The sequence below is a fragment of the Aulonocara sp. 'chitande type north' Nkhata Bay genome, linkage group LG10 (assembly GCF_057382095.1).
Source record: "Aulonocara sp. 'chitande type north' Nkhata Bay isolate Kocher_YH1m ecotype deep benthic linkage group LG10, A_spYH_male_GT1.1, whole genome shotgun sequence".
NCBI lineage: Eukaryota > Metazoa > Chordata > Actinopteri > Cichliformes > Cichlidae > Aulonocara > Aulonocara sp. 'chitande type north' Nkhata Bay.
In genome coordinates this window covers 12,795,639-13,083,996 of record NC_141353.1, presented here as the reverse complement: position 1 = coordinate 13,083,996, position 288,358 = coordinate 12,795,639, and the positions used below count along the sequence as shown (strand labels likewise).

The following is a 288,358-nucleotide window of genomic DNA, read 5'->3' as shown; positions in this document are numbered from 1 at the left end:
TTAACTAAATGCAGTCACACAATAAGACCAACCTGCAAACTTGATTTTAATAGAAGTTTACATATCATTTTATTTGGTGGTTACCAATCTGTAACCACCACTCCCACACACCTTGTGAGATGCAGTTCTTGCAACCGTCAACCACCACATGAAAGACCATTAATGAGATGAAAATATTTTTGTTTTCTTTCCTTTGACATATTTTTGAGTTGCTTCATTAAAGCAGAGGCTTTATTATCGTAGCATCAAATGTGCCAAAAGTCACAAGGGTCTTTAGTTTGTGATTGCTGGCTAATGGCAACAAGCCCACTCCATGTGGTTCATTTGATGTCCCATCAGGATGCCTTTTGCCATGCCTTGAATATTAACCAGACTGAAAAGGGCCCAGTGATTGAGCCTGCCTTGTAACGGTGATGATGATGATGATGAATATAGCAAAGGAGAGGCAGGCATTTTAAGCTGTCCCCAGTCAGAATATTTTCAGTTCAGTTGGACATTAATGTTCACTACAACAAGCATTTGTTCTTTTTATTCACTGTCATAATGTCAGTTATCCACATCATTTTGTCAGAACAACGAACAACGCATTTTGTTTAAATTAAACACGAAACCCTCATCTCTACACAACCTTCACATTCCAAAGACTTTAGTTGTTCTCCTCTGAGTCCATAAAGAAGGAAACACACAACCACAACATTATCATTCAGACCTCACAAATGCTCATGATCTTGAGTCCACCTCCTGTAGCTCAACCTGTAGCTGGACAGGTTGAGGGCTGTGTCCGACTGGAATGCTCCATGTGCCATTAGAACTAATGTGGTAATTTGACAGAGAGGAACTGGATGTTCCACTGCAGTGCTGGGCTAATGTGGTGTCCAGTTTCATTTCCTGGTTATTAGTGTTGAATGATTATGGCAGCTTTTTGGGGAGTTAAATCACACTGCTGTTTGTTCTCTCCTGCTATGTGAAGCCTCTCAAGAAGTGCCCCCCATGTCTTTCTCTCTTCAATAGTTTTCATTGTCGGAGAGGAAAAACTATATACTATGAACAGTTAAAGGTGGCATTTACAATATAACACATTTCACAATATAACACAAAAATATTGCAACTGTTACCACTGGCTTTATGTTGTCCTATAAGGTAACTGGGCAAAAATATATTACACTGGAACATTTTCTATCTTAAATTGAGAACATAAGCTCAATTTAGTTTTTTGTAGGTGCAAAATAGGAAAATATACATGTAGAGATAGAAAGAACTTTTTTCTCGTTATGTTCTTCAGTAAGCCAAGACATGACATCAGAAGAGTTTCTGGAAATGGGGCGCCAATGATTTTGATGTTTTAATCAAGTTGCAAAAGGTCAACTGGTGTCAAATAGTGACTTCAGACCAAAGGTGAAGCTGTTCTATTGGGGCACAGTTAGATAACAATATTGAAAAATGCAAATAAGCACCAATAGATGGGACTACATATCTGCACAAGTTCAAAATATTAAACATTTCAAATTTATTTTTGCAGTTTGAGATGTCCACTTAGGGGTTTAATCAGGCTGAGGTTTGGTGATGAGAAGCTAACAACATTCACAAACTCAAACTGTTCGGGATCCCATCCCTTTGGGTGGATCAATAATTTATTTATTTTTTTTGTGTCCCGTTTGGATCTTTAGCCATCAGAATTATTGTCTTAAGGCCAAGAAAGATGCCAAGCGGATTTATTTTACCAAGTGGATCATCATGGCCTTGCCATATTGGTCCATTTGATTGACCTTTATTATAATTATGAATTTATTTTATTTTCGGTTGCTACAAACGGGACAGACATGACTGGGGGATAGGACAGGGAGAAAGAATGAAAGAAAGAGAGGGAGAGAAAGAAAACCAAAGGGGAGAAGAGACGGTGAGAAGGGGGGGAAGAAAGAAAGAAAGAAAAACAAACAAAACACCTGGATCACCTGTATGGAGAAAAAAAAAAGACGAGAAAGCAAACAACAAAGAGCAACAGAATAAAAAAACAGCACCATCACAATAAACTAGCTAGCAGTAGATAACAGTAGATACTAAATATTAAACGATATTGTGCAGCACACAAGATAGACAGCGCACAATGTGCTTTGAGGCAGCAGCCAAGAAAGCTGTAGTCCGCGTCTCTGAACGATCAATAATTCTAAAGAAGATGATGTCCATCTGAATGGATGGGCGGATTTCAATATCCTTTTCTCAAAGGAAACAGCAAAGGCACCCCAACTCCGTAACAGAGGTTCCAAATGCCCTCACTGTAGGAGTCAAGAGTTTAGTTTTCCCCCTTTAATTAATCACATGAGTGTGGTTTCATATATCTTCCTGTTAGACAAACATCTCTTTACACTTATGTTCAGTGTAAATGTTGACTAGATTCCATGATTTGCTCATTTTTTTTCTGCATTCAGTCTGCTTAATAATTTATTTCATGTGGTCACAGGTGTCAGTTTAGAGTGTTTCACTAATTGTCTCCCATGGAGCTTATTATTCCACTATTATTAAACAAGGCTGAGTCCATAAAAGCCACTCAGTGTGTAAAATGTCTAAGTGGAAGAAATTCTAGTGTGGAAGCCTTATAAGACAAAGAGACTGAATTTTACCAAGTAAAGATATTCCTTTATTTTCAGGTGACAAAAACCATCTGCTGGATAGAATAACAGCAACAAATTGTATAAACTTTTTACATCGTAGGCTGCACTTTGGTTTTTGGATTCCTGCATTTGTTGAGAGTGGCGTTCACCAAAGTGGATCACAAATCAAACATCAATGCATAACTTGTCATCAGTCACATACTTTTTTGTCAGACTCTTTGAAGTGGTTAGAATGATGCTCTGTGATCTTTGCTTATCATCATGACACACTGTGACATAAAGTCACTGGTATGTTTTTGCTGTAAGATCTCAAGAAACACCTCACTCATTTTCAGTCAACACAGAAACCGCTGGCTGTAAAATATATCACAAATGAGGCAACAAATTATCGCTTCATTTTGAAAGACTCAAAAATGAATATGAGGAACTCACCAGACTAGAAACAGCAGTTTTTATAATGACTCATAAAGCAATTCTTTATAGAAGCTGGTGTCGTAGGTCTGCTGGAATAGATCTGATTCCCATAAACACACCTGAACAACTATTGCAACATCTTTGAGTGAATTAATATCTTCAGGATGTTCATTTTGTATATGTGTGAACTGGAGATATGTTTGTAAAGTTCTGTGGATCACACATGAGACTTCTGTTAAAACATTTAAGGCAGGTTAAAAAGATCAGAATATGGCCATTGATAGTTCGAGGATAGAGTTTGGAATCACACTCTCTTCTAATACTAGCATTAATTAATTTGATTTGTAGTTGATGCAGTTTAGAAGGTATTTGTAATATATTTGTACAAATAACAGGTAATAGAAACTGTGTCTTCAGGCATCTGATTGGCACCATCATCATGAAGCCAAATCAGCATTTCATGTAAATGAGCAAGAATTAAGCTACTTCTTTAATTTTAATAGGTTCCTTCTTCACGTACCTCATAAACATATATTGCTTGAGGTGTTTATTTTTATGTATGATAGCTGAACATTTTACTCCAGGCTTTATTAACACAGTTCAATTCTTTTTGGATAATTATAATCTGCTGGTGTGCAGAGGCCTCGTTAGGCATCATTGCCTGCAGGTGCTATAAGTTCTTACAAAAAACCTTTTGCCTGCCTTTGAGTTGTTTGGTCAATTTAAGTTGAGAAGTGAGATTTAATTAGCTCAGTTCTCCACTGCTCTCCTCCACAAGCGTTTTGGTTTTGAGTTTCTGGTCTGGGTCTTTTGTCCCTCTGGTGTAGGAGTTGTCAGAAAGCTTGTGTCTGAACTATTGTGCCAATCAATGTTATGTCACTGAAAAACAGTGCTATGGTTTTAATTTGTTTAGTTTGTCAGGCGAGCTAAACATGGTGTTGGAAGAGGAGCAAAACTGTAATGAAACAAAACAACAAAAGAATTATGGCTGCACATGACTCACCCTAAAAGTGATACAAATTTACAAATAAAAAAAACTTCCGCAGCCAAATTAAACTTCTTAATAACTTGCACTTGTTGCAGCTGTCAGACATATGTGGAAGATCTGGATCTTGATGATAGTAGTCTGTTGTTGACCATGCAGTGTTTTTGTCCTTTGACTTGATGGCTTTTCTTCATCTGAAGTGAACTTTGTGCATTTTGTTTGTAGAGGTCAAGATTACCTCAAGACTATGTGGATACATTTTTGGTCTTTGTCAAAACAAAAGTTTTTGTCTCCACTGTGTTTAAAGGCAAAGTTAAAAAAAAATCTGTTGCTTTGTTGTTTTATTCATTTTATTTAACTTCATAAAACCATCACTTGGATCTCTGTGCCTCTCCCTACTTGCTCTAGGCTAAGGCCACTTTTCAGCCACAGCAGATGGCTGTGGAAGCCAGCAGCAGCAGTGCTGTCAGAGCATTGAGATTCATGTTGCCAAAATTTATTGTACTTGTCGTATAAACCTGACTCTTGTCCAATTCCATAGCTGCAGCAACACTTGAATTGTATTTAATGACCTTGTAAAGACTCCAACCTAAATTAGAAAGCAAGTTTAAGAATGATACTGTCTTTGTTACTAAACATGCTTGTGATCTGGTCACTTCATTACTGAAGGACAAAGTGTTTGCTATGAAGCCATAAAAGCTGATAATGGTAGAACACAAAGTTGTAGCTATGATAATATGGGCATCGCTAATTCTAAAACGTGTCTCTTTCACACCGTTTCAGCCCCACAACGCCACAAATTTGAAGGCGGACACATCAGACGGCACAACAAACTTATTATCTGACCAAAATGTCATGTTGTAAAAAATGTCTCTCTGTAGAACATCACAATGATGCTGACATCTTGTTTTTATAACTTATTGACTACGATATTCTTGTGTTGGGGCCAAAGATGTGCTTTCTGTGATGAGTGACCTTGACATTTTGATCGCCAGAATTGAATCTGTTCGTTGAATCCAAGTGAATTTAATTAGAATTCCCCTCAGGGTTTTCTTGAGAGATTTGAGACAATTGGATTTACAATCCAAAAAAAACATGGTATAATAAAGATCGGAAATTGTTTGTCTGTGCAGCCTTGCTTGTATCACTTCGAGTGACGCTGCTTCCACGGTGTATATTTCCCATAAACCTCCCTGGAGTAGCTAATTGATGGCTGCTTGTCTTGCTTGATGCTGTAGCTTCATTCCTTCACACCTCTGTTTCCTTTTCTCTTATATTTACAGTGTAAGCTGTTACTGCCATATTAGCATCGCCACCAGAAAGCTAAAGACCTTTTAAATTTCTTTTTTAATTGCTTTTATTGCTAATTATTATTGCTATTTATCTATCAAGCTTACTTTCTTAGGTGTCTTCTTGGAATCCTGGTTGTTTGGCCCAAAAGACCACTTATAGTTGTGATTACAGAGTTCCTTTTTTAATGTTGTGGCATTTAGACCATCTGGTATATAAATGCACTTGATATCAACATCAGTGCCACAGTCCAACCAACTCCATAAACTGCTTTAGCAGCTGTCAGTCTTCCTGTCTCTCCTGATCGCAGCCATCAGTCTCCTCCCTCATTTCCTGACATTAGTTATCTGAGTCTCGTACACCCTCTCCCTCCTCGACTTTGATACGTTTGTCTCCTCATCTCCTGCCACCTGTGAGTAGCCGATTTAAATTTAAAAGAGCCCAGAGGACTCTCAGCCACAGTTTGTAGGACTCTCAGCTGCCCTGACCTGGATAATATGCAACTCTTTTAATGGCGGGTAATGAAACTTACCACCTTGCCACTTAACACTTCTGCCCTTTTAAAAAAAAATTCTCCACTTTTATTATATTCTTTCAAATTGTTCATTTTTAATTCTCTTCTTTCAATTTATGCACATCCTTCTCTTAGTCTCTGTCTCTCTCTAAGGGATCTGATGGTAATTATGTCTCTCTGGCCTGTCTGCCTGTGTGACACGCTCTCACCACTATCATTTTATTCCATCACTGAATGACACTGGGTGAATCAGCACTGCCCTGTATGGACTGATTTGACATGGGTAACACCCAGCCGTCAGAAACGCATCACTCTCCCTTCACTCTTACCAATCTGACCCCCATGTCACCACCCTCCACCCCCTCAGCTGTCAGTGTGTGCTCTTTAGGTAGCATCACGCTCATGGTGACAGGCTTGTCAGGAGCCCTCAGTTCTGGTCAGGACATGTTTCATTTTGCTGCAGCTCCAAGAAAAGAAAAAAATCCCGCTGTTGTCATATTAAGGCTCTGCTCTGACTCAGAGGAACCAAAGGACAGTGCTGACTGAACGGCTTGTTGTGATTACAAAAATAATTCAGAGTTTGCAGTGTTGTCTCACTGTTTTTTTTTTTTTTGTTTTTTTTTTTAGAGCCTGGTGTTACCTGACATAACACTTTCAAACAGATTCAGTCTCATTTAAATGGCATTTGGTAAACTGTAATTAGAGTGGTACTTGTATACACAGTTACTAAAAGCATTTGAAGTGCTTTTATACAAGATGTGGAATGATTGATCCAAATATTGATACCAGCACTGGTATTGATGCTAACACTGGCACGACATCATCAATACTTTGTTTCCAGCCTCTAATTCTGTATGTTGCCCACTAAAGTGTGTGTTAAATCATATTTTTGGAAATGAAAACATGCACTACAAAAACTTCCCCAAAAAAACATCTGTTTTTGTGTGGACATTCACATCTTTTTAACTTCTAGACTTATAGTCTATATCACATTTAAACAGAGGTTGACCCATAGTGCTTTAGGGACAGGCACATTTATGAAATGAAAAGCTAAGTGTGTTGTGTTGTGTTTTGTTTTGTTGATTAATTATTGTGGTAAAGTAAAAATCAGTGATGAAGTGGTCATTAAAATGTATTCAGGATTTAAAAACTGATGATCCATCAGATAAATCTTGACATACTGCTCTCCCATACATACAGTAAGCTGCTTTTTATAAATTAAACGTTTCAGTTTTGGTATGCTTGCCCCGCATTTACTTGGTATTGGATCATATAAAATGCACTGAATCACACATGACTGTTTTTATACTATTAGCTGTATTCCCCCATCATGGACATGCTTTTTAGCTCTAATGCACATACGCTCAACTTTTTGGATACACCATGTACACGTTGACATGTGGACTGCAGTAAATGGAGAACTTCAGCTAGATGTTCTACCTCCTGAGCTACAAAGGCCCACCATGATTGGCCTTCAGGACACTGGTTCACTTTTTGTATGAACACATTCAAACAGAATTTGTGTGCACCATTATTTATATGAACACCTCCAGCAGATCCTTTTCCATCACCTTTTGAGAACAGCTACTAAAATTTAGCATTATAAAGTCTCAGCTGTTCTTGTTTTAAAGACATAATGATTGATTGTTAAGCACAGCCACTAACCCACTTGATTGAAGTAGATAAACCAACTTTGACAGCACATTGTGGTGTGCTGGGGACAACTGCAGACATTCTTCTGTTTTATAGCTAGCAGAGATCTGTTTTAAAATGCATTTTAGAAGGGGGGAGCAGTGCACACTTAGTATTGTTGTTGTTGTTGTTGTTGTTGTTGTTGTTGTTGTTATTATTGTTATTATTATAAATTGTATGAGTATATGTAAAATGGGTTGTGTATCATAAAACAACCTCAGCTTGAATTCACTCTGAAGCTCCAACAAGAGGAAGATTGAATTGGTAAGAGATGCACACTTGACTGTGCACTTTCTCCCTGACCTCTCAGGCTGAATTTCCATCATTGAGGATATCTCCATGACCATTGTGAACAGAACAACTACAAGGACCAGTACCTCCTGTCCAATTAAATCTGAAACTACCTTTTGAGCGCATGGTCAGCCCACCAAATTGACTTTGTAATACAGGCTACGATCAAGCATAAGCTTTCAGCCTGGCTTTGTAGAGGCCAGTAGTCCACATCTACATGTGTTTGCAAATGTGATGGGAAGCTATATTCAAGAGGTACTAATTTCAGTATCGCCAGGCCATTCTCATCCCTGGAGCAACAATTAGTGACATTTCGTCAGAGTCACTGCTGTGGCTCATTTACACATAAGGATTTCTTTGAGCCCTGATGTACTGGACTATGACAGCAGTGAGAGGGCTCTGTCACATCCCATTCATCTGTCAGCAATTAGGATTACTGTTAACAGGCATATATTAATCCAAGCCAAGATCCTTTATTTTTTTTTCTTAAACCTAACCAAGTAATCCCTGCTGCCAAAATGTAATTTAAGCAAAAATAAAGGACAAACAAAACAAATCAGAAATTGGAGAATATAAAGTTGTTCCATTAGAACCATCTGCAGTTTATGGTATCATTATCCCAGTAACCTAACCTTAATCCTTAAAATGGGAACATTATCACGTGGCAGCCATTATTACAATGTCTGGTCTTTCACGGGCACTGGTGGCACAGGAAACATGTGGCATGTGACTACTCTGCAACATTTCAGCAAAACTTGTTCCTTTATTTAACCACTCGGTGGTGGTACTGACACCTTTTCAGCGCTTCCACTCCATCGCATGCTTTTCCATGTCTGAAGAGCAGCTGACAGGGTTGTACTGCGTAACTTTTAAAAGGGCATCAGTGCATAATTTATGTAGCCTGTGTGTTTTTAGATGATGGCACCCTTGGAGAAACATGTGGAGCCTCATGTCAGACCTTCAAACAACCTCTTAAATTTTAAATGTACCCACATTAGCTTTCAGTTGGGTTACAAATGACAGACAACTAATTCATGAATTAAAATCATAGCCCAAAGTTGAGAAGACACATTGAGTCCTGTACACAACACAACACAATTCTTGTCACTGACGAGTGATGGAATGTTAATAATAAACATTATTTATAAGCAACAGTCATTTCCAGTTTGCATTCGTAACCTTGAATTAACAAGGCCGTACTGTTTTCTTACTGTACAATTTCCTTTTTGTTTTTCTCTGCCTGTGTGGGAGTGGGCAGGTCATGCATATTTTATGGATCTACGCCTTTTTCAGTAGGAAATTATATTTGGAAAATGAATAAACAAAAGGGAATTGATGATGCAAGCTGAACTCCAACATAGATCTGTAAAACTTTATTAAGACACTACTCGCCTGCAGGGACTGTGTAGACAGTGAAAGGGTGTCTGTCTGTGTCCTTGTTGTTGTACATGGCAGATTATATTGTGTTCTTGTGTTAAACTGGGGTAGCAGATACACAGGAATCAAAGTAATTAAACAAACGTAGATGTCCATTTTCAATGACTGTTGTAAACAAACAGTTTTCAGGGATCTGGACGATATTAAGAGAAAATGCAATTACCACCTCTAAGATGAATTTTTTTATAACAAATATTGCACACCTGAACATGTGTGGTAATGATGATGCAGGGTGAGAGGAAGTTAATGCAAGCGCACACATCTATGCATGAAGTAGATATCTGACAATATCATTTAGAGTCCTAATATTGGTCCCCTTTGATACAACCTGTTTTTCCACCAAAATTCTGCCTTTTCAAAGCCAGATGGCCATTTGGATTGAGTGGCTTGTTCTTCAAATTGAAGCTTGTCAGCTGCTGTTGTCTGAAGCCCACTTTGAAAAGTCTGTGAAGCATCAGTAAAGGCTCACTGATGTATATTGCCTGAACTTTGATCAAATTATTAAAACAAAAACTGAAAAAAGTAAAGCCAGATGTTCAAAAACCTGCATCTAATACAAAGATCAGTGTGTTTATAGGTTTATTTTATTAAATGAATGGTTTAGGACCAAAATACATCAATGACCTCCTGACCCAGTATGAACCTTCCAGATCCCTCAGGTCATCTGGATCCGGTCTTTTATCAGTTCCCAGAGTCAGAACCAGACACGGAGAAGCTGCATTCAGCTTTTATGCTCCTTATATCTGGAACAAACTCCCAGAAAGCCTCAGATCAGCTGAAACACTCAGTTTATTTAAATCCAGGTTGAAGACTCACCTGTTCTCAGCTGCATTTGAATAAAGCACCAAATCCACACTTTTAAGCTTAAATTTCAAAACTTACATTTAACTACTGATTTTATCTACTGTTCTGATTTTATCTGTTTTGATTTTATATACTGTTTTGTTTGTTTGTTTGTTTGTTTGTTAATTAGTTAGTTTATTTGCTTGTTTTAATCAATTTTAAATCATGCTTTTTATTTGTTCTTGTTTCTAATGTCTCTGTAAAGCACTTTGAATCACCTTGTTGTTGAATTGTGCTATACAAATAAACTTGCCTTGCCTTGCCTTGCCTAAATCTGTTTTCACAGATTGATTCGTACTCTATGTGCATTAAAATGTAGTTCTCAAAAAGCGTGGACAAAAAAAGCTAATGTAAACAAACCACGTGTGTCTGTGGTGTTTTCTGTTCTCACTCATATCTGTATCGTTGCTTGATCTCTACTCTGTCATCATGCAGCTGCTCCAACCCTGTGGTTAAAAGTGCATCACAGGAGATGCCTTATGTCTAGAAGAACTTGTAAGATGAAGGTGTAAAGAAGGGAACTGGAAAACAAATGGAATAAGAGAGGGAAATGGAGGAATGCCTGGGGTCAGTATCTTAGCAGATATGATCATTAGAGGTGATGACGTGGAACAAGAAAGTGAAGATTTTGATCTAGTTTTGGACTCAGTCTCAGTCTGAGTCGACTGCACTTGCAAGATGCTGCTGTTAGCCGAACAGAAGGTGAAGGTGTGTTTGGAGGCAGCGAGAGAAGGAAGGGCAGGAATGAGAACTTGAGTGGGGACTTGACACCACCATATCTTGACACCAGGTTGAAGGGAAGGAAGGTCAGGTCTAGAAGCTAACAGATTAGCCAGCTAGGTACTTAGAAAACGTACCTTGCAGAGATGCATACCTTAGGTTTGTGTTGTAGTCCTCACTACATTCTTTAGCTTCATTAAACGCTTCTAGTTGCTGCCTTTTCTTACTGTCTGCTTAAGTGGACCAAAATAATCTTGTTTCATTTTGTCTGATTATAAATCTACTGAAGTAAATATTTCCTTAGAAAAATGTTTAAAATCTCATCAGTAATCTCTTTTCATCTCTATTTTCAGATAACCTGACACATGTGACGTTTAATTGACCTCATATTGCATATGAGGTGTTTTCTATAAATGGGTTTGGTTGATGCAGCTGTACATCCTGAAATGCTCTTTTCCCCCTGGCTGCTGAACACAAAAGAGCTGGGGATGGGGGTTAGGGGGGAGGAGCGTGTACTTTATTTGTAAAGTTAGTGAGGGTACACAGGCCCTCCTCCACCACCGCCAGTAACCTATTTTTTCGTTGACATTATACTTTTCTGTTTGCATGCATAGAAATTTGTTTTGCATTTCACACTCCAGCAAACGCACAAAAACAACCAACACTTTCTCTCCCCTTGTGTTTCCTCCTGTTCTCACTATATTTTTATACACCCTTGTCTTTTTATCCCTCTTCTTCCTCTACCTCCTCTTGTCCTTTCATCCGTCTCTCCAAGCTCCTTCCTCCTTTTCTGTAAAAGTAAAAAAAATCTAAGTCTGCTTTTTTTTCCTTCTTTTTTTTTTTTTTTTTTTTTTTAACATTCTGGTTGCAAAACCTTCAGCACATTTGTTATCTCTTATTGCTGCCTCAGTGACTATTTTTTCCTTGTGAGCAGCATTGTCTATTTTGTATATTCAGTGCCTGCACTGGCTGAGGGGTGAACTAAACCCCTGAGGGTAGATGAGGAACCTTTTCAACACCCCAGGGCTATCATGTCATCTTCAGGGTCCGACCCTCAACAAGTTTTGTAGTAAGACTTGTGAACAGAAAAGAAAAACATGTTAAAATCATTGTAAGATGGCCTAGAGGGGAACACAGAGTTATGATGAATTTTGAAAATGATGAATTTTGTTGGTAATGAGCAAACTTGTGAGGTGTGGATCACATCTTGATATAAAACTCTGATGCTAATTCAATGTTAATTATTCTGCTGTTCTCATTATAAATATAACATAATACAACATGTCAACTAGGTTGAATGTGTAGACACTACTCATATTTCAAGAGTACTTCTTCTTTCTATTTAAATGCAAATAACAAATCTGAATCATTAAGTGACTGTCTGGTTCCCGCAGTGAAATGTTTTCAACTGAATAATTGATGCCCATGTCATTAAAAAGCCAGACAACATGCAGCACATCCCTCAAGTACTTTAGAATTACCAGTAAACCATAAAGTCCATTTACAAATGTAACCCATCGCTGAAAGCAGTAACTTCAGACTTGCATGTTCAGTCACTCAAAAAAGAATATAATTAGCCAACATGTTGTGTCCACAATGAGTTGAAGTAGGGACATTAGAAAGCAAAATTACAATCCATGTGTTTCCTCTTAAAAGGATTTAAATATGAAAAGACATTAAATATTAATCCTTACAGCACTGTGAGGCTGTTTGAGTTGCTTTTCCTAAATACGAGCAGGTGTCTGCCAGAAACTTGTTTAACCATTAAAGAAGTGTTGGTGTAAAACTATTATGCACTTTGATCATCCCGTATACTGAAGACTTGATGACTTCTGTTTTAATGCATTCAGATATATTATGTAAAAGTCATCTGCTTATTGATGATTTGTTAGATTAAAATCATAATTTTAATATAGGCAGCTTAAGATTTTTGAGTTGGTGTGCAATGACTTGGCCACATGCCTAGTTTCCACTTGGTGCTCTGTGACCTTATGGTCCCCTTTTTAAAGTTCATTACATTAAAATATGTGGCCTATAATACCTATTGTCATGGAAACGGAGTGATGCACTGAAAAGAAATAACATTTAACAAAGGCGGCACCATGCTTTTGGTTGTCTCATAGTGACAAACATCACAAAATTGTTTATTTCTGGGTCACAATAATTTATTCCAATTACATTTAAACAAACAACATGCTGCAGATTCAACACTGTCAAGTATTTATAGATTCACAATGAATTAAAAAACTTGAGGAAAACAATAGTAGAAGGTGATTAAAATAAATATGCCAAAGAATTAAATTTAATTAAATGGGAACTTATCTGGTGATGTAGAGTCTCAGCTCGGCACACTGGTTTTTCATGTGCACAAGCTGACAAACTAATAATGTTTGGGAGTTAAAGGTTTGAAGATGGTTATTTTTAGCCCTTGTCCATTAGTACCTACTTGTGTCGACTCGGCATGGCTCATGGTTTCTAGGGTTTTCCATTAAGTGATAAAACCTGGTTGTTAGGATGCCTGGGTCGTCGACCCAGGGTTTTTGAGTTTATTATTATTATTATTTATAATTTCTAGTCTTTGGTTTCTTAGAGTTCTGTCTTTTGGTTTATGTCTCTGTCGTCTCTAGTTGCTCTGTCCCCCCTGTCAGCTGTATCCCCTTGTCTAGTTCACATCTCTGTGTATCCTTAGTTGCTATATCCCCGTGTCCAGTCAGTGTCTGTGTCTGCCCTGGTCCCACGTCTCTGTTCCCTCTGTTGTAGTGACTGCATGTGAGTCTGTGTCTTTTGTTCAGTCTCTGTTATGTTTCCTGTTTTACTTTGAAAGTCCATGTCTGATGTTAATGTGTCTGGTTTTGCTTCCTTTGTCTCGTTAGGCCTGATTTGCCCCAGCTGTGTTTCCCTCCTGTTACCCATTCCCTGATTGCTCCCTCTGTGTATTTTAGCCCTGTGTTTCTTTGTGTCTGTGTCGCGATCTACCGTTTACCTAGCTGTGTGTTCTGTCAGTCCTCCAGTTTAAGTTTATTTTGATTTTTCCCCCAGTTATGTTATATTTTGAGTTTTACATTAAAGCTGTTTTGAGTTCACGACTGTCTCCGGAGTCTGCACCTTGGGTCCTATTCCTGTCTGCACACAGCCACTCATAACACTGGTACCAGATAATTGTTTGGTAACTTCTCAACCAGGGTTTCAAACCATCTGAAAATGTGATGTCAGACCATATGCCACGATTGGTTAGTCAGTGGCATCACTGAGTCATGAGAGCGTCCTTTTTTTTTTTTTTTTTTTTTTTAAAAAACCCGGGAATGAGGGAAATGGTTACACAGAAAAAAAGCATCATGGTCCCAGAGTCTGACGAAAAGCCACAGTCCAAGCAGCAGGTGTACCATTGCCTCAACATCAACCTGTGTTGGTTCCTACCAATGATGTCGCGGGACGTTTGGCTGTGTTGCTATGTTGACCCTGCACACATTACGTGGTACTTGATTCTAACAGTAAATTAGCTGAGCTGAGTTGTGCTGCCTCAAGTCGCATCGAGCCGATCCGAGTAGGTACTAATGGAAAAAGGGCTATTGTAAGCTTCCAAAGATACTGGCATCCAAACATGTGGTATGGCTGTTAAATTAACTGGGAGTTATGTGCAGTACAGCATTTTGCAATTGCTGTGGTGGTTGTTAAAGATGAGCACGCCAAACTGAAGCAGGAAAAAAAGAGCAGTGAAACAGTGAGAGTCAGTTCTTCTTTTCAGTTGGTCTGCTCTTTTCCAAAGAAATGACCTTCATCAGTGCAAAACCAATTTGAGTCAAAGATTTTTCATTTCGTCTGACAGACTGATGCACATACCATTGATATTTCAGTTTATTCAGCAATAACGCAGCCACAGTGATATGCTAGGACAGAAAAATGAAATCAAACTATCACTGCACTCTGTCTCATTCTCTTCAGTGGCTTACTCTTAAAGTCAATCTCTGTCTACATATGCCAATTCTTTACAAGAATCACATCGATTCAAATAATGTCACCAACTTTTTTTTTTTTTTTTTAATTATTATTAAATTGACAGATTGTGTAAAAAGGATTAGGCAAGAGTGGCAGAGTAATGGTGCGCTCTGTACTTCAGATGTCCAGTAAATTCAGAAGGTAAATCAGTCGTGATGGAGTGTATAAGCTAATGTTTTGACTGAACTGGCCCGTGTGATATCCAAAGTCTTGAGCCCCTGACCACAAACACTCTTTCTCCCTTTGTTTTCAACAACTGCCTGAGGATATGAGGCTACATAGTGCCTGATATGGCACAAGAAAGACAGCAATGGAACTGGAAGACTGGAAGAGCTTTAAATAAAACATAAACTGCTACTCAAGACACGAGTGACATGGTCATACTCCTCAGTTCAAAGCATGGCAGCAGAGCTGTGTTTGCAATCTTCCCTTTTCTACAGTGTAACTAGATTACTATTACTTTTACTACGTTAAAAAAACATTTATTTTTTTTTTACAGTTCTTGAATCTGATTTTTACAGGTAGACACATTGACAAAAACCATTTGATAAACCTCCAAAAATGCTAATGTTTAATCCCCAAATCAATTTTTTCACACTTGTGCCTTTACACAGTAACAGATGGCTGAATATTTTTTTGGCCCATGCAGATCTCAGAATAAACACAACATGCAGAATAACACGAACTCCCGGGGGAAATGAATCATCATTAAATGTATAAACTGTGTAAACTCAACCATCACTATAAACCCTCCGATCTCTTTGCTGTGAAATGAAAGACATAATCAAAGGTCTTTTCACATATTAAATCTGCACACTCTCCCAACCTTATTCTGCCAACTTTGTCTCATGCACAGCACACTGCAGGACACAGGAGTAACTCTGGCTAGGTGGGATTTTGGATTCCATGTGAGAGTAGGTAGTCAGAATTTCTGCTTTTCCTTTGCACGTTGAGCTGGCATGTTGAAGACTCTAATGTCCAATCTGTTTGGACTACATTTGCATTTAAACCTCCCAAGTGATGCATTTAAAATAAATAAATAAAAAACTAATTCAGGCTTGCAGAGTTTGTGTGAAAATGAGTGTAAGCACTACTTCCATATTTCACTTATTTAAAAAATAAGCAAGGAGAGTATCACGGTTACAATCAGAATTTCTGAAAAATGAATATTGACTGTTTGAGTAATCTCCTTAGTTGTAAAATCCATTAATATTGAGACAGATGTGTCCAAAAACTTTATTATAGATTTATTTTTATTGCACAATCAGCATGTTTTTTTTGACTAACAAACGAGCAACAAGTAGTCAACTTGAAAGATCAAACAAACTGCATCGTCTATGCCACATTTGACAGGACAGCAGCAAACACATGTTTAAAGAAATCTTTAATTCATCCATGAGCTCTTTACGTCCTAAAAGTGTAATTTTGCAGAGGACAGCTTATTTATGTACTTATGTATTTTCTCTTGAGTCGGTGAATTTTGTTGCATTTTCATGTCGTCTGACTGTTTTCTTCTTCTTTTGCTTCCTGTTTTCTGCAGATAGCTCATTAAGGGTACTTTACTGTCTTTTTTCCTGTTTTCTCAGTGGAGTCCAAAAATGACAAGACATATTTTTGTCCAGATTTCTTTTCATGCCTGTGCACTCCTAATATGTTTGTCATCGTTATTCTGTTAAAGGTCTCGTACAGAGACTTCCTCACCTAAAGAGATAAAAGCATACAGGTAAAAACAGTTGTGAAAATGTGAAAACAAGCTGGGTTGCCCAACTCATTTCAGTCCCTAGACACCAGTAATTGTACTTTATTGGTATTGTATCATTTCTACCGAATGTTCAGTGTTTTTCTAAATGTTCTCATATTTTCTATTAAATCTGTAGCTGAGAGCTGCTCCACCATATCATGTGTGTGATTCAGCACAGTGCCATTTACACCACGCTGTAATGCTACTTGGAGCAAAGCTTACATTCAACATCATGAATTCCAGCTTTTCATCTTCTGACCTTACACATTATGTGTGTCTAATGGAAATAGTCACAGTGGCTGCAGTAGCTTAGACTTTGCCCATTTTACTTTATGAATGACCAGTTCTGGGGCGATGGATCTTTATGTGGCTTAGTCCCTGTGTGACTTTGATCAGGTTTTCAGTAAACTGACACAACTTGTGTCTAAATTATGAAATTTCCCCTTGTGGGACTAATAAAGGCATATCAAATAAATCAGATGTGGCAGACGAGTGCAGTTGTCTTTGCAGTTGAGTCAGATGGAAAGCCAGACCCTCTAAAGCCACAATTCAATTATTTTGAGAGCTTTCCAAACTCCTCAGAGATAGAAGTGGCTGAGTCGTAGATGGGACTCGTCCTCTACATGCAGGTCCAGTTAGATAATGAATAGCTCATTGAATAATTCATACTGAGGCACAAGTCAAAAACACAAGATAATGCTTTTTTCTTGAGTATGATGGATGAGTAGGGTCTTCAGTGCAGAGAATATTTAGTCTCAGTGGCTGAAACATGAGATCACTGTAGAGCCTTGGTCAACACTCAGGTCTTCAGTTTTGGTTAGAAATGTTGGATTTGCCTTTTGCATGTTGGCCTAATCCTTAAATTGTTGGAGGATCTTTTCGCAGGCGGGTATACCATCTTTTGGCGCATTTCTGGACACCAAAAAATACAGCAACATCAAGTGTAAAATGGCTTACAGGAATCTCCATCTATTTTTAGATCCATTCATTTAACAGTATGTGCAGTTTGGCATTTGAATGCAAGAGATCACAACCAGAAACCAGTACTACGAGAGGAGCCTGAACATTTCTACTGCTAAAAAACAATCTGGCAGATGGAAATGCTGGTCCTGATATACTGTCCAGTTAGCCAGACGTGGGTGCGTGCCAGAGATCTGCAAGAAACCAATGAGTAGCAGCACCTCCAAGAATCCACAAAAACCTAAAGATACATGCATAAACAGAGGAAGAGGGGCAACAGACAGAATGACAAGAAGAAAGTGGCCGCTTGACACCGGAGGCATAATGGGACAATTATGGCATCTGACAATAAAAAATTAAATCAGACTACACTGTTGAATCTGTTACCAGTTCATCATGGTATCCATATAATCAGACATAAAGCCTTGTTATACTGGAAGGTTAATAATCTTTTTTTCCCTTTCAAAGGGTTTAAGTCAAGTTTATTTATAAAGCACATTTAAAAACAACCAAGGCTGACCAAAGTTCTGTACAATAAAATACAAATATAAAATACAATAAAACACAAGTACATAAAACACCTCACTGATAAAACAAATTAAAACAATAAGTTAAACCTTGCTAAAAGCCAATGAGAAGAGGTGAGTTTTAAGAGCAGTTTTAAAAGTTCCTAGGCTTGTGGAGAATCTGATGTGAGGAGGTAAACTGTTCCACAGTCTGGGTGCAGCCACAGCAAAAGCCCTCTCTCCCCTAGTCTTTAATCTGTACCTGGGAACATCTAAAAGCATCAGGTCTGCTGACCTCAAAGATCTCCTGGGGCGGTAAATGCTAAGAAGCTCTGCCAGGTAAGGAGGTGCAGTACCGTTAAGAACCTTAAAAACCAGCAGTAAAATTTTAAAATCAATCCTAAAAGCAACTGGGAGCCAGTGGAGAGAGCAGAGGACCAGAGTGATGTGGTCTCTCTTTTTGGAACCGGTCAGCATGCGAGCTGCAGCGTTCTGTTTAAATATCACTGTTTGCAGAAAAGCTTGTTAGAAATTCTGAAAACTGTCAAACCTGAGGTAACATCTACAGGATTCTAGCTACAATCTGTCACTAAATGGAATTTTAAATCAAGCTTAAACATTAAAAATGCATATGGTAAGTAATCATGCCATTTGTCATTTAATAGTTGTGGAACACACAAGAGAAATTGTGTTACAGAAGCATGACAAAGAATAAAAATAGTACAGTCTATTATTATAATAATAATAAACAGATAAACAACACACTTAAAAAAATGTCACAGGCTCCTGGTAAGGACCTTATTAGGGATGGGAACTGGTAGAAATTCAGTGATTCCAATCCCATTATCGATATCACTTATAAATTAGATTCCTTAAGGGGTTGGTTGATGGGGTCAGCATTCCCTCAGCTTTCTCTATGGGTTCTTGGCTAACTTAGAGTTAGCAGCAAAGTTGTGTTGTGTTAGCAGCATAATGGAGTATTTCTGTCTTTGATGCAGTTTTCCACTTTATTTTTATTGCACAAAAGGATGAGATAAATGGTAAAATAAATCTCCATATCCATGGCCTAAACTGCATCACCATTTGGACTACTGGGAACCAGTTTTCAAAAAGAACTGGTCCTAGATTCCCATCACTAGGCCTTAGACTATGAGAGAGTGCAGGATTTTATTTATATGCACAACAGTGATTTAAAAAAAAGATGTTATCTAAAAAAGTAAGACTACATTTTGTAAGAGAGAAGATAAAATTGCGTTAATACTTGATATGTGCACTATTTTAAACAGAGTAGCCTGCAAAGTGTTACATTTCAAAGGTAACCTTTCCAACACCACCTTTAAAGGTGAATTTTTTCGATCTACTTTCATTTAATTGCTTTTATTTCTACTTTTATTGCATACTATATAAATAATCGAGCGATTGTGGCTCAAGAGTTGGGAGTTCACCTTGTAATTTGAAGGTTGCCGGTTCGAGCCCCGGCTTGGACAGTCTCAGTCGTTGTGTCCTTGGGCAAGACACTTCACCCGTTGCCTACTGGTGGTGGTCAGAGGGCCCGGTGGCGCCAGTATCCGGCAGCCTCTCCTCTGTCAGTGCGCCCCAGGGTGGCTGTGGCTACAATGTAGCTTGCCATCACCAGTGTGTGAATGTGTGTGTGAATGGGTGGATGACTGGATATGTAAAGCGCTTTGGGGTCCTTAGGGACTAGTAAAGCACTATCCAAATACAGGCCATTTACCATTTACCATAATGACTCTAACTGGGAGTTCAACCTAGCACAACAGCAATTTAACCCTTTCTCAGTGCTGTGATATTTTTTGCTTCCGTGTATTCTCAGCTCATCTTCCACTGGAAGGACAGAAGCCTTGTTCTAAAACAAAACCATTCAAAGTGTGCCAAAGTAATGGGTTCAAAATGAATTCAGAACAGGCCAAGATGTGCTGTACTCGCATTTATGTTCCAAATATCCTATAATGCTGCTAAGCTCTGTTTCTCAGACAGTTCCTCTCTGGTAACCTCCTGTGTCTTCACTGACAAAAAAGAACTTGATACTTGACCAATGAATTTAAGCTTCCAAATCAAATTGGCTAAAAAAAACATATTTCAACCAGCACAGTTCTCATCCAAGATTGATCCTGTGTGAATCTGCATTTTACAGTCAGTCATTTATTCGGTTCTGTACCATTTTTTTTTTTCTTCCTCCTGTGAAAAAAGGCTGTATGTGGCTGAAATTTAGTGGACGCTGCGGACAGCTTCACAGCATGGAAATTAATTTTCAGAAGTAGCGAGTCAACATCTATTTAAAGAGAGAAACTGTGACAGACTTTTGTTTTTTGTATCAACAGGTGCAGTAACAAAACTTTTTGCCAGATTTTTAGCCTACTGTGCTTAAATTGTTGTATTTCCACTGCCACGTTGCCAGTAATGTATTTACTCATGGATGAGTTTACGGTGAGAGCAACTCCTGCAAAGAAGACTAAAAGAATATCTAAATATTTCTGTGATTATGAGTTTTTAAAATGAATGAAATATAATTCATTAGATTTTAATTAGAAATTGAACATTTTAAAAGGTAAAGCGTGGATATAGTGAGATGGGGATTCAACCAACTTGATTTGGAGTGAAACCTCTCAGTTTTGGGGCACAGTGGACAGTTTTAGCTTGAATACTTTATTATATTATATTGCTACAACAGATGTTATTGATAAATGTGTGTTTTAAGTTCTAAATCCTTAATTTGTGGTCATAGAAACCAGTACTAATGCAAACCTGAAGAGGAACCTCAGCTTTCTTTAACTTTACTGTGGGATTTCCCTTATAATGAGTAATAAGGCCTGAGAGGGTTGTTAGGGACGTTGTTGCTCCTAGTCTTATTTGGAAACAGTTTAGACTGTAAGCACTCTTAATGGCACAGAACTAATTAACCCATCTGCACTACTACGACTCTGCCATTTGTGATGTGCTCTGTGGTGCTGAGCCACATAATGGTCCTCGGGTAAGGATGTAGCGTAAGCTCCAGTCTGGACAGCTCATCAGGCACAGAGGACACACAGCTGGTGAGCGACAGGAAGAACATGACGTGGGAAGCAAAGCAAGTTGCTGAGGTTGTTGGCTACTGAATGGTGGCTGAGAGATTACATGGCATTGCAGATTGGCTGCTGCATGCCTGAGGCAGAGCACTCGGCACAGCAAGGTGCATTGTTTGTGTCACTCGCAAACATGTGCTCTGAAGGAGAACATAATAACCTCATTGTTGGAGCTACATTGCAAAGGGGAAAGTCAAATAATTGTAATTTCCTCAAAGCTGCAATTTAGATTTTGACAAAAGAGGAACTTTGTCATAGTTTTTAAACCAGCGGCACTTTTAGGACTTCCTCTGATTAGTTGATTTCACTGAAAGTCTGCTACAAGAATGACAATACTCATTCGTGGGAGGACGGTGTCTCAGAAAACAAATGTTTGTGGTGCTGCAGGGATATAAGCTTCTCCGTTGCCTTTTTATTCTGTCACATTCAGCAGCCTGCAGAATATTGCTTAAAAACAAATTGGTAATTGTTGTTGGCAATATTTCTTCATGTGAATCTGGAAATGATCTAATTAACCTGTGCAAAGATCAGCAGCCTTGACATACATTCCTGCTTTCAGCTGGAAATTAGTTTTTTAAAGATCTCGCTACTGATTGCATATCTGTGCATATCCAAAATGTATTTTATAATCTGCTGCACCCATACTGCTTATAAAAGTAAGATAATCTCTCTGTGTGGCTTCATTATCTAAGTTTTCTTGTTGATGGTCACAGAGTGTAGACTACTGCTTCAATACTTTGTTTACTATCAGATTTTTCAGCAAAACGAGACTTTGGATATTTTGAGAGTTCTACATCGTCATTACTTTCCTGGAAAACTTGTAGACATTGTAAACAGTCGACATGTCTTCTGCGCTCTAGAGGTGGGACTAGCATTTATACAGTCTAACTGGCCACACAAAGTCACATGTAAACACAATGCAAGCACTTTGGCTGCTTGACATCCATGCTCAATTTCTAGAATTGCCAGCTGACCTCAAGTGTAAACCACACAGAGAGGAGTGGAACCAGCAATCTTCTTGCCATGAGCCAAGAAGCCATCCACTGAAATGGATTTTTTTTTTTTTTTTTTTTTTTTTTTTTTTAAAAAACCCCACTGTATTGAAAACTGTTCCCTCCACCGAATAAATGGCTTTTGGAAATCCTGCCCATTTTCTTCCTTCCCACATTGTCTATCTTCAGTTGCCTGAAAGTACCTAACCAGACATGCGAGTGGGAAATGAGGAAAAGTATTAAACAAAAGACATCCTGCGTTGGACCTGTCATTTTAAAGAAAAGTCATTATAATACTGTGTACAATGTGTGGCACAGCTGCTAACCGGACAAAGTTTGCTCCAGGAGCTGATCAGCTTTATAACTAAACCAGCATATGAAAAGTAAGCCCATGATTTGTATGCCAGTGGTGGTGACATGTGGTCATTTAAATGGATAAGGATAAAAACACCACACACAAAGAACACACTTGTGCATCCTTGATTACAGCTCAGTGTCAAAAAGTAAATCTTTCTCCAGTGTTTAATAAGATAAACTGGATCAGAGCGCAGTGTCTTGCTGGACTCTTCCCTGAAGTCTTCAACTTTCTGCATTATATCATGGCTGAAGATTTATAAAATATTATTACTTAGTAACATTTAATATCATCTAAATATATACACCTAATAGGGTTTTTAAAAAACAAAGAAACAAACAAAAAACACACAATTCCTTTAGAGAGGTTTGTGGGTACAGAAGTAAACCATGAACACCTCAGTACACATAAAGCAGCTTCATGGTCAGGTGAAGGCCATTTTCTTATTTTGTGACAAATGGAGCAGACACACTATAAATCTGCTTTCCACTGTAATTTTAAAAATGAAGCTCAAAGAGATGTTGGTGCAAGTGGGAGAGGGAACCATTAGGCAAAACAACAAAAAAAATCTATAAGAAAGAGCAAAAACTTTAGGAGTGGCCAAACGAATAATGCTCAGCTTTACAGCAACAGAATTATTTTCATTGCTTATGAAAAATGATTTCACAACATCTAACAGAGTGAAGAACACTCTTGAGAAAGCAGGTTTATCTTGTCAAAGTCTCCAATCAAGAGATTCCTTCATGAATGTGAATAAAGAGTTTACAGCAACGTGCAAACTAGACAAGATAAACTGCAGTGACCCCATCCAGGGTCACGGTTTTGTTTCTGTTAAAAGGAGGTTTTTTCTTCCTGCTGTTGTCAAAGTGCTTACTCATAGGGGTTCATATGATTGTTGGGGTTTTCTGTGTTCTTTGTATTATTATTATAAAGTCTTTACTTTAAACTCTAAAGCACCTTGAGGCAACTTTTAAAACTGAATAAAGTCTGCGCACAAAGCTGGCACATAATCCAAAACACACCACATCATCTGTCAGACATGGTGGAGGCAATGTTACAGCATTAGTATGTACAAGTGGGTCAGTAGTGTTTGATAGAAGTAGCAGGAAGACTTCTGTAGAGTGTGGAGGGCTATTGTCTGCTCAGATACTAATACTCCAGAACTAGCTGGGCAGAACTTCACAGTATTAATACATAATGACCCAAAGAATTTCTTAAAAGCAACCAAGGAGTTTCTCAAGGCAAAGAAATGGGAAATTCTTCAATGGTCAAGTCAATCACCCGATCTCAACCCAACAGAGCATGCTTTCCACTTAATAGTGGAGGTAGAAGGGCTGATGTGACAGAGGAGGGATGGAGTAAGATGGAGTCAGACCATTGTGGCCTCCCCTGTGGGGAGCAGCTGTAAGAAGAACCCATGTGACCTTGTGGCTACTGCAAAGTCCATGAATAATTCTTTTGTATAATTCCTGCAGTACAAACCTACTCTCACTGACTGTTTATTAATCTGTGCACACTAAACAGTTCTTATCAACATTACACCAAGAAACTATGGAGTGTCCAGTCCCATGTATTAAGATTTATATCAATAACCTCATGCAGGTCATGCTTGATAGATGGCAAGTTACTGAATACACAAAAATGTGCAAACATCTCACTTATTTGGCTTGCAGTACCCACACACATAAAAGTCGTGATGTATATTTCATGCTTGGTTGGCCCTCTCCGCACACTCTACCTCAGCCAAGCGTCGATGAAACATTCATACAGCAAGTCCCATTTACATATCAAGCAAACCACCCTCGGCTAAATTTGGTGGGTGAAAATGCTCCACATCTTAGTTTACCTTGTTTTCCTGTTTTCCTGCTCTCTCTGTGTGACACATTGTGCATATTCTTATGTCGCTGCTGTTTAGCAAAAATTTAAAAAAAGGAAGACCTTTTTATATTTATACACAGAATATACCACAAGTAAGGAAGACGGCAGGTGAAACACTAGGCTTTGAACTTTAAGTCTAATCCCCAAAGAGGTGTCACACAAGATGCAAAAAGATGCAGGTCATTATAGTAAGGTCACAAGCCCTGAACAGGGCCCTGAATAGGCCACCAAACGGGTGTGTTTGCAGCATACTTAGACTTAACTGTAACTTTTTATGTGTCTGTCTTGGAGATCATTTTTAGGGAGTCAACTATTTTGTTGATTTGGCTAATTTGTTTCATTTAAAGCCAGTGTGAGATGATCAGCTTAACTAAACCAGCTTACTACAAACAACTTATTACAAACACATATTCCTGTCCTTTGCATAAGTTAAGATTTGTGACATTTTGCATGTTTGGAGTCTGTAGTTAGTGTGTTGTCTTGTGTAGCTGGTGTGTAGTGTAGTCGATTGTTTCGTTGTTGTCGTAATGTTGTCTGATATGCAAATTTGAATGTGCAGGTGCCTCTCCGTGATTGGTGCATCCAGGGGACGGATCATGTGGATTGGCTAACTTCATGGAGACAACGTATATGATCACACTGCCATTGACGGCCAGTCATTCATCCTCAGCTCACCTCAACCGGGAGACTTTGTGTTACGTGTCCAGCGCTGTTTCTTTATACGGGAGCATGTAGGGGTGGACTGCGTTTTTATTTGATTACCCTTTTCTCATGTTTTTGTTAGTTAGGGAGATAATTCATTGTCATTTGGTTTGATTCCTTTCGTAGCTAAGTTTGGCACATCCTTTAGAAAGGCTCCCTTTTTTTGTTGTTTTGGTGTTAGGTCCACCCGACGCTATAGTCTGCTCCTTTCCTTTGTTAAAATTCACTCACTGTAAACAAATCACCATCAAAAATTGTACTCGTTGTGTGATGTGCTGCTTTGGGTCAGAGGGGGATGGATCACCTTTATGTTATGGTCTGGCCACCCCTAGACGCAGTGTCTAATGCCTAAGTTTACTCTTAGATGGTGCTATACAATCGCACACACATGGGTGAGGGTAACTGCGATAGAGATGTGGACTCCGAACAAGAGCATTGCCACTGCCACACAGCCCTTTTATCATGAGATAATGAGACTTTAATTTCACAGGCCTACATTCATTTTTATACCTTTGCTTATCTTTTGTTTTTTAAGCTGACATTTCAATAACCATACAGCTGAAGTACAGTTTAAGCAGCCTGTAATTAGAATAAAAGAGAAGCAGATATTAAAATCCTGGTCAGACTTTCACTATTATTGGAGCCATCACAGATATAAGTGCACTAAGGTGTCCTAATGAACTGTGAGCTGATAACAAGATAGGATGCATGTTTCCTCTTTAACTGAGCAAAGGCAAAATCCACAATTTCATTTTCTGAATCTATTGTGAATCTTTTTTTTCTGTTGACTCAGAACTACTGGTTCCATTTAGCTGTTCTTTTATTTAGCTGCTTCTTTTTGTGTGGAACCTCTTTAAAAAAGACACACTGACTGTGTCCTCTGTCTTTTGTGTAATTTTCAATTTAAAAAATGTGAAAACATTGCATTTTGCTGCGTTTTTGAATATTTGTTTTGTGCAATATTCACAGTACACTAAAGAAGAGATCATTTGTACTTTTCTGTACTTGAGGCTTTTGGATAAAGAAGCTTAAAATATCTAACACTCTTGAAAGGATGAGCATACACGGTTCATCTTTACTGAAAATAGCTCCGTACCCGTCAGTCAAAGCTATTTGTGATTAACAGGTTTGTTCCTCAGCACTTGATGTTCCTAGAAACCATGAATCATAGAAGCAAATTCAGGATCATGTTTTGTGAGTAAATTATCCAAGCGTCATAATCAACTGCACTGAACAGCATCAGCCCGTGCAACGTCGTAGTGTCTCTCTCTCTCTCTCTCTCTCTCTCTCTCTCTCTCTCTCTCTCTCTCTCTCGCTCTCTCTCTCGCTCTCTCACTGAAAGTGGGTTTATGAGTAGTTTCCTCCTCTATCATCCACTCACCTCTGAAATCAGAAACATTTATTAGATCTACAAAACACAAATCCCACTTTAAGACCAAATTTCCGAACAGAAAGACACACTTGGAATAACACAGGTGAAGAGTAGTGTCTTGTGGTTCACAGTAAATCTGTCACCTCTACTTCTTGGTTCTTCTTCTTTTTTTTTAAAGAAGGCATATATCATTGTTTTTTAATTCTATACATAAAATAATACCGAAGATCTGCTCGTTTTAACTCTTCTAAGAACATGTTTTTTTAATATTTCATTTTTAACAGAGATTCAAACTTTGCCACAAGCATACAACCCCCATTCACAAAATGTGTCAAATCCATGACCCCAAAACATGGACTTATTACACTCAGGCCAGAAGTGCAAGACCATTTCAATAAAGGCAGCCTGACTAAGATTGTTCAGTCATCATGTTCATGGCCACAAGCATAGTCTTCACTTGTGAAAAATGTGGTGCAGCTAATTTCTCGAGGCACCTTAGGTCCTCTGTGGGTCCTGTGTTAGTTTTTATAAGGCACAAACTTTAGTATAATTTGTTAACATCGTCTCAACTCTTGTATTCCTCAGTTTTGTATTTGTATGCACAACCCATTTAGGCATCCTGAAACAACTATCCATTTTTCATAAGTAGGTTGTTTTGCATGGTGTTGGAGCTCGTCAGACTTGCTCCAACTTTGATTGCAAATGTTGTTATCCAGCGTCACTGCTGGGACACAGGGTACGGTGTAAAATTTAGGCTTTCAAATCAAATAAGACATTTGGATCTTTTTGCACTTTGGGAAAATAAAATATTATTTTTCAGATATTTTGAGAGCTTAACAAGAACCTGAAATGAATATTTTAATTCAGATTTTGCATTAAGGGCACATTAACTTTCTTTGCTTTGTAATCAGAAAACTGTCCAGCAGCTAATGACCATTAAACTATGATCCAACAAATCCTACAACCGTTTTAGTCACAATCCTTGCAGGATCATAATTTTTTTTAATCTGTGGAGCCGGTCATGTATTTTTCGTAGTTTGATTGCATGTGAAGCAGGAAATCATTAAGTCTTTAATTTATTTCATATTCACAACAGCAGAATTTCTTAAAGTATTTGCTAACAAAATAGTGAGGGCCACACTGTTTTCAACAGACACTTACGTCTAGTGATTTTCATTTAAATGACACACTTTTTACAGCATTACATAGTTTTGAATAAAAATTAGTTTAGAGCTCTCAAAAAGATGAGAAGCCAAGGACTCAGAGTGTTAGGATGCATAAATAAAAATTACTAAAAAGAAAAAAGTGTAAATATTTCAAAAATCAAGTGTTTAAAACATAGTGGCTCACAGACATTCAGAACAGCCCAGTTATGAGAAATATGCCATTATTAACCTGCATTAGTCCAAATATATCTCTTCTGAAACTTTTTCCTGAAGTGGAATTTGTATTCTGCAGGTTTAATAAACATTTCTGACTTCAACTCTGAGCTCCATGTAGTTTCCCCCTCTCTCATCCACTCAAACTCTCTTGTAGAGCTAAACAAACAAGGGTGGGATGAGAAACTAAAGTGTTAATCAGTAATTATGTTTTGGAAAAACTGGCAGATCATTTTATTATGGTTTGGGAACAAAGAAACCATTTGGCAGAGCTGCTGTAAATACTGTGTCAGGAAAGATGCTGAGGGCACTGACGTTAAAATGCAAAACTTGGTTATACTTACCTTCAATATCCTATAATATCACCAAACCTAACCATGAAGGTCAAAAACAGAGAGTACAAAAATTCTAAAGCAAATGGGGAAGTAAGCAGGAACACTCTTTACATACAGATTATACATACTCACATGGGGATTAGAGACAGCTGGGAGAAAATGAGATGCACACAATCACAATGGAGTAAGTAAAATTAAATACAGGACACAAGAAGACAACTAGCAAAGGAAAACTAGAAGTAACATTAATGAAACACGGACAGTTGGACACCTAATCTGAGGAGCTGACTCAGATACAAGAAATGGTGGGAAATATTGTTTGTGTATTTCAGGAGTAACAGACGTTTCTAGTTAAGGTTTGAGATCCAGGGCCTGACAGAAGTACCACCAGAATAATGCAGAATCCTGTGTGCTACAGAGAACTATTGTTAATCACAAATATTGTTGTCTGAAAAGCGCAAAGCTGTTTTCTGTAAAGGTGAACTGTGTGTTGCTCACTTGCTGAAGTCACACAGGAGTGTTGCAAATCATGTAACAGAATAAAATAAAGTCTAACGAGTTGTATAAAATGATCAAAGTGCATGATAGTTTTACACCAATATATCTTTAATAGTTAAAGACCTTTCTTTGTGAGATGCCTGTTTGTGTTTAGAAAAGCGACTAATCAACCATGCATGAGAATATCATAGGAATCCTACATGTTGTTAAGGAACTGATAGCTCTGCCTGTCTGATAGTGAGCGATTTCTCATTGAATATGTTTCACTGAAAATTAAATGAAAGGCAACACAGGAAGCTGTCAGTGTCAAGGAAATTTCTCACACAAAAAGGAATCAAAATAAATTAAAAAACACTGCAAAACAGAATCAGTGATTCTTCATACCGTGAAACTATGGGAAAGAGTTCTTGAAACTAGGTTAAGGAGAGAGGTGACAATGAGTGAGCAGCAGTGTGTCTTCATGCCAAGAAAGAGCACAACAGGGGTGATGTTTGCTTTAAGAGTGTTGATGGAGAAGTATAGAGAAAGTCAAAGGTGCTGTCACTATATCTTTGTGGATCTAGAGACAGCATATGATAGGAGACCAAGAGAGGAGCTGTGTACTGTGTGAGGAAGTCAGGAGTGGCAGAGAAGAATGGATGTATGGTACTTCTCTGCTGGTGCTAGGAGAGCTGGACGGGGTATCTGCTGGTTGTGCAAAAAGCAGTCCTCCATGAATGAGGACAGTGAAACAGTGGTGAGGTGACCTGTTGACTAATGAGGCCAGGCAGGAGTCTCTGTGGACTCTGGTGTTTGCAGATGACCTTATGATCTGTAGGGAGCATGTGGAATCAAGCCTGGAGAGGTGGAGGTATGCTCTGGAGAGAAAAGGAATTAAAGTCATAAATGTGTGTGAATGAAACCAAGACAGATGTAAGGTCAACATGCAAGGAGTGGAGGAATTTAAATACCTGCATATATCCAAAGAAATGACGAGTGCACATGAGACATGATGTAGAGAGCAAAAGGAAGGGTGGATTTGGTGGTGATGAGTGTCAGAGGTGACATGTGAAAAAGAAAGCTTTGATAGAACTCTGTGCAGTTGTGTGGACAAAAACTGGTGTTATCCTTCCATCACATGTCTGTCGTGTATGTCCTCCATTTAAGCAGCTTTAGCAAGCTCACAGTAACTGTTAAAATGCAAACTGCTTTGCATCAGACCCTAACCTCCTCTTAATAATCAAACATGATCAGTGCTATGTGTGCTAACATTGCATGCTCTTTTTCTGCATATTCATTATAAGGGACTAGGAATTACCAGAACAAAGCCACACAGCAAATCGAAATGACCACTGGTGGAAATACCATTTTATAGCATTTTAGAGCTATAGCAGTTCTGACTGAGCTGCTGCAAACTATTAACTTCTGCAGACACGTCTCTAAATCTCCTGATCCACTGCTTAAGCTGTGACCGCTGAGAAGGCTGTGAAGGATTACCAAACACTTGGGCCTTTTACATATCTTAAAAAACAAAACAAACAAACAAACCAACCCCCAACACACAAAATGTCCAAAAGGTATTTAATATGACATGCAACAGCTCTTTGTAAACTGCAGAAATCAGAAAAAAGACTGAAAATGCTACAGTAAAAGAAACTCCAACATAATTAACTGTGAGTAAATTAATTTAGCCTCATCTAACTGTAAATGACTTTAGTCTAAACAGAAAAATATTTGATTACAGTGCAGCATTTATGTGCGTATGTGTGTTATTCCATTTTCTCCCCTCTTAATTTAGTAGTGTGACAGTGTGGGGTATGCAGTTATGACCTCATCACATGGTGGTTTCAGAGACAACAGCCAAGGTTCTGTGACAAGTCCTCCATTTGGTATTGTTGGGGTTTGCCTAAAATGCTTTTCCTAATCCTAAACTCATTTCACATTACTTTTCTAAATATTTTCTTGAACGCAGTACCAGTTCCATGCAGACCCTTGTCTTACCTGACCTTACTGCAAGCTAGCAAAGTTTTCCCTTACCCAGAACTCAGCGTTTTAATGTCTTTGTTTCCTCCCCACACATTCCACAGTTTAAGCAGATTCTCCTTTAGTTCTGATGGTATAATTGTTTTTATTCTAGTGCAGGAACACAGAAGGATCAGTGATCCTTCAGTATGTCTGGGGTTGTCTAACATGACTGAATTCAGACAGCAGGCGCTCTGTAATTATAGATGTTGTCATTCAGTATGTGCTGCAAGTTGGTGCAAATTAATTTCCCCTTTGTCGTGGTTCCATAGTGTAGGGGTTAAGTGAGGGGAAAATCCCTGTTTTGAGACCAGGAAGAGTGACAAAACCCTGTGAGCGTTGTCAGGAATGGTATTAAAAATCTGCCAGATCAAACACACAGATCCATCCCCGGTGGTGACCCGTTGTGAATAAGGGAACAGTTGTAAGAAGCTGTACATATACTTGAGTGAAATAAATTTTACTGTGTGTGTGTGTGTGTGTGTGTGTGTGTGTGTGTGTGTGTGTGTGTGTGTGTGTGTGTGTGTGCTGGCACCAAAACGTCACATAGAGCAATCCTGTCCTGTGGTTGAAAGGAGGAAATGTAATGGTGTATTTTCAGGAATCTGTGATTTTATTCTGTGTAACCATTTTTCTTTAAATCAAAGAAAATTAAAATTAGATTTGTTATGTGCCTCCATTCTGTGATTGAGCAATTTTGAAACTTAATGAGCTACTGATGGTGACATTTTTTATTTTAATGGATTTCTTCAGGAAGCCACTTAGAGTATATTTGCTACTTTTGCAAAGATGTTAAAACTCCCACAGTAAGAGTTATTTAAATGTTGTGTTTGGTGTTACAATGTGCGTCCTGCAGTGACAGAGTGTGAACCATCAGAACGCATCATCTTCCTGCTTTAACACAAGGGTGAAGCACAGGTTGCAAATAAAATGTGAACATAATCACTGTGACATCATCACTCATTGGTTCTGGATGGGCCATCAAAATATTTCATGGCCAGAAAGCTTGCAGTGTCTCCCAGCACAGTGTCAAGAACATGGAGGAGAATCCAGGAGACAGACAGTTACTCTAGGAGAGCAAAGCTGTAGATTGTCCTTAACCCATCACCAGGACCCACATTTGCTTCTTTGTGCAAGGAGGGTGGGATGAAAACTGCCAGAGCTACAAAATGACCAAAAGCGGGCCACTGATATGAATGTGTTTGATTAAACAATCAGACTTAATGAGGGTGGCCTGAGGGCCCGATATCTTCCAGTGGGCCTCGTGCTCACTGTCCAGCACTGTGGAGGCTAATTGGCATTTGCCATAGAATACCAGACTTAGCAGGTCCACCATTGGTGCCCTGTGCTTTTCACAGATGAAAGCAGCTTCACGCTGAGCACATGTGACAAAGGTGAAAGGGTCTGGAGAATCTGTGAAGATTGTTATGCTGCCTCTAACACTGGCTGGGTTGTTGTGTTTCAGGGATGGTCTGGGGAGGCATATCTATCGAGGGTCGCACAGACCTCTCTAGGTTAGGCAACGACACACATAATGCCATTAGGTATTGGAATGAATGCAAACTACAGAGTACCATTTATACTTCCTGCACTTAATTTTCTTGACATTTATTTTCCAGATATCTTTGATGGAAGTGAAAGTCATCAACCTACAGAAGACTGAGTGGCATCCTGTTATTCCTAACCCATGACCCAGTCCATATCAGTGTAGCTATCAGCATGATTTTTGTTCCCAGTAAAATTTAATCTAATTTAGTGTTTCTTTATTTTTTGAGCAGTGTACAGTTTTGAATGATGCATTACACCTAAAAGAACCAAAGTATTTACATAAAAAGAAACATTGCATAGCTAAGTAAATGTGTACTGACCAGTGAACTTGTCTTTCATCGTTGTATTTGTAGCTAACTGGCATGTTTTTTTGTTTTTGTATGCATAGCTGGAGGCTTTTTCCCACTACATCTGCACCTCCAAACGCTGGAGGATTTGAATTTATTCTTTCCTGGGAGGCTCACTGAACCTGTATTCTCATTCATTTCCCCATCCATACCTCCAAGGCTGCTACCATCTGTATTACCAGACATGCATCCGTACCTCAGAGGCTGACAGGCTCAGGTTGTTTTTTTTTTTCTCCCTTATTCCTCTACACCTCAAAGGCTTCAGATGGATGGATTTCCCATTGCTTGGGTGTAAATCTTTCATGTGTGAAATTGTCTGTGCTTAAAGAAGCCATTGGCTGTGCTGAAGAAGCTGTCTGTGCTGCAGTTGTTGGTGGCGACAGCCTGTAGTGTCAAACTATGGCAGAGATCAGTCAAATCAGGGTTTTTCTTTAATTCAATAAACAAATAATGGAAGCTGTAAAAGCTGTCTATACACATATCCCCATGTCTGATGAATCAGAGTTTTATGCAACATCACAGAATGGCTTGTCTTCCTAGAATTACAACACAAATCATTATTGAAAATATCAAAGTTTTATTACCCTGCATTACCTTTGCTTCTCTAAACGGCAGTAAAGCTCAACTTTAAATCTGTTTTTTTTCATTTGGTTTTTGTGAAATGGAGAAAAAAAATTCAGCTGCATGAATATTATTGTCAACACTTGTCAGCATTGCTGACCAAGACTGCCTTCACCAGCAAAACAAAACTATTGGCAATCTGTCTAAACACTTTTAACAGCGTGCATTTGTGTTTAGTACTGCAAGTACTAAAGAAGTACTACACCACTGTTACAAAGCCACACAACCTCTATTAGTTTAATGTGAAACCACATTTGCCAATCAGCCTACTAATAGGAGTCATCTCTAATTTTTTTCTTTTCTTTTCTTTTCTGTTTTTTTTTTTTTTTTTTTTGCAGACATGGTTCTTTAACTATAACCAAATAACACTGCTTCCATAAACACAATCAGTCCTAATCAGTTGCATCAGTCATTTTTTTTGAGAGGCACTGATTAAAAACCTATTTGTTTCTTAATAGCAACTTATCATTGAGTGGCATTTTCTAGCTTTTTAGTGTAGCGCAGGCTACATACTTTAATTCTGTAAAGTTTTACCTTGAAAACATCAATTCAGTCAATTTATAGAGGCAACAACAACTACAGATGCAATTTAATCCTCCGTGGGTAGTTCCAAACAGGACCTTGACACATGCAGTGTGATGGTGTTGGTAGCGTAAAAGGGTCTATAATTCACTGTCAAGATGTATGAGTGGACACATAGATACCTACCTTTATTTAGTCAGGTGGAAAAACTATAAAATGAATAGATATGCACACATGTACACAAACATTGATCCTCATAAAAAAAAAAAATACAATAAAAATGAAATTAAAGTAAACATTCTGTAGTTTCATTGCTCATGGACAAACAGATTAAAAAGACTACAGAGCATTTGTTATACAAAACATCAGCCAATAGAAGCTTAAACTGTTCTAGGATATCACACTCGTCTAACCTAAGAGTTCTAAGCCTGTTCTCCCTGTGAGCTGCTCAATAGGAGAACACAGAATTTTCCTGTTCTGTAGTCTTAGATTGATATCAAAGGTAATGCATTCTTGTGAACATACGCCATTTTGCTAAGTCTTGAACGTGATGATAAATTACGTGGAAATTTATCAAGAACTGATTTTAAATGGGGGGTGAGGGGGAGACATTGATGTTCTCCAAGTTCTCCGTGTTCTCATTCGTCCTTCTGGCAGAGTATACAATGATGGGTGCTGGAATTGTCATCAGCAATAAATCTAAAAAATACAGCATCAAGGGGCTAAAGTACACCAGCAGCATCATGCATGTAAATTACATCTGCATAGTCAAGGACTGGTAAAAATGTTGCGTGTACAGTCTTCAGCCGGCTGCTAAATGAGACACTGATTGCTTGAGCTTCCTCATCACTTCCTCAACGTGAGTAGCAGAATTTTTCCTTTGTGATCAGATGAAAAGCATGTAGCAATCTCAGTTGTATTTTGCAAAAGCTTAAGTCTACTTGGTGCGTTCTGAATTACACAGAAAAATCTAATTTTAAGTTAAATGTGATTTTGTCAATCAAGAAACGAGCAACAGCGTGTTTGGCTGCACTACCCTAGCTGGCTGTTTTAACCTGTTAACATGTAAAAAGTACACGGTTGATTCCCAGCCTAATGGTGTGCGCCTACAATGAACACAAAGCGATATCTTTGCACTGTGATATTCAAGTTTGTCAAATCTTAAAATTGGACATGGCAGCAAATAAAAGTGGCAATGATATCTCTCACTGTCTCTGATGATGATGTCTCTCAGACAGTAGGAAACTGTGTTCAGCTGGTTTTCTAGTACACTACCTAAATTTTTCATTAATATCTTCAATCCCTCTGTAGATACTGTCAGATAACATGTTCAAGCATTTTTATGATATATTTTCATATACTTGTCTAAGCATTTAGACTTAGCTCAGTCTTGAAGATCTGCAGCAGTAATATAGATCCAAACAATACTGATGGGGAACATTTTCGCAGTATTTTTACTTGCCAATAACATCATTTTGTGTCATGAGGTGTTTTCTACTTTCTGCAAATTTCCTCCAGCACTCGTCTTTGTCAGTGGCAAATCATTTGATAGATGTCAAAGTAATTTACACTTTTTTAAATGAAGAGGTGCATTTTTTTATTCCATTTTTCTAGCACAGTTATGAAATGGTATGTTTTAATATGATATGCTCCAATTTTCTTTGTGATAAATGAAGAAAAGAAAGAAAAAAGCAAACAAAAAATTTAAATAACATAAAAAAAATTGCTTCATACAATGTTGTGAAAGCCTGTCAGCTGTGACTCACCGGGTAAATTTTGGGCTCACCAGATGCTAAGAAATGAAGAGCTAGCTTATTATTACCATTTGAAGGTAGCTAGAGCTGTATGATTCAACTTCTTTATATGGACCCAGAAAAAAGAAGAGTGCTTGGACAAAAGTGAGAAACTGTAGGAGTTTCTGATTCTGTACTTACAGCAAGCATTTATTGCTCTGGTCGTTGGGTGAGGAGGATAATGTAGAGCAGGGGAGGGCAACTCCAGGCCTCGAGGGCTGGTGTCCTGCAGGTTTTAGCTCTCACCCTGGGTCAACACACCTGACTCAAATGATTAGTTCATTGCCAGGCCTCTGGAGAACTTCAAAACATGTTGAGGAGGTAATTTAGCCATTTAAATCAGCTGTGTTGGGTCAAAGACACATCTAAAACCTGCAGGACACCGGCCCTTGAGGCCTGGAGTTCCACACCCCTACAAAAATGTGCTTCATGTTTGATCAGTGTCGTTTCACTGGTCCTGTGTTTCACATGCTGTTCCTGGTGATTATAAGACACTGCTCCATTAAACAAGTCTGTAAGTGGTAATAAATTGTAATAGGTTAAGGCTATACAGTGTGTAAGGAATACCCAACGGCCAATCCCACTGAAAAACTGATCCTCAGTGAAATGACAACCAAATAAGACCTTCTGCCATCAATAAATTACTAGACTAAGAACAGTTTGTGTGTTCTTTTTTTTTTTTTTGTAGTGTTTACTATTAAAGAAACAAATATTCTACTTTGCTTCTATATTGCAGCCAAGTTTATCAGCTCTCATGGGGCTGCTGGGCTCAGCACAATATGTGGAACTGTGCAAAAAAAAGGTGGAGGTTTCAGAACTTTCAGTGAAATATTGATTGATTTTTTTTTTTTTTTTTGCAACTCTTCCTCAAAAGCTTTAATAGCGTAGCACTTGCGGGAGGAACACAACAAATCAAAGCTGCGTTTGCACACACTGCCGACCTACAACACACACCTGATGTGTCTACTTGGACAGAAAACTGTTTCTGTAAGTGTTTTTCTTTAACCTTGTGCTGTATGACTTAATTCAGACTCATGCTATCAAGTCATCCAAGTCATTCCTGTCCTGCTGTCAGCTGGATGTCTGTTTTATTCCCTGTGTAGGCGGCCGTCACGTCTGTCAAAAATTTTGTTTTGTTGAACTTTTGACCGCAGTTCCCAAAAGAGCTCCCTAGCTGCACTTGTGCCTTGTGGAGCAACAAACTGTCGTTGTGTGGTGCAAACTGTTGAAAATACTGGGTTTCAAAGTGCAGTCTGTGCAGGTTTCTCAGACATTAGACTGTCGATTACAGTTTTTCTCCATTCACTGTTTCTTAAATTTTCTGTCACTTGCATGACTCCCACTCCAGCCATCCATCCTATCATGGGTACACCCTGGATAGGTTGCCAGTCTGGAGGAGGGCTAACACAGAGAGACAGAGAACCATTCACACCTATAGGCAATTTGGAATCTCCAGTTAACCTAATCCCACTAACTGCATGTCTTTGACTGTGGGACGAAGCCGAATACCCACACGGACAGAACATGCAAACTCCTGACTGAACGTTCTACGTTCTCATATGAAAACAAAGGGGCACTGTGCATTCCAGATTTTAGTCAAAATTATGTAACAGCTGAACTCTCTCTCTTCACGCCCTTGAATCTTTGGTACCCATTTAAAAACAGCTGAAAAACATCTGTTCGCAGAGGCATTTGGGTAACGATTCTGCATTTTCTGTTTTTTTATTCATGTGTGTTTATTTGACTGTTTTCAAAAACTTTGTAAAGCACTTTGCGACAGGTTCTTGTCTTGAAAAGCACTAAATAAATAACCTCAACCTACTTAAGCCTTTGTTTGTTAGAAATTCGAGCAAATTTACAGTTTAAAACTGGCTTTGTCAGAAATGAAAAATGAAGCCAGTGCCAAAAACTGGAGTTTCTCTAGGCACCACTTGAGACTGGCTCCAAAACACAACCAATCCCCAAAGACTCCCGAGTTAAAATAGTCAATTTTATAGCACTAAAATACAGTAAAATCCACAAAAAACAAAAAAACAAAAACTGTTTTGGCATTTATAGATAGCCATGCCTTCGTAACAACATGTCTGGGGTAATTAAAGTTTAAAACTCACTCATCTGAATACTATAGGTGGGGACGCAGCCACTTTGACCTGACACAGGCAGCTGAAGTCAATCAGCATCTTCACCTCATCCATTCTGAGTCATTAAACTGGACATCTTCACTGAGTCTTTGCTGTCTGTGCTTTCAGAATCATTTTAATAGATGCTCTGTCTGAGTAAAATTATAACTTGAACTGTGATTCAGACCACCAAAATCTTTGTGCTTAGTTTTAGTGAGTGACTTTCTAAATTTTTGTTGATTACTTTTCCATAATTGTGTCTGTGCATTGCATGATTTGGTTTATGCTTCAACTTTGGACTCCACCCTTCCACCCAACATGTGCCCAACACGCTGCAGAGTTCAAAACCAATGGGTGATGTCATCCATGTATTATGCTGCACATGGTCAGAATGAGTTGATTATGGTTTCGACAGCACAGTTCTGCACTTTCTTGGGTTCCCATCAGTTCCCATCTACCAAACATAAAGTTCATCAGAAGAACAGACAACAGGCACACAAGCAACTACTTCATGCATGATAATATAACTCTGTGTATAACATGTAGTGTCATACCCACCAGTATCGACATGGTGGATGCAGCTCCAGAGCATTTGACCCACCAGCTGCAACAGCAGCTGGCTGACTGACATTTTCCTTAATAATTTATAAGTGGTCCATAAGCAGATGTGTGCCGGCTGCTGCCTCAGGGCTCCTCCTTATTCTCCTCCAGCGTGTTGAGACAGCAGGCCTAGCTTTATTTGGATATTATGATATTTATACTCCAGACATTTGGCGGATGTTCTTAGACAAAGAGAGCTGCTGTGGATAAATGCAAGCTAGTTTACCTTTAAAACCATAAGCATGATAGTAAAGATGTTCACAACAAATGAAAAGGACCTAAACTGATGTTTTTCTTCACCTAAAGATTCCGGAGATTCTGGTCTTAATATTCAAAACACGCCATGCCATTCATTGTGTGTGTGTGTGTGTGTGTGTGTGTGTGTGTGTGTGTGTGTGTGTGTGTGTGTGTGTGTGTGTGTGTGTGCGTGCGTGTGCAGCTTCAGGCTTTCTTGTGCTCACAATACAGCTTCGTTAAATTTGTGTTGTTTTAATGAAGCCTGTTTTGTTCCAGATGTCACCCTAAAGATGTTTAAAGTGAAATCATAACACAGCATTGATGAATTGCATGTTTCCACAGTTGAAATATTGCAGCTCTGAGCTCTGACAGTTTAATTACTGTAATTTAAAGACGAATTGTAGCTTAATCTCTGTCATGGTTTGCAATCAGTATTCGGTGCCAGAAGGAAATGGCATTGCTGCAAATCACACGAAGCCCTCTGGCAGCTGTCCTTGTCAGGGCCTTTTGATTTGGTACAAGTGGACCAGAGGCACTCATTCAAAAACTAATGGAGAAAAGTGAGAAGCGCTGGGGTGTTACTCATCATGATTTAAAGTGCTGCGCTTGTCCGTCTACAAAGTAGCACGGAGAACAATCTGTGAGTCTGTTTTTCTATAAAGAAAAAGATTTGTTTTAGAGCTGCCGTTACTTTATTGAGCGAGAAAAGTAAATGCACGTTAATTTCTTTTTCAGAAAGTGGTGCAGAAACACTTTTGTGTGTAAACTTACTAGGGATATGGCACAAAATGTATTGCCTCCTTCAGAATAAATTGTAATAATTTGTTCCTTATTCTGAGCTGCTGGGAGAGTTGTTGCCCAGTTCAGGTTCTCAGCCGTCACCTGGTGAAAGGTGAACTATACTCTGTGCAGGTCCACAGTCTATCAGGGTCAGGGTTCAGGTTGTGATATTGTTCATGTTGATTAGTATGAAATGGAGGGATGGAGGGCAGTCTGAGCAGATACGTGGAGTTGTACCTGTGCTCCTTATTTATATATAGTGACCATAAGAAATCACAGATAGGGTGCTGAAATTAGTTTCCTCTAGACGACTGCAGAGCTCAGTCTCTTTCAGGTGCAGAGGGGCAGCTGAGGTACTTTGGTTAATTTGAATAGAATGCATCATCGTGTTCATCTGACTGGGAAGAAACCCAAAGGTAAAACTGCAGGTCATTGGGGAGATTACATATTTCATGTAACTCACCTTGTAATCTCTGAGGAGAAAACTGATATCTATAGAGGAGACGAACATTAGGAATACTGTTTTGATTAGCGTTGGTTGGGTGGAAGTATTTCCTTTATTGACAACAACTGTAAACCAATGACTCAAGTGCACTTTGTCTCTCATGCTGATATAAATGCCAACCATTGTTAATATCCTCCATTAAAATTGTCATGTTAGCAATATCAGCACAAACTTTTACGTTTACTTCATGAAAGGTATTGATGAAAAGGAAATTTTAGCCTGTCTTTGCTGTACAGTGAGTATTATTGCAGAGCTCTAGAGCCTTTCAGCTTTGTGCAAAGCCAGAGTAGCTGTAGCTTAGGAGGCAGAGCAGGTCATCTGCTGATAGGAATGGTGGTTGATGGTTCGATCCCCCTAGTCTGCATGCCAAATAACCTTGGGCAAGATATTAACCCCAAGTTGCTCTCCGATGCATCCATCGGGGTAGGAATGTTAGTTAGGAAGCACCTAAAAGCACAGAATAATGATAATAGAATGTATTTGTGGCCTAAGTGGCTGTGTCCTTAAACCACTTGGCCTGAGCGTCCTCACCTTTGGCCTCATAAGTCACAGTTCTGAGTACTTATCATTTTGGAGATTAAAGACACTTCCTGTTTCTTGTTCATCTCTATACTTTACCTTGCATTAAAAACTTTATACAGCCTAAATAGTATAATGTCAGCAGGTCTAATAATAAATATTATACAACTACACTCTGCATGTGTAATTAGTCTAGATCTTGATTAATGCATCATGCACAATGATGGTAATTGTGCTGGTTACACGAGGAAAATGGACTGAAAGCGCTTTTGGTTTGATGGATAAGAAATTGGATTTCCAACAGAAAGGAGGGGCTGGTGTAGCCTTTATGATGAATAAGTCTGCCTTTAAAGTGAATGCTTTCTGCAACAGGGACCTTCGATTTCAGAATTCTCTCCCAACCTAATGATGTGAAGCTCAGTAAACATATGAAACTGATGCTGTTTAAGCAGTTTGTATGTACTGCACTTTTGATTCATTCCAAGGTGCTCACTTTATGCCATTAGAATTGTAAATGATTTTTAGGTTGTTCAGACCCTTTAGCTTTTTTTGGGTGGGGGGTGGGAATCTCACACCTTTTCAGTGGATTCACAGGAAGAAATAAAATGCAGTGTTACTGTAAAGTTGATAAAAGCTTAATATATTCATGAGGGTTTGTTTTCCTTTTAATGAGAACAGCATGTTTCCAAGGCAGCATAAAAACCTACAGCTGTTCTAATGAAGTGTTTTCTTGCATAAGTGAAGAAAGACAATTTAAATTAGTGCAACTATCTCTGTAACCGAACAAATATTTTGCCTGATGAAACTTTGGTGTGCCAATGCATAATTTCACAGATCTTGTTATTCTGCATTATCATGCTCTGCTCATGAGTGGCACCCTGCAAAGTCAAAAACGCATCTTCATATTATGCATTTTGCCCAGTTAAAGTGGTCATTGTGTTTCCGCCTATTTCTGTTTTCTTCTGTCAAAAGCCACTCTGTTGCTCTGCTGCTGATATCAGCCAGTGAGGTACGGCTAGTTCTTTTCAAAATGAGACGTGACAGAGTCTCAAAAGTGAATTCAAATGAAAAGTAAATTGCATCCTGTCATGAAAAGAAAAAATATCTTCTTTAAGCAAGCTTTTGAGTTTTACTGAAAAGGTGTCCCCAAAATAAGTTGGGATAAAGAGCTGCTTATTGCATGTGAGTGAACTAGTTTAATGGAGATTTTAGTCAAACATATGGAGTGGGAGATAAAGTCTGACTGGTTATCACATAAGCACAGGCCTGTGAGTCTGGAGCTGAATTAAATGCCTACAGAAAGCATGTAATCCCTGAGCACTAATACTGCCTTTCTTTCCCTCTCAGGGGAGATGCTTGATACTGATGTGACTAATATCCAAACGCTCCTCCTGCCTTCTGATTCCTTCAGACCAGGGAGTCAGGAGAGGTGTGACAGGCCTGCTCTGCTCAGTTGAATAATTACCGGTAACCTGCTTTTCCACAGAGCTTTGGAGCTATAAATGACCACGCTGTCACACACTAATGGAAAATCATGGCCGTGGCAGTGTGGCAGCGGCAGGCTCCGGTCATCAGGGACCTTGGTGGCTGTATTCAGGTCAAATCCTTTAGTTAATGTGCAGGCCTTCCTGGAGTAAAAGCTTTAGTTTGCCCAGTAATACGGTGAAGCTGTTTAAGGTTACCTCAGGATCTGCAAAAGGCAGCTTTGCAAGTGTGGTGGTGCTGCTGCTGCTCCAGGTCACCTGACCAGAAGAAAATCTGCTTGCCATGCTATTATGGAGATATAATAATCCAAAGAAGATTAATTCTATATTTTATTACAAATACAAATACAGTGTGTGTGAGAACATCTTCTCAGCATCACATGTAGTGCATGTGCACTTTACAGCAAGCCAACCCTACTCGTCTACATGCCATACTACTCACAGAATGAGGTGTGAGTGCTTGGATTTGAAATGCTCTTTTTTTGTGAAATAGCTGAGAGGGAGCATCGCATCACTGTTGGCATCATTTCATGTGGTTCGTATCTTGGTAATGCTAGAAATCTTCTACAGCTCTAGAGATTTTCATATGACTGTCCCGCTGATACAGAACAGTGAGTGTGAGTCCGGCTTGAATGTAGCAGACATCTCACCAAGTGAGATAGAGATGAGATCCACCAGCATCGATTTAACAGTGGAAAAAAAGAAAAACATGAGTCACTGATTTATCCAGTCCAAATCTTGCATCTTGTCATATGCAGGATTTATAGTTTTTACTGTACCCTGACACCTAATCCTAAAGCACCACAATATGTAAGTGTTAGCTTTTGAACACTGTTCTCTCATTTCTTGGCAATTTACAAAAAAAGACACAAAATCCATCCATCTGTTTATCTTTGTCAGGGTCGTGGGAAGAAGCTTCTTTTTTTTTATCTAAAATATTGTGTTTGGGTCACTTCTTACCAATTTGCATCACCGAAATCTCACAGTACAGCCTGTTCTCACATCAAGACATAGCACATTGATATTTTGTGAGGACCCCTCCAAGGCATCACGTTGTGATGCACTGGGTATCCTTTGCCTTTTTTCAACATGCAGGGTTCAACATGATACAGTTTAGTATTTCTTCAGTGTCTACAAAAAAGACACAAAAAAAGTTGGCAAAGTTATGTAATTTTGTACATTTTGTACTCAACCTGCTTCATAAACTTTAGCAGTTTTTTGTTCTTCATCAAGTAAGAAAAAAACACTAAACTTACGATATGACCAAGCATCATGTGCAACCTAATCCCATTATTTGAGATTAGGTTTTATATGAACTGCCTGAGCAGTGTAAGCCTCTAAATAATTCTGTATGCTTGAACAAACTCTATGACTGAATTTGCTTTGGAGAAAATGTGCAACATCATTTGTTGTCACACACCAGTTTTTGTAGGAGGAGTTTGAAGCCTGAAGCTGTGCCACTTGCCATAACCTTGAAACTTTCAGGAATATCCGATGTAATCTGATTTACACCAGGCCTATTCCACAGTGTACTGTAAGAACTGCAGGAGGCCTAACCTACTATGACACAAAGATTTTTAATAACTAATGTTATTTAAGACCTTGCTGTAGGGTTGTTGGGTTAGATGTTGGAAACCTCTCCCACCAGTTGAAAAGAGCCAAGCTTGTTAGCCTGCTTGGTTGCTACTTTGTTCACCAGTAAACTTATTTTTGGCCAAGAAAAAACATTTGGCTGGGATCGGCTGTGAATGTGCCAAGCCTAGAGAGCATTAGAATAGTCAAAATCTCCTCAGAGGAATAAGTTAAACTCAGCACAGACACACAGAATTTTATGAGCTACTGTAGAAAAATCTTTAAAAGGGATTTTTCACATTATACACTTCATCAAGATTTACAAGTGAAACAAAATAAAACAGGTTTAAAATAAGATACAAAAGTACAGCTTAGTGTGTAAAAATCAGCACTGTGTTGTAAAAGGTAAAGAAGTCATAACTGCTGACTCAGGGTTTTGAGTCCTTGAGTTCATGATTCCATTTAGTTTTTGTTCCTTGATTTCATAATTTAGGTTGTACTGTTCATATTTTTCATTACCTCCCCAGGTTATCTTTTGGCTTCTAGTTTGGTGCTTAGTTTTCTATTTGTTGTTGTTTCTTTCTTGTATGAAATAGTTCAGAAATCTTTATTTTTTGTTGTGTTTAAGTTCTTCAATGTTTATTTTCTAGCCTTGTTATTTAAGTTTTATCTTCATCTGTTTTTTTTATTATCTCTTGAGTCTTTAATTATTAGTTTTGTTACTGTGTCTACTTTAAGTTTGTACTGTACTCTTACAAAAAACTCCCAACAATACAACATGTCTGAATGTTAACGATGCCTCTTATGTAGATAGCTTTGACTTGTTGACTAAATCAAACCAGTGAAACATGCTGTGGAGCTCTTTTCAAAGCTTCAAGTGTCATTCATCACATGACAGTGGTGTTTTGTTACACTTCGGGACACCTGGCACAAGCTTTGAATGTTCGGTATCATTGGCCCATCTTTAGTTGCATTTGGGTCTGCTAAAATCAACAATCCACACAGCACATTATAAGAGCTGAATTTGATCATCAGGAAGATTGTTTCTTAGCCTCTGGGCTCTAACTGGAAATACCTGGAAACACATCTCTGTCTAATTTAGAGGTCAGTAGAGGCACATCTTTGATCATGTTAGATCTTTAGAACCTGTAAAATTGAAATAAAGTTTTTTATTTATGTATTAATGTTCAGATTAAATATATTCAGTGGGGTCAAACTTACTGTATCGTAAAAAAAAAAAGGAAATTGAATAAAAAAAAAAATGCACAAGCTAAAAAAACCAACCAAACAATAAAACAAATCACAAAACAAAACCGTCACAAAAACGTGACTGAACAGCTGCAGAGATGACTTGTTAACAGTAAAGGGCTAATAGCAAACACGTATCTACTATATTATATGAATTATGTGGTTAGAACAGATATTACCTGCAGCTCTCTTGCAGCTCTCTTCGGTCCTAGTCTAAGGAGCTTGGAAAGAAAAGCAACTGGACGTCTTTAAGTGTCTTGAAGAATGTCTCCTTTCATCCTAGAAGCTTCTTCAGCTCGAAAACCGAGTGGCTTTTGGTTTTAAAACTTTGTTATCAGCAGTATCAGCTGGTAATGACCCACGCCTTTTTCCAGACATTGATTTCATACCGTGGTGTGAAAAAATGTGTTACACACAAAGGCTTTTAACAAGTTACCAAATTGTAACGTGCAAACATGTAAAACTACACAACTAAACGACCAGTATCAGCTGGTTGGTAGAGTGACCATGTGACACCTACAATTGTATGGTCATGAATGTAATATTTTCTAATACATTTATTGACTTAAAAGGCCTTGTTTCGTAGCGGGGTTGCACTTTTCAGTTGAGGTTATGAGGACGTTATTGCGTGGTATAGCCACAAGGGGGAAGTAGCTGTGAGTACGATAGGCCTTTGCAACTCTACCGTACCTCAGACGAGGAAGAGCCATGCAGACCAAACTCTTGTCTCCTGTCTCTACTTTTCTGTATAAAACAGGTCAGTAGTTCAAGTTAGCTAACTGTGATGCACGTATAAAGGCAAGAAACCGTTTTCTGTCTTAGTTTAAAGACTGGAAGTGTTGTAAGAAAGTATGTTTTCATAGATTTTATAGATTGAGAGAAACCAAAATTTCCTCCCAGTTGTAATGGAAGTCGCGATTCCACCTGTAGTGTAAAGAAGTAGCTGGTCTTATTACATATGTTTCATTTTGTGGCAAATGTAGACACATCTTTTATCCTGATGTTACTGGAAAGTTTACAGTTGATTAAGATGACTTCAACAAAATGCAGTTCTTACTCATTATGTTGTTAAATGTAAATAGTGTGGTTTAAACTAATTTGTAGGCAATTGCAGAATGTCTGTTTGTTGTTTTTAAATGTAATATATTGTTGAATCTGTTAAGGCAAAGAATTGACAACAGTAATGATAAGCAGGTTAATTGCAGTGTTAACATTACTGCACAGAAATATCGTCGACGCTGGACAGCAGCACAATTTAGTTACAGATTTATTGTAAATAAGGAGGCTGATATAAGAAGATTTTTACTTGCGAAATAAACAAGGTAACCAAGCGGGTCTCACATGTGAACCTGATGGAATGTGTTTTTTTGTTACAAGACGAATGTGTGTGTAAACAAACAGAAAAGAATGGTGAAAAAACAGACGCCATAGAAGGCCTGTAACAACCACAATGATTATATTCAGGGGTGCACATAAGTGGTCCGCAGGTGCGCATTTGCTGTCAAAATAAAAGACGCACACCAGATATAAAGTTGCAACGCGTGTTTGCATACATATGGAAGCACTGATTTTGTCCGCCAGAGTGGGATTTTCACGGCTTATTCTGCACCACATCTCTGTGCGTTCATCATTTGTTTGAAGCCAGCTCACCTCCTGCAACCACTTTTCCGAGAATACGCGCTTCTTTTGCGGTTCGGACTCCTTCTTACATTTCTTTGGAGGTGGAGGAACACCAAAGTAATTGCTTAAAGGAGCTTGCTTGTTCGACATCTTTAAGAGTTCTAAACAAATGTCTCTCCTCCTCCAGAAAATCTTATGTACGCACCCCTGATTATATTGAGCCATCAGTGCTGTTAGCCTCTCCCTGAGTATCATGCTGCCCTAACCAATCACAGCATGATATCCAGTACCAGTATAGCCCTAACACTCAGTGTTCTATTAGAAATTAAAATTCTTTAATGTTCTGGTTTGTTTTGAATATGGTTGTGCCTGAGGAAGATATATTGATATGGTATTAAACATTTTAATGATTACATTAAATTATTTGTTATGAGAAAGCAAGATCAAATTAGTATGCATTTCTTAACATGTCACTTGTGTTACTTTAACATTTGTATATGATGGTAAGCGCACACATCCTTGTGTTTTAATATCCTTTTCCTATTTCCATTTAATGTCCTAAAACCATCCAACTTGTCGGAGAAATTTTCTCCACTTGAAATTAGCTTCTCCTAATGAAAATTTAATTTGTTATTATGAGTGCAGTTGTTGCCTGAAGCGCTGCCTGTGAGCCTAAGATTTAAAAGCCTTGAATGCACTCAACCTGAAAACAAATGGATTCCAGGCTGGAAGAAATTGGATGTATCCATTAAAGTGACGTTACCCAGGCTGAAAATGGAATTTGACCATTTGTCTCCAGTCAGTGACATCAGTTCAGTCCGGCATGGAGTACCTAATGGCTGATGGTGCATGCAGTATTGGGACAGAGTAATTCCCACTTGACAATAATCATGGGATCCTATCAAGTCAATGACTGCATTTACCACAAACGCCTTCACAAAGACTGGGCAATTTTCTGTCTAGCAGCTCCTCCTGTTATGTCCATGAAATCGATTTTTCTAAAGCTGATGCGAGTTTTGGTGACAGTTTAAACTTTACTAGGAAGAGAAGTTTATACGGTGAATGAAACTTGGGGACCAGGGAGAATGGTCTTATTAATAATGTACAATTTGTCTCCACAGCTTCACATGTTGTGATTTGAAAAATGTTTTTCTCTGCTAAATAAAATGCTTTTTGTACATCATCCAACAATTTTGACCATGAAATTGTTTTGAAATCCCATATAATAAGAGTCATTTTTTTTAGATAGGTAATCGCTGTGCAATGTGAGGGAGGTTGCTCAAAGAGATGAACCCACAGAGATTTATTAAGGTTGCAGCTCTACAGAGCTATTTGACCTATTTATTGTATTTGTTTAGATTTTATGGCACATTTGATTTGTATTCTGCTTCATCGCTTTTATCAACCTCCAGTGGCAGCAGGGATTGAAGCAAATAAGCAATCAGTGTTTTCACTACACACACATGTGCATGTACACACAGTATATATGTGAGTTAATTGTATTTAATAGATATCTTGTATTCCAAAGATACCACAGTTTGACAGACATAGTGTGGTATTTGTGCACCAACAAGGTGATTCCCAAAGAGCTGTTTACTGAAAATAGGTTTCAATAGCTCTTTGGAAATCACCTTGTAAACAGTGTCATCAAAGTAAACTGCAACATATCCCGCCATGGTGTGCAGGCCACAAGAAGTGTCAGGCCTAAACTATCTAAGCGGAACATTATCTGAAAGTCACATCGATAACAAGTTTTTAAAAAATTCAACCCATTGTGACCTCCCTCATGTATGAAGGAGGTCAGGAGAAAGTTAGAACAGGAAGTGTCTACATTCATCTACACAGTGGAGACTCTGTATCGTTGTATTTCAGATGTTGCTAACATTGATGGAATTATGAACACCAAAAATGATCCACCATGATCAACCATGCAATACCATCTGGAAAGCTTCTCAGCAGCATTATCACAATGATCTCAAACACACTGCCAGCACAGTAAAATCATGCTTTGATTGAAAAACATGCAATGGAACACATCAGTCATGGATTAGAGAACAGAACAAAGAGCAGCCAACATCTAAATAAAGTACAAACTCTGTTTTGCTTTATATACTGTTTCCATTTGTTTTTATGTTTAAATAAATTGTTACAACTATTTCTGATTTTCCTAGAGAAATACACAGTGTTCTCTTTCGCTGTGTGTGTTCTTTCTTTGTCTGTTTTCTGCCCCCTGGTGGCCATCGGTACATTGATGCAACTTTAACAATAGCTTGTTCTTATAAAACATGCATATGTGGCACCCCTGTGAGGGAATGACCACATTAATGTTATTTTGTGTAAAACACTCATGTAACGGGACATTTTTCATTGCTATATGTATTTATTTTCAGTTCTTTAAGAGGATAGAAAATCCATGTAATAGGGATTCATTTTATGTTAGAAAGCAGTGAGGGCGGAACTTTGGTGCTTGCTCCGGGGTTTGGGGGTGCAGTAAGTGGAGCCCACCTTCCGCTGCTTCCTCAGACACGTTCTGGAGGAAAGCAGAGATGCATCGTGTCTTCCTTACTCCGCCCTTCACCTGCTTTTACAGGTCGGTAAATGGTGCTCGCACCGAAAATGTTGTTTATTGTTACCATGGTTACCCACTAGGGTTGCCAACCGTCCCTTAAAATACGGAATCGTCCCGTATTTAGAAACAAAAGTACACGTCCCGTATTGAGCTAATAAGGGACGCACTTTGTCCCGTAATACAGTGAGAATCAAAAGTAGTCTATAAATGTTAATGGAATTAACGCTTTGTTTGAAAACATAATTCCCAGCCCCTCTCCTGCTTTGTGACCAATGAGCTGACAGCACACTTATGACAATTCGAGTATGACAATTCAGATTACCGCTCATCTCATTGGTCGAGGAAAGGTCGCTTGCGGAGAAAATACCGGAAGACAACAGATGACCACAACAAGAAGCATGGCCAACAGGGGAACAAACGCCGACTCTGCGGTGCAAGTCTCGGATGACAGTACACCTAAAGCTGGGCAAACACTGTGCGATTTTTTTCAGTCACATTATTCAGCTCCTGCTCAAACTGCACGATTGACTCGCAGGGGTTAGAAGTTCGTATGTCACGATGTACTCTCACACTATACCGCCCGATGCTCTGATGCGACCTGAGTGCTCACACTGTGCCTCCATAACATGAAGGTTATAACAGAAAATCTGTCGCTCGCTCTCTCTGTCTTTCACTCACACAGACAAACCACTACCATCAACTTTGCTAAATTGCTAATGAAAAACATTGATCAGGCAGCTGTGATTGAGCAGCAGTGTAAATCCAACTATTTTCACGGTTGTTGTGGTCGTGATAATTTTGTGATGCCACATCGAAAAGGCTCGGATGAGCTTTCCAAAGTTCTACAAGTTGTGCCTCCATCGCTTGTGTCCAGATCACACGCTGCACAGCCGTGCTGCTCCGTCTTTTTCACCAACGTTTACGTTTGCGCGTGAGCAGTGTGAGCGCCTGTGGTGACACCCTCACGAGCGATTGACGATCGGGAGCTGGTCGTGAGGTGTTAGTCACTTCTCGTTACCCCACGTATACTACACGACGCACGATGAAGGCCAAAATCGGTCCGATCACTCAAAAATCGGCTCAAAATGGGCCAAAAATCGCACAGTGTGAGCCCAGCATTAGAGCAGCAATGTTTGTTCCCCTCAGAGAAAGGGAAGAATGGGAAAAGGAAAACACCTGGCTGGAAAACGTTAATATGGGCATGTGCAGTGAATATCAGCGCTATGTGGCCAGAAGTGTGATAATATAATTTATTTTGTGTAATAAACAACTGCAAGGATAGATGATTACAACAAATTGATGACTAATACATAAAAGTAATACATAGATGAATAATGATGATGAGTTAAGATGCGTAATCATGGGAACAAGCGGGTTTACAAACAGGAGCAGCTGATTAGCATTAGAAAAGCTGAAATAATACCTCAACTGAAGCCAATTGTACTAAATGCACTAAATGTGCACTGTTACAAGAATATTTTTCTTTCTATTGTTTTCTATTATTTTAAGTTAAGCAGGACAGAGTTCTTTTAAAGAAAGATTTACTTATATTCTCAAAAGTTAAGCATGACAGGCTTCTGTTTAAGAAAGAGACCTGTTTTACTGTGTTAATGTTGTCATTTTGAGCTAAAAATAAATGGCTAAATGATCATTTGTTTCACATGTGTTCATATCACAAAGAATAGAATATGCATCTACTTAAATCAACTTCAAGTCAAATGGTTAAAAAAATAATTTCACACACAAAAAAAGAGCTAGAAAATTCACCACACTGGGAAGGGTGAAGACAACTGGGTCGCCCGGCCCTGGCCACGAGGTGTCCCTTATTTATTTTTCAGGGAGTTGGCAACCCTATTACCCACGTTAATGTGAATGAGAGAGTTAAGGCGGTCCGCCCGAGTTAATTACATGTAAACGCGGGAGAAAACCAGAGGAGTGTCCCGTGCGACCGCACCGCGAGCCCGCTCGTTAGGTGGAGCGCTCGTGAAGCAGAGTCAGTGCGCTCCTATGCTCGGTGCAAACGTGTTGTAATGCTCCAATCGAATCAGTTCTGTGAGATGTGAATGTTAATAGTTATGTTGAAAGTGACTGAGTAGATTAGCTAGTGTAACACAAGCACTCTGAGCAACTCTGTGTAGCTAACAGAGGCATTCATGGGTTGATTAAACAAGCTGTGTTTCATGATGCACTAAATAGTGATTTTGCCAGTAAATTACTGGAGGGAACAAATGTAATGTATTTACCAATGCTGTTATTGAATATAACTGTTTAGCCAGTAAGACACTGCAGAAAACAATGTGATGTGTTTATTGATATGATAAAAGAATGTAGTTGTTATGGAAAGAAGTGTGAACTTAAGAAACTGAACCAGTTAAAAAGAGTATATTTCACTGATGTTGTGAAATAAGTAAATGTAATTGATGTGAATGAGGAACCAGCTGAACAGTATATTGAAAGCTCATGTTTAGTGTTTTATAGCATTTATTTGTGTGAAATAAATCAGACTCAGACACGTTCTGGAGGAAAGCAGAGACGCATCGTGTCTTCCTTACTCCGCTCTTCACCTGCTTTTACAGGTAACATATTTGTCATCGTGGTCTTCATCCTTGGGACCCGTAACACATACGAGTTATGTTTTGCCTCAAAAATGTCCCTATTCCTCCCTTTAGGAGCCATATGTCTGTCGTTGTGTGATTCTGCATGTATGTCAGCCTTTTTTTATGTGTGTACATACTTTATCCCTCTTTGAGCTCTGTGCCAGATATCCAGAATCTTACGTAATGGGATGATGAACAGAATGTTTCGCGTTGCAGAATGGGACACATTTAGATATTCTTTTGATGTTACAAATTGCATTTTCGACACTCAGGCCCATCCAAATGATAAGCATTTGCTCCTGCAATTCACTTTGATACCTTCCTGGCAAGCTCGCTGGTACTGCGAGAAGGCTGGTCAGGTGCCAATGTTGAGAATTGGAGTGACACCATTTTGTTTCACTGGCTGTAAAAGGACAGAAAAATGTAAATGATCTGCAATTCATTCTTCCCTCAAACCACCTCACTGCACGGCGAACAGGTGTTCCACTTTATTTCGGAACTGCACAGTAATATTTTTGCCTTGTCCCCCATCCCCATAACATCTCACTATATTGACTAGTTCTGTGGGACATGTGCTTCATATAGTCAGAATAAGGCTAGCTTGTCTAATGCCATACTCATCAGTGAAAGCACCAAGTAATCAAAAAGTCACAGGCTTTGCAGATTTTTTGAACTATAATGAAATGTAGAAAGAAGTTGCAGTATACTTGATGTGTGCCGTAATTAGTTATGATAAAAATAGCCCAAAACATTCAGATATGGCTCAAAAAAGGTATCCCACTCTATGAATATGTTCAATACGATACCAAACCATTCTAATCAGACAGAAGAGCATCTGAAATAACTGTGAAATAGAAGAGAATTAGTGAATATATAAGTCTGTCACATGAAACCAGAAGAACAAACTCCATCCATCCATCCATCCATCCATCCATCCATTCGCTTCCGCTTATCCTTTTCAGGGTCGCGGGGGGCGCTGGAGCCTATCCCAGCTGTCATAGGGCGAGAGGCGGGGTACACCCTGGACAGGTCGCCAGTCTGTCGCAGGGCCAACACACAGGGACAGACAACCATTCGCACTCACATTCACTCGCACATTCACACCTAATGGCAATTTGGATTTTCCAATTAACCTATCCCCACAAGCTGCATGTCTTTGGACGGTGGGAGGAAGCCGAACAAACTCAAGCTTCATTTTATCCTTATTGAATTTACTGAACAAGAGAATTGGGAAAATATTTTTCATACACATACTAAATGACAATCTGGCAACATGCACATTAGCAATTTCTTCTGTTTTAATTCTCAAGTTAGTTGTGGAAATTTCAAATTACCTCTCAGCATCACTGACGTGTCTGACTCCTACCTACCTGGCTATGAAATTGAATGTATAGTCATCTAAAAAAAGGCATTGCTAAATGCATTTTACATGATACTAGTCCCTATAAATATCTCTGACTCAAAAGAGACTGATATTTTCAGATAAAACACATTCATTTCCTCTTATATTTAGAAATTCTGGAAACACTGACAGTCACTTTGCACACGAAGAGCTTGTACTGCGCTATACAAATGCAGGCCATTACCATTACTGCACATCATTTGAACAGCTGCAACTGAGTAATTATCATATGGGATAATAGTTTGAGTGCTTTCAAAATCAGTTGTTGACACTTTGCATTATAGTGTGTTTGTTGAAGTTGTTAGATTTGAATTGCTAAATCTAGAAATAATGCACAAATGCACTTTTACGATAATGGATTGTGCCTTTGGTACAGGTGAGGAGAGGCATTAGGTTTGAGCAATTTTATTTAGTTCTAAAAAAAAAAAAAAAAAAAACAGTCAAAAGTCAAAACCCACAAAAGAATCATGAATTTCAGTCAATTTGTAAGTAACCAAGGAAATCAATTAATCTGGGAGTTCATTTAGGAAAAAAAACCTTGTGTTTTTCATGGAAATAAATCAAAACAAGGATGAATCCCCTGCATTTCCACCAAAAGAATCAAAGTTCATGAAATCAAAGTATAAAATCAATAAAGAAAATAACGGAAGCTTGAAGGACAGTCCTGTAGTTTTGCTAGTTTCTGTTTCTGTTTCTCCCAGCTGAGCAACCTGATTCAAGGTTAATCTACATGCTGCCTTACTACTTACAAGGAGGGGAGAAATGCCAGGGGTAGGCCAAGATGCCAGTGATGTGGAGGACTCAAATTCAGTCTGCTTTCTTCTCACGCTGAGTGTTAGGTCTGCAAAAAGAAATGATGGGCTGGACAAGTGGCAAAACTGAGTAACCCCACAGGTAAGATGAATGAAAAATACTCATACAAACAGGCATACTTACATGAACAACAGAACAGTTTCGTAATCACTACAAGGTATTAACCTGTAACTGTCATACTGATTAACCGGTATCCTGTCTAAAGTTGAAATTAAAATTGTACATTAGGAATTGATTGGCAAAGTCTACTTTCTTTTAATGTAATTTCCCCTGTTGTTCACTTGTGTTTATTTTAGGACGTCTTGCATTCCTCACATAGAAACCGTTGCACTCAAGTAAAATGCTGTTTTACACATACAAAAAAAGGTTCTTATGTAGCAACCTCCAGGTGGCTAAACCTTCTTCAGCAGCACTGTTAGGGCCCCAGGTTACCCATCGTGTTGGTTGGTTTGCTGCATTTATGCTCACCATGACAGTGCAGGTAGCTGTTTCAGTATTCTTTTGAACAATAGGCACTTAGACAATACTTCCACATCTCCTGCTGTAGAAGGAGAAGAAGTCAAACCTGGAAGAAAAAAACTGCAGCTTTTCTAACTTTTGCAACATCTCCTTCTACATAATCTGTGAATCTCTGAGCGTGTTGGTTAGTATATCATTAAAGTGGTGGTAAAAATCAATGATTGTACATTCAAAAATGTCTTCAACCCAGCAGCAGCAGGGACACAACATACCGTGCTACAAACCTCGAGACTGTGGCTTGTAACAGCAGATGTGAGTCACTTTGATGTCAGTTTTGTGTATGCTGCTTTTCATGAGGCACCATATGATGTATGGACAATGATGCTGGTAGATGACATAATAAAAAACAGAACAACATAGAACTGAAATCAGGAGAAACAAGCATTGTGACTGATCCAACTCTGAGTCAGGGCTATATATTTCAGAATATAAACAGTTTCTGTCATTTCATTGGCTTGTGATTTTCAGCAGTAAAATGCTAATCATTTTAATATGATTAGCACTTAAATTGAAGCTGAGAGCCATTATGGTTTGGTCCTGTCCATGCCAGGTGGAATTTAAGCATTAGAATACCCTTTCAAATGGAAGCAACCTGTTGAGTGTAAAATTCCCAGATGGCTCAGTTTTCTTTTCACTGCTCATAAAAGCACAGTTAAAAAGTTTTCTAACATCCCAGTTTATTTACCTCACCCATTTTCCTTCCGTGCAGTCATAATGCGTGAAGAAGTGATCCGTAAGAACATTTTCTATTCCGCTTATAGTAGTGCTGTCCTGGAAAGCTGCCAGTCGCCGCATTGTTTTAAGCGAGATCCACCCTCAACAAAAATGCAAACCAAAAAGCCTTCGCTGTGTTGAACAGAATCATTGTTTATGTCAGCAACATAAAGAGTTGGCCATGCTGGCGGAGGCTCTAAGCCAAGTCAGTCTGCTGCTGGTAATGAAGCCGTGTTTGTTTATAGTTTGTTTTAGATCAATCTTGCTGGTCAGGTAAGACACCATGGGAGGGATGTGTGGTTGATTCAACAAACACACACACACCCACACACATAGACACACAGTAGTCATCTGGTAGTAGGCTGAAAACACATTTGTATACTCTGTATGTCAAGAACATCTGTTTATGCACAGACTCTTGCAGTTTTACATGGGCAAACTCCAATTTAAAAGTGACACGCACCCACAATATAAATAAAACAAACTGCAGCATATCAATAAAACTCCAAGAGGGCAAGAGCAGGGAAAGCCTGAATAATTTATCACAAGAAATTACCTTAAATGGTAAATGGTCTGCACTGATATAGCACCAACCCTGCTAGTGCTGCACAAGCTGCATTACCACATTGCTCACAGCCATCCCGAACTTTAGTTTTTTTTGGAAATGTGTGAAATTGTAAAGCCACAGTAATGTAGAAAAGAAATGTGTTTGGTAGATTGATCACAGTTAGTTTGATCTCAGCACGAACTGTTTAAAAACAAAAAAAAACATGGTTTAAAAATGACTTTGACAGATAAACAAAAGCAGAATACTAAATTAAAACAGCTGTGATGACAAAATCACTGTCACTGATATTATTCAGCAAAGACAAAGTTATCATCTGCAATTAGCCCAACCTGATTCTCCTGAGAATTGCTCAAAGGACTTTTCCCGGAAAAATTTAATGGTATATGATTTTTGATACATGTCAGTCTGAATTTCTTTTTTCTTTTTTTTGTCCCTTGGGTTAAAACTCATAAATTAGTGTTAGTTTGATCACAGGTAGCAAAAGTACAGGCATTCTTTACAGTACAGATAATAATGATAAAAAAAAAAATACCCTGGTAAAGATATTTGAATCTCTTAGTATATACATATAAAAAGCAATTCATTAAATAATGATAATTTATAAATTATAATATATAATAGCATTAGCACATGGATTTTTTTTTTTTACTTTGACTTTAACCCCTGACTACCCATTTTTCTGTTTAAGGGTGGAGGCAAAGTGGGATTTGGGAGGTGGATAATCTTAAAGCTTGATTTAGACTTCTTGCGGGAAACTTACATAGTAAATGGAAACTCCTTTTATCCCTACACTGCACACCATTTAATCCGTTGTGATATGCAGCGTGTGGTTACATTTCATTTTACCCCAAAGTTCGTATTGGGTTAAAATGGGGTTCCAGTTATGATATACATGTAAGTTATGACGTAGATCTGACACAGAAATTACATGTCAGATCAGTTGGATTGGCTCTGTGTGGGAAAAAGTATCACAACTCAAAATCATTTCTATTGTGAGCTTTAGTAGATTTTCTTTGTGTGTAGGCTGTGATCAGCTGACCTGCTCCTCTTTGTGGATTTACACAAATGAATTCAGCAGATGTAACCCAAGTAATCTTGGTTGACTTCCATCTGCTACCCTGACAGTATACCGTTTATACTGTTTACAGTGAATGAATTCAAATTCGTCTCATTTTCATGTAACTTTTAAAATAACAAAAAAGAAAATATACACCTCACTTTGTTCTATAGAATGTTTCACAATAACATCACTGACGCCTCACATTGTCATTCGATTGGATGTATAATATCTAATCACATGCACAGTAAGGCCTCAAAGTATCTTTTGCATGGAAACTTGTTGCTGTTTTTGCAATCACAAATGTTCTAAATTTCTGATTGCAGCCACATGTAGGTGCAGTTATCTTTCCAAGCTCCATATTTGTGTCTATTTCTGATGTAGCTTTACCTTTATGTTTTAGACAGATAAGCTCTACCAGCAGAATCCTTTTTGCTGCTTTGATTCCTTGTTCAAAGAGCAGAGGCTTCACTGCCAAATCTAACTGTATAATCATTTGACACAAATGGTAAATTCATTGACATAAATCCCCCCACCACCACACACACACACACACACACACCCTGCATTATGTAATACTGCCACAAATGCTTTTGATATAGATTACCGAAAGTCCCTGCCAAATTTCACACTGAGAGCAGTTTCACTCTCTCTTGATGGATGTTGGGTGCACAGGAACAAAATTCTTAGGTGCAGAAATGAGACACATTAAAAGTGTCTGGAAAAACTAGTGGAATTATGCAGAACTGAATCGAGCCAAGCCAACCGTTAAGAGATAATTGGCGTAAAACGGTAAAAAGAGAAGCACATGTGAACAGAGAATGAGCCAAATTAAAAGACCACTTCACTCAGATGTGTCCATGACATGTGCGTTTGTTGTCATCTGGGAGCAGGACCCGGGTTTCACTACAGTGCATTCAGCAACAAGTTGAGAGTTCTAAGATGGAATGAAGCAATTCATTTACTAAAACTCCACTAAAGACACAAAATCTGTTTCCTCTTGAGCGGCTTATTAATACGTGCCTAAGAGTGCAAGAGAGAAAAAGCCAATCTGCCCTCCTGTACAAGCCTGATGTCACTACGGTTTGGTAGGCTGGAAGTGACATCTCATCTCATCTCATCTCATCTCATCTCATCTCATCTCTCACACACACACACACACACACACACACACACACACACACACACACACACACACACACACACACACACACACAGGCAGCATTGGACCCGCAATATAGTCTCATTTTACTATAAATTAAGATCTACAAAGCCTACATTGTAAGGTTGGGGTGCCCGTACTGGCAAAAGTTGCAGGTTTGTTAGTCCATAAACATCCTGTTGGTGCCTTTTATGTGTTTTGCACTTTGCCTTTTACACCTTTTTTTGTTTTCCAATTCACTCTTTGCAATCAGTTTCACAAGCTGCAAATAAAAGAAGTTAATAAAATAAAAATACTTGTGTAGTTTAAAAGACAGGGGCTTAGGTGAAAATACAGCCCTTGACGACAGTAACCCTGTATGCTGAACCTGACGAGTGGGGACTGATACACCCTCTCACTGAGGCCATAGCTGATTGCATTAATCCCCTCCCTGGGAACGGGCTGCATGTTTATAATAAGCTCTAAGCAAGCAACACTCTTTGGAGCTGGAAAAAACACGGCAATGTGGATGTGCTGACTTCATAACATCTCTAAGCAGGTTGTGAATTTTTTTAATACCTCATCCATCTGGATGCTGGAGTTAGGGGCATGACCTCTATGATTGATAGGTACTCCTTCACAGGCAGCTCTGGCCGACAGCTCTCTGCTTCAGCTTTTGTAATAAGAGTCACTGAACTGAACCTCACTGCCATGTTTCTAATGTTGGTGCCTCTGGAGCATTTTTATGGATTTAGGTGAAAAATACTATGGCATATTGTGAGATTCAGTTTTAACCCTTTCGTCCACATAAGGTAACTCGCGGCTTCAAAAAAGAACGTGTTAGTTGGAAAAATAGAAAAACATGAAGGCTTCAAAATATAGGACCAAACTATATGAATGACAACCCATATGGAAAAGAAATAGTAAAAACATATATGATTTACTCATGAAAGTGGCCACTTTCTCATTACTTTCATATATTTTTTTAGTAAGTATACAAAACATACAAGTTTCATTATATAATTTTTCAAGGGATCCTTATATGTTCTTTCACTCTTGTATGCTTTTCATACAAGTTTCATACAAGACAGATAATAACTTTATAAGATTTATATATATCTTTTCCATATGGGAACACATGGTTACGCCCATAATTAACACAATCATTCTGACCCTGTAAGTTTGGATTCATTGTTCTGTATGCTGACAAAAATGCACATTTTTAGATTTTGTTTTCTTGTATAAAACAACCATTTAAAAAAAGAAAACAGAAATTGTGTACATTTAAAAAAAAAAAAAGCCTCCATGTAAACAAAGGGAGTGCCTTGTCGTTGATGTTGTTTAGACACGCCAGGGCGCTGTACTGTAGCTGCCAAAGCAAATTACAGGTCTGGTGTTATGCAGGATTAAATGCACTGTCACTAAATGCAGGTGGACTCTTGCTGCAGCCTTGATCAGGAATTTCCACTGCCAGGCTGAGCTTTCCAGGTGAGCAGCTGCAGACAGAGCGATGGACTCCAGATGGCGGACGCTGTTGGTGTCCTTCCTCAGGGTCATTCCACACGACCTCTGCTCCATCACTGTTTTTCTGCCTCATTAGAAACCTCTCTTCTGTTTTTCCTTCATCATCTCACCTCACAGGCTGCTCGACAGATGGCAGCCAAGGCGACAACTACGGTAGATTTATACGCATGGGGAGAGCCAGTGTTGACAGACAGTGTGTTTCTGTATTGATTTTACTTATTTCATTAGGTAATTGGCCCATATCATGATGTGACACCACTTTTCATCAAAGTTGTGAGACTTATATCTGTGTGAGTAATGAATGACTCTGCCTGTGTGTGACTGTGTTCAGGTTTATGCAATTGTGATAGCTGGGGGAAGAAAGAAAAACAGTAGTTATGTAATTTATTTTATAATGAATGGAGCTGAACTCTAGAGTAGCATTTTGAAACAATCCTTATTTATCTTATAGAAGGTCTTGGTGCAACCCATCGCTTAATCGTCTGTCTGAAACAAGCAATTTTGGTTCAGTTCTCCATCTTTTAAGCCACCTTTCATCTAATTGGCTGTCCTTTGTAAAGAAAAGATTTGAACCAGAGCTGTGTACCCAAGATAACTATATCAGAAATATCCTAACATGTGGAAATCAAAGAGTGGGTGAAATTGTGTGAGCAATCTGTTCAATAGGAGCTTCAAATGCTGTAACTTTATATAAAGTCATATGGCTCTATGCAGAGATGCTACTAATTTAATCCACTTGATTAACTGATCATCAGCAGGTGTGACCTCTGCAACAGTGAGTAAGTAAACTGTATTTAAATACAGGGTGGGCCATTTATATGGATACACCGTAAAAACATGGGAATGGTTGGTGATATTAAAGTCCTGTTTGTGGCACTTTAGTATATGTGAGGGGGCAAACTCCTCAAGATGGGTGGTGACCATGGTGGCCATTTAGAAGTCGGCCATCTTGGATACAACTTTTGTTTTTTCAATAGGAAGAGGGTCATGTGACACATCAAACTTATTGGTAATGTCACAAGAAAAACAATGGTGTGCTTGATTTCAACGTAACTTTTTTCTTTCATGAGTTATTTACAAGTTTCTGACCACTTATAAAATGTGTTCAATGTGCTGCCCATTGTGTTGGATTGTCAATGCAACCCTCTTCTCCCACTCTTCACACACTGATAGCAACACCGCAGGAGAAATGCCAGCACAGGCGTCAAGTATCCGTAGTTTCAGGTGCTGCACATCTCGTATCTTCACACCATAGACAACTGCCTTCAGATGACCCCAAAGATAAAAGTCTAAGGGGGTCAGATCGGGAGACCTTGAGGGCCATTCAACTGGCCCACGACGACCAATCCACTTTCCAGCAAACTGTTCATCTAGGAATGCTCGGACCTGGCACCCATAATGTGGTGGTGCACCATCTTGCTGGAAAAACTCAGGGAACGTGCCAGCTTCAAAGAGGGAAACACATCATCATGTAGCAATTTCAAATATCCAGTGGCCTTAAGGTTTCCATTGATGAAGAATGGACCCACTATCGTTGTACCCCATATACCACACCAAACCATCACTTTTGTTGGTCCAACAGTCTTGGAGGGATCCATCCAATGTGGGTTAGTGTCAGACCAATAGCGGTGGTTTTGTTTGTTAACTTCACCATTCACATAAAAGTTTGCCTCATCACTGAACAAAATCTTCTGCGTGAACTGAGGGTCCTGTTCCAATTTTTGTTTTGCCCATTCTGCAAATTCTGTGCGCCGATCTGGGTCATCCTCGTTGAGATGCTGCAGTAGCTGGAGTTTGTAAGGGTGCCATTTGTGAGTAGCTAATATCCGCCGAAGGGATGTTCGACTAATGCCACTCTCCAGTGACATGCGGCGAGTGCTACGCTGTGGGCTCTTGCTGAATGAAGCTAGGACAGCCACTGATGTTTCTTCATTAGTGACAGTTTTCTTGCATCCACATTTTGGCAAATCCAACACTGAACCAGTTTCACGAAACTTAGCAAGCAGTTTGCTGACTGTAGCATGGGAGATGGGTGGTCTTGTAGGGTGTCTTGCATTGAAATCTGCTGCAATTACCTGGTTACTGCGTTCACCAGATATCAACACAATTTCGATCCGCTCCTCACGTGTTAACCTCTTCGACATGCCAATGGTTGTGAACAAAGAGAAACTTGTAAATAACTCATGAAAAAATAAAGTTACGTTGAAACCAAGCACACCATTGTTTTTCTTGTGACATTACCAATAAGTTTGATGTGTCACATGACCCTCTTCTTATTGAAAAAACAAAAGTTGTATCCAAGATGGCCGACTTCTAAATGGCCACCATGGTCACCACCCATCTTGAGGAGTTTGCCCCCTCACATATACTAATGTGCCACAAACAGGACTTTAATATCACCAACCATTCCCATGTTTTTACGGTGTATCCATATAAATGACCCACCCTGTACTCAACCAGACCATGACAAAAACGACTGCTAGAGTCATACAGAAAATGATTGCTTCTAGGTACTGCTGCTTTAGCTGGTTCTTTAAGCTACTGAATCATGGTGGGTACTTTAGTAGCGAATGAACAGAATCAGTGTTTTGATCAGTTGCCTTATAAGCTTTGTTTGCATTATGAAACTCACAAATTCTCACAAATATCTAAATGCTGAAGGGTGGAACAACTCTTCCAAAGAGAGCTTGTTTTTATGGACATGTCTCCACCACTCTTCTTTTAATAAAATACAAACAGACAGTGCTTACATAAAAAATATTTAGGCCATACTTTTTACATCTGAGACAAATTCAGATATAGCCTACACACTAAAACTATACTAAAAGCTGTCGGTTATCTAACATTGCTGGTACAACGTTGATGTGACTATCAGAACATCTTTTTACCATTTATTTTTGGAACAATTAGGTGGGACACATACTCTCTGGATGATGCAAAGCTGCACCCACGAGTGAGCCTATCATGAGTCACACAGTCTGTGTGGCTGCTTTAACCTGTTAACACAGGAGCTGAAATAAAAAGCTACAGGTTCTGGAAAGTTTCATGCACAAGTATGTTAAATTGTTCCTGAGCTCAGCCATCCTAACAAGATGTTTTAAAATTGAAAGCTGGAGTGGTGATGGTAGTGATGCTTGCAAATTGGCCTATTACTGCTTTAAATCTGGCTTTAAAGATAATATCCTGCAGAGGTTTAGAATCTAATATTGCTGCAACGATGTAGCAATTCACTCCAAGGTGCATGAGAGCACAGTGACATCACAGCTGGGTGGTGTTACAGGTACAAAAAGTACCTGTGGTTAGAAACAAAAGCACTTCTGACCGCATTAAACCAGAACAGGAATTAGAAGTGGTGAAAAAAGGCTCATAAATTTAAAGCAGAAAGGATTATGAAAGAATAGTTTTCAATCTGATATTAAATTATGAGTCAATGACAAATTTAACCCACAACATGTTGCACTGGTTACTAGCGCTCCACCATTAAAGAAGTGTCAGTATACCCCTAAAACTGCTATGCTTCCATCTTATTTATCAAGTACACAAATTGTGCAACATTTTAATGGAAATCTGTCAGCAGTAAAAGGTGTAGTGAGATTTGGTTAGGTTCTAATTACAGTGTGTGGTGTAGTAAGGCTTCTATGATCTAAAACATAATGTAGGGAATAAAAATCACTGAAGGGTCAAAGATGTTTCTTTTATAAATGCAGATTTCTCATTTTTTTTAAATAACACCCTTCATGTTGTTCGCAATTGTTTTCTTGCTGTCTTAGTGATGAAATTTGCAGAATCCCATTCGTATTTGTGAAGTCTTATTTTATTTACTTTTTTTCTTGCCACTAGCTGCCATCAGTTGATCCATTGTTGTGTTTGTGCTGAGTGCAGAAATGAGATGAGCAACTTTTTTTTTTTTTTTTAAAGTCACATTTTGGTATCTGTTTTATTCTTTGTCTTTTGGTGATGATGGGTGAATTATCAATCTCTCCACTCAGTGTTCATTTTGTGTGATGTATTGGAAAGTAAGCTGGTATAATTTACAACCCTTGTCCCACAGTGTAGGTGAACCTCGGATTGGTTAATTGGAAAATGAACAGGGGGAAATGAAACAGGGTGAAAATCAAAGGATCTGTCTGTGCCTGTCAGCACCCAGACTGAATTATTACCCCGAAGGTACAGATTTAAACCTGCACTGCACAGCTGGGGACTAAAAATTAAACCTATTCATCCATCTGTCTGAATACAATTGGCATTTCATAAATATAACCAATGACGTGGTTCATAAAAAACAAGTTTATTAAAAAGGACTGTTCTGTGTCATTAAATTTCAAACGACTGGACTTGAGTATTTCTCTCAGAAAAACAATTCTCATACCACGAGTTTGAACAGACAACTATTTCATCAGCGTGTGTACGTGTATGTCGTTTTAATTCCCCATCCAGAATTGGTAATGAAAAACCCTTTGATAGAACAGCAGTATTTTATGAGAGCAGGTTGCTATTTCTCAAAGTTGCTGGCATGCAGTCAATATGTACAAAGTCTGCTTTGGTGAAGTGGAACACTATTTCACATTAGCAAGACTTGTTTCACGCCCAATCATGAAATAAAATATAATGATGCCTTTTAAAGGAGCTATTTGTTATTATAATTTCCTAAATCTTAAAGTGAATCGATGAATTTTTTTTTCCTTACCTGTCCCAGTTCTAGTGCAGCTGTAGTTCAGATTATGATCCATTACAGCTGTACTATAATGGCCACAGCCAGCAATACTGAGGTATGCACTGCTGTTAGTGGGTGTTAGCCAGCGCTGGTGAAACTTTCTTTGAAGTGAATCTAACATGTCAGACACTTAACAAATAAACTCTCATACAAGGTGAAAATCTAATCAAACTGTTTATCAGAGGGAAAGTGAAATTTTTAGGATACGTGAGTCAAATTTTAGCTGGAATACTGTTAGCTTATAACCAGCTTTTGTTTAGCTGGCCTTAGCCCATGAGTTCTCACCTCCTCCTCGGCCACTGTATTTAAGATGCTTTACTCTTCACAAAGGTTATTGATTGCAGTTATAAAAAAAATAACATTATTTTTTTTTTTTTTGTTGAATTTTAACCAGGTTAAAACCCAAAAAGTGCTCGGTCAGTTTCTTACAGTTTTAGTAAAACCTGATCAATCACTCTGACGATGATAGTCTGACATGGCCTAAGAGAAAATGGTGCAAATTTAACAATAGGTGGGTTTTTTCCCTTTTTTTCACACAATATAAACAAAATGCTGCTGTTGTAAATTAAAGAAACACATTAGCACGGCTCCTTGGGCAGAAATCTGTAATGTTTACAAATACAGAAAGCTACAGGAAAATAATACCACACTTTAGCAGGACATAGGTGGTGACTTTGTCAACTTATTCAGACCTTTGGCTCTGAATAAATTAACAAACTCTCATGATGTGATCCATTCTTAAGGACAAACTACACTCATATTTATGCCCTCTTCCTTTCCAATTTTCACATTATGCAAAGCCATCCAGTGAGCCAGATTGGTTCTGGCCCCCCAAGCCCAGATATTTCCCCATTTTTAAGTCAAGCCAAAGATTGAAATGAATGATTTGTGCTTGCAATTGTAAGCTTCATTTATGCTCACAGGTCTGTGTTTGAATCCCCCTTTAACCTTTTAAATTTAACTTTTTGGGTTAATTGCAAATTGCGAAATACACAGAAAAAAAGGAGTTTATTTTTTAAAGAAGGTTTACATATTTTACTGTTTTATTTTTGTTATGTTCTTTTTAAAACAGAAAATGGTATATAATCTATCTAGTGAGTGGAAAATTGGCACAGCTGTGACCTGAAGCTGGAAAGACCGCCAGATTTAAGGTGCATGTGAGACCAGCTTATCAGCTCATGGATAGATAGCACTTGTCTTGGGGGGATTAGGGTGAAACCTTATGGCCCTACAGAACAGTATGCCAGGACTTGTAATAAAACACATCAGATTCAATCACCCCACAGCTGGAGGACACATTGTTTCGTCTTGACTACCTTCCATCGAGTTATTGATTCCCCAGCAGCACCTTGTGATACTTATTAACCCTGTGGATTGTCTCTTGCAGAAAAGGGGAAAATGCTGGAATTATCAAAGAAGAGGACCAGAGGTATGAAGAGAGGGGAAGCAAAGAGACGCAGTGAAGCATAAAACCTGTGTCACAATTGGATTTCCGGAAAAAATGTCAAATTATCTCAGAGCGTGGCATACAAATATGACAAATTTAAAGTTACTCATGTCTGACAAATTATGTTCAGTTACAATGACTGTACTTCTGTATCATCATTTGACGAAACATCAAATTCTGCTTTCCAGATAAATTCTAAAAACCGAAGGAACCAGAAAATTACATCTTCAAACATGGCCAGAATATCATGCCCGGTTTATTGTGGGGAGGATGTGTGTGTGTGTGTGTGCACATGTGCACTTATGGGGTGAGGGGGTTTAGCGTGACCACCAAAGCTAAAAATGAGTCCACTGATGTTTCTTTGAGGCCCTTTGGATAAAGCCTTCAGCCCAGTTGCTTATATTAATTTGCATGTTCTGTCACAGTAGAGCCAGATGGCGAAGGGAGACCAGTTTGAACTTTCAATGAGAAAATCACAAATTCTGTGGCCTTGCTCCCGCATATAGTGAGTCCTTGAACATCTGCGAGTGCAACCCAACTGCTAACTACCAAGTCACAGCTTGTGAGTGAAATGTGACACTGAACTCAGTATGTCTCCATCTTACATCTGTAACTTCTTTGAAGACGACACACTAGGGGCAAAAAACAAGTTTGTTTATTTTCATATGATGGAAAATTTTAAGATTTGGGGTTAGCTACATTGATAATTGTTATCTACTGGGCATTTATTGAAATTAATCTCTGTGTGTATAAGGTATCAATTAGAAAATGTTATGATGCAAACTATTATATGACAACAAAAAACACAAATTAAAAAGAAAAACGTGATTTCCATAGCCATTTACTCAAACAAGTTTGCCTTCAGACACTGGATCAGAAATCTTTACATCAGTAACTATTTTTATTTCTATCTCTGTAGTTTAAAGGTTTATGAATGAACGTTTTGCCCCCAAAACACAGTGAAAATCATTTATGAAGAAAACCTAATAAAGCAAGGGTTTAAAGCTTTTCTTTATCTGAGGGGGCGATTGTGGCTCAAGAGTTGTCAGTTCGAGCCCCGGCTCCGACAGTCTTGGTTGTTGTGTCCTTCACCCGTTGCCTACTGGTGGTGCCAGTGGCACACTGCCTCTGTCAGTGCGCCCCAGGGCAGCTGTGGCTACAATGTAGCTTGCCATCACCAGTGTGTGAATGTGTTGACTGAACGTGTAAAGCGCTTTGGGGTCCTTAGGGACTAAGTAAAGCGCTATACAAATACAGGCCATTTACAGTGGGGCAAAAAAGTATTTAGTCAGCCACCGATTGTGCAAGTTCCCCCACTTAAAATGATGACAGAGGTCAGTAATTTGCACCAGAGGTACACTTCAACTGTGAGAGACAGAATGTGAAAAAAAAATCCATGAATTCACATGGTAGGATTTGTAAAGAATTTATTCGTAAATTAGGGTGGAAAATAAGTATTTGGTCACCTCAAACAAGGAAAATCTCTGGCTCTCACAGACCTGTAACGTCTTCTGTAAGAAGCTTTTCTGTCCCCCACTCGTTACCTGTATGAATGGCACCTGTTTGAACTCATCATCTGTATAAAAGACACCTGTCCACAGCCTCAAACAGTCAGACTCCAAACTCCGCCATGGCCAAGACCAAAGAGCTTCCGAAGGACACCAGGAAAAGTATTGTAGACCTGCACCAGACTGGGAAGAGTGAATCTACAATAGGCAAGCAGCTTGGTGTGAAAAAATCAACTGTGGGAGCAATCATCAGAAAAGGGAAGACATACAAGACCACTGATAATCTCCCTCGATCTGGGGCTCCACGCAAGATCTCATCCCGTGGGGTCAAAATGATCATGAGAACGGTGAGCAAAGATCCCAGAACCACACGGGGGGACCTGGTGAATGACCTGCAGAGAGCTGGGACCAAAGTAACAAAGGTCACCATCAGTAACACACTACAACGGCAGGGAATCAAATCCCGCAGTGCCAGACGTGTTCCGCTGCTGAAGCCAGTGCATGTCCAGGCCCGTCTGAAGTTTGCCAGAGAGCACATGGATGATACAGCAGAGGATTGGGAGAATGTCATGTGGTCAGATGAAACCAAAGTAGAACTTTTTGGTATAAACTCAACTCGTCGTGTTTGGAGGAAGAAGAATACTGAGTTGCATCCCAAGAACACCATACCTACTGTGACGCATGGGGGTGGAAACATCATGCTATGGGGCTGTTTTTCTGCCAAGGGGACAGGACGACTGATCCGTGTTAAGGACAGAATGAATGGGGCCATGTATCGTGAGATTTTGAGCCAAAACCTCCTTCCATCAGTGAGAACTTTGAAGATGAAACGAGGCTGGGTCTTCCAACATGACAATGATCCAAAACACACCGCCCGGGCAACAAAGGAGTGGCTCCGTAAGAAGCATTTGAAAGTCCTGGAGTGGCCTAGCCAGTCTCCAGACCTCAACCCCATAGAAAATCTGTGGCGGGAGTTGAAAGTCCGTGTTGCTCGGCAACAGCCCCAAAACATCACTGTTCTCGAGAAGATCTGCATGGAGGAATGGGCCAAGATACCAGCTACTGTGTGTGCAAACCTGGTAAAGACCTATAGTAAACGTTTGACCTCTGTTATTGCCAACAAAGGTTATGTTACAAAGTATTGAGTTGTATTTTTGTTATTGACCAAATACTTGTTTTCCACCCTGGTTAACGAATAAATTCTTTACAAATCCTACCATGTGGATTCATGGATATTTTTTTTTTCACATTCTGTCTCTCACAGTTGAAGTGTACCTCTGGTGCAAATTACTGACCTCTGTCACCATTTTAGGTGGGGGAACTTGCACAATCGGTGGCTGACTAAATACTTTTTTGCCCCACTGTACCATTTATCTCATATGCAGACTTCTTGTGTTTATGTATCTGCCCGATTTCCACATTCAAACATGAAATTACGTAAAATCTATAATTATGTGCATAATCATGCTGATATCTATTACACCGATAAAGTAATTTATATACAGCAGTTGTGTTTTTATTAGCAAACACCTATATGTGCATGGGTAGTCTTTATCTTTAAACCTTGGGGTCTCTACAAGAGGTCTGTGAGCTTGAGAATCCTGTGTAGTATCCATCTGCATGTTGTTCCCGGGATCTGCTGGACCTACTCGCCCGGTTTTGGGTTACTGCTCATGGCGACCACTGCTGTGATAGCAATGTCTTCCTGATGTTTCTATGACTTGCTATAGCTACATCTATCACTACGGCCGTCTTCCTCTGGTTGTCCACCACTATGTCCAGTTGGTTAGCCAGCACTGGTTTATCTGTCTGTATCTGGAGGTCCAGGTTTGTCCAGCCACCGTTAGGATTTCTCAATGTCAGCGACTTCTTCAGTCTGCTACTGGTATAAACCCTGCAGGGAATTTCAGCATTAAGTACAGAATTTCATTTGCCTACCTAAAGTAGTGCTCTTGTGTAAGTAATACAATAAAATTAAATTAAATCATGAAAATATTTGACAATTTGGACAGCTTTTGAGATTTACAGGTCAGGGCTATCTCCTACCAAATCAAATCAAATACTGTGCAGCCCCACGCACGCGGCGATCCGCGCTAACTCGCTAACAGAGATTTGAGTTCAGATCAGATTTAATGTGGTTATGGCATTAACGTCATTTTAATGAGATTAACACTGACAGCACTAGTATATATGTATGTCAGCTGATTAATATTGTGCAAAAATGGCATTTATGTACAATATGGAGTGCATAAAGTTTCAAACTTTCGATAATTGACAGTGAAGTGTCTGTGAAGTGTTAGTGTTAGTGGTCAGTGTTCAGCAGACTGATGGCCTGATGGAAAAAGCTGTCCCTCAGTCTGCTGGTTCGGGACCAGATACTGCAGTATCTCTGCCTGACGGAAGTAGTTTTAACCAGTACCAGTATGGTCTCCCCTTAAATCTCTTGAGTCACATGCTCATGAGCTTTATTTAGAGGCTTGATGTCTGAGGTAAGGAAGCCTGACTAACTTCATATAATATCTCTTTTAAAACAGAAAATGCAGCTAAAAAGCAGCTTCTTCTCTGCATTGATTAGAACCACTGCAGATGTTTCATGAATATCATGTCGAAATCTCATCCCGCTTGTTGCAGACCCTTAAGCGAGAAGATACCATGTGGTCTGGCTTGGGAAAGTTCTGCATTTCTCCAGGAGAAACTTGAAAACAATGTACTTTTAACTAAGAATTATAAATGTGTAAGCAGAGTAGACAAAATCTTGGATGTGCAAAATTAGAATTCATTCAACATTGTCATTTGCATCTCCAGAAATATAGCAAATCAAAACTAGAAAGGTAGCAGTCCATTTTACATTTTAACATTCAATTCCAAAGCTGTTTAAACAGCTTCCAGTCTTAGAGGGCTTTCCAAAACCTTTTGATACCACACTGAAAGGATTTGCTCCCATTAAGTCACAAGAGCAATAGTGTTAGACTACTGATGTAGGAAGAGTAAGGCCCGTCTAACAGTCAGTTCTTCCCAAAGGTGTTCATCACACGGCTTTGCACATGGGAACTTTGCAGCATTGTCATGTTCGAGCATATTCATATCATAAATACTTGTGATTTTCCAGCTGTCCAGTATTTCACATTCAGAGGCTCAGAACAGCACTCCGCTGAGAAGAAGAAAAAAACCCCTCATCATTTCAAAATGTAAAATCAAACTCGGTCTGAGAAAATGTGCTTTCTGAGTCCATTTGACTGTACGGCACACATGCTGTACATCAGACACTCGAGACTAAAAGCCTTGTTACGCTTGTGTGTGAGCACTGATTCATGCCTGCAGACTGTGAATGCATTCCCACTGATGAGAGCACACTCCAAAGGGATTCTTCAAAGGCCTGCCTGAGCCTAAAGAGCCTCCTCTTGTAATTCACCTGCACAAACTGAGTTCTGTTCCTCTGAGTGCTCTGCTTTTCGAACGAGACATGTTTGCCTCAGTGCATAGCCAGTGGTAATCAGCGATGTGAAAAGGTGCATAGAAAGCCAAAGAAAACTGTGATTTCCTGCCAGAAATGAAAGGAAATTTTATATCACAAATGTCTTTAGGAAATACAACGTGGGGGATAAATTTTTACCAGCCATGAAAGCAAATGCTAACATTTTTACCTTGTGCCTCTGTCTGTTTCTGTACATGTGAGTCATCGGGGGAAAATCCAACGGTTCTAGCAGGAACAATTGGCAAAGATGCAGTCTTAAAAAAAAAAGCAGAGACGTGTAGTTTGAAGATAGGTGTAGTCAGACCAAACGGAAACCTCATACGCTGAAAGTGCCAAAACTGCAGTTCCCCCATTCCCCACATAAAGATCAATACTGTTTAGTACATCTTGATGCATGCTCAATCATCCAGGTAAGTAAATCATCAGCTGCTTATCCCAGCTGGAATTTTGTCAAAGCTGTGAAGGCACTTGAAGAAACCTCCAGCCGTTCCAGGAGAGAAGGACAACTGCTGCCTAAGCGAAAACCCATAGTGATCCCATATGTGTCAGGAGTATCGGAATTTTTTCTAAACCACCGAGTCTCTGTGGCCTTTAAACCCCAAAACACGCTGCAACAAAAACTGGTCCACCCTAAGGATCAGGTCCCCCGACACAAACAGACTAATATAGTGTACGCTGTAAAGTGCCAGGAGGATTGCCAGAATTTAAACATCGGGGAAACCAAACAACCTCTGGCAAAGCGGATGGCACAACACAGAAGAGCTACCTCGTCAGGCCAGGACTCTGCAGTCTATTTACATCTAAAGGCCAGTGGACACTCTTTCAATGATGAGGATGTACACATCTTGGACAGGGAAGAGCGCTGGTTTGAGGGCAGAGTCAAGGAGGCCATTTACGTGAAAAGGAAAAGACCATCTCTGAATCGAGAAGGGGGTCTTAGGGTACATCTTTCACCATCTTATAATGATGTGATTGCAGCCATTCCCCAACTCTCTGTGAATGGTACTCATGGCCATTGATCAGTGGCTTTGATCAGTGGTTGTTGATCAATGGTTATGAGAATTTCCATATTAATGATTAAGGAACTGACCTCCCAGCCCAGTGTTCCTCAGTGGTGCTGGTTTCAGTCATTATGCAAATGTACTGTTTAGAAGATTGGGGAAACCTGCAGTCAGCTGAGACTGAAGAAGTCACCTGGATGAGTGACGAAACGTTTCTCCCTCTGAAAATGCTACGTCCAGATGAACAGAATCAAACTTTGGGGACTGTTTAGTACATACACGTTGTTTCTCTCTGTAGCTTTTACCCATTTATTATAACGATAGATGGTCATCTGACTAAACTGGACCATGTTTGCGGTTTTTCTAGTCTTTTTCAATTCAATTACCGGCAAATGACACAGCCTGCTGTGCCAGTAATTGCAGTAGCACCCGTCCAATAAGTCACTGCTCCAGTTTTGGTTTGTGCAATGGTGACATCACAGTGGCTGTTTTGTATTTTCCTCCTCCTTCTTCTTAAGATAAGATAAGATAAGATAAGATAAGATAAGATAACCTTTATTAGTCCCACACGTGGGAAATTTGTTTTGTCACAGCAGGAAGTGGACAGTGCAAAAGTTATGAGGCAAAAATTAGAATACAATAAGAATAAATACAGTACACAACTGTACAGAATAGAATAAAATAAAATACTATATACAGTAGAATAAAATAAAATAAATATACAATAAGATAAAAATAGAATACAAATACAAATACTATATACAACTGAGTAAAAATACAACGATGACAGAAAGGATTATTGCACTTAGTATTATTGCATATGTATGGATGTGTGTGCTTGATCAGTTAAAGTCTTTATTATGGAGTCTGACAGCAGTGGGGAGGAAAGACCTGCGAAATCTCTCCGTCCCACACCGTGGGTGCCGCAGTCTCCCACTGAAGGAGCTGCTCAGTGCTGTCACAGTCTGCTGCATGGGGTGGGAGATGTTGTCCATCAGGGATGACAGCTTAGCCGCCGTTCTCCTGTCACTCACCACCTCCACTGGGTCCAGAGGGCATCCTAGAACAGAGCTGGCCCTTCGGATCACCCTGTTCAGTCTCTTCCTGTCCCCAGCAGAGATGCTGCCGCCCCAGCAGACCAGACTTACTACTTAGTACTAAAACTGCTTTTGTGCTAGCTTCTGCTATGCCCAACAATGTGCCTCTTTCAGGTGTTCACTAAAAGCCCTTGACACCTAAATATGTTTCCACAGCATAAAGTTTGGACTAAAGCGATGTGAGGAAGCAAGATGAATTGGTGAAGCACATTTTGCCATGGTAACTGGGAAAGAATTCGTGCTCTTATTGTTGTTGTATACCAGTATAAGCATGAAATACGTTTCCTCTCTTTTTGAACATACAGGCTGCTAACTCCTGTCATCTGTGCCAAGTAAACTTTAATTTATTATATAATGATGATGCTCATTACAGCTTACCCCAACATGTTTAAGATAACATACACAGAGCTTAAAGGGTAGGCAAATTCAGCAACAAACAGTCAACCACAAAAAGATAAATGAAGTTGCTCTCAGGTTTCTCTCTGCCTCTCTGAAGCACACATAAACACACACTCCTTTGGTGTGTTTGATGTGCGCTCTATAATCCTCTTCAGTAATAGGAAGGAGCTGTTTTGTGCCACAGGGAAAAGCCATCATGTAGAACAGCTGCTCTGAGCTCAGGCTGATCAAATTATTACCTGGCTAATCTGACCCGCTTGCTGCTTTGTAGTTTACCAGCTACTCGGCATAAACAAATCCCAGGAAAACAACCTCTGCTCCCGGAGTGCCCCGTCAGAAGTTTTGATGCCATTTTGGCATAAAGCTTCTTCACCTGCATTTGGATAATCAATCAAGCATGTGGAGGTCCCTTAGTCACGTCCTCAGGCTGAGCTTCATGAATGATATTTAGTTTAGTATTTTTCTAACCTCCAGCAAACCAAAACAGCTGATAGAGAAGCTGCAGTAGCAGGGTTATTATACTGTTTTCCCCATTGGTCAAAAAAGAAATATGTTTTTGTTCTTATTTTCATCTCTCTCTCTCTATTTAGATGAATCGATAGATAATAGATATTCCTCTAACAAGAGCTAAGCTAGTTTAAGAGTGTAAGATAAAGACCGTATCCTAATTAAATTAATACAGGGCTTTGATGCAAGTTCATCAGCTGGCAGAAAAAACAAGTTTTCTCTCCATCCACCCCCCTTTCAGCCAGCTTACTGATTGGCTGCTCCTCAGAATAGTTTAACAGCATGTAGGTGAGGATTTTCTGCTTACCATAAAAGCTGCGTTCCTGAGATAGTAACATTTTTGCAATTTTTCTCTTGCCCAGTTTTGAAGCGTCTGTGTGAAATGTAGCATCGGTTTCCTATTCTTAGCTGACAGCAGCGTCACCCGATGCGGTCTTCTGCTGCTGCAGCCCATCTGCCTCAAGTTTTGACATGTTGTGCATTCAAAGATGCTCTTCTGCATGTTGCTCGCTGGATATTATCTCTTTTTCAGACCATTGTCTGTAAACCCTAGAAATGGATGTATGGGAAAATCCCAGGAAATCAGCACATCTCAGCAGGAGATCGTGTTTTTGGAACCAGCACTTTGGGGTTTGGACTTTTAATTCTTTATTAAACGCTCCTTTAGCTTCTTAGTTTGTTTATTCTTGACCCTTTTTGGGGGGCTTTAGTAGGAGTTTTGGTTTTAGTAAGTGGGTTTCAGTTAGTATGTTGCTTAGGGATTAGTTTGTATTAGTTTTTCTTTATGTTGTTTTTTTCTTAAACGTCCCTTCTGTGTCAAGTCTGTGTGTTTGTGTCACTGTCTCAGTGTTTGTTATTTGCTGTTTTATTTTGCTAGTCTCATCTTGTGTGCATTGTTTTTAGTTTTGGTTCCCCTTGTTTCATTTGTTAGATTCTGTTCACCTCCGTCTTGTTTTCCCCCAGCTGTGTCCTCTCCTCTTAATTACCTTACGTGTGTTACTATAGCCCTTAGTTTTTCCCAGCACAAATAACCATGTCATGTTCAAAATCACTTGAATCCCTCTCCACCCCAAATTCTAACACTCTGAGCCTCAGCAAGTTGTCATGAGCATTGTCTTCTTAGATATGTGTTAAACATGCATACTTAATAAAGTGGCTGGTGAGTGTGTATGATAGAAAATAAGGAAAACCACGAGAGGTCCACTTCAGATCAACTTAATTATGGTGTTAACAGAATTCTGACTTCTTTCTCCTGCCCTCTTATTGTTATGTTGCGCAGTAGCCTTCCCTAAAATCTAGGACTTGATTCTGTCATCATACTTCTCCTTCTGCTAAAGATGAAACACAGCATGGTGTAGTTTACACATGCACGCACGCACACACAAAAACAATCAAAAGAATTGAATTAACTGCACCTAATACGCATTTCTCCAACAATAACATTGCAGTGAGGTGGAGGGTTTCCATTGCTGCTGATCAAACTCAGATTTTTGTCTTTCGTGTTTCTGTTTGCTTGCTTGATTGTGAGGTTTTTTTGGGGGGGGGTTTACCCATCACAGCTATGCATTTCCAATGAATGGTGGTGTGATTGAAGCGAGACATCTTGTGAGCACAGTGGGTAGTCGGCTGCATTTGTCTAGAACTGACAACACTTGTGTTTTTCATTTGTCAAGGCCATAGTGGCACAGGCAGGAAAATGTGGAGTAAATAACTTTGGCTCTCAAAAGACAAATGTCTTTGTTGATTCAGTGCAGAGACACCTGACAAAAATATGCAGCCTGTGGTTCATGCCTGTGTGGAATCCTCAAGTCTTTGCTATGCTCAGCCATTTATTTATTTATTTATTTATTTATTGCCTGTCCCATTTGGTTCTTTTGCCATCAAAATTGTTGTCTAAAGGCAAAGAAAGATGCCCAATGGATTTACTTTACCAAATGGACCATCCCAGCCTTGCACTATTGGTCTATTTGATTCACCTTTGCTTTTATTGTTTATTTTATTTTCATTTGCTGAACACGGGACAGACTTGACTGGGGAAAAGAAAAGGAAGAAAGAAAGAAAGAAAGAAAGAAAGAAAGAAAGAAAGAAAGAAAGAAAGAAAGAAAGAAAGAAAGAGGGAAAGAAAAACAGCGGGGAAGAGGGACGGTGATAAAGGGCAAAAACCAACAAAACAAACAGACAGAAAATACATATATCAATCAGCTGGATCACCTGTTGAGAAAGAAAAAAGAGAAAACAAGCAAAGAAAAAGAGAGCAATATAATAAACAACATCATCAAGATGATTTATGTGAATATAACAGTAAATACTAAATATTAAATATTATTGTGCAGCACGTAAGATTGACAGCGCACAGTGTGCTTTGCGGTAGCAGCCAAAAAGGGTGTAGTTTGTGTGTGTGAGCACCCGTGTGTACACCTGTGAGCATGAGCGCGGTTGTATTTAAAAGGTTCCTTCATGTAATGATCTGCTAGAGGGTGTGGGCGGGCCACAGCCCCGTCCTCCAGGGCATGAAGCAGGTATGGAGGAGATCAAGGCTCCAGACATCCAGAGGGCCCAAGAGCAAAGGAGACCAAGGAAGACCAACGGATACATGCTCAGCCATTTCTTCTTTCTCGGTATACATTAGTGGTATTTCTCTGTATGCCTGTAAAGACTGTATTTTCAGCTCTTCCAAATCAGCAAGCAGATTCTTTTCTACTCTAAATATATCAAATGATAGTCCTGCTTACAGCTGCAGGCTTCTGTTCTACTAAAGCTGATGCTGCTAAAATAAACATGTTTAATAATGCAACTACAAAATAATGCTGGAAAGTTTTATCTAACAAAGTCAGAGTAAAGAGCCTAATCAAGACTTTATAATCTCGGTGTTATGGTCTGCTTTATGGCTGTGTCAACTTACCTTGGCAATTAGTGACATCAGCTCAGGGACATCAAATACAGTGTCGCTTGAGATTAATGATCTCAGGAATGTTTTTCCCAGCTGGGAGCTGACTGCAGGAGGCTGTAGTCACTGCAACCAGTGGACAACTTGACAGCAGCTCTTCCGAGTGAGGGAGTATTCATTTGTTTAATCCATCTGGGAGGCTCTGCTGATTGGAAATTACTACCTAGGGATCCTAAGATTTTCATTAAGTCTGCAATAAACGCGTCACTGTTTCTCTATAGTTTCATCTTATTTTTGACATCATTGGGTAATTTGACACTACTCAGATTGACATCTGGTGTTTCCAGCAGGTGCATCTGGCATCTCCATCATAGTGTTTAAATTGCTTACACCCTGGATGTGCATGGTGATGTCAGTCAGTCCTCACAAGAGTGCTCAGAAGTAATTTTCCAATTTTCTTTGTGCTTATGCCATTGCACAGTATGTTCCCAGGACATCACAGGCTTGTTTTTGGGTAGATATTAAGTGTTTAGTTTGTCCGTGCTTAAATATTGCCCATGTTGAAGTGTAGTGGTGGTGAGACTAAAACTTTAACTTTAAACATCTGCTGGAGCAAAGATGCACTTTGGCATTGTTTCAATTTGACGTGTACCTTTGTTTTTGTAATCTCACACTGGTACTGAATGCTGCCACCTAGTCGAAGACACGAGTCACATGACCCTGTCAGTTTTTAAGTACAATAGACACTCATCCAGGTCTCATCAAGAAATGTGAACCACCATTGCTTTGCCACCACCAATATTTACTTTTTTTTTTTTTTATCCGTGTGAGTTTTCATTAGACCCTACCATTTTAGCAACCCCTTGACTTTTAAGGAGGACGAAAGCATTCTGACACATTTTATTGACACAGTATTCCTTTTTGATCTTCTCCTAAACAGAGTTATGGTTATGATTGACACCTCACAGGAATAAGATATTGTTACTTTCCTTGTTCTATTATAACTTTGTCTTTATCTACATCTGAGATCTGCCCCCTTTTTTCCAATTAATTCTTTGTGTGTTAGAGACTGGCTTTGATGTTTGATAGCAAACTAGAAAAAAAAAAGAGTCCTCATAAATTACTGCAGGGAAAACAGGAAGGAGATGGAATTATTCACAATATGAATACAGAAATGAAAAAATGATGAAAATTGAACTTTTTTCAATTTATTAAAATATCTAACAGTTTATAGGACTAGCTGAAATTGCTGATGTGAATCATGTGAAATTAAAGATTTCCTTTTCATGATAAATGTCATCTGGTTAAATGGAATTAGTATGGAAAACACAACTTGTGAGCTTCTTGTTACAAACCCTCTGAGCCTCCACCTTTGTTGCTCTGAAGCATCTGTCTCTGGACCATTTGGAATAACTCTGAGCTCAACAGTGACTTTTTCTTTCAAAATCAACAACACATCCAAGCTGGCCCTGCATTATGGCAACAAATTTAAATCGAAAGTGTTCAGAGTAGAAATGAAGAAATTGTGTTCCTGGAGGGCTACAGCACCAACCAACCTCATTCGCTGCAAATTACAGCAGATGTTCTGGTTATTTTGTGTCTTTCATTTTGTCCAGTTTTGGAAGTGTCAGAGAGAAGGAAAGCTGAACATATCATTTAAAGTTGGTTTGGAAAACTGTGGACTGCAAGCAAAACTCAGAAGCAGAAACAGGCCAGGCTGCTATGCCATCAACTTGTCACCTTGCATCAAGTCCGATATTTGTCTACCGTTTTACTCCCAGGTTTAAAAAAAAGAAAAAAAGAAAATCTAGTTAGTGCTCAGTTCTCTTTTAAAATATCTTTGTCACTTTATATTTGGAAACTTGCAGTAAAATGTTACACACAGGAATGTTTTTTTTTTTGCATGTTTGTTTGTACCACTGTAACACTGACCTGTGAATCATGCAAGCACTAAAAAGGCACCCAAATTTAGGGACAAACAATTGTTATTTATACAAAACACACTACTTACTTACCACGTGTTTCATTATTCACTTTCTTACCAGCAGGCCGTCACAAACATAATGTATTCCCATCTGATTTCAAAATGCCAGTTTCATTACAGTAAAATCTTTTTTTTTTTTTTTTTTTTTTTTTTTTTTGGAATTCCTAAAGAGCGATTAACTGAAATCTGTCATAGCTCAGCATGGTGTTAAGGAATCGAAAGACCTGGACCTAAAATTTGCTTCTGATCATTCAGATGATTTATCTACTGCTCACCAAATCTTCATCAGAAATGGTCTCAGTGAAGTGTGGCTATCAAACTAAGCCAACCAAAAGGCTGATTTATCAACGCCTTTTGGTTGGCTGGGCTAAAAATCAGTGGCACAGGTCCTATGAAGTGATGAATCCAACCTTCATATTTCTGTTTCAAATCATCATGTAAGGAAGAGGTCAGGAGAGAGGCTCTGTCATGGCTTTGGTTTGCTTTTCAGCCCTTGCTAGTGGTCAAAAGTTATGAACTTATGAACAGAGAAAAATACTCTAATATTTTGATCAACCGTGCAATACAACCTGGAAAGTATCTGACTGGCAAGAGCTACATTTGTCAGCATGACAATGATCCCAAATGCTGTAAAAGCATACTTGATTAGGAAAACGCACAATGGAACACCATCTGTCATGGATTGGCTTCAAAGCAATGTGGGATCATCGTGACACAGAATGGAGCAAAAGCCAGACTTCCAAAGAAGAGGTTTGAAAAATGTCTCAAGAAGCCTGGATAACTTCTCCTTAACACTGCTTAAGGACTAGTTCAGCTGCGTTTAAGGAGAGTGGTGGTCATACCAACTACTGACTTTCGTGGTTGTTGGCAAAATATAAAGAAATTGTGTAAAGGTCAAGACTTTTGAACAGGACAACATTAGCTTGAGGAATTTCCTCAGATTCCTTTCATTTGAGAAATTTTATGACCAAGATCTGAAGAGAAAGAAAGAGCAAAGGTCAAGGCATAATATGAGGCAAAAGGACTCCAAGAAAATCTTTTAGGGTTCATGAAATCTAAAAATAAATCCAACTGCACTCGACTCGGATGTTTAAGAGTAGTGCAGCAGTGCTGCCATCATTTCAGTGCTTCTAATTCATTTTATGTAACCAGCTGTGCACCACATTCTGGAGGCACGACATTGCATGTAAGGAACACAGTCGATGAGGTCAAGACTCTTTTATCCACATTAGGGCATCCAGTATGGAAAATATGCCTCTGGGAATTCCCCACAAAAACAAACCACTAAACTAAAGTGAAGACACATTCAGCATCTGCATTGTTTGTCTCAAAATAAGTAAAATGTGATTTTGGTGGTTCATATGTGTGCTTGTCTCTTGTAATGACCACTAATCTGTGAGCTAATTCTTCTTTATGACTGGCTGACATGTGCTGCTGGCTCTGTCTGTTGGTCTTTGCTGTTTTAGACATCATGCATTATGCTATGTAAGTGTTACATAAACTATTATAGCTGCTCAGCCATGGCCAGTAGTTTAAAGGTGGAATTTGGTGATTGTTTCTAAACAAGAGGCCAGTCCAAGGTGTGGGATTCCAGGGCACGCTCTATAATAGAGCGTGCTTTTGGAATGATGAAGGCGAGATTCCAGGCCCTCTTCCTTTAAGCGCTGGAGGTGCACCACATCTTCGTACCACATGAAAGTAATTAGATCACATTGCAGGGCTGCTGTAAAACAATGACAAACCCAAGTGATAGATGATGTGGTGGACAGTGGAAATGAGCATCTCTAAACAACTTCTGGAGACCACCCTGTATGATGCTCCACTTAGTAGCTGGAAACACAAACCAAAAGTCTCACTTGTATATTCACCCAGCCTTTGAATAAAACTGTTATCATTTAGTTCATTGTAAAATATATTTTATAATTTGCAAAAACCAGATAACCTCAGCAACCCATCATGTAGAAATCCAATATCTGAAACGTATCAAATGTAACTGGTAATAAAAGCATGTCCTGTTTATCACATGTCAACTGCTGATCCTACCTTCTGAACATCTCTCATTGTCTGCTTCTGTACTCATCTACCTTCAGTAATGAAGTTATCACACATTAAGGTTTCTTGCTTTACTTAATGGTAATTGTGCTGATGGAATGTCACCAAATGAAAATTTAAGTTGCTTGATATTATTAGTATGCATGTATGTAGAGTATGTAATGGTGGGCTGGAACACTGGCTAGTTCAGGCTCATTTTATCCCTCTCACCTGTCAATCATCTTCTTTGCATCACTGCCTAGTGGCTCATCCGTCAAGCATCCAATGGTGGGAAACAGCGCGATCACGCTCACGCAAAACCACCATGAATAGTCACACTTCCTGTCTGACTGTCGCTCCATTTGAAGAAGACATTTTCCACGCCTGAACACCTGCCTGTCTGCCTCCTTTGTAAGACTGGAATAAACAGGAATGAGACAATTTCAATAGAAGGAAAAATTCAAAAGGAGGAAACATGGAAAATGATTTATTTTCTTTTTATAACAAAATGTATTATTGATACACAACGCAACAACTTCAACATTATTCAACATAATTTCTGCATGTTAGAATAAGACAAGGCTTACTGTTTTGTTTAAAGACAGTGTGTGTTCACCAAGAATTCAATTAGACAGCCAAAAACTGAAAAGAACATTAAAGTCTTTAGAATTTCTTTGCCAGCCTCAGATTAGCAAAGGTAATAGCCTAAGAAGTTCCAGATTTTAATTAATCTGTAGTAAACCACATCTTCAATTGTGTTCCACTGCTGCAACGACTCATTGGGGGAAATCAATTTTCTTTCTCTCTCTGTTGTTAATTGGAACGAATGGCATTTGGCTGATTAATTGAAAAGAGGGGAGAAAATGGGCATATGTGCTTTGCCTTGTAATTTGCTACTACTCTTGTTTCATGAAAACTATGAGTAATGATAATGGATAGTATATAACTGCTTGTGTGGGATTGAACAATTGCTACACAAACTCACCTTTGGCTGCAATGATTAATAAAATGGTCAGCTGCAGCATGCAGAGCCAGAGCTAGATCTAAATGCATGTGTCAAAATTTGATTAAGTCAAGTAAGGAAGTGTAGGACTGCAAATTTTTACCCCCAACTTCTTTCTGCATTCAAAGAAATGTGGTCCAATCCATACAGCTGTGCTTTAAAATAATGGTTTGCTGCTTCCCCCCCAAAGTTCATGCAGGTTGGTTCACATTACAGTAACTTTCCAGTCATTTCCAGCCTATTTTGGGGACCTGGGGGAAAAAAGCATTCGTTACACATCACTGTTGCTTCAAACTGCATGAAAATTGATGAGCATTGCGCAGTGTCCCAGGCCCGGAAGAGGAGTTACTCTTTATGATAACACACTGATATGCACACTGATAAGAAATCTGTGTTAAGGAACAAAGCAAAGGGAAAAAAGTGGATTCAACTTTACTCAGTCATGCAGCTAAAGCGATTATTCTGGGTCACAGGTTCAAACAGCTACTGTAGTTCTTTGATATTGTGTTGAGTTGTGTTGTGCCTGAAGCTTCAGGTTTGCTTGTTCGCTCCTTTCTTTTTTTCCCCATCTCATTCTTTCGCTGTGTTCATACCTCGTAGGAAAGTGACACACTGACACTTCCAAAAACTCTTTTACGACCAGCCTTGGAAGAAACTATGGGAAAGTAATAATAATAATAATGGATACTTTATTGATCCCCATGGGGAAATTACTTGTTTTTCTCTGCATTTGACCCATTCACTCAGTGAAGCAGTGGGCAGCCCACTAAGCAGGCGCCCGGGGAGCAGTGTGTAGGGACGGTACCTTGCTCAGGGGTACCTCAGGGTAGCCGTTAAGTGGATTCGAACCGCCGACCTTCCGATCATGGGGCGACCACTTTACCTACTGAGCTATCCCTGCCCCTAAGTATTCAGCATTATATAATTACTCCTCTTCAGAAAAAAATGATGTGCTCAGTGGATGAATGAATGCACTGAAAAGACCTTTCTTACTGTAATTCTCTGTACAATCATTATTTGAAATGTTTCTTGCCAAGTTATCAGCAGTTTGCCATGTTAGCAAGCTTGGTTGTGCTGCTAGTTACTGTTAAATAAGAAGCTAATAAAAATACTAGAATTTCACCCACCAAAACTCAAGTATGTGGCTTTGCTAATGAGAAATGTACAAACATAAAATTACTGCCTAAATGACTGCTTAAATTAATCAAGTCTTCACTTACAGCGTCCCCATTCCCACATGATCCCTCAGATCTTTGTGCACAGACAGTTGTGCCTAATTTATTTTTCTTTCCCCATAATGACCATCAGTAAGAGATACTTTTGTTTTTCTTTTTTTACAAATTTTTTTTCTTGAAGTTTGTCATGGAAGGGTTCAGGAAAACTTTAAAGTTGTGTGTGCTTTATGCTTTATTCCTGTGCTAATTTCAGTTTGTACAGGATATTACTTTTATCCAATTATGCTGCTAACACAACTTCTGCTCTTTGCAAAGATCTGCAGACACAGCATGCTAACACTAAGCTAGCCAAGAAACCAAGAATGTTTTAAAGCTGAACCAATGCTGACTGCAGCGCAACAGCCAGACCCTGAACCGGAACAGATGAGCTGTTAGGTGGCTTTTTAAATCGTGCCCAAAAAATACTTAAGGGAGGCCCTGCAGAAAAGCTTGGGCAATACTGTGTTGGACAGCAAAAGCTGAAATAGAGTTGAACTTGTAATCGTTGCTGCAGAAACACTAAGGTGGATATCATGTGGATAGATGGATTCTGATGTATTAGAGACTGCTCACGTTTCTGTGTGAAAGAACGTGTCTCTCAAGTCATGACTGACAATCTTTCTTTAGACAAATAGATGCAGCTGCTTAAAACGTTACATAATATTTAATGGAGGTAGGAAATCATTAAAATGGTTAAATGAATAATTTTTGTAAGTGTTTCAGAGGAACTTATAAAACCAGCAATTCTGATTCTAGGATATGAGTCTAGGGTTGCCAACCGTCCCTTAAAAAACGGAATCGTCCCGTATTTAGAAACAAAAGTACACGTCCCGTATTGAGCTAATAAGGGACGCACTTTGTCCCGTAATACAGTGAGTATCAAAAGTAGTCTATAAATGTTAATGGAATTAACACTTTGTTTGAAAACATAATTCCCAGCCCCTCTCCTGCTTTGTGACCAATGAGCTGACAGCACACTTATGACAATTCGAGTATGACAATTCAGATTATCTCATTGGTCGAGGAAAGGTCGCTTACAGAGAAAATACCGGAAGACAACAGATGACCACAACAACAAGCATGGCCAACAGGGAAACAAACGCTGACACTGCGGTGCAAGTCTCGGACGACAGTACACCTAAAGCTGGGCAAACACTGTGCGATTTTCAAACTGCACGATTGACTCGCAGGGGTTAGAAGTTGGTAGGTCACGATGCAGGTCTCACACTATACCGCCCGATGCTCTGATGCGACCTGAGAGCTCACACTGTGCCTCCATAAAATGAAGGTTATAACAGAAAATCTGTCGCTCGCTCTCTCTGTCTTTCACTCACACAGACACACCACCATCAACTTTGCTAAATTGCTAATGAAAAACATGATCAGGCAGCTGTGATTAAGCAGCAGTGTAAATCCAACTGTTTTCACGGTTGTTGTGGTCGTGATAATTTTGTGATGCCACATCGAAAAGGCTCGGATGAGCTTTCTAAAGTTCTACAAGTTGTGCCTCCATGGCTTGTGTCCAGATCACACGCTGCACAGCTGTGCTGCTCCGTCTTTTTCACCGACGTTTACGTGTTTGCGCGTGCGCAGTGTGAGCGGCTGCGGTGACACCCTCACGAGCGATTGATGATCGGGAGCTGGTCGTGAGGTGTTAATCGCTTCTCGTTACCCCACGTATACTACACGACGCACGATGAAGGCCAAAATCGGTCTGATCACCAAATCCGTCGCACGACTCAGAAATCGTCTCAAAATGGGCCAAAAATCGCACAGTGTGAGCCCAGCATTAGAGCAGCAATGTTTGTTCGCTCAGAGAAAGAAAAATAGGCTGCAAAAGCACAGGGAGGAATGGGAAAAGGAAAACACCTGGCTGGAAAAAGTTAATATGGGCATGTGCAGTGAATATCAGCGCTATGTGGCCAGAAGTGTGATAATATAACTTATTTTGTGTAATAAACATCTGTAAGGATAGATGATTACAACAAATAGATGACTAATACATAAAAGTAATACATAGATGAATAATGATGATGAGTTATGATGCGTAATCATGGGAACAAGCGGGTTTACAAACAGGAGCAGCTGATTAGCATTAGAAAAGCTGAAATAATACCTCAACTGAAGCCAATTGTACTAAATGCACTATATGTGCACAGTTACAAGAATATTTTTCTTTCTATTGTTTTCTATTAATTTATATAATTTTAAGTTAAGCAGGACAGAGTTCTTTTAAAGATTTACTTATATTCTCAAAAGTTAAGCATGACAGGCTTCTGTTTAAGAAGGAGACCTGTTTTACTGTGTTAATGTTGTCATTTTGAGCTAAAAATAAATGGCTAAATGATCATTTGTTTCCCATGTGTTCATATCACAAAGAATATGCATCTACTTAAATCAACTTCAAGTCAAATGGTTAAAAAAATAATTTCACACACAAAAAAAGAGCTACCACACTGGGAAGCATAGCTGGACTGGCCATCGGGCATACCGGGCATTTGCCCGGTGGGCCGCTGGCGATTTTTTGTTTTTATGGGCCGATGGATTTTTTTTATTTATTTATTTTTTTTTTTTTAGGAAGGGTATATATAATGGAAGGTGTTGGATTGGCCAATTGGTCATGATCGACTCTGGGCTGGACCAATTACAGCCGAGGAGGCTGGATGCACCCTCCCCCTTGTTTAGCAATCACGTGATTTTCGCGCATTGCATGCCGGGAACTCGTGGCAAAACAATCCAAGTACCGCATCAAATGCAAACATTTGCAGCACCGCAAAACGTTCATTCTCCGGTTCCAATACCTTCTTTTTTTTTCTTTGCCGCACAAAAAAGGAATGTACAAAACAAAAGGAGAACAATGCCGGTCCGTACAAAGACAGACTCGACGAAAAGACAAAGAAAAGATACGAGGAAAAAATCAAAGGAGTGAAAGAGTGGACAAAAGACGTCAGCGTGCTGCCCAACTTTCACCACGCTCATATTTATAATTATACGGTTCTTGGAGTGAGTGCATACACTCATGAAGTTTAGTAACTTCAGGTCACTGCAACAAGCCCAGGTACAGTTTACCGACGGATGGGTACAGGACCTTGAAACGCACCGTGTAGAACGAAAGACCATCGTACCTATCATAAGTTTACCAGTCTCACAAATCGTCTTCATAAATACACATTCATTAACAGTTTATTAATAGGACCTTTGAGCTCAACGGTAATTAATTAGTAGTGGAAATAATTTCTGGTAGTGTAACAGTGTTTATGTGGTATTATTCCACTTGCCACAAATATCAGTGTAATGGGGAAACAGCGCCCCCCCCCCCCCCCCCCCCCCCCTCTCGGTGTGGCTGGCTGCAGTAATCGCTGCCAGTCTGCCATAGCCATACGAGAGGTGAGTTGTATTGTTCCGCACACAATATAGCTAAGTAGTACAGACACATAAAACATGTTTGATTAGCTGAAGAGCACCGAGTGTAATAAGTGCTTAGTGGACACATGTCCAACACCAGTTTTATGTACTTTTCATTTGTTTATTAATGTGTGAAACTGTATGCTAAAGCGGAATGCTAATGAGATGTTCTGCCGTAGTGTGCTGTGCGGAGTGGTGTGTGGCGAGCCTGTGCACTGATAATGCACCGTTGTTTCCATTCAGGAAATAAAGTGGCAACGATCGATCAGAGACTCCTTGTCTTTTTAAAAACACTACACAACGCAGAGTCGAGGAGTCTGGGCCGAACTGTTGCAGCGGGATGAAGCAGAAACCGGTTACAGTAGCATTACAGAAATGTAGCAGTGACAATAATATTGTATGTTGTAATCGCAATGGACAATTAGTGATACAAAACAACTGTTTTATCTTGTGAATAAAAGTATATGGTTTTGTCAGTGTACCATGGTTATAACAGAAGCGAAACGCAATATTGTGTCAGGACAATTCACTATTTATGCACAATAAACAAAGGAGCATAGCGCGACAATTTCTGTTCAGCGCCAGACTTGCTTGTAACCTATATCACCAATTATGTTAAGAAAAATGACGCATTAACTACTACAAAACTCTGACCTTTGTGGGAATGCTTGGATCAGACTAACATGTGAGCTGGAGTGTTCTGAGATGTTATATTTGGTATATCCAGACCATCCGTCGGCTCTTACTTCGGAAACATGGCTTAAAAATTTTCACTTCAACGACGTAATCCGATAAAAAAAACCGATCTCTTTACCCATCGGCTTCCCGTGGCTGTCATGCGACCGGCTATTGCAGTTAATAATACAACAGCTTCTTGCCATTTTTTGGGTTTCTTTTTATCGCTGTGTAACTGAGTTCAATTGAAAGCCTGCGTGCGCTAGTACCTCTTGCCACAAGTTCCCAGAATCCTTTGCGGTTTTATCCCTGAATGACGTCACATTTCAATCTTTATCCTGGTGGGCCGGTCTCTAGTCAAAATGCCCGGGCCGATTTTTTGTCCCAGTCCAGCCTTGCTGGGAAGGGTGAAGACAACTGGGTTGCCCGGCCCTGGCCACGAGGTGTCCCTTATTTATTTTTCAGGGAGTTGGCAACCCTATATGAGTCATTTTAGAGGACAATGACTAATTTGTTCCGATAGTGAAAGCCTGTGTTACACATAGGATGACTTTCTGACATGGTAGACAGAAATATATTGTACAGTTCTGTGCAAAAAGTTGAGCCGCATCTCATTTCTTAATATTTTGCTTGGAAAAATATTTGCAGTGATTTGTTGAAATGTCCAAACATAAATGGAAAAAGTATCTCACGCCCTTTTTATTCCTGCTTCGCTTCCTTAAGAGTTGCTTCCTGATAGTCACCCTCCCACTCAGGCCATTTCTGATGAGGCTTCTGTGAACAGCCAATGGATCAGCTGAAGAGCCAGAAGCATCTCTCAGGTTCTGTATCAGGTCTTTGCTAAATTTAAGGACATGACTTTTAGATATCCTTCATGTGCTTTAGATGGTTTTTCAGGCCCGCCACTTCTTTTCTTTTCCCCCACTTGTCTGGTGCATTTTTTCTCCCTCTTCTTTTCTTTGAAGGACAAAGACACCATACCAAGATATTTCAAGTTTTTGCTCTTATTATCTTGTTGCTGCAAAAACACTATCAAACTGAGCCTTGGAAGAAATGATGTGGTTATTTTCCTTTTTGTTAAGCTGCTATTAACAAAATGCCCAAAGATACAATTGAACACTAGTTCTGAGTTCGCTGGTGTGTAGACACAGCATTGATTCATCCCTTAAATTATGTGCCATTTTCATGTTTGAATGATTCGTGGGTTAGAGTGAAGTGGCCTAACCATACATTATAATTGTAGTGTTTAAGGCTCGTCAGTAAACACTCGCAGGGTCTTTACCTTACAATATAAACCACCTTAAGGTGACCCTTGTTGTGATTTGGTGCAATATAAATAAAACAATTTAAACTGAAAAGGTCATGTTTAAGGACTGGACTGAAAATAAGTGAAAAAAAAATCGGCCAATACTCAAAGAAAAACTTTGAAAGACCTTCAGAAAAAGTGGAGAGCTATTTCTAAAGACTACTTTACAAATAGACTAATAACTTTGGCTCCTTGAAAAGCAAATGAGGAGTGAGTCAAGCATATGTAACTCAGGAAAACCAACATATGAAAGGCGTTCTGTGTCTTAACTGGCTGAATTTGCAGTTTGTCTGCAAATCCACTTGCATTTCTTTCTTTATCCATGTCCTCTCTGCCTTAGGGAGGCTCATCAGACATTTTTAGCTGCTTTGTGACTTTCAGAGGCCTTGACAGTCACTGAGCACTGGCCTTCAACTGTGATCTCCTGAGACGGAGTCAAGCAGAGTTTCAGATGTAGAAAATTCACTTTCACTAGAGCAGCAATGGTGTTGGGATCCAGTCTGCTGTGCTGTGCACAACTAGTCTATTTTATGTCTGATAAGTATTTAAAACAACTATGGTGTGTGTCTGTGACAGTTTTGTTTTCAATTTGTGTTTTAAAGACCACAGTCTGTACACTAACTGTTAAATGGTTGTGCAAGGTTCTCTGTTTCATTGTAGGAGTGTCTGTCTCATCAAGACCTTTAAAAATCATATATAATAAATAAAGATGCTTAGAGCTGGGCTGGTCTTTGAGGGTTTAGCATGTTGTAAAATTAGAAAAACAGAAATGTTTTTAGGGTTAAAACACAATCAAAATGCTGATCATTGTTTTGAGTTTTCAGTAGCTTTAAAAGTCTCTGCTTTTGCTGTTTTAAACCATATTAAATGCTTGGCCTACACAGAGATCAAACCAAAATCAAATTAACAGTAAGTCTAATCATCATGTCTACAACACATAGGCAGTTATTGTCTTTTTCTTTCTTTTTTCCATTTGGCAAAACCCCTAATATTTATCTCTTGCACCCAAGCGTTCAGCAAGGAAACTAGACTGAAGCTCCTGTTGTTCCGTTTTCAGGGTTTAGAAAAATGACAACATGACAGGCATAACATGACAGGCTATTTTAGCATTTTCACAGAGAGGGCGTTCCCTACTGGCTGGTCTTCTATTGCAAGTATGACTGCAGGACCCTTACGATTGGGTTATGCTTGGTGCAATGGCAGAAAGCCCTGCAGAAAATGGTGCTGTTGCAGTGCTGGCAACAACACAAACTACAAAACAAGGTAACAAAAGGAAATTGAACTAAAAGGCGACCGTGGCTCAGGGGGTTGGGAATCGCATCTGTAACCGGAAGGTCGCCGGTTCGATCCCTTGGCTCTCTGTCCTGGTCGTTGTGTCCCTGGGCAAGACACTTTACCCTACTTGCCTACTGGTGTTGGCCAGAGGGGCCGATGGCACGATATGGCAGCCTCGCTTCTGTCAGTCTGCCCCAGGGCAGCTGTGGCTACAACTGTAGCTACCTCCACCAGTGTGTGAATGTGAGAGTGAATGAATAGTGGTATTGTAAAGCGCTATATAAATCCAATCCATTATTATTATAAAAGAGAGTCTGAGTATGGCTTCCTGATTTAATGCATTTTATGTCAGAGTCTGATTGAAAGTGAGTAACTACATTGCATTAGAAGAAACATTTCTCTCCAACATGTAAATATCTGAATATTGCAAATAGTTTAACTACGTTTAGCGGAAGTCCAAAGTGTCACAACGGTGGCTCTAAGTCTTATTAAACTTTAGGTTTCTATATTGCCTGGCAGGCTCCCCTTCCACCAAATAAATATAGGCAAGCATATTCTTTAGTTCTTTTCCTTCTTAAACAGTTTTTGGTCTCCTGCAGCTTAAAATTGGTGCCACCTAGTTTAATATCTCCTGTACTTTTATTATACCACGAGTGCAAATGGAACATAAAAGATGGGGAAACAACACAGCTCTGTTTCCTTCCTCCTTCTCAGAGCTGAGCAGAAATGTCACATGAACAAACAACGAATTTTTGACTGACACAGGTTGCTTCTGAAGCTGACTATGTTTTTAAGAGCTATGAAGAAAAAATAAATCACAATAGCAAATCCTGATGATTCCCTCAGAAATTACTCTGAACAGTGAATTTAATCTTTTGTTACTACAGCTTGCTATTCAAAGCCGCTGTTGCACTTTTACCTTTGCGGTGTGCCTTCTGATCTTCCTGTTTTTGAACTCCGTCTCTGTCTGTCTCCTGTAAAAACAAGCATTGTTATTAGCCCTGCTGCTCCCACATTCCATGAATCTGCTGTAATTGAGACCTTGATCATCCCACACAAGACGACGCATCGATGGAAGGAGAGGGAGAAAGTTGAGGTCCAATTAGCAACTCTGCAGCAGCCCCACTCCCGGGACTTCCAGGTGGTCCCATGGATCTAATTTGGAGAAGACTTTGAGAACGCCAAAGTTATCTCAGCCAGTTTATGCAGAAGAATGTTCTCGCTGAAGAATGGTTTCCACATATTATTCATGCACTGAATACCTGCTCCTGCCAATCATTAGTTATTACTATTCTAGTGAGGTCCCAAAGTACAGTACTGCCAGAAGAATGCCAGAAATTTTACTGTTGAAAATCTTTTCTTTTCTTTTAAACTTGCACATTCATTTTATTGCATTTTTATCTAAAAAGGAAATAAGGCCTTGTCACTGGTAGGGTTGCCAACCGTCCCTTAAAATACGGAATCGTCCCGTATTTCGAAACAAAAGTACACGTCCCGTATTGAGCTAATAAGGGACGCACTTTGTCCCGTAATACAGTGAGAATCAAAAGTAGTCTATAAATGTTTATGGAATTAACACTGAGGATGTTTTACCAGTCAGTGGTTGCTGGAGTACTTTTCTATGCTGTGGTGTGCTGGGGGAGCAGCACAGCAAAGAGGGACTCATCCAGGCTGGAGAAACTGATCAGGAGGGCTAGCTCTGTGGTCGGCATGAAGCTGGACACTCTGGTGACAGTGGCAGAGAAAAGGACATTAAAGAAACTGATGGACATTATGGACAATGCTGGGCATCCTCTGCACACGGCCATAAACAATCAGAAGAGTCTGTTCAGTGACAGGTTGCTTCTCCCAAAGACAAGAACTAACAGACTTAAAAACTCCTTTGTCCCACACGCCATCAGACTGTTTAACTCCTCTCTGGAGGGGAGAGGGAGGGGAAACAGGAGGACAAAGGAGGGGGGAACAACTAAGCTGTAGTGCCTCTTCACCTCACTGTACAATACCTTGTGCAATACTTTTTGTAAATAGTCAACAGTGCAATAGACTCAATACTTGAAATGTGCAATTCACTTGTATTTTTATTTTTTATTCCTATTTATTCTATTTATCCCCTTTGTATATTTTATTTATATTTGTCTCTGTATTTATATATGTGTGTGTGTGTGTGTGTGTGTGTGTGTGTGTGTGTGTGTGTGTGTGTGTGTGTGTGTGTGTATATATAACAGTTCTGTAACTGTAACTGTAACTTCGGTCGTTGCTGTGCTTTTTTTGGAAGTCGAATTTCCCAGAGGAACCCACCCGAGGGATTAATAAAGTTCTATCTTATCTTATCTTATCTTATCTTACTTTGTTTGAAAACATAATTCCCAGCCCCTCTCCTGCTTTGTGACCAATGAGCTGACAGCACACTTATGACAATTCGAGTATGACAATTCAGATTACCGCTCATCTCATTGGTCGAGGAAAGGTCGCTTGCGGAGAAAATACCGGAAGACAACAGATGACCACAACAAGAAGCATGGCCAACAGGGGAACAAACGCCGACTCTGCGGTGCAAGTCTCGGACGACAGTACACCTAAAGCTGGGCAAACACTGTGCGATTTTTTTCAGTCACGTTATTCAGCTCCTGCTCAAACTGCACGATTGACTCGCAGGGGTTAGAAGTTCGTATGTCACGATGTACTCTCACACTATACCGCCCGATGCTCTGATGCGACCTGAGTGCTCACACTGTGCCTCCATAACATGAAGGTTATAACAGAAAATCTGTCGCTCGCTCTCTCTGTCTTTCACTCACACAGACACACCACCACCATCAACTTTGCTAAATTGCTAATGAAAAACATGATCAGGCAGCTGTGATTGAGCAGCGATGTAAATCCAACTATTTTCACGGTTGTTGTGGTCGTGATAATTTTGTGATGCCACATCGAAAAGGCTCGGATGAGCTTTCCAAAGTTCTACAAGTTGTGCCTCCATCGCTTGTGTCCAGATCACACGCTGCACAGCCGTGCTGCGCCGTCTTTTTCACCAACGTTTACGTTTGCGCGTGAGCAGTGTGAGCGGCTGTGGTGACACCCTCACGAGCGATTGATGATCGGGAGCTGGTCGTGAGGTGTTAATCACTTCTCGTTACCCCACGTATACTACACGACGCACGATGAAGGCCAAAATCGGTCCGATCACTCAAAAATCGGCTCAAAATGGGCCAAAAATCGCACAGTGTGAGCCCAGCGTTAGAGCAGCAATGTTTGTTCCCCTCAGAGAAAGGGAAGAATGGGAAAAGGAAAACACCTGGCTGGAAAAAGTTAATATGGGCATGTGCAGTGAATATCAGCGCTATGTGGCCAGAAGTGTGATAATATAATTTATTTTGTGTAATAAACAACTGCAAGGATAGATGATTACAACAAATTGATGACTAATACATAAAAGTAATACATAGATGAATAATGATGATGAGTTATGATGCGTAATCATGGGAACAAGCGGGTTTACAAACAGGAGCAGCTGATTAGCATTAGAAAAGCTGAAATAATACCTCAACTGAAGCCAATTGTACTAAATGCACTAAATGTGCACTGTTACAAGAATATTTTTCTTTCTATTGTTTTCTATTATTTTAAGTTAAGCAGGACAGAGTTCTTTTAAAGAAAGATTTACTTATATTCTCAAAAGTTAAGCATGACAGGCTTCTGTTTAAGAAAGAGACCTGTTTTACTGTGTTAATGTTGTCATTTTGAGCTAAAAATAAATGGCTAAATGATCATTTGTTTCACATGTGGTCATATCACAAAGAATAGAATATGCATCTACTTAAATCAACTTCAAGTCAAATGGTTAAAAAAATAATTTCACACACAAAAAAAGAGCTAGAAAATTCACCACACTGGGAAGGGTGAAGACAACTGGGTCGCCCGGCCCTGGCCACGAGGTGTCCCTTATTTATTTTTCAGGGAGTTGGCAACCCTAGTCACTGGTAACATCGCCTGAGTCTGTATCTGGTCCAATTCTGTCAGTTTGAGTGTATCTGCACTGTAATTTTCAGTAAATGTCTAAAAAAGTTGGAACAGAAGTAACTGTTGTCAGTGAGGCAGAATTATATAGTATTTATCAAGCAAGTCCAGGCACATTTTGCCCAATCTGCCATTTCTCTAAGAAAGTGCCAACTTAATTGTATATCCCTAAGCAACAATCACATTGGCTCATAATGGGAATATCTCTTGTGAAAATATACAGATATGCAGAAAAAAAATCTGTAGAAAATGTCCGTTTCAACTTACAGAGTGCCAGAGCCTTTTTGTGTGTGTGTGTGTTTCATTGTATGATAACTAAATTTCAAGGAGGAATTGTTTGGGGAAAAAATAGAGAAATATTTAAAAGGAAAGAGTATTAAAGTCTTAATTGAGGGTAGATGGCAAAGTGAAAGTCTTGCTTTCCAAGTTCTAAATAAGTTCATATTACTCCTTATAGCTATTAGTTTTATTTTTGATGCGCCCCGAGGTCATAGCAAATTAGAACAAACATCCTAACGAGTGATTTTGCAGAACTACATTCTATTTATAGAGTTGCTAATTATTTGGCATTATTGCAGGCAAACCAGCCAATGAAATGGATGAAACTAATCCTGACTGGGTTCCAACACTACACATGAGTTCTGTTTTTCCAGCAGTGTATCTAATAGCGGTGACAACTCCAGACTAGTAGGTGGAACTTTTCTTTTTTGAGGACGGCTTCTTTTGCCTTTCACTACAGATGGTCTGTTTATGTTTTGATCGAGAGACTTTTTGGAGGCAGCTACCTTGTCAGATGACCGAACCACCTCAGCTGGCTCCTTTCAATTCGAAGGAGCTGCGGCTCTACTCTGAGCCCCTCCCGAACTTCTCAACCTATCTCTAAGGGAGAGGCCAGCCACCCTTCGGAGGAAGCCCATTTGCGCCGCTTGTATCCGCGGTGTCATTCTTTCGGTCACTACCCACAGCTCGTGACCATAGGTGAGGGTGGGGACGTAGATCGACCGGTGAATTGAGAGCTTCGCTTTTACACTCAGCTCTCTCTTCACCACAACAGACCAATACAGCATCCACATCACTGCAGCCGCAGCACTAATGCGTCTTTAAGTACTTTCAAATCTATTTATCACAATTTGAACAACGAACACGTTTAAAAAGTTAACACATACATGTCATTTTTATTTTTTATATATCCATCTATAGAACGCTGCATGTTATGTTCTAAATCTGCCTGTTCTCTCTCAGAAACCTGCCTGCAGAAAATGAACCTAAAGTATGTAATGCAAGGATGTCATCACTTTCAAGATGGAATAAGCATGAAGTTCAACTTTAAGTGACAATTATGGACACCTAATATGATAAGGAGATTCTGCAGTTCATTAATCAATGTATAAAACTACTATAGAACATATTTCTAGTGACACAGGACACAAACACAGAAGCAAGATATATAATTAGGATTATTTATAATAAATATGAATAAAACATTGCAATTTCTTTAACCAGAGAGAATAACTAAATCCTTCAGGACAATGTCACTTTAATGCACCGAACAAGCTATGTTATGTCATCCATCATGTGTTCTCCCACATGTTCTCACTGTAATTTCCCCCTCACCAATTTATGCTTGCACTAATCAATCTGAATGTTTGGGGGGAGTGGGGAAATCAAACGCATTTTACTTGCAGTACTCAAGCTGTACTCACAACGTGGAGGCTTAAAAATAGCAGACAAGGTGCAAAAATACATCAGGGTAAGTAAATGGTGGTCGGTCTTTGGGGTTTTGTCCCGATTTGTGATTGAGGTGTGAGACAAACGACCACTGGTCCAAGTGCGTCAAAACAATGATTTATTAAACACATGTGTGGGAAGATACACATCACTACATTGTCAACACAGATCTCCTGTCAAAGCATGCTTTCAGAATAGTTTTATTATGTCAGGGTTCACGCCTCTTCTCACGTCAGAAAGAATATCACATGCATAGGTTATAATTAATGACAGTTAAACAAGTTTCCGTGTTCAACAACATTCTGTCCTGTATAGTTGTCTGACTTCTCCAGATGTTTCCTGTAGACTTATTCATGGCATGCTTATCTTTAACACCTTCCGCATCACTAGTTGCTAAGCAGAGACAAAGCAAGATGTGTTTTCACCTTTACCCTAGAAAGTTTACTTAATGTCTGTGTGTGTGTAAGCGTGTTGTGCATTCATTCACAGCACTCCAAGTCATTCCTACAATATATCAGTTCAGACCATCACGCTGAACGAAGCTTCTGACCTTCTGAGGACTGAGTGCTTAACAACTCTTTCATGAGCACTTATGCAATGTGTGTAATAACATGATAAAAACTATATGTTTAATAAATGGAATAAATGTTTTCATCAAATGCCGCTGCTCAAAGTGTAATAAAAAGGATATAAAAGAATAAACATGAAAGTACCACCTCTTCCCATCCAGACGCTATCTGTCTCTATACCATCCTTTTTCTTTTGAGCTGCTTTTAAGCATGGTTCGTAGCAATCTTCCTTCCAACACAATTTGTTTTGATTGGTGGCCTTCAAAAATGGCGCCGTGCTCCCACAATACATTGTGCCATTATGTCACTTCCAAAGCCCTATACAATTGCTTATCCCAGCTGAGAGGCAGGGTGTTCCCTGTTTAGGCTGCCACCGTCACAGGGCTAACAAACAGAAGGCAGATGTGAGAATCACCAATTCACCTAACCAGTACAACATGCAAACTCCACAGAAAGGTAAAAAGTTCCAGCCCACATCCATTTTGCAGCATAGTTGGAGTGCTAGCATTTGCACCACTCTGATCTTAGACTAGCATATACTGCAATCACTTCTTATTGCAGAGGTAACTCATGTACATTAAAGGTTTATGGTAAAACAATGTGATCTACTATATAACAACAATGGTTTTCCAACCACAGAGTCAGTCACGTGACTCTTTTTTCTTTTCTTCTTAGTGGGGGGGTGTCCTTACAATAAACGCTCACTGTCTCCCTAAAATTCTTTCCCTTGCAGCGTCACTTCTTTTCACTAGGCTTCCTAAAATATATCTTTATCAGTAAAGCAGTTAAGGAAATCTGCCTCATCTGAAGTTTTATTTTTTAGAGAATTAAAAGCACCCCTTGAGCTACGCTAATCTCAACTCTGGCAGTGCAAGCATCGTCTCATCAAATGAACTAAAAAGGATTTACAATTTCCCCATTTGAAATAGTGTATGAGTCAGACTCGATCTGCTGCTTTACAGAAATGCAATACAGATTGAAAGCTCGTCTCACTTTGTAGCTTAAGTAGTTCAAGTTTAATAAGTAGTGTCTTTCTTCAGATCAAAGCCGTAGGTTGTGCCTTAGCCTCAGCTTGTACTCAGACCTTTTCTTCGTGTCTTTTCGTGCTCTTTTTATTCTATGTAATGCTTTCTTTATGACAACAGCTTGCATCACACTCACATGTTTTTCCAGTTGCGCAAATGGTTCACCTTATTGTTTCTCACCTTTCCTTTGTCCTTGGGTGTTTTTTCACCTTCACATAAAAATTCACAAAAAAGAAAACAGAAACTGATATTCTTCCTTTTAAAAAAAACAACAGCTCTTCATCATGTGCTGAGTGAGCTCCTTTCCACCTTTTATCCATGTCAGATTTCTCTTTCTGCTAATTCACTGCCTTCATTAACATTCACTGTGTTCAACCTAGATCATCTATGACTCCCCCCACCCCCTGTCCTTCTTTCTCCCCAACCAAAGCAGATCTTTTTACTTTTAAGAATAACACAAAGAATGTGCTCCTCTGAGGTCTGCTTCTATCTTTCATTGAAAGTAGCTTCCTTTTCTCCTTGTCTGCACTTTGACTGGATGAAAATTGTAAAAAAAATAAAATAAATAGAACCGTTGCTCTTGCAATCTCCCTTTCCCCCTGAAATCCCTGACCTACTAAAGTGGGCCCATTGGAGCCAAGTCTATAATATATACTTAAAGCAGGAAATTGGATTATATGATTGCAGGACTGTATCCTGAGCTATGTCTCCTCCTTCTTTCAGCTGCTCCTTCTCTGTAGTGAGTTACATGAGAAACTCGAGAGTCCCCAGTGGAAGACATGGAAGTCCTTCAGTCAGACACACAGCAAGCAGATCAGCTCAGTGCTGCTCGGGGAGGGTTCATCATCCTCTATCATCATCCTCTGCTGCTGGACATGCTTGACAGGATCAGAGGGGAGCATCTCCCTGGGTCTCATCACAGACATCAGGAACTGTGCTACTCTTTAGTGTTTGCAGGGTTTCAGCTGTTTGATACTGCTTGAGCTTTCATGCATATGGCAAAAAAATGGACTTTCTGTAGCGCTCATGCTGTATCCCAGTGTCACATGATATGCAAACTGTGCAGAACGTATTGCATACTGGTACTTTTTCTGCTTAGGATACATGAAATCTGTTCATTACTGCCTAAACAGGCAGTAACAAGATACTTTTAAATTCAGGTAAAACTGAGGTTTTTTTGCCTGGTCCTAAAAATCTTAAAAGATGGTGTCTACCCGATGCTTAGTCTGGATGGCATTACCTTGGCTGTAAGTCATTTTTGACCAGAATAAGTCCTTAATATAAGGTAAGAGATAAGACAAACCGTCCATTAGTCCCACATGTGGGAAATGGATTGTGTTAAATCAGAAAGTGGACATTGCAAAGTTACAGCAGCAAAACTTAAGAAAAACAATGTAATAAGATAAGATAAGATAGAACTTTATTAATCCCTCGGGTGGGTTCCTCTGGGAAATTCGATTTCCAAAAAAGCACAGCACCGACAGAAGTTACAGAGTTACAGAATATTATATATATATATATATATATATATATATATATATATATATATATACACACACACACACACACACACACACACACACACACACACACAAATACAGAGACAATATAAATAAAATATACGAAGGGGATAAATAGAATAAATAGGAATAATAAAAAAAAAAATAGGATAAAATAAAAAGAATAACATACTTTATGCAATAGAATAAAATACTACGTGGTCAAAAAATAAATAAAATTACACTTAGTGTTATTGCACATGCGTGGTTGTGTGTCTGGTCAGCTGCAAAGTCTTTGTTGTGGAGTCTGACAGAAGGAAGGAAAGACCTGTGGAATCTCTCCGTCCCACATCATGGGTGCCATAAACTGCCGCTGAAGGAGCTGCTCAGTGCTGTCAGTCTCCTGCATGGGGTGGGAGATGTTTTCCAGCAGTGATGACAGCTTAGCCTCCATTCTCCTGTCACTCACCACCTCCACTGGGTCCGTAGGGCATCCTAGAAGAGAGCCAGCCCTCCGGATCAGCATGTTCAGTCTCTTCCTGTCCCCAGCAGAGATGCTGCTGCCTCAGCAGACCACACTGTAAGGCCACCACAGAGTCATAGGTCTTCAGGAGTGGGCCCTTCACTCCAAAAGACCCGAGCCTCTGCAGCAGGTACAGCCTGTGCTTCCCTTTTCTGTAGAGAGCATCTGAATTGTGAGTCCAGTCCAGTTTATTTTTTTAGAATAACACCAAGGTACCTGTAGCTATTCACAGCCTCAATGGCCATACCTTGGATGTTTAGTGGTTGCAGTGATGTTGCGCCTGCGTAAGACTACCACAAGCTCCTTGGTTTTTCCAGTGTTGCTCTTGTGACCCGTAGGAGGTACCTATTTCAATAGGATGGAGTCGTAGGCATACAGTCCACAAGGGTTTAATGTTGATACAAAAATAAAATTGAACATGTAACAGTATGTAACCCAGTAGAGAAAACCACTTTTGTTGTTATTCTTTCTTGGTTTCTTTTTATTTGTATAAATGTATTTCCATTCTTTTATTTTGAAAAGAAACATTTATTTTGAAAAAAGGAAGTGTGATCCTCCAGCAAACTTTACTTTTCTATTGCCGGATCACAAGGGGTAAATGCCTTTTTCATTGGTTGAAAGTAGTTTTAGCCCCCTCTTCTAAAACACCAGACTATCATTTCACATGAGCTAGGTCTTTTCTCACGTGGAAGTAGATGAGACAGGCCACGGATAGCTCGTGCGGAATTTTCTTTTTTTTTTTTTCTTTTTTTTTTTTTTTCCTTTTTTTTTCCTCTCTCGTGCGGAATTTTTTTTTTTTTCTCTCTCGTGCGGAATTTTCTAACATTTTGGCTAGGTTTTTTTTCCTTGTTCGTGTGGAAGGAACTACGATTTTGGATTACGTTGGATTCTCTCCGGATGGAGATGGCGAGCCTGAGCCCGGACTGAACTTTGCAGAGGAACTTACTGTTCTTCCTCGATGGAGACTTTGAAGTGGTAACACACAAACGAAAGAGAAAAAGAACTAGACTAAGAATTTTTGACATGACGAATGACCAAAGACAAAAAGACAATTGAACATTGAGCTCAAAGGGACTATTTTTGTTTTGCCAGCTTATTCTTATAATTGTTATTATTACCATTACTACTGTCAATGTGGAATTTGTGTCTTATTTCATTTTTGTGCAAAATAATAACCGTTGCTGCTCAAATTCCTGTCTCCAGCCATTTCACATTCTGTATTCGCCTCACTTTCTATTGTAGCCCTGCCGAACCTAGCAACTCGTCCGTAGTTTGGCTGTCTTAAACTATTTAAAATGAGTCAGTGGTTACAAGTAGCACCAAAAACTATTAATAACTCTACATTATTAAATATGGTTAACACTGTAAAATTGTATGATTGTAAGTGGGGAGACCAAAAACAAAAAAACAGGCTCCCCTATCAGGGGCAGGTCCCAGTCTCAGGTCTCACCTGTCACAATCTGGAGGTAGTTCTGCTGGCACCAGTCCACAACGCCTTGGGTCAATTCTGTGTACTCCTTGTCGTCCCCATTAGTGATGAGGCCGACTATTTCAGAGTCATCAGAGAACTTCTACCACAACTCCACCCAGTGCTTCCTGCAGAAGTCTGCAGTGTAGATGGTGAAGAGGAACGAAGCCAGAACCATTCCCTGTGGGGCCCCTGTACTGCAGACGACCCTGTCGGACACACAGCCCTGAGTTCTCACATACTGTTGTCGGTCGGTGAGGTAGTCCAGTGTCCATATTGTCAGGTGATGGTCCACTCCTGAGTTCTCCAGCTTGTCAAAGGCCTGGAGTTCGACACCCATGTTGTAGGATCTTTACTTTAGAACAGGGGTGGGCAACTCCAGGCCTCAAGGGTCCTCCAGGTCTTAGATATCACCCTGGGTCAACACACCTGAATCAAATCATTAGTTCATTACCAGGCCTCTGGAGAACTACAAGACATGTTGAGGGGGTAATTTCGCCATTTAAATCAGCTGTGTTGGGTCAAGGACACATCTAAAACCTGCAGGACACCGGCCCTGGAGTTGCCCACACCTGCCTTACGATATAAAGCACTTTGAGGTGACTCTTGTTTTGATTTGACACTATATAAATAAAACTAAACTGAGTTTAAATTGAATTGAACAGAATGAGATGTCAACCTGTAGGATTATTTGCCCTGGGTTAACATTTAAAATAATGGTTTTGAATTCGCAGCTCTTCTAAAACGTGTACACAAGTACACACAGAAAAAGTACACACTGAAACCAGAGGAGACTAAAGTGAAGATTAGATTAGGAACTGAGAGGATAATGAATACATGTGGAATCATGTAGGATCTGCACACATTTCTAAAGAGTTTTCCAGGAATTAACAAAATTAGATTTTTTTCTGACTGAATTAAATTTGCGATGCTCTGTTGCTAGACTGCACCAGATGTGCGTAGTCTAACATGAAATTGCTCATGATCTTAAAGCCTGCTATTGAAAGTATTTCAGTCAATTAACTTGTCTAAGAACCTAAATACTCAGTTCCTGTGTAACCTTTTATCTTTTCAGATCTTGACACTGTTTTGTTTCTGTTTTTTGTTTTTAATTAACCTGGCTGTGTTGAACATCTGTTGTAGTATCTGGTTATCTTTGCTTGTATCACTTGACAAACCCTAAAACCCCACAGAGATAAATAAGAGACATTATAGATCGTCATCACGCGGTCATCTGATAAAGACCAAAAAACTATAAATCACTAATCTTGAGAAACCTTGATCATCACAACAACCCCAAGCATTTTAAAAAAAGTGATGTATTATTTAAAATTGTCTCAGTCCTGGTTCAGTGACCGAGTGTTTTGTGTAATAATTAATCTTTGATTTCATCATGGTTTATCATTACTAGTCTTTTGGTTTATGATTCTGTATTTCTAGCTCTCTAGCTCTTGGGTTTTGTTCCTGTTCCTCTTGTGTTTAGTGTAGGTTTAGTTCTGTCTTCATGTTTATTTTCTTGTTCTTCAGTCAGTCGTGTCTCATGTTGTTGCTCGTGTCCCTGTGCTTCATGTGCTTCCTGTTTTATTCTGATATTCCCTGTCCTGAGTGCAGTGTATTTAGTATGCTTCCCTTTGTCTGGTTATGTTTGATTACTCCCAGCTGTGCTGTCCTGCTGTGTCTCATTCCCTCATCACTCCCGTGTGTATTTATGCCTTGTGTTGTCCTCTGCCCTTTGTTGATCGTACTCTCAGTATGCTGTGTGGGGTTGTTTTGTTTGTTTTTCTTACACGCGCCTCATAGTTTTCTAGCTCTGTTTCCCAGTTTAGTTCCTTAGCTTCCCAGTGTCTTTGTGTTTTGATTTTAACTCGTATTTTTAGTTCCTCGCTTTCGGTGTTGTTTTCTGTATGTTTGCTGCTGCAACCTTTAGTTCACCCTTGCATTTATGAGTCCTGCATTTGGGTCCTACGTCCTGCCTGCCACACAGCAAACCATGACACAAATGGTATTCATTTTACCGTTCTGTGTGCTCTCCGAGCTGTGCATCATACGGTGGTGTTTGTTAAGCAGCTGCATATATCAAATATTTCTGTTTTAGCAGATATTTCTTGAGCTACATCACACGTAAAGCATTAAGTAAATAAAAGCATTTGTGAAAATATCAAACTTCCATCCCATTTGAAATCAAACCTTTGGACACAACCTTCTTTCGTTCAGAATGAGTTGCCATGGTGATTTCACCTGACTGAAAGAGAACCACCTGTGTGACACTGAAACTCTGACCCAAAGCTCAACATTGCTCATAACCCATTAATCTTGCTTTGTGGTACAACCCTCAGATCAAGTATACTCCACTTAAATGAATCTTTTGTATGTCTCTACTACAGTAAAGCCTGCAGTTCTTCAATATTCTTGTAGCATCCAGAGTGAACATGTCTGTTCTGGGTTGCAGGAGTAAATTATGGATGATAAAATTTAATGCAAAAAAAACACACAATGCGAAGCTCAAAATGTCAGAATTAATGTTTTGTTTTGTTTCTTTTATATTCACTTATGTTTATAGATTTGCTGGTTTGGTTGTGTTTTATTTCCCTTCAGGTTTCATTTCAATACCAAAGCTGCAATAACAAATACCAACTGGGTAACCTGGTTTTTGACTCTTTGTGGTAACAGACGGTAGTGTAGAGTGTTGCTGTCCTTGCTGTAAACAAAGGGAAGATTTTAAGGTACATTTTTTAGCAGCATTTTTAGCCTTAACAAGAGAAGCTAATCACTGTATATGGAAAAACGGCAGCAATAAATAAATTTGTTTAAAATCATTAAATGGAAACAGGGATGTCCTATTATAAAATAGCAGAATTACAGTGCTACGCATTTTCAGTATTTTTCTATATTATTTATTTTGTTTATTATGCGTTTATATATATCACTTTAGCTGAAAATATTTGCATGTTTGAGACTTCAAAAGCCCCTGATCTAAAATCAAATAATATGTCATAGAATATTTTCAGAATTCAAATGTATTAATTTTAAGTTTGTCAGTCAAAAAAAATCTGTTCTGTCACATTTTGTCAGACTTACTGCATAGCTGTGACCAAGGCAGAGACTATTGACATGGTCAGGATTTCCAAAACATAAGCAAGCAACACAAGTGAATCCATATGGTGATTTCAAATATCCACTAAATTAAAGAATTACATGTTTCTTCATAGTCTAAATAATTCCTCATGCTTCAGAAGTTCAAAATAATTTAAAAAAGTAGGGTAGCTGAAAAATTCATTTTCACAAAGCTAAAAATATGGCAGCTCATTAAAAGTGCATGTTTTCATATGTGGAGTTTGTTTTCCCCAAACGGGGAGGACATACAGTAATATGCTTCACATACGGTGAATGAAAATATCTGTAGGTTTGCTTTAACACACTGACGTTACGCTCTTCTCGTCATCACACGTTTCATTATTTAGAACATCTGTGTGGCCAGTTATAACAGTTGCAGTGAATTCCAGTGACGGTTCAAAAAAAGACCCCAAATTTAACCAAAACATCCAAAAAAATATCAAAACTTCAGTCAAATCCCGCTTCTGTGCACTTGTCTTGTTCGCCCCACTACAAACACATTTTTCACTTCTGTTTTTTTCTAGAACCGAGGACTTTGACATCCACATAACCTCATGGCATATGTTGTCATCTCAATGTGACAAAATCAAATCTGGCTGTATGAGATACTGAAATCACTACAGACAAGCTAAAGGCTTCCCTTAGACCTTGTTGTTCACAAGGTGAGCTTACCCATGGGTGCTACAGGCTGTACACGCTTATTAGTCCGACGCTGCTTCTTTCAAACCTACAGTGCAGCAAGTGCACTCCTGAGTCAGCGGAAGCAGTCACACTGTGTCCCCGCCGACTTATCTTACCCACTGGCACTGCCAGCTGCCAGAATTTAACAAGCAGACAGAGACAAGTTTGGATGTGGTTTGGGACCATTTACCCTCCTGGTGCTTTACACAACTAGGTCAGTGAGCTAAAGACTGCTAGAGCTCCTTCAGCAAATAACACCCTGTGGAGGAAAGAATGACTGAATCCATCCAAACGCATGAAAACAAGCTAGATATGAAAAAAAAAATAGATTGCCCAAAAACTGCCATTAACAGCTTCATACCAAATGAAAAGAGGTAGCCTATATTGTCTCCACTGTCTATCCAGCACTAGAATTTGAAAGGTATTAACATCTTAATGTGTGTGTGTGTGTGTGTGTGTGTGTGTGTGTGTGTGTGTGTGTGTGTGTGTGTGTGTCTGACATAAAAATTTCATGCTAGTTTTTCATGTTACTAGCAAGTAACTTGACCCCTTGAGTGAAAGTGACATGTTTTCATAAGTTATAACAAGTTAACACGCCAGGCCAGAGGCTACAGTTTGGGGAAGGCCTCATTACGGATCAGCAGCAGCTGAACCAGAGGGAACAAAACAAAGGGCAGGTGTGGCACAGGAAAGAGAGTGTATGGGGTGTGGTCTGCATCCTGACCTTCACAAAAATGATCTCCAGTAAGAAATTATCTTGAGATTTTAAAAGTACAATGGGTGGCAGAGGCTTCCGCTAGCATGTATTGGTCCCTGTTCTTGGAAACAGCTTCCAGTCTGTGTTTGAGAGACTGACCTCCATTCTACTTTCCTTCTTGACAAAATTTAGTTAGACATGGTCCTGTGGCCTTGAACTATCCCTTCATTATGCATCTATTATCTCACACTGCTTAATGACCAGCCATGATGCAGTTGCACCTTCTGTTTAGTCCCCTCTCTTCAGCTCTCTATGCATTTATATGTCACTATTACATGCTATTAACCTTGTCTTTATTTTTTGTCCTGTAGTGCTGCTTTGACCCCTCTGTCTCCCCGTTCCTTTCTGTAGGTAAGCGTTTATTATGCTGGCTGTCATCTCTCTGTGCTCATCTTCGCTCCCTTTGTCTCCCAAAACCAGCTGCTGCATTGGTTTTGTCCTTGTACCTAAAAAAAGAGAGAAATGCAAACAAAATCAAAAACCAAACATGCACAGCTCAGACCAAATGTCATGATTAACTTTGGGTTAGTCAAAGTCAGCTTTATTGTCAAAAACCATATCAGGAAATTGAAATTGCAATGCTCCCACGGCCCTCAGTGTACACCAAAACAATATAAAGATAAAAATAAAATAAAAGTATTTTATATACAACGCGATACATTACAATACAAGCTTACATAAACAACAGTGTCTAACACAATAAGAGTGCTTGTGGGTGAGAGTTCGTGTGCAAGTAGGGGTGGGTGGGGCAGTCAGTGAAAAGACAATGGTGGAGGTTTGTATGTTTTGTATGTGTTGAGGGGTGGGGGTTCAGAGGGAACAGGCAATGCAGGTCTGGAGTTTGCATGTGAGAGTCGAGGGGGACAGAACAGGGAGTGAATTCAGCATCCTGACAGCCTGATGGACGAAGCTGTCTCTCAGTCTGATGTCATCAGGAAGGAGACTAAAGATGTCCTGGTTAGAACCAGCAAACTGAAAAAGCTGTTGGACGGATGAGTGGAGTCAACTGTAATGCAGAGGCCTTTTTGGTGAGGCGGGTGCCGTAGATGTTCTAGAGGGAGGGAATTGAAGTATCCACGATCATCTCCAGTTCTGTCACTACTCGAAACGTTTTCTGGCAGGAGCCACAGACACAGTGATGCAGCTGGTGAGGATACTCTCAACAGTGTCTCTGTAGAAGGTGCTCATAATGGGGTTTGAGGCTCTTTCTCTCTTCAGTTTCTGGAGGTAGAAGTGGAGTCTTTGTTGGGCTTTCATAGAGAAAAAACACCGCATCACTGGCCAGTAGAGATCTTCTGAGATGTGCACACCCAGGAACCTGGTGCTGCTTACTCTCTCCACAGCAGCACCATTAATGGTTAGTGGGGTTGCGAGTTCTCCTGAAGTCTATGATGATCTCCTTAGTCTTCTCTAGATTCAAGGACAGGTTGCTGCAACACTTGGCCAGATCTTCTTCACTCCTGTAGTAGGTCTCATCTCAAAAACATGTTCAAAAATGTTTCCCCTTGTAGGAAATTTAATGTGTTTATGCAGTTTGGGAAGCACAGTCTTTGGGTCTCCATGATTGATATCACCCGCCAGGACGAGAAAAGCATCTGGGTGGGCTGTCTGCTGCTCACTGACATGCTGATGAAGTTCAGCCATACTGTTTGCTGCTGTCCATACAAATACTGTGTTTGCGCTACGTTTGGCAAACACCAAACACATCAAAGCCCTGACCTCAATCTGATTGAAATGCTGTGGTGAGACCTTAAAAACGCTGCACATAACTGAACGGCTGCAAACCTCAACGAACTGAAGCAACGCTGTGAAGAAGCGTGGACCAAAGTCCTCCACAAAGAAGTGAGAGACTGTCACACAGAAAACAATTACTTCAAGTTCTTGCTGCTAAAGGTGGTTCTGAGAGGTAAAGGACCCTGAGGGATACTTCGGTTTTCACACACTGCTCCTGTATTGTGTCTTTGTAAAATAATAACAGAGTCATATTTCATATTTTGCCATTCACCTGGTTGTATTTACCTAATCGCCTAATCATTTTTAATGTCCTATTATATCCTGATATGTAAATCCTTAGAACCAAAAGAAACTTTATTTGAAGGACTTTTTAGTTTCTTTAATTTTCATAGTGAAAAAAGTAAACACTGACAATGGCTACGTGGAAACATAAACCCACAACAAACCAGCTTATCTCATGGCATTAAAAGTCATGTAGACGTGAATTCACTGCCGACTGAAATGTGCTTTATACCAGCAGGAAAACTGTGAAATTTCACTAGATCACCAAACCTTCCATTTTAATTAGTGCGACACCCACTGGTGTCACTAAAAACACACATTTTAATGAACTTCCTGCTGTTGTAAGAAAATACTGAAGCATACTTACTGTACAAGACATGGAACTGCTGCTGAATAACTTCTTTGTGTTGCTCGAGCTTCAGATAGATTGCAGCACCGATTTAAAAGCTTCTGATACTTTTCTTTTAATTCTTTGGTGACATATCACTCACAATAAATCATTTCCAATTGTGTTTTGCAGAAATATCAAGAAAAACCCTCATTGTTATATGAAAATTAAAAAAGATACCAAAAAGTAACAGCGACAAAGCTTGCTGTATCACACAAAAGGCCTCATCTCAGGTTTCTTTCAAACTGCTTGACAATTTATAACCGAGGACACAAACAGCATGACACTTCGGCTGCTGTGACAAATGCTTCAGGTTAAATGCTCCTTCTCTCACCAGAACTGGACTGCACCATGCCAATATGGCCCAGTTTCTTTCAAACTGCTAAGCCATTTTTAACAGAGACATGTCTCTCACTCCCAACTAAGAGGCTGGAAAAATGAGGCCACAAACTGAAGTTCCTGTAAGCGCCACTTGAAGTGGGTTTCCAAGTCTGTGGATCTTTCTCCTTTCCAAACTGTAACCAGCTAGCTTGGTCTCTAGGCCACTCCTCTACTAACTGAAGTCACAGAACTGGATCTCTCCATCTTTCTGTGGCAGCACGAGGTGGTGGAGAATGGATATGGAGGGGAGAACCAGTAATGTCAGCGGCACGGCAACTGGAAGCTTAAAGCTTTTATAATTTAATGTTGAAAAATAGCACATAAAAAGAGGCAATGAAACAGTTGCACATGTTGCAGTAAAATTCAGAGCTGTGGCTTACCAGTGGGGGAATGAGATGCCAGATAAGGACAGGTCCAGAAAGAAAAATCGCCAATGAATACCAGTCAGTCAGTCACTCTATGGTGCAGCTCAAAGCAAGGGTGCATGGCACACGTAAGGTTCCATCACGAAGGCGCCCCAGTCACCTTCACTTCAGGCCTTCTGTGTCTGTATAAAAGAAAAGTTGTAATGTACTCCAACAAAGAAAACCTAACTACACCCTCTGTGGTTAGCCCTACTGCAGAAACACACTGGTGATCCGCAGCTACATAAAGGGCCTCCTTCCAGTGGTGTAACACAAGAGAATGCAAATTAGTGATGGGAATTCCGGCTCTTTCTAGAGAACGGGCTCTTTCTGCTCGGCTCACTAAAAAGAGCCGGCTCTTTCGGCTCCCAACCGGCTCTTCAGGTTGTTTTGTTGCTTTAATTTATTATCAACAACAATATAAAATTATGCACAAAAGGAATTACTAATGTAAAAAAAAAAAGTGGTTTTATTTATATATGTTTATATATAAATATATACAGTGGCCTCTAAAGACAAAGCACATACAAACTCCAACCGTGTTGGGAAGGTTACTTTTAAAATGTATTCCATTACAGATTACCAAATACATGCCCAAAAATGTATTCTGTAACGTATTCCGTTACGTTACTCAATGACTGTAACGTATTCTGAATACTTTAGATTACTCAATATATTATCATGCTTTTTACAACTACGTGAATGTACTATTGCTGTGTGATTTATTACTGTTGTTGAAGGTCCGCGGCTCTGAGCCGTAATAAAGGGACCTCTGGCTAATACGTGAAATAGCCGAAAAATAGCTTTACTTTGTTGTGTGGGTCAACTTTGCTTGCGAGAGACAGAGAGAGGCGTTGAAAGACTGCTCCAACGGAACTTATTGTTTTCGGAGGAAAACATGAACACAGTGTACAGTTGAGTCTTAATAGCTTACTTACAACTGGGCTCGTCAGGCACTCTTCTTGGCTGAAGTGGTTATTATTATATTTACATGCTTCCAGCTCCCGTTTTTGCTCGGTGACAGCTCGTACTTTTCTTTTTTCTCCCTCCCTCGCTCACAGACACATAACGTGTATGGCAGTCCATTCTCCCTGCAGCACGGACTACATTGCCCATGAGGCTACATTCTTTAGAGCAATGCCTGTAGCTCTCTCACCCAGGAAACAGTCAGAGAGAGAGAGCGTCGCCCTTTAACCATGGCAACCATAATGCTGCCGCCTGGAACAACAGAACGTAGCTGTCAAACAAATCCCAAACAGTCCTGACCCGCCACAATATGAAACAGGAAAGTACCACCGTGTAATCCATTTATTTTAACAAAGTAACTGTATTCTAAATACTACCTTTTTAAACGGTAACTGTAACGGAATACTCATATTTTGTATTTTAAATACGTAACGGTGGTACATGTATTCCGTTACTCCCCAACACTGAACTCCAAGATTTTTAAGCCCTATTGGGAGTGTCCCTAAGAGGGTTGTGGACACGCCATAGTTCCTTTGACTAATCACACGAGCCAAGGTGTGAAAACAGGTGTGAGTCACAATCAGCCAAGGTTTCAGGTGAACCCATTGTGAGACCTAAACCCACCCTATTATGTGATTTCCTGAGGTCAGGATGTGAGTGAGCATTAAGGCGTCTAGGAAGGGATCTCAAAACTGGATTATAGATGGCAGACAATGGGTATCGTAAACCCACCCACTCTGTTCAAAGATGGTCGTTCACAGTGGACATAGATGGTTTGAAATAGGAGTGAAAGAAGCCATCTGTCTTCCCTGTCCAAACTGTGAACATTGGCATCCTCGAAAGAGTGACCTTTGTCCTTTAGATGCGGGTTGGACAGCAGAGTCTTGTCTCGTTCAACTGTCTCTTCTATGTTGTGCCATGAATTTATGAAGAGACTGTTTGGTTTCTCTAATGTAGAGGTCTGAACACTCCTCGCTGCACTGCATAACTTATACCACATTGTTAAGTTTGTGTTTGGGAGTTTTGTCTTTAGGATGAGCCAATTTTTGTCTGAGTGTTCAGAATCAGAGAGACTTTATTTATCCCCAAAGGGGTAATTAAGATACAACAGAGCAGCATGACGTTAGAGATAAGGACGGGGCATAAACAGGCAATTAGAATGAGATAATAAATACACCGAATATACAGTATGTACGCAGTTTTAAAATTAAAGTGACTGAATAAGTAACTGTAAGTGAATAAAGTGAATACAGTGCCAGTGGTATAAAAAAAAGTGTGTATAGTAGTATAGTGTTTCTCAGAAAAACTCAGAAGAGTCTTCTCCAAGCATGACATCCCAGTGTACTTCAGACACAGCCAAACCTGCTACATAAGGGATGACAATATTGGTCTGTTTGTCCTTGTTTTTAGGCTTTCTGAAAATATTGAGGTGTCACCAAAAAAGAGTGACTGACCCTGAAGTAATTCTACAACTGGCTCCCAGTTTGTAGTGAGGAGGGTTATTAAAAAGAAAGAAAATACAAACAGTTACCATACAGCACTGTAGCACTGAGGCTATGTAGACAGTTCTTTTTAGTTTATTATGAAGATCAAGTCATTTTCTTTCTTTTTTTTCTATTTTTCTTTAATTTGCATTTTTCACAAAAAGAAACAGACAGAATTTCACCAATTTAATCCCCCGACCAAGAAGGTCACTGAGATTAAAATAAAAAAAATTTTTGCTCGTTGCCAGGCAACAGTAGAACCCAGTGACACTATGCTATGAAGATAGTAGTTCTGTAATTGCCACTAGATTGGCGTTATCAAAATTTGAATCTAGTGGTCTGTTAAATTTTTAAAAATATCCATAAATAAACTAAGCATAAAGAAAAACAGCAAAAAAGTGATGACGAAACCCTTCAGTCCAACATTATCCTAACATAAACTTCAAACTAATCCATAAAACTGAGGGATTTACTTCTTGGGGGAGATTATCAGACTTTGACATATAATTTAAATGAATCCATGTCATCCACACAATTCAGTTTCACTTCAGTACACTTGAGGAAGCAGGACACAATCAAAATTGCCATTTCATGTTGCCTCTAGCTGAGCTGTTTTAGTTTGTTTGCAGTAACTTTGAACTATTTGGTCACTGTCTCTGTATTGCTGCTACTTTGTTAGGATGTCATAAAATTAGATCTACAATGTGTATCTTACAAATATGTCAGATATTGGGGAGGGGGGGGGGTTGTTTTCCCTGTGTTGAATTTCAAAGTGCTGATCAAAGCAGAGAGACTTTTCACTAAATTAAATGGAGAGAGAGAAAAAAAACCTGTCAGCATCCACAGCTGGAGCTCTTTATTGATTTTCATAGCTCGTGTTTCAGGCTCATTACTCATAGAGCTACAGTAAAACTGCAGCAGGAAACTTCAGAGGAGATGCTGCTGCCCACATGAAATTGCCAAAAGCACCAGAGGAAAGCACCAAATCCCAAACCTAATTGAGGGCTGATCAGTTTCAATTACAAAGGTTTTCCATTCAGTGTGGCATAGCCGCTGTGAATGCTGCTAATGGTGGGAGAGATGCCCACTTACACCCACTCACAATATGTTATTGTGCCATTTTTACACCGAGTTGTGGTTTTGGAGACAATTCTAGAGATAAAAAAAAACAACAACTGAAGCTGTGAAGGACCATTGCCAAGTTAGATGTTCAATCCACAGTTGGACAATTGGAGGCTTTCTCTGTCTTTTTTCTTCATAGATTCCTGTAATTATTGCTTTGGCTTATTGCTGTTTATTTGGCTTGTAAGATGGTTGGCGATGTCTTTGGGTAAAATGGAATTCATCCTTGAAATTTCATTGAATTTGCTGGATGACTGACATGATAAGCAACTTTACTCGTATCCACCAGCTCAGCTGAGCATGGACTGCTTCCTCTAGTTTGTCCAAGAGATGTTGCCCCAAATGATGGATTTTAAAACTTCAGGATCTCGTTCGCTAATGATGGGAAGGTGGCACGTGAGACTGGTGCGGTGTCAGCAGTAATGTAGACGCCTTACCTGACCATCACGGTGAAGAGAGAGCTGAGCCAGAAGGCGAAGCTTTTGATTTACCACTCCATCTACTTTCCAGTCCTCACCTGATTTATCGGGCAGTGACTGAAAGAATGAGGCAAACTGGTTCCTACGTAAGACAGCTGGGCTCAATCTTAGAGACACTGAAAGGAGCTCAGACATCTCTGTTGGTATTATGCAGCGCTATGGTGACAGCGTGTTTTAACACAAAGTTTGACAGACATAAATCCTTGCTGAGCTTGCTGAGAAATCTCAAGCTGAAATTTCCCATACGAGTTCATAAATTCACATTTTTTACCAGTTTTCAAGACATCATGTTGGAAACATAGCCCTCTTCCCACCATTATTAAATTAAATCACTTTTTTGCACATCATCAGCTAAAGTGTCATGCTGTGTCCACTGCCTCCTGCTGTTCCCATTCCCTTGCCTGTGCAACTGCAGTTTAATCTATCAGTGAAGAGAATTTCAGCAGTAGTAACATGGAACACACAAGCAAAAATCCTGTTCTTAATGTTCCTGAGCTGGAGCTGCTGTGACAAACACTTCAGGTTAAACGTTCCTTCTCACTTGAAACTTAACTGGACTGTCAGTATGACAGGTAGTTCTGATCAGGGAGACAATATGCAGTCTGTGCAAACTTTCTACATCTTTGACGGCATGCATGAAGTGGATGCCATTTAAACTGTAGTTTGTTTTTAAATGCATTTGAAACACAGAGGGATGCAGGGGTATCACATGAATGGTCCATCTGTGTGCAGCTGACGTGGACGGACACAACCTTGTGCTCTGCAAAGTGCAACTGAAAAAGAAATAATGAGTTTGACTTGGACATTAATTATAAATGAAAGAACAGTGTTCACGCTGAATGCTCTGAGCATTCGAGGCTCAAAATGTTGTTGAGCACAACACATTATAAATGATTTCATCCCATTTAGAGAAGAAAGTTCCAGGGTCTCGGTTTTGTGCATGTCAGCCAGTTGGCAAGGTTCACTGAGACATTTGATGAAATTGAATCATCAAAAGTTTGTTTTTACTGTATAAAAGCTCTGCGCTGTATTTAAAAAAATTATTATGTACTACTGCATGCAGCTTGCACATAATTGGACACACTACTCTGCCATAGCATTGTACTTGAACTTTAATCCATGAGAAAATTTGGAATAAAATACAAAACATGGAGTTTGGAATGGGTGTACCATTACCTTGGAACCATTTGTTAAGTTTACTAGAAATACTGGAGGTCAGCCCAGAGAGATCTGCAGCACTTAATCTCTTGGGTTTTTTTTCCTTTCTTTCTTTTTTATTACTCATGAAGTACTTTTATACTTTTGGATGCCCTCATATAGCTGTTATGAAAAGAATGAGAATATCTTTATTGATCCCAAAGGGGAACGCCATTTGAATGAGAATTGTGAAGCCTGGTGTCTGCTTGGTTAGGGTTGGTGTTGGTCCATAAAGATAAAGTGAAAGAAAATGTTTTCTTCTTTTTTGAGGTGTACTTTTTGAAAATATTGTAGATTAGTGCAGAGACCTCACTCCTAACCAGTCACAGCAGACGGCTGCACCTCCCAGAGTCTGGTTCTGTTGGAGATTTCTTCCTCTTGAAGGGGAGATTTTCCTTGCCACCATCACCAAGTGCTTGCTCACGGGGATCATCTAATTATGGGGGGGTTTCACCTTACAATATAAAGTGCCCTGACGTGACTGCAGTTGTGATTTGTTGCTATAAAAATAAAATACAATTGAACTGAACTGATTTATCTTCAGGTCATCTGCAATGTTTTTTCTGGGTGCTGAAAAACAAGCCAGTATCTCCGCTTACCAGTGTCTTTCTGTATCTGATTAATTAATAATATCAGTATGCTTTGAATGTTGCTTAGTGCAGGTACACTAACAGGCTGTCCAGGCTCAGGCACATAAGAGACTACTCTCTGGAGATGATAAGAACCTATTTCTGTCCCATCTTTTCAAATTTTGAGATATAAGCTGCATTTTTCTACCTTTTCTCTGTTGTACCATCCTTCAGTCTTTGCCAATACAGCGTGATGAAGAAGATGCTGAAGCAGGAGATGAGAGAAAAGTCTAAAACAGGAAGTCAACTCAGCCAACTGATGTTCCCAGAAACTGCAGGTCTAATTTAAAAAAAAAATACTAGTTAAAAGGTTTGGTGGTTTGTCTGAGCAATTCTTAGACAACATACTTACCCCAAGTTGGCCTCTGTGTGTGACTGTTAGAAACCACTTAAGTATTAAAAAAGTGCTTGTATGAATGGGTGAATGAGGCATGTTGTATAAAGTGTTTGGAGTGCTCAGGTGCTGTATAAGAACCAGTCCATATATCATTTAACTTTACAAGAGCTGAAGTTATTGGATTACTGTACAGGTACACAGGTCCTTGTAGTTCTCATACGAGTGTTGCAAGGTCAAAAAGGTGTTGCAGTTTTTCCTCAAACCAGAGTAGCCCACTAATGGCAAAGGTACAAGCACTGGAGAGAAAAGGCAGATCGTATCTAAAGATCTTTAAAAACCCTGGGAACTATTGCTCCGAACTGTTTTAAAGTAAATGTAGCTCCTTGGAATCGAAATTTGAAGAAATGAGAGGCAATGCAAGACTTTTGCTGTATGTTACAGTACTGTTTTGATAACTTTTATTTTTACTTTTGACTCAGGACCATTGTTGTGGTTGAAAAGAAGAAAAAAGACATAGTTGTGACGGGGCGTGGTCTGTGGTGCCGCTGCAGGGGAGGCAGCACCTGAGTGGCATCCGCAATCACGCCTCACCACATAAAATGGGAACTGGGTTCTATCATTATGTTGTTGTTGTTGGTGGTATGTGTCTGGCTGCGAGCTGCAAAGCTGCTGCTGAGTGTTTGTAACAGCAACCGGTGAATAAAGAAAGATGCTGCAAAGCATGAATATGTCGTCGGGTCTTCCGTGGTTCTTTCACAATAGTTTGCTAGGCTGGCTAGACACAAGTTATTGCATCAACGGTGACTTTCTAGATGTACCAAAAGGAAACCGATACATGCAGATGGAAATATGGTCAAACAGTAAAGCCTGTGGTAGCTGGAAAGGCCATGGGAGACCAAGCTTCTGTTGTCATCACTCAATAAATATTATTTTCACTGCCGAAGCTAATATAATAAAGCAGACACACACTCTCCAGTTGACTAAACAAAAAGCATGAAATAAACATAAAATAGGAGTTGAATAAAACAAACAAGTTAAAAGTTAAATGATGCATCCAGCAGTTTCATAAATGTGTTTTCCTGCCTCTCCCTCGTACCCAAAAAGCTTGTAGCTGATCAAACAGCTTTTTTTTTGTTTTTTCTGTCTGTTTTGGATCGTTTAGGACCGAGTCTTCCCCTTTCATCTATTTCTTAATAGTGTTCATTCTGAATTACTGGACCACTAACAGCAGGAGTTTAAATTACAACAGTCTCCCAGCTAATAAAGAGAGAAGTATTGGTAGGGTGATGGATAGCTTGCTGCTTAGTGGCACACCCATCAACTGACAGCATTTCCACGAGGCTGCTTTTGCCCCCCTTTCCTTGGGGGTGACCTATGTTCTTGGATTTAGATCTTGCAAATTAGATAAGAGAAGTTTGTGTTACTAAAGAAAAGGTTCTTCCACTTCCTTTTTTTTTTTTCAAACCCAGATGGGTTGCACTCAGCCTGTTATCTACTACAGATATACCAAAAATGTCATAAAGGGAACCCAGCTGTGGGCTGAAATGCCAAGCAATGACAAATGCTTGTGTTATCATATGTTGTTGGAAAGTAAGAGTTCATGCTTTTCTGACTTCCAGCACATATAATTTCCCACATGTTCATCAGACATTAAAAACATCATGTAAGCTGCGTTTCCCCAGGAACTTAATGTCTTTTACTGCACAGGCATGTTTTAAAGGCAGGCTAATAAACTTACATTGCTGAGAGCAGAGTACTGTGGGTCAGAAATGGTCAGAAAAGCACCAGCTTTATTTTCTATCCCACCAAAAAAAGTGCTGTGACAGATCATCCTGATATGTGCGGCTTCCTGTATTGAGAGACCGTGTATTTAGGCAGGTTTCTGCCCCACCATATTGAATGTCACCTGGATATTAAGGAGCAACTCATGTCACATACGCTAACTGCTTATTATTTTTCACCTGTGACCTAGGCCAGTAGTCTCATTGGTTTTTGTGGGGGGTTTTTTTAAATCAGGGAACCAATCACTAACCAGAGCCCCTGAGGCAAGAGGAAAGGTCACACACATCAGTTTCTTTCTGCTTTAGACATTGAGCTGAAATGTGAATTTATCTGGTGGCGGCTCTGAGATACCAAGATTCTACCTCAGCAGTCCATTTCAGCTATACCGACTCCAATGCAAAGGAGCTAAAGGGAGGGCAGCAGGTCAAAGCATCTTCAGCAGGCTGACTGAACAAATAAAATAAAAATAGTTTTCATGCAGAGTTAGATATACTAGATAAAAATATTAAAGGCTTCGTTTGAAGGCGCAAAGGGTAAGACAGAGTGTCCTCTTCCTGTTAGGTTGTCTCCTTCCAAACATGCACAACAACCTACAGCTGCAACTAAACAAACCAAAAGGTCCTGTTTGCCACCATGTGTTTGATTTGTCTGTGTTAGGCTACTGTAGAAACATGGCTGTGGAACATTGTGTGGTTAAACAGCTGTCTCTGGAGATTATGCTTCAGTATGAATGCCAGAGGAATGCTTAGTGGAGAGGATTTAAGCTTCAGTGGTAATTTTGAGACCATCCAGTGACATAAAACATGACGACAAGCTACAGATTGTATGTTGTGTTGTGGTTTCTGCACTGCTAATTAAAAAAAATCTATATGTAATTAAGTAAAATAAACTTGCAGCTTATGTCAGTTTCATATCTTTACAGGGATCGCATAACATGAAATGATCCAAAACATTTAAAACATCAGATTCTCTAGAATACCATTGTGAAGTCCCCATTCTAATATTTAAATGTTTTTATTACCTTTTAATGACATGCTAAATCAACAATTAATTAACTGATTAAAAATAAATAAATATATAAATAAAACTGAAATCAAAAACATTGTATGAACAACAAAGAAAGGTGAGAATTTCATGTGCTCCTAAACATTTTAAGGCTATTCCAGATAAGAGACATCTAAAACTTGAATGAACAATTTTTACATGCAACACTGCCTGGTTTGGTTTTAGGTTTTGTTTTGTTTTTTTGTGCCCAGACATTGTTTTCTAGGCGAGAATAAATCGGAGGCAAACAGCCATTCAAGGCGAGGGCAGAAGTCTGAAGAAGTTAGATGGCAAAAACTTTGCTTTTAAAAACTTCACACCATCTGATCTGATGCAGCAGCACACAGATGTGAACACAGACCGGGTGAAACACGCAACACAGCAGGTTCACACCTTTACTGCCTCGGAGTCTCAAAGCAGCTGAATAAATGGAACAATAACAGGGCAAGAACAGCCTGCCGACAGAAAAGTTTAAACCGGGGAGCCTGTGGTTCTTTGCTATAAAGCAGAAGGTAGCATAAATCGAAGAGAGACCTGCAAATTTAATTTGGGATGAAGCTGCCTTTAAAACCGAGCGCTGCCTCATTGAGGCACCAATGTGGTTGCAGCACATAACACACAATGGAACACATTAGAGTAAGGCCCCTCACAGACTTATGGATGGGAAATAAACTGCAGTGAGTTTCTGTCAGGAAAATCAAGGTCAGCCACACTTTGTGTCCATCACATTGAAAATTACATCTAGGTCACTTCTTTCATCTGCTGACCCCAAGCAGGTACGTTCCCTTAATCTACACGTGTGGTGTACACACGTTTTGGTTGTTTACTGCATGGATGGTATTCAGTACTGTTGTTTGATGCGACCTCTGAGCTAAAACTAGAACTACCCTCTTGTCTGTGTGCATCAGCCAAAAAAGACCCACTTTAAAGAGTTTAGGAGAATAAACAGACTCATTTAGATAACTGTTGTTATTCTAAGAGTGACTGGATTAAAAATAAAATCCATCACTGAGCATCTTTCCTTCATGCTTTTGGATTATGTTTATTGCTTCTGCCATTTCTTCAGTTTTTAATTTTAATTACTTTCCTTGTTTTGACCTTTAATACTTCCAGTCTTTCTTCAGTTTCCATCCAATTTTTGGCCTCATGATCTCAAATCAGCTTAGACTCTCCTGTGCATATAAGTACTTCTGGGTTTTCTTTCTTTGTACAACTCTGTAAAGTGTTCAGTCTCTACCTCTTTAAGGTTATTTTTCCTGCTTGCTTTATGGTTTTCCTTTCCTGTATTGTTCCTTCTGTCTGTCTGTGCTTTGTTTGCTCAGACTATATTTTTATATCATCTCACTGTCGGGAAAACTTGCACGTTGCGTTACTATAGGCTGTATATTAAAATGAACATAGTTATTGTTACGTCTGTGTTTACTGACGTCCTGTTCTTCTGTTATACACAGCTCTGCATTTAATTAAGAGTTATTATTATTTCTGTCTCTCTACCACACAATGTCTTTTGTTCTGTTTCCCTACCCTCACCCAAACCATATGGCAGATGGCTGCCTCCCTTGCTTCTTCCTCTTATAAGAGAGTTTTTCCTTTCCACTGTCGCCAAAGTGCGGCGGGGGGTCTGATTGTTGGGGTTTCTCTGTATTATTGTAGGTCTTTACCTTACAATATTAAGTTATTTTAGGCAGCTGTTGCTATGCATTTGCGCTATATAAATAAAATTGAAATGAACTGAAATTGTGACACTAAAATGGGTTTTTTGCCATTGCAGGGTGGAGCTCTACAGCATTTTACAATATTAACTTTTTATCCATATATGATAGCATTTGGACCTCTGGAGTTTATAAATGTTAGTGACTGAGCTTATGTTAGCTCATAATTCACCCTTTTGGTACCCTTTAATCTGGTATCCTCTGTTTACAAAAATAACCCAACCTGGCGGTGTTCAAAATGCCAATGACTTTGCTTAAAACTTTGGCATGCAAAACCACTCAGTGATGTCACAGTGGTGGCTACATCCATCTTTTAAATACAGTCTATGGGAATAGCCCAGCAGTGAAGCTTTATAGTACATCTTTTTGTTTGTTTGTTTTTCGCACACTAATTAGTGCATTCATAATTCTGCGAACCATTCAAAAGTCATAGCACTGGTCTTTCCATAATCTTTGTCAGATCATAATTGCTATGTATGGATACTGCAGTTAGAAGTTGCAACAAAGCACACAAAAAACCTCTGCATTGGATGAATGTTGTCACTGAACAATAAGCAAGTACTTGTAGAATCGTTGAGTATGTAATTTTCTCGTCTAATAATAGGCTTTTTATTGCAACAAAGTGTTAGAGTGCTCTTGTTCTGAATGGAGATATTTCTATTGGAAGGACACTTTCTTTTCTTCAGGTGACATTCTCTCTGAGTAAACATGATAATGAAATGCAGAGCAAACACTGAAAACAACAAAGAGTGTGGAATTACTAAAAGCCTTTAAAAAAAAAAAACGTAATTTAACTTGGTCGTGGCGTGTATGTCCACACGCTATGACTTATTCTCATTGGTGAATTACTCTCCAATCACGTGCACATGGCATGTAATCATAAATTCAACTGCCATTTGTCTTTGGGAGCAAAGTCTAAACCAAGGGTTCTCAGAGTTCTGCCCGCAGGTGCGATAAGGCAGGAAAAATGAACAATTGTACATTTTCCTATTTCCTTTATTCGCTTCATCTTTCCTTTCAGCTTCACTATGATAAAGCAGCTCACAATGACATCATGAGTGCATTTCTCTTCAACTCTTTTATTCTCTCAACAATGAAAGTATTTCCACTAAAAAAAAATATGACGACGCCAACATTCAGCATAACTAACATTAAATATGTTGTGGATATTATTCTTGTGCAGCCCTCATTAATATCTGGTCTAGACTAAGCTCAAAAATCACATGTAATGTTTCCTCAACTCGACAGTGCTGGTGTGATATCAATGTGAAGCATGCTGCAAAGTCTGGCAAATAAGCAGTTTAAACATCTGTGTAGATTTTTGAAAGCACAGTTGAACCACATTTTCCCCTCAACCAGATGGTTTCGAATTTCCATTCAACTGCTCCCAAACACGACAGGTGCAGAAGCACCTTCATTCTACAGGGAAAAGGATTAGAACAGTCAGCCTCACAAAGAAAACGTGCCTGCTCATTGAAAAGGCTTGCAGATTGTTGGGATTTTATCTGTTCTGCTTCCAATCTCATTTGGCCGTATTGATTCAGACTGGTGGTGGTAAGTATTTTGTTATCAAAATAGTTCAATATTGTGGCACAGGAAGATTATAGCTTTGTTTGGAGAAATGGGACAATCCTTTCCGCACAAACATTCTTAACGAGCAGTAGGTTGGCTGGAAAATAAAGAAAATACAAATACAGGCTGTGATTGCATGGCTATACATCAGCGGAGGATTGGAGAGGATCCCGAGGAAAACAAAAACCTAAGAGCACTTTTTCTTCCCAGTGTCCTGCTGTCAGTCAGGATTGGGGGACCCTGTGGAGAAGCTTGTTTAGAGCTCTAGAGTGTTTCCTGAGCAAATGATGGTGGACGCAATGTAATAAAGAAAAATAAATCCTGGAGCCCTCTGCTGCTTTGCTCTCCTACTCTGTCTCCTCTACGCTCTACTTCTTTCTCCTTATCTTTAACTTTCCTTTTGTGTCCATCCTGCTCTCCTTTTATTCATCGTCCCAATTCAAAGCTCTTTGTCTTACCTGCCGTACGGTGGGTTGTGGTGCCTTTCTGCTCTCAGAGCCTTCTCTGGCTTTCAGTTATCAGTCATTTATTCTCTAATCTCTCCGTCCAGGAGCAGCCTTGGTCTGACTCCATATGGCAGAGAGCAGAGGCAGCAGATGGCCTTTTATCAGAAAACAGAGACTGACCAGGTTACATGCACAAAAAAAGCACATCTCTAAATGCAAAACCCAGAGAAGCACACACAGACAAACATGTGCAGGTACAGTTGCTCATGCAGAGTTGCCAATGTACAAACAGCTGAAATTTGTAGCCTGTTCTCTTTTCCCAGTGTGTCAGTATCAAAAATAGGCACAAGGTGTCTGGTCACACAGAGTGCAATCAATCCTTAAGGGCCTACTATAACATGAGAATAATAAGCTTTTAATGAGCTGTGTTGAATTTAAAGCCAAACTTTATGTCACAAAGGTAGCTCTGTTTTGACCTGGCTACATAACCTGGCTCTGTTTAGAGTTTGGGTTTAAAATCATCTGTAAGCTCCACGTGTCTGATTCTTTTGATGACAGTATGCTCAAATATCACTATAGAGCCACAGCAGGGAGAAGATAGTATACAGCCTGTTCAAATTCACTTTAGTAACTCAGCCAAATGAAGTTGGGCAGTAAAGTTACAGCAACACATTACCCTGAGAATTAACATGTATTCAGTTCATGATGCAGAGAATGTTTACATTTGCTTTTATGTTTAGTCCTGATGTACTTTTAACACTGCTGATATTTCAGCAAAATGAACATAAATGGGGAAAACTGATTATTATTTTATTATGTTTGAAATATAGGGCAGTACTGAGACAGAAAGAAAAACGATTCAAACACAAAAGTCTTTTGTGAAACAAAAAGGAAATTATGAATTTTCAGTTTCCACAGTTTTAACCATGAGGCCTTGCTGTCTGTTCTCTTTGGCCGAAAAACCCTGAAGACAAGTGTCTATGTGCAGATTTTATTTTATTTTTTTCTGCTGAAAATATGCTTGTTTACTTCCAGTGTTGACCCTGAAGCCATAGTGATTATGAACTTGCAGAGGCAGTACCAACAAGCTGGTATCAACTTGTGTATTCTCTTGCCTTATTTGTAGCACCTGTGTTATATTTTGCTATTTTTTTTAATCTATATTCTTCAGATCTCTCCTCTGGCTGAAAGCAGGTGGCACTCAATCAGTGCATTTTATGCAGAAGAAGAGTCCAATCATGTGGTAAATGCCCCTTTTGTGTAGGAGCCTGAAGCAGAAAGCCTGGGTTAACAAAGAGAGCTGATAACTACCATCATGATATCATCATCTCTGCCTGCATTCGCTGCCTTGACAAAAACCTAAAACCCTTAAGAAAGCTTTTATTAAACTGTAAACTTGCATCATTGTGTCCCCTTATATACAGCCTTATAGAGAGTCTCTGTACAGAGGCAGAAGATATTATAAATCACCTGAGCCGGTGAAGTGCTGTTACTGCTGCAGGTGTCAAGTAACTTCATTGAACTGAGTGACTCGCTGACTCAGAATTAATCATCAGCGTGACTCGCAGGTTCACCGTGCAGATAAAACAATGTGTTGCAGTGTTCTAGGCGTGATGCATGGAAACTATCTGTTGCACAAGTGTTTACATTCACCAGGATATTAAAGATAATTGCTTGTGTTTGGTTCAGAAGACAAAGGGGCAAGAAGAACATCCTGTACAGCCCCGTCTCCTTAATATTACTGCAATCCACCTTTTCATATCAAAATATTAAGTTTGCTATTTTGAAAAAAGAAACTGTAGACTTGGCTTTAGAGTAATGAATATTATAGCCTTAGTTTTTAAGTTGTAATCCTCTTCAGATACTGTTGTGTCTGACTGCACTGTAAGTGCCGTGGATTTATGGTTTCTTGTGGAGCTTTTTAAAACTGTAATATTTTATTGTCAAGTCTTTTAAACCTGCCTTGCAAAGCACTTTGTTCTGCATTTTTGTAAGGCAGGTTCTGCAGTGTATGTAAATCAAGTCTGAGCTGGGGAATCCTGCAGTCAGCTCAGACTGAAGACTGAAGAACCGTTTCTCCCACAGAAAATGCTCAGTCCAAATGAACAGAATCAGTCTTTTGGGAACTGAGAACAGTCGTTAGTTTCATTTTCAAAAACTACAAAAAATTGACTTGATATCATTTCAGGGATATCCATTCCCCGAATGTTTTTTAATTTCCCCCAACCCCTAAAAGTCACAGAAGAACAGCTTATAGAAGTATTTCACACACAATGTTGCAAGAAGACAGGTCTTTGTGTGTGATGATGCCAGAAAATATAGGCTATGGTGCAACAACTAAATCTAGAATTACTGGGAAAACTTTCATGTCACTCCCTAAGGTGGTAGTTCTCAAACAGCGGGCGGGCTCACTGGTAAGGGGCGGGTCCACTGCAGGTGACGTAAACTTTTTTTCTTTTTTTTTTATGCTGTTGTTGTTGCCTCTGTTGCCTTTGTTTTTGAGCAAGAGATCCAGGAATATCCACGAGCAGCTGCTTCGTAGACCCTTGGGCTTTGGCCATCCTACGTAACTGAACTTTTACAGCCCCACACTCCTACCAAACCACTGAAACTCTTAAAAACAAGAAATAAAATTTTAAACTGGAGCCAGCGTAGGGAGGTCAATACAGGAGTGATACTATGTCTTTCCTGCCAAACGGCGAACTGCAACATTTTGTACAGCCTGCAGGCAGTGCAGTAATAACTGATCAATGACATCTTTCAAATCTATAGTCGAGCTTATTTAAAGAAATTTGCCTCTGGTACAGTTATGATCATGGACGAAGTACAAGCTCCTCAGGGTTAAGAGCAGTTTTACAAAGATGATAAGAAGGACAGTTGTATATATGCATGATGTTTCTGCCATGAACAATGTAACACTGATTCTTACTTAACACATCACCCGCATTGTTATTCAAAACATATGCGAATTCAAAACATGTGCAACATATGGTCAGCTGCAATGATATCGAATACAAATCTGTTTCTTAGCAGCATGCTAGTAGTATGACTGCACTTAAGCCAGCCAGCATATGATATAACAATGACCTTAAAGTTAACATGGAAGGTTAAATTCAGTTGAAGAACTACAGGAACACATCCATCAGTTACTGATATGTGAAACAGCTAAGAACCACTGGTTTATGGAGACTTTCAGCACCAGAGAAAGCAGCAGCCGCACCCCAACACATGCAATGAAAAATTCAGGACCACGGACAGCGACCAAAACCACAGTGCCTGACGCAACTTTACAGCTGTTTTGTTTGACCTGTAAACAATGCAAACTACTTCAGGTAAATAGCCGAATTCAAGGGAGTTACTGGCAGTAACATACAGAGTTATTAAAGTTTTGTATTTTTAATTAGCTTTTATTTTTATTTCGTTTTGACTTTGTTTTTAATTCAGTTTAGATTGCAGAGGGGATTTTCTTGTTTCACTTTAGTTTTTATTGTTTGAAAATGTTTGTTTTTTATTTTAGTTTTATTAGTTTCAGTCTTTCTAATGCTGTACTGGAGGGAGGGCATGTGTCAGAGGCAAGATTTAGAGAAATTAAGATACCAAAATAAAAACACATGATTTTTTTTAAATCTGTTGACTTATAGTGTGTCATAGTGCTTCTATAAACATGTCTTTCAGTGACCCATTGGGCAAGCTGTAATGTTTGTTTTATTTAATATTATATTTTATGTAGTTAGTTTGGTAATAAATAAATAAATATCAGACACTTAGTCTAGTTTTTGTTTTTATTTTAGTTAACGCCAAAGTGTTTGTTTGTTTGTTTGTTTGTTTGTTTTCACATCAGCCAGAATACTTTATTAAGGAGATGATGTGGTTACAGTTGCTCCAAGACAATAAGAACAATAACAGACTGTATTAATTAAATAAGACAATGTATTCCAAAGTTTACAAAAGATAAGAGATAGCTGTAATATATACAAATAGTTCGATTATAAATATCCAGAATATTACAGAGGTGAAATATATACATAAATGACATTTTACACTGTGTGTACAGTTATTACAAGTGAGTAGTTTGGCCATATCATCATTTTTATGCATATTTTCCAACTGCAAGCTGTATAGACTCGAGTACTTATTGGATGTAAGCATGTCAGCTGATGTGTATTTGAATAATGAGTGAGAGTGTGGCCTAAGGAGCTCAACACTCTATATAAAGGTGGGCATAATTTTTAGCAGCTTCCCTTCCTCTGGGAAAATGGGCCAAAAGAGATTTAAAGGACTCTGAAAAGTCAGAAATTGTAAAAAGTCTTTCAGAGGAATGCAGCACTGTTGAACTTGCCAAGATGTTGGGGCGTGACCACAGAACCATCAAACATTTTGTTGCAAATAGCAAACAGGGTTTCAAGAACATATTGAGAAAAAAAAAGACATATATTAAATACCAAAGATTTGAGAAGAACCAAACATTACATTTTCAATTGACAAAGAGCACTGGAACCTGCCTAATAATTGTGCACATAGTGTACTCTAAACTGTAAAATTATTTTTACTGTAGAGGATGTGCAAAAGACTGTAAATATTGCAGTGTGTACTGTGCATTAGATGGAGGAGTTGTACAGAGATATCCACAGGCGGGAATATTTTCCTGTGTTGTTTAGTGGTGCATTTGGGTAATCTCAGTCTCTCCCTGAGTGTGCTCTTGGGACTGGCCAGCACGTCATGGAGTGGGTGGGAGGTATTGTCCTTATCTTGGACAACATCTGCCTCTCCACCTCCATCCCCACAACATTACTGGCGTGGCAGATCAGTTTATTGGGTCTATTGGCATCTGTGACCCTCAACCATATAACAGTGATGTAATACCTGAACTGCCTTTTTTTTTAGATTACTGTGGCAACAAAGGATCTGCTGTGATTGTGTTTGCTCTGTCCTACTTCTGTTATTGATATTAGAAAAAAAACACTGGATAAATCTCTTTTATATTATATGTTTACTGATGAACTTGCTGCCTCAGCAGAGACTATGAAATATTTGCCTGGCTTGTTTAACCCGTGTCTCTTGTCTGAAGTTTCTTATCACCTGGTACCATTCACATTTTTGTTATGTGTGTGATTTTTCATTAAAAATTTTCATTAAAAAAGAGAGGATCTTACCCCCAATTACAGCATTGATAATAATGGTAGCACACCTCATCCTTTGCTCAGTGGAGAATTACGTGCTCAGAACAATGCAGCTCACATCTGTTCTTCATTACACCTCTATTCAAAGGTGCCTCTCATTATCCCTCCGCCAGAAATAGCATGAAAATAAATACACAAAATTAACCAACAATATGTTCTCACACAAAGAACAAAATTAGGGGGTAAATTAGTTGAAAATAATTACTTGAATCACTGAGTCATCATACAGTCAACACTGAATTCAGCACTGCACAACAGCACTCGCATTTTATTTGTTTAAAATGTGCAGGGAAGCACTAAAGAATTTCCAATAACATTTGACTTGTTCAGTTGTGTGAAATTGTTATACATCTTGCACCAGATTCTCCATCTTATCACAGATGTCATTTCAAAATCAGCAAAATCCATGCAAATCCATTTCCCCAGCAGTCGGAACCAGAGACAGATGTTTTCCCAATGTGGGGGCAACATTCAGCTGCCTCTTGCTTATCATGTGTGGTTAAATGTCCAGTGGTGTGGGAGACGGAAACATCTGTTTACTCTGAGGGAACTGCTGTTTTACAACTAAAACCATGGTGGAATATCTTTCATGTGAAAGAGCAGATTTTCAGTGAGAAAGAACAAATTAAACTCTGATGCAGTTGTAGAAAAGCTGGAGGATTTACACAACGTACAATCAAAGTTCTGTTACTGTGCCTCTCCAAAAGTCCAAAACTTTACTTCATTAAAGTGTTGCTGCTACTACCACCTTTGTTAGTATGCCTGGGTTTTGGACCCAGTGTCTTACGTGATTACATTTTACTTTTCATTGACTAGTCCTTTAGTGTTTAGTATTTTTCCCCCCAGTTCTTCCTAGTTTAGTTATCTGTATTTCTATGTCTTAGTCTGTTGTTTAATTTAGTCAGTTCACTTTTATTTCCAGTCTGCCTTGGTCTCGTCTCTGTGCATCCTCCCTAGCATCTCCTGTATTTAGTCTTTCATTGTCTCCATGTTGGCTTACCTTAGTCTGTGTCTAGTTTATAGCTTCATGTCAAGTTCATAGTCTCTAATCTGTTTATATTTTGATCTATCTTCTTGCTTTGTAATATTTAATTGTCTTAGCCTGTGACCCTTGTCCTGTCTCCATGTCTATTCTCTCTGTACCCTGTCTCTATGGTTGTCTGCTCTCCAGATTATTTTTTTCTCTTTTCAGTGATGTCTTTGTGTTTGTTGTGTTGACCTTTAGCTTTTATGTCTTGAGTCTGGGTCTCTTGTCCACTGTGCTCTGTGTTCAGGCTTCCCCTGTCTCATTAGTCAGATTTAGTTCACCTGTGACCCTGGTGTATTCCATCTCCTTGATTACCTCATGTGTGTATTTAAGCCCTTAGCTTTCTTCTGTTCTTGGTTGTGATTTCCCTCTAAGCTGTGTGTCCTGTTTGTTTTGTGGTTCCTATGTAGTTTCCTAGCTAGTGTTCCGGTTCCTGCAAGTCCAGCAATAAAGCTGTCTTTGAGTTCAGTTCTGCGTCTGAGTCCTGCATTTGGGGCCACAACTCTGCCTGCCTCACAATATATTGTTACACCACCCAGATGTAATATTAGCTGTACCCTTTTCACTCTGTCAAGTAAACGAACTTTCAATATGGATTTTATTTTGTAGTGATAACGTTTCAGGCAGCAGCACAGTAAATTATGATTTCCTGTTTGTGCCGCAGACGTGAAGCACACCCTTAGACCTGTCCACTGAAAATTGCTGTTTGGTCTGAGTCATAACCAGATATCCAGCTCTCATTACTGGTAATAATCTTTGACATGAAAGTTGGGTTGCTTTGACACAGAGGTGGATGTTTTGCTCTGCACAATTTCAGGTCTGTGCCAAAACTGCTGTTGATGAGTCATCAGGACAAAATCTTAATATGGAGGTACACAGCCAAAGCCAAATTAAAATCTGGTATGGGTTCTGCTTTCTTTAGGCTTAATAGGCAACATCTTTTTATATCCCATAACTGTAGCGTTAGTGGCCACTTAGCCAAAATCCCAGGCTTCAGACTTCTATAAACAGAAGTGGAATCCTGGGGGAGTCTCTAGGATTCGGGCCCCAGGAGCTCAAAGGCAAGTGTCTAGTGGCAACATCTGTGTGCACGGGGTTTGGTTAGGCCTAAGGCACAGCCTGAAAAAATAACATACAATCCTGTAAGTGAATCCTCTAAAGCACAAGTGTCAAACTTCAGTCCTCAAGGGCTGGTGTCCTGAAACTTTTCCATGTGTCCCTGCAGCAACACTCCTGAATAAAATTAATAAAACTGATCAAGACTATAGAACTTGGCTGCATGCTGACATGGTAATTCAGTCATTTGATTCAACAGCTCATGAGTGAATGAACATGGTGCAATAAAAGTACTTTCAGAAGTACATTTTTTTCAAACACTTATAGTTTTGTACTTGAGTAGGGTTAGAGGTTGCCACCTCAGCATGCATTCAAGTTCTATATAGTCTTGCTAATGACCTACTCATTTTATTCAGGTGTGTTGCAGCAGTGACACATTTAAAAGTTTCTGGACTCCGGCCCTCGAGGACTGGAGTTTGATACACCTGCTCTAAATCTAGTTTGATAGATTCCAAGAATATTGAGTCTGTCCAGTGTCTTGGATCTGCCTGGAGTCTTCTCACATGCCCACCTCCTCTTCCTCCAAGAAGATGCCTAAAAGTCCTCACCTAGCAGGCACTCTGTCTACTGTGACCCCTCCCAAACAACCACGTTACTCACCCCATCTCTAGGTGACAGCCCAGACACCCCACAGAGGAAGCTAGTTTCTGCTTGTATCCACTCAATTTTTTCACTCACTACCCAGAGCTTGTGACCATTTGTGAGGTTCAGAATTTAGAGCAACCTTTAAATGGGCTCTGCTCTACAACAAGCAGGATTCCACGTTACTGCAGATGCTGCTTAAATCCGTCTGTCTTTTTCCTGCTCCCCTCTCCCTTCACTTATGAACAAGACCCAATGCATTTCACCTGAGGCAGCATCTCGTCCTTGACCTGAAGTGGGTACTCCAACCTTTTCCTACTAATTCTCATCCGACTCACTCGACTGCAAACCGCCTCAATTGCAACTTGGAGGTCATCTCTCCATGAAGCCCAGAGAAGCGCATCCTCTTCAGGAAGTAGAGATGAGATTGAGACCAATGGGGGTGGTTTGCAGCTAAGTGGGAAGCAGATGGGATGAGAATTAGCATCTCTGAGCCTGAAGCCGAAAGCCCTAAACCCCCCACACTGTGGCTGTATTTAGAAATTCTGTCCATAAATATTATGAACAGATTCTGTGAAAAAAAGGGAAGGCTTGTCTGCTGTATCTGACTTATTGCTGGCAATGTGAACCAAGTTCTCTCTGTGGCTGTACAAGAAACAACTGAGGATAATCAAACGCAACAGGCAGCTATAGCACTGAATTTGCCTCCTGCTAGGCTCAGAGCATGCTGCCCTGTTACAGGAGGAACAAACAGTTGTTACCTTCCTGTCTGTGATTCAGGAGCAAATGCAACTTCTTTTGAGTCATCAGCAGGTGAATTTTTAATCCCAAGAGAGTCATTGCTGCTCAGATTGGGGCTCGTTATGTCACAGCTCTCTCAGGTACAGTAGATCAAGAGACCTCTTCAACATATTAAATTCCAGTCTGGAAAGTCCCCCATCCAGACGATGAAGGCAGCAAACACAATAATCAAAGCAGCAATGTAACACTCCATTAGGAACACATTTGTCTTAAAGTCCTAAAAATTAAGAATGACAAAACAAAAAAACAGTGGGCAGGATGAGGGTTAAACTAGCTGTTTCATTGGTTGGCTAATTTGTCCTGTGCCCAGATGTCATCCATAAATGCCAACAGCTGTCCATCCATTAGTTCTATAATCACAGGACTGATGGTTGGATTTGGTCATTCAGGAGAAGCACAGACATCAGAAAGTAACCACAGTTGGTGAGCAATAGCAGGGGGTAAATTGAGGATAATGGAAAGTCTGGCTCATGCAGCCTGCTGTGTTCAGGCTTGACCAACAGCTGTGAGGGACAAAGACCAACAAAACACAATGGAAAACACAGAATCTTTCGTATCCATTATAATTGTCCTTGTTCAGGACAGCTGTGTATGCATCAATTTGAGGAGCACCTGGCAGACTGACCTGAACTGCACAAATAGATTTGACAAAATGTGGTTTAAATGATGGTGATGATGATTCTGCAGCTGGCAGGATTACCTGTTCTGTCACCTCTGTGGCTGAGAAGATTATTTATTTGTTTTAATGTGGAAATAAAAACATTTCCCAGTGTGTTCAACATGAATTTGTATTTGCCATTAAAACTTTCATATGTTTCTAACCTCAAACAAAGTGTATATGTTGCCTAAATCTAACCACCCAGCATAAAAACCTCCTGTATCAGTGCTTCCTACACACACACAAAAACGCTGCCAGTGGTCCATAATCAAGTGTGACTATGTTTAGAAAAAATGATTAGTAGTGCATGAATTTCTAGGAGAAAAAACCTCCGTAAATTATTCAACAATATTATCATCTAGAGTGTACATATGAGAGCTCTTAATTCTGATATCCTCCTCCTGGATGACATTTGAGTGACAGTCTTCATGTACTTTCCAAAAGTATCACCAGAGTGATAAATATTGAGTGATTGGTAAGACCGCTGGGAAGATCCTAGAGTCAGTTACAGTAAGTACAGCTGTTTACAAACACTCACCATGGGCATGTACGTCACTGTAACGATGTTTAATGATTTCTTTGAACTGTTCTGTTTTTTCTGAACACAGTTGTTTGCACCTTGACTGGATGCTTTTGGTAGCCATCAACAAGCTTCTGGCAAATTCTGACTGGATGTTTGACCAACCTTCTTGGAGTTCATTTAAATTGGTTGGTTTCTTGGCACAGACCTGGCTTTCAAGCGTAGTCCATACATTTTCAATGGAGTTATGATCAAGACTTTGGGAAGGCCTTGATCGTAATAAGGAAATCCCAAAAAGATGATTCTCTTCATCTGGTCATGGTGTTTTCTGTGTGAGAAATGTTTCGTTACTCATCCGAGTGAGTTTTTTGGTCTTGAACTGAAGAAGTCACTTGGATGACTCACTTTGGGCGGAAGCTGGAGTATCTGGGAGAACACACGCAAACATGGGGGGAACATGTAAAAGTCCACACAGAAAGGTCCCGGCAGGTGGTGGAATCAAACTCAGGACCTTTTTGCTGTGAGGCAACAGCATTAAGCCTTGCCCACTTTGATCTATCCGTGAGAAAAAAACTAAAATCACTTGAAATGTTTTCAGAGGCATTTCAGAATGAGAGCCTTCCATGTTCTTCTAATTATTACCTCCAAAATCAGAAAATATGGGGCCAACAAGACTGAACTCCAATATTACCTTAAAATATAACAGATTTCATACTTTGCATAAAAGGAATTGTTGATAATGAGCTGAATATAATTCATAATCTAGAAGGTTTTTTTTCATTTGTTATTACATTATGATAATGCTGCAACTTTATACAAAATTACAAAAAAACATGCTCAAAATACGGGATTATCGACGAGGTTATTCTTGGAGGGAAAACATCACTAATGGCAGAGTGTTACCTGTAACTCCTGAGGGAGTCCCTGGGAAGAGGTCATTTCTCATGAATAGTAGAGCATTTCACTGCAAGGTGATTCTTGGTGTGAACCTCCTGGTTGGCTGGAGCCTTCTTGTGTGGGGATTGCATGTTCTCCTCATGCCTCTGTGGGTTTTCCAGTTTCCTCTCACAGTCCAAAACACATGTCGTTAGGTTAACTGGATGAAAGTGCAGACGTCCAGAGAGTAGGGGAGACCGGGGATAGTTGTAACATTTTTGACATTTCTGTCTGTAAATTGGAGCTCTTTTAAGGTAGTGGATTCAAAATGTAATGCAAAGTATTTACATGTCTCTGCTATTAAATAGTGCAGCTATTTTCTCTGCAGCACAATTACCCATTGCATGGTATGGTCTCAAACACAAAGAGTGAAATGTTACAATTAACCCCATAGTCTGGGTTAGTTGTAACATATCCTGGGGTGAGATGTAACACAATGAAATAAGGGTACTGACAAAATATTAACATGTAATCTTTGTTTATTCAACACATGGATGCACTTACATCCATTTATGTAGCTGTGTGTGTGTGTGTGTGTGTGTGTGTGTGTGTGTGTGTGTGTGTGTGTGACAGAATGCAGAAATCTAGCTTTTGAACATATTCCAACCCCCCAAAAAAGACAAATTATGGAATTTTCTGTTTTCTGCAACTGAATATTTCATTAATTTTGGTTGGTCTTCCTTGAGTTTGGCCTCATTGGCTCAGTGGGCATTATAACCTACAACTCTTGCACCAATTTTGAACATAACAATGAAGCTGAAAAAATGTAGTTGTTCACCAGCATCGCAATTCCATTACTTTTTATCATGGCTTACCTTGGTGTGGTTTGCAAAGTGCTACAGAAAGATGAGGAAATCTGTTTCTTGCACCCATCCTGATTTATTTCCACTACCAGTACTTCCTACTGGTCCATCTCTGACACAGAGGTCTGCATAATGTATGTGTGGGAACACAAACAGTGAAGTAATTGTGTTGCCAATGGCATTAACCACATATACAAAGGTGACCAGTGAACCTCTCTCTGCTGATGTCGTTGCCCCAACTTGTTTAATATAAGTTAAAGTAATAGTGTGGTAAGTTGTAACATCTGCATTATTGTTACAACTAACCCAGACTGTAGCTGTTACAACTGACCCAGACTCCTATAGCCATGAACTAGCTAACATTACAGCCAACGGCTAAAACATTAGCACTAAAGACTTACACAGAATATATCCCCATAGACATACAAATAACATAATTTAAGTTTGATGAGTTTAACTGCAAAGCAGATAATGCTATTAGAAATTGAAATAAAGTAGAAAAACTTACTTTTTCGCATACAAATTACTTTTTTTCATGTTAAATTGTCTGTGTTTGACAAAATGTGCTGATTTTTCACATGTGATAGCAGAACTGAGTTGGGCATGCACAGGATGAGTCACATCATTTGAAACTTAGCCCTGATTGGAGAAATTGGAAGTGTTACAACTGACCCACGTTACAACTATCCCCGGTCTCCCCTACCTCAGCTGGGACAAGCCCCTTCCCCCGGTGTTGCATTGCAAAGATTGAAAACACTGGACAACAACTTTAACATTTCATCTAGCCCTTGGCACTGATTGGCTAATCACTAACCTTTGCATTAATTAAACCTTCTGGATAAAAATAAATAGTCACTCATCCGCTTTAGCTTTTCTTCTCTCATGGATTTTTTTCCCCTTTACATTTTTCCTCACATCCTTTTTGAACAAGAGCAAGAAAAATCTCCCCACATAACACGTTCATTATAACAGAAACTTTTCCTAATTTTACTAAGTAGCACACAGTTTTGCATCTCTTAAGGCAGTGACAGTGATGGTGTGGTGTTTTGAAATATCTGTCATCTTTTTTTCCCTCTTTTTAAATCCGTTTCTTCTCTCTGTTTATGATGCTGTGACATTTAGAGGCAAAACCTATCATGATATCATTTCGAGACATCTGTTAGTATTCATCTTTGATTTTTCTCTATCTCTCCCCCACACACGCGTGAGCGCGCACACACACCGCACGCAGTCATGCACTACAGAGGCTGCCATTGTGAATCCAGAGCACAGCATGGCAATCCGTTAATTACACAGCTCCCAAAGTTCAATGTTTCAGAGGCCATAACTACAAAGGAAAGAATGGAAATGTATAAATAATGAATTCGGCATTCTCTGTGATTAAAGCTGAATATCAAACCAATCAGACAGTCGTTGCAGCCGCTATCTGATTATCATTCTCTGGCTTTTTTTTTTCTTTCTCCAGCTGGAGTGATGCTCACTTTCCTCAGCTTTCATGCAACACCAGGGAAAACAGAAAAGGCGAAAAACAAAATAAGCATGAAATATTTGTTATTCATGAGTTCATTTTATTCAGATTTCCCTCTGTGTGATAGTTCATATCTCGCCCTAATATGGTTTCATGCAGCCGAAGTCTCCAGTGTGGCTCCGTAGATGGTTTTTGTCTCGAGGAGAGACAAAGAGATGACTTTGAACTGTTTGCACAGAAAGTGTGAGAACACAAAACTCTTCCACTCTCACTCTGACTCACAAGGTCATGCACACAACGAGGAGTGTCACATGTGGGCCTGCATCGCTTGACTCAGATGAATGATATATTGCAGCTCAATTTAAAACACTTTCTCGTTGCACTGCAGCACCTTCCAACCTCAGTCCTCCCACAGCACATGACTGTTTTTTGCATTGAACAAAAAATATATTTCAATCAATAAAACTTCAGGCAGTAGCCTTTTTTCCCATTCCATTCCTTGTTCTTACAACCTCTCCTTTTTACCTTTTCCCCCTCTTCTCTGGTCATGTTTATCTTTTTCCATCATTCCCTGCACTCTTGTTTCTTCCTCTGTTCCTCACTTTCTTTCTCAAAATATGACTAGGTAGAAATATTTAAACTTGTTGTGGAAGATTTTTGGACCAGAGTGATGGACAGCTTCTCCATCGCTATTATCAAAGCAAAATGAGGAAATATCTTTTGGAGAGAACCATCCCATTTCTCCAGTAGAATTCCAGACGATATAATAAGGTGCAGTGTACAGTAGCTAATGGCAGTTCAGTGGCCTAATATTCACCAATACCATTTTCTATTGGTCTGTATTTGTACAGTTTTCAAATAGAAATCCATTTTCTGGTCTGGTTGTAATCAGACTTTGATTAGGATGGGGTTTGACAGAGTCCCTAATTAAAATCATAGTGTTGCCAAATTTACATTTTTTTTAAGGGGTTTGGTTTAGTATTGTGTCAGTTGGTGTTTGGCCCTGCAACATATTGGCAATCTTTCCACAATGTGTGATTACTCAGACAGTGAGGATAGGTGCGAGCATCCCCTCTGGGATGGATGGATGTTAGCCCTCCATGAGCAACCCCCATTTAGACAAAAATCCTGAAAACACGGGTATTATGGATAGATATTGGATGCAGGTTCATCTGTTGCCAATTTAAAGGGTAAAAAAAGCAAATTCATGCTCATGCCTTGAAATAGTTGTTTTTGGTACTAGATCGCATTTATGGATCCCGCAGAAAATAAGCAATTGTGTTGCTATATCATAATTCAACAGTAAAAAGTTGACATCTAAAGTGGGGTTGGCTGTTGTTTCCACCAGTGTTTTCCCAGTTCATGTTTTTTGCATTTTAAACAATATATTTTAGTGTAACAATAGTTTTGTGCTATGCCCACTGGTTGTAATTAATTCAACTTTATTTCTTAGATATTTTTTCTCTCATTTTGGCATAGCAATTTTATATAAATACCCATGAGCCTTTGCTTTGTTTGTTATGGAAAAGTGCAAGGGAAGTGAATCAAAATTGTAGGGAAAATTCAATACGGTTCTAAGTCAATTAGAATAAGCTGCAGACTGTTTTTCCCCAGTAGTATAATGTTGGTCCTCTTGAGTTTAAAGCCCAGTGATTGGAAGTTACTTGCCAAAAGTTACCTTGAGTTGTAATTAGTTTGCGAGAGTGCACTAATAAGTGTTAAATTGGTTTCTGTTGGTAGGATACAGGATCAGCATCATTCTAAATCAAACCCTCTCTCAGTGGTCATATATAATACCATCGCTATTCCTTAATATTCTCTCTGCTTAAAGTGATCAGAATTCCTCACAGGGCTACAGGGCTCTGTTACCAGAGTCAAAGGAATTGCTATTACAGGGCATTTACTGGAATGATCAACGTTGTCTTTGTGAGAAGGATGAGAACGATGAGAGTGGCGTAAACACTTTGTACTTTCTCCAGAAATTGTCTAGTTTTGCAGAGACCAAGTGGAAGCTTAAAGGTGAGTTCTGAAACCTTGTACATGTCCCATTAATGTGGAGTGTTGCAATTCACTCCCTTTTTTGTGCGGTCTTTAATGGTTATACAACGATGCAGCCGACTACATTTGCCTTTAAATGTATTAACCTTAAGTGACTGCATAGCAAATTTATTTTTTCAAGCTCAAAGATACAAAGTACAAAGATTGAGCTATTTGGCCACAATGATGAGGTAGTAGAGTAGTAAAAGTGAGCCTTTCCACCCTAAAAATATACCAACTGTCAAGCATGATGGTGGTAGGTATACTCTCATGCTGCTTTGTTCCCAGTGGTGCTGGTACATTGTTTTTCCCCATTCACTGTGCAAAGGAGGAAGACTACCTCCAAATTCTTCAACTTCCCCTCAAACCAAAGGAAGCTTATGCATAAGTTCGATAAGAAAGATCTGTAGTCACACATCTGTCTGCTTCCCAGGTGTTGGCAGTTAATCTAAGCTTTATAGATTAGCTGCCAACTAACTTCCACTTTCCAACAGTGTCAAGCGGATTGTGACATCACTGGTCTAGTCCAATCATCTTTCTGCCACCCTTCTTCAGGCCAATCGGCCTTCACTCAGCGTACTTTAAATCTCACTACTTATCTGTCATTCTTCCTTGCAGATGGCTTTGTGCAGCCCACATCCTCCACATCTCCACCTCTCCCTCACCACTCAGGCTCCATTTAAGCCTCCATCTTCATCTCCAGCACCACTTGTGCAAAACTTGTGCACGCAGTTCAAGCTACTAACAAATACTACAGATGCAATGCACATAAACCTGCATTTGCTAATAGTGCTAAGTAACTGACTAATAATATATAAACATTTCCTACACCTAAACTGAAACATAAGCTTCTTAGATGCCAAATTATTATAAGCCATGTTGTTATAAGCCAAATTATTAATTAGAAAAGGCATTTAAACTGCACTAAACACACGAAGCGTTCCAACAGTTCCAGTTCAGTGGAACGGATTTGAAGCAGTGCATCAGAGTAGACTGGCGGCTGGCTACAACTCCAGGGTTGAGCCATATAGGCTATAAGCTTTTTTTTGTTTGCTTTTTATAAATTCCCATAAATGAATATGAAGGCTCAATTCATTTTGAAGAAAGTGGCTATTACCTTATTTGTTCTATGGGTGGTATGAGGATCTATGGTGCTGTTGCATGCTGTGTGAAGAACTAACTTTAACTCAAAACTCCTACAGAGCTGTTTGATTTAATTTTTTTTCATAAGCTGAAAAAAAACCTGTTGAAAATTGGCTTCACACTGTCACACAAATGTCAGCCCAAACCCATTAATGCTGTTATTTGTTTAGAGGCTGATGAAGGTATTAAGGCAGCAGTGGAGAGGAAATAAGGTGGTAAATGAGTGGAAGGCCGGCTGTTATCTGCTCAGTATGAAGCAAACAGCACAGAGAGAGGACATAAAAGATTGAATTTGTCGAAAATGGACTACACAGGTCTGTATTGTCAACAACCCAGATCCAAAGTAATTTTCTTATTTACCTCATACTTGTGCTGAGATAATCGAGTAAAATTTGGAGTCACAAACGTCCTCCTCCATTTCCTCCTCCGTGTGTCTGAAACCATCAACTGAACGTGGGACACTGATTACCTTAAAGCTACAGCTTGTGATTCCATTACCTCACATCAACTCCAGTTCATCAGGGTTTTTAAAAAAAAAAAATCTTTATATATATATGTATTATGATTAGCTCAGGCATTTTCATTACAATGAATGTCTGTTTTGTAAATGAAACTATGTGCTCACCAGTGCAAGCTTGTTTCGTCTCATTTTATTTCATCTAAAATTTGAAAAGACAAACTGATACTTACATCGTTGCAGTTGCATGATGACAGTGGCAGTACACATTTAGATTAACAGAAAAAGGGTTCTGCACTCCACGACACTCCTACATGGGAAAGTAACAGCGTGGTCAGATCCTGAGGGGAAAGATGACACAGCAGCAGGACTAAAGAAAAACCTCTGCAACGGCAGCATTCAACACCCTGGGATGAAAACACATTAGGCATGCTAAGATATGCACAAGGGATCCTTTGGTGTTGCCATCTTGATGCACTGTCTACCTTAAGATAACAGTTCTTTTATTTAAAGTGCAATAAAGTCCACATTAGGAAGTTGTGAGATGGCAGGCTGAAAAATGACACTCACCACAGTGCAGTTAAAAGTAACACCATGATGAGATGGGAGTGACAGATGACTGCCGTGACTTGATATGTCTCATATCTCTGATGGCAGTGGCTGTAGCAAAACAATATGTGTAATATGTGACTCCTTGGAGCACTAACAAAGTTGTGACTGCAAGGTACTAACTTGCCTTGGTGCTGAAATGATGGTGTAACCCATTTATTGAACAACAAAGCCAAGAGCCTGCAGCCACACTAGCCCGCTTAGTGCTAATTTGAAGTTTTAACAGTTCTATTCATCATGTTTGTCTTGTGTTATCATGCTACCATGGTGATGTTCACCCATTAGAGACAAGATGCAGCTAACGTGGATTAGTCAGATCACTGAATGGTACATGAATAACATCAATTATTTTGTTCATTTTTGATTTTCAGTGACATTTTACTTTAACTCTTATTTCATGGCATCAACATAGAGAAAGGTTCGGCTTAAAGTTGGGGTAAACCCTAAAACATAAAAGCCTGAACTACTGATGTCAATGGTTTGGTAGCAATGCTCTTAAATGGAGAAATGGGATATGGAAAATCTATAGGGATATAAAAAAGTAACATAAGTAACTTGTAATGAATTAATCTGGCCTCATTTTATTACCACTCACTGCCAGTTACTATAACAGAGTTGCCATATATTTTGTACCATTGATTGTGCTATAAGATGATGTGATGGCCCTCATGCCTGGGCTAGAATTGCTGTCTGTTTTTCCCTTTGTGTTGATTTGCAGGTTCTTGCTAGGCAGTATTAACCAAGCGTGCCTGGCCAGTCCTCCTGCATCATGTAAGAGCTGTCAGTCTTTGCCCTTACTCATTCATGTTGTTTCTTTTTGTCTAATAAATTCAGGACCCTGACAGTGACCACATCCTGTAATGAAACATCAGTGAGGTATTTGGTGTTTATTCAGACTGTTTATGATGTTTTGTGAAGTAATGATTGCTGAATATAAAGTCTCTCTCTCTCTCTCTCCCAGCCAAAGCAGCTGCCTGTTGTTTGCCACTTTGTATTTTGCTCCTAAAATGTGATCTGTGGCTTCCCTGGCAGAGAATAATCCTTCCAGTGCCCAGCTAGCATGAGGTTTCAATTTAGGCTCTGAACCCCAATTAGCGGTGATGTGATGCCCCTCAGCTTGTGATTTAGGCTGTTAAGATAGGTGTACTCTTACATAAACATCAAGCCTTCGGTCTGATCCAATAAAAACAAAGGGCTGTGAGGCTGACAGCCACCTTCTCTGCTGTCAGAGAGCGAGCCACCTCACACTGTGCCTGTAATCACTGAGCAGGATCCCTCCACAGTGGCAATCTGACACAGAGCTTATTCACTCTGAAGCTTTCGTTTCTCCTTCAGTCTCCAAGGCTCTTTCACTCCATCTGTGATCAAGCAGGAACTGAATGCTGACGTCGATACAAATGTAGGTTAACCTGGAGAAAATCTGCCTCTATACGCTAACACTTTTCCTAGTTAAGTATTTTAATACACTATGATTCCCAGCTGGACAAACTGAAATAAATGTAAATTGACCTTAGAAGTCCCAAGAATATTTGGACCAGACGGTCCTTGTTGGCTCATTACAAGCTTCTGCGACTTGGCTCTGCTGCATTTTTAGGCATGGCCAGTGGAAAAAATTCCAAAAGCTGCCTTGAGATGGAATCCTCTTGGAAAGCAAAAGACGGGCAGGCTTCAGGCCACCTGGTGTAGGGACGTTCATGGGGTGACGCAAATGCTCAAACCCAAGTCGGTGACAAGTAGAGAAAACTTATTGCAGCCTTGTGTCACACTAGAGACAGTGTGCAAAAGATGAATATAGTCCTTTTTGGCTCCTCTGTGTTGTTGTGTGTATCCACAGCAGTGTTCTGAGCTAAATGCTCAATTATACGACTGACAGAGGCACAGTTACCATCTTAATCCTGGTTTAAACACGAGTTTAAACCTGGAAAAGTCAAAACACTACCAGTAGTCCTGGTGTGACTGAAGTTCTTGATTGGGATCAAAACCCAGGTGGTATATGTGAGGAGGGAACCTGTGACCACCAGGACTGTTAGGAGGTGGTCAGAGGAGGCAATAGCGGAACTACAGGGCTGTTTCGAGGTGACCGACTGGGAAACACTCTGTGAGCCTCACGCCGAGGACATCAATGGGCTTACTGAGTGTATCACAGGCTACATAACTTTCTGCACCGACTCCATTGTTCCAGCTCAGACTGTTCATTGTTACCCAAATAACAAGCCGTGGGTGACTAAGGACATCAAAGCTCTCCTCAACAACAAGAAGAGGGCTTTCAGAGGGGGCAACAAAGAGGAGGTGAGGAAGATCCAGGTGTTACTAAAGGACAAGATCAGAGAGGCTAAGGACAATTACAGGAGGAAGCTGGAGTGGAAACTCCAGCAGAACAGCATGAGAGAGGTGTGGAGGGGCATGAAGACCATCACTGGATTCAGGCCAACCAACAGCAGGGGAACTGAGGGAGGTGAGAACAGAGCCAACGAGTTGAATCTGTTTTTCAATAGATTCGACACCACAGTGTCTGCTCCCACCCCCACAACCTCACCTGTAGTCAGCCTGGAATCCAGAACCACACCACTGTGCCAGCCTCTCTCTTCACATGTTGCCTCCTGTGAGATTCCTGACACCCCTCCCCCACCCATCACCTTCACTCAATACCAGGTTGAGATGCAAATGAGGAGACTTCACTCAGGCAAGTCTGCTGGACCAGACGGAGTGAGTCCCCTTGTCCTCAAGACCTGTGCCCCCCAGCTGTGTGGAGTCTTTCATAAACTGTTTATGCTGAGTCTGAGTCTGCAGAGGGTCCCGGTGATGTGGAAGACATCATGCCTCGTCCCTGTACCAAAGATGCCTCGTCCCAGTGGCCCCCAGGATTACAGGCCCGTGGCACTGACCTCCCACATCATGAAGACCCTGGAAAGGCTCATCCTGGACCAGCTGCGACCCATAGTAAGACCACATCTGGATCCCCTTCAGTTCGCTTATCAGCCTCGTCTCGGAACAGAGGACGCCATCATCTACCTGCTCAATCGTGTCTACACCCATCTGGACCAGCCGGCGAGCACTGTGAGGGTCATGTTTTTTGACTGTTCCAGTGCTTTCAACACCATCAGGCCGACCCTCCTGGGTGATAAGTTAGCAGCGATGCAGGTGGATGCTTCTCTGGTGTCCTGGATTGTTGATTACCTGACAGGAAGACCACAATATGTACGTCTCCCACAGTGTGTGTCTGACAAGGTGATCAGCAACACAGGGGCACCACAGGGGACTGTCCTCTCCCCCTTCCTCTTCACCCTCTACACCACAGACTTCAGCCACTGCACAGAGACCTGCCATCTTCAGAAGTTTTCTGATGACTCTGCGGTGGTTGGATGCATCAGCAGGGATGATGAGACAGAGTACCGGGCTGTGGTCGACTCCTTTGTCACGTGGTGTGAGCAGAATCATCTGCAGCTCAACGTGGCAAAGACCAAGGAACTGATCGTGGACTTCAGGAAGACCAGGAAACACTTGAACCCTGTTTCAATCCAGGGGGTCAGTGTTGACATTGTGGAGGATTATAAATACCTTGGAGTACACATTGACAATAAACTGGACTGGGCTAAAAACACCACAGCACTTTACAGGAAGGGCCAGAGTCGTCTCTATTTTTTGAGGCGACTGAGGTCCTTCAACATCTGCCAGAAAATGCTGAGGATTTTCTATGAGTCTGTTGTGGCCAGTGCGATCCTCTATGCTGTTGCATGCTGGGGGAGCAGGCTGAGGGTCGCAGATGCCAACAGACTTAATAAACTGATCCGTAAGGCCAGCAATGTTGTGGGGATGGAGCTGGACTCCCTCAAGGTGGTGTCGGAGAGGCGGATGCTGTCCAAGATAAAGACAATGTTGGATAACACCTCCCACCCACTCCATGACATGTTGGTCAGTCACAGGAGCTCGTTCAGTGAGAGACTGAGATTACCGAAAAGCACCACTGAACGACACAGGAAATCATTCCTGCCTGTGGCCATCTCCCTGTACAACGCATCCACTTAACACACTGTTTGCTGCTACAACTACACGTTTCTTTTCCAACTATTTATTTATAAGTGACTATGTATGTATGTATATATATGTATATATTGTACTATTCTTAGTTAGCGTATTGTCTGTCTTGTCTTAATGTTGGTTTAAAATGGAGCACTGTAACAAAAAATAATTTCCCCCAGGGATCAATAAAGTATTCTGATTCTGATTCTGATATAAAAGACAACTGCAGCAATCCTGGTCTGTGGATTAGCATTAGCATTAGCAAACCCAATCTTTCACATTTTAGCTGTTGGCCTGTTTATTGTTTAGTGTAGCCAGAAGTCATCATGTTTAAACTAGAGGATGGAGAGATATATAAGGTATTTCTAGCTAGCACCGTTAGCTAGGTGCATCATACAGGTAGGTACATAATAAATTCTAGTAGTTTATATTTTACAATTTAAATTACTCTCTGGGTTAAGCACAGACCTCTTGGAAGATCCTTTAGCACATAACAGCAAAGCTCAGATACCAGAACTGAAATGCATTCGAGCGCAGGCCGGGGGAAGCGATGGTAGAAAAACAAATGTGACATCTTGTGTTATTGTTGCTGTGCCCACACGTGTCGCTGTCAGTTTATGTCAGGGCTGAAAAACCGACTGCAGAAATTAGATATGAGTGGTTACTCTGAATTGAGCACGAAAGGCGGCAGTGGAAATGAGGCTGTACACGTCTTCAGCCCAGAAATATTTGCACTGTCTGCTTGTCTTTTATCTGTTTTATATTTTATCCACCTGTGTTCCTGTGCCTCCTAGTCACTGTCCAAACTCCACTTGCTTTCACAGTCTTTCTGCCTTTATTTCTTTCTCTGGTGTCTGGATCCTTTTTATGGTACATATGCTCCATTCTCTTTTTACTTTCTCCTGTTTTTTGCTTTCCTTTTCATTTAGAGTCCTTATGTTGGCCGGATGAATTCATTGGCTCAGTTAAATATAGATTACAGTGTTTTGAATCTGAAACACAGATCATTCCTCCTTCCTGTTTTCTATAGGTTTCTATTCATGCACTGGACTATTTTAGTGGTCTACCCATTTTTTTCTATTTGCTGGAATACATTTCAAAAGGCTTTTTCTTGTCATATCACTTATGATCTGTTACAAATTCTGCAGCAAAGTATTCGAATTCCCTGAACGTAAACCTGGAAAAAGTGTGAGTGATTGTGGGGATTATTAAAGTGCATCACTTCACCTTTTTATCTCCCCTTCTCCTCCCCACATCTAATTTTCTCTGCTGTCCATTATTATCTCTCTTCTCATCACCTCAGCTCAGCAATCTGACCATGTGCTCATCGCTCACTTTTCTTTTTTTGCCACTTTAATCTCTTGTCTATTTGTACTTGATTTAATAGCTTCTATCTGACTTTGTACCCTCAAAGATAGGAAAGATTAGGAATGAGTATAGAATTTTAAACGGAACCTCATGGAGTTAAAATAGTCTTTGAATACTGAGTAAACAGCTTGGCATTCACACATTAACACGACAGATATGAGCTGCTGATATTTGTACACAGAATCTGTATTTTCTCTTCAGCGCAAATTGAGGTAAAACATTTGGAGCTCATTCACACATCCACACACACAGATGCTCACACACACAGTGAGCTACCATGCAAGGTTTTGGCCCAACCATCAGGAGCAGCACGGAGCTCAGAAGCTTGGTTAAAATAACTGCTGCTAAGCATCAGTGCTCATGGAAGGGACTACAGGCAACAGATGATCGGCACACAAAGTAGGTGATTTAAACATTATTTTCTGTCTCCAGAGTTGACCAGATTTACGGCGTGTGATGCTACGAATTGTTCGGTTTTTAAAAAAAATGCGAGCTGGCAATGAAAAGCTCCAAACTCACACTCATGAGTGAAAACAAGGTAAGACTTTAGCATGTTGGCAAAAGGAGTCCAACCAATAACTGTATGTTAGTCAACAGCTACTGTAGCTGCTAGCTTTTGTTTTAATATGGGCCGACTGACTCTCTCTATTAAAGAATTACTTAACCCAAACCCCAGGCTTAACCTTAACCCTCATCCTAAGAGATTCTAAAAGAGAGAGAGAGAGAGATGAATGATTGTATTTGGGGTCTAACTCCAATGACCCTCCATGGCAGAATGGAATCCAGCAGGGACAGGACCCCCAAGAGTCTGGACGCTGGTGGTGACAAAGATGAAAATTTGAGCCTTGGATGGAGCTCTGAGTGACTTGGGTGAGCGTGCATGAGTCAGTTTCTGGAAGGGAGAATGATTTAAACCACGCAGAGTGGCATGTGTGTATACATGTATGTGTGTGTGTATTTATACATACTATACAGTTATCTTGGTCTCCTGCCCTCCTGCTTTCTTTTTGTCAGACAAATTAACATGACAACTTGAAAAACTTGCTAAAAGTATGACAATAATGCAAGAAAGTCAGTAAAAGCTCGAAGATTAGGCAACTAAATTTGCTCTATTGCCAAAGCTGCTCTTAGAATAAATCTTCATCCTCTTACTTTCCAGGCTCTTCAAATGTCAAAACTCTTCCTACCTGTTTCTCGTTGTGTAATCCTTTCATGCTGGGGAAAAAGGATTAGTCACCTCTCGAGTCATTAACATATGTAGACGTCATGCCCCTTTCCCAGTATTTCACCAGACTCTGCTCGGTGTGCTCATCCAGACTTGGACACAATAATGATCTTGCGCTTCTAAAACTTTTTCTCATCTCTGTTCTTTAAAGCAGCAAAGACGATGATGAATGTTGTTGTCATTTCTCTACATAGCTCAAGTTTTAGTAGAAGACAAATCGATGCAAAATCCGTGCAGCCTAGTCTGGCTCCATGTATCCCTGCAACGGCACAGACACGACGACCCGCATGAGAATCACCAATGGGCCCCATTCATCAATCAGAACCAGCTGAAAACAACCAAAATCAATTCAGCATCAGTATTTTAGAGTGTGTAATGATTCTAAAAATAAATGTTCTGACCTTTATTTAATCAATGCAGGGAGATAAAACTCACTTTTCTTGTCATTGTCACCTTGGCGCTGCACAGTCCTCAGAGCCCACACTACAGCATCGGGGACCATTTGAGGAAACTATGAGGAATCTCAATGAGGAGGAATCTCAATGCATTCTTGATGTGAAAATGTTCCTTTTACACATGTACGTGTTTTCACAGATCTGGTTAGAAGCATTCAAAGTCAACAAATTGTTGCACCTGAAAACGGTCTTTTTTCCTTTTGGTTCTAGTCTGTGTTTTCATTCTTTATTTCATCGCTATTTGAAGTATGTCTTAGAAAACCTTCCTGAAAGACTTTTGCTACAAAAGTTGACCATGGTTAAATTCTTAAATGATCAAAGACATCATACGCTCATCGGAAGAACCACCTGGAGGCATTGGTTATGTTTTTTTTTTTAACCAAACTGTCTGACGCAACAGTTGTTAAATTCAAAGTATGTCAGTAATGTCTCAATAAAGCCCTCACCCGGTCCAAAAAAATGTTTTTATACCATAACACTTAGTTTTAGATAAAGACTATTTGATGTAAAATCAAAGGATAAAGTTTCATTTAAAACAGAGAAAAGCAAAACACCCGTGTTCATGTTTGCCAGGATCATACATCGCCTTCATTCATCCACGAGTCTGGCCGCACATAAAAATGTAACTTGCCGTTACAGCTCCATCACCTCGAGTTTGGTGTCAGAGAAAGACATTTTGTTGTACTTGCACACCTCTTTTTGATTCAGTGACTTTCTGAAATCTCTAGCAATCTCTCCTTACCAGCAAAGGTAAGAAGTTGTGATTGAAAAGAGAAACTTTGTGCTATTTATGTTTGATTCCCTTTCTAAGTAATCTTTGAAAAGAGAAACTTCCTCCTGGCAGACGCATGCATGGGTCTCACTATATACTCATGCATCTGTCTACTGTATTTAACTGGGCTTAAGCAGAAGATGTGGACAACTTAACCAAAATAGTAGCTTACTGAGGTGTGGCTGCTGCTGTGCACAAGCAACATCTTGGAACCACAAGTGAGAGTTGATCTAGCGGTCCCAGAGGTTTATCCATGGGACGTGGCTGACCCCCTACCACCAAGCCCAAACTCCCCGTGCATTGCAGCACTTATATAAGCAGACATCTACCAGCGACAGCTACTGACATGATGTATTCTTCTACAAATTTATAGCTTATTTTTCATTGAAGATGTTTCTAATAATGTTCAGAATCGAGACATGAGGGAAGGGTTAAGCTGGTGTCACCAAAGCAACACCAAAGACTTGTAGAGCACAGAGAAATGGACACATTTCACAGTATGCTGTTGTTGTTTTTACTGTAGTCTATAGGCCGAACTAAGAAAATATAAGGAAAGAAGCTGCTTTAAGCAAATGTCTGAGAACTGAGAAGAAAAGCAAAAACGGAGAGCTGGAGAGTACTAAAAAGCTTTGCTCTGATGTTCAACATCCAAAACAGCACCTGCATAACAGCTAGCATCAGTTACTCTACTCTTAGGAACACACACAGATGTTAGTGGTTTGGAGTTAAGCAGAACTACATTGTGGCGAAGTGTTAAGTCTGCACTATTGTTCTTCATTTGCTTTTTGTTTGAGTTGTGGAGAAGGAGAGCACAGGCAAGAACCCTATCCCACATTTAAGTTCCTTCTGCCTCCCGACAGTGAATTTGCACCTCTGTTTTCTCCCCACAGACGCTCCCACTAACAATGAATCAATCGATGACGGGCGCCGCTTCAGCCCAAGCTCTGTATCGTTTTGAATTTCATGGACCAGCTAAGTGTGTCTGTCTGTGGAGCTTGTTAGTTTGCTTTGAAGTGAGGTCTGACCGGAGATGTATTATCTCTCAGGCTGGAGTTGTATTATCCTTCACTGACCCAAGACCGAGATAATAAGACTGAGGGGCAAAGGGCTGATAGCTGAGAGAGAGAAGAAGGGCGACGCCATGGGAAACAAACACAATGTTATTTAGTCCCTTGTTCTTCCTTTTTATTATATTTGTTCATGCGGTGGCGTGTGTACGTTTTGCTTTTGTTTTTTTCGTTTCTTCCCATCTCTTATATTATTTTATGTGAGGCGATGATGCCTTCTTCACATTTTGCTGCAGGGAAAAATGTGTTATGATAGGCATGACCAAAGAATTTGTCAACATGTTTTTTTCCCCCCATTTTCCTACAGGAATAACAGATTTATTGGCAGATGTGTAGATGTGCGTGGGTGTGTCTCTTTTTCAACAGCTGTGTAACTTTCCCATTAGCAAGGACGCCCCATGTTCATATGCATAAAACTATGCTTTGAGAACTATGAAACCTGGGTGTAATTGATGCTGCAGGTTATACGCCTGTGATACAGAACAAAATGCTGTGGATGAAGAGGGATGCTACACATACATAATGCAGTTTGTACAGATATTACAGAATTTGCATTACCAAAGGTTCAAATTTACTTACAAAGTTTTAATGCAATTTCTTAAATGGCTGTCCATTTGTATTCCCAGGGCATCAAATGAAGTACATTATATATTTGATATGACATTTAGTTTATTTTGCGAACCCATACTTGGCTAAGCCTTAAGACCACATGGCATCACTGTCATTACAACTCAGTATGTATTTGGACTATGTTGTCATCTGCATTTAGATGAATTAATGAGATAACCCAGCACTGCTTCACAGCAATGCCAGATGCAATATGATGTGGCCACCCTTGCATTGCTGTATTTAAAGGTAGTTGCAATTTAAGCCTTCATGTGTGAGACAGCCTTCCTCCTCCATCCGAAACTTTTCTTGTCAGCGTGGGATGGAACAAAATGACGTGAGACAAGAAATTGCAAAACAAAAGGCAACCATATTCCCCACACCCCCATATAATTGTGCAGTTCAATGTGACAAACCCTCTGTACTCTTTGAAGATGCGTGGAATCAAAACCGTGACACTCTGTCATTGAAACGTCTTCCCATTTTGTTGTGTAATCTGAAGGAGCTGTTGGCCCAGAGAGCAAGCAGCACAGAGAGAGGGGGTATTAGTGAATTATGGGAGACAATTGGATTGTGTTTTTCTTTTTATAATGGTGCTGAGCCCAATAAAGAAACTTAATGGATATCTTTAGAGGAACACTGTGCTAATGTAATAGCCTGATCTGTCCCAGTTACAGCTCCCGAGTCTCAGGGAATGTTGATTATTTGCTAATTAACTGGAAATAAATATGAATATGAAAACAATTAGTATGCAGATAACATCAGTCTGGTTTGCACACCCTGAATACATTGCATCATCACTGAAACTTTTTTTTTCTCTTTTTTTACTCTCAGAAACCTAAAACCAGTCCTTTGATCAGCATGTTGCTGCTCGAGTGTTGTGACTGTGCAATTACATGAAAGCTCCCATAACACGGACACTATAAGTGTTCTTACCAAACCAGAACGTTCTCAGTCCTTCTCAGCCAACATGAAAAGTTTTGAGTTACGACACATCCCAGGAGACTCTGGGAGAAATGGGCCAACTTGCAAAAGCAATATCACTCCAGCCACGGATAAATCACTGAAACCTGAAAGCTATCAGAGTTAGCGGGTTGCTGTGGGAAATGATTATGGGATTAGCGCATGTGGAAAGTGTGTTTTTGCACCATCAGTCAGAGAAACTATTAAAGCCATACAGAACCTACAACAAGAAGTGACAAGGGGAGGAAATTAGAAAGCTGTGAGCACCAGACGTTTACGCTGAAGTTATTTAGGGAAGACGATCGCAACTAGAATGAGCAGCCTTTTCGCCCACCTGGTGCTCTGTCATCTCTGACGCTGATTGGTCACTGCCTCACACAGACTGAGAATGTCTTCGTCTCATCTGAGGGCAAAACTGAGAACGCTATATGGATTGGATGTTAGGAAAGGGGGGGTAAAAAAGATGCATGCTACAGCAAGGGGGAGTCAGGACGATGCTGGGGGGAGACATCGTCACCCCAACCCAAGAGATTGGACCAAGCCCCAAGTGCCCTGGGTGCAGGATCGCAGTGACACTCCCGGCTTAAAGAGGTGGTTAGAGGCGAGAGGCTTCTAGTATAAGTCCCCCCCCCATTATAAAACTATATAAAAGGACTTGATTTGATGATAACTTCATTTGTGTGTGATAACTGATTTGATGATAACTATTTTATTCAACTATGGAGAATTTTTTTTTTAAAAATTAAGTCCCAGAAGCACAGACAGACGTTCATCCAAATATAGAAACCTTTTTATTTTACAATTTTCAGAAAAAAATATCATACAATTCCAGTTTAATTGTACAGTTTGTTAAATACCTAAATACACCTTTACAGTTGCAATGTCAGTAGAAAAAAAATATTGGATATTTTTGAGATACAAAATGTACACTTCCCTACACATCAAAGCTCACACACCTACACAACATTGTGTGATGGGCCACGTTGGCCACTGACATTAAAAACATTTGCTCCTGTAAATTACGATTATTCTGCCCAACAGACTTTCGACTGAACATGTGAAGGTGGGAAAAAAAAACGTAAAAATGCATTTGGATCTTAACGTTATAAAACGTTTCAGCACATTTACGATTGCTCTATCCCAGCAGCTGTGGAAAAGTATTACATTTGAAGTGTTTGTGTACTTGAACTGTGGTTTATACCATTATATGGGTGCCAGCTAGGGACAGGAATTGAGGATCGGGTCTTGTAGGGAACAGTTCCCAGTAGTTCAATTCCTTTCCTTTGATATGTTTCTTAGTGATGGTGTCGACTCTAAAAACGGTGCCAATGAGAACCGATCTATGTTAAGTGCTAGTGAAATCGATTTGCTAAATTCGTATCCCTAGTGTCTGCAAGGAAGTTTTTCTTTACTTAAATACTTTACCACAGTGGATAAAAGCTGAAATAAAGCAGTGCCTGAAAGTCTTCGACCCAAGTTATCCTTTGATGTAATAAAACAAACTTTACATGTGCAATGGAAAGGTACATATTACTCTGATTGAAAAAAAACCCAAACTTTTAAAAGCTTATTCAATTAAACATAATTGAAGGGATACAGTTGGCAACATCCTGTGAAATTTCCCCAGAGACACAGATCCATTTAAGTTCATTTTTAATTTAATGCACTTTGTACAAAACACAGTAAAGATGAAGAGCATGAACGCAATTTTGGCATCATCTCGTTTCCTCCCCCATCCTTTCCTGCAGAACAGCTGATTATCATTGCTATCATCCTATCTGCAGAATGCAGTTCCCATCATTTTGTGACGACTCACTAAACTGTCAAAAAAAAATTCACAAAAGGTGCTCCTCGTCTTCCTGCCCTCGAGGCAAACATGCCAAGCTTGGGATTATTCTTTCAACAACAGGGACAGAGAGCTGAGTTTAGACTGTAGTGAGATAGCTTAATTTGTTATACTGATAATGTTATTTTAACCTCAGATTTATTAGTGATAGCACCAACATCTCAATCATGGTGGATCCAGGCCTGTGTGACTGGGGCTTTACCAAACATTTTCCTGAAGGGAAAAAAAAAAAAGTCATGTTAATGACGATTCTGGTTGTGAGACCCAAAAGACTAAACTCTAAATACCAGCAATGACCTCTGCTTCTTTTCTGCGCAGCTGAGGCAAGGGGAACATGAAGATTACTCTGCAGGGAAGATTAGGACATCTAAATAAGTCTTTTGCTGTAATTTTGTATTTTATATTTTGTTACTTAAAAATAGGACTTTGGCTATTCTATAAAGCATTTTAGCACGTTCCAGGTCAAATTATATCATGATTTACTGTCAATAAACTGTCAGATACCTGTTTAAACACTGGCCTTCCAGTTGACTAATCATGGCGTTCTATTTGACAGCTAAGTTCTACATTTTCTCTAAAATCAGCTCGTCCTACTGCATTTGATCCTGCTGCCCCTGATGTTTTATTGGAATAAGGGATTTTCTGGCCCTGCTACAGCTCTTCATGCCTAAAACATCTTTGAAAAAGCACAAGCTAACACATCAGCTACCTAAAACACTTTTCTTACTAATTCTATACAACACAGCCAAAAGTCTGTAATGATGATAATCTTCTTCTTTTTATCCAAGATTTATGTGACAGTTGGGCTTGGCAGACTCAAGGAAAAACAGATGCAATAAACTGTTCTGCAGGATAAATGTGAGAGAAGAAAAACAAGATGAAATATTAAAGAATAGTACACTTTCTCAGAGAGAACTATAAAGTAACTTTTAGTACTTCGACAGTCTCATTTGAACCAAAAATGTTGCCTTATGTACCCACCTTCTATAAAACTTCCACAAAGAGTGTTCGTATTGACAATTCTTTAGAAAAAACAAACAAACAAACAATCCCAGCAACAGCCCAGCCCATTATCAATTCTAGTATGATGTCAAAGAAAAGAAATTCAAAGAAATCATATCTGGATATACAGTGGATAACAAATTGTTCCTGTTGGATCATCTGCTGGTAATCTTACTCGGTGGTCTGAAACAATAATTCTAAGTCATCTTTTAACAATTTGACAGTGTACAGTGTACAACAAAAAGGTTTACATTTAGTACGCTCCTGCTGCTAATAAATAACAGTTACATGCTGGTAAATGAACCATTTACTGTAACTCAAGAAGGGTTTTTTGAAAAGTAGATCAGGTTTTAACAACTTAACAGTCGAACAGGTTAGAAAACACTTGTGATAGTTATTTATCTTCACCTCTCAATAATCTCATTGCAAATCTACCAGCTCTGCTATCTAAATATGGGTTCTTGGTTAGCATTTGTGTGAACAATTTATGTGATAAGACAGAATTGGAAACAACAAATCATTGTTTGCACTGATTGTGATAAAATCCGTTTTGCATTTGTGTTGGAAAAGGTTTTAATCTGCACACAACAAGGAGCTCAATATATATTTTTCCCCAACATTTTCTAATATCTGACTTAAATACTGAAATATTGTGATATATAGTGAATATTACCATTTCTTTTGGTCTACTACTGCATGTTAATATCTTCCAGAGCCCAATACCTGGATCTGATGATTAAAATGGCACACACTGAACATTGTTCTGCTTCACAAAATGGGATTAGAGAATGTGCGCAGGCGACAGACCAGAACATCCCAAAACATAGTGTCAAACAGGGATTCAAGCAAAATCACCATCAGCTAAACCACAGGATCAAAGAAAGGATGAAAGCACATTTGATTAAAAACAGAATGAAGAAAAGGATTTATAAAGGCGGATGGCGACACTGGTAAACAAAGACAGCAATTTCCTCTCTCATTATAATATTCTGGATTGAACAAGTGGGAAAACAACACAGCATCATATCATGATTTCAATACAACAAAAGGTCTTCTTAGGGTTGTGGTTTACTTTTGACAGCAGGAGCAAATATGCTGGGAAAACAACAAAAAACAGTCTTTTTAGCTCTATTCACAGCCAGCAGTTACACGTGTGTTCAAAGCCAGTGGTGCGTTCAAGGTCCTGCACCAGAAGTCAATTCATGATCAGTTCAAAGACTTGAGGAGTCTTTTACAGCATAAAAAAAATCCAAGCAAAGTCACTTCCTGAATTGAGGAATTGTTCCCTATTTTCATCTGGACATTTCAGGCCACACACATTTTCTGCAAATACACACAGCAACATCTAGTCCTCTTCTAACAAGGCACTAAGATTTCATTCAAGTTTATCATTCCATAAGTGCTTAATGCATTTTAAACCCCCCTCTCACACTCACACACACACACACACACACACACACGTTAGTCTCAATCCCAGCGCTACCTTGGCGAGGCTATCCTGGATAATTTCCCCTTTTGGTCTCTACTCCCGCTCACACTGTACTCTAAAGTGATGTGTCAGCATGGCGGCCGGCCAATCAGGCAGCCCTGCTGAGAATCAGCTGGCCTGTCAGTCACACGGCCAGCCATCCGGGCGCGCAGGGGTCTATTTGTGGTGCTGCCTGCTGCTCCGCACCTTGACGAGACCCCTTGCTTGGCCGTCTGTGACCGGGTTGCTTTAGTGACTGAGTGGAAAGCGGCAAATAGCGCACAGAAAGCAAAGGAGAAACTCAAAGAGGTGTGACAGCTACTCCCACTCCCACTGTCACCACAATAATGACAAAGAAGCTCTCGTGGTGCAGTCAGACAGAAGTTTGGCTTGGGAAAACTTACAGTGCATATTATAATTATTATTATTATAATAATTGCATATTGTTTTCTCCATTTGCTTTTGGTACAGCCCCAACAAAGTACACACTGTTGAATGTAGCAGGCAAATGAGCCCCAAACTTTAAACATCTTGCTGTGTGCGTAGTGCCAAAAAAGCACACTTGCTTGTATACTGCAAATCCTATGAGATGTAGTATGAATAATGAGGAGTCGTCGTAGTGATGCGAAGTAGCACGGCTATTTAGCTAACAAACCGCAGTAACCACGCAACCTTAAAACTAAATTCTGAACAAATACCTCCTGATTTAGTGGTCACTGCTTTGAGGAGCTTTTCTCAAAGCATTCTCAAATAAATGGACCCACTCCAGGGTGAGATCTCACAGGAAGCACTTGTTGGAGCCTTGTTGCAGTGCGATGACCTTACCTTGGATCTTCTGTTTGCCATTGTCGCTTTTATCTCTGCGTAGGCCTCAGACAGCCTGCATTCTTATTGGCTATTTTAAGAGATGCAGGACCTCTATGAAGAAAGCAAAATCTAGTCTGACTGCACCATTACCCAGCAGGAGTCAGCCTGCACATACCCTGGCATCGGATAGCGCTCGCCTCTGAGGAATATAAGAAGAACGTGGCACAGTGACAAATCTGTGAAGGACTAATCAATAAATACAGACAGGAAAGCAGAGAATAAGGAACAAATAAGTGAGGCACGTGCAAAAGGTCTCATCTCCTTGGACCGTCTTTGTCAACTTTCACCCACTACATTCAATGCAGCTCTGCCCGCAGACCAGGAGTTACACACATGAGGGGAAGGATGAGGGAGGGAACAGAAGGTTGTAAAGGAGAATCACTTCACCAGGTGATTTTCAGAGTGGTTCTGCCTGGCTTCACCCAGGTGTCAGTACGACTTTGGCTCAGCAAGAGCCCCTCCCCCCCTTCATCTACCCCCAGGGAGGTTGTCAGAGCTGGAGAGACATAAGGATATTTGAGAGGGAGAATGAAAAAGGTGGGCAAAGGTGCAGTCATGCAGGCAGATAGAGACGGACATGCAGGCAGTGGCAGACCGGGAGAGAAACGAGGGAGGAGAGATTGGAGGATAAAAGGTAGATGGACAGAAAGAGAGGGAGAGAGAACTGCAAACAACAAACCCCCAGAGAGGAAACAGTACAGGGGAAGAGAGGGAGATTTGAAATGGGCAAAAGAAATAAAGAGGAATGGCAGACGATAAAAAAATTAAATAAAAATCAGGAAGTGAGACAGACCTACTGCCACAGCAGCACCCCGACAGAACACACCCATCTCTCACAGAGTAACTTTTACACAAATCCCATCAATCAAACTCAAACCCAACCTTCCCTCACACTAATGCGTTTAACTAACCCCCTCTGCGTGCCGTCCTGCCTCACTCCCAGCACCCCAAAGAGAAACAGCTGTCACCTCATTGCGAGGTAAATGGGAAATACCCCAGTTCGCAATAGCAGCAGCAGCTCCACTTCTGCGTGAGTCCTTCCTCGTGGATGCTGCAGGACTTCACTTGGCGCCCTGATTGAAGTGCTCCAGCACGGTGGCGTTGGTTTTCTCAAATAGCCACTGCTGAGTGGGCGAGGACGGGTCACACGTGTTCATGAAGACACGCCGCTCGTTCAGGCTGCTGTCGATACAGCTGTTGCTGACGGGGTGATACAGACTCTTATCCTGGAGGGAGAAACAAGGGAGATGACGGGCTGCGTCAAAGAGAAACTCTTTGGAAGCTCATTTGAAACATGGACAGTGTTTGAAACAATGACTCCCTGACAGCTATTGCTCTAAATGCTCAACATTTTCATGTCTCGTCTGTTTTATGTCAGCGAGAGGGGATATCTCGACTGTTCAAACCTTCTGTTTGTGAGGGACGGCCAATGAGAATAATCTTGGGTTAAGGGTGGAGGACAGGAACTATAATGGCTTGTTTGTGGTGGAGGATAAAGACTGCACTAAAACTCAGCTCATGTTAAACAGTGACTCATGCAAAGATATTCTAATAGAATCAAATAATGAATATACAGAGCTGGGAATGGGTATAACAGGTCCACTTTAAACCAATGTTTGCAAGTAACGCTTTCAACTTGTGTTGTTTACTGCTGCCAGCATGTTTCTTTGTGGCTACATTAATAAATCCCACAATGGTTACAAAAATAGAAACGTGGCCCTTTGTAATAGCCGAGCATAAAAGCACAACAACATAATGAGCCCCGTAGATTCGGTTAAAAAGTGCAAAGCTTTGGGAACTGATTAAGCATTCTTGAAGTCATTCATTCTGAAGCAATTACATTTGCAATTTTGCTGTTTTGTACTGTAAGAGGAAAACAAAAAGGCTCAGAGAAAGAGCTCACCACACAAACATTACACATAACCACGCCGAAGGCTCCGACTCTGATCTCCGCTTCATCTCTGTCATACCTTTCTGTAGCGCCACAGCTGGTTGCCTTTCATGCCGTGGCAGTCGTACAGGGTGACGGGGCTGTTGTGGGAAATGGCATCGAAGCAAACTTTTTTCGTGTGCATGGGGTCGCCCACCCGAATGTCCTCTCTCCAGCCAAACGTAAACACCTGCAGGAGATATAACGTAATGATTTTTTCCTTTTTTGAAGTGCGATGATCTTTACGCGACATGAAAAATTCTCAGCACAGGGTGAAGGGACTTGCAGGGGACTTGAAATGAATCGTTTGTTTTGTAGGTCAGAACTTTTGAAAAGAGCGATACAGGGTTAAAATATCAATGTGGGAGAAATCGTTTTTATAACCTACTGTAAGAAACTTTCACTTTCCTATTAAGCTGCTTTTGCTCCTTTGTGCTGTTTTGCTTCTGTAGAGTTCAGAATTGAATTTTATAAAAATCTAAAAGTTTATCATAGTTGTGGCCTTTGATTATTGATGGGAACTTCTGACCTGTTTTATACAGGAGGAGACTTGAACACCTCGGTTTCTGGAGTTTTCTGTATGAAACCTGTGTTCTCCTCTCTCCTGGTTACTCTGGCTTCCTCCCAAAACCCAACAACATGCATGTTAGGTTAATTTGTGATTCTCTGATTGGCTGTAGGTGTGAAGTGCTATGGGTGAAATTGGCTTGCAGTGCAAAGTGCTCTGAATGGTCAGTAAGAGAAGAAAAGTGCGATACAAATGCCAGTCTGTGTCCATTCAGTGTGAATCAGACTTTCAGGGAGCAATCTAAAAATAGCAGCCGTACTGGAAGCAGTGCAGCACTGACAGGAGAGTTCACTACACTTTAGTCACCATTTTTCCCCCATATCCAGTGAGGGTAACACATCTGACTGATGACCGAAAGGTAGCTGGTTCAATTCCAGCCGGAGACACAAATGTCAGGAAACGCATCTGGTGTAAGACTCTGCCAAATCCAACACGTGGAGTTACCTGCTGTGGTGCCCGTTTGTGAAAAGGGAGCAGCTTTTAAATAGGCAGATTTTTTCAACTCGCACTGCATTTTGTGTATATATATATATATATATATATTTACTAACCAAATGAAAGAGTTATGTACACAGCAGATATTTTTTTAACCGTTTACTGAAAATGTTTATCCTTTGTCCTCATGTCAACCAGCCCATAAACATGTCTGCATGCAGAAAAATGTCCTAATATAATACACTACACTGGGTGCATTTTAGTGCATGTGGTCTGAAAGAAGACCACAGTTTTGTAAAAGAAGAGTCAGGTTCAGTCTATGACCACAATATAATCAAATCGCTACAAAACCCTCCTCTCTGGACTGCTGGTGTCATAGAAGGTGCTTAAGCAAGGTATCATGTTTTTGACAGATGAGCAATAGTGTACCTTTTGTTATTATGATTCCCCGTCATTCTTCACAGACGCAGACATATTACTAGATTTTGACAGACTGTTTCCATCTTTCTCTGCAAAGGTTATTTTAATGTGTGCAGCCTTTTCCTTTGTCTTTACTATAGTCACGTATATGTACAAAGGAAACACAGACCCAACTGCGGGCTTTGTAACTCTCTAAGCAGTCAATCAAATCTTTTATTCAGAGCACACGTGAAAACAGGAAACAGAGGACGAGCTGCAGAAGTCTGAAGAGGAGAAACAGGTGGCGGGGAAAGGAGGCTTAAAGAAAATTTAGTTCAGAACAATGAAGAAAAGGGGAAACCCCAACTAAACCTGTTCATTATTTTAAATTAAACACTATTTGAAGACAAGCTCTTATTATTTTTAAGGAGAAGCCTTATTTTACTTGAAATGAGAACAACACTTTACTACTTTATTATTAGAGTAGCCTTTAGGTCATTGGGAAAATTAGTAATAATTTTTAAAATACTGCTGAATTTTACTGTGTTTTATTTGATAGCCGACACTCATTTCTGTTCATTCTGTACACAAATGAGTGTCGCAGTAATTTCACGAACAGATACATCCTGAAGTTTGCTGACGACACAGTGATCGTCAGTCTTCTAGTGGGGGACGAGTCAGGCCATGGACAGGTTGTAGATGATTTTGTAAATTGGTGTGATGAGTCCTTCTTTTCACTTAATGTGTCTAAAACTAAACTAAAGGAGGGGAAAAAACTATGATTATTGATTTTAGGAAGTCCTCTGATAGCTCATCACATATTATCATTAAAGCTGGGATAGTTGAGAGTTATAAATATCTAGGTGTGGTACTTGACCATAAACTGTGTTTTCAATCTCATGCTGATGCCACTACTAAAAAAAAAGTTCAACAAAGACTTTTCTTTTTAAGGAAAACGAGATCTTTTAATGTCTCATCTGAGATGTTGTCTTTGTTTTATAGAAGTTTTATTGAATCTGTGATGTTCTTTTGTATCGCTGCCTGGTTTGGCAACCTGACGGTGAAGAATAAGAATCGGTTGGGACTTCTGGTAAAAACTGCTTTATTTTTGATTCAATAATTTTGTATTTATCTTATATCTATGAATACAGAGTATATCCATAATTACATACAGTTTTTATTCATGGTTCTAAACCTAAAAAACAAAGACCAACGTGTGCTGTATCAATTGTTCTTTTTCTTGACCCTTAGTTTGTTTTCTGTGACAGTGATGGATTAACGCAGCTTCTTATGATCCTTATCCATTTGTCTACATGTCGATGAGTTCATCAGAATGATTGATATCATAATCTGCTGATATCAAAGCTGCCTTAGCCGTGAAATCAACGATTATGATAAATCTTGATATGTTCAATGAATTGAAACGTCTCAGCTAACAACTCATATTAGATTTTTGCATTTAGTTTCATTAAAACCAGCAAATGACTCATTTTGATTTGGTAAATGTAGAAGTATTTCTGGATTCCAGACATATCCAGACCAAAAAAAAAAAAAAAAAAAAAAGTCTAATTCGCTCTTACTTAAAACCAAACATACAAAATGAAACTTTTAATCTCCATCTGTGTCCAGGTGACTGTCGCCCCTCTGGCTCCCAAACACTGTCTGAATGATTTGCTCCACTCCTGTACAGGATCGAAAAGCCCCGACAAGGACAGCTGCCAGAGAGGCCACCTGTGAGCTGCAGCGAATGCATTTCGTGCTGGCTCTGAATACAGATTGAGACTGTGACACAAATTAAACTACAATGCATCTTCAGATTAAAGCAATTAAACTGTCAGAGCTCTGAGGCGCAGTATTTTGGCTGTGGAAACAAAAGGGGACATTCAATCCATTAAGTTTGTATTATGAGCTGTGCTTTAAGATCTACGCTGTGACGTGTGAGTGCAGAGTCCTTTTAGAACAATGCAGAGATAATGAAGAAGCTTTTCCATCTATGCGGGCACTATTTTTTTTGACATTTATGTCTCGTTAGCTGACAAAATCCAATTACTTAAGCGATTTCATAAATGTGCCCTTAGGAAAAACCTAAAATCGCTCAACTTTGTAGTTGAAAGGCACATTTGTGGACCACCAGACTACGCTTTCCTTTAGATTTCTTTTTAAATCTACATTGTGGAGTATAGGTGATCGCTATAATGCTTATTACATCCTGGACAGCCTGATGACACAGCAAGAAAATAGCCGTTATAATAAATCACTCCTACCTGTACACCTGCCACCTTCAGCAATGTAAGGACTGGCCCACACTATCGAAGCTAACAGAAAACTCCCAATGCAGGGAATGCTGGGAAATCTGACCACAGTATAATGAATCTTCTGAGTAAGTACGGGGCGGAGAGTGAAACACATCACTGACAAAATTAAAGAGCAACTTCTTTTAATAAAGCGTGCCAGGATCCTGATGAAATCAAGGGTGCAATTACATCAACTATTAAAATTATATGGGGAAAATTAAACTATTAAAAACTTCTAAAATAACGACTTTTGGCCCGGGTATCAAAAGAAGATCAAAGTATGGTTTCTGCATGCCTAATGTTGAATTAATGTATGAAAAAGGAGGCAGTTAAAAGTTTCAAAAACAGGCTTTAAAAATAAAAAGGGAACTGTGTGTGCAAGGGTTTCAAATATTTAAGGGCAGGTCCACAAGAAAAAAAAGTAAAATAAAGTAGAACGCAAGTCTTTGATCAAAACAAAACAAAACAAAAAAACCTGAACAAAAACACGAAAGAAAAAAAAAAACATTATGATGGATGAACCAAAACTCCCATGGAAATAGAAAAAGATAAGATAAGATAAGATAACCTTTATTAGTCCCACACGTGGGAAATTTGAAAAATATAAAGAAAAACAACAAAAAACAAAAAGGCCGTTTCTGTTGCAAAATCCTTGGAATCATAACATCCTCTGGGACTCACGGATTGGCAAAACCTGCAGTTTCTCCACCGGCCACTTGGGCTTGTCTTTAAAAAGTCAAACCATGTTGACGCCTATAAATCTGTACGCAAAGGCCACATTTTTTGAGCTTTGTACTGCAAGTTCAGCTTGGTCAGTAGAAAGATCTGACAACATGGCAGACACACTCCAGGTTACCAATGCGAGCAGCACAGGCAGCGATTATGCTGTGCCGAGTTTGCCTAATACAGTTACGCTGCAGCTTACGCTTCCCCTCAGGATATGTCTGGATTCTATTTTGAGATTTTAATTTAATGAAGATGCACATTTTGTTATGATCTGGACAATGTCAGCGCATTAATTCTCTGGATTTGCAGGTTTTCTTTATTGCCGCCTACAGTGATTGTATCAATGGGACCGTGTTAGGCGTGCTCACTGTGAGCACACAGGTTGACTTCTTTCTCACCACTCTCCCTGTATACAGAAGAACTTGGGTTAAATGAGTAATAATTAGACGTTAAAGGTGAACTAATAACATGACCTTAATCAGGCTCCATTCAAGCTACACTGATTAATAACTGACTTCAGTGACTTTTTCGTACCTGTCCATGTCTCCAGCTCACATCGCCTTGTCCCTTCACACAACTCTCCAGGCGGATAGGACTCCCCGACACAAAATGTTTACTCTCCATACACATGCTGCTACCCACGTTACGGATCTTCACCAAAAAAACACACATAAGAGCAGAGTCACATAAGCATGAAAGACGGCAGAAAGACGTTATTCAGGCAATAAGAGTTGTACATCTTCAACAGAGATCAGAGGTTTTCTTAACTACCAAAATCACAAAGAATATAATGCAAAAAAAAAAAATCATCAGGCAGCTTCAAGTAGTATTACACCATTAGTTTGGGTTATTTCAGGAGGCAAGAACACTGCAATTAAGCTCTAATTAAATTCATGCACTGAGTGTAACCGGTCCACAGCTCCAGACAGCAGTCTGGTATGACAGACAGATAGGAATATTAGAGCCAAATGGAGAGAATTTCTGACAGCTTCTTGAGTTATTTTAGAGGAAACCGCTGGTAATTACTCTTATCTTTTGGCCTGCCATACCAAAGGAGAAAAGGAAGAATTTGCTTAAGACACCAGTAACAAGACCAACTATCTTTAGACTGAACCTCTGGCACACAAAGTGGCATTTTAAAACTAAACTACATGAAGCTGAGAAAAAAATAGCTTCACATTACATATTCAAAGTACTCACTGTCATGACTTTCTAACACACATTTCTTGGTAGCTCTAGTTCCATCTTTCAATTAGGCTGCCTTTAATTAGAGGATAAGAGCAACTGTACCTCTCCCCATGCAGCAGCAGGAGGCTCCACAGGTGGGTAGTGCTTGGGCAGATCCCAGGCCACCTCACTCATGAACCACTTGAAGTTCTTGCAGTTGAGCCGGTTCCTCAGCTCCTTCTGCACAGTCATGTCTCCTGCTGACAGGTGGCGGTACTCAGGCCTGCGCTGGTAGATGTACTCGGCGTACTCGTCCATCCACACTTCTGCTACTCGCTTCAGGTTCTGAGATCAGAATGGTTTCTCAGTTAACTCTACAGTTACAGACCACATTTCACACTGTTAACTGTCAGAACAACAGAAATCAAGTTTTCACACCAATCAAATAAATGACTATATTTATAAAAATGTTGTTGGTTCATTTATTGGCAAAAGCCGAGGCTCACAGAATAACTTTGCTACCATCAGGTTAGTTCTTTGTATATGCAGTAAATTCTTCTTTCAAATTCTGCTTCTTACACAACTACATGATCAAGTTCTGCACGAACTGGACCAACAAATACCCCAATTTGCTAAGCTGTCACAAACTGACTGACAGCAGTGATTTGTGTATGTAGTGCCTGAATTGGCTCATCAGACAGCAGCCTCTTTGGTTGACAATCAAGTAATGCAGGAAATGCAGTTAAAAGTAAAAAAAATAATAATAAAAACATATATAGCACCTTTCAAGAAAAAAAAAACCCAAAACAAAGTGCTTCACAGAAGCTAAAACATAAAAACAAAAATCAACCAAAGGCAAGTTTAAAAAGATACGTTTTTAGCTGTTTTTAAAAGAGACCACCGAATCCACATATCTCAGGCTCAAAGGGAGAGAGTTCCACAGTCTAGGGGCCACAGTTACAAAAGCTCTGTTGCCTTTAGTTTTCAGCCTCGTGTGTTGGACAACCAGCAAGCCCTAATCACATGACCTCAGGGACCTGCTGGGAATGTATGGATGTAAAGGTTCCCTGATATATGTTGGTGCTTGTCCACGCAGAGCCTCGAATGTCAAGGTCAAAACCTTGAAGTGGATTCTGAATTTATTAGGGAGCCAGTGCAGCTGAATCAGCAGGGGTGTGACATGGGAGTACTTGGAGGACTTGGTCAGAAGCTTTGCAGCAGCGTTCTGAACAACTTACAGATGCTCCAAAGAGGCTTTATATAAACAAGCAAACAAAGAATTACAATAATCCAGACGAGATGAAACAAATGCATGAAGGACAATTTATAATTCAAAAGTGCATAGCAGTGATAAGAAATGTCCTTAAAAGTGCTCAATAAGTGCTGAAGAGGAAGTAAATACAACAAAAACAATAAAGGCCCCAAAACGGAACCTTGTGGCACACCATAGGCAAGAAAAGTAGAAGAGAAACTGTACTCAGAGGTAGCCACAGAAAAGGATCGTTCATGCAAATAAGATTCAAACCACTCCAAAGCAGACCCTGATATACCCAGCCAGTGTCTTAGCCTATCTAGCAGAACATGATGGTTCACAGTATCAAAGGCGGAGGTCCAACATCAACAAAATGGAGCATTTTCCTGCATCACATCTCATCAAAATGTTGTGGGAGACTAAGAGTTTTACTTCAAAGACGCCCAAGTTAACTTTACAACAACTTTCAGGTAGAGAAAGTTGTTTTTGTCTTTAAAGCCTTTATAGCCAATATTTCCTCTTTTTTCTTAATAACGTGGCTGTTTCAGTGTATTACAATTTGGGCTATTGGCTGCAACAAGTGTCCACATGCACATTACATTCCTTTGTGGCTACTAGTTGGTTACTAATGGATATTCCAGGCTTTGTTTGTGCAGGTAACCCTCTAATATATTTACCATCTTACCATATGTAAATCAATAATATATTTTGTTCCATAAAAGAGCCATGAAAGATTTCACAAAAGCTGCAAATAGGTGAAGAAATCTAATGAATTTTCTTTATGATAAATGCATTGATAAAAAGTCATGAAATATGTTAGAAATTTAAATATTTGTGAAGTTTCAGTTTTTCAAAGTCATCTAATGAGAAACTGGACCAATTGTACTTGCGTCTATTCCCTAACCAACCACCAGTTTGATCATCAAAGTGGTGAAATTCCCTTTAGATTAATTCCAGACTCGTAATCTGCAGAACCGCTATCTGAGATTCTGTGTTAGTTTTGTCACGCTGTGCAGCACATTTAATATTCTCCCCTATGCCTTTTTTTTTCTGCTTTTGCTGTCTGAAAATATTTGTAATAAATATATAAATAAATAAAATCTGCTTTAAAGTCTTACAGTTAGCTGGCCTGTTAGCTAAATTCCTGCCTTTCTGGGCATCGTGTCTTCACTGCAACAAACAAAGCCATCATTTGTACATCCTGCCACCCTTGAAGTTTTGATTGATTTGACATGACAAAATGATCAAAGCCGCTCAGTAGAAAGGAGGCCAGTCATCATACAGGACCTGTCATCGTGCCCCGGGAGGCGAGAGATGAAAAAAGTACCTTGTCTCTAGTCACGAAAGCAGATATAACACTGAACTGAATTATGTGCTAATTTACAAGGTGCCTTTATAAAGGATGAAAAACTATCTGTTTCTTTTCTTTTTTTCTATGTACTTGGTGTTGGGAAGCTGTTACGCCTAATTAGGTCTCTAATGACATTACACATGGATCTGAAACATTCTTTGTAGCTTTATGAAATAAGAAAATCTGAAATCAGCTGTGAGACTGGCTTGGCTTTAACAGAAGAAAAGGAGCAATATGCATAATGTGAGTTGATGTTGTGAATCCACACTTAAGTATTACTGCTTTGTCAATTCAACTTGTTTTTATTTTATATTTATATACTGATGACATTATTCACTAAAGATTGAAAAGATGAATTATCAGGAAAGAAAAACCCAAATGCCAACTGCATTCATTCTTCCTCTTTACTCAGAGGGGGGGCATCTTCTTTTGATGCACTCCAGTGGCTCCACCTTTTCTCCTCCCCTAAAGAAACCCAAAGGTCAAAGTCACCACTCCAACCAGATTTAAGGGCTAATATGCCTTGGGAATAACCATTTCGATAACCCCAACCTTAAGGTGAAATTCTTAGAAAAAGTGGTAATTTTAAGACTTTTCTTGGTATTTCATCACTAAGAGCTACTCTTAGTGCAAGGAAGTATTGGAGAATAAAAAATAAGGATTACGAAACAAGAAGCCCTTCTGAAAAAGTGAAACACGTAAAGGTCTGATTTAATGTCTTTTTACAAGATCACATCTTGAAAAAATAATTGCTAAAATCATGAGGAAAAACAATTTTTTTTTTTAAACCATCAGATATTGATAGAAAACCAAGGAGGAAAAAAAATAGAATATGGACTTACTGCAAGCAAAGAAGCAAACAAGATGCTTCTTTAGTTTTTATAAGCCGACAGAGTTCCAGATATTTAACTGCTAGCGGAGTTGTGTTGGTTGCTTCATGTGGTGCTGGTAATATCATTGCACAACCACATCCATTACGTTATTCGCCTGAACGATAGGTGCACGGCACGATTGTGCACGGCACGATTGTGCACTCGGCAAACGCACCGTTGGCACAACCTGCCAGGTTATAAAAATCAAGATGTGCACGACCCGTTGAAAACAGCAGCTAACGACAGTAGCGGTGTCGTCAATTTCATGTCAAATTTGCCATATGGTGCTGGTTGCAAGGCACTGAGATTTCCTGACCTACCATATCTTAAGATGTTGGTCATTATGTGAATCATTTGAGAGACACTGTAGAATCTACACATGTCAAGATGCGAGTAGAGCTCGAATCACCCGAGAAGACTTCCAGGACTTCTTGGTACAACATTGAACACTCGGATCCTCAAAAGAGTTTCCCTTCTCTGTGTAGGTGGAGTAAGTGCACAGGACAATAGAAGTCTTGAGAATCTGAGAGAGGAGTAAAGGACTCCATCAATGTCCACTGTGAACCGTCGCTCAACAGAGATTGTTATAAGATCTAATGAGAGCAACTTAAAATGAACAAGAACACCCAAATGTAAGACATCAGCTACAAAGAATGCATTATTTATTGTACATTTAGGCCACTAAATTATACATGTAGTGACATAAGCTCACAGAAAAAGCCCCACCCTTTTTGTCTCATTATAAGAGCATTAATATTCATGACTAAGAGGCATAAAACAGGTGAGGAGGAGAGAAATCCGATGCAAAATGAGCGACAGTAATGGCAGCACAGACAACATCTGACACAGGTTCTTTAAGCCTGCTTTGAGTTGCAAACATAAAAGCCTGAGCAATGCGAAATCCATCCATCTGAAGCCTTTGAGGCGTCAGCCTCTGGGGTGCGCACGCATGCCTGGGAGTATAGATGGTAGCAGCCTTGGAGGCAGGGATGGTGAAAGGAATGAGAATACAAGTTCAGCAATCCTCCCAGGAAGGAATAAATACAAATCCTCCAACCCTCGGAGGTACAGATGTAGTGAAGAAAAGCTTCCAGCCACACACACACAGGCACACATAAAATCCCTGTAGCAAAGCTCATCGCCTGCAGCAAAACTCAAGCTCTGTGCTCCCTAGGTGAAGTGCAGTTCAGTGGTTCTATCTTCCTGTGTGCCAACTGGACTTAGCGGTGGCTGAGATTCCCTGATGTGCACACACATACGTGCACACAAAACTCTATAAATATGTCTGGAGATCCTTTGTTCTCTTTATCTGTACCTGCTGAAATGCTTCTCTCACCACGATACTTAAAAAAAAATCAACATAAATGAAAAAAAAAAAAAAAGTCTTGAAGGTTTAATTCTTTCCTGAGGCAAAAGATTTTTAGAGCACGGGAGAAGTGTCTCTTAGTGAGCCATGACTAAATCCTTACACAAACCAAAGTCTTTATTGAGTCCTGTTAAGGGAATTCTTCAGTCCGTTAGTTCTGCATGTCTAGATATACATTCTGGATTTTGTGCAGCAGATCTCTACTATTAAAACTGAAACAGTTAAGGCACTCTGATGGACTGGTGACTGCTCCAGGGTGTATCCGCCTCGCACACTATGGGAGCTGGGACAGACTCTGGCCTCCCTGCAACCCTAAGTTTGATAAAAGTGGCGGGGGGGAAAAGGGTGGATGGAGGGAAAACTCTTTTTACTCAGTTGGGGTTGGTTCAGTTGCTTTGAAGTGAGAGCCACAAACAGTGTGTCATCAACAGCAGGTGGTGTCAAGCTGCCAAGCAGACGGGAGCATTGACCGGCACCGGAACTAAAGTCATGGACTGTTGACGACACAGTCAGCAACAAAATGGATTTTAGCCACCTAAGGGAAATCAATAGTGGTTTAAGTTTATGCCCTATTTACCCACAAAGCCAGAGCACATCATCAGATTGACAACCCCGCCCCCCCAGCAATTTTACCACACAAAATCTTAAACTTTTTCCACCTCCTGCTGTTTTGATTGGTTATTTTATATTATGGTGTCACATTGTGACATTTAACATTTTGGGGTTATGAATTGTTAGCCGTCTGCTGTCTTCCTGCATGTTGCAGGAGAACTTTATGCTTCAGTGAGCAGAGGGATAGAGGGGTGGATTTGCACAAGTCGAATGTTTGCGAAATAGTCGAAGCTCTAATCCAGCGCTATCAAACTCATTTTACATGGTGGGGTACATAAAGTCCAAATATGATCTTAAATAAGAAATGTCTGTTAGTAAGACGACTGTGAAACTGCCAAAAACGCAGCTAAAAATGCAAATTTATGCCCTCCTTGGCAGTTTTCACACTTTGCAAAGTCATGCAATGGGCTGTTTGATTACGTGATTATGTTTGCTGTGTTTGACACCCCTGCACTAATCTATTGATTTGTGTTCCTCACACAACATTATACTTGTGCTGCTAAATGAAATTTTCCATCATTTTGCTGATCATACTAGAGCTCGAGTTGACTTGATTTATTTTGATATGATATATAGAAATAAACATCTAGCTCCATCTCTCTGAATGTTTTGTTGGAGGATATATTTGAAGTTATGTTTTCCAAAACAACTGACACATTCTCATAAATTTTGAACTTCTAAATTTATCTTCATAAATTTAGAACTAATCCATTATAAAATATACAGAAGCAGTTCTTTGTAGTTGTTGTTGTTTTTTTCCCCCAGTCCCTACTGAAGAGTCTGGACAACACAAATGATCCAAAATACGCTCAGTGATTGTTACTGTCATTTGGAGGGGGTCATGTCCGTGGAAGTGAACATGTGTATATATATAGTAATGAGACTTGGGCACTCTCAAATTTGCCAGCCATGTACAGTAAGTATTTACTTATATAAGGATTTTATTCAGTGTCTATTAAACACTGGTCAGTGTTTTTCACACCAATGTTTAAAAAAAGAAAAATCACAAATAAAAAGTAAACAAAACAAAAAATAACAGCTTAAGAGCACTTTGTAAATTGTGCTAACCAACCTTATGCTTTTAGAGCTGAACTGATAACTAAGGTCCACAAAACAGAGGTAAATCTTAAAGTGCTGTTTGTGTGTGACAGCGCTTTGTGTCATTATCATGTAAGTCATTTTAAAAATGACTTACATGATAATGACATGTGGAGAAAAAAAATATACTAAAAAACAAAACAAGAAAATGCCAATCTTTTCTCCCCCCAAGCTGACATACAAAAAAAGCTCTGTAGATCACACACACACACACACACACACACACACACACACACACACACACACACACACACTCCACTCTTCCTAACATTTTTTCCGTCAGATCTTCTATCAGGTGTGTTTGAAAACAGATATAAATGAAGAGCCATACATGCCGAACATGAAGATTTTTTGTTATATTATTTACATTTTTACAATAAGCCATGGCCAAAATAAAATATACCAGCTAATACCAAAATTAAAAATTAAAATGAAATACAACAGTTGGTCAGTGACTTCAGCCATCACTGTGTGGTACAAAAAGAGCCTTTGGTGTTCAGAGTTATCTTGACCTAAGATCGCGCTAATTCATCTAGTCTAATGGGGCAAGTCAGTAGTAAATAAAAACCTGTATTATTATTTGATTCTTTGTAAACTAGTAGAGAAATCAACAAAAACCAGATTCATAACAGCCCCAGGTACAGTCAATACTTTTATACTGTTAAAACCAGCCTGTTTGTTTGCTATCAGTATTCAATACAGCCTCACTGTGGGGCTAATGGTCAGACCAAGAAGGCAAAAACCGAGGCCAAAGGGATTAATTACATATTCATCTGAGCCAAACAGAGCCAGGTGTCAGAATGAGGCTGAGTCATGCATAATGAATAATGTTCAGCTACAGGCCAGAAAGCCATTTTTAACACTTCTCATACTGTTTCACAGTGTTAAAGCTGCCATGGAATAAAGAAAGAATTTTCTCATAATTAGCTCCCCTAAGTTGTATGCTGTGTGTGTAGGTGACAACTTTTAGAAATGCAAAGTAAAGGAAACAAAAGCTGCTAAAAGCCTGCATCACACTCACAGCGGCTTGCAATTCAGTGGTCTTTTCATGTAATGCTAGCCTTCAGTATTGAGTAGATGGTAGATTTTGGATAGTAATCGGGTTTTTACGCCCAGTCACAGATAAGAGTTGTTAATGCTAATGCTTCTGCAACCTCCCAGGAAGGGTTGAGCGATGTGTTAAAAGTATCCAACTGCCACCATCAGTGCAGTAATCACAGGCTGCTGATGTTTGTGTGTGCATGGCAACGATCATTCCCCCATTTCACTGAGAGACTTAAATGAAGAACTTTGAGATGATGGAGTTAAATGAAGAAACAGGTGGAGGTCATGCATGTCAACCGAGTTCGAAAGCAGGGTTTGTGAAATAGCTGCAACTTTTAATACATTCACGCACAAAAACACAAATCAGTGTAACAGTTTTTATGCGATGGCCCAACATTTAATGTCCCTGATCACGATTTTTGTCTGTCTGTTGTTTACCGAGTTGTGTCCAAATACACATCAATATTGCGCGTAGACGGAGACGTGAAGAAATCCACTTTTGGAGGTTGGAAGGAGTTTAACACTCACACTAGAGACCAAAGTTGAAGTCATACACATTATAGATTTTCACACAACATCTGTAGAGCCCAACCAATGCAGCATTATTAAGACTGATACTGATATTTAGTTATTTAAACCTGATTCGGATTTTGTTTCCTTTCATATTAAAGAAACTAATGGATTTCCTTTGCATTTACTTTGTGTAGTTATTCATTACACTCTGCTCAGCACCACCTAGACTGACTGGTTATTATGTTTGTGGCGCTCCAAAGCGCATTGGCTTTTGTTGTTTGGACAGTAAAGAGAAGAAAGGGTTTTTGAGGTGAGAAATTCCTAACCGACACCTCTGCACAAGGCAAGACATTTCACCATGAGGTCACTGAACAAATACAAGGCACCAGAAATGGAGAACATCAAGCTTTCCCATAATGCTTAAGACAGATCTGAGACTTACCCTGGCAAGGCTGACACCACCAGGAACTTTGTAGGGGACATACTTCCTGTAGATGTGCCCAACCCTGGAGCAAGGAATGTCCTCCATCCGACCACCACACATCCACACCTACAGAGAGAGAGACGGGGACTCAGCAGTGATAAAGATCATATCTGAGAGTGAATTTGTGTAACTGAACAGCCTGGAATTGAGAGGGGCAGATGAGGTTAACATTTCCGAGATGAAACAGAAACTATGTGAGAAAGACAAAATGTGGGAAGACACGACCAGGAAAAAGCAACTGAGAGTAGACAAGGTCAAAACATAAAAGGAAAAAAAAGGATAAATGGGAGAAGTAGGAGAGGGACCTTTAAACTGAAGAAGGGTAGGGACTGTATAGGGTACGCACAGGGGTGCAAGGTATGCTGACTTGGTCATGAAATCCTGGAGAGAGGAACAAAAGCAGCAGGTTCAAGTAGCACAAAGAGTTGAAAACTTCAAAGAACTACAGATATGGATCCTATTTTATAAAGGACTGCAGAGGTGATAGAACTTTGTGCAATCTAGAAACACATGAACTTTTTTCAGAGACCAAAGAGAGGAAATTACACCGAAGAGAATGAGACAAGTCAATCATGCTTAGCTAAATGACAAAGACTCAAATTGGATTTGGTATGCTACTTAGCAAAAGCAGAGCTACCTTTCAAGTCTACAGGGTGTGAAAATCTAGTAATTTAAAACTAGAATTTAAGTGATTAGACACTTTAAATTAATGAGAAGACTTTGGGGTCAAAAGTTTGACTATATGAACTTTTGACCCCAAAGAGTTCGGGATTATCTTTTTTACATTACAAGCTTTGAATTTATTCTCTCAGTGTGCTGTTGATGTCAACCCGTTTTTTATTTAGCTGAATGATGCAGACGTGTAACAGTTGAAAGAAATTAATTATTACCACCTATTAATTAATTACCACCTAATTATCAGAGTTTTGGTATCAACCATAAAATGTAGTCTGATCTTAATCTAAGTCTCAATTATGCACAAACACAATCTGACTAACAGATAAACGTGTCGATAAAATATGCAAGAAAAAAAACTAATAAAGATTCAGCTGAAACATTAACACAGTGTGCTGCACAATAACGATCAAACTAATATCCAATACAGATGTGTTTAGGCTACAACATGTTACTTAGAAATGTGTGCTGCTGACTTCTCCACAAGCTACTGGGAATTAGATGTTCCAGTTAAGGAGATCGGATGGGACATGTGGGTTGTAGAGGTGTTCTCGTCTATATATAGACATGCAAAAATCTGCTCTTCCAAACAAACTAGTGTAACTCATTTTCATAGCACCTTAGAAAACTAACATCAATACCAGTGAATGAAATACCAATAAATATTTGGCCCGTTTAGCCAGTTTAAGGCTTACATACTAGTTGATTATGAATATTATGGACAAAGCATTTCAGGAGATTAGGGAAGAAGATCAAAATCTGTCTAAAAGCCAGATTAAAATACATCTACTTTAAATCAGGATTTAAGATTTATGTAAGATTTTATTGAGTGTACTTTATATGAGATCTCCACCAAAACCTCCCATGACCTTTACAGCACACTGTCCTCCATATCCGCCTAAATCTTGCATTCCTCCTACTTCTGTCGTGACTTGAACCTCTGAAGCCTGAACGTCTGATGATATAACAGTCATAATATGCTGTCTTTATACAATTTGAAATTCAGACACTTTAATCTAGAAAAGTCTTCCTTGCCTTCGGCTGAAGGTCAAGACATTTTCTGAAAGAAACCTCTCTGGTGATGAAGATAGAGGCTGTATTTAAGCTCAGGCATATAGTAACGAGAGCAAAATTATAATTTCCCACCTGAATGTTGTTATACTCTCATTCCCCTCCCGATTCTCCAGAGTGGACATCAGCTGGCTGCTATTTCAATTCAATTACTCCTTGTCAAGTTTGTTGCATCGCTCCAGCTTGGACAAACAGAATCGGGGGAAATAAGAGATTGAATCTACCCTCTCCACACTGTGCTGTAGGGGGGAAAAGTCTGACCTGCTGCACTGGTGCCTTCCATCCCCTTTATCCCTGCACTGAAGCACTTGAGCTTAATAACAGGGGCGCCCCACCGCAGGAGGGATCAAGAGCTCGGGTTCAGTGGCAGTCAGATTAAATTAAAAGTCTTATCACTCACCTCTAACACCTCAACCTCTACAATCTGCTCGCCTCAAAACATGAACACCAGAAACCACAGCACGGCGGCCCAGAGCAGCTTTAAAAGCTGTGTCCTTTTAAAGTACCATCTTGTTTATATAGCTCCTTTCAAAAACAAATTATAGAATGCAATTACACTGGCATAATAATTTAATTCCATACACATAATCAATCTGATTATACCTGACTTTTGGCACTAACTTACATCTGAAAAGTAAAGTGAGGAATGGTTACCTTAATGAGAGAAAGGGAATCCTTCTTAATGTATTAAGAAGATATTTTGGCTCTGCACTCCAACTGCAGTGGTGCTACGGATCGATGTTTTTTTAGGAGAAGATGCCAAGAAATCTAGCATACCAACAAAAAAGACCCGGGAAAAGAATGCAAACGAGTAAACATGGATGAAAGCAATGTAGCTCTTAAATTATTTTTAACAAATCAGCATTGCAAATGTCTCTTGAAGGGCTTTGATGTCTTTTCATTTAAAAGGACAAAGAGGGAAGGAAACGCTATAGCAACAACAGTATGATGGAAGAATGAGTCTCTTTTTTTAGTCCAAATAAAACTAATCTCACCCAAGAATCTCTCAATCTTCCTGTTACCAACTCAAAGCTTTAGTCACTAAATCCATTAACCTTTCATGCAGAGTTTGCTTGCCCAATTAAGCAAAAAATGAACGGCGCATTTATTTAAAGATGAATGGTGTCTGCTAGTAAAGCCTGATGCACAGAAAATGTGTGTGTGGTTCATAAAACTCCTTTCAAGCTTTCACAGCTGTCAGCCGGGCAGCAGTGTTCATCAGCCAGCAAATGGTTTAAAGTTGTGAGTTCATATATTTTTTCCTCCTACATTTGTTTTTAGACCACCTCTAAACTGAAAACTGAACCACAGCTCTTCATCTGCTGATCAGCAGCAAGTTTTGATGCTGCTCATGTCAGAATTCAAATGAACTGTGTTTTTTTAAAATGAACCAAGGCACAACAGCCACACCTAGACCCATGTACAGAACTGGGAGGGCAACAACGACAAGAGTCAAGCTTGAAAAGAACAAAGAGGAACTGAGGTGAAAAAGATAACCGACGGCTAGGATAGCAGTCAGAAGAACGAAACAACAACAGCATTTTGTAAGAAACGTGGCAGTTATCTTGGCTGTAGCTACATGGTAGCATAGCTAGAATCAAACAAAGTCTTTATGATTTTGTTTGTTTAAAAACAGGTTTTGTAATACAACCATGTGATCCGACTGATTGCGGTTGTTACAAGCCTCTGACCGGTATCAAGAACAATGAGGCTGCAGTCTCCTGCATGCAGCGGCTCTAAAACATGGAGCGCTGTAATGTAATAGTAACAAAAGACTAAACCACTTTATCTTTGAAGGATTTTTATTTTTAACTAGTGCTGTCAACATTAATCTCGTTAACATGACGTTAATGCCATAACCGCATTAATGCGGCAAATCTCTGTTAGAGAGTTACTGCAGATCGCCCCGCGTGTGGGGCTGCACGGTGTCAACGCGTTAGCGCAGTTAGCTCATAAACGTCATTTTAATGAGATGACAGCACTATTTTTAACATTTGACCTTTCTTAGTGTTCATATGGATCAACCACTCCTAAGAGCAACCCTTTGCCTTATTGTTTAGCTTCTCCCTGTATATTATTATTGTGCTTTTGAATTTGCTCGTGCGTCATTTAGCTGGAGTATTTTTCTTGTCATTCCGTAGTGACGTCCAATAGATAAAAGGTAAGTGTTGAACTTGCATTTGATAGCATTTAACTGCAACTACAAATTTATAGTCAAAGAGATGTTGATGCAAATGAAAGAACCCATGATTAGGCTCTGTATGATGACATTAAGTTGTTAGGCCTCCATCACTCAGGCCCAGAGATCTGCAAGTGATCATGGCGACCAAGTTTGCATCTAGTTGCGTGAAAGACACCAGCTTGTTTGCGAACACTGACCAGAGTGATTTCAAGTGTTTCTCATGTTCCACTGCTGCTTGGCCAGTAGTTGGTGAGTGTTTGCAGACAAGTTGAGGTCTGCAAAGCAACTACGGACAACCGGAGCAACTGGGCAAATAAGTCAAAGAGATTATTGATGCAAAATTATAGTATCAGCTTATGTTTAGCACTGAAAGAAATTCAGGAACCTAACCAAAAACTTGTGGAGATGTGGAAAAAATGGTTATTTATTTGACTGAACTAATGCTAATATAATAATGTAAATATATATTCTACCAACAGAATTAAAGTCTTAGAGATAAATCAATGCATGCTTTGACTACAGGGCAGGGCAGCACGGTGGCACGGTGGTTAGCACTGTTGCCGCACAGCAAGAAGGTCCTGAGTTCAATTCCAACATCAGGCCGGGGTCTTTCTGTGTGGAGTTTGCATGTTCTCCCCGTGTTTGCGTGGGTTCCCTCCGGGTACTCCGGCTTCCTCCCACCGTCCAAAGACATGCAGCTTGTGGGGATAGGTTAATTGGAAAATCCAAATTGCCATTGTGTGAATGTGCGAGTGAATGTGAGTGCGAATGGTTGTCTGTCCCTGTGTGTTAGCCCTGCGACAGACTGGCGACCTGTCCAGGGTGTACCCCGCCTCTCGCCCTATGACAGCTGGGATAGGCTCCCGCGACCCTGAAAAGGAAAAGCGGAAGCGAATGGATGGATGGATGGATGCTTTGACTATTTTTTTTTTTTTTTGGCATTTGTCAAGGAGTTTTTGCGTTTACAACAGCGGTCCCCAACCCCTGGGCCTTGGACCGGTACCGGTCCGTGAGTCATTTGGTACCGGGCCGCGAGAGTTGAGGCTCAGGTGTGAAATGTATAATTTTCAGGGTTTTTATCGGTTTTCAGCGTTATTTTGTTATCGTTTTTATCGTTAGCTCTGTTTTCCTGGGTCTTTTCACGTGTGTTATGAATAAATCTTTTTTTCGGTACCGGTACTAGTTTTATTTTGTTGTATTTATCCGCGACACCTTAAAGGCCGGTCCATGAAAATATTGTCGGACATAAACCGGTCCGTGCCACAAAAAAGGTTGTGGACCGCTGGTTTACAAAATTATTACCACCATCTAAAATGTATGCCACGGTTGTCCTAAACTAACAATATTGCTCTTTACTAATCCAGCAGTTTGCAAAAGCTCAAAATTGTTGTTATCCATGAATTTGACCAGATTAGTTATTTACTCATCTAAAAATCAGTTTTAGTAGATTACGCTTGATTAATTTCCAACTTCTCAGAGACATCCAGTATGCTGGCTCAAGTTTAGTTACAAGAATATGAACTCAGTTGGTTTTATATAATAAATAGTAACAATTTTAGTCTTAAACATGTTTGAAATATTTCTGTATAGTATACTAACTAATAGTGTTCCCTTGTTTTTATGACAGATGCTCTAATAAATTTGTAAATCTATGTATATAATGATGTAAAAAATATATATTTTTTTCCCTTTGGTCATAAATGTTGCCTATGTGAAAGTAAAACTTTTCACATAGGCAACATTTCATGCAAGGCATACGTTAAAATTTCTCTTATTCCGTATCAATAGCAAAATGGCATTATGTTAATATGAAGAGGCAGTCACAAGTAAAACTGTTTTGATGGAAAATTAGATTTAGGTGTTCAATTTGTATAAACAACAATGCCTCTGTGCTGGAAATTTCACTCTAAGGAACAATCGCAGTACTATCACACAGGAGCATATGTCCAATTTCATCAAACTACACAGCAGTGGCCTTTGTGTCTAATTGAGTGAGACGACAAAAGTCCTTACTCATTCAAACCAGAATTCAATTATTGTGACGGGCCGTTTTGTCTGTCCGGCGCACGCAGAGAGGAGGGGGAGACCACTGCTTAACATACTGGCCAAGTCGCAAGCAGTTATGGCTGTGTTGTAGAATAATTCATGGTGAAGTACCAGACAAAAACATAATCTAATAGGGACTTCTGAGTATGATTAATGTGGAGAGTCGTAGATGCAACAGATTATATTTGGCTCATGAGTTGAAACCACAATGAGGGAAGCACCATTTGCTTTACAAGTCTTTTAGCTGCTTAGTTAAAGAGATACGGGGAAAACCAAAGAGAGGGAAGCACATGGGACCAAAATTCTTTAAAAGCTGTTTAATGTCAAAATATAGTAATGCTGAGCATATGAGCATTAAAATCAGTAAGCGCTTATTAAGAAGGAGGTGGTTCAGGAAAAATGAAAAATGTTTCATTTACTCCTGCACTTAGCAACAAGACCTCTTTTCTTAATAGCTTTACAGCAATTTAAGTTGTGCAACTATCTTCTCCTCATCCAGGTCTGCCCATTTCTATTGCAGTCTTTATTTAGTCCAGTTGCTTTCTAATGCATTCTAACCTGTTCTCGCCTCTTTTCTCTTCACAAGCTCTCTCCTTCGTCTCTTTTCCTGACATTGACATCTCTTGAAGTGACTGTAACCAATTCTCAATTTAGTGACAATGACGTGGTCTTTCCTGTTGATTCTGATATTATCCCCCCCACCCTCTCCTTTTGTTGCACCTTGCCATTACTGTTCCCATTTCCTCTGAACACTCTGCTCTCTGATTTTCATCAAATTTGACAATATCTCCATGAACACGTATTCTCTCCTGACAGCCTCTTTTTTCCAGTGTGTCTGCTTTCTGAGTATGTCAGTACTCACATGAACTTCAAATTTTTCCCCTTCACAGGCTAACCTTGAATCAGTAAACAGTATTTCATATACTTGTTGGTGATTTTGGGCTTATTCGGCTTTAATCTTTGACAGCAACACTGAGTCACTGCAGATGACTATACTTTCTACCACTTCCTCTGCCCACTCTCAGTGCTAGAGGATGTGCAAAAAGCTAGACAGCATACAGTCTAACTGTTGTTTTCTTACTGACCCCAGTCTCCTGAATCACCACTGCTTCCTGCTAATGGATGATTTGACTTGTCTGTTAAAAACTGGCAGGTCAAAGGAATTCCACAAGAAAACCATAAAAGTTCTGAGGCGCTCTGACAGCAAGCATTTTGGGTCCTCTTAGAAGCGTGATCATCTTTATCCTATGACGAAACAGGACACAGGTAATCCGAGGGCACCAGGGCTCACTGGATGGCTTGAGGTTTATGAAATGATGTGAATTATGCAATTTGACCTTCATGGTCTCTAAATCTCAACCCAGCTGAATGCATAAGGGAGATTTTGCACCAAAATACTAGAGAATGATTCAACACTGTAATCTCAATTTCAAATGAATTTCTTTGCCAAGAATGATGTCATCACTTCTATACAGTTTTATTATGACTTATTAGTCATGTGACTTTTGGATACAAATTTTTAAATAATAGGAAAAAAGCAATTTTTACAAGATCATGAGTCAGTGACAAGCATGACTGAGGTTTCAGTGCTGTCATTTTCTGCTTACACACACACACACACACACACACACACACACACACACACACACACACACACACACACACACACACACACACACTTCATAACCCTGGGTTTAGTATATTCAGTACCAAACTGAAATGCCTGAATCCAAACATTAAACCAGGACCAACACGTCTTGGGAATCAAGTCAGCTTTCTTCACGGACGTCAAAGTGATTTTATTGATTATTTTCGACGCTACACTGCACTTGTGTGCACTCTTCTCTCTTTTTAAATTGTTTTGTTTGTTTGTTTGTTTTTTTTACCTTGAAGGATATCTCGTACTGCTCCCCTCCCCAAATCTCTAGACCGGTGTCGTATCCCCCGAGCTCCCAGAACCACTTCCTGTCGACAGCAAACAGTCCACCTGCCATCACTGGAGACCTAAAAGACACAAAGGCACAGTTGAGCATATATTGGAATACAACAGGAAGTATTAAAATGACTTCAAATCTTCCAGGCTAGCCACACACATAAAGTGCCAGGTTTGAACATCCCGTGACTTGCTAAATGCACACAGGATTAAATAAACAGAAAAGTGTGTTAGAGAATTCCGGCTCTATCCCACTCCAGAGCTGTGTTTTTCACATCCCCACGTGTGTGTGGCAACCCAGTGACACTCTTCACAGCACAAAACCAATTAACCCATCTGAACCAGTGAGAATACTGACTGGGATGACAAGCTCAGCAGTGCCAAACAACATAATAGTCCTCAGCTCAGAGTGCAGTGGGAGCTTCTCCCTGCAGCAGAACTGAACGTAAAATATCGAACAGCTTCTCATCAGGACACCGACAACAACAAGAGGAAAACGGGAGGAGCAGGCGGGCAGAGAAAGAAAAGTTTTATCCACGGGGAATATTCTGTATTGAACTATGAAATAATGCAAGACAGATGAGAACATAACCTCACAGAGAGCCTTATAAATCCAAGAAAAGCCTCGTTTCCTTCTATTTCCTGAAACATTACAAGGCATTTGTGCCCAGAGTTATTATCTAGTGATACACTAGTGCTCAGAATTTCAGAGCTTTATTTTTATTTTAATCTAAATTGTAGCAGTATGGGAATTAATAGCAAAGGGTATAAAAGGAAAATAAATTTGAGGACTACAGAATTAATTTTCCAATCATTCTCATGTTGAAACACCACGTTTGTCTTTGTTGCAACCAAGGTGGATACTATTGTTAGTGAATTATGAGTCTAGAGCGGTTAGCATGGATGATATGATGGGCTTGGACCATAATCTCAGGTCCCATCAGTGTTCAGAGAGATCGCTTGCCAACTTTGGCTTTTTTCCCCTTAAATTAATCATTAAATCAAAGAAATTTCACATGGAAGTTAATCTGCCTCTTACCAGCAGCACTTTTCCATTTTTTTACCGTTAGTCCAAGTATGTATTATGGTGGTAACGGTGAATATAAACCGTAATGCGTAACTGCTCCTTAACAACCAGCTTTGTGATCGTAGTGATAAAAACTAAAATGGAAACGAGACTGAGCCTAAATCACACATTAAGCGTCGTAAAGGCCATAAAAACATGAGCTGAGGTCGCTGCTCTTGTTTTCCCCTGCCTACGTTTGTTCTGATAAAGCGCGGCTTTCTGCAACAGTTTGAATAATTCTTTCACACAGGCATACTTGACCTGTCTGACCAGATAACTGTGCTTGTGCAGTTCATTGTCCATAACTGGTGACTGCTGTATGCTGGAGGAAACAAAGTGAAGCAAACAAAGCTGCCGCGCACGCACACGCGCACACACAATCTGCTTCCCTGGAATAGCGCAAAGTGAAATGCACCAGACAGACTTTCATCACAGGACAAAGGGTGAACAACAGTAGCTGCAGGGGCACAGAGAAACAGTGCTGCATGTCTGTGTGTGAGTGCTGATGGTGGGTATGGTCAGCAGACTGTGTGAGTTTAGCAAAGAGAGCGTAGACACTGCGTGGGCACTGATTTATGGGGTGGTGATTGTTAGCTCTTGTTCACCGGAGGGAGAAAACACAAACACTCTTCCCAGAGTTGCGTGGAAGGAAACCCAGCGGCTTTTGGGAATGACAGCACTGACATCTCGCAAGCTAGTCAATATGAAGATCGCTTAACCACAAGTTAAAGTTTAATCTGGCAGGGTAACAACCACATGTATGTTCAACTATACTGATAACAAGCATAAAACATAATAAAACAATTATTGATTTTGCCTGGGAGCCAGTTGCACTCCACTGTACGCCAGGCCAGGCGACATCATCTCAGGTGCAGATGCTTTAAAATGCTTCAGGTGATGGAAACAAACCATGTCCCATTCAAGATAGTCTCATCTATTCCATTCGTATCAATTAGCTTGACTAGGTCAATGGATCAGCAGCTTTTGATTGTTTCAATTGCAGCCTCCCCCTCAAGAACTGGTCATTGACTTCACAGTCAATTATAATTTGTAGTGTATGGTAGGACTGGGCGATATATAGAGGTTTTTTAAAAAATATCGATATATGAATTTTGGGTCATATTGCCCAGCCCTAGTGTATGGTATTAATGACTGCACCTGTACAGCCTCTAATGTTTGGAATTGAGTTTTAATGGCTTGATTTGTTTAGATTTTGTCCAATGTCATGGTGGACTGACTTGACAGTACATTGTCTTTGTCTATGAGATCAAAAAGCTGTTTTTGGACTGTAGGATATTATTATACATTGCTAAATCTTTGATTCATATAAAATTAAATTGAAAACAAAATCCACATTTGGTTAGCATCATCAGATATACTGCACACCAAAGAAAAACAGGGCATTTCACTTAATTCTATACGCAATTTTGAATACATCTGACATATTATTCTATGCATGAATGTCCAATTAATACCTGTATTATAAAACTGAATTCAGCTTCCGTATCTGTCAGATTCTGTGGAACCTCTAATTCATCATTTCGTGGTCATTTGTCGTGTTTGTTTCTCACAAATAACTGAACACACACGTGAACATTCACAAAGACCTCTTGAAAACAATGAATTCCATTCTCTTTCAAACAGGGAGCCACTACTCAAAGCCAGAAAAAACCCTGTTGCTGCAAAACACTTAATTTAAAATGATAATGAGTTGACTCAGTCACTACTCACACTGCTGCTCCTGAGTTGCTTAGCAACTACTTTGTTTTGCCGCTGTGCAGAAAAAAAAATCTGTTTGTGGAAGGAAAAAAAAACCGTTTTGGGAGGACATATTTAATTCATTTTATTCAGGCATATAATTTAATCAGCGTTTCGTATACACAGTACTGTGCAAAAGTCTTGAGATGCCCCTCATTTCTTTATATTTTGCTAGAGAAATGAAAAATGCATGCAGTGATTAACTGAAACATAAATCACTTCAGTAACACAGTATATTGGGCAAACAGGACTTTTTCAGTTCTTATGAGCTTTAAAGTCAACACAATACTCTAGCAGCCCATCATGGCTGAGGGCTGAAAAATGAAGTCAGTGACAGTTACTGGTTGGTCTCCAAATGGTATTACATGGAGTATTCACATTTCCATCAGCTTTGACAAGACCCCCAACACCAGTGGCTGAAATGAATTTATGAATTTATGACTCTGACTTTGGCGTTCCCGAATTAGTTCCTCTATTCAGCACCACCTGTGTCAAAGTTATCTGTATCTCTAAAGCCAAACTAAACATCTCATTCATTGAAACATGGGATTAACAATTGTGGGTTTACAGTTAGGTGCCTTGACTATTTGGCAGTGTTGGGCAAGTTACTTTGAAAAAGTACCATATTTCCTGGACTACAAAGCGCACCTGAATATTAGCCGCACAAGCTAAAATCAGGGGAAAATCCTGTTTTGTACATACATTAGCCGCACCTGACTAAAAGCCGCAGGTGTTTCAATGTTGACTTATCATATGTAAGAGAATAGGGCTGGGCCATATTATACCGTTCACGGTAATACCGGTATAATGTTAGGCAACGATAGGAAAATGAAATATCGCGATAGAATGGGAGTAAAACGCGCATGCGCAGTGCCTTTGTTTTCATACGCACATGGCCGATTGTTGAGTGAAACAGATGAACCAGAATTGGTTTGTAAAAATGGTGCAACTTCCGTGATGTGGAACTGGTTTGGTGTTTGTCCGTCAGATACACGACAAAGCACATTTTTTGCAGAACATGCAAGCGGCCGTTGTTATTGTCATATTTGTCGGACTAAGATGCTCTTAAATCTGGGAGTAATCTGGGTCCTAAACTCCGTATGCTTCAGGTCAAACAACACTGCAGCATCACTTAGAGTTAAAAACTGTATAAATTCTTTCATCTTTAATAAAACGATCAGCATTGCTGCTTTACCAGGTGTAACTATAAAGTTTAACTTCCAGGCATCCATGAAAACAAAAGTTATTACATTTAACGGAGTTAGAAGTTAGCAGGAAGCTAGCGGAAGTTAGCTCGCTAGTTTCGCTAGTTACCTAAGCATGATATTGCATGTTCTGACTGAGAGATTTCTGAAAAAAATCAAACGTACAGCTCTGCTATCACTTCCAACATAAATGAAGACAGGAAACTAAACAGCAGTGACGTTTGTAGGGTTACTGAAGTTGGGCTAGCTGGTATATAATGATGTGCTACGTGATCGCTAGCGACACAGCTATGTTAGCATAACATAAACAGTGAAGCTGGAGGACGAACACTAACACTTTTCCACTTATAAAAGTTAACGTTAAAGTTCCTGATAGTTAGAGACAAATGCAATCGCATGGCAGGATGCTGTAAACGGACCAAACTTCAGTCAGGAGAACAACTGAGATAATCCATCCACAATACGAGGTTAGTCATTAATATACTGCAACAACATGGGAATAGAGCAGCTGCCAGAGAATTCAACATTAATGAATCAATGGTACAGAAGTGGAGGAAGCAAGAAGAATGAGTTTAATAAAGTTTGATTTATCTGACTGCTTTGTTTCGCTTAATGTGCCTTATAATCCTGTGCACCTTATGGTCCGAAAAATACGTACTGCACACTGCAGTTTAATGTTGCAAAGCACCTCTTTTTAACTTCAGTGGATATTATACATGGTTATGCTTCAGGATGTGTCAGCCCATTTCTACTGGAAATGCCTTTTGGTTAAACTTTCAGCAAGGAATTTGCATTTGCACTGTTTCATTTTTATAAAGCTTTAATGTACATAAAAACCAGCTTCTTGTTTAAGTGAAAATAAATGGAAGATTGTTTTTTTGCGCTAGTAATGTTGTGGAGTTGTATTTTGTCTCGCATCAATTATATCGTTGGTTATATCGTTATCGCAAATTTTCAAATATATATCGTGATAAATATTTTTGGCCATATCGCCCTGCTCTATAAGAGAATATGCACAAAGCGAATTGTCAGGAAAGAGATGGCTGTTTGGAGACACCCCTTTTATTAATATTTTGAAAATCAAGTTATGGGTACATATTTGCATAACTTTTCAGGTATATGTACAAGTAGCAGTAATTACAAGTACGAAACATGTACTGTGCTTCATGAATGAGTAACAAATGTAGTACATAACAATAACCTACAGCACACCAGAAAAATAGATTCAGACTACCTTTTAGGCTCAGTTGCAGTGACACAGCTTTAACAAGAAGAAAAGTCAGTCATTCACCACCATCTTCCTGCCCACTAAAACCACCAAAGTCCTCTTCTCCAGTGTTGGATATGAACAGGCTCAGGGTGGCTTCGTCATCCACTCTCAGCTTCTTTCCTTCGCTGTCACTTTCAAAACCAAAGAAATCCTCGTTGTCAGTGTCAGAGTCGAACACCCTCTGAAGGGCCGTGGCGGTGTCCTCCTCTCCATCATGCAGCAGTCCAGCCCTTCGAAATCCGTTGGTGATCGTGGATGTTTTCACACTTTTCCACGCTGTCAGAATCCACCGGTGGAGTTGAGCATAACTTGCTTTTTGCAAGTTTATCGCGCTACTTGTACGGCACTATGTTGGCTGGCGGATGGACATGTGACCAACATACCTCTCTTGAACCCGATACTGTGTGTCTGATCACATGCCCTTCCGCCAGGCAACGTAGTGCCGTACAACAGCGGAACAAACAAAACAAGTCGTCTTACGATATGACAAAAATCATGGATAATCCATAGAAAAGCCGCACCTGACTAAAAGCCGCAGGGTTCAAAGCTTGTGCAAAAAGTAGCGGCTTATAGCCCGACAATTACGGTAATTAATTATAGTTACTAGTTACTTCTTCAAGAAAAGTAACTGAGTTAGTAACTGATTTACAAGATTCTAAAAGTAATTAATTACTTGAAAAGTAACGTTTGCGTTACTTAAAAAAAAAAAAAATCTATATCTATCTATCTCTATATATATATATATATATATATATATATATATATATATATATATATATATATATATATATATATATATATATATATATATATATATATATATATATATCTATCTATCTATCTATCTATCTATCTATATATATATATATATATATATATATATATATCTATCTATCTATCTATCTATATATCTGGGGTCCAGGGTATAATTGGCCATTTTTGACTACTTATGATTTTCCCTCTACATTTCACCTTTAAAAACTATTTACTTTCCCTTGTTTGGTATCATTCTTTTCAGCACAACCTCACGTGTCTGAATTTACAGTTATGTTTTCATTTTGACAAACTGTATTAACACAATTGATCTAGAAATCACACAAAAAACATAAAATCCGAGTAGAAAAAGTTATATTTTTTACTGTGACAACCACAAACATGTTTAATGGATCATATTTCATAACTTTAAATGCAAATATAAATTGTCAATTTCAAAATCCTATGCACAAGTTTTGCAAACAACAAAGTTATTTGCAGCCATTTACCTTTGACCTTTTTTTTTTATAACCATTTCAAACCATTTACAGAACAATCAGCTGTTCTGCATTCAATAAGATGCCACACAAATTATTTGTGCCACTTCAAAAAAATAATTTGTCCACTATAAAGGAGAACATCACAGCCTGATACCTGCAGGTCTGACAGCAGCAGGTGTATCACTCCTGTTTCTACCTGCAGACAGCAGTCGCCTCATTGTTCTGATGCAACACAAAACTATCCACAACACTACAAGACATCACAGTAACTACACACTCCAAACACGCTGAACATCACAAATCTCTCACATCTCAAAACTCGCTCTCTCTCTTTTTCTGCTGTCTTTATCTCTCTCTCTCTCTCACCTTGTTGCTTTGTCATCTTAAAGTGGTCATGTGATTGGCTTACCACAACTACTTTATTCTTCCTCAGACAAACAGCAGCACTCATGCGATTGTTTTGCCCCTTTAGCCCCAGGTGTTGTGCCAAAAAGTGATCGTCTACCAGACAGTGATTGCCGCCCGCGGGAGCGCGCGCAGCTGCTTAAAGCTGTAGCGCCCAGATTACTTACAGCTACTTCCGTGCAACTGATATAAACTGCAGTAAGCTGAACACAGCTTCAACCGTCTGTTTGTTGAAAAATAGTAACGCGACCGCACCGCATTTTCTTGTTAGTAACGGTAACGGCGTTGTAACAACAGGAATAGTAATTCTTTAGATTACTCCTTACTGAAAAAAAGCAACACCGTTAATCCCATCACTGCTCTTAGTACTGTGGTTTTTAGAGGAGTAGCAACTGTGCAGAACCACAGTTAACGTCATTATTTTTGGGTCAATGTGTCTCTCCATAACATGGTTCTTCTATAGTGAGGATAAAGTACAAGAAAGGGGGGACAAAAATACCCCAATCTCTTGATAATAACCACAAAATAAACAAAAATATATTCTGATCCATTTCCAGATCAATCACTACCTGAAAGGTCTTTAAGTATCTCATGCTTTACCTGACTCGGTCAACCTTTTAAGATGGATGAAGTGGATAGCCAGCACTACTGAAGATCCTCTTTGCTTTTGTAATGTGGGTCCGTCTTCGCCTTGTCAACGTAATTCAGTGTTGTAGCACACTAAAAACAATCTGTCCAGAGCGTGGGTCCCAGTCTCATGTGCAGACAGCACAGTCTATTTACTTTAAAAATGTCATTACTTTATATTGAACAGACACAAACACACACACAGTGAAAGTCTGCAGACCATCTGCTAGTACCAGGACCCCATACAGACTCTTTTTGATTACCTGTTCACCCACACTGTGAAGTGCAAGCTGAACATCGACCGGTGTGATGGTGGCCACAAATTTGTCCAGCCGGGTTTGCGAAACACTGCTGTAGTGTTTAAAGACGAGAACGGAAATTCCACCACTCTGAATGCCTGTAATTACCTTCCTACGCATGTCAACATTAAACTTTATTTCTTTTCAATAAAAGAAAATCACAATAGAAATGGAAATGGCAAATTGGATTTGCACAGTACAGACTTCAGCCCTCCGCCACAGAGCAGCTCTACTGAATTAATATTGACCGGCATCGACTAAAGTGACCTTAACAGGCCAGAAGCAGCAAGAAAATGCAATACCATAAGTAAAGTACTGGGCTCAACATGTACATTTGCCAGAATATAAAATCTCTGTACCCATTTGACTGCTGTCAGAGTAAATCAGATTGATGATACCACAACAATTATGTTTAAATTAAATCATGATTTCATAACCTTTAAGTTACATTTGATTTTGGCAAAGTTGTTAACAGCATTTGTCAGACCTGTGAAAATTATATTTATTGTCCTGTTAGTTTTGTACTTTTATTTATTGTTTTAACTGCAACTGATGAATGGTAAGTTTGCTCGTTTTAGACCATCTTCTCAGACAAAGTATCAATTCCTACAAAGGAACAGAATCTCTGGGTGTATTTGAGGTAAAGGACAGCATGGTCCAGGTCTTTCTAACAAACAACTGAGATTAAACTACAAATGCTCAAGTTGATATTCTCCATTTCAGTCTACTGACCTTGTTAGCCTGAGCTAACTGCTAAATGAAACTTAAAGAAGCAGAGAGAGAGACAGAGACAGAGAGCGGGGGGGGGGGGGGGGGGGACAAATGAAGGGAGTGTTGATGGCATTAACAAAAGGGACAGGGACAGTGACAGAGGCATGAGGACGGAGATAAAAATCATACTCCATTACCCTCAAACACACACGCACGCACACCTCCGAGATGGATTTTGCCAGCCCACCATGCCTCGTTCTCCACTGCTGCAATGTCAGAGTGAAAATGAAAATCTTTGCGACTCAAATTGGATTTGCACTGATGAAGGTCATTTCATTGGGTAAGAAGAGCAGACTAATTCACGAAATGAGGATTGATTCTGATTGTTCTGCAGCTCATTTCTTCTTTAGTTTCTTATCCTCCTGCATCACCGCCTGATCATGCCTACAGCATTTCCCCAGGATAGTCAAATATTCTCTGGCATCCAAACATAGACAAATGTCTAACTAATCCCTCAAAGCTCACAAATGGAGTGTTTGGCATCCCATGCAGTTATTTGGTTATTTATTTATTTATTTCAGCGTCCATTACTTAAAAGGTACAGAAAGGGGAAGAAAGTATGGCAAAAACCTATTAGGCTTCTTTGCAGAGAGGCAGTGTTGCCGGGGAATCAATTCAACAAAAGTGGCCTCAAGGCACTTTATATTGTAAGGTCAAAACATTCCAATAATATCCAATGACACTGTAAACACATTAATCTGTGACTGATCTTTGTTTAAAAGAAACTTTATAGACAACACTCAAATGGTTAACTACATGTGCAGCCAATCATTTAAACAAGAGACTCACAAATTATCAAAAAATAACAACACACACACAAAAATGTCTCAGCTCATTCTGTCCAACCAACAGCTTGAAACGTCAACATAAACAATTTAAAAAAAACTCCATATGAGGGACAACTGTAGTCACAATGATGTCACTCATTGGGTTGTGATGTTCACTTTCAGCATCGTGGTCATCACCAATATGTTTTTTGTTTGTTTTTTTAGGATCCTGCTTTTAAGGGAGAGGGTCGAGTGTAGAGCAGGGCGATATGACCAAAAATATTTATCACGATATACATTTGAAAATTTGCGATAACGATATAACTGACGATATAATTCACACTAGACAAAATACTTTACAACTCCTCAACTTTATTGGTGCAAAAAACAAAAACAAAACAAAAAACATCAATGTATTTTCACTTAAACAAGCAGCTGTTTTTTTTTTATGTGCATTAAAGTTATATAAAAATGTAACAGTGCAAATGCAAATTCCTTGCTGACAGTTTAACCAAAAGGCGTTTCCAGTGGAAACTGGCCGACATTTCCTCAGCATAACCATGTGTAATATGCACAAAACTTAAAAAGAGGTTATACACACACAATACGGTAACATTATGTTGAAGCACAGTACGTATCACTCCGCGAGGCGCCTGCCTATGACAGCCGTAATGCTCCGACAATTACGCCGCGGTGCGGCTTCGTAGCTCAGCAAAGTCCTACTGAAACATTTGACAGATTTTTGAGCGCCGTGTACATAAAATCGTTTCGAGGTCAGTAAACACAACCAGAGTTCATACATAAGGCACACGGGATTATAAGGGGCACTGTCGATTTTCAGAAAAATTAAAGGATTGATTTTAAGTGCGCCGTATTTTCCAAAAAAAATACGGTAACAACAACGGCCCGCTAGCATGCTCTACCAAAAATAGTGCTTTGTTGTGTATCTGACGGACGAAAGCTAAACCAGTTCCACACCACTGAAGTTGGAGCATTTTTACAAACCAATTCTGGTTCATCCGTTTCATTCAACGATCCACTTTCGCCCTTCTCATTCTCCATCGCCGCCATGCTTTTTCCGCCATGTGCGTATGAAAACAAAGGCACTGCGCCTGCGCGTTTTACCCATATTCTATCGCGATATTTCATTTTCTTATCTTTGCCCAACATTATACCGGTATTACCGTGAACAGTATGATATGGCCCAGCCCTAGTCGAGTGCCAGTTATCATCTAAGCTAGCAATGTCAATTAGTGCAAAGAGCACCCAGGCACCACATGGGTCCAACACAGACACCAATACCTGCTAATTACTGCAGGTACAAATAATTGGTTAGAATTTCACTCACCAAACCTGAAGCATAGACATTTTCAGTGGGTTTTTAGTACAATTAACCACACAGTGGGCTACATGATTTGCCAGACAACTGCATTACAAATGCTCCAAATAGCACAAACACAGTTGGAAGGTCCACTTCCAACTGTGTTTGTTGGAAGTGGACCTAATGACTTGAATAAGCTGAGCTGCAACCCAGCGAAGGCACCCGTCTCTCAATATCTCTATATGGCTGAGTTAGAAAAATAAATAAATGAATCACTTCCCATTTCATTTTTATAAAGTTTCGTCTTATTAGCTAGAGTTTGACTTAGTTTGAGGCCATTTGACAAACTGCATTTTTTGGAATTGTCATGCTGTATAAAACATGAGGTGACTGTGAAATGACCTAAATATCCACCGATCTCTAAATTGTTTTAACTCTAGAACTCACAGATCTACATAGATCTGTTTTTAAGCTATTGCTGCATAAAAGCTAATACAATAGCAGCTAAAAGTAAAGGTTAAGTAATTCCTTGAAGAGCTCTGCCCTAACTGAAGTAGCAAAATAATATAAAAATAGCTGAATGTCGCTCTTTTCCCACTCATAAACCCTACCTGACAAGAAAAACCAAGTAAGTCATAGTTCAGTGCTGCAACATAATCAGTCTTTTATAATGACATAGCTTTTGATATAGATATTGTACTGGCATTAAAAATCAGAGACAACATTTAAGACAGCGAGCTGGCAGCTTCACTTCACCGCCACACTCGTTCATTGAAATCCGAGAAAGCTTCCATTTCTCTGTACACTCTGGAATGTAAGACTGGGATTTTGGCATTTATCCACTTTGGAAATGGAATTCATTTTCATGTTTTGCAGCTTAATGGGGCAGTAGTCGAGTGCTTTAGTATCCATCCTATGCAACACTCAGGTGTAAACGCGTGTATGAGCATAGCAGTGCCAACAAAGACCTTCAGTGAATAAACACGGTGTGGTGTAAATCATTCAGAGGTGCACAGCTCAGACAAACCCAGTTGAAAAGCTTTAAGTCCCACTGGGGTCACCCATGGAACAGATGCATGCATTTAGTCAGGGCACAATCAGATAATGGGTATAAAAAAAAAAAAATCCCTAACCAAGTATCAGAGTCACTCACTCAAAGGGTTCACTGGGGTCGTCCTTCTGCAGCTCTGTGGGGATCGGGATCCGCTTGTAATACATTTCCCAGTCAAACGCCCCTCGCATGGCGTCGCCCGCCTGTGTTTCATAGCCAAAGCTGTCGTGGTCGATGACATCAATCATCGGGCATACGATAGTCTTCCTGTTCTGGGCGATTCGGTCTGAGAGGGACAGAAGGAGGCACACACGATGGCGAGCAGGTTATGACAACAGATGGTGCAGAAAAGTCGTTTCCAAGCTTTGTGGCTTTAGACCTTTTACAGCCAAGCAAAGCCTACTCACCCTCCTGTCCACAGACTGCAGGTTATGAGGGGTCGGTGGGCTGCTTAAACAACTGGTAAAACTGTGTGTGTGTGTGTGTGTGTGTGTGTGTGTGTGTGTGTGTGTGTGTGTGTGTGTGTGTGTGTGTACAAAATGAAAATTTGCTCCTGTGTTACAAACTGAAATGTATCAATCCTGACCATTTTTACCATGATTTATCTTTTACCATTGGTAAAAAACATGTTTTTAGGAACAAATAAAATGATTGATAATTTTTTACAAAATATTAATTTATTTTTCTACCATTTACTTTTACAGGAAAAAAGGTTAAAAGGTTTCAGTATAAATCAGTAACCATCGCCTCATATCTCTCAGCTCCATCTAGCTTAGATTTATTGCTTTGTGACTGGCTGAAATCTAATGGATGAATTATAACGCTCACTTATTTTACATGTGTCATTGTGTTGTCATTAGTTGTGTGCGCATAATCGAAGCAGCGTACAGATGTAAAAATGTCGTAAACCTGCGGTTTTTCTAGTCGTCAGTAAGGGAGCCACTCCTCTGACTACAGCAGGTTAGATCCCACAGGAGTCAGAAAATGACCCTACTTCTCATTTGAATGATATCAAACACTTTTCTGATAAGCACATTTACCATTTTAGCTCACACACCTCGGGTAGTTATAACAAACAGACCTGCCCTTCAGACAGCAATACACAGAGTAGAGGCACCTTAGATCAAATGCTGCTGGTCACATGATCACATTACATGGAAACCATATGCAGTCCAAGCCCATAGAATGAGTATTCTTTACTCATTCTAACTCATATCCTGGATTTCAAAATGTGATATGTATGCTTAAATGTCTGTGTGGGCTGGCATAAACATCGAGTGCTACAAGAAAGCATGATCAGGAAAGTTCAGCTGCTAATCACCAAGCGTATGAATCACACTGTGGCTTGCTTGAGTTATGCTGGCACTGAGCATGTACATCTCCCAAGGAGAGAACACTTTACTCTAACAATAAGAACACTTCTGGATTTACACTTTGGCTCCTAAAGGTCTCAATCAATAAATTGATGTTATTTTAGTTTTTTTTATGATCCCTTGTATTTTTATGTCTGGCTGGTTCAGCTTCTGGCTGTCTGTATACAATGATACAACCTTCATTTTTTATTTCATTTTTCATTTATTTTTTAGTGCTTTTACCCCCCAAGTGTTACATTTTTCTTTTTTGGATGAATTTATTTATTTACTTATTCAGAGATTCAATAATATTTCAGACAGTTAACAGTGTGTAATGCACCACCCACACATGACTTTGAGATGTTATTTATCTAGCAACTATGTAATATATGGGCTCTGAATGGACATCTTCACGTGATGAGCTCACATGACCAACAACATTCATTATCTGATGAAGAGCAGATGTGCTTGAAACATTAAAACAAACATGATGGTTGTTGTAATGAGGCAATGAAGAGTGAGAGCTGTTGTCTAATTTTTTGGCCCAGCAAATTTCCCACTTTTTGGTATATTTTATTCTATTTTTTAAAATCGTATTTAATAGATTTTTGGACACTTTTACACTTGTACAGCTGCTGTTATTGTGTATATACCGTATTTCCCGGACTACAAAGCGCACCTAAATATTAGCCGCACAAGCTAAAATCAGGGGAAAATCCTGTTTTGTACATACATTAGCCGCACCTGACTAAAAGCCGCAGGTGTTTCAATGTTGACTTATCATATGTAAGAGAATATGCACAAAGGGAATTGTCAGGAAAGAGATGGCTGTTTGGAGACATCACTTTTATTAATATTTTGAAAATCAAGTTATGGGTACATATTTGCACATGTAGTACATAACAGTAACCTACAGCACACCAGAAAAATAGATTCAGACTACCTTTTAGGCTCAGGTGCAGTGACACGGCTTTAACAAGAAGAAAAGTCAGTCATTCACCATCTTTCTCTTCTTCCTGCGCACTAAAACCACCAAAGTCCTCTTCTCCAATGTCGGATACAAACAGGCTCAGGATGGCTTCATCATCCACTCTCAGCTTCTTTCCTTCGTTGTCACTTTCAAAACCAAAGAAATCCTCGTTGTCAGTGTCAGAGTCGAACACCCTCTGAAGGGCCGTGGCGGTGTCCTCCTCTCCATCATGCAGCAGTCCAGCCCTTCAAAATCCGTTGGTGATCGTGGATGTTTTCACACTTTTCCACGCTGTCAGAATCCACCGGTGGAGTTGGGCATAACTTGCTTTTTGGGCATAACTTGCAAGTTTATCGCCGCTCATCATCCACAACTCCCGCTGAACGCGTACCGCTACTTTGAAGTTTGTTTTTCGCGCTACTTCGTACGGCACTACGTTGCCTGGCGGACGGACATGTGACTAACATACCACTCTTGAACCCCGATCCTTCCGCCAGGCAACGTAGTGCCGTACAACAGCGGAACACACAAAACAAATCGTCTTACGATATGACAAAAATCATGGACAATCCATAGAAAAGCCGCACCTGACTAAAAGCCGCAGGGTTCAAAGCTTGTGCAAAAAGTAGCGGCTTATAGCCCGACAATTACGAGATATATATATATATATATCTCCATCCATAGGTCCCTCATCCTATGATGGCCCCAACTGACCGAGTGCTCAGTGAATACCTCAGGCAGCAGAAACCCAAGAAAGAGGATGGAGACGAGGAACCATCATGGAAGGACAGGCCCCTGCACGGTATGTACCACCGGCAGATAGAGGAGGTGGCTGATATCCAGAAATCCTACCAGTGGCTGGACAAAGCTGGACTGAAAGACAGCACAGAGGCACTAATCATGGCAGCACAAGAACAAGCTCTGAGCACAAGATCCATAGAGGCTGGGGTCTATCACACCAGGCAAGACCCCAGGTGCAGGCTGTGTAAAGATGCCCCAGAGACAATCCAGCACATAACAGCAGGGTGCAAGATGCTAGCAGGCAAGGCATACATGGAACGCCATAACCAAGTGGCCGGCATAGTGTACAGGAACATCTGTGCTGAGTACAACCTGGAAGTCCCGAGGTCAAAATGGGAGATGCCCCCAAGGGTGGTGGAGAATGACCGAGCTAAGATCCTGTGGGACTTCCAGATACAGACGGACAAAATGGTGGTGGCTAACCAACCGGACATAGTGGTGGTAGACAAACAGAAGAAGACGGCCGTAGTGATCGATGTAGCGGTTCCGAATGACAGCAATATCAGGAAGAAGGAACACGAGAAGCTGGATAAATACCAAGGGCTCAGAGAAGAGCTCGAGAGGATGTGGAGGGTGAAGGTAACGGTGGTCCCCGTGGTAATTGGAGCACTAGGTGCGGTGACTCCCAAGCTAGGCGAGTGGCTCCAGCAGATCCCGGGAATAACATCGGAGATCTCTGTCCAGAAGAGCGCAGTCCTGGGAACAGCTAAGATACTGCGCAGGACCCTCAAGCTCCCAGGCCTCTGGTAGAGGACCCGAGCTTGAAGGATAAACCGCCCGCAGGGGCGTGCTGGGTGTTTTTTTTTATATATATATTTTATATTTATTTATTTATATTTCTTCATACATTCTTATATAGTTCTATGCTGTGTATTGTGTATTTTGTTGTACAGTTATTTTATTTTCAACTTTAATTTATATATTTTATCTTATTCTTTCCCAGTTAAATTTACCCTTCATTCTAAATTGTGTTGTACAGTTATTTCATTTTTAACCTTAATTTATATTTTATTCCTTCCTAGTTAAATTTACCCTTTTTAATTTTTCATATTTATTTCCTCTTATTCATAGCCTTTTCCTTTTTTTAGGTCACGGGCAGTTGTCTAAGCATTTCACTGCATATCGTACTGTGTATGACTGTGTACGTGACAAATAAAATTTGAATTTGAATTTTTATTTTTCCCCAAAATGAGTTTAACGTCACACGTAAAGAGCAGCCATCACTAAGGTTATGACCTAGGTACACAGTGCAGGCCGGTTGAGGATCGGGCTCATGTTAAGGGTCATGGCTCAATAATGAAGTCCTCACCCAGCAGTGGAGGCAGCCAGTTCACATTGGCTTCACAGTGCGAGTCTAGGAAGGTGAGGACTTCTCCTTTAGCAGCAGCTGCTCCAAGCAGGCGAGTCCGGATCAGACCCTCCCTCTTCTTGGTCCTCAGGATGCGAACCTTTGGCAGCCGTACCATGTACTCCTCTAGTGCCACCTTAAGGTGTTCTGAAGAGACAACATGAGAGAGAGCATAATTTAAAGAGTGGAAAAAAAATGCCATAATGGTATAGAGAGGATCAATATCATACCTTGTTAATGCGTGCAGGTAAATACGGATCTACTGGCATGAACTGCTTCAGAAAACTGTCCACAAATAGGAAACCCTCACAACAAAAATGCTCTTCAAAAAACATGAAAAGAAAACTAACCCATTAGCTGTCACCATCAAACACGACATCTGCTGCTGCCACATGCTCCACACTGAAATGTCCCCCTTAAGGCCTCTACATCATAACGTACTTTCACCCATACAGAGAAAAACTTTATATTACTTACTTTTCTACACTCACTGACTTTTTTTTCCTTTTTTTTATATCTGCAGTCATTAGACAGAATGTTACCCTCAAGAGGAAGAAACCAACTGCGAGGAATGAAAAAGGAATTAAATCAGCCCCTCTAATGTGCGGTCATAAAGGCTTTTGGCAAGAAATAAAAAAAATTAAAAAAACAAAAACAAAAAACACAAAACAAAAAGAAAAACAGTGCTGCTGCCAAAATTGTGATGATGTTCATTCTACCCAAAACTCATAATGTCCCATTATGGACCCTTTTCCCAACAACAATCACTTCACTGAGTAAATTACACGATCAAAGTGTTTTATTAAAGTTCATGTCTGAGCCACTGGTCCTATGCATGGCAGCTGTGCCATTTTCCCGTGTTTCTCTAGCAGCAGTGACAGTAAATCTCAACCCAGAGTGAGGTGTCAGTCAAATGGTCAGTTCCATCGCCTAAAATGGCAAATACACTGGAACAGGGTGGATGTTGTGTGTGTGTGTGTGTGTGTGTGTGTGTGTGTGTGTGTGTGTGTGTGTGTGTGTGTGTGTGTGTGTGTGTGTGTGTGTGTGTCGGGGGGGGGGGGGGGGGGAGATCTATATATATGGCGACATATATATAATGACAGGGCAACTTGAAAGCGTCAATCAATCAGAGACTGGGCTTATACATGCACATTTTCTCCAATCTTTCATCACAGCTCGTCTTTGACAGAAATCAATCCTGCTCTAAATGGAGCCTTTAAGTCTTTCTGCTCAAACGCCCAGTCAGCTGTGACAGGTCAATAAATATAAAAATAAGTCACACTTAAAGCCATGTTTCAATGGCCATCTGTCTAGTGTTAATGTTTCTAAAGCTGTCAACCATTGCAGAGAAAAACCCAGAAAGTCCAGTGTTGTAGTAGAAAACTGAATGTACTCCACCTCAATCCATCCATCCATCGCTTTTCACTTTCTGTTTAAATATTCAGTAACCACCAAAAAAATCATTTGCACATAACACCACCTCAAAAGGGGAACATCTTGATAAGACGCTATATGTTACAAACCAACTGGACGTGAATGGTCGCAGTTATAATGTTATCCACTGTGAGCAAAGACAAAACAGATGCACTGGAAAAGCAAACCACACAAATTGTGCTTCCTAAATAGTCTCCAACAGACAGACATGACTCAGCACTGTCTTTTAATCCATCTGTCTACTGTTAGACAAATGATTTAATTGCCTCCAAATCTGACGTCTACAGTGACTCTGCAGAGGATCATGTTCCAGCTCACCAAACAGTCAAACTACAGCGCCAGAAAACAAAAACGCAACAAATGTCACATCAAGTCTCTTTGAGCACATGGTTTGAGGTCAAAAATCATTTGCAGAGGCTTGGGTTTTTTGAAGAAGAAGAAAGACGTCATGATCAAAGTGTGCCTTCACCATTCTAAGGTACTGACCAACTCAATTAAAAATGTATTTATTTAGTGCTAACTCACAATATATTAGGACACATTACATTATAAAGTTAAGACCTTGCAAACCCAACAAACTCTGCTTTCATTGAACAATATCCATGCTGCAATCTCTGGGGCTAAAAAAAAGAAGCCTGCACAGAAGTATCAAACACAGCAAAGATGGGTTGTGTTTCCATTCTGTTAAGTTAGAGTCTACCATTTTATTAGCACTAATAGTTTCTCAACACCAATTAACAGAGTAAAACATGTGTTTCTGTGAATTGTTCATACAAGTTTCATGTGCAAATACCTATCCAAGCTCATCATTTTGGTACTTCACCCTCTTGTCCAAACATGGTAGCTTCCAGCTCCCCAAAAAGCTAACACAGAACTAACTAACATAGAAGGGACACCATTGAGGCTTCAAGCAAAATTTTTGCAGGCACATCACAAGCCCATCACTATATCGCCTCTATTTAAAGAAGTCTAAATCATTCATAGTAATACACGAATGAGGTCCAGTGTGACTCAGACAAATAAATGTGCCTCATTGTACCATTTTTTCTTCTCTTTTGCACCTCTTCTCTGCATCAACATCAAAAATGTGAACAAGAACATTTCTCAGGACTACAAAAAGAGAACATTATATACAAAATAAAGGAAGATACGCTTTACATTAAAATATTACCTCTGTCAGTGTTCCTCCTTACAAATGGCCCACTGTCACAAAGGAGCTCCCTCTAACACGTCCACTAATTGGATTTTGAATATCAGAAGGGTAGAAGGAGGAAAGGCGGCAGTCCTTTTACACCTTCAAACTGTAATCTGCAGCTGCTCAAATGACTGACAGTGTCTTTATCTCTGCACTCAGTTGTTTCTTTCCAGCTGTAATTCTTTCACTTTTTGTTCTACCTTTGTTGCTTCACTTCCCAACCTTCATCCCTCATTCCGCTCGTCTCTGTTCTGATGCTGCTTGGCAGCCATTGCCTCTTGGAGAGGTACTCCTAATCCCAACAGACATCAGAGGCACTGAAAATGGGAGAACTGGCCAAAACCAACAAACCAGACGCCAGCTGGTCCTCCGATTTGTCTCCATCCTCACACTTTCCCTTCATCCTTTTTTTTTTTTTAACTTTCATTAACTTTTTAATGAAACTGAGGCTAAGAAGATGACAGCTCATGACTTGAAGCCTAACACCAAAATTCACCATCATTTCCCAGCTAGTCCAAAGAGACAGGACCTGGTCCAAACACTCCCCAATCAGACATTATTAAAGCAAAGCAAAGCGAATTAGACAACAGCAGTAATCAAGACCAGAGTGAGAGGTGCTGTCTATCAAACTGTCACAGAGGTCTCCGCTACGTAATCCTGAAGGCCTCAATTGAGATGCAGCCCGCCTCAAGTGGTCTGGCTCTAATTAGCCCTATCCAATTTGAAATATTAAAAAAAATACTTTAAAGCCAGGAAATAATTTATTTAGCAAAGTGATAATGAAATACAACTTTCTGTCTCTCCCTGTTGGTCCTGTGATAGACCGACAACCCGACGTGCCCCACTTCTCAATCCAATTAAAACTGGCATAAGTTCTGATAGTTGGAAAAGTTCTGAAAGCACTTGCCTAACATTGGGTTGTTTCCTTATACGCCACCAAAATGCCTCTGACCTGTCTGGGGCATTACAACAGGACCTTTGGGGATATCCTGTGGTGTTTGTAACCAAAATGCTGGCAGTAGCTCCTGTGGGACATGTGGGCTGTGGGCTGCAGCCTCTATGGAGGAGGCTAGGTCCACTGAATGCTGCCAATTCTAGATTGGATTGGGATCTGGGGAGGCGGGAGGCTGGAGGTTGGGTCAGTGCCTTGGGCTCATTGTCATGTTTCTTCAGCTGTTCCCGGGCAGTTTGTTTTGTGGCAGAACATAATGTCCTGCTGGGGGAAGCCAATGACACTGAGGAGTGTACAATAGCCTTTAGCTAGGTTGTACATGCCTAGGTAACCTCAAAATGCATGACATATCACAGCCCAAAGACTCACAGGAGGCTATTGCATGATCAATGTTATTCACTTCACCTGTCAGAGGTTTTAATGTTGTGGCTGACAAATATGTATGTAGTGAGATAAAATATAAGCACTGTTGTTCTCCCTCCTGATGACTTATGTGCCTTTAACATAATCTTGTGACACAGATATACATACATCTCCATGGATGTATCACCAGTTACTGGTGGTTGGACGGATTATGGTTGGTTGGAAATTTTTTTGAGGGGGGGGGGGAAAAAATAAAAAATAAAAAAAAATAAAAAAATCACCCAACCTTAATACAAAATGTTTCTGTGTGTGTGTTTCAGGTCTCATTATATAATAAAAAAAATCAATATAATGTAACAGATTTCAGAATACTTGCCAATTCTGTACTTGTAAAATCTTTCAAATAATTCCTACAGCCAAGTAGAGTAATTGGAGATTAGTAAGTTTATAGGTGATATACTTTATATTAAAATGAGTCATTGCAGCAATAATATAAGCTACACAGTTTTGACATTGGAATAATGGCTGAGGGGCTCCATAGGGTCAATGCCACCATTAGAGAAAAGAAGGCCTTCACCTTCATTACATGGCAATAAATCGGCCCATTAGCTATTAAGCATTAGAGATTGATTCAGGCTAAACTTTTGCCCTGCATGGGGCGATTCTTACATAGCCTCCCTAATGACAAGCAGGGAGATTAAACAATGAACATTTGCATTTCATGTAAAGCGCATTCAGACTAGGAAAGGAAAGCGGGAAAGGTTATGGTGTCTAATTATGAATGGTTAATTTGACCTGAATAAATTGGAATACGGCTCCTCTGGTTTACTGAAAACTGCCAGGGCTATAAATCACTCTAATGAGAGCAGGCTGACATCGGCAAACACATTAGTCATTATTAGAATGTGAAATCCAGGACATGAAGAGGGCTCGGACATCGTCGATGCCGGGGTCAGTTCTGTAGACCCCATTTACCGAACTAACAAACAATCGCTGCCTTCAATCTCTTTCTGTTCCAGGAATGCATCTTCCTCTTAGTCATTTATTAGAATTAAACCACAAACAATAAAACTAAGAGGGAAAAAAAAGAAGAGGTCAGGGTGAAACGTGGGCACCAGAGCAAGTATTTAACTGGTACAGTGGTTCCCAAGATCTTTCAGCCCCAGAACCACCAGATCACAGAAAAGATTAATATGAATTTGACCAAGATACTGTACATGCAATAAATACCAGTTTTAGTAGCACCTCAAAAGTAATCATGAACACCACCTTCCAAACACATTATAGCAAAGAAACTATGCTAAACAAGAAAAAAAACTCACTTTAAAAAAAAAAAAAAAAAAAAAAAAAAAAAATCACAATATCAACTATAAAAATATTTAATCACATCAACTTAACTTTATCCACAACTTCAACGCGCCTCATTTTGCTTAACAAAAATGTTTTGCAAATTTGCAAAGATTGGAACAAACTACCTTTCAACATTTAAAAAGTGTACAGGGTCTTATGGTGCAATATCTTTTGTTTAATATAAAGATGAAAAATCCCCTGTATTATAACCATGAGAAACCTGGGGTTGGGGGAAATCACAAAAGTTTTGTCATGAAAATTATGCATGAGGGTAAATATTCCGCCTTCAATGGCATATTTACCCATTTTAATGGATAAAAATCCTTAAACATTTGCTGATGTGGATATGACGTGGCAAATGTGTTAATTTAAATTCAGTTTAAACCGTATGTCGACGTTTACAACTCATCATTTACTGATGCATTGCTTTCAGGTTACCGTTTAACAGGTATGGTTTCTGTCTTAACCGGTGTTTAATTGTTGCCTTAGTATTTCATCTTCTTTAAATAGCTACTATCCCACTTGCTAGTTTTTCATTATGTCAAGCTAAAACGTTTGAGAGTTAATCTAGGTTGTTAGCTAGCTATTTCAACTGTTAGCCTAAAATTTCAATATTTAAAAAAAAAAAAAAAAAAAAAAGTAACCCAAGTGCAGCTAGCCATCAACTGCTGGCCATACTTTAAAATATAACTTTACAACTAGTTTCATAACAATTTAAGCTATCCATTTTATTTATTGATTTTGCTAAAACATATTTATCCACCTTGGTAGGTAAAAAGAAAAAAAAAAGAAGAAAAGAACAAACTGCTAACCATAATTAACTATTAACTAAGATGATTATGATGATGGTAGCCATTTCAACTTTGGACATTATACTAGCTAGGAATGTCCTATGTTAACCATATTTTTTTACTATAAATTTCAGTCTTCTTGTTTTATAATTTTAGCTATTTTACCCATTGATGTAGAGGTCTGCGCGGGAATGTTTTTTTAGTCCCGCTCCCGCCCGCTCCCGCAAGGTTTTGTACCGCACCCGACCGCTCCCGCTGTATATTCAGTCTTTGTTCACCCGCTGCCCGCTTAGAATAATTTTCTACCCGACCCGACCGTTCCCGCTAAATTTAGATCTGGTTTCCAAAATCTCACATTTAAATGGGGTACCACCAAAAAATAGAGATAACAGATAAAACTGCAGGTTGTGCAATGATTGTATTTATTTTTCTTAAACAAGATGCATTTATCTGTCAACATGCAACATTTATCTTTTAACATGGAAAACGTGTTGCAAAAATAAAATAAATAAAAACGAATACAGCATTGTGGCCTACTTGTTATTTTTATGTAAAATACAAACGTAACATTTTTCTGTCAACACAGTAGGGAAAGTGTCGCGAAAAAAAAAAAAAAAAGTCACTTAAAATTGTAAACAAAAGAACAAAATAGTTGGCCACTGCGAAATTAAATGGTTGTTTAAACTATCAGTTTAACGAAAAAATGTCCCAATGTCGAATTCAAGGTCTCTCCTACAAAAGAAAATATGCATATATAAATACAACAATAAACGACATCTCAAAATTATAAACTATTAATCAAATGAACGAAACTTACTTAAAAAATCCAAATTATTTTAAATTTCCATGCAGGAAAAGAATGTCACTGACTGATGAGGGTTTCAGTACTGAACGTCTCTCCTCCAAAATCCGACCACAAAGGCTGAATGCTCTCTCGGAAGGTGCACTCGTTGCCGGGATGCAGAGGACAAATCTTGCAAGGTTGCTCAGGGCAGGGAACTGGGAACTGTTGGAATTCCACCACTGCAAAATGTTTTGTTGACTTGATAATTCAAGTTTCATGGTCCTGTACTCCTGAATCTGAACATCTAGTGATTTTGATCCACATGATTCTTCCTCTTCCTCCCAATCTGAAAATTTATGAAGAACAGTAGGCCTTTTGGCAGGTGTTGGTTCAACATCCTCATCATGTGCATGATCAAACTTTAAATCTTCGATCATCTCCTTGACTCCCTGTATCACATTCTGTCGCCCTCTTTCATCTAACATTCTCAGACCTCGCAGATTTGGTGTCAGAAAGGTTGCTATTTTATAAAGCATGTGAACAGAATGGGATGAAGTGCTGTCTGCTGACAGTAATTCTTTCAGCCGTGTTACACAGACGGTTGCAATTTCAGAGAGCAGAGGGTCTTTTGTGGCTGATGTACAGTGCTCAATTAATCGCACAGACCACGGAAGAACAAGTGAGACACTGGGAGCTGTGTTATCAGTTTCCAAGTTGTCAGTTGCCTCTTTGAAGGGTTTTAGGAATGATACTAGTAACTTAAGAGTACTGATGCTAATGCGTCCGATCTTGTCATAATTATTGCTCTCAGTCAGCACAGATGCAATGTCTTCGTACTGTTCCAAGACAGAATTTAACATGTCAAAGTTAGAGTTCCATCATGTCTCTATGGATTGTTTCAGTGACTTTTTAAGCTTGCCCTGCTGTCCTGAGTGTTTGAAATATGTAACCAACTTTTTAACATCAGTCAGAAGGCTAGCGATCTCTGGAGACTTTTCGATTATGGCAGTACCAAACGCACTGGAGAGAGTCACGTTTAGTATGTGCGCTGTGCAGTTTAGCCTCGTGTATTCTCGTAAGGCACTGATCATGTTGGCTCCACGATCTGTGACAAAAATAATCTTTTTGCCCATGTCTGTCGCATCAATGCCAAACACTCTGAGATTCTGCAGCAGGTGCCTTCGAATGTTTTCACCTGTCTTTGAGGTGCTTGGGTCAAAAGGGGCAGCAAAAAGCACTCTTGAATGTAGCTCAGATTGCTCATTAACGTAATGGATGGTTGCAGACAAAAAGGACGTTTTTCGATATGTTTCTGTCCATATGTCTGCTGTAACAGCGCATCCAAACTTCGATATTGTTGCAGTGATTTCCTCCACAACATGTTTACGTAGACTCTGAGCCCTCATTTCAACATTTCTTGACACCGTTGTGGGGTGTGGTAGTATCTCACAGACATCGAATTTTCCTATTCTTGCTGCTGTGTCGACCAAATGTTGGGCCAGCTGTGTGAAGCCTTTTCCAGAGATGGTATCATACGGTCGAATGTCTTGGCAAACAAACTGAACACATTTGTCTCTGGTTTCTTTTTTAAACTTCTCTGGCACCAGCAAAGATTTAGTAAATGCCAGTTTTGTTTGCCCCTTTGTGATGGGACATGAGTGCCGCCTTAAACCTGAGGTTCCAGTCTTGTGACTGCAAAAGGGTAAAACTTTGAGGCATTTATCGCATTGTACAAAGGGTAATTTTTTTCCATTTGCGTCTATGACGCATGAAAAAGACTCCCATACATCAGACTTGCCTGATGTGGGTTTCCTTAAAGTAAACTGACCGTTGTCTAATCCCAGCTGAACGTCCTTCAAGGAAATTGCATCTTCAGTTTGCTCTGCCATGTTGGTAAAGCGCGCTCTGATGCAGGTGATGCGCGCACAGAGTCACAGACTGTGCAAGTAAAGTGCACGTGCAAAAAGCACTGATCCATGTGCTCAGTGCATGTAACAGGCGTGAGCACTGGCTGTACCAGTGCTCAATTAGAATGAGGAAATCACAGATATGCTGTTCCGAAAAAATGTCGGGCACGCTATATTTTCAGACCGCCCGCTCCCGTTCAAATTACACCAGAGTTACCGACCACTACCGCATTTTATTTGGAAATTTATTCCCGCGCCGCAAGAAATCTGGTCGGGTCCCGCGGCTCCCGCGGGAATGCAGACCTCTACATTGATGGACTAAATTAGCTACCAATTTGGTTGATTGTTGATCCTCTAGCTAACAATTAACATTGCTATTTTACCAAAATTCTAATTTGTTTTTAAACATATGACAAATTTTTTTCTTGTCTGTTACATATATGAATTCATTCATTTTGACTCTTATTTGGAAACTTTTTCTACATTACTTGTAGCTATTCGGCAACCTGTTTTAAAAAAAAAAGTTTTAAGAGACCCCCTTAGAGTAAGAAGAAAAAACAAAGACTAAAAAGCTGAAGCATCTGTAATCCTGATCAATAATCCAGATTTGTTGAATATTTTGAGGGGTTCAGAAACGCCAGCTGTATAAAATAACCAACACACCCATAACACAGTTCATCATTCCTTCCTGTATATGTTGTGTTGGTAGAAGCTGGGGGATTTTCAATTCAATTAACCTCAAATTAGAGTGAATCCAATGTGTCATCCAAATCTCATCTTTCCAACGTGCTGGATTACTTCCCAGAAGTCTTGGCACAGCACCAAAGAACCAAGCTGCTAATTTATTCCTCCAAAATATTCGGCTGCTTCTGTGAACTCTATCACACATCCTCTCTTTGAGCCAAAGCTGAAAACATCTGAAGCAGCTTTTTTTTTTTTTTGGCAACAGTCATAAAAAAAGAAGGATGCTGACGGAAAGTCCGTGATGACATAAGCCAGTCTGAGGGATTTTTTTCCCCTTCTTTTTCAAGAGCACTCCCCCTCATCTTCCCCAGTCACACAAAATATACACTGCTTAAATATCTACTGAGCCAATGATAAGAGATGTATTACAGATGTGCACTTTGCTGTCACATCATAAAATGATGAAAGCAATATTTTGAAAAGCAAGGAGAGGACGGACAATTTCATGTTTCTGCCTTCAAGCACTGTCAAACATTTAGAGCACAGGCACACAAGCTCCTGCTTCACAGCAAACACTACCGCCTCTATGGGGCTGCCTCAGTTCTCCTGCATATTTCAATTCTTTGGTTTTTCCATGTTTCTTCCATTTCCCTTAAATAGGACACTAGAAGTAAGATGTGTTTTATACATGTAGGACCATGTACATGGAAAATGTTGCCTTAAAAAGGAGGATACTAGATCCAAGCAGGAGGTAATTACACTTGTTGGAGACTTCTTTTAGTACAGAAAATGACCTTATTGCCACTTAATCAGTAACCCCCTAGAAAATACTTTGTCGTATTGCCCTCTGTGACTCAGTTCCACCCATTGCTCTAATTCATTTTTAAAACACCAAGATAGCCCAGATGTTCACCTTGAAGCCTGAAGAAGGGACTTCACTAATGGTTGATACCACTTTGGTTTTATTACAGCTAATGGTTGGTTTTCTCTTTTATTTGGATTTTATATCGGTGGACCGCATTTAGAGCGTAGTTATTTCAGACCCACTCTAAATAATATCCTTCACAGTCAAACATATTTCTTCATCCAACCAACAAGCAAGCTCAGAATCTAGATTTAAAGAGACTAAAGGCTAAAAGTTCATCCGTGCTTTCCAGTTGTTTTCTAGGTTATAGGTGGTAATGTTTCAAGGACAATTTCCTGTCTCTGTATTCCTTTTTTTTTTTTTTTTTTTTTTTTTTTTTTAAAGAAAATTTGTTCTTGCATTCCATTTCTTCTGGTCTACGAGTGAAATTGACCTCTTATATGTCTGCAAAAAAATTCAGTCAGTGCGTCTAAGAGGGAATCCATTAAAAGCGAGGCATTAGCAGAGAGCATGCTCTTCTGATCAGGTCAGTCTGCCCTGATTCAGACCATGTTTTGCTTTTCTATCCACAGAAACAGCAGAAAGGAGCCAAATGGCAAAACTGGTTAAAAAATAGTTTCCATGTTGGCCCAGAAGGAATCACAAATGCTTCACATATTGATTCACTGAATTTATAAATTTCTCCAACTAGCTACAAGCAAAAATCAAACATTTTATAATTCAAACCAAGCTCATATTATTGGGGTGTGAAGAGCTTTCTGGGAAGATTGGACCAGTGAGAAAGGAATATGCATGCATTGACGCATTTGACTGTTTTCCATGTTTACTCTCTGAAATACACCAACTCTCTAAATGCTTACGCATTGCGCTTAAAGCTGTAGAAGTAGTCTGCAAAAAACAAAAATAAATGTAAACAATGAAAAAAGATGAAACTGGGCAGAAGTGGGAGCATTTGATATGACAGAGGAAGCCAGTGGCCAAACAAACAGAACAGCAACAGCTACAAAGACAGAGTCACTGCTAACGTGGCAGCACTGATGCTGTGCTCACTCTAAATCTCCAAACCTCATCCTGTCAAGCAGCCCCGTACTGCTGCTGTCGACTGCTATAAAAATATCCCTGTGGGGATTGTTAGTCCTTGAGAGTCATTTCCATGGTCTGAACAGACTGCCAGCTTGGACCTGAGAATTTAAGTTTTGTCACAGATACTATCATCCAGGTTCTGTTGACAATGGAATAGCAAAAAAATATTTTATTGAAAATATAAGCTTTTGGTTCCCAATGTGATTTTTTAAATCAATTAAACTCGATGGCTCAACTACATTTAGCTTTTTCATAACCCAACCTTTGTTTCAGGCCAAGCGAAGAAGAATTCAGAAAGGAAACAAATGCTTTTTTCCTTTGGCATAAGCAATATTTTTCATACTATCAATTCTCAAAACTATGCTTCAGTTCTTTAGTCTTTGTATGATGTGCTTTATTTGTTAAGCAACAACAGCCATCAAACTGCTCACTTTGTATTCTTCTATGTACCGTTTAGGAATAAAGGAAAGAAATGGCAAAGCGTGATGGCACGCTGGATGTTTGGATCAATAAGTCATTTTTCAATAACACTTATCATGTGTGCTTAAACACCTTCATGCCAACAAATGTACATGATGCAAACTAAAACACAAACACTTCTCTTTTGAGTGTCAATGGAGGGGTTTTATATACTTATTGGTTTGGTTTGTGATTTTAAGCCTTCCTTAATTGTCTGTTTTGAAGAAGTGTTATGTGGGATTAAAGATACGTCAGCTGCCTCCTGTTGTCACATAATTTGACTGTCTAGTTCTTGATCTGCCAAAAAAATATTTATAGTTATAATCTTGTTTCTCTAGTCTCTTCTTTAATTCCCTCCTAGCAGTTACTTCCTATTATAAAAGGATTGAACTCCCCCCTCCCCGCCTCCAACCAGGTGAACATGCCGAAAACACCAAACCTAGGAGGTGTCCAGGAGATCAGAAGCAACTTAACTGGATTCTTCCAATGTGGAAGGAGCACCAGCTCAAATCTGAGTCCCTCACAAATATCCAAGTTCCTCACCCTCGCTGAAACCATATACCCTTTACAGCAGGAGTGTCCAACTCCAGGCCTCAAGGGCCGGTGTCCTGCAGGTTTTTGATGTGTCCTTGATCAACAGCTGATTTAAATGGCTAAATTACCGCCTCAACATGTCTTGAAGTTCTCCAGAGGCCTGTTAATGAGCTAATCATTTGATTCAGTTGTGCTGACCCAGGGTGAGATCTAAAACCTGCAAGACATCAGCCCTTGGGGCCTGGAGTTGGACACCCCTGCTTCACAGGGAAGCAGTTCTACTGCTCATCTTATTCTGTTAGTCACTTCCCTAAGTTTGCAGGTCAGGTTAGTAACATAAAGCGGCCAGTAAACAATAGCTCTGCCCTGAAGAAAACAGAGGGAACATTTGCTGTAGCAAGGAGTGATCACGTGACTTGGTGTGCATTAAAGGTAAGTTCTATTTATCAAGACAGTCTCAGACCGCAGCAAATGTTACACCAATATGCATGGGAGTAGGGATGGGTATCGAAAACTGCCGTTCCCACTGTTCCAATTCCTTGGAATTGTTTGCCATTTTTGTAAATGATTCCCTTATTGATTCCAGTCGCCCCGAATGACGTCACCACATTGCGGAGCGTCATTTATCTGGCAGGAAACACGGCGCCTAAGCGGCTTAAACGCTCAAAAGTTTGATTATACTTTACGAGAACGGATGACAACAGGGCAACTTGCAATACTTGCAAAGTAGATATTTCATTTAAGGGAGGAAACACAACGAATATGCAAAAGTATTTGTTCACAAAACACATGATGACCTTAAATGAATGTCGTGTTTTTAATTCCGCTCGACTCGTGAATCTCAACCCAGCAGCAGCGGTAACGTTTGCACGTCCTCTCCTGTTAATGCGGCAGGTAAATAATCAACTAACAGTGCATATTATGTTAGCGCGATCTGCCTTATTACAAAACCTGCCATTACTGTGCATTTAGGTGACCACGATGAGACAGACAGAGTCTGGCTGGCTCAGATGCTGGCAGTTGTCGCTGCAGTCTACCGGTAGAGTCTCCTTTCAGGCCAGGACAGACAAGTTTGTGGTCAAAGGCTTGCACCCATTTGCCACAGCAGATGCCCTCGATTTTCGGTAAGTGAATGTGTTTAATTGTAGGCAGGACATTACTGGATATTCTTGTGTAATTGCTACAGAATAATTTATGTTATACTTTGTTATTGCTACAGAAGAGTATTCATTTTATTAATTTATATTTACAAATTTTTTTCCTGGGGACCCTGTGACACCCCATGGAAGAACCGTAGGCTGGATCTCTTAAGATCTCACAGTTGGGTTTGTAAGGCCATGTTACCTCTAAATTTCTATCTTGTTCAAAGAGAAGATATAAAACAAAGTTCTAAGCTAATCTTCTTTTTAAAAAAGAATTGATAAGAGAATCGATAAAGAATCGAATCGTTAAACAGAATCGAAAACGGAATCGGAATCGTGAAAATCTTATAAATACCCATCCCTACATAGGAGGTAATAAAACACGTCTCAGATTTGGTGAAAAGCTGAACATTCAGCTAGCGTACAGCCACTAATTGTTCCAGGTGCTTACTTTGGAGTTTCTTCCTTCTCCAAATTGCACAGCAGACAAATGGGCTCTGTTCTCCAGAGAAGGCCATTAAAGCACAGTAACAGCTCTCCAGCTCAAACTATCCCCTGTATTATTGACCATTTTTCATATCATTGTACATTTCTCTCCCCTGTTCCTCCCCTTCTCTTTTGTTTTGTGCTCAACTGTTAACCTATATGGATAATTATTTTGATACTAAGATTGTCTCCTTTACACTGGCAGAGTGCCAGACATTTGCACTAATATACATGCAAATGATCCCTTGCACAGCAGTGTTATTCTCAATTAAAATTTTAATAAGACATAACTGGAGTAACAACCTCTTTGGAAACGACCCCCCCCCCCCCCCCAAAAAAAAAAGAAACACGCAAAATATTTCACTTTTGTGTGGTGGTGTTCATCCTGTAAGTCACAGCTGGGTACAGAACACTGGACACGTTTTGAATCGAAATCTTTTGTGGCAAGAACTTTTGGAAAACAAAGATCTTTATGTGCCGCTCTCTGTCTCGCTCAATTTTTCACTTTTCTCCAACATATCTGGATGCTTACAGGTGCTAATGAAGTCAGCCTCCCCAGAGAACAGCTCTCATCTCTAAAGCATACGCCAATTAAAAAGGCAAACACTTGATAAAACATAACATGCTCCACTACTTCGCACAGCCTCTCCTGTAACATAAAAAAATAAAAATAAAAAAATAAAAAAAAATACAAAAAGCATCGCCTTTTACCCCCTGGCCCTCAAAACGGCTTTATTAGAGAAACAACATTAGCTCCCCCAAATTAAACATGACATGACAGGTGAGCAATGCAGACAAGAACACTGAGAACGACTGGGGTCACCTTCTCAGAAGCACATGCTGTACACCATTTATATGGATTTTAAAGTATAGTCTCCATTCCTTGAGGCTACTGCCTGCAGCTCTTCTTTGCACTGGCTGAAACAATAGCGACCACAGAGAGGTAACGTGCCCATCGTAGGGATCTAGTCAGGACACTGAAATAGACTGGTGGCATAGCTTCCAGTTCTGTAGGGTTAGCAGCCAGGAGACATTTGCCTGTGTCCCACTGGACCTTCATGTTTTAAAACATTATTTAGCACTTTTTCATTCATTTAATCTGCCATAGTCCATACCATAGTCTACCACCAGTGAAAAACAAAGACAAAGATTGCAGAGGTTTATGAAGTTCTATTTTGCACATTATCAATGAATACAAAAAAGAAAATACAAAAATACAAAATTTACACCAACTCTCTTTTATAACTGTTCAAAGTCACTTGAGGATTTAGACACAGGCCACCTACAGACTCATTTTTGGAGTCTGTGAACAGCTTTAACAATAAGACACTGCTGAGTCCTCTGAGTCAGGACAGAGGTGGCCTTCTGCACTCCTAGTAAAGCTGCTCCATATCATATCTTCTATGATTATTTCACAATGAACTTTTATATAATATAAAAATGTCATCGTAATGGCAATAATATTGCTATAGCAACACCATGCCTTTCCTGGTGCGCACAACAATAAGACCAGGCCGGGCGTGTCAGCCTCCGATAGTGATTTAGTGCCAGGAAAGCGAGTTACTTCAACAACCTCCAACAAAACAGTACTTTGCACGAAAATGATCCTCTAAAAGTGGAAACAAACTTTTTGACTACTTTAGGAACTTTTGCAACCCAAATCTAAAATGACTCCACCAGTCGTTGGAGCACTCAGTAGATGCGCTCCATATGACATGAGGTGGATGGAAATGACTGACGTAAAGGAGGGCGTTAAAGCAAATGGTTAAAAGGCTCAAACCAAGATCTGTACAAAATGTATGTTTTATTATGTGACAGTTATGGATAAACTTGTGTTAAGCAGTTATTTTACAGTTTGTGCTTACATTTGATTTCTGCTGCTTCACCATTATTACATTATAATGCTGCTGGTGCATCTTGTTTCAATAGATTCTCATTTCAAATTCGGAAGAATGTCATCAGTGACAGTAGCTCACTGGAAAAGAATAATGGAAAATGCCTTTACTTAATGCATCTACTTATGTTGCCGTCTGCATGCTGTGAGCATCAATAAAACGCTGTTCAGCTTTTTATATCATTTCAGAAATTTTGTTAGTGTAAATTCTCAAAATTCTGTGATATTAATTTTAGGGCTATTTTGCCCACCCCTACTGTATTCTTTCTCTAGTAACCACAGCATCACATAATGGAGTGTGCACCTACTCGCCTACATGGTCAGACATGCAGATGACAGATGGTGAGCAGAAAAATCCATGGAGAAACTAGCCCATTAGCTGAGCTAACCTTGAAAGTACTGGGGAGGTTGGGAAGCTGGAGCAAGCCAACAGTCCCCTGCAGGGAGAGCGAGAGCTGAACATCCTCCCTGCACGGGCTGTGGAAATTCAATTACAGCCTAATGAAGAGTGAGCTGACCTCCCCGCACCGCCACCCCTCCTCCTTCATCCCTCTCTCCTCTCACCAAGCTGAAGCTCATCATTTACTGTAGCTGGGCAGGTTGGCAGGTCTAACTGGTTTCACTGAGACCGCAGGCATCTTTGTCCACAGAATATCCATGTCTCCTGACATTACACTGTTTGTGTACAATGGATTCCTGCCCTATTGTGTTATTTCTGTCCTTCTAAATCCTTCTCTTTTTGCCATCTGTCTTCTTTTTCCTTTACTAAGTTGAGGGCTAACAGGCTACTCAATTTTGTCACAATCATTGTCACAGAAGCTCTCAGCGCTAGCCCACTAATACTGATACAGAACGAATAACCTCCTGTCCAATCAATCTTTTATTTTTCCCTCACATCCTGGTCTTTGTTTTGATTTTGTTTCTATTCTTCCCCTATTTGTTCAAAGGTAACAAGGAAGTATTTACAGAAATAACAGGCTACTTTTAAAGTTCTTCAGGTATCACAAATGAAATAAATGATGAATAATAGTCAGTGTGCCAATAATAGTCAGCAGGGTCATGTTGATACCTATATTTGTACATCAATTGGCTCATTATTTTGGTCAGTACTTGGAGCAATTGTTTCCTAGTTTCTTCAAGCCAATTATCTTTACCACAAAATATCAGAATTGGAAACTGTGCCATTCTCATTTACTCACATGCATATTTGTAAAACTACCAATGACTAAACAAAGCAAATCCTGTGCTCTGCTATTCTGTGTTAAAATGTCAAAAAACAGGAATGAAAAACACATCTGAAAAGCCAGTTTCAATAAACGCAGAGTGGAGTTACTAAAGCATACAGTAGGAAACGACAACAGGCAGCTTTTCAGCAAGCACTGAAGAAGCCAAAGAAAACGTCCAGAGACGACTCCCAGCCTGTGAAAATAACAAGCTCTTCCCCAATACACTGACCAGCTGTTGTCAGTTGGAGATAATATGAGTTTTTGTGCTCTCATCAAAGTAGTAGAACCCAGGCATGAGATGCACCACATCATAGTAACTGTAAAAAGAAAGCTCCAAGACTTTTGCAGGACCGTCAACCTTTATTAATGATATATAGAGTAGCTGTGTCAGCCCAATGTTGCTCTCAACTGTGCAGTGAATTAGTGGCAATTTTGCTCTGCAGAGAGAGCAGTTCAACATGCAAAGCAGCTCTGGAGTTTTTGAAGCTAGGTTAAGGAGAGAGGTGAGCAGCAGTGTGGCTTCATGCTGAAAAAGAGCACTACAGATGTGATGTTTGCTTTGAGAGTGCTGATGGAGAAGTACAGAGCAGGTCAGAAGGCGCTACTACTGAGTCTCTGTGGATCTAGAGAAGTGTGTGACGGTGATACAGGACATGTATGAGGACAGTGAGGCAGCGGTGAGGTATGTGGAAGGAGTGACAGATTGAATCGAGCTGGGGGTGGGATTCCATCTGAGATTGGCTCCGAGCCCCTTTTTGTTTGTAGTGTGATGGACAGGTTGACAGACGAGGTCAGGGAGGAGTCTCGATGGACTGATGTTTGCAGATGACATTTTGATCTGTAGTGAGAGCTGGGAACAGATGCTGGGAACCTGCAGAGGTGGAGGTATGCACTGGAGAGAAGAGGAATAAAACTTAAAGCAACACAGAACAGATGTAACGGTAAAATAAGGAGTAGAGGTAGTAAATGTAGATGAGTGGGAGGAGTGGGAGATGAGTCCGGGGTGACAGCAGAGGTTATGGAGTTATGAGAAAAAGTAAGAGAGGCAAAGCTAACATGGTCTGGACATGTGCAGACAGTGGATAGACTGGAAAGGATACTTGAAACACCAGGTAAGAGAAAAAGAAACCACCGAAGGCTCTTGAGTGTCGGTAAGGGGCCATACAGAGGGCTGGTGTAACAAAGGTGGATGTTAGGAATAGTGTGAGGGAGCCACATAATGTGGAGACTCCTCAAAGTAAGAAGAAGATGGTAGCCAAACAGTAAGAGATGTGTTTAATGATATGCTTTAGATGGGTGTTTCATCCAGTTCACAATGTGCCACAAAACAATAGCAAGAACACCAAAACCAATTCTGAAGGTGGACTTTCTAGCCTGCTGAATAAAGAGGAAAACAGATTATAGTTGGACATTCTGGAAATTTCTCTTTCTCTAACCCTCCTAAGACAATATTTACATGCAGCACAACCAACCTATTGAAAGATCCCTGCAACACTTGACCCAGTAGAACAGCACATACTTCATGCTATAGTCTCTTATAAGCATAAGTAGGTTCTCATTGGTAAAACTGACATCGTATAATCAAGTACTCATTCAGTGCTTAGAATAACCAAGTACCCCAAAGTAACTAAGTGGTTTATCCGCAGCCCTGCTTCACACTATACATTTCTGGCTCTTTGTTGTCTGGGGAGTGTTCAAAGGTTCCCATCAGCAGCACAAACTGTCAGGGTTCAATAAAAATCAAATCAAATATACAGGAATGAAATAATTTCACTGCATTTTCTAATCTATGTTCCTGTGATGAATCCTGTCAGATAATATGCTCGACTTCCAGAGACTTAAAAAAAAGCTGCGGTGATTCTCCCAGTAATGTTCTATAAAACTAAAAGTATGCCATCTATCTAAAAACACGGCAGGTATTAAAATCAGGAAATAAAAAGACACAAAATTGATTGTTTCAAACTATCCACTCAAATGGAAATGCCATTATGAAATTCTAGGACTAATTGACACCAATGACTCAAAGCATTTACTAAGGCAGAGGAACAGTTCATGCATTTAAATGACTGACAGTAACCACCGAAAAGGTTTAGTTTTCTTACCTTTTATGGTGCGAGGAAAAGGGAATGTGTATGATGACTATAATAACTGTAACCCCCAAAAGAGGGGGACTATTTTCCCAAATTTAAAGTTCTCAATTGATATCCGGTTGTTCAGTCTGACGTCACTAGCCGTGTCTGGGCCTAAACTCCGCTGCAGGTCCATATATCAAACAATCACTATGGCATTAGTGAGAGTTGAAAAACTGTCTAAAGTCTTTCATCTTTAATAAAATGATCAGCGTTCTGCTCTACCAGGTGTAACAATTGAGTTTAACATCCAGGCATCCATGAAAACGGAATTTATGACATTTAACGGAGTTAGAAGTTAGCAGGGAGTTAGCTCGCTAGCTTCTATCTAAATACAATATAGCATGTCCTGACTGCGGGGTTTTAGAAACAAATTAAAACGTACAGCTCTGCTATCACTTCCAGCATAAATGAAGACAGAAAACTAAACAGCAGTGACGTTTGTAGGGTTACTGAAGTTGGGCTAGCTGGTATATAATGATGTGCTAGCGACACAGCTATGTTAGCATAATATAAACAAGCTAACTTTTTTTCCACTCGATAAAAGTTAACGTGAGTGTTCTCGGTGGTCAGGAACAAATGTAATCGCATGGCAGGATGCTGTAAAAGGACCAAACTTCAGCCAGGAGAACAACTGAGATAATCCATCCACAATACGAGGTTAGTCATTCATATACTGCTGCATGGGCTGGGCTGTAGTTACATCCTAAGGTTTTAAAAACTGAGCTTAAATAAATGATTAGTGGTAATAAAAGCCGAGGGAGGTCAACAGTGATCACTGACTGTTTTAGGAGCTTTTTGAGATCAAATAGAAGAAAATACATAACATTAAACATGTTATCAACACAAAAGCCATATTAAACGCAGACTACTTTAGGCCCGGAAGTAGGATTCGTCGCATCATCACTGAACAACCGGATTGCAGTGTCAGTAAAGTACTCTGATCAAAGTGGCCAATGTTTGCCAGGCACTAGCATTTAATTGCTCCCTTTTCAGGTCCTGATGTTCTCAGATGTCCTTGCAAATATAAAGTCAACACTGATCTCACACTAAAAAGTGGAAAAAAAATAAAATAATTATGCATACTGAAAAAAGGCCTCTTCTATACATATTTCTCTTAAACCTCTGTTCTAATTATCCATTGTATTCATTCAAATGTGAAGGTGCCTTTTACAGTCCAATCTATCAACCATGGTCAACCATCAGGTGTGCCAGAGACGACCTAATGTCCAAGGTATTCACTAATATGGTCTGATGAAAGTCATAAATCGCTTCATTCTTCTACAAAGCACCAAGCTCACATCTCTGACATTGTCATTCCCATTAACTCGCACCCATCTTCCCCTCTTTGAATGTTGTTTCACGCCTCTTGATTGTCTCACTCTGTGAGTAAATGTATTTCCCATGCCCATTTATCACCTGCCTCTACACAGCACTTTCATTTTCCTGCCAAAACACGATAACTATCATTTAGGACGTGTCATGCCATCTCAAATTGCTGGCAACAAATTTCCTACCGAGGATATAGAACTAATTACATGTTTGGAAACAATTAGAGCCGTTCACTAAACATTTGAGAATACAATCAGTGTCAAGTTTAATACTTTCGTTCTACCATACCGATTTTTTTCCTCCCTTCATTAAAATTCAGTGTTATCAAATGTTATGTTTGTTTTTCAGACAGTTATCTAATTGATCCCATCAGGCAGCGGAGGGAATAATCCAACTATCAATCTCAAGTCAGTGACAGGCTTCCAGTGAATACTGCAGTGTGGCTCGGTGGTCCTGCTGAGCGGGACCGTCACTGTCACAGAACACAGTTAACAGTGACACATGGTGCCTGGTTTAATGAAACTGTGCTACGACGATGTCTGAGCACAATAATATGCCAGAGATAAGACGCCAAAGAGAAAGAATGGAGCTGCAAAATCAAAATCCTTTGGGTTTTTCTTTTTTATCTTTAACAACACAGCAAAAAAAAAATCTTTTATTTTCTAAATTTAGTTTTTCATTAAGAGGAGAAAAATCATTAAAGTGATAATTGACAACTTTTAGAGCTGACAAATCAGACATTAACGACTCGTTCGAACCAGAGATAAGGCTGCTGAAGTGCCTACCACCGTTTCATGGTTCAATCATTGTAGAGTAAAACAAGACAGGGAAGGGAAAGAGACAGAAAGAAAAAAAAAAAGTCGGTGGCTGCTTGGTTGTTTTATTACATTTGCAGTTGTGATCACCAACTGGTCGACGGTTAAGGGTGCAACACCCTCAACATTCAACAACCACTTTCAATTGCAAGGTGGATGGAAATCTGTCACCAAACAGCCGCGGTGTAATGTCAGACAGACTGATAAAGGATTGCATACAAGTGTCGTCCAATGTATAAACACAAGCAGACTCCCAACATCTTGTAGTCAATCTGAGAGAATCTTTGCAGATCTCTTTGCACTAGGGCAGCGGTCCCCAACCCCCGGGCAGAGTCGTTTGGTACCGGGCTGCCAGAGTTGAGGCTCGGGTGTGAAATTTATGGTTTTCAGGGTTTTTAGCGTTAACTCTGTTTCCCTGGGTCTTTTCCCGTGTTGTAGTTGTGTCTCTTATTTTGATAGAAATATTTACGTGTTACCATAGCGATCAGAGAGCATTAAGGGGCAGAGGGGAGGATGTTACTCTCAGTGTTGTTGGCGCATTTCAGGAGGACGCTGATAATAAAGTTACACAATTACACATGAATTCGTGTTTATTATTATATTTACAAAACACCATCGTTTTTGTCTTGGTCGTATCATTTTATTTTGTAGTATTGATCCGTGAAACCTTAAAGGCCGGTCCGTGAAAATATTGTCTGACATTAAACTGGTCCGTGGCACAAAAAACGTTGGGGATGGTTGTACTAGGGGACCCAAGTCAGCTAGTAGCTAACGGTTGTGTTCAGGTCATGTTCTTATGTCAGAGCAAGGCTGACAACTGCCTACGCCATTTGGCGGTTAAACTGCTTGACATCCATGTACATTTTTGCCAATTTATCAGTTAAAGACAAAGACCTGATCTTAGATTCATAGCAACAATTTCAAGGTCAATGACATCACTGCAGAGAGTTTGGTGGCGCTACGGTCTTCAACCACGGTTTTCTCTAGTGTAGCAACTGTGATTGTTAAAAGAGCAAAGTTGAAATACTGACATGTTCTAATGGATAAAGTTCTTTGAAAAATCTCAGTACAGCTTTTTATAAGTATCCTTCAACAATGACCTTTCTCAGCTTTCTAATACGGAATTGGGAAAAAAACCCCAAACATTTCTTTGTTTGCCATTGAACGCTCCATTATGCTCACCAACTAGTTACAAACTTTGTCTGCCATCATTCTCATTTGGTTCAAAGCTTAGTAGAAGCAATGGGCGTGAAACAAAGTAAAATGAAGGGCTGAAATGGCAAAGCAAACAGCTGGAAAACCAACTCTTTCAGGGAACCTGCAGGATCAGGTGAGAATGCACCGTGGGTTAATCACTTTATGCAATGCCAATCAAATTACCTGCAGTAATATCATCTATTGTAGGAAAGGAAGTGTTGATTAGTGCAATTTTAAGGATAAGGGGAGCCTATGTCATGGTGTTTTTAATCATTTACTATACGTACACAGTAGATAAGGTAATCCTCTTTTCTTCATCTGATAATGATTTAGGTTATTACCAAATAAAAGTGCTTTATGTGTTCTTTTAACGATAACGTCTGCGTGGTACTCTGCTGAGTAATCAACCTCAGGCATGCCATGACAGATCATATGATGAGATTCCCTCTCATCTACAGAAGGAAAAAGAAAGGGGGCTGATTTTGGACCAGAAGCAGAATTCTTTCTTTCAGTCGTAGGCTTTAATCAAAACCCAGCAGGTGCTGAGGGTACATCATATCATTTTCTACTGAGACCATTGTAGGAGGGGAAATTGGTCCCTCTTGCTTTTCTATGATGAATTTCTTACTTTATGACTGTTGAATGTCAGTGGCAATAAAAAAAAAAAAGTAAGAAAAAAAAAGAGCAACACTTGTTCTTTGATTGAAATACAATGAAAACTGATATTTACTGCCAATCATTTTCTAATGATTAAAGTTTTTCCATGTCGGCAGCAAAAGAGATTAGAAGAGAGCAGAATTGAGGTTAGTAATGTCGCAGCCAACAATCCCAGCAGCCAATCAGGCTCAAGGCTCCACCAGAGTCAGATTTAGGAGCTTTGTTGATCTGATGCCTGGAAGAGAAGGAGATCACTCCCACAGATTACACATATCACAGTCCCAAAAAAGAGGAGAAGAAGAAACAAGCAGAAAACATTACGATGACAACTCAGGATCATTTTAAGACTCACACCAATGCATCACCGTGGCCAGTTTTATATTCCTTTAGCTTCTCACAGGCGTGCACAGCACTGAGTGTACACATATCATGACTAACAGTGGTGGTAATTTAGAAAAGATCCACCAATCCACTCTGTCAGATCAATGTACATTGACTGAGACCTTAACCAGCAAGCTGTGTGTTGATTAGATGCCTGATCTGCACTAAACTCAGCTTTGCTCTTCACCTAATGTAATTTGCTGTACTGAGCTAATATTGATACATAAAGCTATTCATGCTCACATGTATCATACTGCAAAAAAAGCCGTGACAGTGTGTAAATTAACATGATGTAGTGATTTATAGGTTTCATTAACCCATATTTCATTTACAAAAGAAAACCTGGTTTAAACTGGGGGGAAAATGACCTCTTTGGAATTTGATGGCTGTCCTTTTGAAACCGTTGCATAAAAAAATTAATTAAAAATAAAATTTTATGATTTTATATATGATGACTTTTCATGAAATGTGTTCATGAAAAGAAGGAAGAAGAGAGAAGAAGAACAATGGAAGAGAAGAAGAAGGCAAAGATGGATGAGGAAGACAGAAGGATGGAGAAAGGAATGGAAGGAGGGAAGGAAGGCAAGAAAAAAAATGAAAGAACGTTTTATCCTAAATTTGAAAAATTATTGAGAAACAGCAGCTGAAGGCAACAGTAAAAAAATACCGTAAAAAAAAAAAAAATACAGCAATTAAAATACTCAAAATAACAAAAAACAAATGAAAAGTGATTATAAACTACTTGTTAACTAAATACTCCAAGATTTTACTGCAACACAGCAGACTTGATACAAAGAAATTTATTTCCATTTAGCTCACAAAGGGAATCTGTTTCAGGAAGTCATTTGAAAAGGGAGACTGCTCAGAACTGCTGTTACTACATTACTGACAACATCGAGCAATTAGACAGGAAACATGTTGGTTTAGATCGAAAAAGGGGAAAAAGCACTACAGGAACTACTCTCTGAATGTCAGGTTTGTGTGTTCCAATAAGATCCATTACATAGTTTGCCCATTGGCGGGTTTTGTTCTTTGTCTGCAACTGCAAAATGTCACAGCCGTGAGGTAAAAGACCACAAGAAAACTAATTTAAAAAAAAAAAAAAATGTAAATAAAAAGGACAACAATGCATTAATGTGAGATGACAAATGAACGACGCTGGAAAGTTTTGCAACAGTCAGGGCAAATAAAACAAGCAAGCAAGAGTCAACAGAAATAACCAAGAATTGAAATATGAAGAAATGTCAAAGTCAGATAACATATGATATTAAACCACTAAAAAAAAAAAAAAAAAAAAAAAAAAAAAAGTAAACCCACCACACTGAAATGGATTCAAAGCCACATAATGCAGTCATAGCTTGAGCTAAATTTGTGCATTTAACTTCATTTAAAGAAGAGCGTAGTTGCCTACACTCAGCTTTGTAGGTGTGTTCCCATATAGTCCTGATCAAAAGTTTAAGCCCACTTGAAAAAAATGGCACCAAAAATAAAATGAAAGAAAAGAAGAAAAACAATTCATACTTTGCATGGTTGGATCTTAACAAGGTTCCAAAGTAGAGCTTCAACATGCAACAAGAAGAAGTGGGACTGAGACAAAACATTTTTTGAGCATGCAATTTACTGAAAACAACACTTAAAATGAAACAAGCCGTTTCACAGCTGATCAAAAGTTTAAGACCACATGCCTTTAAAAGGCCAAATCTGTGCAAAAATGTGTCATTTTCTGTCAGGTAGTCACACTGTCATGATGTTCTGATGGCAAAGGGGAAAGGGTTGCTGAATGTGTGCCATCGCTGCTGAGGTGGGATGCAGTAAGACAGGTTTTTGGGATTTCTTAAATGATCCTGATGGTTATGGAACAAAAAAAGTCAAGTGGAGGACCCCCAAAAAAATGTAACCAGCACTGCGCTGATGGTTCCAATTGGCCGTCCGTCAAGACACTGGACGATCGTCGACCCAAATTAAGGGTGTTACTGGTGTCGACTGCAGACCCATAACCATCAGAATCTGAGACTGAAGAGCTTCAAAAACAAAGGCCTTGTCTTCTTGAACTAGAGTTTTTTTTGGAGGTGTGGTCCTAAACTTTTAAGTGGTCTTAAACTTTGGATCGGGACTGTATTTTTTTTCCCCAATAACTTATGTTGTGTACCGTGTCACTGTACTTCTGCAGTGTGTGGAATAGGGCTGTGCGATATGACCAAAATCTCATATCCCAATATAAGACATCTATCATCCCGATAACGATATAAATCACAAAATTTTTACATTTTCTGTAAATTCTGTGAATCTTGAGCAGCTCGACTTGCATGAAGTGTGTTCAGCTGGGTGCTGTGTACCTAAAGTTGAGACTTTTAGCTATACATTTTTAGACATAAGTTGTAACGGACGCCGTTTTCTTTGCGAGTATTTATTACACGGCGTGCTCTAGAAAGCCTGTTCTAATGTTTGAGTCTAAGGTTTATTTTTTAGCACCTAACGCCTCTTTTTTGTTTCTCATCCGTAAAACTCCGCATACTCTTTCACGATTTAGTTTATTTTGAAAAGCCTCAACAGGATCTTGAGCTTTATTGTGAAAGGTTTATTTGCAAAACAAACAAGCGGAAGGCGGAGCAACGCCATTGTTTTACCGTCGTGGTTGCTAACGACAACGCGTAAAAACAGTTGCTTGTCTGTCCGTAGTGTTGTCATATTAAATATAAGAGAGAACTTTAACAAATTAATATAGCCACTATAATGACCATCAAAACGATGAAAAATATTTCCGTAAACAGTTTATTTTGCGACACCATGAAACAAACGATAGCGTAAAATGAAACGATAGATGTTTTTATATTATCATCCGATAAATATCCTTATATTGAACAGCCTTAGTGTGGAATATAGTGCAAACATTAACTAAAAAAAATAGCATTGAGTGCATTAAACTTGCAAATAAGCAGAGCTGACTTAAAACACAGGATGAGCCACACAAATTTCACATACTGTGCTGGATTAACTTTACTATTTAATTTAGTAACAGCTGTGTTAAAATAAGTTACATTAACTCATCTTATTTTTTATTTTTGGTACAGTTGAAAAGTAAGAAAGGAGAAGCACAAACAAGATGAGACGTCAAAGAGATGAAACAGGGCAGACATGTCTTATCCTAAAGATAAGACAAAACAAATGACAAAACAGAAACGTGAACACTCAAAGAAAAGATTAGAGACATGCAGGGAAAATGCAGAGAAGGAGAACAGCAAAAAGAAGAAGAACGGGAGGGAAGACAGGAGATAAAAGAAGACAGAAGACAAAAACAGCAGGTTTCAGTGTTTTGCGTGTTACCTATGAGTCAGTGTTCTGCCTGAATGAACTTCTCCAGCAGCTCAGAGGTAAGCGTGGGCGAGCGTGTGTGAGAAGGGTACAGCGAGGTAGGGATCACGTTACCCTGACAAGGTGCAACGTATTGAAAAACAGATGAATGTGGATGCAAATATTGCTAAATGTAATATTTTTCTTCCACGCCGGTGGGTGGCAACAGCCAAATCAATCATCACTTTGAAATTACAGCAGAGATTTTACACAAACATTACTTGGCAGCGAACATTTTGTACAGAAAAGTGTGAACGTTTCTTTTTTTTTTGTATTTTCCCAAACAGGTTGCATAATTAAAGATGACATTTAAAAGGACAACTTCAAATGTATATTTTAATCTGCTGCTTTGGAGTCTGGCTGTGTTGACCGCATTGGCTTCGGATACACTAAATAGCTTACTTTTTTGTGGGGTTGGTTTACATTGGGCTTTGGTTTAAAGAGAGATTATGTTGTGCAAGTTAGTTTTTTGTTTTGTTTAAAGGTAAACAGTAACGATGAGAATCAAAGAACAAAGGAGTAGCAAAAAGCTTTCCTGTAGCTTAGGCTTGTTCATGAGTCTAGGATCATAACACTCAAGGCAGGGGTCAGATGGGTTTTGTGGGAAGTCTATATATATTTCCCACGGTGCTCAGAGTGCAGATTATTTTAAAAGTTACCTGTGCTGTCCTTGGTGCAGCTGGTTCCCACTGCAGAAGGACAAACCAATGTGGACAAATGTTCACCCTGCTAAGATGTCAAGTTCACACAATGTCTGGAATTAACAAATGTTTTCTCATTAGCTAAAAATAAGTATGAATAATTTGTTTTGTTTAGTACTTGTGATGACATCTATAGACTTAAAATGAGATTAATAAATCTAAAAGAAGGCTTCAAAGTTAAGTAATTTCTTCTTATAAAAGACACAAGATGAATACATAACTAATTCTTCTGCACTGAAGATGCCACTTAAGACAGAACAACACCACATGCAAGTTTATCAGGCAATGCCTGTAAAACATTTTCAGCCGCTAGCCCGCTAACAAGGTGACACAAGCACAGCACAACCTGTAATATCCCAAACCTACACCCCTGAAGATCAACAAGCTATTATTGGCAGTTTGAATTCAATTTTACAATCAAATGCTAACATCAGTAGAAATTTACATGATTATAGACACAAAGATGATTTTGCTCATCTGACTGCAGTGTTTTTATCAACTGCGTGATAAATATGTTGTGTTCAGATGAGCAGAATCAACCTGGGATGTTCTTACCTGGATTACAGCATAGGGACCTGACACCCCTTCTATAGTTTGAACAAAAAAACTTTTCTTCCTATTCATAATAAATGATCACCTCAAGCTGCCATGGTAACTGATGGCCTGCTGAACTGCTCAGATATATTCATGACTTTTTGTAACATTATTTGGCATTTAGAAATGAAGACATAAATGCATGAGCATAATAAATAATGTGGGAAACCATAAAAAATAAAAAGTGCTCTTATTTTATAATCCACTTTGATGTGTTCTAGTTCAGAGCTACAACAGAAGTTCTCTCCTCCAGCTTGTTCTGATGAGTTTATCCATATCTCTCCATCCTCCATCTCATCCAAATTAAATTCCCCTTTCCCCCCCATTATAATTATTTCCCATTTCATCACAGAGCGATGCATAAATTTGCACATCAACCTCTCGATAAACGCCCATGTCTGCTTTGCAGTGGAACTGAATTTATGTTCTTGTGCACTTTTGTTCGGTTGCCTGAGGACACCACTGTAATCATACCCCATCTATCCCAGTGTGCTGTCTCTGTAATAACTGATTCACTCAGTATGTGTTTTTTTGCGCCTGATAAACTGAAAAAAGAAACATCTGTGAATGTTACATTGCTTATTCAGTTTGGGAGGAGCAGTCTTTGCTGGTTTTGAGAAGCTTCAAGTCACAGTCCCAGCTTTATTGAACTGCTGCCTGTACAAGCAAAATGTACAATACGAGGTTACCACAGTGCACTTCTCTTGTATATAGAACTTTAGACTGTGTCTCCCCAACACTACTTATTTAAGTGGTGTTTTTTTTTTTTTAAACACAATAAATTAACTCTGGAAATAGATTTTCTGCATTTTTACTGCACTGTAACAAACTGTTGTACAATTATAGGACATTTTGACAACAACGTAGCACATTTTAACACATCTAAACACTGTAAATACTGATGCCTATGGAGAAATTATGTATATACAGCTACAGCTATACCGTAAACCATTCATTCTATATTATACGACATTATTTTCTATATACTAAGACGTTGTTTATGTACATTACAGTACTTTACTTGCCCAGTAGTGGCATAACTCACTTATGAAGTTATTAATTGCTTTAACATACAAAAATCTAAAAGTTTACCGTTTGAATCCACACCTGTAAATGGTATTACAAAAATGTAATGTAATAAGTGTTTTTTCTGTTTTTGGTATTCCTATGACATTATCCTCACTTCATCTCCCATTGGTTAAAATTCATGAATGATCCTGGATTGAACACAGTTGAGAACTGAAGATACTACAAAGATTGTATTTAATATTCCACAATTTGGTTGTATATGTATGATGACAATACAGAGTCTAGTCTAACTTTTTTTTTTTTTTTTTTTAACAGTAAGAAATTATAAAAATAAAATCTTACCAAATCATCAGAAATTGTGCACATTTCCATTTACCCAGTTTCTTCCTTCAATTTTATTTGAATTTTTTATGATAATATGCTCAGAATAAAACTTCTTTAACATATTAGAGGGTAAATAAAGTCTGCTTTTTTTTTTCTTTTTTTTATAAAATGTTGACACCTGGAAATGCCATATGGTACTGCAAAAACAACTGAACAGTGACCTTTGTGTGGTCATAGGCATGAGTCATCACAACAACCTTTGCAATACTCAGATAATTCACACTATAAAGCCACATTATTGTCACACTTCTAGGTCTCATCATTGATCGTCCTCTGGGCTTCATTTTATAATGACACTGATTTATTTCTCTTCAGATTACTTGTGGATATTCAAGTCTCTTTCAACTAAATACCACTAGGCATCAGAACCCATTAAGGTATTCCTGAAATCATCTATAGGTGTGAATGCTCAGCAGCCACAGTCAATTATTCTGTGTGGCTTTGTTCTTTGTGTTAGGAGGCAGGCTGTGCTTTGCAATCAGTCAATATACAAAAAAGTATAACTGACTGAGTCACTCAAAAAAAAGAAAAGAAATAACCTACAATAAGCTTGTATTAGATTTCACAGTTCTTCCATAGCTGGAGTGAAGAAGTTCAAACCCTCAAATTAGAAGGAGCACAAGGAAAGAGTGGATTTTGAAACTTTACAACACTGCATGAGACAGATTTAATTTGTCAGTTTCTCAGAATCACAAAACAAAAACGTGCTTGTTTATTTGTCATCTAGAGGCAGAATTACAGTGGTGGACCAGCTGCAATAATAATGATTTGGAGTACTGAGTGACCTGAATGTTTTAAAGCTTCAACCAAACCGGGACTCAAATATGTAAATTTATCTATTCTTTTCACAATACATGCATTACCACACAAATTCAAAACAGTTGATGAATTAAGAAACAATAATTCGGCATTATTCATTGGACATCTACATTATTTAGGATTCTCTGATGCTACCAACCCCCCCCCCCCCCCCCAAAAAAAACAAAAAAAAAAACAAAAAAAAAAGTCACGTCAGGAATAACTTCAAAATTTTCAAAGATGCCCCAAACCAGAGCGCCACAGTTTGACAAATTACCAAAAAGACCTGTAAGTAACGCATCTTACACCTATGCATCCCAACAAGGCAGCCACAGTTTAACTATTAAAATATTGACAGTTATATTCTTTTTTTTTTTTTAAGTATCTCTTCCTAGTGCCTTTTTTCCCCTCAACTTTCATCATCCTTCTTTCCCACCTCCTTTTGCAGCCTTCTGTTACAAAGCAATAACCCTCACTCTCACTAACCTGTCACAGTGCTTGTACTAATTCGACTTGTTTTTAAGTATCTTAAGTCAATGTCTGGTCCCATTTTTTAAAATAATGCATTAGAATAAAAAAAAAAAAAGAAAAAGAAAAAAAGAAAAAAAGAAAATCTCCTACCCAAAACTCCCTTCTTAGTATTTACAATAATGATGACTTCCACGTACAGCTCCAGCAACCGCTTCCCTTTCCTTTTTGGTTGACCAAAGAAAGTGAAAATCTATAGCAACACATTAAACTTAAATAAACAATGTTATCTTCAAAAGACGCAAGAAAATGATTTTCAGGGGAGGATTTAATCGAGTATATAACTTTAGAGCTACATCTTTCATCTGCATATTCATTAAACATGATGTTCGGTTCCAATAATAGTCTTTTGAATTCTAACTTTTGAGCACAAGAACTGATCTGAAGCTGACACACACCTACACGCACATTACAAAATTGCAATTTATGTAAACTGGGAACAACAGTACTCTAATTTCACATTTAATTTAATCTATTTTAAGATTCTTACACTTTTAACATCTAAAAATAACATCACAAGAAGTTAAATTAGCTTGAAATGAGCAGAAGTTCACAATCCACTTAAAACTTTCCTGAACCCAAAGAGAAAAGTTCTGTTGCGTCAATACAACACAAAGCTGAGCACAGCAAGCACAGAGATAATATAAATCATCAGGTATCCTCTAAGTCAAACAGGAATAGTTGCATTAATTATGATATTAAAAGGAGAGAAGAGGCTGTTCCTGAAACGCCGCTCTGCAACAAGGCTATAATTACACAACATATAAACCTGGTACTAATTAGCACCTCAGAAAATATAACTGCACTGACAAAAACATCTCATCAATTGTTTATCTTCCTCATGTCAGCAGTGAGGCACCAAAACAAAACAGCGCCAATTAATATAACAGGCCATCAGTAACTCTGCGGGCTAGCCTGCTGCCATGGAGCACGGAGATTGTTAATCAGCCTGAAAGAAAGTGACAGGGTTTGATAAAATGTGAGCGGTTACCTGTCTCCTTAACAACCGACAAGAGCAGTTCACCTCTGAAAGTCGAGTAAAAATCCTCCTTCATGCCAGTTTCTTCTTCTTCTTTTTTCTCCATAAATTATTTAATATCTAAGGAGCTGGAAAAGTGAACCTGAAATTATGCATCACACGGTGGCTTTGCAGCAGGCTTCGTGATTAATATCGTGTTCTCACCTCCATCGAGGCCTTGCTGATAACATTGCACTTGTCCCCCCGATTTATTATGTAAGGGTTCAAAGCTGTACATTAATTCCAGAGTTCAAACTGATTAAGCTGTCTGTGTGAGAATACCGGTTCACACCAGAAAGTAGATTATTCTGCAGCTAACCTCGCTAACACTAGCCGGGCCACAGAACCCCCTCATCATCAGCATCTGTTCAGAGACGGCTGCAGGCAGCAGCTCCGAACACATTAACAATATAAATTCTTTTTATGCAGACAGGGAAGCTTTAGGCTTTGCTTTGAAAACTAACCCACGGTGTCGATTTTAGAAGGAAAATACACAAACAGCCATGACAAACATCTAGCATTAGCTGCTTAAGCTAAACATTTGCCCTGGCATTATTACAATGATACAAAAAAGCTCAGCTGATGTTACGAGCTCGCACATAGAGCTTGGTTAGGACTTGCATTTAATATAACCAAGTGTAATATTAGTTTGGGCCACCACCAAATTAGCTGAACCACACCAACTCCTCTAAGTTGCTGCGCCACTGCAAGCCTCTTTGAAACCCAGCTGTCCCTTTCCTGCTGTTTCTGCCTTATTCAGTATCATAGCTGTTCTAAGTGGTCTGTGTTGGGTTTTTGCTACAGCTGCCTGCGTAAAGTAAGTTGAAACGAGGATAGGAAGTAGAGCAGGGCGATATGACCAAAAATATTTATCACGATTTACATTTGAAAATTTGTGATAACGATATAACTGACGATATAATTGACACTAGACAAAATACTTTACAACTCCACAACTTTATTAGGGGAAAAAAAACATCAATGCATTTTCACTTAAACAAGCAGCTGTTTTTTATCTGCATTAAAGTTATATAAAAATTTAACAGTGCAAATGCAAATTCCTTGCTGACAGTTTAACTAAAAGGCATTTCCAGTGGAAATTGGCCGACACATCCTCAGCATAACCATGTATAATATCCACAAAACTTAAAAAGAGGTTATACACACACAATACAGTAATATTATGTTGAAGCACAGTACGTATCACTCCGCGAGGCGCCTGCCTACGATAGCTGTAATGCTCCGACAATCCATCAAGCGGTGCGGCTTCGTAGCTCAGCAAAGTCGTACTGAAACATTTGACAGATTTTCGAGCGCCGTGTACATAAAATCGTTTCGAGGTCAGTAAACACAACCAGAATTCATACATAAGGCACACGGGATTATAAGGGGCACTGTCGACTTTCAGAAAAATCAAAGGATTGATTTTAAGTGTGCCGTATTTTCCAAAAAACAGTAATAACGACGGCCCGCTAGCATGCTCTACCAAAGATAGTGTTTTGTTGTGTATCTGACGGACGAAAGCCAAACCAGTTCCACACCACTGAAGTTGCAGCATTTTTACAAACCAATCCGCGTTCGCTCTTCTCATTCTCCGTCGCCGCTATGTGCGTATGAAAACATAGGCACTGCGCATGTGCGTTTTACCCATATTCTAGCGCGATATTTCATTTTCTTATCGTTGCCCAACATTATACCGGTATTACCATGAACTGTATGATATGGCCCAGCTTAATAGGAAGGACCTAGAAAACAGCCTTGACCCCAAGTATTACTACTGCAGATAGAAATAATATTCTTGGAATTATACTGAATGGGTTACAAATAAGATTTCTGCAGTATGCATTATGTTTCTTATTTTATTGTACTTTTACTGACCATACTGGCAAGAACAACCAAATGCTCAGAAGTGAATTTAGGCAAGGCTCTCAGCAACAAGACTCTAGTCTTGTTAAGAAATGGCCGACAGGCCCAGTGAGATACATTTCTGAAATCCTGACTCACCACTATGAGAGAGAGTGTCTCCATTTCTCTCCCGGTCTGTTTATAATATACATACGCATGAGTGTCTTGGGATCACTTTCGGGCCTCCGCAGAAGCTGGCCGCCACGTTTACTTCTGAGCAGCTCGGTATTTGTGCAACAGTCAACATTACTAGCAAACAAATGATTCAGTGGTTTGTGTTTGTGCATGGAAAGGAGCAGGGGAGGACAGAACAGCAGAAATAGTTCACCTAAAGTTCAGTTATCTGTAGCAAGCCACACAGACTGTGCGTATGTACACGAACGCAGGTGTTTTCTCCTCAGTAGTGATGAGCGTGTGTGCGCTGTGTACCTTTGTCGCTGAAGTCGTCGACCAGGATGATCTCGGCTATGAGCTGTGGGGGAGAGCGATTCAGCACGCTGTGAACCGTCCTGAGCAGCGACGACCAGCCCTCGTTGTGGAACGGGATGATGATTGTGGTGTTGGGCAGCTTCTCTGCATACAGCTTGTGTTTACAGCTACACAAACACATGGAAGACACAAATAAGAGGGGAAATAGACAAAAGGGAAATATGTAATAATATATTTTTAGCCAGTGTGAAGTATCTCATTAACTACTGGACAAAGTTTGATGACTTCGATGCCCAATTACTGTTAGTAATACTAACAACCACGAACAATCTCGACACACACTTCTTTCTAGGAAAAATCAATCCAAAGCTCAGTGGTATTCTGAAATCGGTTGTTGCTACTGCGGTTCCCGCCTTCTGCTTTCTGTGTAGTACATGCAAAGGGGTGGGGGGCGGGGGATCCTAGAAGGGAACCTTGCCACCAAGTAAACACTGGATGGTACCAGTAATGACAAACCAATCCAATGCTCAGTAGTACTCTGAAATCTCATCTAGAAAATGACAGACAATAGTGAAAAATAGCTATAATTCAAGGCGTGATAACAAAGGCCTCCAACTCCATAAAGGATTATAGGCCTTTTCGTTTGGCCCCAACAGAAATGTAATTTTGGATTGCTCCCTGGAATTGGTCACTATTGGTCTGTTCTGATCAAAGTTGTCCCTATTACAGTATTCACATGGGTAATACATCTACAGGAGATAAATCTTGGAACAAGTGGTTGATGAGCAACGACTGTGTTGGTGTGACCAGTAATGGCCTGCATTTTCCATCCACTTTGTGCCAAAACACTATGGTAGATGCACACCATAGTTCAGTTTGTTAAAGCAGAACACTGCATTGACAGTCTGAACATCAAGTTTCACAGCAAAACCCTGTGAACGCTGGAAAAACAAACACGTTACTGGTCACCTGACCGTTGCTTTCAAGCTTGGATGCTGCGAGCTGAAAACTGTTGTTTGGTCTCTGGATTGGAGTTTGAGATCCAGCTCTCATCACCAGTGAAGGTCCTTGACTTGAAAAGGCCAGCTTAAAACAGATTAACAGTTTAAATACTTTCTGTGTACAAGTGCAAGTTTGAAGCACACAATGACATGACATATGAGCACTGATTGGCCAAATTTAAATCAGGGACAGTTTTTGATTTTTGTGAAGACGACATTTTCAGATGTCTTATTCTGTTGAGCTACAGTCTAACATTCAAGGACATTCAATGAGCTGTTGTGTTACAAGAAGAGGAAGAAATCTTTATTTTTAGAAGTTAGGAGGAAGATTTGCACATTTTTCCTAATAATCTTTTAATATTTTTAATGACCAAAAAAGTTGCAAAAATAGCTTTATTCCTTTTCAACCTGCTCGATGAAGTGTAACCTAAATAAATTGCAGATGGACTGGAGATATACAGTGGGGCAAAAAAGTATTTAGTCAGCCACCGATTGTGCAAGTTCCCCCACTTAAAATGATGACAGAGGTCAGTAATTTGCACCAGAGGTACACGTCAACTGTGAGAGACAGAATGTGAAAAAACAATCCATGAATTCACATGGTAGGATTTGTAAAGAATTTATTCGTAAATTAGGGTGGAAAATAAGTATTTGGTCACCTCAAACAAGGAAAATCTCTGGCTCTCACAGACCTGTAACGTCTTCTGTAAGAAGCTTTTCTGTCCCCCACTCGTTACCTGTATGAATGGCACCTGTTTGAACTCATCATCTGTATAAAAGACACCTGTCCACAGCCTCAAACAGTCAGACTCCAAACTCCGCCATGGCCAAGACCAAAGAGCTTCCGAAGGACACCAGGAAAAGTATTGTAGACCTGCACCAGACTGGGAAGAGTGAATCTACAATAGGCAAGCAGCTTGGTGTGAAAAAATCAACTGTGGGAGCAATCATCAGAAAATGGAAGACATACAAGACCACTGATAATCTCCCTCGATCTGGGGCTCCACGCAAGATCTCATCCCGTGGGGTCAAAATGATCATGAGAACGGTGAGCAAAGATCCCAGAACCACACGGGGGGACCTGGTGAATGACCTGCAGAGAGCTGGGACCAAAGTAACAAAGGTCACCATCAGTAACACTACAACGGCAGGGAATCAAATCCCGCAGTGCCAGACGTGTTCCGCTGCTGAAGCCAGTGCATGTCCAGGCCCGTCTGAAGTTTGCCAGAGAGCACATGGATGATACAGCAGAGGATTGGGAGAATGTCATGTGGTCAGATGAAACCAAAGTAGAACTTTTTGGTATAAACTCAACTCGTCGTGTTTGGAGGAAGAAGAATACTGAGTTGCATCCCAAGAACACCATACCTACTGTGAAGCATGGGGGTGGAAACATCATGCTATGGGGCTGTTTTTCTGCCAAGGGGACAGGACGACTGATCCGTGTTAAGGACAGAATGAATGGGGCCATGTATCGTGAGATTTTGAGCCAAAACCTCCTTCCATCAGTGAGAACTGATGAGAACTGAAGATGAAATGAGGCTGGGTCTTCCAACATGACAATGATCCAAAACACACCGCCCGGGCAACAAAGGAGTGGCTCCGTAAGAAGCATTTGAAAGTCCTGGAGTGGCCTAGCCAGTCTCCAGACCTCAACCCCATAGAAAATCTGTGGCGGGAGTTGAAAGTCCGTGTTGCTCGGCGACAGCCCCAAAACATCACTGCTCTCGAGAAGATCTGCATGGAGGAATGGGCCAAAATACCAGCTACTGTGTGTGCAAACCTGGTAAAGACCTATAGTAAACGTTTGACCTCTGTTATTGCCAACAAAGGTTATGTTACAAAGTATTGAGTTGTATTTTTGTTATTGACCAAATACTTATTTTCCACCCCAATTTACGAATAAATTCTTTACAAATCCTACCATGTGGATTCATGGATTTTTTTTTCACATTCTGTCTCTCACAGTTGAAGTGTACCTCTGGTGCAAATTACTGACCTCTGTCATCATTTTAGGTGGGGGAACTTGCACAATCGGTGGCTGACTAAATACTTTTTTGCCCCACTGTATAATGTAGCATACTAGCGTACTATAGTATTGTGTTAGCAACAGGCATGCCCACACTCATTAGTTCAGTGGCAAGCATTGTAAAATGTTTTATTCTTTTACCTTTAACTCTGCAAGTTCATCGGATTTTCTATACAACCTTTTCTTTGGGTACATTGTACATGTAAGCCCTTCTCTTTGTAACAAAGGTTCATAGAGCCTCATCATCATGTCTGTTTGGCCTTTACCAAAATGCAGTTACCACATAGTTAGAATAATCCTCCATGTGTTTCTGTGCTGGGGTTATTATTTAAAATGCTAATGGAGAGCGTGGTAGAAATTCTTCTGGAACCTGTGGAGCTGCCCTTTACCTTGCTGTACTGCTGTGCACCCTCTACCAGCCCAACCTGAACAATGAGCTGCTCTTTTAATAAGATCTAATGAAGCATACCACCTGCTGGCTTGCCCCTCTAGACATTTGTCTCTTCTTTCTCTCGCTCTCTGAAAGATCGAGAGGAGAATCTATCGCGGCAGTAATTAAGTCTCTCAAGGCCCGTGTGGCTGCCTGAAACCCATCCTCTGTGTCTCTCCATCATGTCATTCAGGTAGTGAGCGAGAGCGAAATGGATATACGAATCCTGTAGAGGTGCCCGGGCCTGATGTGAATAGATTTGGCACACAGCTGTCGGACACCCGTCACTCTGTTACTTTGACCAGTAAAACAGATACACCTGCTGGCCTCCCCCATCCCCGTTACCCCTGTGTGAAGTATCTGGGTAGGTTTTAATAATCGATTCATCGATTAAAATCGATTCTGGCTTGGATAACGTGATATCGATTCATTAAAATCCTGAATCGATTTTTTTATATAAATGTATTTTGCCCAAAATTCCAGAATCTCAGGTGAAACGTCACAAAATTTTGACAACCACCAAACAGCTAAGACAGTAAATGAGAGCAGGTACACGGCTTCTGCACAAAGATGTAAACACAAAGCGCGGACCCGCCGACGGATCAGAATCATTGAGATGTCGCCTTTCTCACCTCACGGCACGGACACGGTCGGGGCTGAAAGCCGACAGCTCGCTGATTCTGATGTTTCGGCGGGTCTGCGCTTTGTGTTTACGTCCTTTTTGCACTGATTCTAAAGCTGTTAGTTTGATCTCTCTCCAAACAATATTGATCCAAACTACGCTTCACATAAACATCATCATGGACTCCCTCTTACTTTTGCTGTTTTGCTTCCACCACGATAAAAATCACACTTCATGCACAGCTCTCTCTCTCTCTCTCTCTCTCTGTACTTCAAGAACAGTTTCCCGTCTATCCCCGAAATCTGTTTTCTGCATTATTTGCTTGCTTGTTACGCGCAAGTCTACCGTTGTTTACAGCGCTGTCGGCCGATGTTTTTTTTTCTTTCCCTTTACTCACTTCCGAAAAGAAACTTTTTTAAATTATGCAAAATGCTTAGCCGTGTCTCTAATAAAACCGCTGTAACTTCAGAGGTTGTTCATAAGTTGATTAATGGTTTTCTTTCGTTTTTGATGTACTACAGAATATTTTTATAAAATCCCAGGAAAATCACCTTCATGTTTTTCTGTGTTTATCTTCAGCTACTTTGACACAAAGGCATCTGCTGTGATGCTCACACCTTTGATAAAGTCTGGAAAGTGTCAGCTTCCTTTTTATAGATACAAAAATATGTAAATGTACTGATCTGAATTATAATATTTCTGACTGTGTGAGGAAAAATTTCCCAGATTCAAATCAAATCGATTCAGGACCTTGTGAATCGGAATAGAATCGATTCTAGAAATCAGTGACGATACCCAGCCCTACATCTGGGTCCTCATGCTAGTTTCCCACAAGCCCAAGTGGCCTAGACAATAAAAATGTTCAGTCTTCAACAGAACTCTGTTGAGTCAGATTTTAACCATCGCCCGTTGGTGGTTCTGGCTGAGCAAAGATCCAGTTATGAACTCAAAGCTGTCATATATAATGAAAAACCTCTTCTAAAATAATGGTTGTGAAAGACATGTCCAAAATGTTGAACCAGAAAAAAGGCAAGAACAAGAACTCCAAGTTTTTCTATTAAGTTATCATTGTGCCAGCACCTGTACCTTTACTGAATAAAGACTTTCCCTCAGCTCACTTTAGCAGAATCATTATGTTCTGAACCATTGCCAAATTATTTTAGCATATTCAGAAAGCTCCCTTGATGCAATCAGGATAAAAATAACACCAAAGACCTAAAGACGAATTTAAAGTAATCCCTGTGTCTATGTACAACAGCTCAACCTTTAAAATCATCCTACCATTAGCAGGCCGGGCACACCTGAAGCTCTCGACTGGAAATTTCTCACTTATCTGCTTTTTCTGACATTTGATTCCACGCTTGCTTCACGATACTGCTGCCTGTGAGTTTGCAAAGTTTGAACTCTATTCCCTTGACAGCTATAACAAGCAAAGAGTTCTCTGTCCAATATAAACTTGATAAAGTGTGCCACCGTGATGCCGTACTGGTGGAAACTGGCTCTGTGATGGAAAATGCTTCATAAAGGTCACAGGATGTGGAAACTTTATAAATCTGAAGAAAAGGGGGGGGAGAATCAGAAAGAACATAAATGCTGTCCTGGAGGGACCTTGCGAGGGAAAGCATTTAAAACTGCTTCCCACAAGAAAGTGACAGCAGGGTCAGAGAACAGCCCTGTCAGGTAGAGGGAAAGAGCTCAAGGCTGATCTGTGACGAATCGGGTCACCAGATCCAAAGCTGTTAAGCAGATGATATTTATAATGTTGCCGTTGAGTTTATTTTCAGTATTTTGTTCTTAAATGAGTCAGAGGAGAAGCTGGAAAGAACCCAGCACTCTGTACTGCAAACACGGGCCCATATGGCTCACCGTGCTTCTACAGCATCTGTCTTTGAATACTTTGAATACTAGAAAATGCTCAGCTTAATGTGCACCTCGTCATCGCATCAAGTCCACGACACCGGGGCAGTAAACAAAGAAGCAAACATCTTGTCTCATCTTATTCATGAAGAGTAAAGCCAAGTAGTAGTTAAGTTAAGTGCTAGCTGTTGCACTTGTTGTTTGTTCATGTTATTCTTCAACTGGTCTTTTCTAGTTTTAGGCATAAATTCTAGAACAAAAGCGTGCTGGGTCCGACTCCCAATTCTGGTCCCCAGCATGGTTTGTTTTTTTCTGCTAATCAGTGCTGCAAAACAGCTTAATATTCTACAATGTCATTGTCCAAACTGAAGCACAGACTTTTTGGATGGACTGTACCACACAGCAGTTTTTATTTGTCAGATATTAAATGCGTTACATAAGGCAACAGCATTAAAAAAAACACAAAAAAAAACAAGGCCCAGTCAGTGAGCTGAAGTGAGGCCTAGTGGACTGCTAGCAGCCTACTTCGCACGAATATGTCACTCAAAACAGGTAAAACCTTTAATAATGAACAGGCCTCGATAAAATTTAAAAAGATGCGTTATAAAAATCATAACTCCCATAAAGATGTTATGAAGATGTTGAACTAGCAACCGAGATATAACCGCCTTTTGTACCAGGCTAGTAAGGCATTCATTTGTGCTACAAAGCTGCGGCATTTTCCATGGATGTTTACAGGAATAGACCTGCTTTTGAAGAGAGCCTCAAGTGGCCATTTCAGGAATTGCAGAATTTGGCTTTATTAGAAGTTTGAGCAAAGCTTTGCCTTTGGGATCATCTTCCATCTCGGAGTAATCAAACAAAGATGACAGAATTGATTAAAATGACCTCCAATCAATGAAGTTAACACATTACACTTCTTGCTCATAAAATCTGCCTTCTGAATGCTTCTACAAATGAACCCCTCCTTTAACTAGAAACATGAGAACTGATGGGTGGCGTTTGCTATGCACATTCATGTTCCCACAGAACAAAATTGTTTTCACACCATTTTTATTCCACGAGCTTTCTGCAGACTCCAACAGTAAAGCCAGACATTTATTTAAACTCCAAAGGAGATAATCCCATTGGACTCTAATGGCCTCTTGGCCACAGATTAGCAAAATCATCAATATGTTATTCATTCCATCCAGTTCAATAACCATGGCAGGAAATGGGGGTCATAAAGGGTTTTTGAGTTTGTCTCGTTTATTAAGCTTCCCTGTTGCTTCACTGTGACCAATCAAAAAGAGCCAGACTTTCCACTTTCTCCATCCTCTGCACTCATTTTCCTCCCAAGAAAATCCTGGTTGAAAAATATTCGCAGCCCCACAGCAGCCAGACGGAAAGCTGCTCCCGTACAACGTGGCACACATGTTCTGTCACTTCCTAACACCTTGCACACAGGGGGACATCAATGACACTGTTAATTACTATCAAGAACATGGTTTACAAGTACATGGGCGACACATGGTGCATTATCAACTTCTGTGTGTAAAGCCAACTCTCTCCTGTTAATAGGCTGGTCAGGTTGATAATCGGAGCAATTGTTCGAAACAGTGCTCGTCGTAATGAGTTGGACCAAAGCCAGCCTGGATAATAAAGGTGCAAACATTACCAAGTAGGTTTTGGTTAGGGCAGAATTGTCCTGGTGTCTAATAATGGCTTTCTGCTTTACATTGAAATCGGTATTTGCTTCACTTTGGACATTTTGCATTTTTTCCTCTAGAAATCACTAAACTCTTTCAAGCCTCCATAGCAGATTTTGACCACACGCTAAACCCAAATGCACCTACTCTTTAAGTTCAATAAGTAGTGTTAATGTATTCAGAAATTAAATTAATTTAAGCTTCTTGAGTTTCTGTGACAATTTTCTCAGTTTTGACTACTTTTATCATGTCTGCACGTGTCAGGAGAGTTGGATGATGCCTGTATGGAACCTGTGGATTGCTGGGTTGATGAATACGTCCATTTCAGCACAGATACAGTTAAGCTCTGGTCATTGTAAAATGAAAATAACGTGAACATAATGCAGTTGTTGGTGATTGTCAAACATCAAACTTGTGGATCTAAGTGAACATTTGTCACTTAATCAAAAGATTTCAATCTGTTAAAAATTGTTATGTTTAAAAATAAATTAGACTAAAGAGACTTTTTAAACTGCATTAAAAGAAGGATATTTAACCATTTGGATTTTGAAGTTGCTAAATAGCATAATATTTATATATACACTATACACTACTATACAATGTAGTGTAAAGTGCTTTGGGGTCCTTAGGGACTGAGTAAAGCGCTATACAAATACAGGCCATTTACCATATACTGCAGAAAAAGTACCCATTCCAAACTCATTAAACTTTCACTCTGGTTAAACAGCTTTACAACATTTTTCCTCTTTTATTGCTGTGGAATTTCATCAGGTCTGAACTTTAGAGTCGATTCTTCTTTGTTCAAGTAACACAACCAGTCAGATGACGTTACGGACGGACATATCAAGGCTCTTTTTGGACATTCAAACTAAACCAAATGTAGTGTTTAAGCCTAAAGTTGTCTTCAGACACAGTTAATCATTGGTAGGAATTTGACCTCCTTATCTGACCCAAACAGCGAATGTACCAACTATATGCTAGCTCTAAGCCAGAGGTGTCACACTTATTTTAGTTCATGGGCCACATACAGCCCGAATCGATCCCTGAGGTAGTAAAACCAAACATCAAAAGGAAGGAAGAAAAGAACAGAATAAAATGCCCTCTCTAAAGAACTACAAGTGCATCCTACAAATATGAAGAACAGCCTGATGTCTCAGTAAAATAAATGTAATTGCATCATAATGTCTCCACATTAATTACATTTACTTTCCTTACAACTGCATACCAGTTTAGTGGTTATTTGTATCCCTCTAATGTCAATCAGCAGTATCCTTCACTCTCATCAGTAGTTGCTTGAATCACTCTGCCGAAGCTTAAAGTAGGTCCAAAGTTAAGTTAAGTTGTTTTTTGTTTCTTTTGGTTCTATGGCCTGTGGTCACCACATTGCTGCCAGCTTCCTGTGAGGATGTGTGGACTTTCCATACATTTTCACTCCTGTATAGTCTTACTGTCTGCACATAGCCATGCTGGTAACAGCAATGCATTTCATTTTAAAATATATTTCACTGCAAGTTTCACTGTTTTTTCTTTCAAGCCAAAAGCCAGCCTGCTGGCTACTCCCAAGGCCTCATGTTTGACATCCGTACTCTCAGCTAAACAGCAATGAACACATTGATTGTGTTTGTGCGAGTATGCCTGTGTTCTGTTCTGTAAAGCACTGTAATACACAGTTTTATGCTTAAACCTAAACATTATGAACGCCTTTCCCGTCCTTTTCAAGGCAAAAAAAAAAAAAAAAGAAACATTTCCACTGACCTTCACTATTAATTAGTGTAAATCAGCATCTTGTTGAGCAGAAAGCTTATCTGAATCACTGATTTCAAATATTAGCCTTGCACAACATGTATCTTACACAAAGAGCTGAGAACCAGCAGGTTTTCAATCCAGCTAAAGGACTGCAGCAGGTGATTCATTTTTTTCCTCTCCGGTTGATGGAATGCCAATCTGTAAAATAACCTGCTGCAGTCTTTGGCTGGAATGAAAACCTGCAGACCCTTGGTCCTGTGTGGCCCATTTTTGCCTCTATGATGAAAATGCTCACACCAACAGAGATGTATTTTTTGTAGAAAATGGCAGTTTTGCCTGAGGCTACTGGCCACTTCGCTAGAAATTTTAAGAAGTGTTTTCTCTTTTTCTTTTAATCTGGTGCCCACCTCACACTCAATAGAAATGACTGATATGGCAGATTGAGATGTGATAAAAATCCCCAACATAAGCCTGTTGGAACAGCACTGAACAACACTCAGTTATTCACTGACTCATGAAGTCTACCTCTGTAAAAACTCTACTGCTAATCAAATGGCAGCTCGTGTAGTAAAACTTTGAGTGTTTTACTACGCAGGCCAGTAATGTGCAGTCTCATATACAGAGTGACGCTAGAGACTCTGCAGATTTATCTTTAAACATATGAATAAGACTATAAAGTGACAAGTTTTTTGGTGTTCTACCGAAAACACACATAACTCACTTTGGATGGCGGATGTCAGGAACAGAGCGGTTCAGGGAGATGCGGTCGCTGACGTAAATGTTGAAGCCGTTTTCTCTGTAGGCTTGATCGACCCGGTCAGCATCAGTCAGGGGGAACGGCTTCCCCTGTTCACCGTTACCTACAAATGAACAACATTTCATCACAAAAACTTCAATCTATACAGACCAAAAGGGAGCAAGCAAATCTCACACGTCATTCTCTTCACAGAAATTCAACAAGAGGGGAGAAATTAAACAGTAAGTGAATTTGGGCTTTTAGTGACTGCATCACTACAGGAAGAGAGGCGTGCACGAGATAAAGAAAAGAACTTAACGAACTAGAATTACAGAATTATAACTGGAATTAAAATTATATTCACTGTAATACCAATTTACTCAAATGAATGCTGTGTTTTATTTAAGAACACTTCAAATTAGCAATTGAGTCCATGACCTCATCAGGAAATGTTTTTTCACACACACACACACACACACACACACACACACACACACCCACACCCCCCCCCCCCCCCCCCCTTTTGGACCCACAGGAGTCGCCCCCTTCTCATGCTTAGAAAGCTCCACCTTTTAGACCTAGAAGCTGCATCCATCCTAGAACACTCTTCACACCCACTTGTTAACTATAGCTGAAGTCAAAACTAATCTAAAATATATTAGTTTGTCTCTGGATATATAAATCGGAGATTAATGTTTGAGAACAAAACGACAAAAGAAAAAGCCACACAGGATAATATTACATCACCATATTTTGGGGATTCATTAAAAGAAGAAGTATGGTCCTGTGGAGAACAAAAAACAACTCTAATCATCTACAGACATGCATGTTTCATTAAGCAGAAATTACCCACGTTTCCCTCCAAAAGGAAAGAAGAGTGGAAAATAACTTTTAGCCTTTAACGGCTCATTTCAGGAGATAAACCCATTTGGACTAATTTACACTCAGTGTGTAAAAGCTGTTTTCCCTGAACAGAAAATTAAACCCAATCAGTGATGATTGTAGAAGATATAAACAGTATTTATGGCACCAGAAATGTATCCAAAGCACAGATTTACACCCTTGCTGGATACCAGGAGAGCAACGCTCTGGATGTGTGTGTGTGTGTGCAAATCCAAAAGCATCTTTCTTCATTAAGTTTCATTTTTTCAGGAGTTGTAAAAAGAGATTTTGACAAACCAGATCGAGATGCGTCTCTTTTGATTGCTTCATAGTCATGCCAGTCTTTTCGCCGCACACCGTTGCGTCCCAGCTGAGCGCCCTTCCCCGCACGATTCACTCCCTGATGGAAAAAACAGAATTGGACAGAGGGATGGTTATGAGCACCGTCATACACACAGACACATCTGCATTTGCTCTGCTCTGATGGCTGGATTAACCAGTGAACAGTATATTGGCTGCCATGTGGACATACAGCACACATTTCCACAGATGTTCATATTTTGTACTCCAGTGTGTCTTACAACTGTACGGCAAAAGGATATTTTAAGTAGGGAAGAGCTTCCAGAACTTCCTGATTTATAACAATCATTCACAACATGTTCAACCAATTTCAGCTTGAAGCTATTAAGCAAGCAATGTAAGAGAACTTCTAGCTTCAGTCACAACCAGCTGCTTCTTATGCACGCTTGCAAGTTGGTATCTTGGTTTAACTTTGCTCCTCAAGTTCCTCCTATTTTAGTAATTCTTTGGAAATAAGTGCCACATCGTAGACTGTGTATCAATGAAGTAAATGCTTAGGTGAAACGCATTAACTGACCCAGTAAGTAGTAGGACATGCCGAAAACACTTCACCAAGGAGGTATCCAGGTGGCACCCAGGCCAGACACGCAAACCACATCAAATGGTTGCTGGCAGCCCAAAAGAAGTGGTTCTTTTCTGGGCCAAGCTTGTAATGCTGTGTAAATAACTAAATCACTCAGACAAAACCTCCACATCAGGATTGGTACAAGAAGGTGAATATGAAAAAAAAGTGGAAGCAAAAAACAAAAACAGAAACAAAAGAAATACAGAGTGATCCCATCTTTTCAAACTATTGCAGCACCTCCACCTGTAGAATCGCTGAGCTTCTGGACTGATATATATAAAAGAGACATGACTGTCGACTCATCTCTTCATTTCAGTAAAAGTCAGTTGAAACGTGCACGATCAGCAAAAATGGCGGCTTGCGACAGGGGATGTGATGTAAATTTGGCGTCAGCTTTCTCGTAAGGTGCCGTTTGCCCGGCACTAGGCGGCAGGCATGGGGAGGCCCTTAGATGAATGTGGTAACAAGGATGAGCAGAGTTGTGACTGACTAACAGAAGAATAGCACGTCTCTAAAACATCTGCTAATCCAGTGATTGGGGATCAATTTGGATGTGCACCAAAAATAACGTTTGCCAGCGGTTAGTAATGTGGAAGTGCAGTGAAAATTGGAGATTGATTGAAGAGTAAAAACGGCAAAGTCACATAATCATTGATTGTCCAGTTGACTGAAGCTGAATCTCAAGTGCTAGACATTTCTGTTCCAAACCAGCGCACAACCTCCCACGCCAAACCTGCAAAGGCTCAGCCACCTCGCACACAGAAATGGTCAGGAGGATGGTAAAAGACACCTTTTTTGTTGTTAATGAGATAAAATGTGAAAAACCAACATAAGTCGTTTACACAACAGTCTTTTTTACCTCACCCCGTCAGTATCTGTGTCAGCTAAGAGATTTCTCCAGAGCATCAGCTCTCACTATCTAACAATGCTCTGCTGAGAGTTCATCCACAGAAAGTGTACTCTTCTATTTCATGCTTGACAACCCTGTGAGGAGAATATCAATGCCCTGACACACACACACACACACACACACACACACACACACACACCCTCCACCTGTGTGTGTGTGTGTTTCTTCTTGCACTTAGTCATTCTACACGCTGAGTGACTTTCAGTGACTCTGCATTGTGAATTACAGGATCACAGCACAATGGAGAAATAATTAGCTCGACTGGAGGAGGCAATTAGTGAAACACTTTAAATACAAATGGCACCACTGACTGCATGAAATACTATGAATTATTAAACAGACTGCTGGCTTAGAGGAATACGACCCTGAATAACAAACTAATGGACAGTATATAACCACAAAGATTTCGTTTTAGGTTAATCTTTTTGATTAAGCCTTCAGACTCAGGCACAGACTCCCCCCCCACCCCCACCCCTTTGACCCAGAGATCATTTTGACAATTTAAGGGTTATGTTAGGTTTAGATTTTTGTCAAGTTAATATATGCATTACTCAGTATGACCTTGTATGGGAAATTTTCTGCTCCATCTGGGGGCAAAACATTCCCACAAGCTTAACAACGCGTTTCTGGTGTAACAAATATGACGGTTGAAGATGACCAAATCTGACGAAAGAGGAATTTATAGTTACACATCCAGGGGCCATGCTCTAGCTTGGGGCCATGAGTACTACAAAACAAGCAAACCATAGAAACTGGCTGGTAAACTTTGGGGTGGAAAACCTTGAACAGCATATTTATTGTCTTTTTGACCACTCAAATACCAGTTTTCCACCAACACCCTCCTCAAACTAAAAGAGATTCTATGCCAGTCTATCAGACAACAGTTACTGCCAAAATGCTGCCATTGGCGTGGTATCACAAAACTGGCACTAATGTCAGAGGCAATATTTGTATGCAACACTGCGATAAACTGATCCTCATCGACTGTGACATACAGACTGAAGAAAGTGGATATCAAACCACCAGCTAACCCTGTAATGCTTATGTTTTATCAGTTAATTAGTTAACCAAGTAAATAACCTGCCATGCTTCTCACACACCACACGAAGCTCAAAAACCAGCAATCCCCAAGTTGGGAGGCCTTATACTTAGGCAACTGGGGCTGCCTGAAATACAGGAACTACTACTATATCCTCTTTTGATACGTAGCATGGCTGCATAGTTTAATGGTTCACACATTTGGCTAACAAGCAGAAAATCTGCGGTTCAGTCCCAGGATGAGAGAGAGAGAAATCCCTTTGGGGTTGCAGAAGGAAAGGTTTGATTTGATTTGGTAAATCAGACATGCGGAGTTGCCCGCTGTAACAACCCCTTGAGAATAACGGGGCAGCCAGTAATAGCTTCTGTTGATAAATGGCACTGCAAACATTCTCAGTGCCTGAATTAGACTTCCAATTTTAGTATGGTAAACTTGAATTGTACTTGAATACTCTGTAACTTTAATAGCTGTAATAACTGTACTGGACAGCTTTCGTACATTGATTAGAGCAGATTAAATTGTGTGAAGAAAACTGCATCAACTCACGATTCAATCTAAATTCTGACTTTTCCAATGAAGACTTGTGTGCTCCAAGACATCATCCCTTCATGAAGTACTCAACCTCTTAGGTCAACCGAAGAAAACCTTCAGCCCATTTGTAAGATGACTGACTAGACGGTGTGGATAAATGAAATAAGTTTTGTTTGTTTTTAAACTGATTCCGCTCCTTCCTTTCTTTCATGGTCTCCCTTTTCCGACCCCATGATCTCACTACTTCATTCCCTTTCTGTTGCAGACACCTTCAGTGTGTTGCATATGGATCTGACAAGCAGCAAGAGTCCATCTGTGCAAATTCATACTATAAAGGAACAGTACTGTGCCGCCCCATTTCCTCCTGATTAAAATTTCAGCGCACATCGCCACAATATTCCTCTGGGGTTTTTCCTGCTGCTCAACAAGACCTTGAAAAACAAGACAAGGAGAGGGGGGAAAGTTTTCAGCTAATGTGTGCACATGTTTAGTTTTGTGGACGCAGGACGTGGGCGGGTGGTTAAAGAAAGGAAAGTAATTGAAATAGACGGGAAAAGGATGGGCATGAAAACAACTGTCCACACGTGGGTAATGAAAGAGGAAAAGAAAAAGTAAAAGTCTGCAAAGTTTTAAGGTTTTGTGCTGTGGGTGGCAGGTTAAAACAACACAGTGACTAAAAGAGCTTCACACTAAAAGCAGCCTGCAAGTTTGTCACTGAAAAGCTAGAAATGTGAAGAACAACAGCAGTTAAAAGTGAACATCTCTACTAACTAATAAAGCTGATATCTAGATGCAAAAACCTTCACATCAGAGTCGCACTAAACTGTTAGGTTTGGTTAGAGTCAGGTAGAGGATATAAAAGAGTTCTCTCTACACAACAAGCAAACAGGATTAATTCAGCTCAAGGTGGCCATGGTTAACAGTAGGGCTGCCACGATTAGTCGACTAGTCACGATTATGTCGACTATTAAAATCGTCGACGACTAATTTAATAGTCGACGCATCGTTTGAAGCTTTGTAAGATCACAAAGGACGCAGGAATGAGTAGTAGGATTTAAGAGTGTAATAACGGACTGAAACAGAAGATGGCAGCACTGCATGTCCAAGGATGCCAGCTGCCGTTAAACCCCGAAGAAGAAGAAGCTGTGTCCCAGAATTCATAGCGCAGCTGTCAACAATGGCGGCAGCTAGTTAGTTTTAACTTTACTCTTATTATTCTTTCTGGGTCACAAAATAAACGTTTAACATATTTTCAGGTGAGAATGTAGCTGTGTAAACCTCAAATATCTGCTCAGTTTATCAAGACACCACATATTTTCAAAAGCGCTCTGACGTTTTCGGAGACGTCTGTTACCCACTAGCTCGTTAGCTAGGCGGGGGCAAGGCTAACTAGAGCCGTGAGAACACCGGACTCCCGGCAAATCGTTTTCAAACCCACCGCCGTCTTTCGCTAGTCAGGTTAAACATATATATAAGTCACTTAGATAACTTAAATGTTATTGTTTGGCTTTCTTTAGTATTTTATTTGTTCCTAAGTAAATCGGTTTGGCTAAGATTAAAGGTATAGTTTTTGCACAGCTAAAACTGTCAAGCAGACAGCTGATTATGAGAAGTGTGAGACGCTGGAGAATATACTCCGGTGTCCTGTTATATTTTAGAAAGCAAGGAGTTTATTAAACTTCACCGAAACAATCTGCAAATTTCATTAAAAATTAATAAACTACCATCTTGTCTTTATTTTTAGTTAGCACAAACACTTCAAGCTGTAAGCTAATGATAGTTATATAAGAGCAGATGCTGCTGGTGCAATAAGCTGTACGCTGTACGTCCAATGGATGATGATCTGATTAGTCGACTAATCGCAAAAATAATCGGTGACTAGTCGACTATCAAAATAATCGTTTGTGGCAGCCCTAGTTAACAGTGATGCCCACATGGTCTGGATGAGTAAAAGAAGGTAAGGAGGGCCACCAGAAAACCCCATAAACTGAGTGTATTCATTTAAAATCTACTTGTTTTTTCTTAGTTAACTGGATTGTGGCACAGCTAGGCATGGAGTATTACAGTTAAGTCATTCTTGTTGCTAAGGTTCATGGAGATGTCATTACTTCGGGAAAATAAAACAACTTGACCTGAATACTTCACTGCGTGTCATACCAACCAACTGGTTACTGCTGCACCTTGCAAGGTTATATGCTGTGCTCATTATTCAGACTGGACTTAGAGGAAGAGAAACATTCTGAAACATACAAACTATCTGCAATTCTTACAAAAATTATTTTTCCCCACCCCTCTTCAAAAACACCAGTTATGTTTAAGGTTACAGTGACTGTTATAAGGATTTAGCCCTCACAGGATTAAGCAGGATTTCATTACATTTCACACATTTTCCTAAAGCTCTACAAGTAACCCCAGAGCTGATTTACAGTAGCAGACAAATTTTAATGAAGCCAAACTCAAATTCAATGGCACATGAAAGAATGCAGCATTGTCCAATCACACAAGCTTGTGGTAAATTACTTTTTGTAATGAGGGTGCCAAATTTGTGTAGTTTAATTTACAACTTTGCAATGGCAGGGATCGTGACCCAGGGTGTTGCATCTATGTCATTTATTTAGGTTGAACCTGAAACACTGCTCAAGGCTCAGCTACGAAAGACACAGGTTAGAGCTCCACGAAGGGTCTAGAGCAGGGGTGTCAAACTCATTTTAACTCATAGGCCACATAATAAGGGGTGGCTCAGGAGGTAGAGCAGGTGCATCCATCGGAGTATGAGTGTGTGTGAATGTACTTAGAAAGCACTGAGCGCTATATAAGAATCAGTCCATACTGACCACTTCGATCTTAAGTGGGCCAGACCAGCGAAACTCCCCTGTCTCTCAGTGTAAAGAAGTTACATTTAACTGCATTTTCTACGCGATAAAGAAAAAGCTGACAACTCTGAACTCAAATTGTAAGAAACTTCTGGTAGCTCGTTGCCCAGCCTGGTCAGGTTTTTTTTTTCCCCCATTTTTCGTTTTTTGTTTTTTTTAACTGTAGTCGTTTTTTTTTTGTTTTTGTTTTTTTTTAAACAACTGACATTTCTATAGTAGAAAGTGAAAAACAAACGCTTCAATCTTTAGTTGTTTATTGCTTCATTACTTTGAGTAGTATGAATGGCCAAGGGAGGTTTTTAATCCGTAGGAAAAAACTGTAAAACTTATTAAAATACAGTTAAAAGTCCAAAATTTCTGCTTGCTTGTTTACGGCGAGTTAGATTATAAATGGCTTCAAGCACACAGTTGGGCCTGCGAACCTCATTTAGACACTCAGACACTGAGCTGTGACTCTGTGCTACATGCACACATTTCTGCATCTCTGCTCCCCAGAACATCTGCCCACCCCTTCCTTCTTTCTTTCTTGACCCCAGTCCATCTTTGCACGTGATTGGTTACAACATGTGCCCATCAAAATAAAGTCTCGCATTTGCCTGTATGGATTCTTAGCAGGGCTGAAGATTTGGCTCACACATACCGGCTGACGTGAAATTATTTCGTTTGCCGGGGCCACAAGTTTGACACCCGTAGTCTAGGGTGTAGTGCCTGGGTTTTCGATTCCAGGTATAGCACTATAGGTCCTACCTGACGAGTTCATACGGATGCACTGGCCCACTGTGGACAAGCGAGAGCGAACTTTTAATTCGTCAATCAATTAACCTATTTTCATCAGCTCTGGTGATGAGATTGGGTAGTAAAGAACGGTGTGTTGGATACAAGCATCCAGAATGAGTTTCTTTTGCCTTAGCGATAGATGTCCAGCCTCACCCTAAAATATAGCCCCTGCTCCTTTGCTTCAAACAGAAGTAGCTGGCAGACGACCGCAGGATAGACACAGAACTCCAAACTTCCGGGTCTACCCAGACAAACTACTGATACACTACTGTTCAGCGATTTAGGATGTGAAAAAGCTTAAAATTCAAGAACCCGATTTTGGTTTGAACACCTGCTAAATCTTTTGTATTTCATGTTTCGTAAGTACCTGAAGCAAGACTCTCCCAACAAAGCCAGCTGTGCTGCTTTAATGCATGGCTGATTTTGGTTTGAATAGCTGCTAAATCTGCTGAAGAAAATGTAAAACCGCTGATCAAAAGGCAGGCATGCAGCCAGAAGCAGCAAAGAGTTTGTCACGGAACACAAACCCTTTAACGACTTCATTCGTTTGTGAGGTTTTTTTGTTTTTTTTACTGAAGAAAATGTTTATAAATTAGTTTGTCTAGACCCTCTCAAGCATCAGTACATTTCATACAGTTTGTATAAAGTACTTTCATATTCTACCTTGTATATTCGTTAAACAATGTGAAACGACCACATTAAAATATTGTAATATAAATGATTACTTTTATTATGACCTTAGTACCTTTAAACCATCTTTTTGACAATAGTGAAAGTTAAATTTAGTTTCATCTCAGCCGGAGAATGAATATTCATGAGCAACACACAACGGGACCAGAGGCGGCTTGAAAGGGAACGGAAACTAAGGCGATACCAGACATGATCATCTGCGTCTCTGCGGTACTCCACAGCAGAGTATTGCCTCCCTCCTTTCTGCTAATCACCATCATCACAAAGCATCCACGCTGCCACAAACTCATTCCACTCTGGGCACTTTTCGGCTCCATCAATATTTAAGACTCAGCCCAAACACCCTGATAAGTCACTGAAAGAGTGACACCATGATCCTCACAGGGCACATTGTCTCCATGCAGCACTCTCATATTAACTGACAGGCCCCCAAAACGTCTTAAATGCAACGCAAACAGGAACAAATGCTCTAAAGGAAAGCAGAGGGAAGAGAAGAAGAAAAGCTGCGAGAGAGCTGAAAGCACAGGGATGTAACTCCTGTCACCTGGCACCATGAGCCCTCATTAAATTTAATGTAGCCTTTTAGTGGTCTATTTAACTGATGACAAAAGGCCACATGTCAGTCAGTGTTTGCACACAGACTCATAAAAGACAGACCGAGAGTATCAGGCAGCAAATGTGTGAGTATTTGCATAAGACATGGAGACAAAGCCGCGTTCCTTAATCTACCTAAAAATGTGATATCAGTCTGTCCAAATTGACGAATTTGTCTCCTTGGAGCGACACGCATTATTAAAAAGGTGTCTCCCTCTGAATACTGAGCTCTAGACTGCTCCCTGTATTCCTCCTCCCAAACATCAGACGGTTTACAGAGCTCTCGGCGCAGCCTCGGCCATCGTAGAACCGATCTGTTTTTGTTAAAGACAACTGAGCGTGAAGCTGAACCTGTAGATTACAGGTGCATCTACACTCCTACCCTCACCTGTGCCCATGGACTGTTGTTAGTGACAGGAAGAAGTCAATTGTAGATACATGTGGTAGAATTCTGATTCCTTTGAAGCATGCTGAGGAACTCACTCGCTTAGAGGTGGGAACAGAGCTGCCGTTCCTCTGTTCTGGAAAGGGGTTGATGTGTTTCAGGCACAGGGTTAGGATGCCTCGTGGGAGAGGTGTTTTGCACATTTTTCACATACTACAATAGCATCAGTTTACTCAAAGAGAAAAATGTATACCTAAAGAGCATAGGCTGCAACATGAAGGCAAACTGTTATGTGGCAGGGCAACTATGACGACTTGTAGCCACTCAAAGAGGAGCATTTTCCACAGCAATGATGTGATTTAATGTGCCAGTGGCTACTGATGACCTACATGCAAACATCTTGCGTAAAAAGAAGTCCACATGTTTTAATGATATGAGGGAAATTAATAAGGATAGCATATATTCAGCCTGGGCATCACCTGAATTGGGGGCATTTTTAAGGGTAGTGAAACTGTAGTCACTGGTCCATCGGTTTTCCTCCTGGTGACCTCGATGGAGGGATTTTCAGATTATGGCGAGGCTCTCTGAAACGCTGGCTGCCTAACCTCATTTCCATGCCGATGTGGTCTTCTGCTAATCTGCCCAACAGCAGATTATGTCTGCTATTTGGTCAGATAGTGGGACTGATGCTGGTGCTGTGGGTTTAGACTCTCAGCAGCTGTTGAGGGACATCAGAGCCACACAGTTCCAACATGCCAGAGACGCTCACAAAAGCAGCAGTAGGTCTGCTTCTGCCTGAGCAAAGGAATCAAAGGTAGTGTATGTGTGGTCACTCAGAGACAGATGTCTGGCTTACATTCATTTCTGTTTTTCCGCTCTGTGTCTTATTATTTCTTTCCCATCCGTGGGTACAGAGACTGCTTGAGGTTTGGGATTTCACAGATGAACCACAGATGTTGTTTTTTTAATTCATGAAAGCCGGAACAGTTTTGTGTTTTTTTTTTTTAAATCCAACTAGAAAGTTGAACAAAACACTGCCCCTCATGTAAGCTGAATTCAGTCTTTCTACTAAGGTTGTTGTGACACCCACGGCAGAATCGGTTGCACATGTGAGCTGGCGACTGACATGTTTTCAGACTGGTATTTTATTTGTACGGATACAATGCCGAGGTAATAGTGCCACCTTAAAAGGACTGAAAAGGACAGAAGAAAATAAAAGCACTGGTCCCGTATTTCCCTCTTCCTCTCGTTTTGTAATTCATTTTCTTGCCTACTGACTGTAAAAAAAAATAAAATAAAATTATTTTTTTAAAAGAAAGACAATTTGAGGAAAGTCAGATGTTTGAATTCCTGTTTGTTGTGTCCACCTGATGGATTTTCCTAACCCACAAAGATTGCAATCAAACTGCAGGCAAAATTAGCTCAAAATCTGATTACTTTGCTTTTTGCTGCACAAAGATCATAGCTATTCAATTCTGGATTTTGACCGCAGCTGAAAGTAGTCCTTAAGCAAATGTCCTCCAAAAATTTCTAATTTATTTTACTCTCAGTGATTCTATTCATATCCAGCCCAGCCACTCCTGGATCCAACCCAGCATCCACGTACACCTTTGTTCAGAAGTTGCAGCCGCCGTTCCACAAAAAAGCCTCATCCGCAGTGACCGCTGAGTGCTACTGCACATGAAATTGTAACAATTGACTTTAGTAAATCCATGTTTATTTTCATATATCCATCCATCCATTCTCTTTTGCGTATCCTTTTCAGGGTCGCGGGTGGGCTGGAGTCTATCCCAGCTACCATAGGGTGAAAGACAGAACACCCTGGATAGGTTGACTGTCTGTCGAAGGGCTTACACACAGAGACAGACAACCATTCGTACCCATGGGCAATTTAGAATGACCAGTTAACAGAACCCTACTACTGCATGTCTTTGGACTACAGGAGAAAGCAGGAGTACCCGGAGAGAACCCAGGCTAACACGGGGAGAACATGACCCACTATGAGCACCTGGTGACAGCGGGAAGGAAAAACTCCCTTAACCAGGCTTAGGGAGAGACAGCCATTTGCCACGACCCGTTGGAGGTGAGGGGCAGGTGAGGAGAAGGAGACAGAACAAAAGACACACTGTGAAACTAGTAATCGAGGAGGAACAGCTTTAATCAGGAGGAGGACCAAGAAACTGATCATTTTACCAAAGATTCAAATGGTAAATGAAAGGTGACCACTTTTTGGATTTTGGGAGAATCGCAGGCCAATGAAATAGCCTGCTTCAGTTCCAATAGAAGGACTCCAACACAGGCTGAACAGAGCTGGAGGAGGAGATGGGCAAACCTCATGCGCGCTAGCTAGTCGTACACGCGCTGGAAAATTCACTACTCTGGTCACACGTCGACGTAATATGACATCACACAGACTAGGAATCAAGTCAGGATCAAGATCACCTAATATTCGTGAATACTTTCTGTTAGTGAATTTTGCAATTTAATCGTGTATTTGCTTCAGAAAGATTTCCTGCATTTGAGGAACTGAATTTTCATGACAAAAAAAAGAAAGAAAGAAATCTGGTGTCTGGGATAATGTTTGAAGTAGAAGGAAAGCTGGTATTACCAGCGGTGCGGTATGTGATGAGAACAGAACTGCCCATTCATTCTCAGAGGAGGATGAATCAGACCACCTTGGGTCAATAGTTCTGTTTTCTCTTTCCTCTCCACCTGCTGAGAGCAGTCAGTAGCTCAGCGTGAGAAGAGGAAACCTTTCTGTGCTTTTTTTTTTTTTTTTTTTTTAAATTCCTTTTCCTGTTCTGTCAGATCACAGGCAGATCCACCTCAACCCCAAGAGACACAATTGAGAAACAGGAAAGGTGCCTTTCCTGTTTCACCTCACCCCCTGCTCCTCCTCTACCTCCACTTCTTCCCTCCTCTTCACGGGCACGTCAGCTTGCGCCAGCTGTCCTGCTTCATCACATAGAAGCATTAGACTGTACTTTCTAAAGGCAGAGCACTGTACCACTGTAAATACCACCAGCCAAAATTGCCTGAGATTCAACAAAACTGTAGATGTGGGCATCTCCTTTGGTGTCAAACCAATATGCAAGAGAACAGGTAATAGATAAATAAACCTTAAGGATAAATTATTACTTCTAAAAAAAATGCAATTTAAGAGATGAGCAACTTGCGACAGTAAAGAGTACAAACATAATACAAGTAGTAGAATATTTTAATGCCATTAAAAATAAAGTGTTTGTAGCTTTTTTTCCCCATCAACCCAAAAACTGAGTTTAAGAAAAGCCGACTGGGAGTTCTGACTCTTCTCAAATGTCCCCTGGGCTCCAGCTCCACTGCTAAAGACCAGGCTCTCAGGGCGGCGACTGAGGCGCTGAGACCTCCCTGAAAAAAGAGCCCAGCTGCTCTGCCACACAGTCTCAGCTACCAACAAGAGTCATTATCCACAGCTTTGCTGCAACCACAGATACTGAGCAGAGGACTGGACAAAGGCCATGACAGATGGCTGCTTCTCTGCCTTCTCCTGGCACAAAACTCTTTGATTCTTGGAAGCGTGACACACAGACACAAAAAAAGGCAATTTCGAGATTTTAAAATGTTGTGTGAACAGTTTCACCGCTTGCATGATGTTTATTTTGCAATTAAAAAAAACAAACTGTCAGTGTTTTATCTAGTTCATTAATGTGAAGACAGTTTGAAGGTACTAAAAAAAAAAAAAAAAAATTAGTACCAGATGAAATATACATCTATTAATGAAGAGACTGAGGAATGCAATTGAAAAAGAGAAATTACACCAAAGACTCTGTGAGAGAGGTACTGGAATCTATGGAAGGATTCTGCAACAGCAAGGATTGCGAAAATCTGGTTGAGGGGACCAGAATTTTAAAACCATGCTTGATTACAAATGCAACGTCTCTGATTCATAATTGCATGTCTTATGATTTTTCATGTTGGCATTGACTAACCAATGAAAGAAAACAGCACTTGTATATTTTCCTCTAAATGGCTAGACTAATAGTTTACCTATAAACCCATCCCTGTTCCCAGTACCAATAGTCACCAGCTTCACTCTCTGAATGGTTTGTTTTTATGAACCAAGAGTTCTGACAGATCTTGGGAAAATGGCATTTTCTGAGTATGCACGTTGGACATGGAATACTTTACAGAAAGGCCTAAATTTGAACATGAATGAAGTTATACGGATGCAGGGAAGAAGACTTATGGACGTTTGTTTCATGAAGCCACTTAACGTTTTATGTTATGGATATTATATATAGTGCATTTTGTTATAGATTTTATATTTTTTTGTTGTATTTGTACCATTTTTGAGATATGTCGGGTTGTATTTCAGCTACCTAGCCCAGATCACACTTTGATTGTGAGATTGTGATCTCAACGGGACTTCCTGGTAAACTAACAGTAATAAATCCCTAAATTGGACCAAGGTCAGGAAATTGGCAATTTAACACATGCAGTCTGTTTTTTAGGATAACCATTGAAGTTAGTTAATTTAGATAATGCTTAAAAAACAAAACTGCCCAAAAATTTGCCAAGAGGTATTACTGAGATGATTGCCAAGTGACAGGACTTGTTTCTAGAAAGGTTTTAGATTACACCGTGCCATTTAAAAGAACGTAATTATCAGAGGACAGATAATATAATGGATGTTTAAGGCACTCCAATAGTAATGCCATGGCTGTGATCACAGCCTTTGTTGGCTCTTGTCCAAACCTATCAGAGAAAACACATTCAGATAAGCTCCTTAATATCCCATCTGAGCAAGTGAATGAATGGAAATACTTTACACTACTATAATACTGCCAGCTCAAAGAGCATTTTGTTGATCCAACTGAGCTAGATGTCGTCATCCCACGGTCCTCTTTTTTTTTTTTAAATGCAAAAGCACAAACTGCTTTCAGTCCTACATCCAATCAAGGTACAGCGATAGAAACCACGTGCACTGATGTGGTATCCTTAAGCAAGGCAATAAATTTCTGTCCTGTCACGCTACATATCATTCCTTTTGCAGAAAACCAAAAGGACGCATTTTTCCAGCAAGTTGTCTACATGAGTGTTTTGGCCCCATGCTACCAGGTGAGCATCATATGAAGGTCTATTTCTCTTCATCGTGTCTATCACTTTATGACCACAGTGTACCCATGTTAGAATGGCTGCCTCAAGAAGGATACTAGGTCACAAAGCTCAAATAATCTCAAACTAATGGGATGTGATGGAATTGCAGATGACAAATCTTCAGCAACCCAGAAGGAGGATCTGAAAACATTTAGGTAGTTCTGAAAGCAAAATGCAGTAAAATTTCAAACGAGCCATGACTATCGTGACTATGTGAATATTCAACAGTCATGACAATTCCAGACTAAATGATAAAATATAGACAAATTGTTGAACAAAACAACTTTCTTACAGCATTAAATCAAAGATAATATGATTTACTACATCCATTTGCAGGCTTTTATACTAAAATTAAAAGCACCATTATATGGATATCATTTTTCCAGCTACCCCTATCTTCGTGCTGCTTCATGTTTTTTCCTGACGAGTAGCCAGGACAATGTTCAGCGCCCCCCCCGCCTCATCCCCTGGCTTCCACTCTGTAAGCAGAACTCAGTCTCATCGCTTCACGTTGCTGCCGGGTTTGGCTGTGTTCAGCGTGGGAGGCCGGCTGCCACTGAGGGGACAGAGGACAGATGTGGCTTACATAATGATCAGCAAATCAGTTCTCAGCGCCCCTAATCCTGCAAGCATCCCTCCATACATCTCCCTACGGCTGCTTCGCCAAGCCATGCCAAGCTTACTGTGCTGTGCAGAGCCAGAGAGCCCCAGGCAAGTTGCTCCTTCCCACTACTGGTTAGAAAGAGCCAATCAATGGACTCAGCAGGGAGAGCTTTTACAGCTCCACTGGAAGGCAATTATCAACATTTTTCAGTAAAGGGACAATCAGGCCACCGGATGATAGCTCGAGGTTCAGCAGACAACAGTCCAATATGAGAACATAATGTGAAACAAAGTAGGGAGAGGCAACGCTTTGTGAATATTTAGAAAGACCCTATTCAGTGGCTGGTTCATAATAGAATAACAAGCTGAACATCTACAAATTTGTTTCAGCCTGCTGCACACATCAGGGCTGGGTACAGAGACAAATGACAAGCACCAGTTCCCCTAAGCAATGAAGGGACCCAACAATGGAAGAAGAAATGGGGAAGGATTCAAGATTCAAATAAAAAAAATGAAAAGTTCACAGTAGTTTCCACTCTACTGGTTTGTGAATGCGGGTGTTCAACAATAATAATTTAAGCTGATTCCTTAATAAGGGATTAACCTCCCTTCAATTATCAGTAGCTTTTCTAAAAACAACATTGAACCAAAAAAAAAAAACCCACCCTCAGGATGTTTATTATTCTAGGGTTTGAGTAGAATAGTCATTAATATCTTTTTCCCCTCTTCAAATCAAAGGATTGATCAGTTACAGAAAGTTCGGTGATTCATAGATGCAGCTAGTTACCATTTTTCTTACAGGACAATTCTAGATGCAAAAAGAAAAATATTGACCCCAGCAGAGACTTCTGGAAAGTCATCCCACTTTATGCTTTAATATTTCGAGCTACACAAATGAAATACCATTTGACAAATAATGCAGGGCAGGACATTTAACGCACTCAACGATTTAGCCTGTTAGAACCGTGGTTCGCTCTTTGTTCCCCCCAGTTATGCAGAGCAATTAGCATTTTCTAAAGGTTACAGACTTTGTTGCCATCATTCCTTATCATTTGGTTTGCTCAAGAAGGGCAGTAGAAGGTTTCGCTAAAGAAAAAGTTTGCCTCCTTCTATGAAAGCAGCAATTTTCCTAAATGGCACGGTGTAATCTTAATTAAAATACAAAATAAAAATCATTATTACTTTGAGAGATTAAGATTGCATTTTCATTTCACATCAACAGTATTTTTCTTATTCATTAATGTGCAGAAAGAAAAAAACCTGTAAACATTAAGCAAAGACATTAACCACTGAGGCTGGGTGTCGTCCATGGCCAAAAACCACCAGACACACATAAAGAAGAACCCTTCTGACCTCCACTGAAAGGGTAAATCTAACGCCGAGATTATTTATCCGACTTTTATAGAAGCTGAACTGCTGCCAGTAGAATTGGAAACATGCTGACACTAAAGGCGTGTGGGATCTTCTCAGGGGCAGGATGGTAAAATTAAATGACAGCTAAGATGATGAGTTATTTTTCACGCAGCATGACATATTTGTCATGAGCTTAATTCATACGTGCCAGTCAACCGTTCATAGCTGAAAGAAACTCAAATCCCATTTCCACATGCAGCAACACAGGTGATTCACCAATCAGCTCTGTGCTCATCATTTCCGAGAAGGCAGACATCTATGGGCTCAAATTGTGGTCATAAATATTTTGTACTTGTAAATCAGTTTTGTATGTGTAAAAAGAATTTGTGTGTGGGCTTAGCCAAAAAATACGGGTGAAACTCTGCAAGTTACAAGTACGAATTTTGACCCTATTTTTCTTCCTTTCATCTGATTGGCCAATGTCATGTCAATCACAAATGTAACTATCAAATCAGAGAACAGATGGTTTGGCTGTCGGAGGGGCGCTTTTTTGAACTGCAGGTCCTTGAAGGGTAATACAGTTTGAAGCCGGAGGATCTCTATATAAATATCCGATAGCAGTTAGATCCCCTAACTTTCAGCAGCTGTTGAAAGGATAAAGTTTTAGTATATCAGTGGTTAGAAATACCATTATTACTTTAGGATTATTTTAACACAAAGTCAGGGCTGACCCAGGACCATGGCTGTGAGTTACAGTGCACAGCATAAAGGTCCTTTCACATTGGACGCAGGATGTGCTGCTAACTGCCAACTAAAAGCCAAGGATCCAGAATTTGTTGCGCTGGCTGCTGAACTCTGTGGGTTTTTGCAGCAGCTCTACCTGTACTAGATGCACCTGCTCCTTGTCGTTTCTATCTCGGACTTTGTGTCCTCTACAAGAGTTTGTGTTTTTTTTGCTAGTTCTTCAAATGTTCAATAAAAACATGTATGCTCATTCATAATGAAGAAAGCTTTGTAACTATCCCCACTAGTGAAGACTGTCATGCTGGTTCAGCTTGGCAAACCTGAGGAGAGAGAGGAAAGAAAACGTTGTGCCAACTAGCAACAGCAACTCGTGCTGATCTTCTTGACCTTCCAGTTACTGAGTGGCTCACTGGTTTATTTAGTGATCTGCATTCATGGTTTCTTGTTCTAGTATACGTGTTAACAAATGTTAAATTATGTCCATAATACCACAAATTGTACAAGTAACGGGTATCTGGAGCAATTTTGCAGAAAGAAAACGGCAAAAAGTTGCTCAGTGCAAAGCAGCTGATAGGCGACAGGGTGCTGACATTAAACTGGACTTGTTGTACATTGCATCAGCTACCATATTGCCTCAGTTTAGAAATAAATCTTAACATTTATTGCTTATTTTATCTTTTCCTCACCCACACAGCTTGCATAACTAATCAATTTATTCACTTTACCTAGACAAGGAAAATAGGACATGTTCTCCTTACTATAATTCAAGCCCAGTAGGCTGCTTCTGTTGGTGGCGGTGTTTCTTTTTTATATATATTTATACACACAATTCAAATCTCATGAATTCTGGCAGTGACATCATCTGCTGTTTCGGTGAGTGGCTCAGTAAGAAAGGCCATGGTCCAGCAGAGCAAAAAATGCAGCAATTTCTTCCAGAGACAGCATGTCAATCTTCAAACAGCTGTTCAGAAGTGCTGGTGTGGTGGCAGCCTTTTTTGCAGTTTGAGGAGAAAAAAAAAAAAAAAAAAAAAAAAGTACCGGTACTTTAAGACTAGGAAACGAGGCCGACTACCTCAGTTCAAACCAGCCCTCTGAAGCCGTCTGAACTAGAGGAAACATCTATTGCACCACAGTCTGTCAGAAATGAAATGAAGGCATCACACTTCACAGGGAACCGGGATGGCAATAGCCTAATGGTGAGAGAAGAAAGGTTTCATTCTGGAAACTTGATGGCATGAATCACGACTGTGGGAATGCAAGCGAGGCAAGCTCGACAAAGCTATGCAAGAAGCAGCTGCTGATGTGCCACCGAGGAGAGAGCCGAAGCCTTCGTTGCTATGTTTACATTCATTCATACATGGATTATTCTGGATAATCAGGCTATGCAGGAACGCTGGAAGCTTTTACAACACAACACCTGCTCCCACCGGGCTCTATATGCGAGCAGGTTTTTCAGATTTTTTTTCTTTTTTTCCTTGAATTTAATCAGGTGTTACTGAAAGCAGAGGGATGGAGAAATGTATGCTTTTAATACTGCTGTGTTAATAGTTTCATTGCGACAACTCTAGTGCTGAAAAATGATCCTTTAATAAATCCAGTATGCTGATAATGACAAGCATTAAGCGAAGAGTCTTGCGAATGAAAAAGTGAGTCAATGGTTTTAATAATTAAATAAATAAAATTTAATTTAATTTAAAAAAAACAAAAAACAAAAAAAAACATCCTTATCTCACTAATATGGACTCCAAACTTAGGTTGGGCAGTTATGGCATTATAGTAATGAACATAGGCAAGGGGCGTTGGCGCCATTTACATTTGTAGTCCCTGTTCTATTGTCTCATTGGCAAGCTGAGGGGGGAATGCTACACTTTTTTGGATGATTGCCGGCTACCCCCAGAAGCTAAGCAGGCTAACCAGTGGCCAGACTGTCCATGCAGAATTTGACTACAAAGTCCAGAGGATTTGCCACAAGCAGCTGACCTGAATAATGATCAGTGACCACTCACATTTCAATGAATAAGCAGGGTTTTTTGTGTGTGTGTGTGTGTGTGTGTGTGTGTGTGTGTGTGTGTGGGGGGGGGGGGGGGGGGGGGGATGCTCACATGCTCAAACGCAAGTGGTCATTCTTCCAGGAAGTGAACTAAAGCAGGAGCACTAGAAGCAGTGCACTGCCAGCCAAGGAGACGTGCTGAAGAGGAATAGGGTGTCATAATTGAAATCAGGTAAGGTCTTGGTTTTTTTAATATTGTGCCCCCCTCGTTTATGGGTCAGAATATTAGACTGTTCAATATAATGCAGTATCAGCCATTATCACTTCAACACTAGACATGAGTTTTGTGTTTTAAGCATTCAGAAGTGTTGAAAAACAAACCCCTACATTTCTGGTTCTATCACTGAACAATCTGGGGAAACACTTATTCAATTATGAGCACCATTATATAACCAGTTGTCTTTCACTACAGTCTTAGTTGTGCCATGGTTCAGCTATGCTCCTGCCGAGGCAGTGCTTTCGCTCTGCAAAAACTTTTTTTATGTAAATTTTGTGAGAAAAAAAATAAATATTGGAGGACCTGAATAAATTCAGTCAGGAAGTCTTTATAAGCCGTGTAATGTGTTTCTCTCACAGAAATCCACATTTATTTCACTGACTTATTCTTAATCCTTGAACCTGGAAAAGGAAGCCGGATTTCCCACTGGCATTTCTGATTCACATTCCTCCCCAGAGAGGAGAATAACCACAATACTGAAAGGCATGTGAACACACCGCAGTGCTCTGAGGTTCTGCTCAGTTGTTAATGGACACAGCTGAATGAGAAAAACATACCATAGCAGCAACCTGCCTCGAATGAAGTGGATCACGTGCTAAGGACGCCGACGCCTGCCCTCCTCCTCCATGATGCTTGGCTGACTTAACTGCCATGCCTGCAGTTTGCCTTATCAACTTAGCTTTACTGCTGTGCAGCCAGGCAGGTGATGTAGAAAAGATCTTGCTTTGTCTTTTGTGCTTGTGCGCACACACACAGAGCTTTTTATCTCATATGCACAAAGCCCACAGCGGAGTACCTTTAAAAGGCACAGACTCAGAGAACATGCTGCAGAAAGGCACACACACTTCACACTTTAAAGCTCAACACTGAAAGAACACAAGCAAAAACAAAAATAATCTCTCTAGAAAAACTACAATGGTGCATTTTCCCTTGAGAAAGATAAACTCATCACAAGTCAGGCGTTGCGGTCAAGTGCACACTGAGTTTTTGCAGCAAAGAAAAAGGAAACCGAGTCTGTGCTCTGTGAGCAAACACAACACCGACAACCTGGTCTGAAGAAGAGCTCAAGCAACAGTTAATAACATATTCTCAGTGCTACGAGTTAATCAGGAACGTTTTACAGTTCAGGAATTCAGCTGATGAGTAACACTAATGGCTAGTGCAGTTAGCAGTAGGTGACCTTTAATTCCTACTTCATCTCAATTACAAGCAGCTGATAATGAGGAGTACAAGGGGCAGAGCCAGTGTTCACATGGTTAATGTAACATAATCTACAATGTAGGCAGCGTTTGGAGCGGGACAGATAACCTGCAACAATAGCTCGCTGGCAGTCTGAAAATATTTCCCCATCGCCCACCGGCACAGACACATCGGTAATGGTTTGGACAGGAAGCTTTGGGATTTCCATTCACTGAAAACATTTCATCCATTCTCATGGTACGGTAATCCAGATGGCAACAGCAACCTGTTTGGTTAGTGTAGATTAGGGTTGGGTCATATTTTAAAATCACCCAGAAACCTGATACATTACCAAACGGTGGGTGGATGCATGTGTGCATGTTCAGCCCACCCGCTGACACCTCCAGAAGCAAAACTGAAGCAGAAAAGAAAAACAAAACCACAACAACATTCTGCATCATTATTACTGTTTTTAAACGGGAAAAAAAAGGTTCTCTACGCTTTGAGTACCAATTTTAAGAGCCGGATTATCATTGTGTTCTCTTCTTCTTTGTGGCAGTCAAACACTTTCAGTACAAAATATAAATATAATGTGAGTAACCAGAGTGTTGCTTTATACTAGCATCTGTCAGCCTGTGTTCATTTCTGTTTGTTTGTTTTTTTATTTGTTTGCTTTTTAAAACCATCAGCAGCTTGTACATTTTTTATTTGTCAGTGTTAGGAAGTTTTAGTCTATATTATGGCTGGAAGAAGACAGCAGAAATTGCTGAGAAATGCTCCTCTTGTCTTATTGTCAGATCTGCTATATCATAGCACAGCATGAAATCTTTCCTTATTGGGTTTGCAGAACTATAATACATTACCAAGGCCTGCCACTGGCCTGCAGCTGCACTTTTACAAACCTGGCTCCAAAAAGAAAACAGGTGGGTGTAACTAGGGCTGCTCAATTAATCGAATTTTAATCACGATTACGATCTGGGCTTTCAACGATCATTAAAAATGACTGAGCCGATTATTAGCCCCTCCCTCATTTATCCGCGACACCTTAAAGGCCGGTCCGTGAAAATATTGTCGGGCATAAACCGGTCCGTGGCGCAAAAAAGGTTGGAGACCGCTGATTAAGAGGACCCGAGGGAAGCTCAGAAAGCTAAGCAGAAGTTATTTGGAGAGTGACTGCCGTTGGTTGAAAAGAGAGTTTAAAAAAAAAAAAACTTCAGTGGTGTTGCACACTATTTTATATTATTTTTTTAAAGTCATTGTTAACCCTTTAAATCCGGTCAGAGCTGCACGCTCCGTTTTGCGTAACTATTGTTAAATCCCTGTAGAACCTGAACCGTGTAAGCTAGCGCAATAATTTGTTTTGCATATGAAACCGGAGGAGTTGTACTTACATCTGATGCCATCAGCTTGTCCTCGGTCACGGTTTTGTTCCACATATAGCTTTGCAAAAATTGCATAAAAATCTCTTGCAGGAACAAAAACATAATATTCCAGAAACACGCTTTGCCGTTCCTATCAGCTGTTCGTAACACTTCCCACAGTGAAATGATGCACATGCTGTTTTCTTTGCAAATTTGCATCATAGGATTGTTTTTTGTTTTTCCTGCAGTATATAAAAATTGCTGTATCTCCAAAATAAAACTATGAAGACACTCAAAATAAATTTCCTGTGGTGGGAAACTATTTTTTGCAACTTTATTGTATTTAAAGTTTTGAGGGATAAACCTCTTAAACTTCTCCAAGTAGAAATATATGTAAAAAAACAAAAGCGATTTTCAATTTTTTTTGTAGTTTATTGCACTTTTTTGCAATTTATGTAATTACTATGCACTTAATGCATACATATTATTAAAATATGGGCTATAACAGTTGTATTGATGTATAGCAACTTGAAATGCTCCCACAAATGGCACTACAGCATGTAAAAAAATAATATAAGCTCTGGTGGACTTGGTTCTATAGTAGGTCTTAAAGGGTTAAATAAATATCGTCAAATAATCGTGATCTCAATTTCAGTGAAAATAATCGTGATTATCATTTTTGCCATAATCGAGCAGCCCTAGGTGTAACATACGCTATTAAATGATGGTGTCTGCAGCAAATATAGCAACATGACACTCACTCAAGAATAACCTAGAACAGGGGTGTCAACACTGGTGCTTTGTCCTACAGTATTTTACACTTTACCTCTTAAAACCCTACTAGGAGAAACACGTCACATTTCAAGTCTGCTAATAGCATCAGAACTAGTGACAGTATCTGCCTCTACAGCTACCCTTGGAAAAAATTCAGAGTCTATTCTAATGGCCATTAAGCCATAACTTTATTAATATATTTAAGGTGCCAAAGCTCCTCATTAAGGGTACAGGAAGGTCATCAAAGGTCGTCTTCATGAGGGAACAAGTCAACACCCATTACACAAATGCCTTCAGTCCAGGGTTTCCCCACTGGCTGCTACTGCATGCTGAGACTCATTGTCTGTATTCAAGCTCAACACAAAAGATAGGAGGGCAGTCCCAACCTGTGACACAATTCCAACTATTTATCCATTGAGTGGAATTCTTAAGGTGGTCTGACACCAAATTAGTACCACACAAACAGTATCCAATCAAACAACACTCAGCGATAACCTAATAGGAACTAATTCAATATAATCATTCATTTCTGTGCTGAGATTTTTTAAAGTTCCAGAGTTTATAACGCAGGTTTTCTGCTTGTGTTTAAAACTAACAGAAAAACTATTGCATCAGTGATTAAATTATTCAGGCCACCGTTTCTATGTGAAATAATACGGAAGAACAGTTTCTGGAAAAACCTCTGAAAGGGGAAATTAAAACACCTGACCAGTGGTTAGTGTGACTTTATGTAGATTTAAAGACAAATTTATGTTAGAAATAGGCCACTCTAATTATATAAATAAACACATATTATACAGTCCACATAAAACAGTGCACCTTCTTCTGTGTGAGGCTCAGCACAGTGAAGTACAGTGTGGGCCTTAAATTAGCATCCAGGGATTAGCTTAATCATCTGAACATAAAAAAGCGGCTTCATAACCCACGTGGCTGTAATTAAAAGCCTGACTCCCTGCTCTGTATCCACAGGCTTTCAGCTGCACCTGTCCCTCTTTTGGCTCCTTGTGCTGATCTGGGGCAGCAGATCCCTGCCAGGCATACAAAGCAGCCTCTGCACGCGCTCAGTCTGTGCCGCAGCCAGCAGCGATTCAACGTCTGCCTTGTGTGAGGAACCTGGGGAGGAAACGCTCTCCAACAAAGTCAGACTGTGAACAAACACCTCTTTTACCCGCGTGCTCTGCCTTTTTCTCCTGAGGTGTTTCCTCCCCTCCCTTCCTCCCTCCTTTCTCTCTCTCTCTCCGCTCAGAGTGATAAAGTACAACAACTTGAGACTGCAGCGAGTAACTCCACTTGTCTTTGCAAATGACTTTCACCCCTCAGTCTCCCTCATTTCCAGAGGCTTAACACATTAAAGATAAAATCTCATTTCCCAGTCTAGCAGCACAGCTAGCCCACAGCTCAGTGAGACTGCATCAGGTACTGATGTTAAGAGCTTTTCTCCTGATCGCAAAATCCTGCAGCCGGGTGATTCGCTCTAATCTCACTACGACCACATCTCATGTTACAATTCGCTGCTTCTATTACATATTTTGCATTTCATTGAAAATTTCAGCTTTTGCAGAGCAGGAAAAAAAAAGCCCTCTGTGGAACTGTATGAAAACAGCACCATCGCATTAGTGTTTGCTGAAACAAGCACTCGATGGATCGTGCAACTAATTAATTTCCAGCAGAACAAGCAGAAAACATTCTCAGTTCCCATCTTCTCCAAAAACAGAATATGCTGCTCATCGTTACCATACGAAACAGTAAACTGTCCAATTTTCATACGTTCAGTCCAGAAAAAGAAGTCACAGCTTCCCACCGAAGATTCAGATAAGATGCAAGTGGCATATTCTCACTGCTGGTTCATATTTCTAATCAATAAATCATACATGCATGCTGCTAACACAACGTCATCTCTGTTACCTACCTCGCCTCGATCATTCATGGCTGTGAGATGATCAGTAGTCTTCACTGTCATTTCAACATATTTTGAGTTTCTGTACCCTCATCCTGTTTGACATCTGTGGGGTTTCTGCTTTGTATTTTTAGCACCCTCTAGGGGTTACACAGCATGGCAAAGGTGTTTGCCTGCACTTTAACGCATTGTATGTTTTTATATGTAAATATGAAAAGAATGCCCCCTGACATTTTCACATTAGAGATTGACCAGAGCTGGATGATTTTTAGCGTTCTCAGCTCAGACTGGTGATCGCAAGTCTGTTTATATGCTGGGCCCTTTCATGCTTTACACACAGCCAGCGTCACAGGCAAATAGTCGCACCTAACAGGTCGGCAGCTGCTAGTGAAGCAAACCGTGGAGTTGTAACAGCTCAACATGGACATTTTAAAAGCAGCTAACAAGGGAAAAAGTGGTTAAAGCTAAAGCTTCCCAGAGCTCAGAGCCAGCCGCAAGCCAGGAGCTTCATTATGAACAGTCACAGGATCAAAGCAGAAACAAGGAAAACTATGGAGCCGAGTGACAAACAGAAGGAGTTGACATCACGTTACGTTGTGAAGTTAGAAACACCAGAAAATGGAGTTGCTGGCTTTTTGTTATACAAACCTGTTGCACCTACTTTTGCTTAGTAAAGTAAAATATGTCAGGCAAAAGTGAGAAAACACAACATTTTCCCCTGTTAATTATCTGTACTTCTTTCCTATAGAAGAGAGTGCTTTATTTCCTGTTGTTGTGAGGAAGTGAGAGAAGATCGTGCAACTTACTAATGTTTAAAAACACCAGAATGACCAAGAAAACTGCAATCAGTGCATTTTTTACTACATACCCGCGCGCCAATCTCCATAAATCAGCCGATATATAGGAATTTACAGTCATCGGTGGGTGAGTGTTTTTGTGCTGGTGATAGCATGATTAAGAGGTGAAAGATCACTCAGCGGGTAAATGACATATAATAACAGTTGTTTCACTGGAATACAAACGTTAAACAAAAGCAGAATAAATATTGGCATTGGTTATGCGTCAGGTTTGCGTGTTGGAATCAGCAGCAGAGTGTTGCATTCAGTGCATCAGCTAAAAAAGAAAAGTTAAAGAATGAAATATGTGACTAAATGCAGCACATCCGTGTTTAAGCTCTAGCTAAAGTAAAGGACCATGCTAGCAACAACAAAGAAGTGCTCGTATCTTTGAACTTGGCAGCATTTTATTTAAATGCACAGCCCAACACAGCAAATCACGTAAGGAGTTAGATTATATGAAAATTAAGTATTTTAATGTAAAACTAAGCAATACATGCACACAAAAATCCTAATTTAAAAAAAAAAAAGGTCCAACAAGTTCTTCATCTTTCTTTTTTGTTTTTTTTTAAATCCACATTCACGATCTCAGCAATTACCTCAGCGAGTACAAAATAAATGCAGTGCGGAGCTCTTATTTTCACCAAATCCTAATGTACAGCTGTGTGCAGTGTAATGAACTCGCACAGCGGTTATCATAAACCATGTTAAATTGTCTTAATCCTGCACTCACAGCCCCTCTAATTGCTCTTAACCCCACAGGATTCGGAGCGTTGATGTGATTTCCTTAATTGCAGAGAGCTTGCATTTCCTACACTTGCTGTCAAATAAAGAAATTCAGTGCAGCCTAAAATTACTCCCAATTCCAGAAACGTGCCTGGAAGGCCAGACCTGTGTGCGTGTATTTTTGGTGCAAGAACATGTTTTGCGAGGGCAGCCTAAATCCATTCAATTTCAATTTTGTTTCTGCACACTTTGGATTCAGATTTCCTGTAGGCGCAGCCTCGAGGTTCCCGAGCACTCTGAAATCGCTGCTTGCTATTGGCATGAAACATCATTCCCTCTCTCCCACATAACGTCGATAGAGCAGAAAAGAGATTTTTTCACAGGACCAAAGGCTAAACTCTTATTCAACTTTAATGTTTATCAGAATAGCAACAGTGGAAACAGACACATAGCTCCAGGTCAAACAGTTTGAGGAAAAGCAGGGACCAGGCCCTGAAGACGATCGTTCCGGGGCATCGGAATCTGGGGCATTTAGATGACTTTGTGTCTAGCTGGCCCAGTTCCTAGAATTTAGTTTTGTAGATGAGAAAAATGTCAAGTCTTACTTCTACACGTCTCCCTATAGAAGTTTTGGCTGCCAAAGGAGATATCATTTATTTAACGTGTTATGTTTTTCAAGGGGCTTCATAAGTAACACCCACATTATGCTAATATGTACAGAGAGTCTCTGCGTACAATACACTGCCATTAAAGTATTTGCTCGTCTATAACAATGTAGGTTAAAAATGCAGTTTCCCAATTAAAATCCTTTCATTGGGTCCAATCATACGTCTGTGAAGCCGCAGCTACATAACAGCACGTAAATGGTTCTTTGGAATTAATAAAAAGTAAATAAAGCATCAAAGGTTTGTTTATTTCCCCCAAAAGTACAAATGTCAGACTTTCAATGTTTTTCGAGGCCCGTGGGAAGCCTGGAGGACAGAAGGGTCAAACAAATATCTGATTTGCATTGTGACTGTGGGGTAGGAATACATCACAAGCAGACAGCCAGGGAATTCAAAATCAGACTGAAGCACTGGGGGTATTTATACAGAAACTAGCGCGCGCTCGAGTAATTTGTCCAGTAAGCTGTGGTTCAACAAACTGCAGTTTAAAAAAAAAAAAAAAAATTTTTAAACAAGATGTTCTTGCAATATTTTTCCCCTGTTAGGATTCCCCTTTTCCTGAGGCACTCTACATAAATGTCCTTGTTTACTATGAGCTCTGCTCATTAATAAGACCAGGCTGTCATTGAGTGACCTTCTGCTGACTGTAAAAGCAGTATATGCAAGTACGTGTGAGTCAAAGAGTGTACCGCACTGCACATGTGTCAGAGGCGAAATGCACAAGGTCCTGCAGTGATGAATGAACAGTAACCCACCCTATAGTGTGTGGCTCATAAATGTAGCCTCCAGTGTACAGAAGCCTGTATGATTCTCATTTCGCTGTGACAGGGTTGTGAATCTTGGCCAACTTTCTTTCCAAGTGCACACTATATCTTCTGGACTTATCAGAACTGATCACATCCAGTTAGCAGGAGCCAGTATAAATGGAACCTGACCTAGGACGACTAACAAGTATATGGAGTTCAATCTAGTTTTAGGCTCAGCTGGGCTTGAGTTTCCTCCAGGTCAGTATTTGTCCTAATGATCATTGAAAATTTTAAATAACTGCATAATCAGTGGATCCATAGTTGTTTACACACTCGCCTAACAAGTGAAAGCTCAAAGGAAGGAGAAACAAATCCCTTTGCAGTTTACATCAGGAAGGGCATCCAGGCTAAAAAGTCCAACATGTGGAGCTACTTGCTGTGGTGAGTACTTATTGCTGCATATTCAACCTTAATGTTATATCTCTGTTTACAGTCAGGAGGCACAAAGAAACTGCCATCAGCTGTTTTGGAATGCAATAGAAAAATCACATGAAATTTCACAAACATCACATCAGTGCCTAAAACAAAACAATAAGTATCTGCAATGGTGAAAATTCAAGTTTTAACCACTTCAGAGCCATAAAATCAGAGCTGTGTGTAGAGCAGAGCTTCCTAAAAATCACTGCCGCTATGACATGTTTTTCATCAACACTTTAACACATAAAAAGAAAAAAAGACCCAGCCTGTTTTCATATCACTACATTTACATGTAGTATGCGTGTAATGAAAGTGTCACTCCTATAACTTCCACAGTACACCGAGAAATATTATAAATCAGGTTTCCCAATGCAAAACAGTCAAAAAGAGGTTAAAGTAAAAAGATGTTACCAGAAATGCGAATCAGCCAAAATCAGCAAACACACACACATACCTCAAAGACTTTCTTTAAAAAAATAATAAATAAATAAATAAAAAAAATCGACAACCAAAACTGTAAGACAAAAAACAAGTACTGGTAATTTTAGCAGCACTGCGATGGTGATGTTGACGTAGCCTGCAGCACAAAGGTGTAACACATCTCCAGTGACATTAAAACACAACCGATATACTGTATCAATGACACTCCCCTGGCCTGAGTACATTTATCACTGGCAGTAAATATTGACAGACTGCAACACTATTTGTGAACATCTCTTCTTGCTAACCAGCTGTTTCCAGGCGTTGAACAAACTAAGTAAACACAGCATGAGTCTCTCCATCATCACCTCTATAAACATATAGTGGCAGCGAGGAATCTGCAGCCAAGGGATGACACTTTGTGCCAAAGCTTTCCAGTTTCTGCTTTTAGTCATTTGTAGTCCCGGCATGATTGACCAATGATATTCGAGCAGGCCTTCGATGTTCGCTAGCTTTAATTACCTGCGTTCATCCTTAGATTCTATCAGCGAAAGGTGCAATGAATGGAAAGTCTTGGCCCAAACATAGTTATCTGTTACATAACAGCTGGGCACATCTGGTAGCAGCAGCCCCAGTCATAAAATGATCATCAGCGGTTTTCTGAAAAATTGTGGGCGGCACGTTGGTGCAGTGAATAGGAGCGTTGCCTCACAGCAGAGTCTGAACCTGTCATAAAGCTGACGGCTTCCTGTGTGTGCTCCCTGTGCCCGAGTGGGTTCTCTCCAGGTACTCCGGCTCTGTCCCACAATCCACAGAGATACATGTTAAGTGGGTGTGAATTGGTCTCCGTCTCTCTCTTTTAACCCTGTGATAGACTTGTAAGACCTGCCTTACACTTGCACATCGCCCCAACTCACGTTTACCAATAAAGGCTAGATGCTGTACAGCTGTCCCCTGTGTTTGGTTTTTGCTCAAACTATAAGCGGTGACATTTGGAGATTGTTCATTTAAAATGACCTTTTATTCAGATTCATAATCATGCTGGCCGCAGCCAAAAGCTCAGGATTCAGACTGCTCTAAATGCATCACTTTACACATTTTTTCCTAATCTCAGCTCAGCATGATGACAATAACGTTGGTCATCTCAGGCACTCAACTCTGGCTGCAAGCACAGAGCTAGCAGAAGCCAATCAGAAGAAAGCCGAGCTAAAGGAAAACTAGCCTTAGAAGGAGAGCAGAACTTACAGACAGAGGGTGACCTGAAGGCCTACACCAAGCCTGAGTATACAGATTATTTTGTCCACACAATGATGTGAAGCTATTTCAGTAAAGCTACTGTAAAGATAAAAATAGTGGCTACCCCTTAGCCTCCAAGTTGATGCATCTATGATAATCAATTTCTAAATTCTAAGTTGCATCGTTTGAGTAATCATGTTCATGAGATCTTCATAAAACTTGACCTTACAGTCAAAATCACCGAGATTTGATCTCATCCAACATTTCAAGTTGATACACCTATGGTATCAATTTCAAAATCCTAGGTCACTTCCTTCTTTGGTTATGGCAAGACTCTCAGAAAACCTGACCTCAAGGGCACTCATATTCAAACTCATCTGAGATTTTTAGTGGATAAATCTATGGTGTCAATTTGAATATTCCTACGTGGCTCCATTCGAGTTAGTATTCACAAACTTGGATGCCCACAGTGCTGCCTGCCAAAGGGGGATAAAAGTATGTTCTGAAAATGAGCATTAAAGGCCCCCTTTACAAATGAGATTAATGTTTAAAAAAAATAAAATAAAATCAGGCAACTTGATTTGAATAGCTTTAAAAATATTCAAGACCATTAAGAATAGTATTTAAGTTCGAAAGGTCAATGATGTCACTCCTGATGAGGAAGTTAAGACCTGACCAAAACTCTGCTTATGAAGAAACATTTTTAGCAAAATACCAAAACACTGTGTAAGAACAATTAAAAGCTTTAGCAAGTTAGCATAAATGCTTTTATCAGCCAGTCCACTCATGCAATCAGTTAGCTGCTCAGCACAACCGGCAGCAGGTCAGACCACACAGCCTCTTTTTTTTTTTTTAATTCCACCCTCTCTTCTCATCTTCTCTAACCTCCACTTAACCTGAACTGCTGGAGCAGGCAGGAGGAAGCTGAGCCACCTCTGCTTCAACACGAGTCCTTAATATGAGCCAGGAAATGTGCAAATTACCTTTCTGTCACTGTCACGGTGGGGAAGAGCTAAGCCAGCTTGTGTTTTCTGGAGCAGTGTGGACTACTCATTCAGAGACCATATGCACGGGCACATGATTACAGCTTACACTACGTGCACCTGATGCAGACAGAATTATATTAGCAGAGTGCCATGGATGAACATGTCCATCTACACTGAAGGTGCCACATCGAAAAAGTTGAGTTGGCGTCTTTGTTAAAGACGGAACTTGTTAAATGACTTGCAGCATTCTTGTGCCATTAAATGCTCTTCTATTAATGGTATAAGTTGGCTTCATTCTTCAGATCAGGCCGTCTACTCCCTTATCAAACCGCTGTGGCGGCTGACAGCTGTTATCACACAGCTTGCTAATATGTAACAGGCTTTCCCTGCCTTGCGGATGTCCTTTAATCCCCATTCAAAACATTTCTTTGTCATTTAAGATATCAAATACAAACTTGAGCGGGGGAAAGTAATCCATAGAGATCTGTGCAGAATAGGCTGGCTTTATCATTCCCACAATGCAATGTTATTCACAGATAACAACAAGACACAGAAGACACCACTGTGGACTTCTGAGGGGGCATTTATTAACATCTGCGGGCTAAATAGCAAAGTGGTTTGATTAATTCAGAGATATGAAAGAAGTTCTAACTGATGCACCAAAGCTGCCTTTTCTCTGTCCTCTCCACTCCAGCCAAGTTTGCTAGACTGGGCAACTGGCAATCGGCAACCACCACAAAGTTCACACTAACACACATGCAAGCCCGTACATCCATGAAAGCCTCTATTCAGCAGATTTTGGCTCATTTGAATTAGAGAAGCTGCCATTGTCTACCAAATGTGGTCTGATTTGTTGGGCCCTTTCATTTTCTTGGGGAAAAAAAAGGAAAGTGGACCAACATAACTTACCCAGCATCAGCTTGGGCCTCTCACTTGTTCATTCCTTTTTAACTTATGTCAGCCCATGCTAACTGAATCTGATGACATTATTTCCAAAAGCTTTTTACTCTTCTACCCTACTGCAGAAACATTCTGTTGGCTGTTGAGACAAATTCAATGTCATGTTATCCCCACCTGTATGTTCATTTACAGGCTGAAAGTGGAGGCATCTGTCAACAGATTTTTATTTTGGCTTCTACAGGTTGCCAGTTTAGTGCACTTTTCAAACCAAGTACATCATAATATATCATTAGTCATTGTTAGCTGCTGAACCTTCAGGGTGTGGTTACAAATTTACCCATACAACATTAGGATACAAATGCACAATGTAAGAGAAAATCTCAAATATCATGTAACACTAGTTTGGTGTTCCATACAAGCCAAATAATTACTTTCAGAAATCTATATCCAAGTTATTGAGCATGAGCTCCACTAGGAATATTCTGGCAGTCTTTCATTTGTCGTCTTTCTGGGCAGCCAGAGTACCCAGCAACGTCTCCACACACGCTGGATGAGTGATGTTCAAGAAGCACCCCACACAGCTGTGCATTGTTAGTCTGTAGGTGCCAATTAGCATGTGACCAATGCGTAGCATCCAGAGCATCCCCCCTGAGCTGTGCGTCTTGTCTTTTACGACTGCATGCCTGCACAACCAATGTGTTGGTTTAATTCTCATAGTCTCTTAGAGCAAAGGAATCAAAGATACAGTTACAACACAGCTCAAAGTTGCAACATAAAGTGGAAACTGACAGAGTTTGATGAAATATTGGCTTTTATTTTAAATTAAGTAATAACCTAAGCTTTTTTTTTTTAAGAAAGAAAAAAAAAAAAAAAGCACGGTGATTAGAAGTAGTGCCAACTCCTCCAAGCTAACCTCGGACACGCCTTTGTGTCAGCTGACGAGGTGTGTTTAAAGACCTGCCTGAGGTTAGCTTTTCCAGCTAGACAATCAGCAATTAGACCCAGACAACACCTAAAGTCTCTGGCAGTGCAGCCGCAGAGGGGCATAACAAGCTACTATATGGCATGGCACTCAAGCAGTGCTATATGTGGGTGTGTGCCATCACACTACATTTATGTAGGCTACTGCAAAGACACAGGAAGCACCTACAATTTTGTTGTACATGTACAATGACAACTAAAAGCTATTGTCCTATTCTATTCTAAATGTGACCCATCAGGTTCAGTCAGTTTCATGTAACAGAAATGACTCACTGCACAAAAAAAGGGTTGTGTCAGCAAATACAATGCTGCGATATAACAACGCAAAGTTCTTTTTACACACATGCAGGCGTCTAACATTCCTACTCATACTTTAGCTGATGCTAACCATAGCAGCTACTGCTAAATATCTCAGTCCAACTTTATCAGCTGCTTCAACATCACCTTAAGATGAAGGCCCAATGAGAACCTACGCACTGAACACATAATACACATAATGTGAAAGCATTGAGGGAAAAACTGTGTTTAGGCAAAATGTGAAGTTTCACAGAGCTAGAAAGTTGTCTACTACTTTCTGACCGGAGAGCCTGTAAGGATGTTCATTTATTTCTCATGAGTGGCTGCCCATGAAAATCTTGTCAAACAAGAACTTGCAGAAGCTCTGCAATGAGTAACATTTTGCAAATTTCTCTACAGAGCGCTCAAAAATGGATTCACAACACCGCCACCACGTATCTGCTTCCCAGTATGACAAGCCCGGGAGTGTTTCACGGTTTATGTCACTCTGATTTGAACATCTTTGGTTGTCATTCGCTTACTTGGGCAGTACACGCAGTTTGAAGCTGATACCTTGAGCTGTGGGGGGAAAAGAGGTTGGGCGTCTGTGTTGAAACTAGCCAGCAGACTGTAGAGCCTCGTTTTGCTACATGCGTTTATGTAGGCCTACACATAGGTGGTTCTTTTCATATTCTTTAAATAAAGCGATACATTGTAGGTGATAAAGAACAGAGTCTGGATACAAAGGAACGATCACGTGAAAGTAATCCTTCCCTGCACTTTTTAACCGCGATCTGACGTCTGTCACCCTGTGAACGCAGCACGGCGAGCTTCACATTTTTTGACAACTTCCTGAAGTCTGTGTTATTGTAAGTTTACTGCCACGCTCAGGTCGGGGTTAGCTACGTGGCTTCCCGTTCATCCTAGTCGCTCTAACCGCTGTCTTCCCACTGCTAAGACAGCGCTAAAACACAGTCCATCTTGGCAAGTCATGTTACACACACGCACGCACAGCATGGGAATGCAGCTAAAAGCTTGATATATCGGGGTTAAACCTTCCGAAGCGAGAACAGGGGCACTGTGGAGTGTGTACTCCGCGGAATCTGCGCCTCCTCAGTGCGAACAAACTCCCATTTGAAGTGTTTCTCGCGGACACCTCCACCGCGGTCACACGGCGACAGAAGCCGCTACGGCCGAGCCTCCCTTACCTGTATCTGGGGGATGCCGCCCGGACCGTCCACTGAGTCGGGCGAGTTGTCGAAGACTCTGTCCTTGTACAAAGACCACAACCCGACATTTGGGAGAAAAAGAAGAGCCGCTATGAGCAGCCCAGCGAACTGCAGCAGCCTCTTCTCTTTCCGCCTCATCTCTCCGGGAGTAAGCGCGTGAATCTACGGCGGTGCGAACTGGCGAGTCCCGAACCCCCGCTTTTCCGAGCGGAGACAACTTTCACTCCGACTGTGGGGACCGACACCGGCACTGTGACGCTCTTCGGCTGGGAGCTCCGCCGCTAGGGGGAGTGAGGAGTTAAACCAGAGCGGGGGGGGAGGAGGGAAGCTGGAGGTTCAACCTCAACAGATGACTTTTTTTCCCTTTCTTTTTTTCCGAAGAGAAACTAAGACTACTCTTCATACTAAAAGTCTCTGTTGTGTACTTATAGCCAACAGAGTGAAGCTACAGCACCATCATCCCGTCTATGAGCCCGGAAAGTTCTCTAAACAGCCGACGGCCTGTGCTGCCTTTAAATACGCCTCGTAAATATGCCAAACTTTAAGAGCGTTCGCTGCCTTCTCCTTATCAGTCCAGTTTTATTTTTGCAACTTTGCTTGAAAGTGTCGGCACACATGTGAAACCCGCCATATTCGAGTTGCTTCTGCACGTGAAACTGAGAGATTATAAAGTCGTGAACTTTGACCCTGAAGCACCTGATTGTGTGTACGACTGCTAGAGTTGCTTTGATATTGAATTCGTTGACCGATTTGTGTGTATGAGCTGAAAGCTAAATAATCAGAAAGGCAAGTTTTCAAAAAATTATCCTGAACTTGGGAATCCAGCATTGCTTGAGACATAATTACTTGTCTACCACAGAGAGAAGGGGGGAAGTCGTTTAATGATTTAGTATGAATTTAAATAAATCATATGAGTCACATGGTGCGACCTTCTGAATCACCAGATCTCATCTCAGCTGATGCCCCCTGGTAATTTATGAAGCAGCATTAATTTGGGTAATATTTCATTTAATCTTATTTGTGGCATTGTACTGAAATTGTTTGTAGGTTACCTAGAAGATCGTCTTAAATGAATAGAAGTGAATGCAGCTGTCTAAAATTATTTCATGCTTCTGAAGAAAAAAATTCTATGTTTTATGTCACAACTGAAATTAAACAACATTTAGGTTTAATTTTATTAGGAAGTCAAGACTGGATATACTCCCTTTGATGGCTACATAAGAAGTCGCTTGTTATGGTGGCTGATTCCTGCTATTCGGTGGCTGCTTCTAGAAATTCTATACAGCAAGTCGTTTGATGTGTAAAGTCCACAGCGCATTTCCACAGGTGTAGTGGAAGTGGACTGGTATTTGTACAGTGCTTTCTAGTCTTACTGACCACTCAAAGCAGTTTAGACTACAAGCCATTTAACCATGCGTAGACCGCTTGATTTAAGGCAATTAACTGCCTCACATCCATGAAAAATGTAAAATCACCACTTTGTCTGACTGGGAGAAGCTGGAGCAGCTGGAGATTACTCATCTATGCAAAAGGAGAATACGCAAACTCCACACCAAAAGGCCCCAGCCAGGATTTGAACCAGGAACTCTGATGAAGTTAGGTGATAATGTGCACCACCATTTCCACCATTATATGAAGAAGGTTCCATGTTTGAGCCACGATCCTAACCTAACCTTGTTAAGGTAACTGGTTCTAAATTGGCTGTAGGTGTGGATGTGAGAGCATGTGGTTGTCTCTCTCTACGTGCTAGCCCTGCGATGGACTGTTAACCTGTTCGGGGTGTACCCCACCTCTTGCGCACTGTCAGTTGGGATACCCTCCTGTGACTCTGAATTGGATAAGTGGTTAAGAGAATGGATGGATGGATATTTGTGCAGTCGATTTCACAGGCAGGACTTTCCAATTTTAGTAGTGTTTGCGAATGACGCTGGTTATTTTGTCTTTGCCACTCAGGAGGGAATTACCTCTGTGCTTTCAGTGATGTCACAGTAAAGAAATACACCCCAAACAGCTATACTGCAAACATATCTACTAAACTGAGCAATGCCACAGATGCAGAGTTGGTATCTTCACTACATCTCGGTGATGTGTGAAACATGTAGTATGTACTATACAAAAACAAACAAACAAAAAATACAGTTTACAAAACTTCTTTTAACAAATTACGAATGTTACAGTTAGAAAAGAAAACCCCTGGCCTTCTGCATGTAGTAACTGACTTATGTGCTCTATTTTATGCATGCACAACTTCATCATATCATTGCAGATCACTAATAAAATACTGTCAGTGGTGTTTTTTTAAATTAAAATCTCAGTGTAACGATTGTATTGGAAGATGTATTGGGAGTAGTTTTCAAAGAAAGCTATTGCACATCGCAGTAAAACAAAAAAGAGAGCGAGAGAAGGTATTTACTAGGGCTGGGTATCGTCACTGATTTCGAGAATCAATTCGATATCAATTCACAAGGTCCTGAATCGATTTGATCCACGATTCGATTCAATTCGATTTGAATCTGGGAAATTTTGCCTCAGACAGTCAGAAATATTATAATTCAGATCAGTACATTGACATATTTTTGTATCTATAAAAAGGAAGCTGATAACGGTAGACTTGTGCGTAACAAGCAAGCGAATAATGCAGAAAACAGATTTTGGGGATAGACGGGAAACTGTTCTTGAAGTACAGAGAGAGAGAGAGAGAGCTGTGCATGAAGTGTGATTTTTATCGTGGTGGAAGCAAACAGCAAAAGTAAGAGGGAGTCCATGATGATGTTTATGTGAAGCTTAGTTTGGATCTTCTTTTGCTGCTGGTTCAGTCAATATTGTTTGGAGAGAGATCAAACTAACAGCTTTAGAATCAGCGCAAAAAGGGCGTAAACACAAAGCGTGGACCCGCCGAAACATCAGAATCAGCGAGCTGTCGGCTTTCAGCCCCGACCGTGTCCGTGCCGTGAGGTGAGAAAGGTGACATCTCGCTGATTCTGATCCGCGGGTCCGCGCTTTGTGTTTACATCTTTGTGCAGAAGCCGTGTTCCTGCTCTCATTTACTGTTTTAAATGTTTGGTGGTTGTTGAAATTTTGTGACGTTTCACCTGAGATTCTGGAATTTTGGGCAAAATACATTTATATAAAAAAATCGATTCAGGATTTTAATGAATCGATATCACGTTATCCAAGCCAGAATTGATTTTAATCGATGAATCGATTATTAAAACCCACCCCTAGTATTTACTGATCCAGCATGGTCCAAATCAACCTTTAACCCCTTTAATACAGCTGAGGTAGAGCCAGTGGTGGAAGAAATTAAGCAACCGTGCCTGTAATGGAGACAGAAGCAGCCAGCACACTTATTTTTTAAGCATTAGTTGTGTATTGTAGTCTGCTGTGGGCATGTGTGAGTGTAGTTTTGAAATAATTGTTGTTAGCAGAGAAGAGACTGTCACATGAGTTTTCATAGTGCGAGCTTCTAAAGGCAAAGCCATATGCACAGAATATCATTAATTATAAGAGTGTATTAATGAGCTGTCCAAGGTGAAATTAATCAGCTATACTGCCATTGATTTTACCAGCCATAAATGACGACTAAGTCAGCTGCAGCTAATTAACATCAATTCTGTATGAGTTGGCCTAGTTGGATGTTTGGGCATGAAATAAACACAGTATAATAATTATCTTCTCCCCGGTGGACATGTACCTACAACAAGTAATGAATGAACTTCCTGACCCACCAGTATATCACATATTTTGTCAGTCTTGTGGCAAATTGACAAACAGAAAGAAAAAATCAACAACTTTCCCACCTCATCTGCATTAAAACAGCTTCTGACTAACTCCTTGTCTCCAGTCATCTGGAAACCCATAATGCCCTGCAAAGCAACTTGCTACGAGAAAATTGATTTGTGGCCTGTAGCTTTTATTCTGGGTACACTGGGCTTGGTTAGGGCTGATGCAAAAGTTCAAGCTGCAAGCTGGAATTACTTGAGGAATGTCTGGGAGCTGTTCACGTCCCACCATTCAATACCTTTTCAGTCGTTATTTATGTGTGAACAAACAGGAAACAAGGATTTTCTTTTGGGTTTGATCATTCATCCTCTTGTCCTATATCTCTGTCGCTGCCTTTAGCTTGAGACTTGTGGCATCAGGACTAGTTTGCAAAGCCTCTTTCAACAGTTTTTCCCACCATCCTCTTAGTCTTATGAAACCAGGCGTCCCAAGAACATGTTGAATTTGACTGTGAGTCATTCTTCAAACTGCCGTGTTAAAATGCTCATCTTTACAGCAAAAATAAGCTAATTTACAGCACAGGGGCAAAAATGTAGTTTTGGTCTGAAGTGCAAACTTCTCCATCCATGAAATCTGTGCAAAGTCTGAACCTTTAAATAATTAACCAGTTTTATTTTATTTTATTTATTTTTCGATGAAGTATAAAGGTTTGCATTATTAGGGGGATGGCCACTTTGACTAACAGTCAAGCACAGAAACAGATGGCATTAGCATAATGAGACAGCTAGTGGCTGAATATTTGAACTGAACAAATTTTTTTTATATATAACAATAATAAGAATATTCTTGCTGCTAATTGGATCAGTAGACTGTCCGAGAAGCCTGTGCTCCATTTTTAAGAGGGAAATACTCCTATACTATTTGTGTGTTATGGAGTATAGATTCATCCAAAGAGTCATGGATGTACTTTGCTAACCAGGCTAGTTGAGGCAGAAATCACCAGACACCCCACAATACGATATTATCATAATACCTCACTCACAAGACAATATTATTGTGTTTTTCCATTTATGATGAGTATTGCACATCTATCACAGTTTATCTCCTTTTTTCAAGGTCGTCACAGTTAAACTTTGTCAGTATCTGTTTTATCTGATAAGATAAAGTTATCTTGACTGTCAAACATGGCAACTCTGTAAAACCTGCTATAAATGTTATGCCATCACTTATGGCTGGTGCTATCAATCTGAGAGTGAATAGGGTGAAGTTGGCAATTACATGCAATCTGTTTCTGATAATACAGCAATTCACTGTGATAAATTATCAAAAATCACACTGCTGCTGTCTACAAAGAAAATGACATTTAACAGAACTTCACAGCAACCTTCCTGCTGTACAGAAATATAACCAGAATACAACCAGCAGGCAGCTAGTTGAGTCGAATCCTCTCGAGTTGTCCTCATTGACAGACTCATTCAGATTGATGGCAAGCCATCTGTATTCATAAATTAGATAGCAATTATCGGTCAACATGCAACAGTTTCTCTGAGTGATTGCAGTCTTTCCAAGTCTGAGTGCAACTGTTTGCTGAAAGGTTGCCTCCCATCAGGCGATCTGTGCAATCCCTTGCTATCAAAATTGACCATAAGTGGGCCTCGCCCTCAGTACAATCACCAGGAAGTCACCATTGTTCAAAAATGTGAACAATGGGGCGATCGTGGCTCAAGAGTTGGCAGTTCGTCGTGTAATCGGAAGGTTGCCGGTTCAAGTCCCGGCTCTGACAGTCTCGGTTGTTGTGTCCTTGGGCAAGACACTTCACCTGTTGCCTACTAGTGGTGGGCCCGGTGGTGCCAGTGTCTGGCAGCCTCGCCTCTGTCAGTGCACCCCAGGGCAGCTGTGGCTATAATATAGCTTGCCATCACCAGTGTGTGAATGGGTGGATGACTGAATGTAGTGTAAAGCACTATACAAATACAGGCCATTTACCAATGTATGTATTTAATAGATGTAAGGAGGTTTACTTACTTTACTGTTTGCTCTGAATTAGAAGGCAGATTTGTGAACCTGAGTGTGTCCAGTGTGGGATGTGTTTTTGTTTTTTTGTTTTTTTCTTTTGGTTGAGCTGATTAACTTTAAGTTTGCTTGGCAAACCTTATCTTTGGAAATACTAAGAACATGAGGGCTCACCTCATGAACCACCATCTAGAGAATTTTAATTTATTTAATAAAATATTTATCTGGTGAATATTTGCTGTCCCTGTATCGATACAACATTGGCACACAAAATATCATGATACTATGCTGCATCGATCCCCCCCCACCACCCCTATAAGCTAGCTAGCCTAAGTTGATTATTTAAGCCTTAATCCTCTCCTGCAAATATATTGAGTTTTGGGCCCAAAAAACAAACATGAACAGCAACACTGGTACTTCAGAATTTGGAGCCAGTTAACCAGTGGGTAATGCTGTGGTGCCTACGTCCATTCTTTATATACAGTCTGTGTTTGTGATTAAGCAGGTAAATCTACAATCCTGTATTTTATTCACCACAGAATATAGGAAAGAAAAGATTAGAAAATATTTGAACTGAACAAAAAAATTTACCATTTAAGAAAAATATTGGCTCATTTTCAATTTGATGGACATATTTCAGAACATTATTCTGACAGACTGTTGAAAGAAGAGGGTATACTACACAGAAGTAAACATGGCCCCGTCCCAACATCTTTAACAAATGTTGCTGTCATCAAGTTCAAAATGAGCTAATATATATTTTTTAAATGCTGCATTTTCTTATTTTAGACATTTGGTATGTCTTCTTTGTTCTGTTGTGAATAAAATATAGGTTTATAAAGTTTGCAGTTCATGGCATTGTGTTTTTTCTTTACATGTTACACAGTGTTACAGCTTTTTCAGAGTTGAGTTTGTACTATGCATTGGAACGCATTATATCCGTTTCCTACATACTATACAGTATGGCAATACGATGGTCTAGAGGAAGGGGAAAGAAGGTGCTTTCAGTTTAATTTGAGATGCCCTGTTGTATGCCTGCTGACTTTCTCTTATTCAGTGTTTGTTGCATCAGTGTTAGCACCACACCACTGCTGCTTGTCTGTCTCTGCATGCGACCAGCACAGTTAAGGATTTAAAAAAAAAAACTTGGCAAAACTCAATGTGACACCAGACCACAGGGTGTGGCTGACACCACAACAGGCTTGAACAAAAAGGAAAATATGAAGGATGACCTACTATCAGAGAATTCTTTGAAACATGCACAGCCATACAGCATGCTGTCAGACAGTACTGAACCCAATCTCTGAATAGATTAATTTCTATATTATATAAAGATTACATCCTTCCACCACTATAGGATGTTTTAAAATAATATATAAGCTTTAGATAATAAAGATTAACTTAATTAGGCATTTTGGAAAGCATATATTGTGATCTGATGTGGAAAGACGTACTCTTTTACGGCCCCAATAGATGTTGGGTTGGGTAACATTTTGGATTTATGTGGATAACAATAAGCTGATACTGATGTGCGAAGTGCACAACATTGTGACTGATTAACAAATAGCAAATCTCCTCATAAAACAGGTGTGGGCATTGCCGTAACATGGCCTGTAGCGCACAATTCTTGTTTTATTTAAACATTTGATAATATGACTGCTGTGTTTAAGTCTTGTTAACTGTTAGGATGCAAATTTGCACATATCTATCAGTTGTACAAGAGATGCATTAGGAAGCAATCATGTCACGCCCAGTATGGACAAATACAGCAACAGAAAACTGCATGGGAGTGCTGCTTTAAGAAAGACTCGGGAAGAAAATACAAAGCAATCCTTTAATCAACCCTGTCAGCTTTTCCCCTTAAAGACATAAAGTCCCAGCGACATGTTTGTTAAGATGAATTGTATCCTGCAGGCCCCGGCCATCCTACATGACAAACTACACAGTGATATCACTCTTCTTCAGTGCTAAATAAAATTTGATCTGACGTTAGATCATCCCTAATGACTCCTAGACTGTACTAGCTGGAGACAGAGCTGATTCATCGGAAAGAAATGAAATCATTTCAGGCTCATGTGCAAGCACCACACGTAGGCTGTGACCCAGGGGTTGTTTCTCAATATATATATATTGTTTTACATGTTACCTTGTTGAAAAAGCAATGAAGTACTATATTATTATTTAATTACATCCTGGGGAAATTAATTCATTACATTATGTTTGCATTACTCTCTAACGTGGTCTGAGATCATTAAACAAACAAAACCTTAGACTTAGGGAGCACATCTTTCTTTTACAGTTTGTATTTTGCCATCATGTTCTTGTCCTTTGATGCAATAAAAATAAAACTAATGTCAGCAGCTGCAGACCACGCCATCGTTTTCCTCCTTCCTGTAAGCTGATTGTAGTGCAAGTGTGCAGATAACTGAACAGTGTTTGTGATAAATAATAACCAGATAATGAAGTAACTGTGATGTGATTACTGGATTTATGTTGTTATACTGTTGTTCATATTTGTAAGGCTTTTAAGTTCAAAAAAGAGTGAGTGTTGCTGCCTTTGCAGGTACATGACTGTGGACTTAGTTCTAGTTTATGCCCATTAAACGTATTGATTTGTTAGACTTAATGTGATTTGTCACTTTTATGTTCATATAATTTTAATTGTAACAACTGCTTGTCTGTGTGTTGTTTCTGCACGAGGGAAGGAATCTATATTTATTTGGGTTTTCCAACAAACGTGAGCTCAAAGCCAGAGCCGTGTGCTTAAGATGACCATATTAGGAATTGCTGCTCTCATTAACAGTAAACACAACCAATAATTTAAAATCAAGCCATGAACAGAATGTTTAGAACAGTTTGAGCTTTAGGCTCATTATCTGGACAAACACTGACCTCGATATTTGAATTTTTGGCCATTTTTAATGACATCATCCATCTATTTTCCTGCTTAGCCAGTTAATGGTGGCGGAGCCTGTCCCAGCTGTCAGAGGGTGAGAGGTGGGGTAGCCCAGAAAAGACCCATTTGGATGAACTGGGAAATCTTTTATCTAGAGGCAGCAGTGCTGCATAAATATGTTGGATGGTTTTATATGTATACATATTCTTGCTAGAGGAGCACTGGCAGCAGTGGGAGACTTCTTTCTGCACATTAAAATGGCAGATCATCATAACTCATAACATTCCCACTTTGCAGTAAAACCACTTAAAGTCAACTGTGGAATAGCTAGGATTTTAGGAAATTTCACAAAATGACTTTAGTAATGGGGGCATCATATTACAGTAGCGTGCTCAAATAAAGTGAGCTCTTAAATGGTGCTTGATTTTATACATCTGTGGTAATGGGACTGAAAACAGCTAAATTTGGAAATTAACCCTGTAAGTGTATCATCTACATGAGTTTTTGTGAGTGTTTGAGCCTTCTGTATCATCAGCATATAAATTGCACACTACATTATTAAACAAAATGCACAAACAATGTCAGATGTAGCTGGTATTTACTTTTTTTTCTGGCAATTATTTCATGGCTCAGGCCATCAGACTGTTTAACTCCTCTCTGGAGGGGAGAGGGAGGGGAAACAGAAGGACAAAGGAGGGAACAACTAAGCTGTAGTGCCTCTTCACCTCACTGTGCAATACCTTTTGTGCAATACTTTTGTAAATAGTCAACGGTGCAATAGACTCAATACTTGAAATGTGCAATTCACTTGTATTTTTATTTTTATTCCTATTTATTCTATTTATCCCCTTCGTATATTTTATTTATATTGTCTCTGTATTTATATATATGTGTGTGTGTATAACTCTGTAACTTCTGTCGGTGCTGTGCTTTTTTGGAAATCGAATTTCCCAGAGGAACCCACCCGAGGGATTAATAAAGTTCTATCTTATCTATCTTATCTTATCTTATCTTTGAGAGGCAAAGTCCAACACTTTGGTTTCCTGGCTGAGAAATTTACAACATTGTCACCCAGAGTTCAGATTCGACACTCCGTTTGTTTAGTTTTCACACACTGATTAGTGGAGTTTTCTTTACTTGCTTTTTACTCTTTTTTTAGGTTAAAGATCATAGTCTACTTTAAAATGCCCTCATTAAAAACACATCCTTTATCTTACCTGGTAGATTTAAATTTAATAAAGGGGTCCTTAACAATATGATGAAGTGGGAGTGACATCCATCTCTATATTTTAATAACCCAGTGCATTATGGCATTAGTATCAAAGGACACCATGGGTTGCTGGAGCCTTTGACAAAATTGAATTATTTTAAGCCGTTGGAAGGTCAAGAGTCTGGGTACCAAAGTAGACACTGTAAATGGGCATAAGCATTTAATCTTAATCCGTCCCATAGCTGCTGATGTATTGAAGTGATGGGCCTGCTGACTAACTGGCAAGTCGACACTGGCATCTCTAGAGTATAGCCACAAAAACAGGAAGAAGTCAGAATTTCTCCAAAGCTGGTAATAGAAACAGACATGCTTTGCAGTTGTTTTTTTTGATAACTTTTAGCACTGATCTTCACCCTCAGAATTTTTTGTAGTTGCATTCCACAGGATTATAGATAAAAACATCTTTCTGCAAATCAGTGCCTTTTATTTACCTGACCTGGGCTGCACCATCAAAGCACTGTCTGCTTAAATGGGCTGATGTGTACTAATTGTTTGTCAGAAGGGGCTCGATGGCAGGATGAACACAGCTAATGGGTTTCAGCTCCCAGCAGTCAATCACTAGTCTGCCACCGCGGGAGTAACGGCATGTTAACAGGATACTCTGCTTTTATGCGCTGCAAATTACCTTGATTTTTTTTCTCTCTCTCTGACCTCTTTCAAATCCACACCGAGCCTTTGACACAAAAAGGAGGAGTTACGGAGCAAAAGGCTGCTCGATCAACGTAAATACCCACCACACTCAGAGGTTGCGGGGTTCATCCATAATTCATGCTGGAAGACACTGAACAGATTGAATTGTCACAACTCGGGCTGGTACAGACGAGGAGAACGAGAAAGGAATGAGCCATTATCTCCCTGTAAGTCCTGAATAGAGAGAGCAGAATTAGTACAGAGAGCAATTCCAACACCTCCAGCTCCACTCTGTCTTTTAATGGAGCTAATCTTTGCCCACAATGACCGGTTACATGCCAGCATGTTGAACATGAGTATTCATACAGGCCAAAAGATACACCCAGCTGGTTTATGATACCATGGTTAGGAGGAATGCCACATCACTTTTTGCTTTTTTTCAGGATGGCAGTAATCAGGCTTTTACTTTGAAGGAAAGGGAAAAAAATGATGTACTTGACCGAAAGGTTAAAACAGACCGTTTTTAAGCCTCATCTTTGGAATTTCATGTACCCGAGGTCTGATTTGGTCAGATTTGGGGTATGTGGTTTACACATTTTCGTGGCAAGTGAAATGTTGCAGGTTCAATTCCAGTTGGAGACGTCCAGCATAAATTTCTGTCAATTCAAACATGCAGAGCATGTCCCTCTGTAGCAACTCTTTTTTTACAAGGGAGCAGCCAAACAGCTGATAACTGTCTGCTGGGCCTTACCATCCGGCCAGGACATCTGACAGTCACAGCAGCCAACTTTGAAGCTCAAAGGTATCAAAAGATAAAAAAGATTACCCATTGCACAGTTATGAAGGGGAAAACTATCCAAATCACAATTATAAACATTACCTTGTGATCACATCTGGCTTCAAATCAACAACATTGCGATGGTGAGGATATGATGGTTAGCACTGGTAACTTAAATCAGGTCCTGGGTTCGAATCCACCATTTGGCCGGGGCCTTTCTGTGTGGACTTTGCATGCTCTCCCCACAATTCTGGGGGTTCTCTCCAGGTACTCTGGCTTCCTCCCACAGTTAGAAAACCTGTAGATAGTGGGGTTAGGTTAACTGGTGATTCTAAATTAACTGTAGGTGTCGGCTCTGCGACACACTGACCTTCTGTCCAGCGTCTATCTCTTGCTGGGATAGGGTCTAGTCCCCCTGTGACCCTAAAGCTGGATAAGAGGATGGATGTAAAAGAAAACAGCACGGTAACCATGTCCATCTTTTTTATAGAGTCTGTGATTAAGCTTTATAATGCATTATTGCTGCAGTGTTAAACTGTGGTTAAGCTAATGTCATACAGAGTTTTTTTTAACCTTTTGACAAATAAATACATAAATTAAAGAAAAGTATAATTTTAGCTGAATCTGATATTTTTTGGTATTTCTGTGCAATTTATTCCTTCAAAATTCATTGTGCAATTTGTTCAGGTTCTTCAGTAGGGAATCCCACTGATAATGTCGAGGTCTCAAAAACTAATTAAAATTAGTTATCTATTAAAATTAATGTATTAAATATGATACATTTGGCATTACGGAGTTAAAATATGATTAAAGTGTGATGTCGACACATTTTAAGTACGTCCTTGACCTTCATTCACTGTACAGATTTCATTTGACTTTTACAGTACCCAACATCTGTTTATAATCCCACTAAAGTCCTACACAATCCTCGGAGACTTGTTCACTGTGTTTGTAAAGATTGCGTGTGAGTGTGCATCTGTGTGTGAATGGGCCTTGAATTCCCAGACTTAGTTTTCACCTGCTCATTAAACCCATATAAACATTGATGCACGTCTTTCTAATGGACATTCTGCTGCGCAAGACTGATTGAACATATGTTGTTGATGATGTTTCATTTTGATCCCCCAGTGTGGAGCACGGCCTCTCCTTTCTCCTGCAGTGAAACCAGTCAATGATAACTCTGTGATCGACAGGTCCACGGCAGTAGAAATGTAAAGTCTTATTGACCCAGCATGTTAAACGTGCTCCTGGATGTTATCCGGATATTATCAGGATGTCCAAAAAACTCACTGAAAAGCCTTCAGCTAATCCAAAATGCTGCAGCAAGAGTCCTGACAGGGACTAGAAAGAGAGAGCATATTTCTCCTGTTTTGGCTTCCCTTCACTGGCTTCCTGTTAAATCCAGAATTGAATTCAAAATCCTGCTCCTCACATACAAGGTCTTAAATAATCAGACCCCATCTTATCTTAATGACCTTGTAGGACCATATCACCCTATTAGAGCACTTCGCTCTCGCTCTGCAGGCCTACTTGTTGTTCCTAGAGTATTTAAAAGTAGAATGGGAGGCAGAGCCTTCAGTTTTCAGGCCCCTCTTCTGTGGAACCAGCTTCCAGTTTGGATTCGGGAGACAGACACTATCTCTACTTTCAAGATTAGGCTTCAAACTTTCCTTTTTGCTAAAGCATATAGTTAGGGCTGGACCAGGTGACCCTGAATCCTCCCTTAGTTATGCTGCAATGGACTACTTGCACTAACACTTCCGCGTTCTATGTAGTCCTGCTCCAGTGCTTCCGGTGCGGTTAAACCATGGCGACGTTCTACACTCGCTGCCTACAAGAGCTCTCAGGGAGGTAAGCTTGCACTTCTTCACGTGTAAGCCAGATGCACTGAGACCCCAGTGCAGTGGCAAGAAAATTTGTCCATGTTGCAATAATGCGGCTCACTGTGGACTGGTGTATGTTAAATCGGTGTGCCAGGTCCCTCTCCTTCAAACCAACTGACAGGAAAACCAGGAAAAGAAAAAACTCATCAATTGGCTGTAGCAGCTGCCTCTGGAAGGTGAAAACAAAAGGGAAAATGTTACTCCTTAAGCTATGAACTAGTAAAATTATTCTTTTCTTGGCTAAATGTTTTGTAATGGTTAGGCATACCATACTGTACCATGGGGTAAACAATGAGGTGCTGTAGTGCACAGGTGTATGTATGTAAAGGATACTGAGTCTAGCATACATACACCTGTACATAAAGTAATGTTATTGTACATAAATACAATAACATTACACCTCTAGTTCTAACTACCAACAAACCCATAACCTACTGTTGATGTGCGTGCAGGTGTCAACACTTCTTCGTTCCGATTGGCAGCTGACTTGGCTCTTGAAACCCGGATCATTTTATAGATGCAAGGCTCAATCAAAACCCAGAATGCCATCAAATGATCATAGCTTGGAAATCTATTCACGAGAGAGCCATACATGTGTCAATCATTAATTAACATCCAACATTGGCATAAAATAATGTAAACTGTGACAAATATGCTAATGGAATGCTGTATAAAATAGTCTGATTAAGAGTATTTGGTGTTGTATTTTACCTGTAGCATTAGGATATTGTTTAAATACTAAAGCATCTACATAAAACATACAATCAGCAGAGAAAAAGTAAATTTCTATTTTGTTTTCATTAAGACTGGAAAAACTTTCTAAATTTAACTGATGGTGACCTTGGTATATTTTAAACAGTTAGCTTGAATAGAACTTAGATGTACCTGGTATAGAATCGGATGTCAGTGTCGGAGCCAGCAAAACGCTGTAACCCAAATTCTCGCTGGACACGTAACTCCTGTATTTCCTTCCTCAGAGTCTCCACGTCTTCGGACAGGTCTTCTGCAGCTGATGCAGATATGTCCAATGCAGATGGCTCAGGGACTGAGCAGTAGTCATGATCTCTTGTAAGACTGTGCTCTTCTTGATCGTCAGGAGGAACTAGTTCAGGGCGTCGCTCCGTTCTCTCCCAAACACTACGCCGCGGTGGTTCAACTTTATAGCCATTCCACTCAAAAAGTGTTGGTACAGCACCTTTAATAAGCCGCCTTCGACCACCGAGGGTTGTTGGCTCTATGAGTTGATCACTGGCAAAGTGTCTGCAGCAGACCCTGGTGTGAGAGGTAATCGTGAAATGATCCCGGCGTATATTTACCAGCCATTGTCTTCTCAAGTCGGAATGGGTCGGAAAGGCATGAAAACTTAGTATGCCGTTAAATTTGGCTGAAGCTGAACAAAGTGGGACACAGCAATGCTCGGAGTATTTCTTCTCCTGTTTTTGAAAATGTTCTGTTTTAAATACTTTCCTTTTTATACTCATTCTGAAGCGACATTAGCATAGCTACCGATAGATAAGCAAACGTACCGGAAACGCACAAGCGGTACTATTTGGAAACGGAAATACGTCACGTGCCCTAGTGCAAGTAGTCTATAGACGTAGGCTGCCGGGGGATTCCCATGATGCATTGAGTTTTTCCTTTCCAGTCACCTTTCTCACTCACTATGTGTTAATAGACCTCTCTGCATTGAATCATATCTGTTATTAACCTCTGTCTCTCTTCCACAGCATGTCTTTATCCTGTCTTCCTTCTCTCACCCCAAGCAGTCGCAGCAGATGGCCCCGCCCCTCCCTGAGCCTGGTTCTGCCGGAGGTTTCTTCCTGTTAAAAGGGAGTTTTTCCTTCCCACTGTCGCCAAAGTGCTTGCTCATAGGGGGTCATATGATTGTTGTGTTTTTCTCTGTATCTATGAAGCGCCTTGAGGCGACTTTTGTTGTGATTTGGCGCTATATAAATAAAATTGAATTGAATTGAATTGAATTGAATTGGATGAATGCGTTGCCTCCGTGGTTTGTCCAGTGCTGGCTTCACAAAAATACTTTGAGGAAAAACTCGACTTTTCAATTCAAGTCAATAACATGTTTTTTCTTCCCAGCAAGAAGTGATATTATGTTAATGTGTGTTCTGTTGGTGATGTTGTGTACCTTTCAAAGAAAAATTGTCCCCACTATGACAAAAGGTAAAGAGTGTGCAAACAGGCAGACTCAGTTCAGTGACTTTATTTTACTGGCTTGGCAGAAAACATGACCAGATTACTAAAAGTATAACAACATAAGTAGAAATGACAGAAAAGACTGATGATATAAGCGAAACACGGCTGAGGGAGGAATGGTACACAAGGTGGGTATGGGAGGCTAGTGACTGCGAGGAAGTACCAAATTAAAAAAATGACTTTGACACAAATGAAATCACAGGTAGAAGTTGCGCACGTAGCAAAATGCAGTTAAAAAAGAAACCCTTCCACATGTTATGACATGTTCTGATCAGCCACATATCCCACATGATAATGTAAACCTTTAAAGTTTACCCAGAATGCACTTTTTGAATTTTTCTCCAGAGAATTTTCATTAAACAGATCAAACAGCCTCAGCACCAATGCTTTTAAAAAAAAAAACATTCCTCTGTGTTATACACACGAGACTGGTGCAATTTTCCCACTGAATCTTTGATATAGTCCATATTTGATGTAAAATTTTGGATAAT

General features: G+C 39.9%; 2 protein-coding genes across 2 annotated transcripts; both read right to left on the bottom strand.

Annotated features, from left to right (window-relative positions):
- Positions 1 to 148,858: 148,858 nt before the first annotated feature.
- On the bottom strand, positions 148,859 to 273,019 carry LOC147320357 (polypeptide N-acetylgalactosaminyltransferase 10-like). Its single transcript, XM_086308265.1, has 12 exons — positions 272,443 to 273,019; positions 239,245 to 239,347; positions 238,051 to 238,189; positions 227,957 to 228,123; positions 193,521 to 193,706; positions 189,191 to 189,374; positions 177,249 to 177,366; positions 169,347 to 169,454; positions 160,920 to 161,141; positions 160,164 to 160,280; positions 155,248 to 155,397; positions 148,859 to 154,503 (listed from the first exon to the last, which is right to left on the bottom strand). Exons 1-12 carry the CDS (start codon positions 272,599 to 272,601, stop codon positions 154,339 to 154,341), a joined length of 1,818 nt encoding a protein of 605 aa, XP_086164391.1. The 5' UTR covers positions 272,602 to 273,019; the 3' UTR covers positions 148,859 to 154,338.
- Positions 273,020 to 285,591: 12,572 nt separating this feature from the next.
- Positions 285,592 to 287,216, bottom strand: LOC147320356 (uncharacterized). The gene is made up of 3 exons (XM_086307625.1): positions 286,542 to 287,216; positions 286,092 to 286,227; positions 285,592 to 285,825 (listed from the first exon to the last, which is right to left on the bottom strand). The coding sequence occupies exons 1-3, from the start codon at positions 287,135 to 287,137 to the stop codon at positions 285,592 to 285,594; spliced, it is 966 nt and encodes a 321-aa protein (XP_086163751.1). The 5' UTR covers positions 287,138 to 287,216.
- Positions 287,217 to 288,358: the final 1,142 nt, after the last annotated feature.

Coding starts and splice junctions, on each gene's coding strand:
- LOC147320357 (XM_086308265.1), bottom strand. CDS start 272,601: ATGAGGCGGAAAGAGAAGAGGCTGCTGCAGTTCGCTGGGCTGCTCATA. Junction 238,190..239,244: donor AAGAGACGCATCTCGATCTG/GTTTGTCAAAAT, acceptor GTTCATTTGTAG/GTAACGGTGAACAGGGGAAG. Junction 177,367..189,190: donor GACCCCAGTGAACCCTTTGA/GTGAGTGACTCT, acceptor TGTGTCTTTTAG/GTCTCCAGTGATGGCAGGTG.
- LOC147320356 (XM_086307625.1), bottom strand. CDS start 287,137: ATGAGTATAAAAAGGAAAGTATTTAAAACAGAACATTTTCAAAAACAG. Junction 286,228..286,541: donor GACATCCGATTCTATACCAG/GTACATCTAAGT, acceptor TCTCGTGAATAG/ATTTCCAAGCTATGATCATT. Junction 285,826..286,091: donor CACCTGCACGCACATCAACA/GTAGGTTATGGG, acceptor TTCACCTTCCAG/AGGCAGCTGCTACAGCCAAT.